The sequence below is a fragment of the Sturnira hondurensis genome, unplaced genomic scaffold, assembly GCF_014824575.4.
Source record: "Sturnira hondurensis isolate 20B ecotype Veracruz unplaced genomic scaffold, ASM1482457v3 Scaffold0004136, whole genome shotgun sequence".
Classification (NCBI taxonomy): domain Eukaryota; kingdom Metazoa; phylum Chordata; class Mammalia; order Chiroptera; family Phyllostomidae; genus Sturnira; species Sturnira hondurensis.
The window spans coordinates 47,979,139-48,201,975 of NW_028076767.1; the positions used below are offsets into that span (position 1 = coordinate 47,979,139).

Consider the following 222,837-nt stretch of genomic DNA (forward strand, 5'->3'; position numbering starts at 1 on the left):
CTTGATCACTAGTTGGGAAACTGTGGCAAATTTGAACTACTTTGTGCTGTACTTTATGGTTCTTTATAAATAGAGAAAGGAAATGATCACTGAAGTTGTAAGGACTCTGAATTCAGAGATCAAAGTGTAAGTATGTTGGTGGGGTCTTATAACATTAATATGTACAAGTTAATTTTCAATTACTCGTTTGTCTTTCTGAGTTCTTGTTTTTATCTCAGTATACACATAATTACTCTCCAAAATGTTTTATGTCTGAAAAACTTTAAAATCCTAAACATTAATTTTCACCATTGAAATTATTTATAAAAGATTGGCACAAAAGGTGTTTTTAGACACATTCATAAAAATCAAGTCATATCTACAAGGTCTGTCTAGAAAAGGCCCAACCATTGTTAATATAATGGGAACAGTTTGTGCACCACTAATATAATCTGGCAGCCTAGGAGAGTGGACTGGAACGCTCGTATGTGAACAGTGACGACTTCACTGTACTACTCAGTGGGGGTAGTAGGTAGGTACCCTTGAGTGAGCATGTGTACTGTGTGGCCATCACTTCAAAATGACTGAGCAAGTAGAGCAGTGAATCTGCATCAAATTTTGCATTCAGCTTGAACATTCCTCCTCGAAAACTATTTGTATGATTCAGAAGGCTGCAGCTATGGGCAACCATGACTGGCAGCTTCATCACAACAATGTGACTACTTATCATCACATCTCATGCAGTTTTTTGGCAAAACATCAAATCACCCAGATGACTCACATCCCCTACAGCCCAGATTTGGTGCTCTGTGCTTTCTGGCTTTTCCAAAAACTAAAATCACCTTTGAAAGGGAAGAGATTTCAGACTGTCAAGGCGATTCAGGAAAATATGTCCAGGCAGCTGATGGTGACTGGGAGGACTGTGTGAGGTCCCAAGGTGCCTACTTTGAAGGGGACTGAGGTGTCATTGTCCTATGTACAGTGTTTCTTGTGTTTTCTTTAATAAATTTGTATATATTTTATATTCAGATGGCTGGATACTTTCTGGACAGGCCTTGTATGCAGTTTGAGATTCTGAAATGTATTCCTTTTATATGAAGATTGTTTTCAATATACCTAAAAAGTCTTAAAAGATTCAATGAGAAACTATGTATACTGTTGACTTAAATGACAAACTTTGAATGTGTTGTATGACATTCAATGCCATTTAAATATTAGCAATTGTGTTTTACTATGAACGCATGATCTTGAGCCTTAACCATCATAATCTAACTATTTTTGCTCCTCAGAAATGTATTAACCTTACCAAGATGCCTTTGGGGGATGCTCTAAGCAACTGTAATTTCAGGGTTTTGTTTTTTCTCCTCCCATTCTTCATCGTGTATGCGATGGGGCCCAGGAGGAGTCGGTGTTAGCCTGGTGACGTAGTGACAGCTGGTGCTTTGTGTAAGCTTATCAGTTTTCTATTCCCTGGAAGTGCTTTCATGTGGAAACTGCTTCAGATATTCAAACTGAATCTTAACTTGCTTCTGTAAATTCTATAAAGACCACAAACTGATTTTAGTTTGAAAACTATGTCTTTTATTTGTAAACCATGTTTGCCACTAACCTACCAAAATTGTGTAAGGAATTATTTTTAACAAAGTGGTACAATATATTCTAATTTTTAAATACTATAGAGTATAATAAATACAACCTGTTAACCACATTAAGCTTTGTGTCTTTTCTTTGGTAAGTCAGATTGGCAACTTTCTACAATAAAAACTTTTTCAAAGTGACCCTTATATTAAAGCTTATTCATTCGGGCTTAAAATTCAAAACTGGGAAAATGTGTGCTTTCTTTGAATTCACTTAATTTTTTAAAATTAATGTTAGTGAACCTACCAGAGACCCCCTACACACTGACAAAATGTAAAAAGTATTCTTTTTATTGAAATCGTAATATGTCCAGGCAGCTGATGGCGACTGGGAGGATTGTGTGAGGTCCCAAGGTGCCTACTTTGAAGGGGACTGAGGTGTCATTGACCTATGTACAATGCTTAAAATATTTAAATATGTCATTGTCCTATGTACAATGCTTTCTAGATATGCTTCAAATATACTTAAAATATTTAAATATGTCATTGTCCTATGTACAATGCTTTCTAGATATACTTCAGTATTAATAATGTTTACTGGATATGTTTACTGCTAATGCAGATAATGCTGAAAATAAACTTGTTAGTATGCTACTATTTCTCTATCTGCTACTTTTAAAATTGTGTATGGTCTTCTAATAAATATAATGTACTTCAAATGGTTTTGAAGATACTGAAAATAGCTACCATGCATTGAGCAGACTGTTACGGCTCGCCTTGTGCTAAGTGTTCACTGGGCATGGGCTCGGCATTCACAACACTCATGAAGCAACAGTGAGTCTCATTTTAGAGATGAGAATGTATTAGGCTTAGAGGGGCTATAAGGGCTTTTAATTGGCAGAGAACTTGTAAATGGCAGCCACTACTCTAAACTAGGTCTGCTTTCAGAGACTTAGTATTTAACCACCCTGTGCAATAGCTGTCTAGTAATAAATGACCTGGATAGAGAGACAGAGGAAGCTTAAGATTAATAAAATTGCCATACAGAGATAAGGAGTATCTCTTTATTTCTGTATATCTCTATCCCTATCTCTATATCCCCTGTGTGGAGGAAATTTTAAAAGTAGATATAACCCCTGGGAAAAGGAAGGGCACAGAGGATATAACTACAGAAGTTTCATTCAAGATTTATTTAATACTATTTATAGATACTACAGGTAAACTCAGTCTGGATAGATATACATACATACATACATGTATGCATAGACAAAAATCTGAGAAAAGAACTACTGGGGGTGAGGGGATATAACTATCAGCTGATTGTAATGTATGGTAATTTTATTCCATTGATGCAAATTGTAGTATGTATACAGGTAAGAATGATGGGTTCTGATGGGAAGTTACAGATGAAGTTACTAATGCAGGCCTCTGAAGAACAAGAAAGATCTTATCAGCTAGAAAAGAAGGTAACTCTGTTCAACAGAGACACTTTTAAGAAGAGTGCATCACAGGGAGGAAACCTAGGGTCCCAGTTTATAGTTACTCAGGCTCGACAATAAGAGAGGAAACAAAGATGGGATAAACCTTCCACCGAAGAGACTGAATAGAAAATTAGAGCAGAATTACTCTGGGCACCATGAGTCCCCTCCCAGACATGCATTATTTTGCCGTTTGATTGTTGAACCCATGCCTCCCTAATTGTTCCTTTCTATAAATCCCAGGTCTGCACTTACAACTTTAGAGTCGATGAAGAGCTCCACAGTTAGAGATTTTTAGCTTTTTGTTAATTTAAAACTGTGAGAGTCATACATGAACTCATCTCCGCATCTGTGAGTGAACCTTTTATCTTCCTTGACTTCAAAGTAACACATTAGCTCAAAGGATTTTCTCGATTCCAGCTCAATTGTTGATCTATTTAATAATCCAGCTGGCCCAACATCCCTATTCCTGAATTCTAGTGTAGATCACATGAAGGTAACATCTTCAAATGGTCCATAAGTTCAGAGTCCCCATTCATGCACAATTTCATCACCATTCTTCCTTTCTTTTCTCCCTCCTGTATTTTCTTTCATAAAAATCTATTGATCAGCTCCTAGATACTAGTCAAAGTACTTTACAGATAAATAATGTTTTCCTTAGCCTTAAGAAGTATTAAGGTTCTACAGAGATAAACTAATAGGGGATCATACATGTATATATATGATCATAAATATATATATGATGTAAATATATATATATCATTATAGAAATTGGTTTGCATAATTAGAGAAGCTGAGATATGCTGCAATCTGGACAATCTGGAGAATGAGAAAAGCCAGTGGTGTAACTCATTCCAAATCCAAAACCCTGAGAACCAGGGGAACCAATGGTATAGCTCCCAGTCCCAGGCCAAAGGCTGATAAAGTGGGGAGGGTAGTGGTGTAAATCCAGAATCTGAATTTGAAGGCCCAAGAACCAGGAGCTCCAATGTCCAAGGACAAGAGAAGATGAATGTCCCAGCTGAAGAGAGAATTCATCCTTCCTCCACATTTTGGTTCTATTCAGGCCAGGTCCTCCATGCGTTAAATGATGCCGTCATGAAGTGTAGGAGTTTTTTTCTAAGTACTGCATAGCATTCCATTGTGTAAATGCACCACCGTTTACTGATGGGCACTTAGGCCGCTCCCAGCACTTGCCTATCACAAATAACACTGCTACGAACACTGGGGTGCACAGGTTCTTTTGAATTGATGCTTTAGAATTCTTTGGGCATAAACCCAGCTGTAGAATAACGGGAATCACTAGATCAAAAGGCAGTGACGCAACATGTTTTAATCAACATTTTATTGGTGTACTTAGACCATTTACATTTGAGGTAATTCTTATGTTAGCACTTAAGCTTGCCACTTACTGTTTGTTTTCTATTTGTTTCCTCTGGTCTCATTTTTCTGTTTCTGTTCTCTTGCCTCTCTACACAATATCTGAACACAACTTAGGATTTCATCATGACTTATTTATGTGTTTTTAAGTGTATCTCTGTGTATTTTTGGTAGTGATTGTTCTGAGCACTACTACAAACCGAACAGTGTGTGAATTATGCAGTCCACTCATTTCAACATTTTACCACCTTCAGTGAAGTGTGGAAGGCCCACTTTGGTCCAATTTTTCTCTCCATTTTTAAATAGCAATATCACAGGACTCAGATTGTCCTATAATTTCTGTTCCAATCATCAAATACGGTTTTAAAACTCATAAAGAAAGTTTTTTTATGCACCCATCTTTATGTTCTTTCCCTTATTCCTTCTTCCTTCCCAGTCTTCCATTATTCTTTCTTTTATCAGTTACTTTCTGTTGGGAAAATGTTTAGCCAATTTTTAAGAGATTTTATTTCTTTGTAATATTTTTATATTTATTACATGTTAAAATAATAACATTTTTGATATATTGGGTTAATTTTTAAAAACTATGTATGCCAGTAATATATTCTTTCAGTTCTTCCTCTGAGAATATTCTTTTTATTTCTCTTTTACTCCTAAAGGAGAAATTTACAGGATATAGAATTTGTGCTTGACAGTTTTTTTTTTCCTTTAGTACTTGAAAAATACTTGAAAAGTATTGTCCCCCTTCTTTCTGGTTTCCGTGACTTCAGGTAAGAAATCCATTGCCATCGGCATTGGAGTTCCATGTGAGTGACACTTTATCTCAAGACTTTTGGCTTTAGTTTTCACAGTGTTTAATTGTATCTTTGGCTGAATTTTTCTGTGTTTATTCTGTTTAACTTCAGTCAACTTCTTAGAACTGTAGGTGGGTATCTTACCAAATTTAGGACATTTTCAGCCAGTACTTTTTCAAACAACTTTCAACCCTCTCTTTTGTTCTTTCCTTCTGGGAGTTTAATGACAGAAATGATGACTCTTCTGTTGTTGTCTCACATGTCCCTGTTCATTTTTTTCAGTCTATTTTTTTCTCTCTCTATTGTTCAATTTGGGTGAATTTTATCGTTCTACAGTCAGGTTCACTGATATTCCACTCTGTCATCTCCACTTTACTAGTGAAGACACCTACAAAGATTTACTTCTATTATTGTATTTTTTTTTTGCATTTTATGACATGCTTTCATGTATTTTTTAAGTTATTTTATTGTGGTTCAAGTATCGTTGTCTGCATTTACTCCCCTCCCCCCCACTCCCCCTCCACCGCAGCCATCCCCACCCCTTGGTTTTGTCCATGCATTTTTTGTAGATGTTCCTGAAAACCCTTTCACCTCATTCTCCCTGTCAGATTGTTCTTAATTTCCATGTCTCTGGTTCTATTTTGCTTGCTTGTGTGTTTTGTTGATTAGGTTCCATTTAAAGGTGAGATCCTATGGTATTTGTCATTCACCACCTGCCTTATTTCACTTAGCATAATGCTCTCACTTCATAATTCTATGCTTTGTAATAAAATCTATTTGTTTACAACTTTCTTTGTTTTAAATTTGTTTCAAGAGAATTTGTAATTGATAATTGAAGCAGTGTTATAACGGATGCCTTAAAATACTTCTCAGACAATTCCAGCACCTGTTTTGCCATAGTATTAGTATCAACAGATTGTCTCTTCCCCTTCAAGGTGTGATTTTCTTAGTTCGCGATATGCTGGGTGATTTTTTTTCCTTCTGGAACTTTGTCTATTATGGTAGGAGACACTGGATCCTATTTAAATCATTCATTTTGGCGAGTAGTCCCACTATTTACGTTTAGCACACAGGTCTTGGTCAATTTTTGTGGTCCGTGGTTACTTCGGTAGGTTAATTTTCAGAGGCTTTGTGGTGTTATATTGGTTTGTCTGGTGTGATGTGACTTCCCTGTGATCCCTTCTGGTGTTGCTTGAGGGACTGGAAGAGATCCCACAGGCCAGGCAACAGGGTTTCCATAGGTGTGGGGGAAATCCCTCAACCCCTCTCCTAACCACTCATGAAGACGAACAGGTTCTCTGGACTGGGCTACTTGGATATATTCAGCTGTTCTTGTATCTCTGGACAGGGAAAGAGAGTCTCAGGAAAGTTTCTGGAACAGAGAGGGTATCTGGACCAGCCTACCTGCAGCTGGATCTCTCTTGCCAGTTCTACCCATTTGCTTCGCCAGAAAAGGGACATCCCAAACTGAGAAGATAAGGTGACTTCTTCCCCAGGCACTTTATTTTTGGTAGGGCTCTCAACAGTTCCTCCTTCTTGGTAATGCAGGCTTATGTAATTAATGTTCCCTAGGCACTTCATTTAGATTCAGAGGAAGAATGAGCCTACCTGGACTGACTTCTATTTCCAGATCAAATGTACTAGCCTACTGCTGTTGGGTCTTGGGATGCAAGATGCCCTTCACTGCCATTTGTCTGCAGTCGTGGGGTCTCAAACAAGCTTATCTTCTCAAGATCCTTTTTTGGTTATCTTTTGTGCCATGTCCAGTTCTGTTTAGCAGAAAAGAGCAAGGAAAACATATTTTATGACACATTGTCTAAACCAAAGTCTCATGATACACTTTTAAATGACTATTAAAATTGATAAAGAAAAAGTTTAATCAGACAATTACGTACATATAGTAGTATTAGTATAAATACTAAAATTATTAAACATACTATAACATTAGCACTAAATATTAAAAGTAGCATAAAATTGTAATGTCACTAATCAGGATGCTTAAAATCATCCTAATTAATAAAGCATCACCATTTAACACAAAGAATAAAAATAACAATAAAAAGAGCAATAGACCATCAAAGATTATAATCAATTTTTGCATAGATAAATGCTGATCTAGGGCACTAGTCTCAAGATGTGTTCCTCAGACTAGCAGTAAAGATGCCTGAGAACTTCTCAGATATGCTAATTCAGTGATTCCCACCCCAGAATCAGAAACTGTGGGGTGAGGCCCAGACACTTGCATTTTAAAAAGCACCCTAGAGTTGAAGAAACAATTATCTACATCTGCACTGCCAATATGGTTGCCACTAGCTACATGCACCTCATTAAATTTAATTAGCAAATAAAACTAAACATTCATTTTCTAAATCCCACTACCACATTCCAAGAACTCCGTTAATATCTGTCTAGAGACTACCATATTAGAGTGCAAACTTATTATATTTTATCATCTAGGAAAATTCTGTTAGCTAGCACTGATGTAGGAATAAATGGAATTTGTCAGAAGTCAATGTATTTATAACCATGAATTGTCAGCAGTACTAGACAGCTGCCAAACTCTGCCCCTGCCAAACCCCTCTCCGTTCTTCTCCTCACTCTGTGCTCCCGGAGGCTCGCTCACAAAGTTGCTTCAGTGCATTCCCTGGTCCTCTGACTTCTGGTTGGGTTTGGCCGTGAGAAGCACCAGAGTAAGTGCTTCCTCCCTCCCAGGTTAAGTTCCCACTCCTTACCTACCGGCTTAGTGTCTACTTTTTACCTATGGCTACAATGTGTGTAAAGGGCCCTTTCTTATAGCTATATCTGGTCTCTAGAAAACTGTGCTGATCACACACACATTCTCCCCACCTTTCAGGCCTAGAAACAGAATTTCTTGATTTCCTTAAACCTTGCCCATGTCTTTATTTTTTTTTGCCCATGTCTTTTCACAAGCATGTACTAAATTCTCCCCTTGTAGTGTGACCTAATTGTTCTACAATAAGACCTTGTCTGTGATCCATATACCAACTAAACTTTCAGCCTTTTATAGTTTTTCAAAATGAAAAAAAAAACCCTCAACGTCATCTCGTACAATAATTTTCCCTGAAGTAAGCTTAAATGCCATTTCTCTGTGTTAAAATCAAGAGGGAATATGAGAGGGGGAAGGAAGGGAGAAGGAAGAGGAGGGGAGAGGGAGAGAGATAAGCTGCGTAGTGCTGAGAACACGCTGGGCTGCTGGGACATTTGTATTTTGCAGACTGGGTTACCCGGCTGGAACCACAGCTGAACTGGTTGCTGGGAGACAGAATGTCTGTCTCTGAGGACACAGGAACTAAAAGAGAGAACTTGAATATTAAAAGGCCAAGAAAGAAAGTTTGGGGAGAAGTGACACATCCAGTGGGGTTTTATTAACTGAATGTTTCCCGTTGTTCTCACCCTCCACACACGGCACTGGCACGAAATACGCTCTTCTCTTTGTATCTAAAAAGAAGGGGGATTTTTTTCTGAAGAAGAAAAAAATCATCTTCCCCCTTTGCTTTTTCACGAAATTGTGTTAATATCTTGAAACTGATTTAAAACTTGTTAAGTTTTCAGAAGAATCTAGGATTTCAAAAACAAAATCCTTAGGCACTTGGAAGCTATTTCTCTTCTCTTCTTGACACAGAATATGCTTAAGTTTCAAAAAATGAAATCAATTCTCTACCTGATATTTGGAAACTAGGGGAGGTAGAGAGAAAAGATAAAATACATAAAATAAAATACAGGATGCAAAAATCTGAACTGATATTAAAATACTTAAAATATGCAAATTAGAATCTCGTTTTGTGTTAAAATTCTTATAGCATAAACTCTCCCATATATGCCAATAAGCTAGTCAATTCTGTTACCAAGTTACACACTAGGTACAAAAACAGTAAAATACAGACTTCCTGACCTCGAGCAATGATCATTTAGGTGGGGCAACAGATTACAAACAAAATAAGATAAAAAATAATTAAAGATAGTATATGCTACAACTCAAATTATTGGTGGAAGTAAATGTATTATCACTCTTAGTACAGCTGTCTCCAGGACTCCTGAACAACTGAATTGGAAGGAAACTACCACTGTGCCCACAGCCCAGTGCAGCGTGAAGCAGGAGTGCCTTTTTATTGATCGGGCCCACCAAGACAAGTGGTTCAGTCTGTGAAAGAGCTATCCTCGCTGAATAAGCATTCCCTTTTAATTGTTCTATCAATCATGTTTCATAGTCTAGTGAAGAAATGTATTTGTTCTTTCAAAGGAGTGAAAATTCTTTAGTTCCAGGCAAAGCCCTGACACACTTAGACCAAGCAGGTCTTTGTAATATAAGCTCCAGTTTGATTAAAGGAGATGTGTTGATTGAATTACATTTTTTACATCGCAAAAGTGACTAAGAATCATCTCTGGAATGTCTGCTTTTCTCCTAAGCCTGACATGAAATAATGGTTTTGTTCTCACAATTCTTTCTGCAGAAGAAACTACCGCCTCTTCCCAATGCACACAAAGATCCGACTGCAGTGCAACCCAAGTGGAACCCTGCCAGGTCTGCCGGGGACCTCTGCTGCTGCGGCATTTGATGCCCGTGACAAAGGTCTCATCAATAATGCAGCTCTAAACAGGTGGCCGTATGAAGATCTCTTCACTTCAACGCTATTCCCGAACACACTCTAAGGAAAGTTCATTGGATACCTTCATTACCCATTGATCTGTACAGGAAGAAAGTGTGATTAAGAGCTTTGTAGGGCATCGATCGCATGTGCATTAGCTTGCATTGGCCTGCATTATTTTCTACCCAAAACCCACACACAGTGCGGCAATAACCAGAATTGTGAGGCTTAACAGAAATATGAACTATTTTGAATCCACAAGTTTGAGAACCCAGAGCAATCCTTCCATGGCAGAGCGCGTAAGAACCAAAAGCAGCTTATCATGAGGCCGCCTGATAACTGGGTAAGTGGGTAAGGGCTTGTAGGGTGGCGTTGACTTCTGATGCACTGCCAATGGCACAGCTTGTTAGATACGAATCCACTGTAGTCTGTTTTCTTAACACCAGTGACAGGAACCGTCAGGAGGCTCCACGCACCTTCCTGGAACAGGCCTCATTAATCTCCAATGTGATCACAGTACCTTTTTATTATTTTAAAAAAATAGTAGGCACTTCCCCCATCCCCTAATCATGTACTATTTGGTAAAACTACAACGTAATAGCAGCCTTTGTTCACTCACCTCTACCAGCAAGAACTATCAACACAACTGGTTCAAGTGGATGGCAGTTGCAGGGTAGATGTCCCCCATGGCGAAGTCACATGCTACCGATATAAGCTTCCTGCCTGTTTTGCACACATTTTCCTTAACAAGATTGAAATGTGGTATACAATCTCAAATATACCACGGATTACTATTATTATCATCATTATTATTATTATAGTAAGCATTTATAGGCATTGGAAAGACAGCATTACAATAATTTCTGCATGTTTTATTTTGGGTTATAGTGTTTTACCTTAGTGGCTTAAATTAGGTTATCAATAAATTCTATATAATATTAACTGTCTTTAATTAGCTTTTCTCTCTCAGATTACAGTTATTTATTTAGATGCTCTGGAGAGTCTTTGTCGCTGATTGTCTGTAGAAAGCTTTATGTATATTATTATTCTCTTTGGTTATGTTCTCCATATCTAGGTTATTTCTGCTTGTCTTTGTTGGTTTAATGCATAAAAATGAAATATGCTAATGTGGAAGAGAAAAATAAAAGTATAAACTGTCGTTAGTGTGAGGTTCGATCATTGGGAAAAAGGAATTAATTTGAAGTTATTTAAAATTCTAAAATTAATTTTAAAATTCTGCTTTCATTTACAGAAAATTAACTGCAGTGGGAATTGCCATCTCATTGTAAAAAAAAACTAGAAAAGTTGACAAAAATGTACAATATAAAACACTTATTTTCAGACATTGGACAACAGACAATGCACAATTGTAATGCCTGTCAGAAGGGGTCCTGAAACAACTAAGTTCCAAAACCCCTGCCTTAATATTAAATGGATGCTCCAGACTCAACTTAAATACACTTTCATGCAAGCCTCAAAAAGACTAAGCTAATCTAAAAGTCACTTAAGTACTATGGCACAATGCATCACTCAATAAAGCAAAAATCACAATGTCTAGTATCCAATCAAAACTGCCAGACAAGGTAAGAAGTAGAAAATATGGCTCCTAAGCACAGGTAAAAAGAAACAGGTTCAGTTATTATATTAATTATGAAATAAGCAGACTACAATATTAAAATGGATATTCTAAACAGTGTAACTATAAGCAGGATATAAAAGAACACATGAGTTAATAACATGATTAAAATATTTTAAAAATCAAAATGGAAATCCCAATGATTAAAATAACATCATCTGAAATGAAAAACTGCATGGGTTTAACTGCAGTTTAGAAACTGGAGAAGAAGAGAGCTGTGAACTTGAAGGTATAGAAATAAAAACTATCTGAATTTAACACAGAGAAATAAAACTGGAAAAAAGCAAACAGGACCTTAATGGCCTATGGGCAAATATCTAGCAATCGTATACGTATATGTATATGTATATGTACGTGTATGTGTATGTGTATGTGTATGTGTATATGTGTATACATATATGTATACACATATACATATCTTTCCAAACTGAAAATAAAGAAATACTTTTTGAGGCAGACCAAAATGTAACAAATTTGTCACCAGTAGTCAACACTATATGAAAAGTAAAGAAAACTCTTCAGATGAAAAGGAAATGATATCAGATCAAAGTATGGATTTAAACAATGAAATTAAGAGCACTAGAAATTGTAAACATGTGAGTAAATATAAAAAAGACATTTTATCATTTTAATATGTTTTAAATTGACTGTATAGAGCAAGTATAATAACAATGTGTGTTGTTTATAATGTGTTTGCAATATATACATAAGAAAAATCCATACCATATGATCTCGCCTTTAACAGGAACCTAAACAACAAAACAAACAAACAAGCAAAATATAACCAAAGACACTGAAATAGAGAACAGGCTGGTGGTGACCAGAGGGGAGAGGGGAGGGAATTTCAGGGGAAAAGGGGGAAGAATTCACAGGAACAAGTATGAAAGACACATGGACAAAAACTAAGGGGGGGTGGAAATGGGAGGGAGGTGGGGAGGGCTGGGGGGGTGGGCTGTGAAGGGAGTAAAAGACAGAAAACTGTACTTGAACAATAATTATATTTAAAAAAAGAAAAATTTATAACAACATAGCACAAAGAACAAGACTGAGAAATTAAAAGTATGTTGAAATAAGTTTTATACAGTATATGGGAAGTGGTACAATATTATTTGAAGCCAGACCATGGTAAGGTAAAGAAGCATATTCTAAATTATAGAATAACCATTACGAATCTAAAACAAAGAGAAGGCTAATAAGCCAATAAAGGGGATAAGAGAATCTAAAAGAGTACTAAAATAATTTTCAAGAAGGAGAAAAACTCAAAAAGCAAAAACAAAAACCCAGGACAAAAAGAAAGCAAAAAGGAACATAGCAAGATTTGAATTAAACTATATAAATAATTGTGGAAAATGTAAATGGTTTAAATATTCCAAAAGACAAAAGTGTCAAATAGGACTAAGAAATATCCAACTCACTTTAAATCTGAGGTACAAATGCATTAAAGTACAAAGATGTGATAAAACACACCACACAAATACAAATGCAATAAAAGCTAGATCAGCTGTATTAAAATGAAAAAATAAGTATATTTACAAAAATGTTACCAGATATAAATTTGTATGTTTTCTAGCAATACCTGAGTTGAGTCATCAAAAAGAAATATCGACCCTAAATATGTATACATATAGTAGCAGAGATTTAAAGTACGTAAGGAGAACTAATGAAAATAAAAGGAAGAATAGGCAATCACAAGTACACTCTGAGATTCTAACACTCCTCTTTCAGTATTGACAGAACAAGTAGGGAGGTAATCAGAAATAAGGCAGGAAATGTAAACAACCAACTTGAATTTATCGACATTTTAGAACACTCTGCCAACAACAGTGAAATACAAATTCTTTTCAAACACAAATAAATTATCCACTGAGGCACAGTTAGCTGAGGCATAAAACATACCTCAACAAGTTTTAAAGGACTGAAATTAGGCAAATATATTCCCTGACCCCATCAAAAATTTTAACAATGTTTTTTGTCTGTGTTGGGATTTCAAGGTGGGGAAGCTGTGGTTGGGAATGTGAAAATACTGTTTTCACTCTGAAGTTGGTTCAGTCCACTGGTGCAAAACCCACAGATACAATAGGTCAAGTGTTTTTATTGAAAAAATATTCGAGTATGAGTGGACTTGGGCAGTTAAAGCCCGTGTTGTTCAGGGGTTAGATGTAATCTGTTATGTATTTAGCTCAACACATACACACACAAACACAAAAAAAACAGTAAAAACAAGCTTTTTATAAAAAGTAAAAAAAATCACAAAAATACATGTAAGAAAAAAACGTAACTTCATAAAATTTGTTCTTTAAAATACAGTTTTAAGACTGTATAAATAAAAAATAAACTAAATATGTATCCCTTAGAGGATATGCATGTAAGAAGAAACCATACAGTAAGACTAAAACTAGAGAAATAGAAACATAAATACTAATAAAAAGGAGGTTAAGCAATATTAATGTTAGAAAGTATTAAATGTATATTGGGTTGGCCAAAAAGTACGTTGAGATGTTTCCATAAAATAGAGACACATTTTTCAGTTTCACCAATAACATTATTGATTTGGATATTTTGAGTATGTCAGCTACCTCCCTCTATAGGCTTCTAGTGGGTAGAGGCCAGAGTTGCTGCTAAATATCTTCCAATGCATAAGATGGCCCCACAGCAAAAAATTGTTTGGCCAAAATGTCAGTAGTACCAAGAAACCTGGTAAACCACTTTTGATACATTCAGGAAGTCACAGCACCTTAACCATACACTGCACAGATCTTTATTTTTGCATTTTAGTTGTGCTTTTGCCTTTCTTGAAATAATAAAGCATAAAATGTTGAATATCATCTTCCATATTTAATATTAAAATGGCTGCACAATAATTCACCAATTTTGAAAAGCCTTTTTAAATACATGCTGATAGGACAGCTGCCATACTACAATCTAACAAAATTGTTCCAAATAACATTAAAGACAACTAAGCACTACTAGAGCCATTGTGTGTAAAAAGCTAAATACACTTTTTGGTTAACCCAATAATAAAATGCATTGATAGAGAAAAAGAGGGACACTATCAATTGATCAAAGGAAAAACATAAGCCCAATAAGGTTTATAAAAATAGATGGTGCAAAAAGCAACAGAATTATAATGCAAAAGTTATATGTTCATATAAAAATATTTATACTTCTAATAAAAACTTAGTAAGGATTTAGAAGACTTGAAGAACGCTCTTAATGAGCTTCATCTAACCTGCACACAAATAAATGATATACAATTTTTAAGAGAATATGAACATTTATAAAATTAAAATTTCTAATTTTAAAAATGAGAAAGAAGATTACGAAGAAATTTTCAAGAAATATTAAGTTGTTCTTTTAAAAAGTTATAAATAGATAAGTGTGCAGATGGAAAGAAAGCCTCCATATCAGAAGTATATAAAATTAATTCCAATTAATGTTCTTTTAATATTGTTGCAACTAGGAAAGCTAATCCTAAAATTTACATGGAAGAGAAATTGTGAAAGCATAGCAAAGACAATTATAAACAAACAAAAAGAATAAGACAATCACATTTCCAAACATAAAAAATCTGCAATAATTTTTTCCTCGCTTCCTTCCTCCTTCTCCTTCTACTTTCTTCCTTCAGCATTTTCTTCTTTCCTTTCCAGCTTCCCTCAAGTCCTCCCGCTCTCTCTGTTTCTTTCCCCCTCCCTCCCTCCTTTCTTTCCTTTTTACTTATTTATGTAACCTAATCCCATAGTGGAAAGAGTAACTTCAGCCAAGGTATTGGAAAACAATGTCCTGAGTAGTGACTTCTTACACACCCCCAATACCTTACGTTGTAATTTCAGGAATACTTTTTCTTCAGAAGTAGTCAATACTCTTTGGCTGAGCCACCAAATATATCCAAATGAAGGAGTGACTTTGATGTAGGGTTTTCAGAGAGCAAAATGGGCCCTACGTTGGACTCCAGTAGAATTAATTATTTAATAAAATAGTACCAATCAGGAGATTACCATAGATTAATAATTTATATATTTTCAATAAATTACAGGATAGCTCACTTTATTGCAGTGAATACTAGTCTTGTTCTTAATTCTGATTGTGGTTTTCCTTTATTCAGTCTATGGTATAAATAATGATATACTGGGGACAGCCAATTCTTGGGGGGTATATTTTATTAACCAAATTACCCACGCGCAATTTAAGAAAAATGTTCTAAATAAATCTACATCAAACACTTTAGTGGTTAAAGTAATGAAGCATTTGTAAAAGTCATTTTATGCATAATGCTATAAAGTCCACTCCTGCCCTAAGTGATAATGAATGCCAATAGCTAATAGTGGCTATCATTTAGTGAATGTTTAACATAAGCCAAATACTATACCAAGCATTTTATTTGTATTATCCCCTTACAAATAAATCCATAGGATGGGTATTATTATTATTATCACCACTTTACAAATGATTTTTAGGATAGCACATGAGAGAAGATTTCGGCCTACATGGTCACACTCTTATTACACTTTAGTATTTTTAAGTGAAAAGACGTGAAGTGCCTCTTTGTTTTCATAAATTATGAAAAATTTATATTTGTATATACTCATATATTTATTAGTACCTCATCTTGTTCTACAATGGCGTTAAGGCAACATTAAAAAAATATGTATGTGGTAGAATGTATTTATGGCACAAATTCTTAACTCTTTCCTGTATCTATACCCTTTGCTATGTGCTGAGACAGTTTACCTCTCTAAAAAGGAAGATAAATTCCTTTCTCCACCCTCAGATCCAAGGTTGGCCATGTGACTTGCCTTGGCCATTAGAATGGGACAAAAGGCTCTGCACACCAGTTCTGAGCCAAGGCTGAAAGAGATCGTGCGTGTCTCCGCTTCCTGTCTTGTGCCTGTAAACATGAGTACATGGCTAGGCTAGCCCACTGAGAGCAATGTGCCATCTATCCATTAGAACTAAGCTGTCCCAACTGCCCCAGGAGAGGCCAGTCTAAATTAGGCGCATCCAGCTAATAACCTGCAGGTGTATGAGTAAGCCCAGCCCAGCCCAGCAGAGTCACCTATCCAACACCCAATAAACTCCTGACTGCAGCAATAAATACCAAATGTTGGAGGCCAGTGATATGTTTGACTATGTCTTATGCATTATTATTATTATGACCATAAATAACTGACAGAATATATAGACCAGCTTTCATCGAGAAAGACTTTGAGTGCTCATTCCATTTCAGACGTGATTCTAGATCTTAGGGCTACAGTGATCATCGAAAGAGACAAGGTTCCTGCTCTTTACAGAGACCACATTCTACAGAGGGACCCAGAATGAAAAACCAAAAATGTGTTCACGATACTTCCTGTTAGTGAAAACTACATGAAGAAAATCAAGCTACAGAGTATAACAGAGACTGACTGGAAACACATGTGATACAGGAAGTGGGGGTCAGGGAAAAGAAACATTTTGGTGTGGTGTCACTTCTGAATTGCAAAGGTGATTTTTGGGCTGGGACTTAACAAACAACGAGTTAGCCATGCTAAGATCCGAAGGGAAATCATTCCAAGTAGAGGAAACAGCAGTTTTAAGATTCTAGGCTGGTGTTTTGGGTTGCATCGTGTCCCGAAAAAAGAAATGTTCAGATCCTAACCCCTAGTACCTGTGCATGTGAGCTTATTGAGAAATAGGGCCTTTGCAGATGCAATCAATTTGAGATGAGGACATAATGGATTAGGCTGAGCTAATCAGATGAAGTGCTCTTATAAGAAGAGGGCAATTTGGACACCACACAGGCACACCACGTGAGACAGAACACCACTCAAAAACAGAGACTAAGTGATGCATTTACAGGGCAAGGAATGGCAAGAAACATTGGCAGCCCACCAGAAGCCAAGAGGAAGCTCATGGAGCAAGTCAATTCTCCCTCAAGAGCCTCTAGAAAGAATCAATCCTGCCCAACACCGTGATTTCAGACTGCTGGCCTCCAGAGCTGTGAGAACATACATTTCTCTTGTTTTGAGGCAATCAGTTTGTGATCCACAGTCACAACATCCCTAGGGAAAGAATACAGCTAGAAACAATTTCAGTGGACTCTAAACCTGAAAGAAGACTCAGGAGCTTCAATGTAGTGAGTCAGGAGGAGAGGGTAGATAATGAATTAAAAGAGACGAGGGGCCCCATAATTGCCATTTACAGGTTGTGTTTACTGCGCTCTTTTATTTTTGGTTTCCATATTGGTACATGTTACTTGATGGAATATCCCACTAACATCAGACCAATATGCACTTATCTACTTCTGTTTATCCTTTATGATTTCATTCATTTCATAAATGAGCTTTTCTTTATCAGGCATCCATTAGCATTAAGGTGTAATAATAAATGAAGTATTATAGATCTACTCCTCTTTTCACAGAGCTTTGGTTTAGCTGGCAAGGCTAAAAAAATTAGCCAATTAATTATAATTGTGTCAAGTGTGATGAAAGTTCAAAGCATAAGGCAGGGAAAACCTGAACCCGCAGTAGGAGTTGAGAAATGGCTTCAGACTGAGAAATAATGGGAGAACAGAGTTAGCTAAACAGACAATGGGGATGGCCGTCCAATCAGAGAGAGCTGTATGGTCGAAGGCCCTTGAAATGAAGGAGTGTTTCGTGTTCCAACCACCTGAAAAAAACACCGTTTCTCTCTTTTCTCTCTCCAGATCTCCCTCCCTTCCTCTTTCCCTTCCTCCTTTTCTCCCCCTCCTTCGGTGGTAGATTTTTTTCCTACTCAAAAAAGATAGTATAGCATCATTTATTATTTGTGTTAAAAGTTATACATTTAAGGTAGGCCCCAGTGTCTTTATTTGTTAAAAAGGAGTGATAAACATGCTTACCTCATGGACTGAAATGATTTAATGTGACCATATGCCAGTGGCTGGCATGTCATGAACACACAAAAACCGTAGCTATCTAGTACTGTTTATTTATGGATTTGTCATTGAGCATTAACTATGTGTTTCATGGGCCAAGTCCCGTGTTAAGAATTTCACGTGCATATATGCTCTTGTGCAATCCTCAACAGACTCAGAAGGGCAGGTATTATTCCCAGATGAGAGAACTAGCTTCTAAAGTGCTTCAATAGCTCTGGCTGGTGTAGCTCAGTGGACTGAGCGTGGGCCTGCGAAACAAAGGATCACAGTTCAATTCCCAGCCTGGGTTGCAGGCCAGTTCCTGGCAGGGAACACACGAGAGGCAACCATACATTGATATTTCTCTCTCTCTCTCCTTCCCTTCCCCTCTTCTCTAAAGATAAATAAAATCCTTTAAAAAATAAAATAAAGTGCTTAAATAACTTTCTCATACTAACACAATTAATGAGATTCACCTGCCTTGGAAGCCTAGTTTTAAATACTACAGTCTGTTTCACCCTTTGATAAGATTTATTTCATCTTTTTTTTAAAATGGAAAGATGTTCTTTAATATTGACCCTAAGCATAGTTGTTCAGCTTTGTTTAAACATAGGGATTTTGAACTTAAATGTAAAAAAGAAAGAAGATAAGATTGCTTTTTTTTTACAGCTCACTACTAGTTATACCACAAAGTTAAAACACTAGAAAAGGGATAGAAAGCAAAGTGATTGATAAAAAAGAATGCTGAAAGAAATAATTGCATGAATCTATCAAACTAGAGTGACCACATTCTCAATTCCTGAGAAATACGAAGTTCCTGCCAATCCAGCTTGATGATACAGATGAGGTTTCAAGTACATATAACAAGGGAGACTTCCAAAGCCTATGGGGTAGATCATTAAAAGCTGCAATTAGTCGGGAGCCATCATTTCAGCCTTCTGCCGCCATCCTCTTCCTTCTCCAATTCCCATAAGGCTGATGTTTATAACATCCCTTAATGTGAGTTGATAGCCTAAGAGAACAGGAAAAGCAATTGTACCAACTGGATTTCAGTTTATATACTACACTGATGGTCTTGTTCAGATATATATTCCAGGGGGAGTGTCCATAAATCAGAAGTACATACGGATGGCTGAATATTCAGCTAACATCCCCCTTTTCACCAGAGCTACTAAAGCACAGCATGTAATTAATTCTCTAATCAATATAATGGAGCAAAGACGGTAATTTCAAATGGCGCTGGGACAACACCACTTGCAAAATGACATCCACATGCAAAAAAATAAATTAGTCTGGATATAGACCTTGCTCCCTCCACAAAAATTAACACAAAATGGATTACTCCCTAAATATAAAATGCAAAACAATAAGACTCCTAGAAGGTAACATCAGAGGAAACTTAGATGACCTTGGATATGATGATGATGTTTTAGATATAATACCAAAGACGCAATCCACGAAAGAAAGAACTGATCAGCGGACTTCATTAAAATTAAAAACTCTGCTCTGTGAAAGACAGTATCTAGATAATTAGAAGAAGAGCCACACGTGGGGAGGAAACATTTGCAAGAGGTATTTCTGATAAAGGGCTGCTATGCAAAATGTACAAAGAACTCTTAAAACTCAAAAATAAGAAAACAAAAATCCTATTAAAAATGATCCCCAAACCTTAATAGATATGTTAGATATAGAGAAGGAGATATACAGACAGCAAATAAGGACATGAAAAGATGCTTCACATCCTAGGTCATTAGGAAAATGCAAACTGAAACAATGCGATACCTCTACACACCTATGACAATTGCCAAGGTCTGGAACACTGACACCACCAAATGCTGGTGAGGATGTGGAACAACAGAAATTCTCATTCACTGCTGGTGGGAATGCTACCTGGTACAGCAATTACGAAGACAGTTTTGCCACTTCTTACAAAACTAAACATACTCTTAGCATAGGATCCAGCAACTGTACACTTCGGTATTTACCCAAAGAAGCTGAAAATTTATGTCCACGTGAAAACCTGAGCATAGATATTTATAGAAGCTTTATTCATAATTTCCAAAACTTGAAAGCAACTGAGATGTCCTTCAGTGAATGAATAGGTGAACAGATAAATAAAATGTCATATATCCAGACAATGGAATATTTTTCGGCACTAAACAAAATGAGCTATCAAGCCACTAAAAGATATGAATACACTTAAAGGCATATTACTAAGTGAAAGAAGCCAATCTGAGAAGGCTACATACCTTCTGCTTCCAACAATATGACATCTGGAAAAGGAATGTGACATCTGTGGAGACAATAAGAAGACTAATGGCTGCCAGGGGTGCAGAGGGAAAAGGAAGAGATGAAGAAACAGAGCACAGAAAATGTTTAGGACAGTGAAAAGTACTCTGTATGATATTATAGTGATGAATATGCGTTATTATACATTTATGAAAACCCATACAATGTATAACACCAAGAGTTAACTCTAGGGTAAACTATGGATTTTGGATGGTTATGATGTGTCAATGTAGGTTCATCCCCGAGTAAAAAAACACAAAGTGCCATCCCGGTGAGTGATGTTAATGATGGGAGCGGCTGCACATGTGTGGAGATAAGGGGGATATGACAAATCTCTGTACCTCCCATTCAATTTTGTTGTAGACCTAAAACTGCCCTAATTTTTTTTAATACGGTTTTGTTGTTGACTTTCTAAGACTTTTGACTTATTTTGAACAGCAGGTGGCAGTAGAGGTAGCATTTATCAAACTTGAATGAGGAAGAAGGAAACTGATTGTCCACTGCATGTATGCAAATTAATAGTATGTACAGAGTGTCCACCATCTGCACTGTGCTAGCATTTATACTGGGGTACCTCTGAAGGAAACAGTCCTAAACCGGTGAAGTAAAGAAAGCTTCACACGAGACTATACCTAATCATTTCATTTGATTTTTTTTCTCTTCCAAAAGTGGCCTTTGTAGAGAAAATACAAATGTAGGGTGCATACAAATAACAATTTCCAGGTAGAAAATATGTTTCAATGAAATAATATTCAATTTAGATTTTACTTAGAAAACTGCACATATTCACATAAAAGAAATCTAAAAGAGGAGACCCTAAAACTAATTTGCACACACCTTCCAATTTAAAAAGAGGAAAAGAATGCACAGGGATTAGGATATATGTCCACAGAAAGACCTGGCAGGTCAGGAAACAGCCTCTGTACTCTTTCCTCAATACTCCAATGAGATTGAACTTATCTGGCAAGCTTGATTTCAGTCAATAGGCTTATTCGTGAATAAATACATTATTGAGAGTTCTGTTTACTTTATGTTTATTGTTTTCTTCTACATTTACCAAATTTTATTTTCAATTAATAATAACAATGTAGCCTGGTAGTATTTTCTAAATACGTGTACTGTCTTTATTGGACATGGAATAGCCACTTCCCTCTGAAGGTACTTAATTACGCGCACAGGCTCCAGAGCCTGACTACTTAAAATATAGTGAGCTTGTAAGCTCTTTCATGTATTAGCTGTGTGGCCTTGGGAAGGCTGTTGAATCCTTCATATTTTAGTTTCTTTTACCTGCAAAAATGGGATGATAATATTACCTACCTGTAAGAGTTGTTGTACAGCTCTGGCTGGTGTAGCTCAGTGGATTGAGTGCGGGCCTGCAGACCACACGATCGTGGTTCGATTCCCAGTCAGGGCACATGCCTGGGTTGCAGGCCAGTTCTCAGCAGGGGACGAACCAAGAGGCAACCATACATTGATATTTCTCTCCTTCTCTCCTTCCCTTCCTCTCTGAAGATAAATAAATTTTTAAAAAATCTTTAAAAAAAAGAGTTGTTGTACAGGTTAAACAAGTTTAAAAAGTACATTTTTAGAATAATACTTAATATATATTAAAACTTTGACCAGTGTTATCACCCAGCCCAATATCCCATCACTATCCCAAGTGATATTTTCTGGGTGCTATTATATGACATTAACCATCAAAGGTGATTAACTTTGAATATTTTGGAATTTGCTAATCAAATCTGTATTAATCATATTAATGTTATAATTTTAGAGCCATTTTTAGTTGTCTTAATTGGCTAGAGTCTTTATGTTCTGATTTATCCTCTCAAGAAAAAATATAACATGGTTTTAAAACCCTGTGGGTTCTAATTATTGGGTCAAGGATTTTCCCCTGACAGAAGGGAGATCAGATGGCAGAGACCTGTGAAAGTAAGGCTTGCTTGAGCTCATTTTAGGTCTTCGTGACAATTTAGTTGGAGGCGCACTCAAAGGTGCGGAGAAAGTGGTATTGATCGCATCTAGTCAAAAAGGCCATTCCCTAGTACAGTTGACTCTTCTTATGTCTTCAACCAGTCAGGGAAGAGAAGGTGACTTGACCTTGTGAATCATCCCCAGGTGGCCAAGCTCACCCTTCAGTGGAGATCCTCAGAAACTGAAAGTTTTCTTTCTTCAGGAGCACATCTTACAAGTCAAGAATGTAAGGACGAAAAGCTCAAGGCAAACCTCAGAAGCTCAGTAAACAGCAAGGAAGGATAAATCCTGGCGTGTTTACCACTGATATCATGTCCACAATACAAGCAAACACACTGGTGCTGCAAATGCCCTTCATTCAGATTTACACTGCCAAAGGACCTGCCCCTCTTTAAGGCCAGGGCCCAGAAACCCACGTGGCCCCAAAGTAATCCTTTGACTTTTTCCCTTGGTGGAAATTTAATCTTTCTTTTTGAAAAAGATAATTCAGTGCTGGTTTCATTAATCTTCCTTGTAACAGACTGCTGTAGAAAACGCATATACACACGGATTTAAAAAGATTTCTAGCGGATCCCTGGTCTAAGAAAGCAGCCTCTCCCCCACGTCTCCCTCTCCATCCACAACAACCTCTAACTCTTCACTCCACCTTAAAAGAAAATGTGTTCTTTCTGCAACCCGATCGATTAAAAAAAGAAGAAAAGAAAAATTGTAACCTAGATCCGTCTTGGACGCCACCTCCCGTTCTCCATGGGCAAAGCCCCTGGAGAAGGAATTGAATCCCAGTTTCCAATCCTCCGAGCCCAGTGGCCAGAAGGCGTTGGTTGGGCCTTTGCCATTAGTCCCCACCTCCTCTGCCGGGAGTTCTCCTTCGGCTCTCCACCAAGCCACACTAAGTGACTTCTCAGAAATGCTAGCAGATTCTGCTGAGCAGCAAGGGAGGAAGGAGCAATGGGGCAGGGGTGAGGTAAGGGAAAGGCAGCAGTTACGGATGGATGCTAGGCACACATTCTCGGGAGCGCTTGCTCGCGTGCGCGCGCACACACACCCACCCACCCACCCACCCCATTAAGGTCTCTGTAAATGGGAGGTCGCAACCTCTCTTTCTTTTACTTGTCACACAGTGCGGATGCTGCAGCATCGCTACCACCACGCCCCAAGCTGGTCCCACCCCAGCACGGCCAGCACCAGTGGAAGGGAGGAGGGACAGTGGGTGGGGACAGGGCGGGTTTCGAGGAGTGGATGGAGAAGGAGCTGCGCCTGGCCCTCGGCGGGGCGGGGCTGCAGCGGGCCTGGGCGCGCCGGGAAGGAGGGGCGCAGTTTCTCTGCCAGCCCTCGCCCGCGCTCCCGCGGGTGTCCGGTGTCCAATTCTTCGGCGTGGCTGGCTGGGAACAGGCTAGCTTGGGTGCCAGAAGCTAGCGGTGGCGGGCATCTGCTGAGCAACAGGAGTCTAAAGAAAGGAAGCAGCAGCAGCAGAGAGAGCGAGGGGAAAAGGCCAGGAGTAAGGAAGGGTCCCCGAAGCCTGCGCCCTTCTATGGTGCACTGGGTGGGCATGACCGGCGGGCAAGGTTTCAAGTAAGTGCCTTTTCTCTTGCTCCTCACTAGTCCTCTCCTCAACCGCCACACCCACCTGTGTCCTTATTCGCATCTTTCGTCTTTGACCACCCCGGTGTTACACGACCGGACTGTTGAGAGGGGGGAAGCTGGGTGGGGTGGGGGCCAGAGGAGCTGGTGTGGCAACTGTTTCCTTAGCAGGGCCGGAGCAACTCACCTTGTGAGTTTGCTGCCAGGTTCTGAAAATGTGGAAAGGAAAAGGCAGCTGTACCTGATGATTTGCCGTCTGTGATCTGTGAATGCTAGCGGAGTTGTTGGGTTTAGTTTCAGTCCCAGGGACAGGTGGTATTTTTTTAGGGGCAATAACGTGTGTTTCCCATTGGCAAATGTGGGCGTGCAGAACCAGCAGCTGATTGTTACTACCTGTGGGGACAGCGAAGAAACGCCGCGCCGCTTCGGAGCACACGACCACAAACAGTTGACAAGACAGCTTCACCCCATTTCTCCACGCAGTTCGTTTTTCGGATTTAAGACTTTTGTAGTGAAATTCAGATAAGATTCGAATCATTTTAACTTTTGATCAACTTCCACTGAAACTGTCACTTACTTTTAGAAAAAAAATACTTCTCTTACTTGTATTAAAGACAGTTAAAAGATCAAGGCAAAGTTACTAAACCAGAAAATTTAATGCCAACTTCGAGATTATAGCAAAAACTTAATTCATTGTTTTAGTGAGGTTTCTTTTTATTGCAGTGAAGCATTCCCAGTAATATATATCTCCTTTGAAGGTAAGAGCAATTTTTATGTGAAAGAAGCTTAGGGGAGTTTCTAAAAAGCTCACTCCAATAAGATAAAGACCAAATCAACATGAGATTTTTAAAAGATGGATTTTCAGTTGCAGAATGTCAGTGTTGGGAAATTAAGTTCCTTTCAGAAACACAATATTCTTTCCTATTTCTCCTCCTTCCATGTGGGCAGGAGGGAGACATTTTTCTTTCCTCCTTTTGATATTTTAAAATATACTTTCACATTTTTTGCTTTAACATAAATAAAATTTATGAATACAAATATGCAAACCAAATCCAAGTATTAAGTAGCCCATTTTATTGAGGAATCTTCTAATTCTTTTTCCATTACTTTTAAAATTTTAAAGTAGAACTTACTTTGTTGGGATTTAAAAAATTATTGATTGTTTAAAAGCTAATCTAATTTGATCTCTATATGTAGAATTATCATGATTGTTAGAATGGTGCATGTTTATTCACAACAAAATACTAGACAAAGTGTGGCATTTAATATAATAGAGAATGTGCCCTCTCTATGGGCAACTGATAATAGCTTTGTTTAAGGTCATTTTTGTATTTTGTAAGGGTTCAAAATACCTGTCTGCTAGAGGTCCCCTTTTGGAAGCGAACCACTGTGCAGTCATGAGACACAGTGACATGTGTTTATAGAAGCTAGGTACCCAGTCACCATGATTTTTATGGTGCAGGGCAGGGCTCACTGGGTACCTGATGCTTCTACAGAAGAAAGATGAGTCAGATCTGGCACTCTGCCAAGAGCGTTTTGGTGCCTCCTTGAGTCTCCTAGGACCCAGAGAGAATCATGGGAGCCCTCCTGTGGTAGTGCTTGTGTTTTTGCTACCTGTGGATGAGATGAGTTTTGACAGCAAAGAAAAGGGAGCAATTCAGAGGGGGAATAAGAGGGGTCCTATTCACGTGTTTTAATATGATCACCCCACTTGCTCTGTGACAAGGACAAAAAATACAATCTTACATTTTGCATGAATCATGAAAACTAATATTTACCCATTATCTATTCCTATTAGGTGTATAGAAAAATGTGTGAAGTGCTGGGAGGATTTATATGGTATTTTTCTAACCTCATAAAGGAGCTTAATGTTTATTAATATAAATGGGTCATTCTAAATGTCCTAATAGCCATAACTTCCTAAAGCTCTGTTCTCAGATTCATTCCTACCCCCTCTTCTACCATTTGAATAAATGCCTCAACTATCCACCAAGTGTCAGTTGTTCTCCCTCATGGTGGCATTTCATCCCTAACCAGGCCACATTTAGATCTATCAGTCTTATTATTCAGATGCACTTCTCTTCAGTTATACTTCTCAGATATTTATCTCTTCCACCCTGTTATGTGTATGTGTAGTGTCACCAAAGTGGTTTAGGCCGTTATCAGAATTTACCTGGGTTCCAGCTACAGTCTTCATAGTTTGCTCTAATTCCATAGATTTTTTCTGCTGCAGGTAACTCTTCATAATAAGCAATGATGCCTCTTCTTAAAAACACTCATTGGCTCATGGCTGCCTAGAAAAATGTGAATAAATGCAGAAAAACTGAAACTGGTCAACAGCAAATTCTTCCTATTAACATACTCCCCACTCTCTGATCTGGCCCTTTTTCTACAACCTCATCTATATGCCCCAGCCACACCGGTCTTTTAGTACCTGGAACACACAGAGAGATTTCACTTCCTAAGGTGTTTTCAGATGCTGTTCACAGTGCCTGGGCTATTTCTTCCCCTCTGAATGGCGAGCTCCTTCGCAAACTTTGAACCTCAACTCAAAGGCCTCTGATCGTTCTTGATCACCTTGTCAAAAGTAGGTTGTCATCCCTTAGTCTCTATCTTGGTACCATATGTATTTCCTTCCTTTTGCTCATTGTATAACATACAGGTATTTTGTTGGGTTTGTATATTATATGCTCCATAGAACACATCTTTATTGCTGATTCAGCTTCCAGTACAGTGCCTGGCATGAAGTAGTGTGTGTGAGTGGGTGTTTCTAGATATTTATGTAAATTGTAAGTACAAAGATATGACTTATCACATCATGGAACACATCAATCCAGTAAACATATGCATTTTATGATTTTGTTTATTTTTTAAAATTTTTGGAGATGGGGGAAGGGACGGAGAGAGGGAGTAAAACATCAATGTGTGGTTGCCTCTTGTGCACTCCCTACTGGGGACCTGGCCAGCAACCCAGGCATGTGCCCTGACTGGGAATCAAACCAGTGACCCTTCCTTTTATAGGCTGTCACTCAATCTATTGAGTCACACCAGGCAGGGCTGATTTCTTTTTTTGTTGAACATCTGATATACTTACAACCTTGTACTATGATTTTGAAAACGTAAAATTAAAATATCCAGAGATGCATTCCAGTCTTTAAGCAGTTGTTTAGTAATAATATGTTCAAAGATAAGTAGGTTTTAATGCATCTTTAGGAAAGTGGTGACCACAACTGGATTAAAGTATATACTGGATTAAAATGTATTTCATAAAAAATTTGGAATACATAAGCCAATGTGACTTGAGTATGAGTGACTCCTAATATACAACAGTGACTGTATTAGGTTTAAATCTGTATCTTTTCCCAAGAATCTAGGGTCACTCAGTAATCACTAAATTTCAAATATTATTTTATAATAAATATGAGTACTTGAGCAGGCTCAGCTGATATAAATATGGTCAAGTCAGGTGAGGCCTTAGATCCACTGTTCACATGACCTAAGTTGATGTTCAGTCCAGGCTCAAAGGCCAAACTATCTCACAAACCCAAAGTGTCCACTAAGAAAGGCTCAGAGAGACACTGTGGGCTAATCCATGAAGATCCATCACTAATATTGGGGGCCAGAGCAGAGGCTTCAGAGTACATGCTGGTTAGTGATAGCATCTTATTCACACACATTCACACACACACTCACACAGAATGTGGCAATAAGTACCTCTGTCATTTTTTTTGAGACTATACTTAAAGATAGACCAAACAAGTTGTTTTGCTATTAACATTTGGATGAAGATTTAGCTTGCCAATAGGCGACCTGCATTGATTCAAGATATCATTTTTGTTTTGGGGTTTCTTTTTGTATGCATAAAGAACTTGCTAACTGTGTCTCTTTTGAAGGACTAAACTATTTTATGAATTGTCACCAGGGATTTTGTTACATTTGTTATTAGGGTGGCAGTCGTGGTTGTGGTAATGCCTTGGTGTGCATCTGGGTACTAACCGAAGATGGCCCTCTTTGTATGTGTCATAGAATAGCTAATTCGTTCTCATACACGGGTGATGCAGCGTCCTTTTTCAGATCTATATAAAGTCACATTACCACTTAAGATGGCAAGGTTATAATAAAGGATGTTCTAAAATTGTATAAAAATAATTCTCGTCAGAGGATTTAGGGGAGAGCATTCACAGAATGTGCATAGGCCTCTTTTGTGGAATATGAAGGAATAGGTCTGGTGTCTTGCCATCCTACGAAATGAAATTTCCTCATTAAAGATTCACCTTACTCCTTCTTCCCTGTATAGCTGGGTGGAAATGGCCTTGGACAACAGGGAAAGACTCAGCCCTTGGCAGCTAAAGGTAGAACAAAGTTTGGAGGAATGAAACTTGGGTGGTGAGGGAAAATGGCAGAATGTGATAAAGAAAAAAGGAGACCAGGGTGCCTTGAACAGTGTCTCTGAACAACCTGCCTCAGACAAATGTGAGGTGACATTACAGATAGAATTGAATTTGATGTCTTTTTACCTCACTGAGAAAAGAGTTCTCTTTCAAATAACTATTGCATTTTAAGTAAAAACATGCTGTTATTGCTCCTTTTATATGGGAAGTGGAATATTTTTGGATTTTTAAAGTGATATAACAGGGATCCAAATATGCCATATATTATTACTAAACTATACCATTACTTTAATTGTCATTTCAACACTGTACATTTTATTACTCCCTTTGGTTGTGTCAAGTACTTGAGAGACTGCTACCAGGGGTCATAAATTTCTTTCAAGTGTCTTCTTGGATTTTTTACCAAGCTTTCCGAATCACTTGTCAAAATAAGATGAAACTCTTAATTTCACCTATGATTGCTCACTTGGAAACTGAAAGGGAGTAAGGACATTTACTATGTCATTAACCTACCATCTTTGCCCTAAAATGAATGCTTATTTGTTTCCCTTTCTCCTTCCCTTCTACATTTCATCTTCTGAACAGTTGATAGATATGTCAATAACATGAATTTTGTCAAGTACTAGGTCAAACTATTCACATGAAAAATTGGAAAATTGAGCCTGTATGGAAGATTAATAAGATTAGATAGCTGAATTAAAATATAAGCACAAAGGCATTTCTGTAGAGATTTTTAGTGAAATTTTCTATGGGCTATATGCCAAAGTTGACTTCCTGTGTCTGATTGTTTAGAAAAAACAGGGATGATTTTACTAGATGTAGTGTCTTTCAAATATACTAGTTGCTCATAAACTGTGTGTCTTAGAATATAATGTAATCGTGATTATAAATAATGCTGCAATGGACATATGTTCATTTTGTTCTTTTGTATTAGTGTTTTGGGGTTCCTAAAGAACATATAAACATGTGTTCATAAGAACATATGAACACATATGCTTATTCATAAGAACATATGTGCTTATGTTCTTTTGAATTAGTGTTTTGGGGTTCCTTTGAATATATTCCCAGACACAGGATTGCTGGGTCAAAAGGCAGATCCATTTTTTTTGAGGTTTCTCTATACAGCTTTCCACAGTGGCTGCACCAGTCTGCATTCTCACCAACAGTGCAAAATGTTCCCCATTTCTGCACATTCTCCATTTGTTTGTTGATTTGATGACAGCCATTCTGTAAAGTGTGAGATGATATCTCATTGTAGTTTTAATTTGCATCTCTCTGATGATTAGTGATGTTAAGCATCTTTTCATATGTCTATTTGACATCTTTATGTACTCTTTGGAGAAGTGTCTCCCCAGGTCCTTTGCCCATTTTAAAATTGGCAAAGGGTTATTTGTTCGTGGTGGTGATGGTGGGTTTTTTTTTTGGTATTGAGTTTTATAAGTTCTTTATAAATTTTGGATATTAACCCCTTAGTAGATGTTTTGATGAATGTTTTTTCATTCTGTGGGTTGTTATTTTATTTGTTGATGTTTCCCTTTGCTGTGCAAAACTTTTTAGTTTGATGTAGTCCCATTTGTTTATTTTTTCTTTTGTTTCCCTTGCCCAGGGAGATATATCTGATAAAATATTGCTATGAGCTGTGTCTGAGATTTTGCTGCCTATGTTTCCTTCTAGGATTTTTATTATTTCAGATCTGACATTTAATTCTTTAGTCCATTTTTTAGTTTATTCTTGTGTGTAGTCTAAGAAGGTGGTCTAGTTTCACTTTTCTGCACATCTGTCCAATTTTCCCAACACTGTTCATTAAGCAAACTGTCTTTCGCCCATCATGTGTGCTTGCTTCCTGTGTCGACTATTAATTGACCATAAAGGTGTGAGCTTACTACTTTGTTCTGTTCTACTGATAGTTGTGTCTATTTTTATGCCAGTACCATGCTGTTTTGATTACTATAGCTTTGTTTACAATCAGCAAGATATGGAAGCAGCCCAAGTGTCCATCAGTAGATGAATAGTTAAAACAACCGTGGGACTTTTACACCATAGAATACTACTCAGACATAAAAAAGAAGAAAATTTTACGTTTTGCAACAGTATGGATCGAATTGGAGAACATACAAGTGAAATAAGCCAATCAGAGAAAGACAAATACCTTGTGATTTCACTCGTATGTGGAGTCTAATGAACAAACTCAACTAACAATCAAAATAGAGACAGACTCACAGACAGAGAGCAGCATGACAACTAATGGTGGGGTGGGGTAGGAGGTGGGGGGATTGAGCAAAAAGGCTCATGGACAACAGTGTAGTAGTGATTGTGGGGCTTGGGGTGTAAAGGGGGGACTACATGGTCATGGAAAGAATGCAATAAAAAAATAAAACAAAAACATATAATGTAATTGTTTAAAAATGTCATTTTAAAGGCCTATAATTTACAAATTTAAAAAAGAAGTATATGTACATATTTAAATCCACACAGAAAAGTTAAACAGGGAAATGAAAGAAATGTTCCTTGATGTGATACCCCTTATGTATTAATTTAAATTCAACAATGATTATTTTTTTAAGTCCAGTGGTGTAAAGATAATTTATTAACTGATCTACATTTTGAATTAGATAAACAAAATATTTTATTGGTAAATTATGCCTTCACTTTCTCTGGGTGATAATATAAAGTTAACATTCCATCTCAGTAAATATTATGCAACACTCTTTATAGATATCTTTTCATGGAATAAAATAACAAAGTTTAAGTGATGATTCTTCTCCCCTTAACATATATATTCTTCGTAGCCTGGATAAACCTGGCTCATGGTAGTTCAGGTAGGGCGAAAGGACGAGGGATCTCAGGGGTCAGCTGGTAACAAGGTTCTTACCGTCCCAGGAGATTATCCAACAGACTTTCACAGATGAATGTTTGTAGAATGGTTATGCAGAGAAGCTCTTGAAAATTATATTCTGTCCATACTGTACTTCAGAGTGTTTGTAAATATTTTTGTAAAGTATTAAAAGCACTGCGAAATAAATTTATATTCAGATTGTATAGTGGTCTTAGTCGAGTACTTTAACTTCTCAAATGTAACTTCATTGGAAATACATAGTGTCTATTTCTGAGGGTATCTGTACTAATTAAATTGAATATACATATACAGACTAAAAAAGCCATTTTAATGTCTCACATGATAAATGAGTTTTCAGTAATTGTAGGTGAACAATTGGTAACTCAGGTAAATACAAATGGTACAGCATTTAGACTTCATTGTTGTTACTTTTACTTTTCACCCCATTTCAATGAACACTAATAATGCAGTCTCCTTATTTTTAAAGACAGTTATACATCTCTGATATAGCACCATTTCATTTTGAACTTTTTATAACACTCTATTGCTAAAGCTGTCGGTTATAGGCTATTACAAATAGTTTATATGAAGTATCTAAAAATGGGAGAGGTGTTTAAAAATCAAGAATTTATCTATCCAAATATATTATTTTTACATTTTGAACCTGATCTATCAGAATTTTTATCAGTGGAGAACAGTGCAGTGGAGATGTCCTCCCAGTTGCTCAATCGGTGTGTCTTACAATTAGTATCTACTTTTATAGGAAATTTTTTAAAAGAACATATCACACAATTTTCCGGTTAGCATGAAATCCAGCTTACTGTAGTAATTCAGTCATCAAGAATATAATTCTGAATTTTTAAGTCAGCAAATAAGATGTCTGAGCTTGAGGGAAATATTTGCCAGTATGCCCATCCATTTGCTTTATTTCATTGGTAACGCATTTACAAAAATCAGAATTTATAAAGCAATAATCAAATGAAGGGTAATAATTAAATCATTTTTATTTGTTTTCTCTGTCAATCCACAATTCTTCCTCAGTTACAGACTACTCAACTATGTAGTGCAGGAGGTGGGCCAGGAAAATATCAGGAAGACAAAAAAATGACTATATAACAGGGCTGCTGCCATGGAGGAAAATATAGACAACACAGTTTACATCTTGTTAATATTATAGATAATAACATCTTGTTAATGTCACTGATAAATCATGAATTAAACAGCTTCAACTATGGTGGTATTATTTTCACCAAGCAATACATTAAGGATTGCAAATGCTTCTCTCTTTTTTTGGCAGTCTTTGGTTGTTTCTTTGTTTCTTTTTATTGTTGTTCATTTACAGTTGTCCCGCCCTTTTCCCCATTGCTCCCCCCTGCCCTGTCCCTGCTCACTCCCATGGTCAGTTCCTCACCATTGTCCTCAATTGTTTCTTTTAAATCTCACAACCACCCTTTGAAGTGAGAATATTAACACTCAGAAGTTACATTCCCACAGACTCATAGTGATTACTAGATCTGAGTAACATGCATTCTTTTTAAAGGAAAGAAAACCTTACTCCAACAACATCAATACTTGTACATATCCCACACAGATGTACCCAATGGTTATTTTTCCATGGATTCCACAAAAGCCTTTTACCCATAATGGAGCTGAAATAGTCTCCATTTGTAATCAAATATAGCAAACTATGTAGTTAAAATACAAGAACAAGAAAGAGAAAGATGAAAAGTTGTTTAAATATTCACCTTGAATATGTTCATGTCCTAGGAATTGAGTATAGAAAGTCTTAATTAGAAGAGTACAATATTCTTAGTACCACAGACTGATACACTCAAATATAACCTAAATCATCATCACAAAAAGTCTACTATTTATGTCAATTAAAGTATTTCTTTAATATCAATGATTCAAGGAATTTACTCAAGGGTTTTAAACAGTTTTGAAAGTTAATTTACATCATACTTACAATAATTTTCTAATACAAATGATTTTCTTGTAATATCTATTATATAAAATACATATTAAAAGACCATAAGAAATTGGAGCCCTAAGTTCTATGATATATCTCAGTATGTTCTAATGTTTATGGATTGACAGCTTGTCTACTAGACCAGTGATTTGCAGTCAGTCTGCTGTGACACACTGGTGTGCCACTAGAATTTTTAAAATGTGGGATACCTGACTATTGAGTCAAGGGCACTGCCCTCTTTCCCTTGGATTGTCAAATAAAAAAAATGACCACAGCCAACACAACAATAGCTGTCCAGTGGGAATGAATCAAAATTATACCTTTTTTGTCAGTTTGACAAAAAGTATATTTTCTGTTGTGCTGCAGAATTTTAGTAATTGTTTTATATGTGCCATGACACAAAAAAGGTTGAAAAATTGTTGTACTAGACTGCTAAGGTTTTAAGGGAAGAGGCCATAGCTCATTCACGTTGACATCCCTTCATGGTGTCTTGCATGCAGTATCTTCCATTCCATGGTATCTTGCATCATTCTTACTCCATTGCTGCTGAATAAAGGAATCAATCATTGCACAACTACATATGCTCAGCTTGTTAAACATAGTTCCTTTTCACTAAAACTTACTTTCTAAGAATGTAGGGGGGATAAATCAACAAAAAGTTAGTAATTAATGCTTCTCAAAACTAGCTTGCTTTCATTACTATGTCCTGATGAAACAGTCATGTATCATTTCTCACTCAGTAATGAACAGAACCCCTGCTTATTTTCTGCCACAGCTTGGGCTCATTAATTCTAGATAACATTTAGTCTTCTTTGCATAAAAGAGCCAAAATATTTTAGCATGTACTTGAGTTGAGCATTACAAAGGCTGAAGTCCAAGCCCTTTCCTGTGAGTTATCTGTTAGACTATTTGCAGAAGAGGTGGACTGCAGTCAAATAGTTAAAAAAACGTGAGAACTGAAAATTTCCAACTGATTTGTCTTGACTTGGTCATCAATCATTAAGCCCTAACTGGTTGGCTTCCAAAATGTGTAGGTCGAATATTGGAATCCCAGTGGTATCAATGCCATTGAGGTTTGCGGGAAGGAAGAACCTGGCAGAGATCCCAAGAGTAGTGGTAAAGGGATGCTGAGTTGCCCCAGGGCAGCTCCCAGCACTTTTAGCATCACTAATTCTCAGCATTCATATGTTTTATGAAATTTAACCATAATCCCTTCTTTCCTTCCCTCCTTCTTTATTCACTCCCTTCCTTCAGCAAATATTTATTGAGAAGCTACTCAGGCACTATTGTAGACACTGTAGGTACAGCAGGGAACAAAACCTAGAACTTTATGCAAGTTTGGGGAAAGATAATGAGTCAGTAAATAAATATTTACGACTATCTGTCCTTGTATTGTAACGTATGTTGGCCAGAAACATACAACAGGACTGGGAGAATTGAGGGAAAGAGGCATTATTTAATAAGAGTGGTTAATTTTTTTATTTTTTACCTTTTTAAATTTTTATTTTTATTAAACTTATTAGGGTGACATTGCTTAATAAAATCATGTAGGTTTTGTATGTACAATTCTACAATATGCCATCTGTATTTTGCACTGTGTTCATCACCCAAAGTTAACAGTCTTTTTGTCACCACACACAAAACCCCTTCTACCCTTCACTACCCTCCAACCCCCTTCCTTCTGGTGATCACCATACTGTTGTCAGTGTCTATGTGTTTTTGTTTGTTTGTTTGTCTTGTTTGTTCATGTACTGCTTTCAGTTTGGGAGGTTCCTCAAAAATTAAGAATAGAGTTACCTTATGACCCAGCAACACCTTTTCTGGGTGTCTGTGGTACCCCCCAAATTTGAAAACATTTATTTGCAAATATATATGCTCCCCTATGTTCATTTCAGCATTATTCATGGTGAACAAGACCTACAAATAACCAAAGTGGCCCTAGGTAGATGATTGAATAATGAAGATGTGGTGCACCTGTACAATGGAATACTACTGAGCCATAAGAAGAGATGAAATGCAGCCATTTGAGACAACAGGAATGGATCTTGAATATCACCAGAATATCATGCTCAGCACCAGAATATCATGCTCAGCAAAATAAGTCATACAGAAAGTCAAGAACCATATAATTTCACTCAAATATGGGATATAAAACTAAGAGCAACAAAGAAAGGCCTTTTAAGAGGTGATGTTTGAGCAGAGACCAGAAGGAGGTAAGAAGTGAGGGATTTTGCTATACAACAGAAACATCATTCCAGTCACCAAGAGCTTCAATTGCAGCAGGCCTGTGATGTATCTGATGTGTTTATGGAACAGCAAGGAAATCCATGTGGCTGAAATGCAGAGTGAGGTAGAAATTAATAAAAGATAAGTGTGCTTGGTTAATTTAGAAAAAATTGCTAAGTCTGCCTAGAGGTCTGTATGATGAGCCAATTCAGCAACGGCGGGCATGGACCAAACTGAAAGAGGATGAGGTGTGCTTTATTTTTTCACTGGATCCCATCCCCCTGGTTCTAATTCTTTTGGGTATATACCCATAATTAGAATTGCTTGATCATCTAATAATTCTATGTTTAACTTTTTTGAAGAACTGTTCTACCATTTTCTGTATCAGCTACACTTTTTGTATTCCCACCAGCAATGCACAAGGATTTCAGTTTCCGATACCCTCACTTACATTTTTTTTTCTTTTTTATGGTAGCCATCTGATTGGGAATGAAGTGTCATCTTGTTGTCATCTTGATGTACCTTTCCCCAATGATTAGAGAGATTGAATATATGTTCATGAGCTTATTGACCATTTATATATCTTCTTTGAAAAAATGTCTATTCCAGTCCTTTGTGCATTTTAATAGGTTTTTTGTTGTTGTTGTTCTTGAGTTGCAAGAGTCCTTTATATATTGTGGATATTAATCCTTTATCAGACATGATTTACAAATAGTTTGTAAGTTCTCTGAGTTGCCTTTTTATTTTCTAATAGCATCTTTTGATACATGGAAGTTTGTAACTTTGATAAAATACAATTTATCTATTTGCTCTTGCCTGTGCTTTGGAGCCATATCTAAGAACTCATTGTTAAATCCAAGGTCCTACATTTTTTCCCAATGTTTTCTTATTATAGTCTTATCTCTTAGGGTTTTTTTCTATTAATGTAGACATTACAGAGTCTAACAGTCTCCAACTTCCCCTCATGCATCACTCCCAGAGGTCTGGTTTTTAGCTCAAATGTATCTTACTCTGAGCATTTACCTTCCCCTTCAATAACCATATCTTATTTTTTTGTATGCTAGAATTAATATTCTTGAGTTGTTAGAAGAGTATATTAGAAACTTAAGGGGATGGATTCCTGACGTGGAAAGAATATTATATATTCATATTTTCCTAGTGTCTGATGGGGTTCATTCATCCTTTTGACCAATCTTGTTGTTAAAAATTTTTGTGTTTGGTCACACTCTCTATAGTGTAAGTCTTCTGATTCCTTGCTAACTAATTAATAGATTAAGAAACTCATTATATTCTGATACTAAGAATTAGATGATATGATTAATGTAGCGAGGATTCTACCTGCTACCAGAGTGATCAGCTCTGACTCTAACACAATGTTTTGCATGGCATGGGCACTAAATAATACTGTGGTGAGTGACCGAATGAGTGAATGAATGAAAAAGAAAGACTACCTTGTGTCATTACATGTTTAGCAAATCTGACTTCTACTGTTTAAATTTTTGATTTGTTTTAACAAAACAAGTTCAGAAATCTCCTTTCCCTTTAGTCAAAATTAGTGAAGGCACTAATGTTTCAATCAACTTTGTTAGAAGTGTTTTTAGAAGAATTTGCTACTGAGAACTGAAGTTTGGAGGTTAGAGATTGTATTACAAAGATTTCTTGGTCCATTGGACAGTCCTTGTGGAGGTGAAGTCCGTAGGCAGCACTTTTTCCCAGGGGTAGCTACCAGCAAATAAAAATGGTGACTGTTTATGAAAACTCTAGGTCTCTGAGTATGGTGTATATTGTCATGAAAATAAGGCATGAACATATTTTGCTTATAAATAGTTCAATGCATTAATTAAAACAATAGATGAAACAGTTAAAGCCTGTAAATAAAAGTTAAGCACCTTTGCCATTGAATTGTCGGGTATTCTTTTTGCTAAACACCCATCTAACCCCAGAATCCAAGTCTCCTGGTCAGACATAAACTGGAATATAAATTTGAAGAAGAATGGGAATTATTTTCTTCCCATTTACTTGTTACTCTGTGGCAACTGTCTAATCTGGACTTTTCTTCGTGATTCTAACCCTGTTTACATCTGAGATTCTGAAAATCTTGTCTCTGAATGGTAGAAAGTAAGAACTACTATCATTGTAATTCACCCATTTAAAAAATATCTGTACCCTTCATCTTCTGAATACCTTTTAAATGACGGCCTCCAAAAAGAATACATTTTAAACAGTATTAAATGGGTGTCATCTTAACACCAGACTAAGGCCAAGTCTATTAAATGCCTTGCCACAATTGTAGCTGGTTTGTCCACGTAAGAGTAGAGAAAGATGAAACACAGGAAATTTCTATTTATGAGCATGTTAGTTTGCAGAAGTCTTGTTTGCGAGTTTATATGCTTTATTCCATGGTCTTTAGCATCCTTAGATGAATTTCTACTAAATAAGCTGTTTCTTTATAATCATAAAACCAGGTACCTCCTTCCTCTGCCAATATACATTCTAAAAGAATGTCTAAACCAAAAACCTTTTAATAGGTGACAATTTTCTTGATAAAATCCACAAATATTTCTAAGAGTTCCTTGGTGTGCATGCCTCTCAATGCCCTTGTTGTGATAGTGAATGAGAGCACCTGAGTCTGTTGAACCTTTCTTGGCCTGTAGGAACGTTTCAGCAGAAGCCGTCACCAATGCTTGGTAAAATGCACCATGCATTTTACCTTCCTGAGCAGGTACCTTTCCTTCTCTTGCTTTGGAATTCAGTTCTGGAGCATCCATTATTAATGAAGAAACATCATCTGACCTGTGCTAGACTATTTTCCCTTAATGTTTTTTCTTTGTGTCTTTCTTGCTTTAGCTTAAGTTCAGCATTTTTAAGCTACTGTATAACCCTGCTCAGACCTAATCATTTCTACTGTCAGATGATTAATCTTTCATGCACTTGCCACATTCCTTTATACTTTAAAAAAAAATTTCTGCTTTGGTTTCCATAACATTCCAATTTCCTTGGTTATTAAACCTTTCAACACTGTCATTATGTTTGCATTTCATAAGCCTGATGGTCTTCATCTTCAACACCACTTAAAAACAATGAACACCTCATGTATGTAATGAGCCTTATGTTGACAGGGACCTTACAGGTGGCTGTGTGTTATGTATATTGCTATCTGTTGGTACAAAACAGTGGTCTTGGTTTTGCAATGATCATAACTTTGTTTTTAATCTTTAAAATACTCAGAATTGAAATCTCCTTCAGGAGAAATGGTACTGTATATGCATTATAAACATCTATCTATTATGAAGTAACCAAATGTAGTAAGTAGGCAAGGTCAATTTATAGGAAAGTTTATAAAAATCACTAATGATAATAGTTAGACTGTTTTTGCACTTAAAATATGTAAGGAAATGAAGTGAATGGTTAGAATGCACTGTGCACTTAAAGTGTACTAGAAAATGTACTTGACGATAAAAGTTCAGTGTCTCATGTTTCTCTTTAGAATGACTTTATAGGATAATCATTTGCAGCCCCGTCCTACGATGCAGAAATGAAACTTAAAAGAGATTAATTAATTTGCCCAAGAACACAAGCTAGTAAGCAGTAGAGATGGAATTTGAACCCGTCTCTGGAGCCACAAACCTAACAACTATGTTATGTTGTCTTCCTATTTTACTGCAGACCTATTTTATTTTATTTTTTTAAGATTTTATTTTTAGACAGAGGGGAAAGGAGGGAGAAAGGGAGGGAGAGAATCATCAAGGTGTGGTTGCCTGTTGCCCGGCCCCTACTGGGGACCTGGCCTGCAACCCAGGCATGTGGACTGACTGAGAATTGAACTGGTGACCTTTTGGTTCACAGGCCCGTGCTCAATCCATTGAGCCACACCAGCCAGGGCTACTGCAGACCTATTTTATAATGAAGCCATATGAAAATGAAATAAATATGTCACAAATATTCTCCATTTAAATTTTAATGAGGTTTTACTTTTTTATAGTGAAAACCAAAAGTATGGAGTAATTTTTATTTACTAATTTTTTTAACTTTTATTTTTATTTAATTCTTGTTCAAGTACAGTTTTCTGTCTTATATTCCTAGCCCTGCCCCCCAACAGTGCTCCTCACCTCCCTCCCATTTCCACCCCCCACCTTAGTTATTGTCCATGTGTCCTTTATACTTGTTCATGTCAGTCCTTCCCTTTTCCCCTATGATTCTCTCCCCTCTCCCCTCTGGACCCTGTCAGCCTGTTCCATATTTGAGTGTTATTGGTCATATTTTGCTTGTTTGTTTGTTTTGTTGTTTAGATTCCTGTTAACGGTGATATCATATGGTATTTGTCTCTCACCACCTGGCTTATTTCACTCAGCATAATGCTTTCCAGTTCCATCCATGATGTTGCAAAGGATAGGAGCTCCTTCTTCCTTTCTGCAACATAGAATTCCATTGTGTAAATGTACCATAGCTTTTTGATCCAGTCATTTACCGATGGGCATCTAGGTTGCTTGCAACTCTTGGCTATCACAAATTGTGCTGCTATGAACATCGGGGTGCATAGGTTCTTTGGGATTGGTGTTTCAGGGTTCTTAGGATATAATCCTAACAGTGGAATTGCTGGGTCAAAAGGCACGTTCATTTTTAGTTTTCTTAGAAAGTTCCATACTGTTTTCCATAGTGGTTGTACCAGTCTGCAATCCCACCAACAGTGAACTAGGGTCCCCTTTTCCCCACAACCTGTCTAGCACTTGTTGTTTGTTTCTTTGTTTATGATAGCCATTCTGACTGGTGTAAAGTGGTATCTCATTGTGGTTTTAATTTGCATGTCTCTGATAGCTAGCAATATCAATGAGGTTTTACTTTTAATTTCTAGCTCATAGTTTATCATTTAAAATTGCAATTGGTAAAAGTGCAGTAAATATTGGTAATATTTATGTAGCCTAGGCACTGTGGTAGGCACTTTACATACAGAAGCTGTTTTTATTTTACCCAATAATCTTGGAAAACAGATTCTTTATTTCATTTATGAAGAATTTGCATAATGCCACAGAGCTAGTTATGTGTTTTACTCAGGAATTGAAACTTAAGTGTGCCTGACACCAAAGCTATTACTTCCTTTCTTGTGAATGATGGTGATGTTTTTTGGAGGAAGTGGATATGTGCACAAAGAGTACAACACTCTGTAACACGGTTAGCATCTCTTTTGCAGCCATACTTTAGTAACTCTAGAGGGTATATTTTTTTTTTTTCTTTTTTTTTTATTAAAGATTTTATTTATTTATCTTTAGAGGGGAAGGAGAGAGGGAGAGAAACATCAATGTATGGTTGCCTTTTGTGCATCCCCTGCTGGTAGTTAGCCTGCAAGGAACCAGCCTGCAACCCAGGCATGTGCCCTGACTGGGAATCGAACCACGATTGTCTGGTTCGCAGGCCCGCGCTCAATCCACTGAGCTACACCAGCCAGGGCTTCTAGAGGGTATATTAAAGTCTGTAATGAGTCTGTGCTCTAAGGTAAGGGTTAATTCTGACAATAGAAGATTAATGTAAACTAAGAAATATTTTTCTTTTTTCTCTCATATATCATGTATACATAAGAATTCATGAATTTTTCTATTAAAATACTCAGATATGCCAACAATCATTGACCTTACTTTTCCCCAAAGTAATACACTTCTTGAGATTTTAAACTTTATTTTTTTTGTAAATTGGAGTTCTATAGTTTATAAATCCATGTATAAAGATATTTGTTTTTAAAGTGTAATATAGGTAATCATTGAGGGTGTTATGAAAGACTTAGACCACAATGTTTGATATTTTCTCATTAAATAATCCAGAAATAAATCACTAACTATTCATCTGCTATTGCAAATGTAAAGTTGTAAGATACAACCTTAGGATTTATTTTTTTGTGTGTACCAATTATTCAAACACCATAAAATGTTCTAAAACTCTTTGAGTGATTTTAGGATATAGAATCTTGAATTACTCTTTGGAGAAATTAGATTAGTGCTTATCACCAACCAAGTTATATATCTCTAAGAAATAATAATTATTTAAAGGGTGTATTAATACGATTAAGATGGTACTAAGTATAAAAAAATAAAAAGTTAATATTTCAACAATCAGGAAAGCACTTAATTAAACTAATTGATTACTTACTTATCGATATTATATTTAACTTATAGATGATACACTTAACATTGGAGTTCTGAAGTGGGTAACTAGCTCAGCCCATTTTTCTTTGTTTCTATGATCTAAATAAAAAGTATTAAGAAAAGGAGTCAGTTATTTTTAAGTTACAAATTTACTGCAATCCCAATGGAAATTAAAAAAGGATTTCCCCATTTAAAATTACATACCTGGGTTTAGTTAGCTAGGACAATATGCACAAGAAAAAGTAATATATGATAGGACTAACCCCATAAGATAATAAATCATTTTTAACTAGAGTATTTAAAATGATATGCTATTGGTACAATACATAGCATAGTGGAAGGGAATATAGTGTACCAGAAGTAGACATAAGAACACATGAGAATTATAAAGGTGGTATTTCAAATAGGTGGGAAGAAATACCAGTTAATAGATATCATTGGGACAAGTGCATAGTCATGTGGATAAAGACAAATTCAGATTGCTACCTCACAATCTAATCCAATAAACACTTCAGATTAATACATTTAAAACATAATATACAAACTGCAAATGAGAAGAACTGTTACTATAACAAATCACATAGAGGTTATCATATCTTAAAGTAGAAATTTTTGCTAAGGTGATATAAAACCATAGCCATTAGAGTAAAGATGGTAAATTCAAGTAATAAAAAAATGCTTTGAAGTGCAAAATTATCATAAAACCAAAGGAACAAAAACAGCAATGTGGTAAAAATATAGCTATCTCATGCCACAGAAAAGGACTAATGTCATTATTATATTAAAAGTTTCTATATTAATAAGAAAGACTTAAGCCTATTATAAAAATGAACAAAGATTTTTCACAAATGATTTCTAAGATTTGAAAATATAGTTAACCTCACCATAAGAGAAAATGAAAATGAAAAGCTATCATTTCCCTTTTCTCAAACTGGCAAAGCTGAAAAAAATTGTAAAACACTGTGTTGAAAAGATATATGCAAAAAATTTCTGACATGTTTGTGGGAGTGTGAATTGGCAGAAGCTCCACAAAAGGAAATTTGGCAATATTATTTTCTATTCAACATAGTATTAGAAGTCCTGGGCCCAGTGATCAGACAAGAAAAAGAAATAAAAGGCATCCAAACTAAAGAGAAGAGAGTAAATCTGTCATTCTTTGCACATAACATGAAGGTATGTATAGAAAACCCTATAGACTCCACCAAAAAACTTACTTTACCTAATAAGTAAAATCGGCAAAACTGTAGGATACAAAGTCAATATTCAGAAACTGGAGGCATTTTTGTACACCCACAATGCAGTATCAGAAACAAATCAGGAAAAATCCCATTTGCTATACCAACAAGTAAAATAAAGTACCTAGGAGTAAACCTAACAAAACAGGTAAAAGATCTATACTCTGAAAACTACACAACACTGAAGAAAGAAATTAAGGAAGAAACAAATAAATGGAAGGGTATATGTGTTCGTGAATTGGAAGAATTAACATCATCAAAAGGCCCGTTACCCAAAGCAATTTATAGATTCAATGCAATCCCTATTAAAACAATGATGGCATATTTCACAGATATATATGGAAATTTTATTGGAACCATAAATGACCTAAATTTATATGGAACCATAAATGACCTAAATAGCTGCAGCAATTTTGAGAAAGAAGAACAAAGTACGAGGGATCACAATACCCGATATCAAACTGTTATTGCAAGGCCACAGTAATCAAAACAGTCTGGTACTGGCATAAAAACAGACACACAGAACAATGGAACAGAAGAGAGAGCCCAGAAATAAACCCAAGTCTCTATGGCTAATTAATATTTAACAAAGGGGGCAGAAGCATAAAATATAGTGAAAATAGCCTCTTCAATAAATGGTGTTGGGAGATCTGGACAGCCACATGCGAAAAATAAAAAAATAAAACTCAACCACCAACTTACACCATACACAAAAATAAACTCAAGACGGGTAAAAGAGTTAAATATAAGTCATGATACCATTCAAGCCCTTCAGGAGAACATAGGCAGGAAAATCTTAGATATTCCATGCAGCAATATTTTCACTTATATGTCCCCTAGAACAAGGGGCATAAAGGAAAGAATAAACAAAGGGGGTACTTCATCAAATTCTAAAGCTTCTACATGGCTGAAGAAAACATCAGCTCCTTGGGTGGTATGGCTCAGTGGATTGAGCGCCCATCTGTGAACCAAAAAAGAAAACATCAGCAAAATGAAAAGGGAACCAACTGTATGAGAAAATACATTTGCCAATTTTTCCTTAGACAAGTAATTTATCTCCAAAATATATAAATAACTCCCATGACCACNCCTTTTGGTTCACAGGCCCGTGCTCAATCCATTGAGCCACACCAGCCAGGGATACTGCAGACCTATTTTATAATGAAGCCATATGAAAATGAAATAAATGTCACAAATATTATCCATTTAAATTTTAATGAGGTTTTACTTTTTTATAGTGAAAACCAAAAGTATTGAGTAATTTTTATTTATTTATTTACATATTTTTTAACTTTTATTTTTATTTAATTCTTGTTCAAGTACAGTTTTCTGTCTTATATCCCAGCCCTGTCCCCCCGCAGTGCTCCTCACCTCCCTCCCATTTCCGTACCCCCCACCTTAGTTATTGTCCATGTGTCCTTTATACTTGTTCATGTGAGTCCATCTCCTTTTCCCCTGTGATTCTCTCCCCTCTCTCCTCTGGACCCTGTCAGCCTGTTCCGTATTTGAGTGTCATTGGTCATATTTTGCTTGTTTGTTTGTTTTGTTGTTTAGATTCCTGTTAACGGTGATATCATATGGTATTTGTCTTTCACTGCCTGGCTTATTTTGCTCAGCATAATGCTCTCCAGTTCCATCCATGATGTTGCAAAGGGTAGGAGCTCCTTCTTCCTTTCTGCTGCATAGAATTCCATTGTGTAAATGTACCATAGCTTTTTGATCCAGTCATTTACCGATGGGCATGTAGGTTGCTTCCAACTCTTGGCTATTGTAAATTGTGCTGCTATGAACATTGGGGTGCATAGGTTCTTTTGGATTGGTGTTTCAGGGTTCTTAGGATATACTCCTAATAGTGGAATTGCTGGATCAAAAGGCACGTTCATTTTTAGTTTTCTTAGAAAGTTCCATAGTGTTTTCCATAGTGGTTGTATCAGTCCGCAATCCCACCAACAGTGAACTAGGGTCCCCTTTTCCCCACAACCTCTCCAGCACTTGTTGTTTGTTTCTTTGTTTATGATAGCCATTCTGACTGGTGTAAAGTGGTATCTCATTGTGGTTTTAATTTGAATGTCTCTGATAGCTAGCAATATTGATGAGGTTTTACTTTTAATCTCTAGCTCATAGTTTATCATTTAAAATTGCAATTGGTAAAAGTGCAATAAATATTGGTAATATTTATGTAGCCTAGGCACTGTGGTAGGCACTTTACATACAGAAGCTGTTTCTATTTTACCCAATAATCTTTGAAAACAGATCCTTTGTTTCATTTATGAAGAATTTGCATAATGCCACAGAGCTAGTTATGTGTTTTACTCAGAAATTCAAACTTAAGTGTGCCTGACACCAAAGCTATTACTTCCTTTCTTGTGAATGATGATGTTTTTTGGAGGAAGTGGATACGTGCACAAAGAGTACAACACTCTATAACACGGTTAGCATCTCTTTTGCAGCCATACTTTAGTAACTCTAGAGGTTATATTAAAGTCTGTGATGAGTCTGTGCTCTAAGGTAAGGGTTAATTCTGACAATAGAAGATTAATGTAAACTAAGAAATATTTTTCTTTTTTCTCTCATATATCATGTACACATAAGAATTCATGAATTTTTCTATTAAAATACTCAGATATGCCAACAATCATTGACCTTACTTTTCCCCAAAGTAATACATTTCTTGAGATTTTAAACTTTATTTTTTTTGTAAATTGGAGTTCTATAGTTTATAAATCCATGCATAAAGACACTTGTTTTTAAAGTGTAATATAGGTAATCATTGAGGGTGTTATGAAAGACTTAGACCACAATGTTTGATATTTTCTCATTAAATAATCCAGAAATGAATCACTAACTATTCATCTGCCACTGCAAATATAAAGTTATAAGATACAACCTTAGGATTTATTTTTTTGTGTACCAATTATTCAAACACCATAAAATGTTCTAAAACTCTGTGAGTGATTTTAGGATATAGAATCTTGAATTACTCTTTGGAGAAATTAGATTAGTGCTTATCACCAACCAAGTTATATATCTCTAAGAAATAATAATCATTTAAAGATGTATTAATATGATTAAGATGGTACTAAGTATAAAAAAATAAAAAGTTAGTATTTCAACAGTCAGGAAAGTACTTAATTAAAATAATTGATTACTTACTTATCGATATTATATTTAACTTATAGATGATACACTTAACATTGGAGTTCTGAAGTGGGTAACTAGCTCAGCCCATTTTTCTTTGTTCCTATGATCTAAAGAAAAAGTATTAAGAAAAGGAGTCAGTTCTTTTTAAGTTAAAAATTTACTGCAATCCCAATGGAAATTAAAAAAAGATTTTCCCCATTTAAAATTGCATACCTGGGTTTAGTTAGCTAGGACAATATGCACAAGAAAAAGTAATATATGATAGGACTAACCCCATAAGATAATAAATCATTTTTAACTAGAGTATTTAAAATGATATGCTATTGGTACAATACATAGCATAGTGGAAGGGAATATAGTGTCCAGAAGTAGACATAAGAACACATGAGAATTATAAAGGTGGTATTTCAAATAGGTGGGAAGAAATACCAGTTAATAGATATCATTGGGACAAGTGCATAGTCATGTGGATAAAGACAAATTCAGATTGCTACCTCACAATCTAATCCAATAAACACTTCAGATTAATACATTTAAAACATAATATACAAACTGCAAATGAGAAGAAATGTTACTATAACAAATTATATAGAGGTTATCATATCTTGAAGTAGAAATTTTTGCTAAGGTGATATAAAACCATAGCCATTAGAGTAAAGACGGTGAATTCAAGTAACAAAAAAATGCTTTGAAGTGCAAAATTATCATAAAACCAAAGGAACAAAAACAGCAATTTTGTAAAAATATAGCTATCTCATGCCACAGAAAAGGACTAATATCATTATTATATTAGAAGTTTCTATATTAATAAGAAAGACCTAAGCCTATTATAAAAATGAACAAAGGTTTTTCACAAATGATTTCTAAGATTTGAAAATATAGTTAACCTCACCATAAGAGAAAATGAAAATGAAAAGCTATCAATTCCCTTTTCTCAAACTGGCAAAGCTGAAAAAAATTGTAAAATACTGTGTTGAAAAGATATATGCAAAAAATTTCTGACATGTTTGTGGGAGTGTGAATTGATAGAACCTCCACAAAAGGAAATTTGGCAATATTATTTTCTACTCAACATAGTATTGGAGGTCCTGGGCACAGTGATCAGACAAGAAAAAGAAATTAAAGCCATCCAAACTAAAGAGAAGAAAGTAAATCTGTCATTCTTTGCACATGACATGAAGGTATGCATAGAAAACCCTATAGACTCCACCAAAAAACTTACTTTACCTAATAAGTAAAATTGGCAAAACTGTAGGATACAAAGTCAATATTCAGAAATTGAAGGCATTTTTGTACACCCACAATGCAATATCAGAAACAAATCAGGAAAAATCCCATTTGCTATGGCAACAAGTAAAATAAAGTACCTAGGAGTAAACCTAACAAAACAGGTAAAAGACCTATACTCAGAAAACTACACAACAGTGAAGAAAGAAATTAAGGAAGAAACAAATAAATGGAAGGGTATATGTGTTCATGGACTGAAAGAATTAACATCATCAAAAGGCCCATGTTACCCAAAGCAATTTATAGATTCAATGCAATCCCTATTAAAACAATGATGGCATATTTCACAGATATAGAAAAAACATTTCAACAATTTATATGGAACCATAAATGACCTAAATAGCTGCAGCAATTTTGAGAAAGAAGAACGGAGTAGGAGGGATCACAATACCTGATATCAAACTGTTATTGCAAGGCCACAGTAATCAAAACAGTCTGGTACTGGCATAAGAACAGACACACAGAACAATGGAACAGAAGAGAGAGCCCAGAAATAAACCCAAGTCTCTATGGTTAATTAATATTTAACAAAGGGGGCAGAAGCATAAAATATAGTGAAAATAACCTCTTTAATAAATGGTGTTGGGAGATCTGGACAGCCACATGCAAAAAATAAAAAATAAAACTCAACCACCAACTTACACCATACACAAAAATAAACTCAAGACAGGTAAAAGAGTTAAATATAAGTCATGATACCATTAAAGCCCTAGAGGAGAACATAGGCAGGAAAATCTTAGATATTCCATGCAGCAATATTTTCACTTATATGTCCCCTAGAACAAGGGGCATAAAGGAAAGAATAAACAAAGGGGGTACTTCATCAAATTCTAAAGCTTCTACATGGCTGAAGAAAACATCAGCTCCTTGGGTGGTATGGCTCAGTGGATTGAGCGCCCATCTGTGAACCAAAAAAGAAAACATCAGCAAAATGAAAAGGGAACCAACTGTATGAGAAAATACATTTGCCAATTTTTCCTTAGACAAGTAATTTATCTCCAAAATATATAAATTTCATGACCACACTCCAGGAAGACAAACAATCCAATTAAAAATGGGCAGAGGACCTACCTGATCAGACACTTCTCCAAGGAGGACATACAGAGGGCCCAGAGACATATGAAAGGATGCTCAGCATCACTAGCCATCAGAGAGATGCAACTAAAAACACAATGAGATACTACTGCACACAGGTCAGAATGGCCATCATAACCAAATCAACAAATAATAAGTGCTGGCAAGGTTGTGGAGAAAAAGGAACCCTAGTGCACTATTGGTGGGAATGCAGACTGGGGCAGCCACTGTGGAAAACAGTATGGAATTTCCTCAGAAAACTAAAAATAAAACTGTCTTTTGATCCGGCAATTCCATTGCTGGGATTATATCCTAAGAATCCTGAAACACCATTTCAAAAGAACCTATGCACCTCAATGTTCATAGCAGAGCAATTTACAGTAGCCAAGTGAGGTGTTGGAGGCAGGCTAAATGCCCATCAGTAAATGAGTGGATAAAAAAAACTGTGGTACATTTACACAATGGAATATCATGCAGCAGAAAGAAAGAAGGAGCTCCTACCCTTTGTGACAGTGTGAATGGAATTGGAGAACATTATGCTAAGTAAAATAAGGCAGGTGGTGAAAGACAAATACTATATGATCTCACTTATAAGTGGAACCTAATCAACAAAACAAACAAGCAAGCAAAATAGAACCACAGACACTGAAATAAAGAACAAACTGATAGTAACCAGAGAAAGGGGGGAGAGGAATAACAGGGGAAAGAAGGGGAGGATTGTCAAGGAACATGTATAAAGAACCCATACACAAAGCCAAAGGTGGGTAGAATAGAGGGTGGGAGATTGGCGTGGGTAGGGTGGGGGGAAGTGGTGGCAGAAAACTGGAGACAATTGTATTTGAATGACAATTTAAAAAATAAAATAAATCAAATTAAAAAATGCAGCCGCAATTATGACCCAGCAACTCCAGTCTCGGGCATTTCTCTCACATATATAATTTCATACTGTAAAGCTATGTATAGATAATCATTATATGTATAGATAAAGCTATGGAAGATAATTATTATATCTTTGAGAAACAGCTAAATGTTCTACAGTGGAAGAATGGCTAAATAATTTTGGTACATGTGTTCAATAGGAATTTATGAGGCTGTTGTAAAAAAAATGTCAATTCTGGACATACTCATGAGGAAATATTTCCAGGTTTATTTTTAAGTGACAAATGCAAAAATGTAAAGCAGTGTGTATATATGGTTTTATTCATGCAAAAAAATTAATAAGTTTGCATGCATTTATGAAAACATGTAGATGAGTACCCAGAGGATTGGTACCAGTAGTCACATCCAGGATAGGGATCCAAGTGGCTCAGAAACAAGGGAGAGAGGCAGAAATAATTTTCATTATACATACTTTTGAGTTTTGTGGCTATATTTATTCTTCAAAAATAAATATTAAAAATACCTCTTAGGAAAACAAAGAAACAAGAGTCATAAACATCCAGCTTTGGCCCTGTTATTTAACTTACAAGTGTCCTGTTCTTGGAATTGCTAACTTCTCGGAAGCTTAGATGATAATCAAGTAAAGGGTCCTCAAAATACGCCTGGAATTAATTGAATAATGAATGTGAAGGAATGATGAATAATGATGATATTAATAATGTGTATTAAACTATAGTATATTATTATTCATCTTATTGAGATTTAAAGAAATTGCATTATTCAAAATTTACAATGCAAAAAATGGCTGTACCGAAGATCCAAGGAGGTGCATGACCTAAATAAACACTGAGAAAATAGCAGAGGCAAAGTTTCATTTGGACCGTTCCATTTGAGGTAAAATGGGCATACTCTCTCAGCATCAGACAAGACTCCAGGAACTGTGCTGAATATCTCATTCCCAGGTCTGTGACTCTGAGAAATATATCTTGAAAATAAAAGTCTGCTCTTAAAGCAGGAAATATATATACATATATATACATGCACAAAATGTGGACATTTTAATTATAAAATAGCTGCCTAGTTCTCTTACACAGGAATTGTGTGTTTGTTTTTATTTTTAAAAACCAGGTTTACCAAAGATAAAAATGGGAAGATGGCAAACTGACAAGTAAATAAACACATGGAAACTTTTGTGAAAAGGGATCCATACCCATGAAGATATCACATGTGACTTAGTATAAAAAGACTCCTTATCAAAGAAGAAAATGATGAGTATCTGATTAGCAAAAGGCCCAAGAGAATAAACAGATTTATCAAATAAGAAACAGAAATGTTCCATGTATTGTACATTTTAAAGGAAACTTTCCCCATCAATTTGAGAGGCATTTTAAATCTAATTATAGTTCTTCTGGTATGAAAAATGCATGCTCGACATTGCTGGAGGGGTGACTAGTACAGCCTTTTTGGAAAGCGTTTTGGCTTTATGTATATTCATAGAAAGAAAAAGTAAATGGCTCAAGAGGTCAGTAATGTTCTCTGAATAGGTTAATTGTATTTTATGCTTTATGCTTTTCAACAGTTTCCAAATTTTCTACCAATGAAAATTTGCTGTACTTTCTGCAAAGGATTGTATCTTGGATTTAATGTTAATAAAATGTTTCCTCTGTAACTTGACCTTGTTATTTACCTACAAACTATTAAATAAACAGCATTGTTTAATGGCAAAAATTAATTTATGATTATTCCTATACCAGACAATACCAGACAGTATCTGTGCCTGTGTTTCCAAAACAATCATGAAATTTATCAACTTGTTAGATATCCAGACATTTAGTGATTTGTCCTTAATCAGATACATATTTCAAATGAAATATTTGTAGTTTTGGTGTGCATCAGTATTGGTGAAAATGGAAAAATACTCTTAAAAAGATTCTAAAAACTGTTTTCTGGTCATTAAAGTTAACCATATGGGCACCTGATCCCAAAGGAGTAGACACCCTAAATCCGTGTGATTTTTCTACCCAGCCCCCCAGCCTAATGACTTGGTTGGTCGTGTTGTAGTCACTGGTCCCTAGCAAAGATAGATGGGTCAGCGAGCGCCTTCTTCACTAACCTTGCCTCTCTGAAACCACGGAGTCAGGAAATGTGATCAGAGTGCTCAGCTGAACCCAGAGCAAGAGCGTTCCTAATGGGGAACTATTACTTAAGAACTCACATCCATTAGGTAAAGTGATTAAATATACATCAGTCCTTTGGCAAGGAAGCCAGGAAGATATCACAATAGAATATCATCATGCGACCAATGTCTCCTGCCTGAAAATGAAACATGTTTTTACCTTTGATGTGTATCATCTCTAAATTCCTCAGCTCGGTCACAGAAAGAAATTTCTTCATGATGAGATTTATGCAGTTCAGAGGAATTTTTTTCATGTGTGTGTATGCACTCTAAAGTAACTGTGTGGTTAATAAAACATAGTAAAGAAAAGATTTCTGGCTTGCTCACCTTCCCACATACATTTTTTGTTTTGTATTATTGTTCTTCGTGTTTTAGGCATTTTATACTGCAGGTTATTTGTTTTAACTTTTTCAATAGAAGCCTTTTTGTCTTCAAATTAGATTATTTTCACTTAGGTAAACATATCATAAATATCTAACTAGAAAAAAATATGTGTTCATGAAAGTTTCTTTTAGCTTTCCAAATAAGCTTTTTAAAATTAAAATGATGTTTAAAGAAAATCTAGTCATAAAGAAATGTCAACCAATAGCACTCACCCTGACTATAGTTCTAGAAACTTGTTTTCCACTGTTAACCAGCTTTGGTTAATAACATGCTGCCCATCATATGTTAATAGCTATGAGTAACCGTTCACTTTTTTCCAGGTTACCTTCAGTAAACAACTGCAAGATGACTGACCACGAATGTGTTTACAATCATGGAATCATAGATGGCTAAGTTGAAAGTCCTCTCAAAAATTATAGCCTACCTCCTTATTTTATAAACAAGTTTCTTAGAGCTCAATTCACTGTGTCCAGGGTAATGAGAAGCATAATTAAAGAAATGCTGTAAAGTAATTGTCATTTGAAACATTTCATTATCGAATTCCTAAGCTCACCTCTGTAACACTCTAATCCTACTCCCCAAATCAAAATTTATTTCCACGTGCTTAAATCTCTAAAAAACCCTCAGAGTCAGCAGAGATGAGGGGAGGGAGCTCTGTTTCTACTGGGTTTCCTGCCACTGAGGCACGTATAGAGATGCCTAGTTTCAGGATCCCAAGTGGGGCATGTTAAATAGAAAGAGAAGGTGGCATGGGCCCAGACAAGGATGAATAGGAAGTGCCTGGAGGGATTTTCACTTGCCTGTTTGATAATCTTGTGGTCATGTGCAATACTCATGTAACTTGTTAACTATACTGAGTCCCCAGTTAGTGGATGATTTGTGTCATTTCTAGCACTGGCTACTAATTAGTAGTTTCATTTAAGTGATCAGGGTAATACGAGAGTAGATGAAAAATTAGCCCTGGCTGGTGTGGCTCAGTGGATTTAGTGCCTGCCTGCAAACCAAAGGGTCACTGTCCGATTCCCAGTCAGGGCATGTGCCTGGTTTGTGGGCTGGGTCCCCAGTAGGGGGCATGGGAGAGGCAACCACACATTGATGTTTCTCTCCCTCTCATTCTCCCTCCCTTCCCCTCTCTCTAAAACTAAAATAAAATAAAATCTTTTTAAAAAGAGTAGATGAAAAATTAGATGTGAGTTTGCTGAACCTGAAGGACATATCTAGTCTGGAAAATAGTTGTTTTCCACAATTTTGCCTTTCCATTCTTAGTTTGTAGGAAACAGTCTATGTGATAATCAACAAACAAATTGCACGTGTGCAAAGGTGTGGTATATTAGTTAACTTTCAGTGGCTCACAACTTGGTTGTTGTGTGGCATGCTCTCTGAGAATCACAGGTTTTCAGCCTGGAAGTGGGCGGTGTCTCTCGCATGTGTTCTTCCTGAATATGCACCTCACTTGCATACCCAGCCATCTTGCTGTAGGAAGAAGGCTTAGTCCTTCTGGAATAAGCTCACGAGAAGTTGCCAATTCCATGTCGGTCCTTGGTTTATCTGAAATTCAGATTCATCTGGGTAACATGCACTTTATCTGGCAACCCTGTCCAATGATAGTCTCAAATAGTCTGCTCAAGACCCCCTCATATAAGCTCTAGATTGGAATGTACCAGCCCCTTTAAATTCTGGAGCATGGATTCCTAATGCATATAAAGGCTGGGGCTAGGGGTGGAGAGTCTGCCAGGCAATTCAGGTCCTTCAGACACTGATTCCGGGATTCCTTTCCAGCGTTCTCATTTATGGATTACTTTACATAAAGCCTAATGTGTTTATGGAATTTAGGGACAAGGATGGAATAGTGCTAACAAGTGCCACAGGTGTGTTTTGTGCATTAATTGGTTAATTATGAAACACTTAGTTGAGAAGCATTCTAAATAGCACAGAACCCTGGGCTTCTCACCTCAGCCGGGGGTCCACTTAAATAGCACTTTACTAAGCCTGGAAAAGCCAACAGTTTTTGCAGGAGGAACCTCACCCACCCACGAGGCATGCTGATCTCCCAGGGTGACTGCTTGCATGAAAAAACACCCCCTGGTGTCCAAGTCTTTCTAAGAGCAGTGATGCATGAACCTTCTGGATTTGGGGTGATGTTGTGAAATTATTTTAATCTGTATTCTTAGTTGACATGAATAAAATATTTTATGTTTTGATCCAGTTGTTAAGTAGAAATGAAAACAACAGAATACTCCAAAAATATAGGATCCCAGAGGAGAAGAAGGGGAGAAGGCAGTGGCTAGAGAGATGAAAAGAGAGAGTGCTGGGCCAGTGCCCAAAGGTTTTAAACTAACTTGTAAATCTAAGACTTCTTGTTCATGTTCTAAATACCATTCTTATTTTAGGTCACCATATTACATAAAAACATTTTAAAATGCAGATCAGGCAGGCATCAACAATAAGGTGGAAAAATGTGGGAGTCACATGGGTGGCTCAGTCTCAGTCACAATTCCTCATTTTATGTTTTATTTGAAATACAAAATATATGTAAACTATATATCTTCAAGCAAACTGAGTTCTGTTCAGTCTGAGGCTCAAATGATTTGCATGCTTGTTTCAAAACTACTGTGCAGATGTTTGTTTTTCTATATTTTTATTTCTTTCTGAATTTTTCCTTTTTCCTGGCTTTTAATTTTTCCTTTTTCCTGGCTTTTCTACCTACTATTAGATATCCTATTATATGCCCTTTTCAATGAGCTCCATTCCCACCTGAATCCACGCTCTAGAAAGAACAACGATAGGTTTTTCTGCACCTGCCTCATGTTTAGTAAGTTACCAGTTCATTTCCATGTCAAACAATAGCAGAGATCTCTGCAGTGCCTTAGGTCTCTAATGTGCCCGGGTTTTGTTGTCAAGGTAGCGGCTGAACTGCATCTTTCACAAACAGGTGATACGTTTTTTTCCAGCTTGGGCAGAGCACCTCCCATTTGTTAGAAGAAATGGCCCTAGAGGCTCATCTCTCTGTCCTCTATATGGCTCAAGCAGTGCATACTTTAACATCTTTAATATGGTTTGTGTTGTACAATATTGAATAGTTTTAAAATACTAAGAATTTTAGTAAATCCTCATTTTTTTTAGATAAATCAAAAGTGTTCAGCATTTCTGAGGCCAGACTAAAACAATCTATGAAAAATGCCAAGTCATGGTAGATTCATTGGGGAAAAGAAAAAGAAAAATGTTTATGGCAAGAAGTTCATGATCTTTGGTATTAGATTTTTAGAATTCAAGTTAGACTTAAATAATGAGAAGATTTTCTTAATGATTTGTTCCATTATTCTGTCCCTTGCCCAAGCCCATGGCATTTGAGAAAGTGACTAAGGCAGGAAAGAGGAGGCAAGTGTTAAGGCCTCGCTGACCCTTCCTTCCTTATTTGTTTACGAGGGGCGAGATGAGTCACCTCCCACAGCAGCACAGGGTAAGCAGGAGGCTCAGAGCAAGAGCCTGAGGAGACACTCCTTATCGATATTTCAGTACAGAATTCGCCTCCACCTTGGGGGTTTCCAGGCGGATGACAAAGCCTGCTCAGCCTATCCATCCCAGTAAGCAGACCCAATGGCTTGGAACTTCGTCATGCATTTATTCCACGGTGGCTGATTTAAGTACAGGTTACACCCGAGATTCAGGGAGGATGCTAGACTCAATTGCCTTTCAGTAATTATTTATAATGCCTAAGTCTTTTTTAAATAACAGGTTATAACTTCTACAATTAGAAAGATGTCCATTTGGGATGGGGATGAAAAGATACAGGCTAAATGCTGTTAGTTTTGTTTGTGGAGGAGATTATAGGAGGGGAACCCACAGCCAAGGCTAGCATCCTCATTCTTAATCGTGAAAATAGGGCTCTGGGAGCTCAGAAAGAAGAACGGCAAAAAATGTCTTCACTTTAAACAGGCAAAATACCTTTTTATATTCCTTTATCGATTTTAAACATTATTTCTTTATGTCTTCTTGTAACTTATGTCTTTATGTCAGTCAATAATCCCCTTTTCCCTATGTTCCCCCCACTGCTTTTTCAAGAGCCAGCTGACCTCTCCTGGTGAAAGTTTCAAAACAGACAACTGAGTTTAAACCCTGCCTCTGCCCCCTCCCTAGTAGGATCAAATGACACATGTAGGTCTCCATGAGTGGAAATAATAATAACACATTCTTAGTCTTGCTGAAAATTTTCATTTCTAACATAATACAGAGTGCTTTAATATAGCTGTTATATTAATGTGCATATATATATGCACATTATTCTTCTGTGGCACACCTGAACTCCACCTCCTCTCAGAAATTGTATTCCCTCCTGCTGGCCTTTACTGCTTTGTGAGAACTTCCTTATCACAAGCCAGTTTTCTAAGCTATGCACATCACAAGTCAGTACCAATTTTGCTGTAAAATATCCTAAAGACAGCCTGAGAATAGAGACTTGTGAGCAAACTTTGGATACTGGTAAATCGAGACAGGCATGATAAAGCAGGGATTTGCTAGCTATTCTTCCATACAGACGATAGCTGAAGTCTATTTAGGCCATTTGATGCACATTGTGCACGGCAGCCGTGATATTTAACTTCTGGGGTGATTGGGGTGTACTTGCAGTACAATCAGCTTGAATCTAATTTATCACTGTTACGAGGTCTGAACGCTGGTCAAAGCTCCCTGTCGGTGCCTTGAGAAAAAGATGCTTGCCAAGATAACAAAGGCCATGACTCAACTGCTTTCTGATTTGCACTCCTGCTTTACATCAGAGGCTGGGGATTTTATGTTTAGTGACTTTTCTCCTCTCACATATTTTGGATTCGCTCATCTGAAAGCACACCTGTGACATCAGTGGTGGAAATTTCCATCTTGGTTTGTTATGTGATTGTTCTTTTCTGTTTGCACAAAGGATTTAGGTGGTTTCCCATAAAACACACATGGAAGGCAGTGGAGGAAATAATCCAAGCACCAGGACATTTTCTTTTGTCTTTTACACAAGATCTAACACACCGAAGAATGGCTAGCATGACGATTGTTTATACAGTTCAAGTACGTCTTCTTACAATTCTCCTCTGGTTTCTTTTGATCAAGTCCAGTGCTCTCAAAAGATTGGACAGTTCTTATGACAAGTGGTTAGGAGGACCCCTTTCAAAGCCAATGTAAAAAATCGCAAATCCTTAGTGTGACCAGATGTTTTCTCACCAAAAGGTTTTACTTTGTGGTTTCTCATGTTTCCCATTTGTGTTAACTCCTAGGTGATGGTTAATGGTATCTTTTCAGCAGTGCAATGCTGTCAGATTCAAATGAAATAGTAATGGGGGAAAATGGGGATAACTGTAGTTGAATATGAATAAAAGGAAAATATTAGATACTAAAAGATTCATAAAATTAAAAATATATCCAAATAGGGTTTCAATAGTGATTTATTTATTATAAGTAATGTGATGTGGTTACTAATTTTTCAATTAACTAGTTGTGCTCATTTAGGCTGCTTGGCTGGAATATGACTCTACTGAAGCTAATGTACTGAATTGGATCCCTGTAGAAATACAGCACATTTCTCCATGCCAAAACATTTCACACAGTCCTGTCTGACCATAACTAGTTATCTCATACAAACATGGAATTGACTCTTAGCATTTTGAGATTGAATATTTATTTGTTTTTCAGTTCAGCACTTTATGTTATAAACTACTGGTATAAAGTAGATGGTTTTATATGCATTATCTATTGTAATGCAGAAAAATAACATAGTGAGGGTGTACACTTCTTAGATGAAGAAACCAAGACTTAAAGAAGCAAAGCACATTTGTCCATCACCAGCAGCCACAAGGTGATAGAGCTGGAATTCAGACTCAGCTTTGTCTGATTCTTAATACCTAATGTTGTGCTTTGTTCCTTCAAGCCAAAGGCTCCCTCTTGCTTTATTTTGGAAATGTATAGAATAATTCTTGAAAAAGAAAGGATTTTTTTCTTTCACAGAAAGGCATCTGCCATATATTTTGCATCATTTGGGAGCTTTTTCTATGAAACACACACATTTCCAGTATATAGAGTCTTCCAGAAGCTTGCAAGTTCCATAGGTAAAAACTTTGCTTCTGATTTTCTTTCAAAATAGAACATCCGTTACACTTCTAAATGAGTTACCCCAAATATGTAATTTTCTCTTGTAAAACTAGCAGAGGATATGACAGAATTTTTATATGCTGTCTTTTTCACCCCAAGAAAAATCAGTCTTATAGCTGTTTCATATGAATAAGACTTTTCTTCAATTGCACTAAATTATGCAGTTAATTTATAGCACCTAGGAAAATGTTATACACAAGATGTTACAATTAATTTGGTGTTAAAAGAAGGCTTATTTTAAAATCTGATGTACTCACTCTGCTAACAGTATTTTTACAATGTGAAGGAAGGACTGGATGGGGGCATGTTAGCCAGGGCTCTCCAGGGAAGGCTTGGGGCTGAGTGTGAGACAGGAGCTGAGCCTGTCGAAGAGGCTTCGAGTGACACGTAGATGCATCATCTGTGGTCTCCAAGTGGAATATGCACACCTAAGAAAGATGCTGGAAGTGTTTGTTTGGTTTTTTGTTAATGACTATATTTAATCTTCAAATTGTATACATTTGTATGCATAAAATGTTTGACAGTTGTACATGTATTTAAAATTTTAGCAATATTATAAATTCATGTAGTGGGACATGGTTGATTTTGTATTATTATAATTATANTCCAGGGAAGGCTTGGGGCTGAGTGTGAGACAGGAGCTGAGCCTGTCGAAGAGGCTTCGAGTGACACGTAGATGCATCATCTGTGGTCTCCAAGTGGAATATGCACACCTAAGAAAGATGCTGGAAGTGTTTGTTTGGTTTTTTGTTAATGACTATATTTAATCTTCAAATTATATACATTTGTATGCATAAAATGTTTAACAGTTGTACATGTAGATATTTAAAATTTTAGCAATATTATAAATTCATGTAGTGGGCCATGGTTGATTTTGTATTATTATAATTATAATTACAATAATAATTATTTTGCTAGTAAAAATGAGTCTGATATATATTCTTAATGATAAGGATTGGAAAAATCTTATAATTATTAACATCTCAAGGAAAAACATGAAAATTAACTGCAGAAATTGACAGTTGGCATGTCGTAGGGTTCATGATTCGCCTATGTATGGCATTGATTGAATTGATTGGTCCTACCACCAATTTAAATCATTTGTGTTTTCTACACAATCTTGAAATAACACAGTAATTCTAAGTTATTTGAAAGTAAATACCCTGTATTATTGGTACTATATATTCTATTCATAGGTGTTCATATAGTTTTACTTTTTTCTATTTGTAAGACATTATACTTTCCCAAATGTCAAGGACAGTGTAGAATCATCATGAAATGATTTTTGGAAAGCATACACAGTTATTATTCAATTAATTATTATTTTGATAGATATTTATGCCACACACACAAACATATAAGTCTGAGACATTTCCTATCTATTGACCACATTATTCTGCAAATATGCTTACAAGACAATATAAATGAAACCAGAATCTCCTAGTATTCTTAAAGTTAAGACCAATACTTACCGCATATTTCCTGAATGAAATGACAGTTAGTATTATTGATGATTATGACTTGGCTTCCTCGAAATATCAGCTGTTAGTAAAAAGCAATTAGGAATACAATAAAGAAATGAAGCAATAATCCGTCTTCCATTTCTCCTTTCCCCTGTCTTGTATCATAAGCAAAAGTAACCCAATAGGCACTAATTATAGAACGCTTTCAGATTTTGTAATTGGATCTTTCATTTTTCCCACAGCAACTGTAACTAGGAATTTACTCACAGATAAGCATCGTCTGTGCCCATGAATTCTTAGCCGTGTCTCTGTGTAAGGGTATTGAAACAGAGACCTGTGTTTGTGTTTAGGCATATTGGCTGAACTGGTGCCTCGTTTTTATTTAGAGCCAGTATCATAAAGTTTATTTCTTGATGTACAAATCTATATCAAGAAGATGGTAGTGGGAATACACAATACTATTTCTTGGTAAACGTTTGTACATCAACAAAAAAACTTTGTAATAGGGTTAGAGTACTGAGTCTAAAACATTAGAAATCTGACAAAATAAAGTAGAAAACCAAGAATCAGTAGTATTAATTGAAAGAGGGAGAGTAAAACTGAATGAGAAGTGGTAGAATTGATGTATAAACAATATTTGGTAAAAGTACACATGTGTGTTTCTTTTATATAACGTATATTAATGTTGAAATTATATAGCTCAGAAAAAACTCCATGTCAAATGTAGTCAACATAAATTATAAAATATTTTAAAGTACATTCTTTGCAGTCTCTTATTTGGAGACTTTGTTTTCAGGTTTCCCTTCTCTCTTTTCTTTTCTTTTTTTTTTCTCCCTTTTCTTCCTTTCCCTTCCTCTCCCCTCCCCTTCCCACCCCTCCCCTCCCCTCCCCTTCCCACCCCTCCCCTCCCCTCCCCTCCCCTCATAAGCAGTAATGCTATAGAATACATGTAAATCTAATCAGTTTCTCAACAGGCATCATCTCATGCCCTCTTTCCCAACACGTTAGCCAGGTGAGTCCTTACTAGTGAAATGAGATGTAAAGATCCTGGGGAAGTAAGAGAACAAGTCACTTCCTCCTCATGAAACAGTGGTAAAGCCAGCGTTAGGACCTATGCTTTTGTGACATCAGAGCTTGTGATTTTCCAAGTACAATGTGCTGCCACTGTAGACAGTAGACTGTAATTTTAAAGAGATATCATAAGAAATGTTATATCTACTTATATTCTGATTTAAGGTTCCCATTTACTTCACTTACCATTTTATTATGTAGAGGTTATTAAAATAAAAAATCTGATACATCTTAAGGTGATTTTAATACCAACATTAACTTTCCCCTTTGCAATGGTGAATTTGCAATCAATTAAATACTTACTGACCAGACACTTAGATGCAAGAGAATCAAATTTATTATTGTTAATGTGTTTCTTTTTCATTTAAATGTTATTTAGATATTTTTAATTTAAATATTAGACTTAATATCAAATATGGGGATAAAAAGTAATACATTTAAGAAGCTTCTCTACCACTTTTATAAATTTATTATGCTTAGGGGCAGGGAAGCCTATAAAAATACATGGACCTATTAATTTGTTCTACTTCAGCAAAATGCTAAGAAAATACATTTTCTTCCTTCCCAAAGCATTTCTTTAATTCCCTTCTTTTTAATTAACCTTATTTTGCATATTTATTCACATTTTATTATAATAAACCCTACAAATTTAGGAATTTCCAACTTTTATTGCTTTTATTAAAATATTATTACCTACTAAATGAGACTTTTCTGTGGCACATTAAATATGAGAAAGTTTCCAATTACTTGTTCATCCCTTTAAGGAAGTTAAGAGCAACCTGCCTGTCATTTTAAATTGGATTTTCAAAGAAGAGTGTGTCAGAGGCAGTGTAGCTTCTAGGTGTTACCGATGGGTAGGCTTTCTTCAATTAAGTTTCTGAGGATTGTTTTTATCTAATTACAAGGGCAGTTCAGCAGATAAACTACTCACTGATTGAATTTCTAAACTCAGGCCTGTTGAAAAAAGCCAAATGAGTCATCAGTTGAAAACTCCAGTCATTCTGATGCCAAGAATTTTTCGATAGGTACATCCTCTAAGCCATATACTTCCGTATTTTTGAATTTTTAAGAACACGGGCATCCCTCATCTAATGTTATTTTTTTCCGTAGTCCTGGCTCTACATACCTCTGTTGCCCTGAACAAAGTAACCTTCTAGGTAACGTTTCAGTTTCCTAGTTTGTGAATTGAAAGATCTGGCAATTCTCCTCTAAGCTCCAATTATTCTAGACAAAATTTCTGAATGGGATTGGTGAGTTGTAGGGTGTAGATTTCACACACTCACAAATGTAATGGGGCTAGACTGGAAGAACATCAGTGAGTATCATTTAGTAAGAATAAATAATGTTTGTGAAACTTTGTTTTAGATGTAAGTGAATGTGTATACTCACACTCCATGTAAAATGTAGTTTGCACTGTGGGTCATGGTCTAAAATTGTGAAAAGAACTACTCTAGACTCTTAGCCAGCTTTCTCACTGTATTTATAATGGTTGAAAGTTAAAATCTCAGTGAGTAATATTTGTTTCCAATACAGAATTGTAACTGTTACAGCCTTAAAAATTGCATGCCCCAAAATAATAAACCCCCAAATAAAGCCAACACAAATCAGGATAATATATGCCTGGAATACACATGACATAGGGTTTTTTATTATTTATTTTAAATTTCATCATGGAAAGGAGAAATGTGTTTATGGCCCTAAGTAATATGGTGTGTGCACTGCTAGGGTGAGGTGCATTTTAAGATATTTGCTGAATCCTAAAATTCAATCAATAAATTTTAATGTTAGCTTTGCTGCACCCTGTTCCTTTCAGAACAGTAAGTCTGATAACTGCATTCTGAGATTTGCATATTAAATCAAGATGGTTAATAATTGTTGAGCCTCAGTAGATAGATAGTAATTAATGTAGTCTTCTTAAATACTCATTTTTTTTTTATTTCTAGGCCAAAAAATAGATTTTCACACTGTTGGTCTTGGAAAATTTTAATAGGAAGAATTGTTTTAAAATAGCCATTTATATACAGACCACTTGGACCAAGGTCTACCATATTATGTGGTGTATCATGTGCACTTTTCTGCTCAAATATTTGAGGGAAAAATAAGGATGCACATTTTACATGGGTATAATAATCCTGTGTATAATGCACACAAAAATATGGACACACATTATACATGCAAAGTATGATAGATACACCATAACTGTTGGAGTCTTATTAAAATATTACCTCTGGCCCTGACCAGTGTGGCTCAGTTGGTTAGACATTGTCACACAAAGCAAAAGGTTGCAAATTCAATTCCTGGTCAAGGCACATGCCTGGGTTGTGAGTTTATTTGGTCCCAGTGGGGTTGTATGTGAGAGGCAACCCACTGATGTTTCTCTCACATCCATGTTTCTCTCCCTTTTCCCCCCTTCCTTCCCTTCTCTCTAAAAATAGATAAGTAAATAAAACCTTTAAAAAATATATTACCTCTGGATTCATGGGATTATCTTATAAGTAAAACTGATACTCTGCTGTACTTTGTTTTTTCTTTGGAAAAAATATTAATTATGATATTAATTGTTCAATTGTGGGGTTGTTTTTATATCCCTTTGCAAGTTACGAAGTCTTTACTTCATGAGGGAACCAACCAATGGTAAAATGTCAGATACTGAGTAAGACGATTTCTCACTCACCACTCTAAGAAGTGTGGAAAGGAAGGGTAGTTCACCTTCAGTTCCCACAGTAAGAGGTAGGTCTTGAGTTCCATCACCCCTGTTCAGAATGGGAAATCCTCATTCATTCCAAATAAACCATCTTGGGTGGTGGATAAACATAATCATTAATATATAAATTAATATACTATATTAATATAGAGATGTATGCAAATATACATATGCATATCTATTATTTGCTTTGGATTTAAAATATGACGTAAATAAGATTGGTAGTCATTTGCAATCAGATGTGGCCTGACTGAATAGTTAAAATGTATATATCTTACATACCTGAAGCAAAAGAAAGCATTTATAACTTTCAAAGAGTGTCATCTTACCTTTGAATTTAAGTGCCATCGAATGGCAATGGTTAGCCTCTCCCCACCGACTAATAGATAATTTGTGGTAATTTTCTAACTAGTGAAATTGTAATTCTGTAGTTCAGAGAATTCCTAAGTGGTTTGGACCCAACTACTCCTATTCTCCAATTTGTTAAGAAAACTATGAAGTAGTACAGGGTCTGGCGGAAGTAATGGCTGCCTGAGTGTGGTTGGTAAGGTAATAATATGGGTGTAATAATTTCGAGTTTTAACTTGAACATTTCACCTAAAATGTCATACAGTGTGCTTGAGCGTGATATTGTTATGTTACAGAATTACATGCTTATGATTTTGTAATAAAAGATTTTATAGTAAAAAGGGACATTATTTGTACCAGACCCTGTATCATGTGAAGAGAGGAGAAAAGGAGATAATATACTGCAAATAGTTTATAGCAGAAAGAAACAGTTAAAATTGAGGTCAGGTCATTTTGTCTTATTGATCCCAGATCTCACTTGACATCTGACACTAAATGGTTACTCATATTCCTTATTGGGGCTCCAAGAAAAGAAAAAAGAATTAAAAGAAGAAAAAATATTTGAGATAATCTCCTCAGTCATCAGTAACAAAAACACTACACACACTCACACACAACCCCCCCCAAATTAGTCATACTACAGGAATGACTAAATTCCTTCTGTTCCCTTTGTTTCAAAATTGTGGCCTTGTAAAGAGGGAATCAAAGAGGAGAAGGCAAAAATGGAGGAAAAGTATTAAGTATTAGGGAGTTCACTAATTAAATTTTGGAATTTCTAATGTTTGCGGTATTGGTTAAGTTTTCTTAAAATGGGCAATCAATTTCACTCCCAAGGTCACATGTATAAATAAGTACTTTTGCATTTAATTTGTAGTTGTATTTTGTATTTTTGTCTACTCTGCCACACAAATGTATAAGCTACAGGCCTGTAAAACCTGGATCTGCCTCTGGGTTGTGGGAGCTAGGAGGCAGCCAGGTGTTCCAACTAGGAGAGAAAATAGGTTAAATATCTGATAATGTACATTGAAGTACTATTCAGAAGTTAGAAATGTTCTTTAGATGTACTTATAGTGGCATGGATGAATCTAAGCAAAGAAAAAAGAAAAGGAAACAGAATAAAGAATATAATGCAATTTATGTAAACTAAAGCTATATACATGCAAGGCATTCAATGTTCAAAAAAAATATAATAACACAATGATGCACAGCAAATACATTTGGATGGTTGCCTAAGGGTGGGAACAGAAAGAAGGTGGAGTGGTCAGGAGTGGAATGTGGGGTTGATGAAGAAAAGAAAATTATAAAGAGAAGTTACATGGCCAATGACAACAATGGACCATGTCTCAAAGGTTTTAACTCTCCGAACCAGAAATTTTTAAAAAATCTACAAAATGTAGGAACTTTGGCTTATATTATCCACAATATAGCTAAATTATTATTCCATCTTACACACTTTGCACAAACTTTTAATTTAAAGTAGAATAGCCTGAGTTTAGATAAATCGAGAAACGAAATGGAAAGAGTTGATGAAGTCATACATGTCGAATTCTATGGAAGGACAAAGCCAATGACGAGTTTTCATTGTTTGGAAAAGCTGAGTGTCGTGGAGATGATGGGACCGGGGCAAAACCTAAAGAATGATGAAGACAGCTCCTGGGACATAGCAGGCACTTAATCAGCAATCCTATGAGGGAGAGGACTTTTTAGGGATGTGAGTCCTGGTAAAGAACAAGGAGCTTCTACTCGACTTCTCTGCCTGACCAAAACCTCGCTTCCTGAGTCCAGGTCAGGAGCCTTTCCCACGTGGTATGTTCTCATTGCTTTCGTATGACAGGTGAATTGCAAGTGTTTACTTGCCCATATTCCCCAATAGACTGTAGGTCCCATAGGGCAAGGACCAAGGCTGCCTAGTTTGTGCTTGTGTACCTGGTACCTGGCAATATGGCTAGCACTTAGTAGTCACTCTTAAAAAAGTGTGTGAAGAGTAAATAACATGGAGTAAACATATGAAAAGAATACAAGCATTGCATGATTTCATACATGTAATAATTGTTATTTGTATGAGCCATAGGGCAGTCATCTTAAATCAAGATTACTTCCATTTTGTCTTAGGAATTTGAACAATAAGGAATTGATAAGACTTAGATCTTGCTTTAGACTTCTGTAGCTTAACAGAGGAAAATTCCCAAAAGCATATTTTGTTAATTCTTACAGCAGATTATTATAATGGTGGTTAAAAAATAAGTTTTCATACAAATAATAATATTGCAAATAATTTAACTGATGACGGGTTATTTAAGATTTTTTCTCTAATTATATATAATGTATTATGGGGTCTTTCAATAAGTCTACTTTGTAAAATAATAATTTTTATACAACAGTATACTATAGCAGGGGTGTCCAACATTTTGGCATCTCTGGGTCACAGTGGAAAAAAGAGTTGTCTTGGGCCATGCACTAAATACACAAATACTAATTAAAACAAAAAAAATGTGTAATTTTTTAAAGTAAGTTTGTGGTTTTGTGTTGGTCCACATTCATAGCCTTCCTGGGCTGCAAATGGCCCTCAGCCACAGCTGGACACATCTGCAAGGGATTTCTTGGCCAGTGTTTTCTACACAACAGAGAAAAATTTCATCTACTTTTTAAAAAAACAGAATAATTATCTTAATAATAAAACTACTCAAATGTTTTAGACTGAAATAATTGGAAATCAAATATTTGCAAGGAAATATTTGGAAATCAAATAAGATGCAAGGAAATCTAATTTGTACATACTAGGATTGAGGGATTTAAGGAAAGATACAAATTGGAATTTATTCAGACATTTTATTCTACATTCTTAAAATCTGTTAAGACATGGTCATCATTGCTTTGTGTAGTTTTGTTCACTTTGCATAGCAGAGTCCCTTTCCCCTGATATGTACACGGGTACATGCCCGCTCTGATGTTCCTCAGTTCTTTCTGCATTTCTGTTTTTCTGCCCTTATATTTTTCCTTCTGCCTAAAAACTTCTTTTAATGTATATTTTGATATAGTGTCTGTCTTCTTCACCTTTTTTAACCATTCAAGAAATACAATACTCTGATAGAAAAATACATCCTAAACATACAGTCTAATTAATTCTTCAAAATTATACAAACTATGCAACCAGCACTGGAATAAAACCGCTGAACTCCCTCACTCCAGGAGGATATTTTTACTTCATATAATATTCTGGATTTTCAGGGAACAAAGACAAATCAAATAGCAGGTCGACTTGGTTTCAACATAATTACAGGCTAAGGGTACCCTGCTCTCTAGGATTCCATAATCGAATTCTAACAGTCAGTTGAGTGGAGCTATACATTTATGGACAGTAGTTTAAAGGTGACACATATATGTGTACCTAACCCAACAGGGAAGACTTCTTAGTACTGATGAGGCAGGAGGACCCACCTGGACTTATCAGGGCTCAGGGGCTGGGGAGAATTTTCTTGACTCAAACTAGCTTTCTAATAAAAGGGATGAGGTAAATCCACAAGGGAGGCAGGCAATTAACTTATAAATAATGTTTAACTGTTTACTTCTGATGCCATTTTAAGAAATGAGGTAAAGTTAAAAGCAAATTGAGGTGCTGTATTGAAAAAAAGAGGACTTATATAGATTTATAAAGGTTGTCTTAATTCAGCCTTCTTACTGCCTACTTAACTGTGAAGGTTTTGGTTAATTGTTAAGTTTCAGGTAACAAAACAAATAATATGGCCGTTACCTAAAGATGTAAATGTAATGGATTATAACCAGTGCTTTTGCTGAACTGGCAAAGGGGAAGATAGAGCATCAGAGGTAGAGCAATTGGCAGTTTGAAAATTTGTACCATCTTCAAAAATAATAAACTGATGATTCTCAGGAAGTGTCTGCCATAATTACAGCTAAAAATACATATTTTGTTTTGACCAGAATGAGACAGATTTCAAGACAACAAATTAAAAGAGTGGTCAGGGCATTTCAGAGACTGTTGCTTATTCAACACAATGTGAAGCAGTTTTTGGATAACTGACTTGGGGATCTCCAGTTATCTGAGGTCCAGGCTCTAAGATTCGCTGGGGTTCCATTTAAACAAGGTGCAGGATTTCCAAACAAAGCAAGAGCTTAAATTTTAAGAGGTTAAAGAGTTTCATTAAATCTTAAGAGTTTAAGATTATCCAGCTCATGATTTTTTTGGTACTGCTGTGCAGCCATAATATCTGTCTTCCAGAAAAGCACATGGTAACTGTGGCATATCTTGATAAAGAATAATGATCAAGCCCTGGCTGGTGTAGCTCAGTGGATTGAGCACGGGCCTGCGAACCACACAATCACAGTATCGATTCCCAGTCAGGGCACATGCCTGGGTTGCAGGCCAGTTCCCAGCAGGGGACTCATGAGAGGCAACCATACATTGATATTTCTCTCCTTCTCTCCTTCCTTTCCCCTCTAAAGATAAATAAATAAAATCTTTTTAAAAATTAAAAAAAAGAATAATGATCAAGACAACTAGTCAGTCTCTTATATTCTCACACAAAGGAAGGTATTGCAAGACAATGCCAGGATCTTAGATCCTATTTGGTAATTTCTCCTAGGACCTCTCAAAAGTCAGATGAGCATATTATCTAAACTTGCCCAAACAGTCCCAGTTTATGTCTGCCGTCTTAATGTCCAGTGCAATGAAATATTTATTAACAAAAATTCTTGGTTGTGACATAAATGCTGTGTTCATTTTGCCAAAGGGTGGAACCAAATTTGCAAGCATATTCCTTACAGTCAGAGTGGATCTGTCTTGCTTTCTTCCACTGATATTCTCAGGTGTTCAAATATCAGTAAAATGAAAAACGAATGGGAGTCTTCTTCATAACCATCCAGAGAGCAGATAAGACTGGACTCAAATCTGGCTTAATAATTATTTTCCCTATACTTGCCATATTCAGTCTTCCAGCAGCTTTCACTTTCTCATCTAAATAGTAGAGCTACTGGTTGATAAAGTACACTTGTCTCTGAATGTCTCAGCTTTACTGCCTTGCTGTTGACGTATAGGATTTATATGATCCTGATAGTGCTCTCGCTTACAGAGGCTCCATGTGGGATGGACTCCAATGCTTCCCTGATGCCAAGATGTAGAGCAGAGCTTCAAGATTTATGTAAAGGTTTTTGAGTTCTCATGGAAGAAAGTTTATACCATAACTTTTCATACTGGAACTAAACGTTGCCTCTCTCATCTTAACTGATGTCTTTCTTTCTTTCTTATCAGGGGGCTTTAGGTTTTATCAATAGAAAAATGGAGAAGGGGATGCCAGTGACCATAGGAGATTTTAAAATGCCATGGTGGCCAAAAAGGTCTTTTGGGTTTTAAGCAATGATTAAGCGTATCCCTGATGGCCAGAGTGGCCTTGTCCTGTTGGTATTATTGGATGTTCAGATGCCAGCAAAGTGAAAATTGCTGAGTCAAATAGTTTTCCTTCATCTCATTATTACTCCACAGTTCTTAGAGTGACACAGAAGCCAAGAGGGCTTTTCATATTGTAACAGCAACATTAAGACATATTTAATGAAGCCTTAATTTAACAACTTAAAAAATATCTAGTATGTTTAACACTACCAGGTGATTTAAATTATCTTTATTCAAAAATAAAACACAGCCAGAATGCCTTACAGATGTATTTTTTAGCTTATTTAATCATAATGACTCTCAAGTACAGGGTCCAACACAAATAATACCACCTTTTTAATTATAAAATCATGAGCATGCATTTCTGTAACATAACAATATCACACTCAAGCACACCATATGACATTTTGGGTGAAATGTTCAAACTGCTGTCCATTTTGTGCAAGACATTCATGTATCCTATCAACCACACTCAAGCAGGCATTACTTCTGTCAGACCCTATAGAATTAGGACTCAGACACTGTGACTCTAGTCTAGTTCCGTGTTTGTAAGTTGTGAGCTCATTCCTTACCCAAAAGGGCACATTTATAGAAAATTATCCTCCCAAATTAATGACTTAAAAATTTTGATCAGCATTTCTAATGTATCTCTTATTGAACAAACTGATGCTAACTTGTACTTTGTAAAATATTATTTTATATATTAATTATTCATTTGAATTAAAATTTCAGATTTGTAGGTCTACTGTCAGGTAGTTACATTATAGATGGTGGCAATGTATTTATTTGCTAAAGTCAAATTTACTAAGACATTGTTATTTGTTTATTATTGTTCAGTTACAATTGTCCATATATTCCCCCATTACTCTCCCCTGTCCAACCATCCCCACATCCCGCATTCAGTCCTCCTCCCAGCCCCTTTGTGTTTGTCCTTGGGTCCTCTATACATTTTCCTTAACAACACTTTGGTTTTTTCCCCCCATTATTCCCTTCCCCATTCCCCTCTGGTTACTGTCAGTTTGTTCTTTATTTCCATGTCTCTAGTTATATTTTGCTTGATTGTTTATCTTATTGTTTAGGTTCCACCTATAGGTGAGATCCTATGGTATTTGTCTTTCACTGCCTGGCTTATTTCACTTAGTGCAATGCTCTCTAGTTCCATCCATGTTGCCACAAAGGGTAGGAGTTCCTTCTTTCTTTCTGCTGCATAGTATTCCATTGTGTAAATGTACTACAGTTTTTTGACCCACTCATTTACTAATGGGCACTTAGGTTGCTTCCAACACTTGGCTATTGTAAATTGTGCTGCTCTGAACATTGGGATGCATAGGTTCTTTTGGACTGGTGTTTCAGGGTTCTTAGGGTATAATTGCAGCAATGGAGTTGCCAGGTCAAAAGGCAGTTCTATTTTTAGTTTTCTGAGGAAATTCCATACTGTTTTACAGTAGCTGCACCAGTCTCCATTCCCACCAACAGTGTACTAGGGTTCCTTTTCTCCACAACCTCATCAGCACTTTTGTTTGTTGATTTGTTTCTGATGGACCCTTCACATTCTGACTGATGTGAAGTGATATCTCATTGTGGTTTTAATCTGCATCTCTCTGAAGGCTAGTGATGCTGAGCATCTTTTCATATGTCTCTGTGCCCTCTGTATGTCCTCCATGGAGAAGTGTCTGTACAGGTCCTTTGCCCATTTTTTAATTGGATTGTTTGTCTTCCTGAAGTGGAGTTGCATGGGTTCTTTATATATTTTGGAGATCAAACCCTTGTCCAAGGCATTATTGGCAAATATATTTTTTCATATAGTTGGTTCCCTTGTCAGTTTGCTGATGTTTTCTTTAGCCATGTGGAAGCTTTTTAATTTGATGAAGTCCCATTTGTTTATTCTTTTGTTATGTTCCTTGTTCTAGGGGACATATAAGTGAAAATATTGCTGTATGGAATATCTGAGATTTTCCTGCCTATGTTCTCCTCTAGGACTTTTATGGTGTCACAACTTGTATTTAAGTCTTTTATCCATCTTGAGTTCATTTTTGTGTATGATGTAAGTTGGTGGTCAAGTTTCATTTATTTGCATGTGGGTGTCCAGATGTCCAAACACCATTTGTTGAAGAGGCTATTTTTACCCCATTTTATGCTCCTGCTCACTTTGTCAAACTCTTTTTATGAAGCCAGAATCACCCTAATTCTAAAACCAGATAAAGACACAACAAAGAAAGAAAACTACAGGTCAATATCACTAATGAACATAGACACTAAAATCCTCAATAAAGTATTGGCAAACTACATCCAGCAATGCATTAAAAAGATCATACACCATAATCAAGTTTGATTCACACCAAGGATGCAAGGATGATATAATATTTGTAAATCAATAAATGAATAGATCACATAAACAAAAGTGAAGACAAAAATCGCATGATCATATCAGTAGATGCAGAAGAAGCATTTGATAAAGTACAGCATCCATTTATGATAAAAACACTTGGCAAAGTGGGAGTAGAGGAAGCATACCTCAACATAATAAAGGCCATACATGAGAAACCTACAGCCAACACCATACTCAATGTGCAAAAACTAAAAACTTTCCCACTAACATCAGGAAAAAGACAAGGGTGTCTGATTTTACCACTTTTATTCAACATAGTATTGGAAATTCTAACCAAAGTGATCAGACAAGAGAAAGAAGTAAAAGGCATCCAAGTTGAAAGGAGGAAGTAAAACTGTCATTTTTTACAGATGACATTATGGTGTACATAGAAAACACTATAGACTCCACCAAAAAACTACTTTACCTAATTTGGCAAAACAATGGAATACAAAGTCCATATTCAGAAATTGAAGGCATTTTTATACACTAACAATGAAATATCAGAAACAGAAGTCAGGGGGAAAATTCCACTTGCTATAGCAACAAGAAAAATAATTTATTTTTAGGTTTACCTAGGAGTAAACCTAGGTACTTTATTTTGTAGAATGATGCTAACCAAGGAGGTTAAAGACCTGTACTCAGAAAACTACACAATACTGAAGAAAGAAATTAAGGAAGACATGAATAAATGGAAGCATATATCATGTTCATGGATTAGAAGAATTAACATCATCAAAATGTCCATACTACCCAAAGCAAGTTACAGATTCAATGCAATACCTATTAAAGTACCAATGGCATATTTCACAGACATAAAACAAATGCTTCAAAAATTGATATGGAACCATAAATGACCCAGAATAGCCACTGCAATTTTGAGAAAGAAGAGCAAAGTAGGAGGGGTCACAATACCTGATACCAAACTGCATTACAAGACCACTGTAATCAAAACAGCCTGGTACTGGCATAAAAAGAGACACATGGACCAGTGAAACAGAATAGAGAGCCCAGAAGCCAACCTAAGTCTCTATGGTCAATTATGACATTGTCAATTTTATGTAACATTGGTATAATTCTACATCTTTGATTCTTTTAAATAAACTTTTTATCTTAGAATAGTTTTAGATTTATGGAATAAATCTAAATTATACAGATGAGACAGGGAGTTCCCATGTACTCAGCACTTGGTTTCCATTTTGTTAACAATTTACATTAGTTGTACCAACATTTGCCACAATTAATGAAACTATACTGATACAATATGAGCTGCCTTTATTCAGATTTTCTTAGTTTTCCCCTACTGTCTTTTTTCTCTTCCTAGCTCCCGTCCAAATTACCGTATTACATTGTATCATTATGTCTCCTCAGGCAGCTCTAGGCTGTGGCAATTTCTCACAATTCTCTTATGTTTGAGGATGGTCACTATTTGAAGAGGTACTGATCTGGTATGTTGTAGAATGGTCCTGACTTAGGATTTTCTGATGTTTTTCTCTTGATTAGATCTAAGTTATGAATTTTGGGGAGGGTCTGTATATCCAAGTACTATTCTCATCATATCATATTGAGGGAATATATATTATCAACATGAGTTATCACTGTTGATGTTAGCTATAAATTATTTTTAATTTTTTTAAAAAAATGCTCATGTATGGATTCCATCGTGTCTTCAGAATGCTCTAAAAATGAATGGTACCCCAACCAAAATTTTACCTACGGAAAAATATCATTATCTGTTTGCAGAGAAGTGACAGTTTTCAAGAAAATCTTCATTTGCCAAATCTTCATTTGGTTTAATAAAACATTCTATTTCATTTTATTTTACATTTGTCCACTGTTTTAAGTAAGTTAGGTCTAACCTAATTTGATTCAGATTTTGGCGGAAATTCAAAATAGTTTACTGAACCAATTTTAATTTTATATAAATAGATTTTGTTAGTGATAGGTAACAGACTCAATGAGGAAATGTAAAATAGAGCTTGAGATTATTAGAGTTAGGAACATTAATTATTCTCCTGCGTCTTGAAATTATAAAATGTTATCTCTTAATCCTTTTAGTCATGATTAAAGAAACACAAAATTCAAATATTACTTTTTACAAAAAATGTTGAAAGTTGTCAAACAAAAACTTCCTGCTAAAGGAATTCAATGAAAAATATTTTTAAGAGAATAACTAATTTAATTCCACATTTTAAATGATAGATTTCACATGTAAGACAAAGTATGTTGATAATAATATTTAAAAAGCATAAATCATATTACAAAATTATATGGACATAATACACACATATCCTAGTTGAACCACAGTAGAGTTGACACTGACATTAATAAATTAATTTGGAGCTACAGTTTGGAGTTACAGCATCAGGCACTAGTTGTCTAAGTACCTTCTAATGGGAAATTAGAAGGTGGGCAAAATAATCATGAGAACACAGAATTACTTTTTGTGTGTGTGCAGTCTTGTGATCTCACAAAGAAGATGCTATCATAATAACTAATAAGTAGATATATAATAATGCATGTTTTCAAAATTGCAAATTAAAGGTAAAAAGAATAAATATTGATTTTATTAAATATATTAATATATAAATTTAACTGATTTTCAAATACATTTACTGAATGAAAAAGCATGATATTTTCCTTGTAAAAATTTGAAAAATAATTAAAATATTTAAAATTAATAAAAATAATCTATACTCCTAGATAGGGATGTTTCATTAAACATATTGTATATTTAATTTCAGACTTACTTTATATACATTTTAAAAATTAAGATGAATATACATATATGTTTGTGTGCATGTAAGATGTATTCCATTAATTATCTATTTAACTTCTTTTTAAAATTCATTAAGTAGTTTTTGAAAGCACTCTTTAAAGGTAGCTCAGTTGCTCAGTTTTTCATTATATATTCATTTTTAATGTAATGAAACCCTGACTATTGATTTTTGGATTGATTACAATTTTTCCATATTATAAAAACATTGCAATAAACATCTCATAAATATTTGAAGACATCTGATGTTTTTACTTTTGAATAAGTTCCTAGAAGGGAAGTTATTTGGCAATATAAATGAATCAACATATTTAAGGCTTTTGGTAGATATTGCAAAATTACACCCCCAAAGTTTATACAAGTTATTTATTCCCATCATCCAAACTAGAGCAATGATGATGGGATCCAATCAGGATCTCTTCAACTTACTTTTCCAAAGACCCTAATGTGAAGTAGGTGCGTAGGGTCTTCCTTCAGTTTAGCCTGATCAGGAAAATTATCGCTCGTGCAAGGGACCATTGACATCCATCACCACGTCCCGCACTGTCCGTCCCAACTTGAGTGATTCAGAAACTATATCGAGGTTTGCTTGAACAAGAAGTGAGGGGAAGAAAAGGAGGGGGAAAGAGAATAGCAAAATGGAAGAGTGGAACTGGTGTTTGGACATTTGAGTTCATGACATCTACTTATCTGAATCAAATAATTCTTGAAAGAAGTGACACCCTCCACTGGAATGTAGGATATGCAAAAATACCCATTCCTCCGCTATCTTTTCTCCAAGAGACTATGCGTGTGTACACTGAAAGTCTGTTGAAGCCAGGAACCTCTTTCCCTCAACTTGACTTTCAAAGTGTTGAGGAGATTTTTAAGGCCAAGAGGCAACTGCAATCACAGCCTTATTTCTTAGGTCGATGTAGTGCATTTTCTAAAAGGCTATCAACTTCTGGATTCAAGTCCCCTGGTTAGTAACCAAAGTTTTATAAGCTACAACAAGCTGAGCCTTGAAGTGCTACAATTAAACTTTAGCTTCTCCTGAACTAATATTATAATATTAGGGAAAAGCAATCCCATATTTATACTGAGCTTGTAGAGACTTAAGGTGGTTGGTGCTGAGTACATACCTGCTTTGTTTCCACTTTAATAAACACATTTCCTCTTCTCTGGGCATTTTCACAGATTTATGGTTCCATTTTTAACTTGTTTTTTATGTTTTATTGAGGTGCAGCTTCTATAACATAGAAATCACCCTTTAAAGTATACATTCATTGGTTTCTAGTATATTTACAGAGTTGTGCAACCACTACCACTATCTAATTTTAGAACATTTTTATCAGCCTCAAAAGAAAGCCCATTCCCTTTACCAATAACCTCACGATCATTAACAGTTACTACCCATCACCCTCACCACTCAACCTCTGGTAAATAATAATCTACTTTTTGTTTCTGAGGATATGCCTATTCAGACATTTCAAACAAATGGAATCATAGAGTATGTGGCCTTTTGGATCTGGTTTCTCTAGTTGGGTTTTCTGGGTTCATTTATGAAACCTGTATCCATACTTCCTTTCTTTTTATTGTTAAATAATATTTCATTGTGTGAATACACCACATTTTGTTTATTCATTTATCAGTTGATGGACATTTGGTTTGTTTCCACTCTTGGCTATTATGGATAATGCTTTTATGAACATTCAAGCACAAGATTTTGTGTTCTCTTGAGTACATACCTCGTAGTGAAATTGCTGAGTCACGATGCAATCTTTCTGCATCATTCTACCTATGCATGTACGCATGCAAATGTCCCTTGTATTTTTACTATGTTCTTTAAAATACCCTCTCAGCTTTAATTTCAATCAAAATATGTGGGTCTGTTTTTAATGTTGTTGAATATATAGAAATAATGGAGTAAATAATCTTAGTACAATTCTCTAAAACCCAGGACAAACCAGGAAAACAGAGTCAATTAATTATTGAAATTCTGTTCACAAGCAATTATATCAAGTGCAGGTGGCCAGCAGGTAGACTGAGTTGTTTTTCTCTGTTCATAATTATAAAAATCTGTAATTCTAAGTCTGTAGCTAGACATGTGTTGTTATTTCCAATATGCCATTGCATGGTATTCAACATATTCTCTCCCATGAAAGGTTGCTATATATCTAACTGCTTATAAGAAGCTTTTAGCTCCCCACCACTGGAGAGACTAAAAAAAGAACCCAGTAATTCATATCAGAAATGAGAAAACTTTGTACTTAACTTAGAGGATATGTTAAAAAGGTTGAAGTTATGTAGGCTAATTAATTCTACCTCCGTTTACTGTGGTGAAAGCAGGGTTGTCTTTGCTGTATGATTTGATGTAGTTGGTTAGCAGCCTTTTTTAGAATCTAAATTTCTTAAAGAAAGAAAAGACTGTGTTTTCTTTTTAGCCTCACAGTTATGTCTCACATGTTAACATGCCCACGTTAAGTATTTGATAATAACATTTAAAATGAAGATGGGTTAACATATTTAAAAAGAAATGTGATGGTGTATACCAGGGCAAAAGGCAAACTCAATTGTGTGATAAATGATAAAAAGAGCATTTTTTTTCAGAGAATCCAAGTAGGCTTTATACATTTTAAAGCACATCAGCGCATTACGAAATCATTACCTGTGTTGTTTTTAAACTGGTTCACCACACTTTAAAAAATACATAGATTTCTGATAAAGGGTTTATATTGATATACTGTGTCCAAATAATTAAAGGGAAAAATAATCTATTTTTTCCAAATATAAGTGAAATTTATTTTGTTTGACATGGGAACAGAGGAGACCTGGAAAAGAATAATTTATTTCTGCTTCTCAAAACTTTTAAAAATCTATATAACCCATGCTGTTGCTACCGTGTTTCACCTAATTTTTAGACTTAGCTTTGGAAAATAAAAGAGCAGACTATGGCTTCTCTTAATTTACCCCCCCTCTGTGTGGGATAATACCAATTAATGTACAATCTTTCAAGCTTTTCACAGTGGGTGGAACTGCTGGAAGTTATTGTGTCCCGATTCTCAAGCAATCTTAATGCAAAAAATCAAAAAAGAAAGAGAGGGAAAGAATTAATTTTTTTCTAATGCAGGAGTTATGAAGGTATCTCTACTCACTGAAATAATGAGTCTGTTATTTTTTACAAAACTTATTTTTATGTTCTTCCATTATTATTTGGAAAATTCCAAAATAATAATATATAGAAGCTTGAATTTTCTACTTTTATTTTTCCTTCCTGTAGTTTTTGTAATGTTTTGTCTTCATATATAGGTTGTTTAGGGAAATCGTGGCATGAATGCATATCATAGTGGTGTGTTTACTTTCTAAATTGAGTCACAAACATTTCCCAAATTTCTCTTCTTTGTGCTTTTCAAAACATTTTCCCAAATTAGTTTTAATTCAAGACAAATATATATTTTTGGTTTGTGAAGGAAAATGTATTTGTTATAAAAGATAAATGCATAAATAGAGTAAAATAATCTTCCATGACCCCATTTCACAGAAGTGAGTTTCCCCGTGGAAAAGCAGAGGGCGGGAGCATGTCAGCTGTGAGACCAAAGAGGATCAGATGGTCACAGAGGCCAGAGGAGAGCCTGGAGAATGGTGGTATCAGAAGCACTGCCATAAAGTCTTTTCAATGAGGAGAGTTGAGTGGAAATACACTAAAAGTGAATATAGGTGAAAAGTAAAGGAAGTTAAAAATTTTAAAGATGTATTTGTTTTACTTTAAAGGCAATGAAATGCTAAGTTCAAATTTTAAAATAAAGATGATTAGAAGGCCCATAAATGCTAACAATTCTGTGAACATTAGTTTTCGTAGTTAAAACCAAAAGGCTGTTTATTATTATTAATAATTATTATTATTATTTTAATGCACCATCCTTGATTGGCAGACCCTTAGGCTTTATTTCTTCATTTCCATGTAGGCCTCTTATGAAGGAGCTGAAGGAGAAATAAAACATACAGGATGAAAACATGGCAATGTTGCCTCCTCCAGGACCTCAGAGCTTTGTCTACTTCACAAAACAGTCTCTTGCTCTCATTGAACAACGTATTGAGGAAGGAAAAACAAAGGAACCCAAAGAAGAAAAGAAAGACGATGATGAAAATGGCCCAAAGCCAAGCAGTGACTTGGAAGCTGGCAAACAGCTGCCCTTCATCTACGGGGACATCCCCCCAGGCATGGTGTCGGAGCCCCTGGAGGACCTGGACCCCTACTACGCAGACAAAAAAGTGAGTTCACTGCGGCTGCAGAGCTGCGGTCTCTGCTTCTTTCTGTATAGAAGGTCATTTTAAACTGAAGTGGAATTTAGAGAAAAACTGCATCAGGACAAAAATACTCAAGGAAACATATGTAGGATATTCAGAATATGTACCTTTTCTCATTTTTCATAAAACTGGTTATATCTTACTATTTGATTTCCTTAACCTTTTACAAGTGTTCAGTATAATGTTCTGTGTTTTTGGATATGCCATAATGCACATCAGTAGGAACAAAATAATTGTCAATTGACAAGCAAGTCCTGGGGACTTGTCCGGAGTGCACTTCTATAATAATAGAAGGTGCCAGCTGACTCCATGGGAATACATAAGATTGCTCAACTAATAATGAAGTTTGGAGAGCTGCTTCATTTATGACGTTGGAGAGAGGGGAGTCTGAGCTGGTCAGAGAGGTAGCGCATAAATCAGAAAATCTCCATTTTTTAAAGGAGAATGAAAAAGAGTATCTCATAAAATTACCCAGGAAATTGAAGATGGAGAAAGGCTATTGGAATGAACAGAAAGGATGAGCTGGTAACTTTTTGCAAGCAGTTTGTGTTAGGTGATGGAAATCAAAGCAAGACAGTGGTGGATAGCAAATAAAAAGAGGAATTAGGTGGCAATACAGGAATGTTGAGAAATTTTCATCAAGAAAAATTCACGTGAGGTACCAAATCAATTGAAAACCTTTTATTCATAGAGTATAAAATAGCATGTTTGAAAAATAAAGAAAAACATTTCTCAGGGAGAAAAATACAGCAGGTTGGAATGAGGTAGCTAGTTGCTGATGTTATCAGACAAGGTACAAGCTACAGGCCAGATTGTAGTTGCATCAGAATAGTGGAGAGAAGCCTTATTGTCTGAGTGAGGCCTGAGTAGCAAAAGGATGATGGATTTAAGAGGCTGATATGTTAAAGTAAATGCAGGCACATCAGAGGAAATGCATGCTAAATGCTGTCAATATTTTTCCTATGACAGAAGTGGAAATTGCCCTTTGAGAGTCCGTGTTGAGAGTAGCAGAGTGAAGGTTTTGATTGCATTAAGGAAATGGGGAAAAGTTTGGAGCAAATGCAAAGAGCTTATTACGTTGAGAAAATGAGGAGGGGATCACAGTAATTTGTGGCAACAGTAGCAGACGCAACCAGGTTGAAGATGGCAAAGAGGAGCCAGCAGCGCTCTGCACAGTGCAGTGCCTGCAGACTGGTCTCGGAGAGGTCCAGAAAGGCACAGAGAAGTCCATTTAAAAACCATTGGGATTTTTTTTCTTTTCTTTTTTTAAAAGATTTTATTTATTTATCTTTAGAGAGGAAGGGAAGGAGAGAAGCAGAGAAATATCAATGTATGGTTGCCTCTCGTGAGTCCCCTGCTGGGAACTGGCCTGCCACCCAGGCAGGTACCCTGACTGGGAATCGATACTGTGATCGTGTGGTTCACAGGCCCGAGCTCAGTCCACTGAGCTACGCCAGCCAGGGCTAAAACCATTGAGATTTTTTTAAGAAATAAATAAAAAGGGATATTTCTTAATATGGTATCTAGTAAATAAAATGACATTTGGAATGTCTTGAGAAATATAAAATGTGATTAATTTTGAGGGTGCAAACGCATCTGTCTCAGTGGTAGTTGCTATGAAGCAAAACCTAGTGTAAATTGTACTTCACATCAAAAGCAGCATCTAAACAAGCTGACAGCACAGCAGTAGAAAGCAGAATACCTGTGAAGCCCTTGAAATACTGCACAGCGTTCTAATCACCCAGCCAGTATTCTGACATGGAAAGTAAGAATGCTAGTATATATTGAAGGTCTCTGCGTGTACTAGACATTTTAGACAAATTAGCACATGTATTTATCATGACCCATGGGGTAGGAACCAATACCCTACTTTTATATGAGGCGAAAGGCTTGGGGAAATGAAGTAGCTTGTAAAATATTACACACTAGTAAATTTTGCATTCAAATTTTTAAATTATTTTATTGTTGTTCAGTTACAGTTGTCTGCATTTACCCACCTCCCAATGTTTTTAATTCAAGTTGGTTTTACTACCTCCTGAGAAGTTCTATTTATTGTGTAACACTTCTTAGTTCAGTTTCAGCTGTATAACAACCACAATGCTAACAACTTTAAAAATGAATGAAATAATTAATGAGTAAATAATGTAGCATTCAAAATAAAAGTATTCATCTGACTTATTATTTCATTCTGAAAAAATTCCCGGCTTCCCATGGATACCTGTTGCATTTTCCCATTTCCAAAGCAAGCCTGGATATTGCTTAACCAGCTACCTTTTAAGGAGGAAAGAAATCTTTCTAGCATATAAACTATCACTAATATTAGCTTAAAGTGACTTGAAAGGTAAGGAGAAAATGACTGCATTTGAATGGAGGATAATAGACTTAGTAACTAAGAGTAATTTTAGCTATGTGATAAGCTAATTTGATAAAGAGTGTTTGGTAAGAGACTCCAACCCCTCACCTTGGCCCCAGCACCTTTCAAAATGTGTTATACCAACCACATCAAAAGCCTAACTCAATTCTTAATACTTGGGTAGAACCAGGCCAAACAAAATCATCTATTTTTGTGGTCCACTATTGTTAATATCTGAAAAAAAATATGCAAAGGAATAACTGAGTCCTTTTCTTTTAGTTTGGAGATTAAAAAAAGATTTCATTTATTTGTTTTTAGAGAGAGGAAGGCAAAGAGAAAGAGAGGGAGAGAAACATCAATCACACACAACGTGTGGAACCACATGTTGCCTCTTAAGTGCCCCAGCTGGGCACCTGGCCCGCAACCCAGGCATATGCCTTGACTGGGAATTGAACCAGTAATGCTTTGATTCACAGGCAGGCACTCAATTCACAGAGCCACCCCAGCCAGTGCTTAGTTTGGAGCTTTAAATGATCAATTTTTTGTCCCTTGTCCTAGCTCCTCAAACATTCTTGATAAAAGTAGTTTGAGTTCCACTTACAGCTTGAGGGTTGAATTCTCTACCTTGAAGAATCGATTCCTCAGTATTTTTCATTATTCAGACTAATTGGCAAAAACTTTACTTCTGCTACATTATAACCATTGTTTGGATTAAAAATCTTAACGATCCCTATTTTTTCTGGGTTCAGATTTTAATTTATATTTGAGTGTAACTATCAATGATTTGTTCAAACAAAGAACACTTAAACTAATGATAGAAGTTAGGGCTTCATTTTTATGTGGTGAATATATAAGTGCTTTTTTAATAGCGTTATGTGGTACCTTTATGATACATGAAAGTTTTTGTCTTTAAGAAAGAATAAATTACCAATCAGCCTCTACTGTGGGAATTAAGAAGACAGGTACATTGTCTTATTACCTTCATATCCTTGGTGCCTTTTATGTTGCTTATCATAGCAGCATCTGCTCCCACCATTTACTAAGAGTTTAAATGTACCAGAAACCTAAAAACTTCACAAACACTAAGTGCTAGCCCACAACCTGCTGAAGGGCAGCTGGGATGTTAAGAATCGTATCTGTCCAACTCTAACGCCATCATTCCTTAAGCATTCCAATTTTATGTTCAATAAATTCTTCAATAAACAAGCAGTTAAACAAGTTAAAAGAATTTACTCAGACTTTGACATCTCCTCATTGGCTAATAAAATTGTACAATTTTCTAAAATAACTCAAAATGATCTCTAAAATTTCATACGCATACCTCCTTTTCCTCCCTATAGTTAACTCCTGGGTGTGTGTAATAAACCCCAGACATTCCTAAAGAAGGTTTTAATGTAAGTAAAAATTGGATATTAAAATCTAAAAATTGACAAACTATTGTTTTAAATTTCAGGTATAAGGTGACTTTCTCTTGCCAAGGCTAGGTAGTGATGTTGTGATTTTCACATGAGCTCAGGTAACTGGTGGTTACTGATGTCTCCCCCACGATTCTGACAGACGTGCGACCCTGTTCCCGCCTCACTCTCATACTCCTCCACTTTTGTTTCTCTGTGTGATTCCTGTCACGGCTTGTCTTCCATTAGAATGACTGTGTTCTAGGAGGTCCCCTGACTGCACAGCTCCTGCCTCATTTATGTTTTAACTCTTGTTATCGCCTCTTATGCCATTGTCACTCACCTCACAATTGTAGAAAATTGTAGAGAATTCAATTGTGAGTGAATTTTTAACAAGCACAGTATCTGGAGATTTGAGAAAACAACAGTTTTACTCAATACTAGGTATTAATTTTAAAACTAATTTTCAATGTAAAAGTGAACTTTATGTTCTGTTTAGACATAAGTAATATAGTGAAAGGGACCAGGAATATCAAAGGGCATCTGAACAGGAAATCTCTTCTTTTGAACATATTCGTTTTCTTGAGAAGAATGCCACATGCAATTAAAAAGCAAGAGATTCAAACTTACATCCCTAATTTGGAAAAATGATGATCACTCATAAACTTACATAAAATTCAGATTAAACAACAACAATAAAAAGTCCAAGTTAGTGTGTTCTAGTTAGCACAAGTAATTTGCCTGCCGATGCAGGAAAGTGATCTTTGTGATTTTTCAACCTACAAACATTAGATTGCATTAACGGTTTGTTATCATTGCTGTTTACTTGTTTGGGTTTTAAATGTTTTAACTAAACACCATGTCACTCATTGTGTGATGGTTATGTAACATATGTTAAAACTGTTTGGTATAATTTGTATCATTTTATAAAATTACCATGGATAGTAGCAAGGAAGTCCTTTAATTTATGTCCTTTTATTTTAGCTTTTATTAGTATTACATCTAAAATAGGAAAATTGATCTGGATACTAGGATTCTCTCAACTCTAATATTCCTTAAATGTGTTAAAATATTTCTTGAAGGAATTTGTATTTTGGAGCAATGCTACTAACCATGACAATAGCCAACAAGTTTTATAAGTCTCGAGGTGTCAAAGAAAAGAAAAAAAGTCTTAAGGTGTTATGGTAAAAATTAGGGATACATAGTTTCTATTCGGTTTGCTTGCAATGAAGTGCAATAAAAGAAGAAAGTTATATTTTAAACTAATTCCATGGCCTCAAGTTGTTGTCACAAATGTGGGTATGGAAGGGATGTAAAAAAGAGAAGACACTCCATTTGGGAGCACTAAGCAACACATGCCCATAAATAGTTCACTTCCTGGTTTGCTGAGAAGTAGTGGACTCGGAGTTCATAGGCCAGCCTGACATCTATAGCTGCATCAGTGGTGTTGGGACCATATTGCTTGAGTCCGATGGCAGTGTTGCATGAATAGGACACTACCACAGGGAGAGGTCAACTGCTGAGATTAATGTGCTAGATTGAAAGTTTGGATTCTCAATTTCTTCCTGTCTTCTTTTTGATCCTGCAGACTTTCATAGTACTGAACAGAGGGAAAGCGATCTTCCGCTTCAATGCCACGCCTGCTTTGTACCTGCTCTCTCCTTTTAGTCCTCTGAGAAGAATATCTATTAAGATCTTAGTGCATTCATATCCTTTCAGAAATGCTTGGTTGCAAAGGTCCTTTACAATGGAGTGTTTGCTATTTTATTTAAAAATAGATTCTTAATCATTTCGCACCTGGAAAGACTGGTTTTAGAGTTTCATTTCAGTGGAACTTGGTGTAAGTCTCTGAGTAGATTGGGAGAATGGCAGTTTTAACGTTTTAGGATAAATTACTTTTACCGATTACTCCCATGTTCCAAAATATTAAAATTAAAGTGTATAAACTTATTTACAATTACGTATTCTCTAAGAAAAAAAGATTTCGACAGGTGTCATTATTAAATACTCAACGTTCCCACCATGGTCTTTCATCACATTCCTTGATTCTAAGCTACTTTATTCGGCATGCTTATCATGTGCACTATTCTGACGAACTGCATATTTATGACCTTGAGTAACCCTCCAGACTGGACCAAGAATGTAGAGTAAGTGGGCCTAAGCACATTTCAATATGGTCTTAGTATTATTATTTTTATCCTTTCCTTTTCCTACCAGAAAGTTATTCCATCTATAAAAATTGTGGCATTTATCTTCTTGTGTGATATAGTTGCTTTTTTTTCAATTATTATTTTTCCTCTACAGTATTAGCCCGTGAGCCATATAATAGAATAATTAGATAGAATGATTAGATAATATAGCATTTTCTAGAGGAATGAACTTATGAGACCCCCTGCCTATTGTTAGACATGTTACACATTTCTTATCCTTGGGTGTATTTCTGATAGGAGCAACACAGGAATTTTCTAGGCAGGTTTAAACCTATGTTCTTAGTAATTTTCCATACTTCTACTTTCTACAAGAGTTCTGATAAGGGCATTTGAAGGTTTCCTGGAAAGACCTTCACTGTTTTTTCTAACAGTTAGAGTGGGTCCACAAACCAATATCTATACTGCAAGCGATGACTTTCTTTGTTTGATCAGAAAGAAATTAAAATATAAAGATTATCACAGTGTTTTCTTTTCATATCTAACATCCCAGTGGATTCTTCTGTCTAGGTACACTTTTACTGGAATATACACTTTTGAATCACTTATAAAAATCCTTGCAAGAGGCTTCTGTGTAGGACAATTCACTTTCCTTCGTGACCCATGGAACTGGCTGGATTTTATTGTCATTGTTTTTGCGTAAGTACTACATTTGTTTTTTTTTTTAATGGCAAGCTCATGAAAATCACAGACAATTCAGTAAGAACAAAGTTTTGGGGTCTCATTTTTTCCGTGTATGATGGTTATGTTTAAAGCTGATCATCTGTTGGCAAATACTAAATATTTCAGAAAGTTGGGTTTTTTTACTCAAAAGTGTATTGACATCGTTAAGACGGGCCCTCTCCCCCCACATCCAGCACCCGGGTGGGCAGTCTGTGTGGTGCCAATCAGTTCTTTTTTCCAGTTCTTATTTAAAAACTAACAAAAGCTGTAGGAATCACAGAAAAAAATCAAGTCTTTAATTGTAATTATGGTACCCTTTTTATTAATTTATGCTATTCATTATTTATTAATTTAGTGCTAGCTAATAAGTAGACTAAAATAGAGGAATAAAAGGGCTCTCACTGCATACTAAACCTAACATTAATGCATTGTGTATGTGTTACACGTGAAATACATGGTTTACTTTCAAAGGAAAATATTACATTAACATAAAATTTCAATTTCCTCATTGCTACTCTCTTCCAAAATATATTTGTCAGAAATATTTGTTTTATTTTTTGAAATTTCAAACCTACTACCATGTTTTTGCTCTATCATTTTGAATTGTAAAACTAGTTCATGGTCATTGGAGGAACTTAGGCAATCCTGAGGGGTCTGTAGATTCCCAGCCTCCCGTCCTCTCACCGGGTCCCACCTCCTCGTCCATCAGGCTCCCTCCTTTCACAGCCACATAGGTCTGCAGTTGTTCCGACCACCGTTGGTGAGACAACATTGCGTCAGTCAGGGCTGCCTCTTCTCAAGGGAGCCCCTTTTTTATTGAAATAAAGTATACCGACCATACAGTTTACTCCTTAAAAGTATAAAATTCAGTGTTTTTTAGTATGTTCACAAAGTTGTAGAACCATCATCACTCCCTAATTCCAGAACATTTCATCCCCCCAACAAAGTGGTCTGTCTCTTCCATTCTCTCCTCCTCCTGTCTTCTGTAAACCACTCATCTAGGTTTGATCTCCATGGATTTATCTACTCTAAGCTTTCACATGAATGAAATCATAGTCATGTGGCCTTTTATTTCTGGCATCGTTCAATTAGCATACAGTTTTCAAGGCTTGCCTCTGATGTTGTATGATTATTAAATATCCATAGTACCATAATGTTGACATCTAATAATTGGAGCATTTAAATGTTTATTTAGGCATTTAAGTGTATGGAATTATTTTAATAATATATTGTATTTTGCTCACATCAGATGAGTCAAATAAAATCTAATTAAGTTAAACTAGTTATGACAGAAAAAGAAAAGGTTTGCAGAGCCCTGGCTGGTGTAGCTCAGTGGATTGAGCTCGGGCCTGTGAACCACGGGATTGTGGTTCGATTCCCAGTCAGGGCACATGCCTGGGTTGCAGGCCAGTTCCCAGCAGGGGACTCACTAGAGGCAACCGTACACTGATACTCTCTCCTTAAAAAAAAAAAAAAGGTTTTCAGAACTATACCTTTAAATAAGACATTCCAAATGTAGGAAATAACCTTGAGTAAAGGCACAGGTAAGTATCACAGACTCTACCTAAATTCTGAATAACTCTGATTTAATTCTACAGGTATTTAACAGAATTTGTAAACCTAGGCAATGTTTCAGCTCTTCGAACTTTCAGAGTGTTGAGAGCTTTGAAAACTATTTCTGTAATTCCAGGTAAGAAGTGATTGGTGTGAAGCACTAGGCCATTCGTAACTCCAACTACTTGGGAGTCGTTCTTTGTTTGTTTGTGTGTGTGTTGTCATTGTGTTTGTGTATAAACCCCCCATTGCAGATATGTGACAGAGTTTGTGGACCTGGGCAATGTCTCAGCGTTGAGAACATTCAGAGTTCTCCGAGCCCTGAAAACAATTTCAGTCATTCCAGGTGAGAGCAGGGTTAAACACTGGGGCTGACTTTGATCACGTGGAGGAAAGACAGACAATAAAACTTTCTCTTGTGCAAATTCAATGAAATCCAATTTCTTATGTTTTCCAGAATCCTTATTAAAAGTCAGCCTTTGAGTTTAATCAATTGCATGGGCCTTAGAGAACAAAGATGGCCTTTTGGCTCACATCTCAACTTGAAATTTTCCCTCCTGTCTAACAGTTCATTTTCCATTTGACTTATTCAGGAATGAAAATTTCAATTTGTTTCCATCATTTTCATAGAGTTAAGAAAAGAGAGAAAATATCAGCATGAAGGTATTGCATGACATATTTTTTATCTTTCTTCAACAAACCATTTCTTGACTGAAAATCTGTAAAGTGTCACTCTGTGTTGCAATTCATCCTCTTCTTTGTTTTAGTGTAGAGAGAAATGGTTTGTTTGGCAAGCATTTGCTGAATGGGCACTTTTGCAAATCACTTTTTACAAAGGAGTGTGGATATGATTTGGGCAGCTAAATTATTCACTTTGACAATTCGGTTATTCTTTGGAACTATTTTACAATTTTTAATCATTTGCAATACTATATAGAAACAAAATATATGTAAAGCAACAAATCCACCCTTTTGACTTAGTGGGCTTTTTTTAAATTAGGTTAAGGGCATAGATTTGACATAATGCATGCATTTCTAGGAAAGCTTGTGTTTGTGTTTGTTTTACATTCAGGTGTTCAGAGACTTTATTTCTTTATAAATATTTTTAATCCCTTGCATTCAGGCCTAAAGACCATCGTGGGGGCCCTGATCCAGTCTGTGAAGAAGCTCTCCGACGTCATGATCCTGACTGTGTTCTGTCTGAGCGTGTTTGCACTGATCGGACTGCAGCTGTTCATGGGCAACCTGAAGCACAAATGTCTGCGGACTTCACTTTTGAGTAATGAAACATTGAACATGTTGGATACCCTTGACAAAGACAACTATACAGGTACAACTATTCCTACAGTTAATAGGTTGAAGTAAGGCTAAAAGCACTTGTCTCCGTTAGTAATGAAATGTTGCTTTCATTTAAATTATTTTAAAATGATTTAAATATGTAGAAAGTGCTATAGTGGCAATTTTGATCATATTATATTTTTTATAAATCTCCCTGGTTCAGAGCTTTGTAGCAGTCCTGGTATTAGAAACATGAGATACTTTTGTAATCCCCAATTTCTGTAAGAAAAAAAAAAGAATAAATTTGCTCCAGAAAAATCAATTTAACTGTGAATTAATAATATTAATTATCACATTTCATCATAAGATGTATCATATATTTTGTGTATCATAGTTTTATTGTATAACTCATATGTATGTTTATCTTATAGTATAATTTATTATACAATAGTATAATTATATTTTACATGTATATTATACTTAACTATAATATAACATGATACACTTATATTAATCATAATATAATAGTAAAATTAATTTTTATCACATGTTAAAATGTCTGTCTTGGTAGTATTTCTAAAGAGTTGTATAAAGCAGAACATTTTACTCAGGTTTATCAGCACTATCCTTGTATAATAAGCAATGATAAGTTGTACAGTTCTTTCTCACGGCTCCCTCAATTTAGCCAGCGCATCACTTCAAAGCTTAATTTATCAGAATTAATTCTGTAGGTACCATGTGAGATGACTGTACACATAGTCTCAGAAGTCTGCATAATTTGCAAGTGTGTTTTAGAGTAGGAAATGGAAAGCGTGAACGGCATGTTTTCTAAACAATTACCCCCTAACGGTTTCTCTCACCCAAGCTGTTGATAAGTTTGAGTGAGAATGAGATCAAGCGAGATCCTGCTTTCTGTCTAACACTTGCAGTGTGTCCGTGTGACGTTGCCTACATGTACCCACAAACCTTAAGAGATAATTAGATCCAGCGTCGAGGTGTAAGTCAAGGAACCTTTCAAATGTACGTGCCTGCGACAGAAGGAGATCCACTCACTAGGGAAGATAAAAGCAAATAAAACTAGCTGATACATGTAAACACTGTAAATAAAGAAAAAAAAGCTAAAACAGCAAAACTGAAGGTTTTCAAGTAAAACATGTAATGTAAATATTTTACTACCAGCTTTTGATGAGGAATTTAGCATATTTTGCTTTATTTTTATCTTTTTTCTAGTTTCTGATTTTTTAAATATGATTTTAAATTTTACTTCCAATTTCCAAAAAATTTTATTCCTCAATTTATATGCCATAAAAATAATATATCTTATGGGTAGTTGTTGACATTTACATTCTCTTTTGTGAATCAATTTATAGCTTTTCCTTAAACTTAACTTTTTTTTTTTTACTAGGATCACTGCCAGTCCTTTTATCCTGATTCTTGGTTCTGTTACTGACTTTGAGATTTGAATGATTTTTTTAAGCTTCTGGAATGGTCTGAGCAATGTTTTGTTCAAAAAAAAATAGAAGAAGTCCTTGAATTTTGCAAATATATCTTCATATTCCCTTTACACATGAATGAGTGACAGCTTACCTAACAATGAAATTTTATTCCATATTCCTTTCCCTCAATCCCATACATTATTCTTGATTTTCTTCTGACATATAGCTTTAAAGAGGAGATGTTTGTGCCAGGTTTGACTTTGTTTCCTGTCTGGCTTTCGTGCTATAGAAACTCAGCCTTAGTGTTAGATTTGTTCAGGCGCCCCTCTGTCAGCATGGGCATACGAAGTGTTCCCCTTGAGCTGTGGTGATGGAAATGATAGCTTGAGCCTCTTTTCACAGAGTTTATATTCGAGTGGGAATGGCAGATTAAAAGTAGGGAACACACAAATAGACAAAAATTATTGCAAATTTTATAAATTCCATGCAAAGAAAATAAATCTAAGAGGCTGAGATACCAGTGAAATGGCAAAACTTCTCCGAGGAGGTGGTGTTTAGGAGGAAATCTAAGGTTTAACAAGAAGTATAGAATAGTGTACCCTTATGCTACATTACATTTATTTAATAGATTTATAGACAAATAATTCACATACCATAAAATACCCCCTTTTAAAGTGTACCCTTCAATATTTTTAGTGTATTCACAAAGTTGTACAACTACCATCACTATCTAATTTTAGAATATGTTTATCTTCCTCAAAAGATATTGACAAATCACTCCCTGTTCCCTCCTCCCCACCCTTTAACATTAATCTATTTTCTGTCTCTGTGGATTTACCTATTCTGAATATTTTGTGTAAATGAAATCATATAGTATGTGGCGTTTTGTGCCAGGCTTCTTTCACTTAGCATGTTTTCAAGTTTCATGCATGTACCATGTAGCATGTCACAATCATTCATTTCTTTTTATTGCAATAGTTTTACTGTAAACATATGTTTTCTTTTCTCTTTGCATTACATTTTCCACTTACATGTTAACTTAAATTCTCTTGAGGCTCTCTAGCCTCATCATTTAAGTGTAGTTATTTAGGAATTATTTAAAGTGTTCTGCAGGCCCGGAGTGAGCTAACCTCATTGCTCTACCTGCCATCACTCTTGTACTGATTCAGGTATATTAGCGCTGTATGTGTTAATACTAGCAGCTCTAGGCCCATTCTTATAAAGCGGCCCCTCCATGATTGGTCAATATGAACCAGTGTTACTTTAATGGATAGTTCTAAAGTAATCCTTTTGTAATAACAATATGGAGGTTTATGCATTAAAAAGGGCATCTTAACTTCCTCTATTCTTATTCTTATTCTGCCATGCCCACCCTCCCCAAGGCACACGGTTTGTTTGAAGTTGTTCATGGACATTCTCACCTAAATTTGTACCTCAAAGTAAGAGGCTTGATTGTTTTAGGTGTGTCTTCTAAGACTTGTATATTCTGTGCAAAACAAAGTGATGATGTGCAAGTCAGCCAGTCTCATCTGAAACTGTTTAATAAATTAATAAAACAGCTACTGCTCCTTGAGCAGCTGTATAGAATGTGTGGCTCACTGTGTAGAGTGCTTTACATGCAATATCTTATGTATACGATACCACAGCTCCCCCAAGTAGGTATTCCTATCCACACTCTACAGATACAGTAACTAAGTCTTCAAGTGGTAAGATAATTAACTTACAGAGGAAGGGGTAGAAACGACATTCAAATCCAAGTACATCTGACTTCAAAACCTTCCTCCCACTTTTCCTCTAAAAGCCTCCTAATAATTATATCTTTATTCCTTTGACTTGAACCAGATAGGAAGTTGGACCTTTATTTTTTAATGGATTTTTGAGTCCTTTTTATCTTTACTATGAACAGTTTGATAGCCTCCTGATGAGAGCATTCAGAAAACACATGTTGTTCATGTACACTGTTGCCTTGCTGACTCGACCGCTCCTGGAGTTTTCAGGGGTCAGTAGAGGACTCTTCCCGCCCCTCCCTCCTTCCTTAACCTTGCCTTCCATAGCTACACTTTCTCTCTGGGTTGACTCATCAGGTCCCATCGAGTCTACATACTTGAGAATGACTCTCATGGTTATATCTTCACACTTGATCTACTGACCTCAAGACTTTCATATCAATCCAATTGCCTACTTAACAAATGTACTTTAGTGCCTAATAATCATCTCAAACTGAGAACAGCTAAAACAGAGCTCCTGGCTTTTCTTTAGGCCATTGCTTATCTCAGGCTTCCTCATTTCAGTAACTGGCAATTTAAGTAGATACATCCTCTTCTGCGTGCCCTGCACACACTCCATCAGCAAACCCTGTCCACTCTATTTCCATCCCCTTCTCTTTGTCTCCACAGTTACTCTCTGAATTGTGGCCAAGATACCTCTTATTGCAGTCATTTACGTTACTGGTATTCCTGCTCCACACTTGCTGTCCTGTAGTCCATGGTGTACAAAGCATCCACAGTAAAAGTTTAAAATGCTAAATGTTGTCCCTGGCTAGGTAGCTCATTTGGTTAGAGTGTCATCCCGATACACCAAGGTTGCAGGTATGATCCCAGGTCAGGGCACATATAGGAACCAACCAATCTTATTTATGCATAAGAATGCATAAATATATAGAATAACAAATAGATATTTCTCTTTCTCCCTTCTCTTCTTCTCTCTCAAGTCAATAAACAAAAGCTAAGTATTATCTTATATCTCTACTTTTCACTTCTATTATTTCTAATCGTGTTTAAAATCCAATCTCCTTTCCATGATGTGCAAAGCTTTATATGATCTGGCTGCTGCCTACATCTGCTACCACGGTTCTCCCCACTCACTGCACTGCAGCTAGCCTCGTCCGCCATCTGCTGTCATAGAACAACAGCATTTTGGCCTTGGGGCCTTTACCCTCATTCTTTACCTTGCCAAGATTTTCTCTTTCCCAGGCCCTTTGGCTGGCATCTTTGTAGCATTAAGGCCCCTGTCCAAATGTCATTTCTTTAGAAAGGTCTTCCCTGACCACAGTTCATCTCATTGTTGTATTAATTTATTCTTTTTAGGACATTTATTACCATCTGAAAATAACGTGTATGTTCAGCTGTATACTTGTGTCTTTCTCTATCTAAACTTTACTCTTAGCATAAAGAAAGCTTTGTAAAACTAATGATCTTGTTATCATGTTTACTAATATATTTACTGCCTGGCCCATAGAGGTTATCACTAAATATTTGAGGGAGAATGTATGAGAATATAATAAATAAATAAATAAATAAACAAACAAACGAACAAATATTGCCTAAATGTGTGTGAATGTCTATATATATTAATTAATTTGCCTGCTGTATCACTCTTAAAGCTAACACTCCATACATAACTTTATATTGTTCAATTTCTTCCTATGCAGAGTATTTTTACTACTTGGAGGACGCAAAAGATGCTCTCTTGTGTGGTACAAGTTCAGACGCAGGGTACGTACTATTTGTTTTTAGTGTAAAGACTAAAGAAAGGGGGAAACATACTCCATTAGTTTGCTGATAAAAATCTTTGATTCTGTGTTATATATATACATGGCATTATTTGACCCCTTCAGTCCCACAGTAATTTCAGACTTTATAATATTCAGAGTTGCTATACACGATTAAAAGTAAGAGTTGGAGGTAGTGCTTAAATAAAAACAAGGTACGTGTTATATAACTCTTAAGACAGTAGAAAAAAATTACTTCCAGAAATCCCCACCAAAGTTTGGTTGCTTAGTTTCTAGCCTTTCTTCTTTCTAGAAAGAAGGGTGACAAAATAAAATTTTCTTTCCATCCTCAAATCCTACTTATTTTTTTGCCAACTATGACTCATAGGTGACTGAATGCAAAGACATTTTCACCACTCTAAAAAAATAAAAATAAAGATAAATGAGGATCCCATGAGCTTGGTTAAGATATTTTAAGAATTTCCTATTAATGCAAATATCCATCTTGCTGTTTCTCCTACACACCAAATTCATTTCTGCTGTGGAGTTTTGTCCTCCCCTCTTGCCTGATAGCTTTTTCACCAGGCTGTGTGTGCACTGGGAAGACAAAAGTACAGATAAGACTGCTGCTCCCTAAGACATCTCTGGACACTGTTTATTTGGCATCATAGACACCAATCCACCAATTTTAGGAAGAAAAATTTTTAAGGCTACAGATCTTACACAATTACTATGCTTTGATCATTCTTGATTCTAATTCATATCAAGAATAGTTTTGAGAGGGTAGGACACAGTTTTTTAGAGGTCTATATCAATCTTTATGGACCAAATCTGGTACATGTTTCCAAGTTTTGATGGTGATGATGATACTAATAGCAACTACTGTTAATTAAATACTTTCTATGTGCAGGACCTAGGCTAGGTAATTTGCATATATTATCTTCTTTAAACATAATCTCAACTTTCTGAGATAGGTGTTACTATCTTATTTTTACAGAAAGAGGACACTGGGCCTTGGAAAAATTTAATTGGACAAAGTTACCAACTAGTAAATAATTGGGGTGGGATTCAAACCCAGTTCTGCCTAACTCCAAATAATGTGGTCTTCTTTATTTATATTCAATATTGTCCCCCTGGAAAAGGAACCTTGAGTTTCTCACTTTTCTGTAGGGCTATTCAACTTGCATCCTGAAGACACTCTGACTTGTGTTATTCTTTTTCTTATGTAGTCAGTGTCCAGAAGGGTACACATGCCAGAAAGGAGGCAGAAACCCAGACTACGGCTACACGAGCTTTGACAATTTTGGCTGGGCCTTCTTAGCCTTGTTTAGACTAATGACCCAGGATTACTGGGAAAACCTTTATCAACAGGTGAGTGCCAAGAAAAATGAATGTTTTTATTTGTTGCATTCATTGCATAATCTGAAGTATGTTTCTTCCCTAAAATTGAATACTTTATTCAATTTAGAATGGAGAAAACTCTATTGTCTTATTACTAAAATTAGACATTGTTACTAAAATTAGACATTGTTTTTTACCTCCAGCACTATTAGAATGAATAGTTCCTTGAGTCATGAATTATTCTTTTAACTTTCCTGGACTCATTTGATCTCTAAATCTCTTCTCCCTTTTGTAGATGTAGCATCTCATAGTATCCTAAGTAAATAGCAAGGGATATGCTGCAATGTTCTCTCACCCCTTGCTTAAACAAACTTTCCTTTACACACACGCCTTTCAACTTGGAGTGCTCTAAAAATCAGGCTGTCCAATGCTCATCACACTTCATTTTTTGAATTTCCATGTACAATTGTAATGGGCTGCATTGTCTGTCCCCAAATTTATATGTTGAATTCCTAAATCCTAGTACCTTAGAATGATGATATTTGGACTTAGAGCCTTTAAAGAGGTAACTGTGTTAAAATTAGTCTGTTAGGGTAGATCCTAATCCAGTCTGACTAATGTTCTTATGAGAAAGAGAGATAAGGCCAAGAGCATGAGAGACACCAGAGAGACACACACAGAGAAAATGCCACATAAGGGCTCAGCAAGAAGGTGGCCATCTGCAAGTCACAGAGAGAAGCCTTAGGAGAAAGCATCCATGCCAACACTTCAATGTTGAACTGCCAGCCTTTAGACTGTGAGAAATACATTTCTGTTGTTTCAGCCAATCAGTCTGCAGCATTCTGTTACGGCAACCCTAGTAAATGAATGCAAGAATTAAGGACTCAGTTCACTTCTCTAAATTCTCCTTTTCCAATTCAATTGCTCCTTGTTTGAGACTTTCATGCCTTTTGAATATTCTTCAGTTTATAGCATCCATCTCTTAGGCCATAACTGATCATCCGCATAAGCAGCCCCTCTTACCATGATGTGCTCCTCTTGGATCCGTGGGCTCTATCTTTTCCCCCAAGACAAGGAGACCAAAAACGATTATTCAGTATGATAACAAATCGTTTTTCTCAACTTACCATAGATTCTTCTTTCTGCCTGTTTTTGTTTATTTAATTTCTGAAAATATGATAAATAAATATGTAAATGATATAAATATACAGAGAAAAAGAAATAGACATGACTTTTTAAGACACTCACTTTTTTGGCAAATTAAAATGACAGTGACATACAATTTTTTTTACCTGTCAGGATGACAAAGAAAAAGAATAGATCAAAAGAGAAATACTGTCTGTCTGAGATATATAGAGGAAGACATTCTCACACATTCGTGGGAAACAACAGAGAGGGTAAAATGGAAATTTCTATGGAAATTAAAATGACTACGCCTAGAGAGCTAAAAATTACACTATAAAGTAAGAATCTATCCCAGACAAGACATCAGTAACAACAGTAACTGACAGAAAAAGGGTTTGAGTAACTAGGCATCAGATAGAAGAGACTTATTTTTCATTTAATATCTTACCATTTGTATTATCTTTACTATTTATTTTATTTTTAAATTTTTAGTAAATATTGATTACAATAAGTGTAAAATGAATAAATAAACTCATATGATAGGGTTATCTATCTTGTGTGAACATAATTTTACATTCATACACTATATGTTCATCACTAATACTTCTTGTTAAAGATATTATAGAAATTTAATACTAAAAATGATTATAGACATTATTTGGTCCCATAATTTGAGAATAAGCAAAGCAGCTAGTTTTTGAATAATTTTTTAACTGGGGAAAAATTCGAGATTATTTTACTTAATAATAATCGAGAATTATATTTAATTTTAGTACAAGTTTAATAGATTGCTATATACTTTATACTGAAAAAGTATGCATTTTAATACTGTTTGCCATGATTATATAATTTTATCCTTTTATATTTTGATATCATCAGATTATGCAGAACTGCCCAATTTACCCCATTTAAATTGAAATAACTTACCAAAAAACCTTTCAGTTATTAAAATAATGATTTCCATTTTCCCCTAGACACTTCGTGCAGCTGGGAAAACCTACATGATCTTCTTTGTTGTGGTGATTTTCCTGGGCTCCTTTTATCTAATAAACTTGATCCTGGCTGTGGTGGCCATGGCCTATGAAGAACAGAACCAGGCCAACATCGAAGAAGCTAAGCAGAAAGAACTAGAATTTCAACAGATGTTAGACCGACTTAAAAAAGAACAAGAAGAAGCTGAGGTATTGTTATTTGGCTTAAAATTCTTCCTAGAAATACAAGTGCAAAGGGGAAGAGCGGAGGCCCTGTGGGCTATGCTCCGCCTTCCCCAGGATGATTGTCCTTGATGGATTCCTTTGCATAAACGACATCTTCATTCTGGTGTGGTTTGAAGGAAACAATTCTGGAATGTGCTACAAGTGACATCCAACCCAGTCTATTTTCCCCATAATCAGCTAACTCTGGCACAGAGAATATTCTAAGCTGTTCCTCTTACACCTGTTACCTATGATTCCTCAGTCCCCGTGGCTTTATGCAAACTCCTAAAACATGATGAATTTCCCCAGAACAACTGGGGAAAGATTTACACAAAGATTTAGGAGAAATATTTTAATGTTAAAGTTAACAGATATTTTATGGGGTAGAAAGCAAAATGTGCATTACTTTTTTGTCAGTGTTGTAAGGCTATTTAAGATAAAATGTGAGATGTTAAAAAATTATACTTTTGGTTTTAGCCACTTTAGGCTGTCATAAATTCTTGAGGATTTTCCCTCAATCCTTTTTCCAAAGGGGTACGTTCCAAAGTGGAAAGGTTTGAGAAGGTTTACACTAAAAGGACCAAAATTTCAAATATTCTGCATGAGTCTTCAAACTCATTTGATGGTTTGACCTAGTAAAATCTCTCCAAGGAATCTAACCTATTGGGGAGAGGGTGGTAACCTATAATGCAGGGAAATTTTGATGCAGAAAGATGTCCATTGCAGTATTTTAATAATATTAAACATCTAAAAGCATTTAAATTTTTTAAAATTAACAAATGGTTAAGTGGATTATGATACTTTTGTATCCTGGAGTATTTTTGGACAATAAAATTTTGTGTTTTAAGAATATTACCAAAGGAAAAGAGTGTTGAAATAGCAATGTGTTAAGTAGTAGCATATAAAACTGAATATGAGATAGAAACAATTTTAAAAATATGTACATAAGGACTGGGAGAAATAGTAAGACCAATTATTTTGGGGATGTAAGATTATGAATGATTTTTATTTTTTATTCAAAATATCTTGATTTTCTAAATTTTTACCAGGATTTTTTAAATAAAAAGATAGGCAGCGTAAGTTATCCCAGGAATTTTCTAGGGAACTCCTAGAAGTCTCTTACATTGCTTGGGAATATTATTTCATAGTAATTAATTTTAATTTTCAGACAACTTCTTCTTTCCTGAACTATAGAGGGCCTGATTATTTTGATAATATTAAGTTAATCATCTGGACAAGATATACAAATTATCTTATCACATCATTTATGCTTTATGTTTCAAAATTACCTGGTAAACTTTCACATATACTATTTAAAATTTCTTTACTATAAATATAGTAATACTATGTACTAGTTTCATTCCAAAGCACAATGGAGCTTTATTCCAAGAAATAAAGACATACTTTGTAACCCACCTGGTCGGAGTTTAAAGAAAAGGACGTTTCTTCCCGTACAAGGGACATGATTATATGCACGATATAATTAAATTCATGGTAGAGAGGTGCCGTGTCATCAGATTTTCCAGACTTCGGAAATGACTCACCGTATGTGTGACATCTGGATCCAACAGGCAATAGCGATGGCAGCAGCCGAATATACAAGTAACAGGAGAAGCCGGATTATGGGCCTCTCCGAGAGTTCTTCGGAAACATCTAAACTGAGTTCTAAAAGTGCTAAAGAAAGGAGAAACAGAAGAAAGAAAAAGAATCAAAAGAAGCTCTCCAGTGGGGAAGAAAAAGGAGACGATGAGAAATTGTCCAAATCGGAATCAGAGGAGAGTATCAGGAGAAAAAGTTTCCACCTTGGTGTTGAAGGTCACAGGCGAGCCCGAGAAAAGCGATTGTCTACCCCTAATCAGGTACCACTGACCCTACCAAATGCATGTCACCAGAGCTAGGGATATATAGCAGAATATTCCACTCTGAGGGAAGGGACACCAGGAGAGGAGAGTAGATGACCTCATTGGTATGTTTTTAGGTGAAGACCTATTGATTGCTAAGTGTTTACAGAAAGAATTTGGATGTACGTAGTTTTTCATTTTAGTTTGTAAGAAGCTTATAGTTTGGGAATTGTTATATCTTCCCCAATGAACACATTCTCAAAACAATATTCACAAGAACCAATGTAGAAATAAAAAATATTTGTGTTATAGATTAACTTCTACATTTGTATTTAGTCTGTGTTTTCTAATACCTATATTGGTTAAAAACTAACCTTAAACTAGTATTTTCTCTTTTCTTCACCACTATAGGATATAAATTGCCTGAATATTACTTACTTAACATCATGGCCCCCACAGTCAACTGCATCACATACTAACATCTAGTCCCATAGTCCATTGTTTCTGCTGTGTGGAATTCCTCTTTTCATTTTTTCCTTTTTTCTGCGGAAACCTCCATATTTTAGGTCTCTCTGCCTACACACCTCCATGATGAACCATGGCACGCGCATGCAAATAACTTTTCTAAATCAAAGCTGCCCCTCTGCTCAAATCAAGGAAAGAAAAAATGCTGTTGAAGGACTGCTCCCTAGAGAAAAAGACCCACATGTTATCCAAGCTCCACATGTGATTGTTATTCAGCCTCACTTCCTACCTTTCTGTGCCTTCAAGTGCACTCAGTCCACCGTGATTTTCCACGTTCATCCGCATGCCCTGAACTTTTGTGCCTTTGTTACTTAGCACACGTGGTTTTCTATAAATGGGAGGATTTTCCTTCTTGTGTTCCTTCCAGCACAGTACCTCCCATTCTTTACCCATCAGCTGAGGTGCCACCCACCCCCCAAAGTTTCCCTTGCCCTCTCTACTGCCCTCAGTCAGCTTTTCAGTGCCCCACTCACACTTACATTCTTCCCTCCCGTGTCTTCATTTGAATGTCCCAGCTTCTAAGACTTAAGTCTGCAGGAACCTGTCAGATATGCATAGAAATAAAAGATAGAGTCCCTGCCTTCAAAGACTTCGTAATTAAGCTGGGCAAACAGAACTCGAATGTATGCAATATCAATAAAAATATGACAAGAGCAGCCCAAGCTAGTTTCAAGGCAATGACGTTGTTATGCCATTTTTCATTACTCACTGTGCCTGCCGTTTTGTCCTTTACTCTATAGTAAGCATCAACTGTTTATTGAGTTAGGTACTCCCAAAGAATATGCATTAAGTTCGGTTTATAGACACCAAACTTTGGTTTATCCTAGACATGAGTTGTACAAATGTGACTTTTCCCCCTCTTTGTTCTAATATTCTGGGCAACTTCTTTTCCAAGTTCTGATATTTTATGACTTTGTAAACTAAGTAGTATTAAAAGGTCTTTCTTAAAACACCTTCACTGAGCTTTTAATATATGAAGTAGAGTTCTCAGCAGTGGAAGGCAAAGAAACATACAACATATAGATTAACCAAGTGTTTAATACTTATGAAACTTTAGGATTAATATATGAAAATCTAAATAATAGGTATTGATACCAAATTATTTTTTGAAGTGTTATGTCCTTTATAGCAAAATGAACGGCACAGAAAGAGTCGTGAGGCCAGAACTGTTTCCAGGCCAGAACAGCAAATAGCTGTTCAGGAGCAAATAATTAGCTGGCGTTGAAAGGATGGATTCTCTCAGCCTTTCCATCCTTGTTTGGAAGAATTTGTCTTCTTGCAAATTGCCTTGTTTTGAAATGTGTTTCTTTTAAACTAGTATAGGGCCACCTGCTCTCGGGTCGGTGATTTCCATGATACGTGAAATGCACTTCTGTTTTTAAGTGCTTCAGCAGACAGATGTCATCTTTTCTTTCACCCTGCAGTCACCACTCAGCATTCGTGGCTCCTTGTTTCCTCAAAGGCGCAGCAGCAGAACAAGCCTTTTCAGTTTCCTAGGTCGCGGAAAAGATATCGGATCTGAGACTGAATTTGCTGACGATGAGCACAGCATTTTCGGAGACAATGAGAGCAGAAGGGGCTCATTGTTCGTGCCCCACAGACCTCAGGAGCGCAGCAGCAGTTATATCAGCCCAGCCAGCAGGTCCCCCCCAGTGCTGCCGACGAACAGGAAGATGAACAGTGCCGTGGACTGCAATGGTGTGGTCTCCCTGGTTGATGGACCCTCAGCCCTCATGCTCCCCAATGGACAGCTTCTTCCAGAGGTGATAATAGATAAGGCAACTTCTGATGACAGTGTAAGGATGTTTTAAATAGCTCAGGCATGGCTCAACCCTTGTTCTTGCATCAGGCAATCTTTTTTGCTGGAGGGGCCTCCTCTGGTCCTGAGAATGGCTCTGCATTTTGCCCTACTTTTTCTGTAGAAACATACCTTTAACTCATTAACCTAATCTTTTTACTATGTTCTATATGCATATAATTCAAAGATTTTTAAAACTTCATTTTAAAAAATTGAGGTACCATTGATATTTAATATTAGTTTAAGTTATAAAGCATGACTCAATATAAAGCCCCATTTTTGAACAAGTTACTTATCTATCTGTATTATATTCAAAGATTATAAGCCATCCTTTATAGAACAATTTGTAAAAGATATGTATCAGCATAGAAAATGCAATAATTATACCGATGGTAGGAGTTGATATAAACCCCATTTTTGTAAGGAAATTTGGATTATTTGCACCTTCTGCTATGTTTTTCAAGTTACTACTTGAATATATCATACCTTGTTGCAGGGGATCTTATCTGAGTTAGTAATCATAGTAGGAACATTAGCAAACATGTACTTAGGATTCACAACAGTCCTGTGAGGGATACATCATTCTCCCTGTTCAAAGAAGGGGAAACTGAGGCACAGAGAAATGAGGCTGATACATCGCAGTCCTGAAGTTCGAACAGAGGCCCTGGGCATCGGAGCTTGCACTCCAAGCCACCCCACTTTGCTCTCAGTCCAATGTGTGGTCAGCTTCTTAATGTGGGAATAATTTAGAAGGGCTATGCTTTTTCCCCATACACAAATGAAATTTACTGTTTTCAACCTAAAAAATACTCAGCAGTCGGGAGTCTATGCATAAAAACAACATCAGAACACACATTAATATAAACATACCCACATAAAAAGAAAAACCAAAAAAACAATTTTAAGAGTTTAATTTCAACAATTTTAATCATTGAGTGGTTAAAGGTCCTGATTAGGTTTGAAAGTGAGATCTTTCTAGTTTTTAGAGCTTCCAGATTACCTCTGTAAGACACTATGGTCGCCCTGGCTGGTGTAGCTCAGCGGATTGAGGGTGGGCCTGCAAACCACACGATCGTGGTTCGGTTCCCAGTCAGGGCACATGCCCAGGTTGCAGGCCAGTTCTCAGCAGGGGACTCACAAGAGGCAACCATACATTGATATTTCTCTCCTTCCCTTCCCCTCTAAAGATAAATAAATAAAATCTTTTAAAAAAGACACTATGGTAGACTGCCTTCACTAGATAACAGCAAGGTCTTCATCTAGCCTAACAGGCTTTGAACTCATGCTACTTGTCCATATGTCCAAATTTGAAGATAACGTAGCATTTCAAGTGAGACTAAAGTTCCATCAAAGCCATGGCCACACGTTTCCATTTGAATGAATGCATGTGCTTTTCGGTAGCACCTGACCTCTTTCCTTGCATGATACAGCTTCTGCCCTCTGTCAAGGCCTTTTCTTTATCAAATGAGCACGTTCAATTTGTGGAATCGGATCTTTGCTGTTTTGCTTTTCAGTGTGTATTATCTGTAAAAAATTGTATCATTTATATCAAATTTGGAGATGATTTCATTTTTTTAGATGCAATGTTTTTACTTCATTTGAATTGTTGACTAAACAATTGGTATTATTCAATTGTTGATTAAATATAGTGTTGTCTTGAAGAAAGAGAAATCTCTGCTTCTGGAAAGTCAGAAAGTAGAGATTGTATCAGAGAAAATATGGTTATAGAGAAAACTCTAATAAAAGCCACCTGTAGATATGTATATGTCCGTCATCATGCACATGCTTATGTACAGGCATACACACATGGGCATATGTATGCCTGTGTGTCTCTGTTTTGATATACACACACACATATATATATATATATATATACATAAACAACTATATAAATTTACAATTCTAAAACTATACAATACAGTTGTAAATGGTGTATATGTAGGTATATATATACACCTATGTATTTAACACATACTAGCATATAGATTGATTGTGGCTAGAAGGATGATAAAGGTAAAGTTGTATAGTTGTTTGTATTTAAATATGTATTGTATGAGCATGTGTGTTTGTGTGTATATTGTTGACCTGCTCTGAATTGGCATAGTGTTTTAACTTTGAGTAAGTTGCCAAGGTTTAGAAACAAGGTATTTCACATAAAAGTGAATATACCTGCTAAAACTGAGCTCATATTCCTGCATGGCAGCCATCCTCTGAACTAAACAGTGGTCTCTTTTAGATGGAGCTCATGTTCTCTGCTTTGCTACAGCTCCTACCAGTCTTACTTTTCTTTTTCAAATTGAGTCATTTACTACGAGCTCTGCCTTGGCACTAAGAAACAATCATTAGAGTCGCCTCCATTAGTGCTGTTACCTCAACAAAGAACAATTAAAGAAATTCCTCTGAGGATTCTGAGATTCTCTCCCTTTACGCGCACACCCCAGAACACTTGTTTAGCTGTTTTCATGTGATCCTTACAGAGTAAAACTACCTGAATACATTGGAGACCCAGAAAGAGAGAGGATGGTAGTGATTATAACAATGAAAGCAGCTCAGTTAGTTTTTTATTTCCTACATATTAAATTGTTTTAGTCCTCATAGCAAGAATATAAGTCAAGTACTATGATTATTCTCATTTTACTAATAATGAAACTCAGACAGAGAAGGGTCAAGAAACTCTTGTACAATGTTGCCAGTAAGTAGCAGAACCATGATTTGAGCCCAGCAATTTCATCTGCACTTTTAATTACCTATTACAGGTATTTAAGCAAGATTTTATTTTATACCTATAATTTATTAGAAGTATTGTCTGACATTTTAACTGTATTTTTAGGGTACAACTAATCAAATACACAAAAAGCGACATTCCAGTTCTTATCTCTTTTCTGAAGATATGTTGAATGATCCCCAACTCAGACAAAGAGCAATGAGCAGAGCAAGCATACTGACAAACACTGTAGAAGGTATGTAGTGATATTCTCTTTAGTGCCATGGCTGGGTGGCTCAGTTGACTGGAGTATTTTCATGTGTACCAAAAGGTTGCAGGTTCGATTCCTAGACAGGGCACATACATAGGTTTTGATTCCTGGCTGAGACGCGTGTAGGAGGCAACCGATTGATGTTCTGCTCTCACAATGATGTTTCTCTCTTTTTCTTTCTCTCTCACTCTCCCTGAAATCAATAAAAATATTTTGGGGGAGGATTAAAAATAAATTATTAAAAATTCTCTTTGTAGATTTTAAAATAAAATCCAGATAAATTCTGATCAGTACATGAAGTTCTCAGGAAGAATTTGAAGAATTTTAAATGGTTATATGCAATGGTAAAGATAACCAATGGACACTCATGGAATCATCTTTATGTGCTTAAAATGGATAAAATTATTTGTGATTAAATGACGCGTGCACTAGCTTGCAGTGCCCGTGGCATCATGAATGAGACATGAGACAAATTCACGCAGACTACTGAGTCCTGTGGAGGAAAAAGGATGGCACGACTACTCCCTCAAGGGGGGAGTGCCTTGGAGCTGCCTGGCAATCCTCTCAAGTGGAGACTGCACTGACCCTTGCCTAGACAGGCTTTTATTGTTTTTTTTTGCACAGGAGTTCAGGTACAACTTATTAATCATTGTCAGGCAGTAAACAGTAGATAGTACACAAAGAACTATCGGGGTTTCTTCTAAGTCAGAATCTATTAGCTAAAAAGCTACAAGACTTTGGGAAAACAAACTCATTTTCTGCTCAGGCCTTTATCATTATCTAAAAGCATTCTTAGCAAAGTAGGCTTCACAGGATTGTTGGGAATTCTTTCTTATGCCAGATTACCCCGGATTCTGCTCTAGCTGGCAAGGGGCTGCACCGTCTCTCACATCATAGTTTTTAGGCTTAAGAGGATTAGAGCCAGAAAGCACTTCTCCCAGAGGACACAGGGACTGGGCTATGTCAGAATAGCTGGGACGGTGAGAGTCCATCACACCCTCTTTGTTGTATCTCCCCAAATCCTTCCACGATGGCCTCCCAAGTGATCGTGTCTGGCTTAGGTTGCCCCTCTGTCTGAGGAGTTGTACCCATCATCGACTAACCGACCATGCATTGGGGGTAAGGGAGGAAGCAGAGGCAGCGTTTGCTACAGAGACAAGCTTTGTCTCCTCGTGGCTCACATTCCAGAGGTTGCTCACTCAGCCTTAACCATGGGGGGCAGTTACAACTCCTGAAACCAGGCAGAGCAGTTCCCTACAATTAAAGATAAGCATGAGATGATGATATGACCTTTCAAAGGTAAATAGCTTAGTGGTAATAAATGAAGAGCCTAGGTTAACTGAGGGTTGTGTGTTTCTCCCACTTTTTAATCATAGAAACTTTACCTACTCTCTCTGAATTCATTATCTCTCTAATATATAAGAAATTAATGCACACTTCCAAATAAATTGCTGCATTGGAGTGCATTCTATAAAAGCATCAAATATTAACATGTGGCATGACATCTTTAAAATTATGATGAAAAGGCATTCAAGAAAGCATATTAGAGAATGCAATGCCAATAATAGTTGTTAGACCTTCAGATGCATTGAGAAAAGAGTCAAAGGTGACAACTTTTATACATGCTGGTCCCCATTCTCTCCCCACAAAATATGCTGATGTTCCTACCTTGTGCAAAGGCCACCAGCTCACCCAACAAAGTTCCCATCCACCTCCTAAATGTATGGTGAGAAGCAAATGGGCTAATGGTATGAAACATCAATTGTATGCATCACTCTATACATTATTTCTAGACTCCTTGTTCTGGGATTGTATTCACCTGTGAACTGGTGTGAGCTTTTTGGGATAGAGTAGAACTTTTTATTGTTGTTGTGGGATGAAGCATACATGGGGGAATATATATATTGGTGGAAAAGATACAGTTCTCCCTTAAAAAAACATAGGTTGCCTTGTTAACCATCACATATCAGACGCATTTTTCTGAGAGATGCCATATCTGCTTTCAGTCATTAATTTCACTGCTTTTCCCTCATTTTTGCTTGATCTAGCAAATGAACATGTGATAGAAGATGTTTATGTAATAATGCTATAATTTCATAGAAACAGTACAGTTAAATTTGCAGAGTCTAAACCAGAAGACTTGTTTCTGATTTGTAACTGGTCAGTAATAAAACACACAAATGATTGATGTCATGTTCTCTCTCTCTTTTCCTTTTTCTCTCAGAACTTGAAGAGTCCAGACAAAAATGTCCGCCTTGGTGGTACAGATTTGCACACACATTCCTGGAGTGGAATTGCTCTCCATTTTGGATAAAATTTAAAAATCTGATTAATTTAATTGTAATGGATCCTTTTGTAGATCTTGCTATAACCATTTGCATTGTCCTAAACACACTGTTTATGGCCATGGAGCATCACCCAATGACTGACGAATTCAAAAACGTGCTCACTGTGGGAAATCTGGTGAGTCCCTGCAACGCGTTCTGCCTTTAGTTGCCATAGTTGTCATTTTTCTTAAGTTAAAAGGGTATACAGCTAGGTAGTTATGCATGCCCAGAATTCACAATATGAATCACTGTACCAAGTCTAATATCTGCTGATAAATACCATTTTAAAATTATTTTGCAGTAGCATCAAGGTCTATATAACAATATTTTCACAAAGAGTCACCATTTTGGGAGTTGTCAAAGGGTTTGTTTCTGTCAGCATGTTGGGATTAATACTTTAATAATTTGATGCTTTCTTACCCATTTTATAACACTGCAGCCTCCTTGAAAGTACATACCCCACATATCTTCAGAAAAACTATGGATACTTTGCTTTGACCTAATAGGTAAAGTGTCTGAGCCTTTAGAATCCCCAAGTACTGGGTTCAATCCTGATGTCGCCTCTAACTTGTTATATGACCTTGGACAAAAATGCAAATCTCTGTAAGCTTTAACTTTCTCATTAATAGAATAATACTACCTCATTTATAAAATAATAATTATTTGTAATATAGTGATAATAATACTCCATTATCACATTGTTAGGATAAGATTAAACATTTTCTGCTTATTAGCCGGGCATACAGTAAGTGCTCAACAAATTAAGCCTGTTGTTACTATCATCACCATCGCGTTTTCAGTCAATCCACAGAAATGAACCTTAAGAACGAGAACACCGAGGATCCAGAATGTCTGAGCTGGACAGAGACAGCACAGGGGCAGGCGAGAGGGTGATCTGCAGGCTTCGGGGAAACACAGGGTCTGATTAGTAAAATGAAGCCAAAATGATCTTTTCAGTGTACAGTGTTGGTCATACTCTGGCTTAATTAATGCCTAATGGCGAACAAAAAAAAAATGCTAGTCTCTGATAAACTGAATGAGGCAGTTAAGGGTTCTGTTTCATAGCCGAAGGGTCCCAGTTTATCATTCTTCATAAATATGAATCACTCTGTATGCCTCTGTGAATATCTGTGTCAGATCATTTCATTTTTGCCTTGGTTCTAAACCAATTGATCTTTAAAGTCAAAGAGCATTTCTAAGTTGGTCTTCTCTCCCAATACAGCTTACAAATTTCCTCGTCAGAATGTTTGTATCACTTTTACTCTCTAAGTTATCATTCTTCTTTCTTTTATTCCTCTTTAGAATAACACAGGATTATCTAGTGTGAACTAGATTCAGTGTGAACACAGATTCACTCTGCACCTTATCTATTCCCACTGTCCCAAATTGGAGTGCCCCATAATGCTCTTCTCCATGCTGCATTACTTTAGGATGACTCACGTGGTTCCAGACCCGACCATTTCCCTTTGAAATTCCTTCAGTCAGTTTCTTTGGGTCAAATTATACCTGCCTTATGAATGATTCATAAACAAGTCTTTCACTATTGCTTTTTAAGTGAGCTCTTTGATTCTACAGTCATGAATTAATGATGTTTTGTGATGCACTTTTGTGTCAAAGCTTTGGAAGTCTTGCTTTAGCTGCCACTGTGTCAATTAAATAATTTTTCCTCTTCTATTGATAAATCTTTAAAGAGTCAGTCGATGTGTTTTTTATTACTCTGAGTAGTCAGACCAAGGAAAAAAAACTGGTTCAAAATCTCAGAATCCATGTTTACTTTTTATTTTCTTCCAGAATAACTTGTCGACCATATATATATACATATTTTTTGCAAATACTGCCTGTGTTATTTGTCAAATGTTTTATTTATCTGGAATTTTTATGTGCGCTTCTAAACTGCTGTCTCAGGATAATGAGAGCTGGCAGGAGAGTTAGAGCTTTTTAACTCTGCAATGCTTATGCTGCAGCTGTAAGAATAATGATACCTAGTGAATAGGATTAAACGAGATAATAACATACATTTGTAAAGTATATGGCACACTGTCTGAGGTACAGTAAAAGCTAAACAGTATTTATCATCATTATGTTGATTCTGTTACCTTCTAATAATACCAGAAAAAATTATATTTCTCACTTAGGTCTTTACTGGGATTTTTGCAGCTGAAATGGTTTTAAAACTAATTGCCATGGATCCATATAAGTATTTCCAAGTAGGATGGAATATTTTTGACAGCGTTATTGTGACTTTAAGTTTGGTGGAGCTTTTTCTATCAGAAGTGGATGGATTATCAGTTCTCCGATCATTCAGACTGGTAACTAGACAAACCTTACATTAGAGTCTATAGAAAAGCTGTTTCTTCACTTTTGGATTATTATTATTTAAACTTTCAGAGGTTTCAATCAAAAGAAAAGATTAGGTCCTGATATCTAATACAATAAAATTTGTTCAGTAATAAACATTCTTAAAAAGCTCAAAGCCACACGAGTTTACTTTTAGAATCTTGAAGACATATTCCATGCACATATTATGCATGTGTATACTGGCATAATAAAAAATATTTCTTTACTCAGTAGGAAAAGAATTTATTTCCTGGTAAGAAGCTATGGTTTACTGAATGTAAACCATTATAATATATTCATTTCTTTGGGAATCTGATAATTAAAGATTACATCATTGTTCCCTAAACAATTGTTGTCTAATAGAAAAAAAAACAAAAAAAAGTAAAGACCTTAGCTTTTTTCTCTAACATGTTGGGCTTTATGCCTATGTCTGTATTAAAAAGTTTATAAAAGCATCAGAAAATAGAATTAAGAGTAAATTATTAATTCTATGTGCAAAACCATGTTAAGGGGCTTCTATAGCAATCCTGAACTGAAATCACACACTTCCTTAAAAACATACATGGTGGTTACATTGTGGCAAGTGTAACAAAATAACAGAAATATTGTAAACAGATGAAAATGAAAGATACAAATAATCATTTTTGCTAGGTATTGACAGTATTTTATAACTTAAAATAAAACTAAAGGTTGAAAACATGACAATTTATCATAATAATTAATGTTATACTCTTTGTTTACTTTTAGCTCCGTGTTTTCAAATTGGCAAAATCTTGGCCAACACTGAACATGCTGATTAAGATTATCGGCAATTCCGTGGGGGCCCTGGGAAACCTCACCTTGGTGTTGGCCATCATCGTCTTCATTTTTGCCGTGGTCGGCATGCAGCTCTTTGGTAAAAGCTACAAAGAATGTGTCTGCAAGATTGACAGTGACTGTGAGCTCCCACGCTGGCACATGAATGACTTCTTCCACTCCTTCCTGATTGTGTTCCGCGTGCTGTGTGGAGAGTGGATAGAGACCATGTGGGACTGCATGGAGGTCGCTGGGCAACCCATGTGCCTTATTGTCTACATGATGGTCATGGTCATTGGAAACCTGGTGGTACGTAATCAGATGTTCACACATGTAAAATTAGCCATAGAAAATTGTCATGAGGATATGACCAGTTATTTTATAATTTAGGTTTAATTAGGCCTAAAACTATTAATTGTAATAGAACATTGATCATTTCAATAGAGGGAATAACAGAAGAGACAATGTAATATTGTCTTAATTTTCCTGCAAGATAACCTATAGTTATAGTTTGTACAAGATTTTGCCAATGAGAGACAACAGAAGTATAATTTACAAAGTTGATAACCAACTCTTGATTAAAGAATAACTAATGATATAGAATTGAATCCAAAAAGAAAGAAACAAACATTATGTTCCTGATATAGTCCTCTGTGCATTATAGCCACATGCTAAACAGACTTCTCATGGTTTTTTTTCCTTTTTTTCATGTATTCCTTAGGTCATTTTACTGCCAGTTAATTGAAATGATTTAAAAATCATAAGTTTTAGAAGGTAGTTCAGGAAAATAAGATTTTAGTAAGCTCAAGTTTGCATAAAGAAACTGGTAAAGAACATTAATCAGAATGGCACTCTGAGTAAAATATGTGTTTTATATTTGCCTGCCCAATATGAAAATGAATACATTAGGCAAAATGGACTTCATTTTCATTTGTGATATCCAGTAGACTAGAATAGAATATTAACATCTTATTATGATTTTTATGAAATTAAAATAATTGTTAGTATCCATTCTCAGTGAAGATGTCACACAATAGAAGCATATTATTGAAATGTATGCAATCTTAAAAAAGCCAAATAAAGAGAAACAGACACTGTTGTAATGATGGTTACCAAGGGTAGGTGGTAGAAATAGGAGATGTTGGTAAAAGAGTACAAAGGTCCAGGTATAAGATGAAAAAGTTCTGGGAATCTAATTTATAACATATGATTATAGTTAATAATACTGTATTATATACTTGAAAGTTGCTAAGGAAATAGAAGTTAAATGTTCTTACCAAATAAATAAATAAATAAATAGATAGATAAATAAATAATGGCATGATGGAGGTAGAGAGGTATTCCCTAATAATTTTGATTATATTAATATGAGGTGGTATATTAATTATATTAATATAATTCTGTTACCTTTCTGTTTTCTATATATGTTCAGCCCTCTGTGAGAATCCTTACATTTTATGGTACTGAGTTCACCTGAACCCTGCCTCAGGGAGGAACAACAGAAATTTTTTTGCACAGAGACAGGATTTTCTTCAAGGATATTGTCCCGATCTCTTTTAAATCTCTTCCAGGCCCAAAGTGATCGGCACTGAGGCCACCAAATCATAATGCCATTATCTCCTTTGAATTGAGTTCAATGGGCAGGCTCTTTTCTCTCCTTTAAAAGCCTCATTAAGTTGCAAGCCGACACAATTCTTGGACAGAATGTTTTATTACAGGAGGTCTGCAAGTATGACATGTTCCATGTGTTGCAACAAGTAACATTTGCCTTCTGGGAAAAGTGACTTGGCCTGAGTTTCTTCAGCACAGTAGACAGTAGTCGCAATGTTCTTGTTCTACTTGTTTCTCACTGGGAATGTATATTAGTTAAAGGTAAACCTTAGCAGGCCTGATTAGCTCCAGAAAAGGGGATTTGACCAAGGGCCTCCTGCTGCAGGAATGAATTTNTCTTGGACAGAATGTTTTATTACAGGAGGTCTGCAAGTATGACATGTTCCATGTGTTGCAACAAGTAACATTTGCCTTCTGGGAAAAGTGACTTGGCCTGAGTTTCTTCAGCACAGTAGACAGTAGTCGCAATGTTCTTGTTCTACTTGTTTCTCACTGGGAATGTATATTAGTTAAAGGTAAACCTTAGCAGGCCTGATGAGCTCCAGAAAAGGGGATTTGACCAAGGGCCTCCTGCTACAGGAATGAATTTCAGAGTGACTTAATGATGATGTTGAAGGAGCGTTCCCTGGGCTCCTCCTGCTGGTCCCTCATGGCTATGGCTGTCCTTCGGAGTGTGCAGGAGCTGGTGCAGGCGGTGACTGACTCGCCTCTCATCTACCCCATGTGCTCTCATCTATGTGTGGAGAAGTGTGGGGATCTTCATCGCTGGTCTGGGTTTTGACCTTTATTTCAGAAAAGGGTGCTTATCTTCTTTTTTTTATTTCCTATCTCCCTGTTTTCCCCACACCCATCCCCACCCTGCTGTAGGTCCTCAACCTATTCCTGGCTTTATTATTGAGCTCATTCAGTTCAGACAATCTTACAGCCAGTGAAGAAGAAACTGATACAAACAACCTCCAGATTGCAGTGACCAGAATAAAAAAGGGAATAAATTATGTGAAACAAACCTTACGTGAATTTATTCTAAAAACATTTTCCCAAAAGCCGAAGATTTCCAAAGAGATAAGACAAGCAGAAGATCTAAACAGTAAGAAGGACAACTATATCTCTAACCGCACGCTCGCTGAATTGAGCAAGGATCGCAATTTCCACAAGGAGAAAGACAGGCCTGGCAGTTTGGGAAGGAACCTGGACAAATACTTGATGGAAGAGAGCGATCATCAGTCATTTATTCATAATCCCAGCCTCACAGTGACTGTGCCAATTGCCACTGGGGAATCTGACCTGGAAATTATGAATGCTGAGGAACTTAGCAGTGACTCAGATAGTGACTACGGCAAGGCGGTAAGAATGCTTTATACACATTGCGTTTCACGTTATTGCTGGGTATGAAATGAATCGGACTTTCAGATTTGTGTTTTATAAGTTGTTACTCATATTGCATACAGATAGATAGTTTGTGTGTGTGTGAGAGTCCAAGGCAGCTTTCTGATGGTTCATCTGTTTTACTTAGTAGCTCTTAGTAATTGGTTTAATCTTGGTTACCTATATTTGAAAGCACCAGGTATCTTTAAGTCTCCCCTTCCTTCATTCCCAGCTTGTTATCAGTTAGTTACAAAGTCATGTAAGTTATCCACAGTGTCTGTTCAATCCACTGCTCTTCATCACCTTCACCTTTGAACTCACTACTTCTCGCCTAAACCATCCCAAGTAGAATCCCAGCTGGTGTCTCTGCCTCCATTTTCCATCTATTCTAATCTCCTTATTTGATTAATTTTACTCAGGTTCAATCCTAGTCATGTCACTCCTTTAAAAAGTGTCCTCAGTCCCCAGAGTCTCCTGAATTACAGACTGGATGAAGCCTTCACTTCATGGCCCCCACCAGCTCTCACCAACTGTGTCTCCCCATGTTTGCCATGAGCTCCTCCACCTGTACAAGCCAGGCTCCTTCTGAGCCACACACACACAGTACCTGAATGACTTTGCTTGGGATTTCCTTCTTCATTCCAAATGCTACACACATCTTTAAAGACATAGGTTCAGCCTTTTCATTTGTACACTTATTAGTCCTTGCATCATAGGGTCGGGTGAGGGTTAACTGAATTAACACCTGCTCACAGAGTGCCCAGAGTGCTCAAAGGTGGGACTGTCATATCCTTTCTGATTTCCCCCCACTCTCCTCACTCTGAACCCCATGCAGTATTATGCTTCTTCCTGGATGTGTTATTTAGTTTTATTTTATTTTTTTGAGAAATGATTGTATGCATCAAAGAGTACTATAAACTCATTGAGAACAGAAATTGTATTGTATCCTCCTTTCCCATACCTGGGAAAGGTTGCATATATTCAAAGTATTATTGACCTATGTTTTTTTAATAGGGAATATGATAATCATAAGCCATTTTTATGACAGAATTTAATGGGGTCTGTTTAACCTTTTAAGATATCTCTTTAATTTTTTTTCCTTTCTTGAGATCACTTTTGCAACTATTTGACAAGTATTTACCAACTGCCTTTATCTGTTTAACCCTATATTAAACCTGGACCCCGCTCATTTATAGTGGTCGTTGGAATAAAGGTACACAGCTGTGTGTGTGTGTACTGGCCTTATGACCAGTAGTAGGTACATAGGAATTGCTCAGTACTTATTGAGTGAATAGATGATTAGTAAATTGGAAAAATACATTTCTAAGTAGCCAAGTAAATTCTTTGCAAGGTGACAAAGGAATAAATATTTTATTTTTAAAACCTTACATGGAATAAGTAATATTGCCAAAATTCAAAAGTTGAGGTTACTATTATTATTATTATTTGGTCTTGAAGATAGAAAACCAGATTCTACATCTCTTTTTCAGGAGCAGTTACCTGGGTCTAGTCTCATGTGGAAAGGGAAAACTAGTCAGTAGTCTGTTTTTTTCTAATAGTGATTCTAGTTATAAAACCCCAATTATCTGACAGCCTTTCTGAAGGGCTGGGATTTGAGTGGATAAGGGACTTTGGTAGCTTGGCAGTTCACTGAACTTGCAGTTGTCTTGATATTTGGGAGGAATCATTTCCTACCTGGTCAGTTTTTCTTTGCTCAAAGCCCATGGGTAACCTTACATGAATCTCCTTAGTTGCTGGTAAAAGTCTTATTCTTAATATGCTAAATTATAACATTTTAAACAGAATCTTATGGATCTGACCATTTAGCACCTCATTTTCTAACTGAGAAAGCCAGCTCGGTGAGAGGAAATGAGTTTATGTACAGTTATAATGCTAGTTAAAGGCAGAGCCTGACAAAAGTCCCAATCTCGGGCTTCACAGATCCATCCTATTTCTCTCTCCCTCCTCCTGTCTTTGTGCATTTCAAGTATAAAACACGCATTCCTATTGGGGTTAATCCCCAGGTGGCCCCAGTCCATGCTTCTGAAGAGTTCGTATACTCTGTCCCATTCAGTGGAGGTTTGTTACATCATTTAGTATATAAATTATCAGTTACTGAACAAAAATGTTATTCTGCCACCTATCCCATAAACCCTTTCTAAAAAAGCATCAAATTTAGTGACCTTCACCTGTTATCTAAAAACCATTTGATGATAATATTCTAATATTCTTGATTATCACTTTATGACATAGCTATAGTGAGAAAAAGATATACTTTTTAATTTCATATCTATGGTTTACATGGTTATATACAGAAACTTTCAATAAAGAATACATAAACGAATCTCTTAAAGTTATTTAGCATAGTAGTTGAGTTGGTAAGGCCCCCCACATGTTAGGTGTTGTGTTTATTATTGAATTTATCATCATTACCATCTAAAAGAAGTTCAGATTTAAAATTGTTGGTGTGGATCAGTGGATTGAGTGCCAACCTGTGAACCAAAGGTTTGCTGGTTCAATTCCCAGTCAGGGATCAATTCCCAGCCTTGGTTGCCGGCCAAGTCCCCAGTAGAGGGTGCATGAGATTCAACCACGCATTGATATTTCTCTCCTTCTCTTTCTTCCTTCTCCTCTCTAAAAACAAATAAAATATTTTAAAAAAATAGAATAATGGATTTTGAGAGTATGCCCTTCTTTATGAGAAAATTTCCATGGCACTTCTCAAGGTGTGTCATCTTGAGTACATTCAAACATCCTACACAATATGCTGGACATGAGAAATCATAAAAGTTGAAGATTTATGGGAAATTTGTTAGGCTAGCTTAGAGATAGTATTAAGTGCCATCCACTATGAAAACCTGTGTCTAGAGTCTCTCTCCAGTTGCTTGAGATTTAAATGTCCCTAGTTACCACTTGGTTTTCAAATTGAACCACTTCAAATCAACAAAAATGCTGATTTTCTTTGTCCAAGGTGTTTCTATTAGCCTTCCTTGCTAACATCCCTGCTCTAATCCCAATTTTCAGCTCTCCCTTGAGTTCCCAGACTTTTTAAAAATTGCTTATTCCCTCCTTTGTGCCTTTCTTATTTTTTCATTCCTGAGATATCTTTGAATAGTGATGGTATATTCTTGATGAACCTTGGCCAACAGGCAAATCTTGATTACCCAATAGAAAGTAATGCCCGATTCAATACACTTAGGTTATTTGTATTAAGCACTGCCATAAGTTATGGTTAAGAATGTAGCTATTGGAGATGGAATATCTGCCCTAAATCCTAGCTCTGATATTAACTAATTTTATGATTTTGAGAAATTTAGAAAAATTTCTCCTTTTCCTAGTTTTTCTGTATGCAAATTAAAATTATAATGAAGATTCAAGAGTTTATGTGACTAATTAGACAAGTACCTTTTGGAGAGTAAGTGTCCAATTAACAATTTTTATGAGAATGGAACTGAATAGTCACATACACACTGAAAGTAGCTGCTTGCTACTGATTAAGAGGGACAGCATGACATAGATCAGTGGTTCACAACTTTAGTGTATAAAGACACACGGGGAGCCTCTTGTCACACATGGTAACCAAAAAAGAGGTTTGCAAAAAGCATTAATTTGAGCAAAAAGGATTGCAGTCTTGTAGGCACAGATTCAGGTAACAATCCATATCACGCTGTGAGGAGAACAAAGAAAGGCAGGGTTTATAAAGGGAAAAACCACAAATGCAGTTCCCATTTAGGTCCTCCATGCAAATGAATGATAACAAGGTAACTGGAATTGGTTAGTTCCAATAAGCAAACAGGGTTGGCAGAAACTACCAGGTAGCAGTTGCTATTCCAGGGTGTGTATGGAAGGAAGTAAAGTCAGGCAGCAAATGCTGTTCCAGGGTGTTTGTAGCTTGGCCTTGAATGGAGTTTAGAAAGAGCAACTTAATAGCAGTTCTGAGAATGAACACAAGAGGTATGCATAGGCCCAACTTCCTCAGTGGCCACCCAACTCTATTTAAGTGACTTTCTTAGCAATGCTTAATTCCATTTACTTTTCTCTCTTATCACCCACATCCTTCAACCTCCCCCCTGCCTAAATCAGTGTACAACCTCAGCATCCTTACCTGTAGTGTTCCCAGTGGCCACAGTAATGGATTGAGTTGCCATGGCAAATGAACATAAATTCACCCCAGCTTGTTTGATCCAGGTTCCTGGGATATCATTATCTTTATTCAGGGCCTGGTGGTACTTCCCCTCTTTCATGTTTAAGAATTTACATTTTGAACAAGAAAAAAAAATCTTTGACCTTTGACACCTCTGTCTTTTAAGTCCTAGTATCCTATTTTCCCATTATATTTTATGGAGACTTTTCCATCTTCTAGTATCAGCTCTCAGATAGGCAGGTTACCTTGTTCTGACAGACTGTTAAATATACTCTCCACAATGAAGTAAACATATTTAATAATAAAACACCTTACCAGGGAATGACCAAAGAGATGACTTCAAATAATGTATTGAGTAAAATATCTTAACCAGTTGTGAGGAAATTATTGGCAATAGAACTGATGTTCAAGTTTGTCTTAGAATTGAACCCAGGAAAACAAGATTCCCGTCACTGCATTTCTCAGAGTCAGCCTCCTCCTGAGGCCAAACATTAACAACACAATGCACATATTTTTACCATTAGCAGTGAAGCCTTTCATTATCTGGAGCCTTAAAGGAAGCATGAAATATTTATTAAGACCTACACTGCAGGCATTTGTGCTAACAGTGCTTAGGAAAAAATTCTTTCACCCAGCTGCAATCATTTAATGTGATTGGCATCTGGCTTAAATTCTTAAGAAGTGTTCTTTTTTTTCATTGTGCCAAGTCTCAGACTTAAAGCTCTAAGAAACTAAATTAACAATTTTTTAAATGGAGAGCTAGCTCATCCTTGAATGTTAAAGAGACATGCCCCTTGCTTTCAGCTATTACAGATTACTTCTCTGCTTTAAAAATGAAAAATATAGAGCCGTTTTACAAAATGAGAACATTGATTTTGGAAGTGTATGCAAATTGTAGAGAAAAACATTATATCCATCCAGCTTATTTCTCTAAGTATTTTAAAACATTAACAGCCTCTTATGATTTCAAAGATTATGAAGTACACAGTATAGACAGCTACAGCTTTCGGAGAAGCTCCTTTACTTGCTCTGAATCTTATACCCCTTATACGTCTTTACTGCTCTTTTGACAAATGTATCTGATACCAGAAAAGACAGTGCTGCCCGTCCCCTACCAGGCCCAATACACAGAGACAGGGACTGAATCTTTGTGGGCACTTTATTCAGATGGCAGCGATCTGAGAAGATGGTGGGTGTGTACTCCAACAGGCCATATTACATTTCCTTTCAAGCTGGCCTTTTTGTAAGGGGGGAAAAGTGTAGGTGAGGGATTTGAAATTCAGGAAAGTGGTTAACCAGATAAAAGCCGTAGTCTGGCAATTTTCCTAACAGTCTTTCATCTGCTGACTGGTCATTTTCTTTATCTGTGTCCTGTGCCCGGTATCCTGGGTGATTTTCTTTTATTTTTTCTAAATTTTTAAGATTTTATTTATTTATTTTTAGACAGAGAAAGGAAGGGAGGTAGAAAAAAAGGAGAGAGACATCAATGTGTGGTTGCCTCTCATGGCCCCCCCCACCAGGGACCTGGCTTGCAACCCAGTCACGTGCCCCGACTGGGAATCAAACCAGTGACCCTTTGGTTTGCAGGCCAGCACTCAATCTACTAAGCCACACCAGCCAGGTCCTGAGTGATTTTCTTCATCTGTGTCGTGGACAGCAAACTATTATTCCCTGGAACACAAGGGCTCACATAACACCTTGACAGCTTATAGTCTCTTCTGGAGCACAAAAGTCAATCGCTTGTTGTCTCCTGGAATCAGTGTGGGTCATATCTGCAGTTACTGAAACAATAGCTTTTTACATGCATTCACTACTAGGCTTACTATTATTTTAAACTAAAATTCCCCAACTCTTGAGTGCCCCATCACATCCACTTCTCACAGCTGAAGTGAATTTGTTCATCCTGTGCACTCAGCAGAGAGGAAAACACCCCGTGTAAAAATTTCCTCACAGAAAGATACCCATTCAGCCCTTCTCAAGACAAAGGCAGATACTTTACTTAATAGTTATTTAGTGTTTTGAAGTACTGTGTCAGAGAGAGTTGTGATGGAGCTAGCTGAGGTCCATGGAGAAAGGAGCTCAGAGAAAGCTTTAAATTTTATATAAGCAAACTTTCTATCTTCAAAAAGCATGACTCAAAAACACTGCAAAACTTCATTTTCCAAACAGAATCAAAGTCCGTATAAGTCCTTCATTCACTTGACCACTGGGAGAAAAATACTGAAAAGGAATACATCTGAGGACCTTTTCTATAAATTATCCCTAGTCATTTTTCTGCTCACATTTACTGAGCATCTGCTTACCCCGTGCCTGCTAGACACTCAAAAGACGCTGCATCAGAGGTGCTCATTTCTTCACTAAATGTAAAGATCTCCTTTGTCTCTGGTAGTGCCTTAACTGCCGTGGAGGAGAGCAAATTTATAATTAAAAACATAAAAAATAATCAAAACACTTGACAGAATATTGAGGCAGGATCTTAAAGGATGGGGTAACTACTCTTGAAAACAGACTGGAATACTTCACAGAGGAGATGGCACCTGCAGTTTGTTTCACAGTAAACCAAGAATTCAGCAGCACAAAGAAGAGAGAGAGAGAGAATGAGAACGGAAGAGAGAAAATGAGAAAAAGAGACAGAAACCTTTCCCGTGGAGGGAAAGGAGGGACCGGCAGTGGGGAAGCATCAGATGCAAAAAAGGCCCATTAAAGGGCAGGTGAGAATGGCCCAGTGGGAAGTAGGCTGGGCCAGACAGTGGATGGCTTGATGCACGTGACAGGAGATTGAAGTATGTCTATTTTTACTTAAGAGAAAGAGAAAGTTAAGGTCTTGTTTTGTTGCTGGTGAACTTGTAATTTTAAAGGAAATTGCACTGGGGGTGTAATGAAGCCCAGCAGGGGAGAAAGGTGGGAGGGGGGAGCTATTGCAGTTCTCCAAAGGACAGCTGGTGAGGCTTTAGCTAAGAAAGACAGCGGCAGTGGCAGGTGGGGATAAACCCTATGGCACATGCAAGTTCAAAAACGAGGGCTTACTTAAGGCCTGGAAATATGACTTGTGAGCTCTTTCAAAGGGTGTATTAGGTTCCTGTGGGTGCCATACAAAGTATCACAAACTTGGTGGCTTTATTCAACAGAAACTTACGCTCTGAGAGTTCTAGAGGCCAGAAGGCTGCAATGGAGGTCAGCAGGGCCAATGCTCTCTCTAAAGGCTCCAGGGAGAATCCTCCCTCGTTTTTTTTCTAGATGTTGGTGGTAGGCCTCACTCCTTGCAAGGCCTCACTCCTTGCAAGGCCTTGCATGTCTTACAGGTGTATCACTCTGATGTCTGCCTTTGTTGTAACAAGGCATTTTCCCCATGTGTCTGTGTCTTCTCTTCTTATGAAGACACTGATTATATCGGATTGGGACCACCCTAATGACCTCATCTTAACTTGACTACATCTGCAAAACCACTATTTCCAAATAAGGTCATACTCAAGGGTACCAAGGGTTAGGAATTCCACATATCTCTTGGGGTGATACACATTGACTTATAATATAAGGTTTTGGCTTAGAAAACTGGATAGCTATTGATGCTATTCAAAATATACAGGGGACGAACAATATTTAAAGGGTAGGGGAGAAACATTTTAACTTTGGGACATCTTAATTGTTAGCAACTTGCAATATAGCTAAGAGATCCTGAACAGTTAGGTATTTGGAAACAGGTCTTAAGAAAAGTCAGAGTTGTAGACAGTTTGGAATTTTGTATGCTACCTTATATTAACCATGGGATTATACAGGGAACTAGCCCGAGGTCAGGGTCCCTGTGAAACCAACTCGGTGTGAAATCTTTGTATCAGAGACTTTGCTGGGTACTGTTCTCAGGAACAACTCTTTACACCTGTGAGAAGTGAGGGAAACAAAAGGGGGAAGTTGAAAAACTCTGCAGTCACGGCAGAGGCCTCAGCTGATCCCAGCCTTTGTTCCCAGAAGCAGCTCGTTATTGCATACAGGCTATCCCTCCCCTCTTCTGGGGGAGGGAGTGTAAACTTGGATGGGGCAGCTCCTTTCTGCATCACCATTCCCAGAGAGGAACTCAGCTGTGAAGCTTCAGCTGCCAACACTCCGGGCAGCCAGAGCAATGAGCCGTGTGCTGGAAAGGAGGATCTGGAAGTAGACCACGGCATCTACTGTGCTACAGGGACCATAGAGAGTAAGAGACCCAGTGACCAACTCAACATTTGATAGGTAGGCACAATAGAACACACGTCCTTATATCAACCCTGGGAAGTGGATGTTGTTAATCTGTGCTTACAAATGGCTAACACGATAAAGGCTGGTAAGCTGCTGGTGTTTCTGAGGTCTTTCTAAATTCGAACATGAAGTTTTAACCATCATAGAAAGGCAAGAGAGTGAATGGAAATTTAGTTATTTTTAATATATCTCTGTCATGTTGCAATCCAGAGTCATATTTTCTGTTATAATGATATTATTGTGCATTTGCTGATTCACGTTCAGCTTCTAATTCTCCTTCATGTTGGTTTATTAGGTTATAGTCCTATCTTGATAACATAACATAGAGCAGAACAAGGCACATTCCGCTTCAGAATAATAAAGTTCATTGAGGATACTTGGAGTCAGGGATATGTCAGGCTGAAGGCCCGTGAAAGGAGGTGGCACTTAAGCCAGACTCGAAAGGATGGAGATGAACTCATTGGGTGAATATGGTACAGAAGGAAATCTCAGGTAGAGGTACATTCATATTGTTCACCTGATTCACTCACTCATTTATCCATCCACCCATTTATCTGTCTGTTCAGTACTCATTTTGAAAGACATCATCTTTGGACAAACTTAAATGTGCTTACTTATTGGCAAATGCATTTCTTTAGTTGATTTTATGAATATCTGTAGTCATCACAGTTATGGAAATATAATGTCCTTTTACTCTACAATGATTTTAATTGCATTGTTATCAGATTAATTTTCTTAGATTCTTTTACAAAGTTTTTTCCTTGGAGAAGCAGTAGAAGGCAGTTTAGATTTATTCTCATTATTGCATTTTAAAAAACAAAATAATGTTTTCAGAAATGGATCTGATTTAGTAAAATCTCGGGATCAGCTACAATTATACCTGTGGGGAAAGCTGACATTCAATCCTATCTTTTATGCATAGATTCTTACAGAAACAAAACCCTCCTGTGGAATTTTTACTTAGACAATTTCTTTTTTTGAAAATTGGTTCCAAACTATTTCTAAAATCTCTTCTCTTTATTGAATGCATTCATGTGTCTATAAACAATGAAATTTTGGTCTGACATATTTAAATTAATGTTTCTTATCTTTTGATTTTGATTAATTGTAAAACATCTTTCCTGTAATGCTGTTTGCAATATAAAAATTAAATAAGTATAACAATGAAAGGTAAATAAAATGCTACTTTTAGAATGTGCTTTTAAAAACTATGTACTCTTACTATCATCTCACCCCAATATTGACTCTCATTTTTCAGTGTTTTTATGAAGAACAAACAAAATATAAAAGATTATCTCAGCACATTACTGTATTCAAATTCTTCTTCTCAATGGCATAATTATATGACAGTTTGGTTTGTTTTTAAATCTATGTTGAAAGATATTTAACCTTATTACTGTGTTTCAAATATATTGCTTTGTCTTGAGCATATGGCATATACTGTGGAACGTAACTAATTTCTATTTACAGGTACGTGACCTTGTGCCCTTTAAATCCGTTGATTGAACTGTTCTATCATGCTGCATTTCTAAACCTCAGTACCCGACCTCCCTACTTCTCACAGGGGTGAAACCAAACTGGATTGATTAAGGATGCAGCTCTGTGCTTTTAACCAAGCAGAGGCATATGTGACCACTTTTATACAGGTTACCTAAAAAATCATACATACATGATATGTTTTCAGTGTCATGCATGCCCTTCAGCTACAAAACTGCTCTGCCTGGCCCATTGCAAGAAAGTAGAAGCATAGACGTACAGTTGCTCCATAGGTGAATTGACAGCACAGCATGTCACTGGGGCAATGCCATCTTCTGTTGTTATGCTCTTGATGACTTTCTTGATCTCTCTTTCATGTTCTTAGGTGATTTCCAATGCATGATCTGTAGATTTTCATTGGATGAATTATAAAAGTTGTAAAACATAGAGTGTAACAGAGGCCACTGAAACAACATTTAGTCTGAAAGCCTCATCAACTTCCCTGCTAACTTAAGCTACATGTGCATAGATATACATCACATGAAATTGTCACCTTATTGCTGTGAAAGTAAAGCTGTGATGTTCTCGCCAAAACAACAGCAGCAAAAAATGGTCATTATGTGAGGTGAAGGATGCGTTGATTAAACTTATTGTGGTAAACATTTCATAATATATGCATCAAATCATCACATTGTGCACCTTATATTTAGACAATGGTGTTATGTCAGTTACAGCTCTGTAAAACTAGAAAAAAATGTCACATTTAAATTCAGTCAATTAAAACTCTATGAAGAAACACTTTTTGTGGGATACATATTTTAGGCATAAACATAAAATCTCAAAACAGGAAAGGGCCATTCTAATGCTAGACTTGTATTTATAGATAATGAAAGGTCTCATCATACACATGAGATGCTTTCTAAGAACACATGTAGAAAGCTGGGGACAGAGCCAAAGTACCCAGCTTCCAGGCCAAACTTTGAGTACCTTTGGAATGATTTTAAGCATGGTGATAGAATTCTATCTCTTTAATTAGTACACTAATTAATAACATTTGGTTATTATTTGATCGTATATAAAATGCATCAATAATTTACCGATGCCTGCCTATGAACACAAAAATTGTAAATGCTTGAATAGCTTAACTTAGTTTCACAAGCAACACTACTACTCTTTGGTAAGAATAAGTTTCTGTTATGTATATATTTTATAAAGATATATGCGGAATAGGTTCAAGAAGATAAGAGGCTAAAATCTTATTATGAAGTGAACACTACTTCTGTCAATAAGATATAAAACACTTTTCCAAAAATTAGAAACAGATTCATATAAATTGCTTATCTAATATTTTAACAAATACAAAATAAAATACACCACTCATATATAATATTTTGTTTCAATTTTAGTATATATTGTTGGGTAACAAGACTTGAATAGTTCCCTGAGTGGAGGGGAATTTATGTTAATAAGAACCTTACCCCTTTTTTATAATCCAGTTTATATTTTGACTTTCTCTGTCATTGTTGGAATGTTTCTATTATTTATTTTCCATTGTATAATTATGAAAGCAAAACTTTTTCCTGAAATCGATACTCTCCAGGGATAATAATACTGACATAGATTACATAGATAATAATACTGACATAGTTCCTAATTTAAAAAAAACACATGTATTACAGTTCCAGTTTACTTTAGGTCATTTTAGAGCTTCTCCTATGTAAAATACATATTTTTCTATTTCAAATTGGTGGGATTTAGAGGCAATATTCTCTTAGAAAACAATTTTACTCCAGAATGTAGTTAATCTCCTCTCATAGAATCTAAATAAAGATGCATACATATACGATATTATCTATGTATAAGTAAAACACATTTTTTGAGAAAATTCTTTCTAGAAATACATGGGTATGTTTAATTCCTAAACTATTATTACTATTTTCTTTTTATCAAACTACTGTTAGAAAACATAAGGTATGTGTTAACAAGTGGTTGTTTTCTGGATACTTCAGTTGTGAAGAGTGACTTGAAATATATTACTTTTCTTTGGCAGAAGCTGCTGATGTAAATGTTAGGGATGATTTATTTTATCAGTGCCAATTTTCATCTTGTGTTGGATTTTCAATATTAGAAATTCATGTGTTTAAAAAAATTGGTAATTGTTCCATTCATTGGAATTGATTTTTCCTTGTCCTTCCTCATTTTGCGTAGTTTTAGAGGACAACATTAATCACTCAAATATATAGGGACTTTGTTTTTGCCTTCCTGTTTTGTTTTCAAATTATAAATAATATTTAATGAGCATGGGTCTTAGAGTTCACACTTTCCCCTCATATTTTGCTGCCACGTTTGTCTCAGATTGGATCTGGATTTACCCACCTGTTGCTCTTTTCTAGCAGGCCTCAGTAGGACTGTTTAAATGCTTGCTTATAAAGTTTTTAAGATGTTTTTTATTTGATCCACTGTATTCTAGCTACTTAAATATCTGTTCTCTGAAAATAGCAGTTCTGTGTTAGCGTGCAGGGTCATTGAATATCAATGTTAGTTGCTTTAAATTGCAAGACCTCGTTCACTGGGGGCTGCCTCTTTCCTGTCCTTTAGAAAGAAGTTCAAGATAATACTGTAGAATCTGAATGAGAGTCTGTAACCAGTTCAACTTTCTTATGTGAGCAAACTTTGCTGTGTGTTTGTTTCTTTGTTTTTATATTCAAGATCTCATCTTTTAGTCACCTAATTTTTCGTGTTATTGACCAGAAAGTGCCCTAGGTGTAAGCATCTGGGAAAACTGAAAACTCTTGGTGAAATCATTGTCTTTATCTTGAATTTCCCTGGTGGAGGCTGAGGTTTGACCTCATTACTTCTCCAACATCTAATACTATTTACCATGTGGACCTTGTGATAGAACTGTTAGCTTTTCTGCTGAATGAGCAGCCATTTCCAAAAAGCCTACACACTTTCTCTGGTAGTGAGAACACTTGGAAAGGAAAAACTCTAGATTGTTGCCCTGTATTTGAAAAAGTGCTAGAGTTATACTTGCCCATACATCTAACGAGAGCTGAGAGTTTATTGTAACTAGTCCACTTGGCAGGAAATCATTTGGCAGGAATGATTTCCTGCCACATTAAGTGGAAATAAAATGAAAATTTAGAGTAACAGAGAGGAAAGTACAATAGTATTGTATTTTCATTGCTGAAGGATATCTGGAGCACTATTTAACTTGGGACTTCTTTTTAAAATAATGTCATCTACTGGGGCAATCCTTTTTAAATTTTTAAAAGAAGCTTGGGAAATTTCAGAGAGACCAGAAAAGGAGTGGAGGAAAATCAAGGGGCTCAGAAGACCAAATCATGTATAGGAACAAAAAAGTTATGTTCAAGATGAAAAACACAAATGATAATATCATAGGTAATTGCCAATTTTTATTTATTTATTTTTATTTGTCAATTATAGCTGACATTCAATATTATTTTATATTTGTTTCAGGCTTACATCGTACAATTTATGAAGCAATCTCCCCATATGTTTGGCACCATATGTAGTTATTACAAATTATTGACTATATTCCCTACATTGTACTTTGGTAATCTTCAATTTTTAAGTTGGATAAAAAGAAAATAAGGAAGACTTTTTTAGGTCAGAATGTTTTTTATTTACAAATCCCAGAAGCTGGGGTTGGAGAGTGCAGTACGATGAGCTGGGGGAAGGGCAGTTCTCCTTGTCAGATGGAAGCAAACCTGGGATAGAGTAGCAAGCACCTTATTACTTAATAAGGTGGTTGGAGCAGAGATCACTAACTTTCTAGGGCCTGACTTTGCTGTTATTTTAAAAGGTACCCCTGGAAAGTCAGTAGAGGGACTTAGAAGGGGAATCCTAAACTCAGGTCTTTATCTAAATGTCCAGACTCTGCATGTGAGCAGGCTTGTCATGCTGTAAAATTCTTCAACAGCAACTCCAAATAGCCATTTGCTCATCCTAGCAGTTACACAGTCTTTCTCTTTCTAATCCACGGATGACAGGATCTATGCATTTCTGAAGAAGGCAAAAAAAAAAGAGAACATTTTGGTTTTAAATGAATATTTAAGATTTAGGTTATCCTATATTAGAATGGTAAAATCAGAAAACACTTGCCCTGGCTGATGTGGCTCAGTGGCTTGAGCGCCAGCCTGTGAACAAAAGAGTCACCAGTTTGGTTCCTAGTCAGGGTACGTGCCTGGATTGCGGGCCAGGTCCCCAGTTGGGGACACATGAAAGGCAACTACACACTGATATTTTCCTCCCTCTCTTCCTCCCTCCCTTCCCCTCTGTCTAAAAATAAATGAATGAAATATTTTAAAAAATAAAATGTTGGACTCTTACACAAAGCATAGTAGCTATCTCTGTGAAGTTCCTTCTAAAGGCCCTTTGATCCTTTATTCTGAACTTCACTGTTTCACTGTTCGTTCTTTAATGATTCAGAACCCTCAACACAGGTATCAATTGTAGAATTAGGCTATAAAATTAAAAGATGGGACCCTGGCCTGGTAACCCAGTTGATTAGAGTGTTGTCCCTATACGCCAAGGTTGCAGGTTCAATCCCTGGTCAGGGCACATACAAGAATCAACCACTAAGTGCATAAATAAGTGGAACAACAAATCAGTGCTTCTTTCTCTCTTTCCCTCCCTCTCTTTCTAAAATCAATAAAATAAAAATATTTTTAAAAAATTAAAAGATGGGCAATATTGATTTTAATAAAAATGTCTTTCTTGCTTATTATTGACATATGATTGAGCTTAGTAGCACCAATACCCCCCATAATTTTTTTCTCACCTATGTCCATCCCTTTCTTTGGATTTGCTCTCTCAGCCTTCTGGCTGGCCTTCTGGCTGGCCTTCTGTGGGCCTCGTTCGATGTGTAGGTGAAATGACTACTCTAGGCTCTCTCCTCAAAGAATATCTTTTGTTGTGTGAAGTAAACAGTCTTATAGGATGTACTTTAAATGTAATTTCTTTGGGATGCTTTCAATACCATTTCGTGCTGCTATGGTAAGCACTATCTCTATCGGCATAAAACGGGCTCCCAGTGGGATTGCCTATCTCAGGAAATGCGAATGATAAATTTCTAAGTGGCCAAGGCAGGGCAATTTCTCCTATGATGCCTGTATTTTATAGTCTCCTCACATCAGTATTGTAGAAAATAGACCTTAAAGGCAGGCAAATGGAGAATCATGAAAAATAATAAAGCTTTTAATTTTATCGTATTTTCGGTAATTAAAAGGGGCACTTAGATAGCTACTTAACTTGATGATGAAGACTAGGAACGTTTTCCAAACTACTTCTCTGTTTTGTGGATGCACACAGAAGAATATGAAAAGATGTGCCCCAGGGTGGGGCAAAAGTAGGTTTACAGTTGTTCATTGGAGAAAAATACAATAAGCAATAAATAATACAAGAACAAACTCTGTGTTTCACATACAACTGTAAACCTACAGTTACCCAGGTTCTGTGGGTGTGTATATATATAAATGTACATGTTTATACATACATATATATATATATGTATATATATATATATATAGTTTACAGTAGTTACTTCAAGGGAATAGAATAAGGTGGGGGCTGTATTTTTTACTGTATACTGTTGTACATTTAAAATTTTTCATTCAAGTATGATGTGGACACCGGCCTGCAGTGTCCCCGTGGTTATGGATGAAATGAGACATTCACATGGACTACTGAGTCCAGTGAAGGAAAAGGGACAGCATGGCTTTTTCTCTCAAGGGGAGCAAAAGCCAGAGCCCTTGCTGTGACCTGGCCTTTATTGGGTTTCTGGGGCACATTACACGATGGTCCTCATTTACTATGCACAGGTTGCTTTAGGGGGTCACCTTTTACAGAAAACAAAGGAGCAGATGCTGCTNGTTCATTGGAGAAAAATACAATAAGCAATAAATAATACAAGAACAAACTCTGTGTTTCACATACAACTGTAAACCTACAGTTACCCAGGTTCTGTGGGTGTGTATATATATAAATGTACATGTTTATACATACATATATATATATATGTATATATATATATATATAGTTTACAGTAGTTACTTCAAGGGAATAGAATAAGGTGGGGGCTGTATTTTTTACTGTATACTGTTGTACATTTAAAATTTTTCATTCAAGTATGATGTGGACACCGGCCTGCAGTGTCCCCGTGATTATGGATGAAATGAGACATTCACATGGACTACTGAGTCCAATGAAGGAAAAGGGACAGCATGGCTTTTTCTCTCAAGGGGAGCAAAAGCCAGAGCCCTTGCTGTGACCAGCCTTTATTGGGTTTCTGGGCACATTACATGATGGTCCTCATTTACTATGCACAGGTTGCTTTAGGGGTTACCTTTTACAGAGAACAAAGGAGCAGATGCTGCTAATCACATCACAGAAGAGGGATATTTGCAAATGAAAAGGGCAAAAGTGGTTGAACCGCTTACACTCGTCCTTGGAAGGTTTAGCATAGTTTTTAGGAAGCTACTTTACAGTAAGTGTTTGCCACTGGGGGCTGGGCCCATGCCATGCAGAATGGTCTCCCACGCAAGACGTTTAATGTAAAGAATGACAATATTTTAGGAAGTTCCTACAGTCATCATCTTATTCTTCAACAAAAAGGCAGAGTACTATAGCATTCTTCCTATTCTTTATGCTAATGAGTTTGTATCTATGGTCCCGTGTTTACACTTACTTTTGTTTATATGGAGACTGAGAAAGATAAAAACATTTTTTTGCTTACAAGCAAAGAGGTAATAGATGAAAAGAATATTTCACTTTTTATTAAAAATAATATCTACATGGCAATTTCAAAATGTTCTATTTATATTATCAAAGAGGAAAATTTTCATACTAAAGTATTTACTTCACTGCTTTCAATTTAGTATAATCATTCTTCCACTTCCAAAATTCTAAGAAAGCTAAATAACCAATGACTCAGTTTATGGAAATGAAAATAATCGTATAATTAATAATATAAAATAATACAAATTATTTACATAATCTCTGTGCACTAAACAAGAATAAAAGAATATTCAATAGTTAATCTAACAATGCCTGCTATGAGAATTAAGTGAATTTCCTTTCCAGAGAAAACTTTCATTGTAGGTGTTAGCCTTTCTATTTAAAGTCAACCTTTTTGGACCCTTTTGAAACTTATGCTTTAATAAGTATTAAATTTAAAAGCTGAATAATTAGAACTAAATTGTGTATGTTGCTAGGATATACATATAACTATATATATTTATATCTAAAATATTATATACATCTATATATCTATAGAGAGAAAATCAAAATAATGTGAATGTCTAGTCATTTTCAGAAAAACACTGAATTTCTAAAAATATTCTAAACTTAAATTTTCAAGGAGCCACAATAATTTTTCTTGTAATACAAATTATTATAGTGCATATTAAATATTTTGCTAATTTCTGTTCCAGTGAAGAATAACATTGACATAAAATCTGAACCACACTCTGAATTTAATTGAAAAAATTGCTATAAAAGCTATGGGGGAAAAGGGGCTCAATGACAAGATAAACCTCATAAAATCATCTTAACTCTTACTTGCTTATAAATTAACTTGGCATAAGCCTTCTTTATTAATGTTCTTTTAAACAGAGAAAAAAAATTGAAATTGAAGATGTTTTCATTGATTCAGGCTGTTGGAATTCTGCAAATTAGAAGCATTTTATTTAAAATATTGAACCAGGTGAGAAAATAAAACATTATAACTATTTCCTAGTTGTCAAAATTTTGGCTAATAGCAGGGAAGGGCTTTGTGTTCTTCCCATCGCAATTCCTCCCACAGCTTTGCCTCAAAATCCAAGCTAATAATTCTTTTTCAGAGGTGAAGGACTTTGTTACATCTCCATGGAATCAGTATTTTTTCTTTTGGTTCCCCGGTGATAATTCATTTGTATCTGAGAGGTCAAGACTAAGGACATCAAATAATTGTAGTGTTTAGGTATAGTTAATAAAAATGGTTTTTGTAGTAATTGGCATATGTGAAATATTAGTAATTGTAAGTTTTCCTTTTGTTTCCTGGAGTAATGTATATATTATAACCTTAAAGTCTTACAGAATATTCAGTCATAATTAATTTCTATTTCCTTTATTTTAAAGTAATTTTATATTAATTTAATCAGTTTAAATGACCTGCTTTTAAAGGAAATTTCATACTGATTCTCTTCATAACTGATATTATTATAACTCCTTGGCCTGGCAAAAATAATGCCTCTCTGACAACATAGATTAGAAGTATTAATTGAGTATTCACAATTCTTTACTGACATTATAAACAGAATTTTGCTTATGTCATTTGTTATTCACAATACTTTATCAATGCCTTTTTCACTGATGTTGAGTACTGTGCAGTATTAATAGCACTGAGAATTTAATGTGGTACCCATAAACAACAATTTTAGTTTCCAAGTCAATTTCTAAAAATTGATACTTTACATTGGGCCTGTGATATTAATGTAAATTAATAGATGGGAGGATTAATTTAACTGAAATGAGTAATTCCTCATTTTTAGCACCTTTCAGAATCTGTTTAACAATTCTGAACAAAAGTAAAGCCATAATCTTAATATGAGAAGTGTGTGTTGTAATAACTAGCAGTTTTCAATATTCACATGCTATTTAGCGAATGAGAATGAAAAATGAATTCTTCCATTGATTTGCTGCTCTGCCTCTCATAAAACATTAGGAAAAATTGACAGTTTTGCTACAATTGCTACAAATGTATTTTTTTCTACAAAGTTCTGTCTGTGTGTAAATATCATGTTTGATCTAAACATGCTGGGTGGGAAAAAGATTGCTTGTGTTATGATCAATTATATGATCATAATGACAATGAATTTCTTCCTCTCATGTGTCAGTCTGCCGTGTTAATTCCATTCAATCTTTGTCTCCGAGTTTGCATGTGGTGCTCACTTTAGTGCCCACTGTCTCTTGACATTATAAATAATACTTTACGATCTTTCCTACTGTATTATACTATAAAATTTCAGTACTGTACTCTGAAATTTTATACTAAAATGGGTGTTGTTGAATGAGATCATTACTATGGTCTTTAGTGTTTTAATTCCAATATAATATTTGACTTGTTTTGTCTCCATGAAAGACTTCTATCTATATCATCCTGATGCATATTCTGATGTGAGATATTAGAATAAATTTGTTTGGATTCATTTTGAGCTAATTTTTTTTTAATTTTAAGTATCAATGCATTTTTTTTCTGCCAACTGTAAGATCTGACCTTCCAATTATTATCAGGTATTGGCAATTTGGCACTTCCATGCTATTGCTGTGAGAATCTCGGTTGTCCTAAGTAATAATTATTGTTACACACAAATTTCCATTAAACAAAAAACATAATAAAAATTTGGCCAGCGCTTTGCACATGCTATAGTGTAACATCAAAATATTACCTTATTAGGTAATCTTGTCTAAATACTTGTTAGCATAAGAAAAATAATAACATTTATTTTTCCCAGGATGTGTAGATAGATCGGGCACAGATACATTGGGAGGTTGTTGACCTCTGTGTTTGTTTTTTATGGCCATCACACCGTTAATATTTTTTCATTACAGTTTGCATGACTCTGATTAATAAATATGGCTTACATGAGAGATTTGAATGAACTCTAAATGCACCACCTGGGGGGGTGGTGAATTTCTTTTTAGGGACTGAGCCCATCAAGTTCCTCTGAGTGCAGCACAGTTGATAACCCTCTGCCAGAAGAAGAAGTGGAGGCTGAAACTGTAAATGCAGATGAGCCAGAGGCCTGTTTTACAGATGGTAAGAAAAAAATCCACACCTTGGCTAGCATTCATTTATTAATGTTTTGGGTTTTATCTTACACCTAATATTTAGTGGGGGTTGTTTAGTAAAAAAGTCAGACTACTCCATTCCGTGCTGAGTCAGTCAGTCATGGCCCTGTGACCCAGGTCAAGTCGTTGGAGTGTTCTAAGCTTGCATTTGCATCCTTATGGTACTCTACTGACAATGATTTACTATAACAATGTGTTACACTGCAAAGCACTCTGCTTACTGTAGGATGCCGATGCTTTTCATTTTAGATCCTTAATCCGTGTTCCCATCTCCATGTAACCACTGGAATGCATTTGAATACAATTTAATGGGATAGGTGGTACTACTGTCCCTTTTACCAGAGCTCTGTGCGAACTCTCAGTTAACCATCTGATGCTGCTGGTCACAGTCTGTCTCAGCATTCTTCCTCCCCTTCCTTTCAGGGGCCACCTTGTACCTGCGATCTTTTACATCTGTGAGAGTATGGAGTTTCTCCGCTCATTTTTTCAGTGACTGGTTTTATGCACGTCCCTTCCATAATGATGTCCCACACATTCTGACGCTTCGTTATCTTCTTATTCTCTAGCCCTAAGTTTTCATCCATGGCTATAGCTTGAACAGCCATTTCCATATCATTATTTTTCCACCGGCCGTCCCTCTTGAGTTCTCATTTGCCTACAACTCCCATTACCTGCTGCCTTTAAACGTCTCAAATTTAAGAAATTTAAAACAAAGTTTAGTGGTTCTCCCTATATAATTACTGCATCCTTCTGTCTTCACCTCATTTAGCAACATCATGATCTATCATTCCTCTCAAGCTAAAGTCTTTGAGTTAGTCCTCATCTCTCTTTCAGCCACAAGTTGATCACAGAAACTGTAACTTGATCGAAAACTCTGAGGACAGTATGCAAGTCAGTCCTCCAGCATATTCTGATGTGCACTAAAATTTGAGAACCGTTGGTCTACAGGATAAAACCTGAAGTCTTTAACTTGGCATGCAAAGCCTTTTCCTTTGGCCTCCATCTATCCTTTTCTAAGGGTACTTCTTTTCATTTCTTTTCATTTTCTGCCTAACTGAATTTCTTACTACTCCTGGAATTTTTCAGGGACTTTATTCAAAGTAGTAAATTCAAACCTGACCTATAAAAGTATGCAGTATTTTCTAAGCAAGTACTGTGTCATCTAAGTAAAAACAGGAACTTAGAGTAGGGTTGCAGTACAATACAGTAATGAAGAGCACACCATTTGAAGCCTGATAAATGAGTTCTCATTGGCCTACTGCTAACTCCCTTTGAAAACTGGAGCCTATTTTAAAATCTTATCCCGCAGACACCTGAGGGGTATCTGTAAAGTGGTTAGAACGACCACATCCAAGTGTAGGGATGTGAAGAAGATTACATGAGATAACACATAAATTAATTAACACAACACCTGTCCTCCTTCTCTTTTCCTCTTTGTTTTTAAAGTATTTTGTTAATAATCCTATGTAGAAGCTATGATGGAATGAATACTAATGCCTCACTATCTATTCATGGGCTTACCTCAGCATCAGTAATTTTTATAGAAATTTTTGACTTGCTTTCATTCTCCAGGGCTTTTGCAAATAGTCTCCTTTTACACTCATGCAGTAAACAAAATGACTGCCCAATAGAGATATCTACAAACTACTATGAGTCCATGAGTTTTCTTTGAGTACAAGCCAGCCCATCTCATTTTGAGGGAGAAGAAAACTATAGCTCCCAACTGATAGAAATTTTGTGTTTTTGCTGTACCATGAGTAAAACACAAAGAGCTTTTTTTAGGAGTGTTCATGTTAAAGACTTTTAAGAATTGTATTATACATTGTCTGTCTCTTAATAAATAGAGTAGCACCATGTAAACTTAAGTTTGTACAGATGTTACTAAGAGTGTTTTTACCCATTTTATGAATGGCTCTGAATTAATATCCCATTCTAGGATAACTAGAAGGAAGTGGGCTTGTCAACCAAATTATGGCTTCAAATCAGAAAAAAAGTTTTAGAAAAACAAATCCTCTACAGTAAGTATTAATGCTGAGCTATTTCAGACTGCAGGTGCAGTCTTACTAAGATCACATTTTACAAAGGTTATTTGAATCTCACAAACCACTAGTGAGAATACTTATGTGATTATTTTCAGGGTATTCATAATTTCTAAGTCAAGTCTTATATATATATTTTTTATTTTCAGATTTTTTATGCATGTTCAAGTGAGCTCTGGAGTTGATCACTGAAAATTTAATGAGAGATGAAGTTATAGTTATACAGTGTGAATATATTCTAATGTACAGCAATGTGACTTTGTTCACAATATTGTGTTGTATACTTGAAACTTGATAAGAGGGTAGATCTTAAATTTTCTCACCGCAGAAAAAAGAAGAAATTGGTAACTATGTGAGGTGATGGGTATATTAATTAGCTTGATTGTGGCGATTACTTTACAATGTATAGTTGATTCATCAAGTGTATACTTTAAACATACACAACTTCTAATTGTCAATTACACTTCAATAAAGCTGAGGGAAAAAGAGAATAGGCAAAATCTACACAGGTAGAAGTGAGACTGCCAGTTACCCTTATGAAGTAAAAATTTGAAAAGGGCATGAGGGTGCTTTGAGGGTGCTGGAAATAGCACATTGTGACCTAGGGGGCTGTTACTTGAATATATCCATATGTATTTAAAATTTGTATACTGTACTGCAGTGGTCCCCAAACTTTTTGGCACCAGGGTCTGATTTCATGGAAGACAATTTTTCCATGGACCAGGGGCAGGGCAGGGATGGAAAGCCACTAGATAAAGCTTAATTGTCTCTTGCCATTCACTGATAGAGTTTTGATATGAGTCTGCAAGCAATTGATTTATTATGGTCTCAGTGCAGTCAGACCTCTCTGCCAATGATAATCTGTATTTGCAGCAGCTCCCCAGCACTAGCATCATGGCCTCAGCTCCACCTCAGATCATCAGGCATTAGATTCTCATAAGGAGCGCACAATCTTGATTCCTCCATGCACAGTTCACAGTAGTGTTCATGCTTCTATGAAAATCTAATGCCTCTACTGACCTGACAGGTGGAGCTCAAGCAATAATGGAAGCTTTGCTTGCTAGTCTGTCACTCACATCCTACTAGCTGCATGGTTCCTAACAGGCCATAGACCACTACCATGCCATGGCCTGATGTATATACACATAGCTATTTAAAGACAAGGAATTTACTGAGGGAGCCCACATCTCTCAGTCCCATCACTTGAGGCAGCTGTGCTCTCCTAGAGACTTTATACTCATTGGACTTTCTGGGCTTTGGAGAAGTAAAAAGAAAGTAGGAGGGGTAGAACCAACTATTGTGTAAATAGAATGGTCAGAGAAGGTCTTCCTAAAAAGGTACCATTTGATCAGAGACATGGAGAAAATTGAAGTGGGCCATGCAAATATATGAAGAAAGAGTATTTTAGGCAGAGTAATGAAGGTACGTTTTCTTGAGATGGGAATATGCACAACCTTGAGAAAAATCAAGGGGCTAGTATGAATAGAATAGATTGAGAGATGAGGAGAATGGAAAGTTTAAAGTCAGAGACATAGTAAAGGCCAGATCAAAAGAGCTGTGAAAGACATTAGAGGCATTTCATTTCCAAATCCCACAAAATGCCATCATATGAGTAAATGAATGGATAGCAAGGGCAGAAATTGGGCAACTTCTCCGATGTTCCTGCAGTAATCCAGGTGAAAGACGTTGGGAGTGTAGACCAGTGTGTTAGTATTGGTGATGATGAGAGTATGAGATTCTGAAAATATTTTAAAGTTGAAGCTGCAGGGATTTGCTGTTGAATGGAATGTAGGCTGTGAAAGAAAGAGAAGAGTCAAAAATGGCTCAAAGTTGGGGGCCTCAAAAACTGGAAATAAATAGTTTCTACATGAAGACTTCAATATGAGTGGCGGATACACCCAACTAGATTTTCCAACCTTGTCAGGATGGGAAATTAGGAATTCGTTCATTTACATTGGAAAGGACTCCTAACCAGTTCATGACTGGTTTACAGGAGCTGAGCTAGAACCAAGGCCCATTTAGAGCAGCATTCAGCCTCCTGAGATTTTTGTCATCTGAAAGGGAGCAGACAAATCAAAGAAAGTGTGAGTCTTAAATCAATGAAAATGAATGCTAACCTGATTTTGTCATCCATTATCTCATATCCATTGATCCTTTTTAACTTCATGGCTGTCCTGTATTATTTCACATTTTGTTCATCCTCTTCACCTTCCTTAGTTCTGTTCCATTATCTTGATAATTCAAGACTTCAGCCTCCTTCCTTAGACCTTGCACTGTTCCTCACTATCCATAATTCTACATGTCTTGGCAGCCTTTAATTAGGAACTTGACATGACTCTTTGATTCTGCTTGGTTTTCTATTATACTTGTATTAGATTATACAATTAGCAAATTATAAAATCAGGACCAAGGTGTAAGATGGATACCCTTTTGTCCTTAAAATAATGTATTTTCCATTAATCTGGTAAGAGAAACCAATTCAACTTTCCCCCAAAATGTTCCATGTTCATCAACTTCTTATAAAATAACTAATAACTACTTTAATAACACAATAAGTAACATCCTTGTGTCTTTTATTATAAAGAAAATGTGGACAAAACACTGGTTTTAGACGATTAAGACATTTTACAGAAATTTTTAAAAGGTGGTGAAAAAAGTGTTGATTTTTCTAATGAACATTTTACATTAATTACACTGATCATGCTACTATGTTTTTCTTAATGGGTAATCTGTCTTGGAAGAGGTCAATGGTTTCATTATTATTTGAGNAAGGTGTAAGATGGATACCCTTTTGTCCTTAAAATAATGTATTTTCCATTAATCTGGTAAGAGAAACCAATTCAACTTTCCCCCAAAATGTTCCATGTTCATCAACTTCTTATAAAATAACTAATAACTACTTTAATAACACAACAAGTAACATCCTTGTGTCTTTTATTATAAAGAAAATGTGGACGAAACACTGGTTTTAGACGATTAAGACATTTTACAGAAATTTTTAAAAGGTAGTGAAAAAAGTATTGATTTTTCTAATGAACATTTTACATTAATTACACTGATCATGCTACTATGTTTTTCTTAATGGGTAATCTGTCTTGGAAGAGGTCAATGGTTTCATTGTTATTTGAGGGCATTGGTCTAACATGATACAACCCAGTATAAACTTTGTATTATGGATCACGAGAGCAAATTAATGAAACCACTGAAAAGAAAGATTGTTTACCCTCAGGGATCTATTAAAATGTTTGAGAAGTTCTTTGTTATGTTTACATTTAATTAATAGTCCCTTTAAAAAAGAAGGTGTGGTAATGTTGCTGGGTTGGAAATGTCTTGGGATATACCTTTGCAGAAAAGTCAGACAAGCAGTTGAGCACTCCCACGTCAAAATGAGAGAAACACTCTGAGGTGTGATAAATCCTGAGGGCGATATTTATGAACCTTCATCCCAGATAAAAAGTTTACTTACTTTTTTAATTAGAATGCATAGTTCCTTTGTTAGTCTCAACCACGAAGGATATTTCTCTTCAACTTTAAAACAGGCAACAATAAATCCAGGTTAGTAAAATTTTCAAAACCAAAGGGGTAACTTTCTTTTCTGGTAGTTATACTTGAGGCAGATTGATTCTGTTCTGCATGAGATCTGTATTTTTAAGTTTAAGATAAATTCTAAAGTTTAAAACGTTAAATTAATATAAAAACACATTCTATCTTAAACTTTTTAGTCTTTCTGGTGTTTTCATTTGCCCTGAAAGAGACATCTGGGGGTCAATTTTGGGCCCTACCCTTTTACTCTTTTTCCACATCAATTTATAAAATATTTTCTTTACTAATATATCTGAGATATAAGATACTTATTTGAAATAGAATGAAGATAAATTCCTCCAGATCTGAGGTCATGTTAACTGTAATTAACATTGGCTAAGTGAAGTCAGATATATATTTCCCACTCACCCTGTTTTTTTTAATCCAATCTTTTTGTAAATTCCGGAATTCAGAGGTATCTGTCTGACCTTTCACATCATGACTCATTCTTAGATCATTTTCGAACTCTTTTCAAGGGGAGAGATTATGTCTTTTCAGTCAACTATATATAGCATATGAAGCTATGCATGTGAGTAGAAGAAAGTGCAAATCAGTTTACATTCCCAGTTTAGCCTTCTGGGCACTTAGAACCTTCCAGAGAAACAACAGGAACATATAAAATATACATGATAGCAAAAACAGCAGAATCTTAGGAAGAAAATATAGCTTGCTAAATTTCTATAAGGCTAGAAATTGCAGTGTGAGGATACGCCTGGGCCAACTAACTAGATGCACTGCAGAATTGTGAAAGAAGCCGTGATGAGACATTGTCGGGAGCACGTGGTTCATAGGAGAGGTCTGGTTTTGTTGTTTCAGCACAGACACTTCATGATTATGTGAAGTTATTCCTTGATAGGCTCAGTAATTCTATGAAATGTATTGTTTTATAGAAAAGAAAATTACTTTTTAAATTGCCTAGCTTATGAACTTCTGAAATCGGGGTCTAAAAAGTGTTCTCTCACCTCCTGCCTTCGTTCCAAATGAGATCTTTTTTTTACGTAAAAAATTTTAAGAGATGAATTCATTGTACTTCCTCTTTTTTAAATTCTTCCTTTTCTCCAAAGTTATTCCAGTTGTTTCTTTTTAATCAACTTTAATTAATTTAATTTAATTATTAAAATGTTCAATCTCTCTCTCCTGGACCTCTCTCGGTCATGGCGCAATTCAAGGGTCCTTCATGACATTTACTCTCTGAGTTCTTTTACTGCAGCCTCCGGCACAACCCTCCCACTCCCCCATCTCTGCCCCTTCTCCTTCAAGGTTTTCTTCTTTCCCACCTATCCCAGTGGTGTGCAAGTAAGTGTTTAGTCATCGGTTTTCCAAAAAAAAAGTATGTATAGGTACATAAGTTTATTATAAATTTTACTGATTTGAAGGCTATGTGTCACTCAATTTACAAATAATAATATAAACAGCATCCTTTATTATACATTCCATATAGCTCATTCTTACAAAATACTTTTGTTAAATTTTGCCAAATTCTGTATGTACTGAAACTCAGTGATTGTTCATAAATCTATGAACAAGCATAGATTTAAATGGACTGTTGGTTGGTATTTTCAATGATTTTAATCAGGGTGGTGAAAGTGAAACAAAGAAGCTATATGTGAGAATTTGGCTCGTTGGTCAATAATGGAGCAAATCTTTGCTAAATCAAATGATATAATTTGAATAATAAATGAGTGTATCATAAATTTTTCACACTATTCAGTGTAATGGTTACAAACATGACAGATTTTTACTGTTTTATCTGTTTTATTAACTTTTATTTCATCACTTTAAATCTTCTCCAGAAAATTAAGGAGCACAGATTTACAGCATTTGATGACTTTTGTAGTGTAAAGATTCCCCATGGATGATTTAAAACTACTGATACGATTTCACTAAATGTGGAGCTCGGATGAGATGCACAGCAATCCAAGAGTGTAACAAATTTCCACTGTTGAGATAAGACAAAAAATAGTCCCAAGAGCATTTTTTTACCTTTCTAAAGCAAGTTATAATTTTAAATTTATACAATTTAACTTTTGATAATAGCTGCATTTAATAATGGGCTAACGATTTAACAACATGTTATCAAGAGCTGGTATGAGCTGGCTCCCCTATTCTACCCAATTCTGCCCCTTAATAGTGCAGTTCCAGAATGTTTCAGACTGGACTCTTTTTCACCCTAAATAACATTTCTGTAAGAAACTGTCCTGATCTTAGATAACACAAATAGGCTAGTGATTCCTACATATACTTTTCTAGTTCAGATTTTTTCTCTGAGATTTAAATGCACACTTCTAAATATCTGCAGAATATCTGTATTTAGAGGTTTCACTGGCATCTCAGACTCATTACCGCCAAGTCAGCCTCTGCTCCTGTAGTCTTCCTGGCCTCCTCCTCCTCCTACTCATATCAGATCCACTCAGTCATCCAATATGGTTCTACCTGCCAAATATATATTAAATCTGTTATTATTATACTTGCTTTACCGAACTTAATTCAAAATGGTTTTCTGGCTCTGAGTCTTTCCTCACCTTCACCCTTCCTTTTTTTTCTTTCCTTTCCAGTTTACCCACCACACAATTGTTGCAGACATCCATTTAAATTGCAATTTGCCTTGTCATTCTCTGCTCACAAGCCTTTCCTGGCTCCTTAATGTTTTGTTTTGTTTAATTCTTATTCAAGTACAGTTTTCTGTCTTATATTCCCAGCCCTGCCCCCGCCCCAGTGCTCCCCATCCCTAATGTTTTAGGCTATAGACCCAACTCCTTGAGGTGGGGGAAATGCTTTCTGTGATCTGATCAATTACTCTAACCCCACGTCTGCTTCTTGTGTACACTTTGTATTCATCACAATTCTGAACTGCTTGTGACTTCTATGTGCAACACATTTTCTGCCTCTTGGCCTGGAATTCCGCACAACACTCGTTGGCCAGTACTTTGATTCCATCCAGGCTTCATCTCTTCTAGGAAGCCTCCTCTGACCTCTCCTTCTCAATAAGCCAGGGTAGGTAGACTTCTCCCATGCTACCAAAATAACCCCTGTCATCCTAGTTGTCTGTTAGGTGATAGCCATTTATTTCTTTATCTGTCTGCCTAACCAAAACCAAAAATAAATTCCCCAAAGGCAAGGAAACTATTATACAAAATTAAGTATATAAGTGATGCTTAATAAGTGCTTAATGGTGAAATAAATGAATAAACCTAAAATATTTTGAATAAAATATTTCTCCGTTTTGTCATAGCAGTGTATTTTACACATAGGATTTTAATGTCAGATTTGTTTTTAACTTAGGGTGCTTGAAACAGTTTCACCTTCATCTTCTGATCAAGATCTATTTTTTATCTTCATTTTAGGACCTTCTACTAATTTTCTTAATATTACTTCCAATGGTGTTTCTCAAAGGGTTTTTATGGACGAGTTGAAGCTGCACCCAACTGCTGACTAGATCTACATCAAAAAAACCTTACCTTTCAGCAAAGAGGATCCTGAAATGCATTCTTGTCCTCAGATTATGGTTCATTCATTTATTCATCAAATTTAGTGTTCATTGTGTATCAAGACTGTGTATCAGGATTGTAATAGGATTTCAAGAACAAAAAAGTGGTTTAAACACCATAGAAGAGATTGATGAGAAATCGAGGAAATACAGAACACAAGGACATTTCAAGTTAGAAATAGCTTACAAATATTAAGAAAACACCATGGAGAGTTAGGAGATGAGAGAAGGTGACACCCAATTTGAATCTATTTGAAGCTGCAAGTATAAGTGTTAGAAATTATTTGGTTGAGGGACATTATAGAGAAATCTTTACATTAAATAATGTATGAGGTCTGTCCAGAAAAAGTCCAGCCATTGTTAATATAATGAGACATTAATATAATGACAACACTTCGTGTGACATCAATGTAACCTGGCAGCCAAGGAGAGTATATTGGGTTGTAGATGTGTGAACAATGACAATTTCACTGTACTAGACAGTGGGGGCAGTAGATGCTGTTGAGTGAGCATGTGTACTGTGTGGCTGTCACATTCAAAACAGCTGAGCAAGTAGAGCAACAAATCTGCATCAGATTTTGTGTTAAGCTTCAACGTTTCTCTGAGGAATCTATTCCTATGATTCAGAAAGGCTGCAGCTATGGGCAACCAGTGATTGGCAGTTTCATCACAACAACACATCTGCTTATGCATCATATCTCGTTCAGAGTTTATTGGTGAAACATCAAGTGACCCAGATGACTCAGCCTCCTTACAGCCCAGATTTGGTGCCCTGGGCCATCTGGCTTTTCTCAGAACTAAAACCACCGTTGAAAGGGAAAAGATTTCAGACCATCAGTGAGATTCAGGAAAATAGAACAGGGCAGCTGATGGTGATTGGGAGAACTGTGGGAGGTCCCAGCATGCCTACTTTGAAGGGTACTGAGGCATCATTGTCCTATGTACAATGTTTCTTATATCTTGTATCTTTTTAAATATGCATGTCTATTTTTCATATTACATGGCTGGATACCTTCTGGACAGGCCTCATATTTTAAGTGTTTCACTAATTCTGAATATCAAAACTTTATATGTGTGTATTTATTGCCAGGTTGCGTACGGAGATTTCCTTGCTGCCAAGTTAACATAAACTCAGGGAAAGGAAAAATCTGGTGGAACATCAGGATAACATGCTACAGGATAGTTGAACACAGTTGGTTTGAGAGCTTTATTGTTCTCATGATCCTGCTCAGCAGTGGTGCTCTGGTAAGTGATCCAACACCTAAAACAATAAATTGATTGTCAGCGCTTGTAATACATGAGTTGGAAGATAAAAATTCCTTGGCCAGTTTTTTTTTTTTTACCTAACAATCCCTATGATTAGTAGCAAGGATAAAATTCTAGTTCTGCTAGGTAAATGTTTACTCAGCACTACTGCATGCCAGACACTATTCTTGCTGACCTGAATACAAAGATGGATAAGATCCAGGTAAGATAAGGAACTTAGCAATCAGGGAAGAGAGAGGCACAAGTGATTGTAGAACTTGGATGTGTCTGTAAGTTAAGAAAATACTTTAAAAACCTGTAGCAAGAACCATTGCCTGCTGGGATATCAGAAAAGCAGATGATGTTTTGCGGGAGCTGGAAAGATTAATAGCAATTTTCCAGTGAAGTAAGGGGCTCTGAGGGAAACATAGTACAATTAAAAGAAAGTGCAAAATCACATCACATATACAAGAAATTAAAAGTTACCAAAATGTAGGGCATATCATGGAAGGGAAAGTAAATGCAGAGTTGAAAGTGGTGGCCAGCGATACTGTGACAAAGTGTCAAAGATAGGCAAAGATGCTTTTATAAGGCATCTTGAATGTTACTAAAAGGGAAAATAAGTTGCAGTTCTGGGTGAGAATGGGACAAGTTTCTCATTCTTTTACGTTTATCAACCACCTTCTAAGAGTTTAAAGGAACCCGGGAGTTGCAAACTCCCTGAGCCTCTTCATAATTTGTTTTTCTTTCCCACTGACATTGAGAGTGATGAGCCACTAGAAGCCCAGTGACAGCTAGAGATGCTGCTGGAAATTCCGCTACATTAAAAACAGGATTTTCAAGGACTTTATAAATTGCCTCATAGATAGTCTTCATGGATCTGGGGTTTGATCTTACTCTCTTTACAGCAAGTTAACCTGTTACTGATTCATGGATGCTGGCAGAAGATAGATGACTTTCAAGTCAGAGGCAAAGGGCCTTATTACTAATGGCATGGAAAGCTGCATGAACTTCAACATGTTTATGTTGGTTTACCTTGTCTCCAAATCCCAAGGGACCATAGGATGGAGCTGAATGTACATTTAAAGAGTGGGTTAGCATCACAGCAGAGGAGCACTGAGCTTACTTACCCTGTTGTACCCTGAGTTTACCCTTGCTACCCTGTTGTAGCAAGCAATAAGGGACCTTGTTCTTTGTCCCCGAGGGTGACCCTATCTCATCTGTCAAGGTTGCCTGTTGCAAAAACAACCCCAAGAAATGGCCTGAATTAAGAGTAGTCAGGGCCTAGTGTTCTTGGCATACTCAAGAGCATTCAAGGATGCTCAGGACCCCCCATAGGTTGCCTCTCCTATCAATACTCTTTTCACGGAAACAGAAGACGAGTAAGAAAATGCTACTTCACTTATCTGATTCAATACAAGTAGGAAGCTTGACAGAATCTTGTCTACCTTATCTTTTATTCCTAATAACTAAGGAAGTTTATCTCATGCTGAGTCACATATATGACTCAGACTCAGAAAGAAAATTACAAAAAATCAAAGAAAAGCTTAGAGTAATGCCTAATTTGAAATGTCTAAAAATGAAAACAACATTTTTGGGGAAGGACATTCTCAAAGCTGAAATTAGAATGAGTCACATGAGGAAGAAAAGGGAAAGCTATTCTAAGAAGCTGGTGTTGGTACTCAGGGAAGGTGCCAATTGAGCTACATTTTAAACCCACCTATCTATTAAATAAATGAAAGGCGATAGCTGTAAATCAGTACATTTTTATTGTATATCAAGATTTTTATATAAGCATTCTCCTTTAATTTTCAAACAATCCTGGGAGATTATGGTATTTTGCTTATTTTACCAATGAGGAAGCTGGGTAGAATTTTAAAAATTACTTTATGTCTCAAAGCTAGTATATGACAGAGCCATAACTTAACTATGGTCTAAAGTCAAAGCCACTGTATCTTTTTACTATGTCGTGGCTCCTCAGAAAGGAGAGCACACACCAGATAGATGAATAAATGGCAACTGAAATGAGTAAGAGTATGCCTACACCTGAAATCAGCTATAGCTGACTAGAACTGGGCATTAAGCAGTAACCATAAACCAGAAGAAAGTCAGCTGGCCCATGAGAGTGTTATATTTCAGTGATTTTTTTCATAAAAATTTTATTTCCTATTTTTGTTATGAATCAGAAGCTTTCAGTTGTAAATGAAACAAAATTTGATTATTTCCACAGGCTTTTGAAGACATATATATTGAAAAGAAAAAGGTCATTAAAACTATTCTGGAGTATGCTGACAAGATATTCACCTATATCTTCATTCTGGAAATGCTTCTGAAATGGGTAGCTTATGGTTATAAAACGTATTTCACCAATGCCTGGTGTTGGCTGGACTTCTTAATTGTTGATGTAGGTACTTTGAAATTTAAAGGAGGATTTCTTCTCTTGATTAAAAGTTCTGCAAAGCCCTCACTAATTCTGTATATTATATTTTAATTTTGGTTAACTTTTGACTTTCAGGTTTTAGGTTTATGTTTTTTAGAAATATTAACATAGCCAGTAGAAATATATCTGTGAGAAATATTGAAAGAAACACTTCTCAACAAATATAAATTCTTTTCTGTACCATTATAAGGTACAATTTATTCTTGCCTGTGTTTTCTGCAATCAGAGAAGCTGTGATTTTTAAATATATATATATATACATACATATATATATATATGTGTGTGTGTGTGTGTGTACACACACACATGATTTGGATATCATTCCTTTTAGAAATATGAACAAAATGAAAAACTGGAAGGTGGGAGGTAGGAATGGAAAAGGGCAGGGACATAGATAAAAAAGATAAAATATTGATTTTTCTACCATATAAAATTAGAAAATAAAGTGATAGGTGTATCCACTTGCCTTATGTTTTAGCTGAAAGTTATGTAAAATGGTAGTACTCAAGTCTGCAACTCTGTTAGAGAGAAGAAAAGGCATAGAATTTCATAATATTTACCTCGGTCACAATGATGAGGAAAACCACAATTAGTCACAGCCCTTATCCATTCAAACCAATTTAGCAATAGCGGTGGAGCAGAGAAATTGGCATTAATAATTTCAAATAATAAACTCATAAAGCTGTCAGTTACTTGTATGATAGAGAATATATAGGAATGCTTCAGTTTAAGATCTATTTTTAACAAAGCAAAAATATTTTTTAGTCATCTTCTTGAAATAGTCAGGAAACAGATCCTAAAATAGCTTGTGAAATCAAGACATCTCAAATAAAAATTAATGGTACAACACCCATTATTGCAATTCATTCTTATTTAGTGTACTCTAATTTTGTCTTATATTCTAATCTTATATTTTAATAATATACAACAATGTATTTATATGTGATAGTTTGTATTATTTTTAAAAGGCTTTCTTAATTTATGACCTCAATCTCACAATATTATTTTTCTCAGAATAAATTATGTCCTCCTACCTTTTACTAATTCTCCTCGATTTTTCAAAATCTGACCTTTGTGATTAGAGAAGGAACGTCCTATAACTAGTAATAGTTTTTAGAGTTGTTTTTCCATCTGATATCTTGAGTTAGAGAGCAACATGTAAATTTTTGTAGTACTGACAAGTGCTCTAACATTTAACCAAGAGTTTGCATTATCAAACTTTTCAGAAAAGATAGTCCCTGGCTGGTGTAGTTCAGTGGATTGAGCACAGGCCTGCGAACCAGAGTATCACGGTTCAATTCCCAGTCAAGGCACATGCCTGGGTTGCAGGCCAGTTCCCAGTAGGGGACACACAAGAGGCAACCATACATTGATATTTCTCTCCCTCTCTCCTTCCCTTCCCCTCTAAAGGCTAAAAAAAAAAGACTTTTCAGAAAAGGTAAATCAATACAGCATTACTCATAGATACCAAAATCATAAGTAAGCATGGCCATAGACAGCAAAAATTACAAAATTTAGCCAAAATTAATCATATCTACTCAAAAGTTGAGTTTCTCAAATGTTATCTAAAGCTCCATAAACTCTTTCTTTTTTAACAGTTCAATTTATAAAATATAATTAGCAATAGCATTCTTTGTTTTCTGTATAGTTGATGTGCAGGAAAGAATTTTCCTAAGGTATACATTACACCTCATATGTTCTTGTGCGCTTTCTGTATGAAAACAATCTAATTTTTGATAACTTATATTAATGATTTTATATTGTTTTTAGACTCTCTCTCTCTATATATATATATATGTATATGTATATATATATATATATATAACCATATAGAAATAAATGGCAAGGTAGATGCTTCTTTAATATAATAGTTTTAAAGAAAGGCTAACCAAAATAAGAAATAATAGAAGGAATATAGGTTATTTCTCTTCTCTTAACCTATAAATATGTTGGGTCTTTAAAAGTTATTATAAAAGGCTTCCGGCCAAGATGGAGGCATGGGTGGAAGCACTGTGCCTCCTTGCACAACCAAAATTAAGGACAACAAAGATTTAGAAACAAAAACACAACGAGAACAGATAGAAAATTGAACTGTACAGAAGTCCGACAACCATCCAACCAGACCAGTAAGAGGGGTGGAGTCTGCAGCCGGCGGAGAGGGGTTGTGGAAGGGAAAGACAGTGGCTGCCAGACTTGGGGACACAGGTGGTGTGGGGCTGACTGTGGTCACACATTCACGAGTAGATAAACTAGGCAAAAATGGGCAGCAAGACAGACCGCACAACCCAGGGCTCCAGCGATGGGAAATAAAGCCTAAAAGCACCAATTGAAGAGGTGCCAGACACCCGGCCTCACAGGAGAGTTTGTTGGAGAGACCCACAGGATCCTAGAACATACACAAGCCCACTCACTGGGAAACCAGCACAAGAAGGGCCCAATTTGCTAGTGTGAAGCAGCAGAGGGGACTGAAATCCAACAAAGTGGAGCAAGCACCATTGTTCCCTCTCTGACCCCACCCCCACATACAGTGTCACAACCCAGTGACTGGGATGACCCACCCTGGTGAACGCCTAAGGCTCTGCCCCTCACACGTAACAGGCATGACCTGACCAAAAAATTATGGCTCAAACAGAAGAACAAATCAAAGCCCCAGAGCCAATACTTTTAAACAACCAAGAGATAGCCAACCTATCAGATGCACAGTTCAACACACTGGTGATCAGGATGCTCACAGAACTGGTTGATTTTGGTCTCAAATTAGATGAAAAAATGAAGGCTACACTAAGTGAAATGAAAGAAAATGCACAGGGAACCAATAGTGATGGAAAGGAAACTGGGACTCCAATCAATAGAGTGGACCAGAAGGAAGAAAGAAACAACCAAACAAAAAAATGAAGAAACAAGAATTCAAAAAAAAGTGAGGAGAGGCTTAGGAACCTCCAGGACATCTTTAAACATTCTAACATCCAAATTATAGGGATGCCAGAAGGGGAAGAGGAAGAACAACAAGTGGAAAACTCTTTGAACAAATAATAAAGGAGAACTTCCCCAATCTGGAAAAGGAAATACAGTTCCAGAAGTCCAGGAAGCTCAGAGTCCCAAAGAAGTTGGACCAAGGAAGAACACACCAAAGCACAACACACCAAAGCACACCATAATTACATTAGCCAAGATTAAAATGAAGGAGAGAATCCTAGAAGCAGCAAGAGATAAGGGGACAGTCACCTACAAAGGAGTTCCCATCAGACTGTCAGGTGATTTCTCAAAAGAGACCTTCCAGGCAAGAAGGGGCTGGAAAGAAGTATTCCAAGTCATGAAATGCAAAGACCTATATCCAAGATTGCTCTATCCAGCAAAGTGCTCTCAGATGAGGTCAAGTTCAAGGAGCTCATCATCACCAAGCCCTTACTATATTAAAGGGAAATGTTAAAGGGACTTATCTAAGAAAAAGGAGTTAAAAATATGAATAGTGAAAGGATAGAAAACTCACAGTTATTAACAACCACACCTAAAACAAAAGGAAACTAAGCAGACACCTAAAACAGGAGCAGAGCCACAGAAATGGAGATCACGTGGAAGTTTAGCATTGGGAGAGTGGGAGGAGGAGAAGGGGGGAGAAGGTACAGAGAATAAGTAGCATAGACGGTGGGGAGAAAATAGACAGGGGGAGGGCAAGAGTAGTGTGGGAAATGTAGAAGCTAAAGAACATGACACATGGACATGAACTAAAGTGGGGGAATGTGGGTGGGAGGGAGTGTGCAGGGTGGAGGGGAATGAATGAAGGGGGAGATAGGACAACTGTAATGGCATAATCAATAAAATATATTTTTTAAAAGTTATAAGAAATTTAAGATATTAAAAAACCCTAAAATATTATTATAAACATAATTATTTTCACCACTCAGGTTAGGAAATAAAAGTTTACAAGTAAAATTGAATTTATTTTAAATTAAGAAGGATTTATGGTATTTAATAACAAAGTATTTTGTTTTGTATTTGAAAATACAAAGTGGTAATTCTCAATATTTAGAGATATGTAACATGCAGAACTGAGCAAGGTACATAGCTTCCATTTGAAATATTATTTAATATTTTGAAAAATGGTTACCAAATATTTATATATGTAAATACATATTACATATTGTCCAGTGTAAAATGTTTTTATGTGTGACAAAGGCAAAATTGCACACAATATTCTTGCTGGTAGAGATGCAAATTTAGGGATGCAGATTTGCGGGAGGAGCTGAAACATTTTTCATTTATCAAAAATTGAGCAACATATCTAGTGTAGTTCTCAAAGTATGATCCTTGAACCAACATCACTGGCACACAGTAAGTGAGACCTTATTGTGGATGTAGTTCTCAGGACTCACCCAATATTTACTCATCAGAAACTCTGATGCTGAGACCCAGCAAACTCTTGTGTTGAGCCCTCCAGGTGATTCTGGTGCATATTGAAATTCCAGAACCACTGGTCTGATTGGATATTCAGAAGATAGAAAAGCATGATTTCTACAGGTTTTTTAATTATTTGAAATTTATTTGAGCATTACTTATTAATATACATACATATATACACAGATAGATAAAGAGATGTATATATGTATATATATTCTCAGTTACAGACTATACTGTAGTTTTTTCAAGAATTCACACCTGTTACATTCAGTATAGTACCCTATCATAAAATACCCTATTATAAAATTGATTTTGCAAATTGCTTTTGAATACAGTATATACTGAAGCTTAGATTTAGTTGAGTTAATTCTACATACTCTTGTGACTTAGCTTTAGAATCCCACCCTTTGTTTTGCCCTAGGTTTGATTTCAATAGAAATTTTGATAGTTGCTCGAACTAAATGTTCAGAATTAATATACAAGTATGTAACTATTGACTACCGAAGTATGAAAGGTACATGTGATTTTTATTCAGATATAAGAAGTAATGTGCTTCCCTTCTGTTACTTCATTTTATTTTGGTTGACCTTCCTTTAAACCCATGTTCTTACCAAAGCATCCATCTTACCCATTCTTTTAGGCAATGACTAGGTGACTTGATATATAAAATCATAGAGTTCTTGCTGAGTTGCTCTTAGTGATCTTTGAAACTGACTTTTCCTCTTTGTACTTTATTATGTCACTGAAATAATTAATGACAATTGTATTTTTTTTTCTATAGGTCTCTTTGGTTACTTTAGTTGCAAACCTTCTTCACTACTCAGAACTTAGTGCCATTAAGTCCCTTCGGACCCTCAGGGCTTTAAGACCTCTGAGAGCTTTATCTAGATTTGAAGGAATGAGGGTAAGGAAATACTAAACTTCCTAACATAATATGTTTATTTTAAAATGGAGTATGAGAGGAGAAAAAATGGAGATGTAGAAATATGGGCTGTTTCTATTTACACATGCATACATATAATGAACTGATTGTGTATATGTGTGGGTGCACGCACATCACACACAGTATTTCAGTGCATATTGTGTAACAGTGAGTCAAATATTGTAAGGCAAAGATCCAAATAAATAACTCTTCCCTTCTTAAATGAAAATCGTCTGAATGCCAGGAAATTCAAGGGAAGGGGACACTGTTACTTGTGCCAACACCTGTCATATACAAATCATCAAGGACTTGCCTGTGTCAGGTGCTCAAATAATATATAGGAACAACCCTGGGTATGGGGACACAAGAAAAATAAAAGAAGTTAAGTACTATCAGCCATTGCTTTTAATTTCATCCTTAAAACAAATGTTTCAATAAAAGTGGCATTATCAGCAAACTACACCTGAGAATACTAAAGCTCTGAGTGTTTACAAAATTTGCACTAGGCTGGGTAGTGCTGGAGAAGAGATTCATTTTGCAAAGACAAACAGGGTGAGGTACATGACTACCAGCATGTACCTCAGCGTTAAGGGCTGTGTTAAATCTGCAAGTCCTTCCCAGAACACATGAGGACAATGACCTTATTTTCTCTTCTTAGTCTATCTCCTTACCTGTTGCTGCTCTCCTCAAATTTCTTCTTTTCCAGATTTATCCCTGTTTCCTCATGTGTCTGTTCTCCAGGCCAGAATGCCTGTCCCTGCCCTGTGGCAGCCTTCATTCACCAACGTAGCAGATAAACACCTACCCATTCTTTTAAGCTTCAGTTAAAATTTGCCTTGTCTACCTCCAGGCATAATTAGGCATCCTTTCTCTATGTTCAGACACATATAATCCTTATTATATTGCATTTTACTTTTTTTCTCTGACTTTCTCCCTACCTATAGTCTCTGAACAATTTGGCACACAGATTAGCCTCTTACTGCTTTTCTAAGTGTGCCTACTGACCAGCTATCAGCACCTTCTGAGAACTGATTAAAAAATACAAATTCCCAGGCCCCACTCCAGCCCTACTGAATCATAAACTCTGGGACAGGGCTCAGAAATCTGAAGCCTCTGGTGAATATGAGAGATCTGTTCATCTAACAGATCTTCATATTCTTCCTGCTAACCTAATTATGACTGACACCTCTACTGCTTGAGGAAGTCAGTGTATGATGGATCCACATATATGAGAGGTCACGATTGTACAAAAAATTCATAAATAAAACTCCAGTACTCTGTATCATCTATGAACTGGAAAACTACATGTTCCATTTTATACAAAAAGATGGTATTGGAATTTGTGGACATTACCTTCGTTTTTTGAGCATTAGTAGAATGTTACAGTCTATCCAGAACTTAAGACTGATCCTTGAACTCAAGCAGACACTGTATGCCACGTTAGGAACAAATAATATACATTCCCCCTACAAAATTACTTCACTCAGTGATTGAGCCAGTCAGTTATTTTACCATTTGCTTTGTTCTTTGTCTATAATAGAGAATATTTTAATATAAATATATTTAGTAGTATGGCTTTCAAAAAATGACTATTTAGTTACATTTATTAACCAAGAAAAAAGGAGATGTTTCTTCACACTATGGGTTATTTTGAAAAATAAATTAAACAATGATTTGAAGCATTTTGTAGTTAGCTTCCCTTGAGTCAGGAGGCTCTTGACCTTACTGATTTTCACAAGACAATGGTTTCTTATCGGAACAATATGTACTTGTCTCCCTGCTCACGTTCTTTCAGCAAACATTTAAGCACCAAATATGTATCAACTGTCGTGCCAGAAAAGGTACCATGGTGAACAGAACTAAGTGCCCCAAGACTGAGTTAGGGACAATGGTCTTGGAGAGACAGACAGGGGACCAGTAGTTATTCTGTGACATCTGCTATAAAATGCTAAGCACAGAGTACCTCAGAAACATGGAGATGGGTGTTATTGCCTGAGGATGCCTGAGAAGGCTTTACAAGGAGGTGATCCCAGAGCCATGACAGAGAGTGAGCCCCAAAGCATAGGCCAGTTGGCATGCCGGGCAGAGATGCTACACGGTAGAGAAGCACAGAGGTGAGCATGTAAGGTGCACTTGAGCAATGTCTAGAAGGATCAGTGTGCCTAGCTGACAAGCATAGTAGGAATGTTAGCAAGAAATGAGATGAAAAAGTGGCTTGCCGAAAGGTGGCCACTTTGATCTTTACCCATTAATCCTGTTCTTCCTAACCTTTTATTGTCATGTGCACTGTAAGAATCTCATGAAAGTATGAATCATCTCTCCATAAAGAAAGCATACCCATAATATTTTAACAGAATGTCACGCCCTCACAGATGCTCTACGGGGCAATAACTACCATTCTGGACAAAGGGTCAACACACCAAAACCCATGGTTGTAAAGGAAGTTCTATTGGATTTCAGCCATGCCCATTTATGCATAGTCTTGTTCCAGTGGCATAAATGAACAGTTGCAGCTGAGATCCTATAACCTTCCAGGCCTAAAACTACTTGGGAAAATGTTTGCCAACCCCTGCTCTAGACAATCTTAAAGGCAATCAGAGTCCCTTAATGTTTCACCATTTGGAAATGTCTTAAGAGCTTGCTTAATATATTGCAAGAAATGTGGGAGCCCAATGCTTAACAAATTAGTTACTTAACAAATCGATCTTTTGCACATTTGCACTCACATTAGGACTAGAACTGAAGTGTCAGAAGACAGGTAGGTTTGAAGTATAGGGTAATTAAGAAAATCTAGAGAATGATGAATGCTACAGTAGTCACCGTGCAGGATTGTTGGGAGTAGCAAGAGGTGCTGGTGGTCATTAGCAATTGAAATGCTTAAAAGTAGAAATAAAGTATTAAAGATAAACCATACTTGGTTTTTGTTTTAACTGGGTCCAGCACTATCTCTATGTAGCCAAATACCTGAATAAACTATCTTTTTGGAGTTAGAATAATACATTTGAAAAGGTTGCTCTCATTTTGCAGATAAGGATACAGAGGTTCCAAGGTCTTAACTGAACTCACATATCACACAACTAGCAGAATCAGTTAAATCTAATGGGTCATATCACTAAATGATTCTTAATCTTAACCAGCTTATACTCACCAGTGTTTTCTCTCAATGGGAGAATGTTAGCACTGCTAATTCTGGGACTATGAACCTTTAAATTTACATTTTATTTGTTTTTTTTTATTATTTACATTGACAAATTTCTTTTTTTTTCCTAGAGTATGCAGATTTTACGACTTCACCTTACATATATCAGGTTTTGGTTTGTTATTTTTATATATCCTTTTCATTTATATAAGCTTTCATAGCATCTTTGTTATTTTGTTTTGTATTGTCATTCACAGTTTCACTGTGTGTTCACCATGTGTTTTTGTAAAAATGTTGATCACAGGGTCCCTGCCTCGTTTGTTTTTGCTCAGCATACTGCTGAGCATATAGTAGGTGTTCAATTAACATATGTTGTTTGCTTGACCTGATGTTTTAAACATTTAAAGGGGGCTTTTCTAACTTCTTTAATTCTGTCTTGTGTTTCACTAATGTTGCCCACTTAACATTTTTACAGATCCTAATTGTTCTTTTCTTTCTTTGAACACTAGGTAGTCGTGAACGCTCTCATAGGTGCAATTCCTTCCATCATGAATGTGCTACTTGTGTGCCTTATATTCTGGCTAATATTTAGCATCATGGGAGTGAATTTGTTTGCGGGCAAGTTCTATGAGTGTGTTAACATGACAAATGGGTTACGGTTTCCTACAAGTCAAGTTCAAAATTATTCCGAGTGTGTTGCACTGATGAATGATAGTAAAAATGTGCGATGGAAAAACCTGAAGGTGAACTTTGATAATGTTGGACTCGGTTACCTTTCCTTGCTTCAAGTTGTAAGTGACCCCTTTCATGAGTGCTTGATATTTTAGTGGACACTGACAGAAGTCATTATTTTAAGTAATCTATTAACTAGAAATTAAAGGTAAAGTACTTTGTGACTTTAAAAAGAAATTTGGTGTTGATTATGTTTGCTGATAAAAATGAGTAAGAAATCATAGGTGTTTTTGCATTCAAGAGTTATTAATTTATAATAAACTTGTTGGTATCATTTGACCCCTCACCATTGCACTGTCTGAATATTGCTCCAAACACGAATAGTCATTTTTCTGGGCTTCAAGTTTTACACCACACGGGAATGAGAGGGACTTCCCACTAGCACAGAGAATCCTTAAGAAATGGAGAGAAGTTGTTCCTTGCCTTTTTCATAAAATTCTCCTCTAGCTCTGGAAAAAATTAAAAGTTCATGTGCACCCTGCTTAGTGTGGCTCCATGGATTGAGTGCCGGCCTGCCAACCAAAGGGTCATGAGTTTGATTCCCAGTCAGGACACATGCCTGAGTTGTGGACCACGTCCCCAGTAGTGGGTGTGTGAGAGACAACCACATATTGATGTTTCTCCCCCTCTCTTTCTCCTTCCCCTCTCTAAAAATAAATAAATAAATAAAATCTTTTAAAAAAGTGCCCAAGCAAATTTTTCAGGCATTGTAATAACCTAGAAATAACTAACAAGTATTAAGATTTAGAATGTGACTAGAGAATGTTTCCTTTTTTTCTTTCGTTTGATATAGTGCCTTTATATTAAAGTGGTATTTTGAAATACAGGGAAACTTAGTGGTTTGATATTACTTAATAAATGTAACAGTAAATGGACTAAAGTATGGCTGCTTTAGAGTATGAGCTTCATATTCAGATTCTATAAATGTTATATTTACAGGCAACATTTAAGGGATGGATGGATATTATGTATGCAGCTGTTGATTCTGTTAATGTAAGTATTGGTCAACATAAAACTAAAATCCCCAATTTAAAAAGTTCCTTAGTTTAGTTTGGCCATTTTCAAACAGTAGCTCCAAGGTGTCCTTGGTACGTACACATACACTGAAAAACTTCCACCTAATACTAGGGTGATTAGATGTGCAGCATTCGGAGAAAGACCTTGACCTTGCTCTGCCATATCATACAAGGTGTGGAACTGCATTTAAGTGAATTACTTTGCCTTTCTGAACCTGTTTATTGACTGTATACAGAAAAATAATCCAATGCCCTTACTTCATGGGATTGTTCTGACGATCCCACAAGAAAATGCAAGTAGAGCACTTAGCCTGGAGATAATTAACTGTTCAGTAAATATTATTTACCTAAAATTAAAATGAAATAACATATTTTATTCATGGTTTTTATTCTTATATTTTAAAGTGCCATGGAAGTGTTTACATGAAATAAGTTCCTCACTAAGAAAGTTAAGTCCGGTGAAGACACTTCTGTAATCCAATTAAAAATATATATATAAATATGGTATCATCTCTTCTTCACTTTTTTCCTGAAAATAAAAACATATTTTAGGTCATTATGTTACTAAATTTTTCTACCAATGAATGACTTGCAAATTATGTTCATGTATATAGAAGGCATGTAATAAATATTTAATATTGAAAAATTTTTAAGATTGATTATGTTGAACTTGAATAACATTATGACTCCTACAAAGCCAAGTTCACCTAGAATAACACTGTTTGGATTACTTTGTGAAACTATGTGAGAAAGGAAATGATGAATGTTGCTATCAACATACTGCTAACTCTTGTTGGTTTTATAGGTAGACAAGCAACCCATATATGAATACAACCTCTACATGTATATTTATTTTGTCATTTTTATCATCTTTGGGTCCTTCTTCACTCTGAACTTGTTCATTGGTGTCATCATAGATAATTTCAACCAACAGAAAAAAAAGATAAGTGTTTTAAGTTTCTTCCATTGCACTGAAAATTAGGAACGATTACTTTCCCCCAAATATGTGAAATTTAATTTTATATCAGTTAGTGATTATTTTCATTAGAACTTCATTTATTTGTTTAAATAACTAGCCAACATACAGTTGCAGATACGTTTACCCTCATTTGTCTTTGCAGAGAAAATCATCTTCTAAGTCATAACTATTTTTAAGCAATATAACGACTAATCAGGTTTTTTCAATGTTTCTATAGAGGATTGAATAATTAAGAAAAATCGATGCACTGATTTTTTATCAAAACACATTTTACGAGCAGTTCTTTCATTCTGTGAAGAGCCCCTGGTCTGTGTGCTATGTCTTGGGTTGGTGCTTGAGGAAGTAGAACATAAACGTGGCTCCTGAGGTCAAGGAGTTTGTAGTAGAGCAGAAGAAACAATACATGCAATGGAAATTAAGATTTGTTGAGGATTGCTAGTGAGGCATGCCCTTGAGATTTCTATTTCAACTATTGCAACACTCTGTATTCTCCTCTTAGTTTTATCCCACCCTCCATTATGCTGACAGCCCAGGTAGGTATCATCAAGGGAAAGTAAACTCTGTACTTTGACTTTTACCTCTGATTCAGAATTCTCTCCCCAGTGTTTTCCTAGTTTTCCCTGGGAAGCGCTTGACTTGCTATGATACTGAGCCCCCATCAGTAAGCAATGAAAGATCTGGACTTCTCCTGACATTGATATGAAGGCTCTTTCTCATGCCTGTCAATAGATCAGATAAATACCAAAATTACATCAAGACCACATATCAAATAGAGGGAAGGTGAATTAAAACACTCTAAGACAAAGAGGAGTTTGGTTATTGTAGACATTTGACAATATACAGGCCTATGACAATTACAACACAGTAGGAAACTAAATATTACCTAATCCAGGAAAACTGAAGAGAGGTAATAATCTAATCATCTTGAACTCCAAGTAAGGAATTCAGAATGAAATTCCCCCAGATAAGTTCCTAATTGTATGGATTATACTAATTTATTCCATAGCTAAAAAGCTGATATCAAAGATCAATGTAGAACATGCATGTATCTATAAATATTACAAGTAATTCTAAGAAATTAGCAGACCCTAAAAAACAGGCAAAGCTTCTGGGCCCATGTTATGACATTTAGGCTTTTACAGTATGAAAAGTAGCAAAAACTTTATATAGCTGTTGGGGAGTTATTGTTTGTTCATTTGTTTGTTTTTTACCATTGAATCTTAAAGCTTATGTATTCAATTTGAAAGTCCCTTAGGTCAGGGACTCTGGACTAGTGGTAATTTCCTCAGTACATAGAATTCTATTATACATTATGTTGACACTCCCAAAATTATTTAATTTGAAATTCCTTTATGTGGAATTAAAGAGATAGCTAAAAAGTTTCTTGAAATATGCACACAGACATGTTATATATTTACTGTATATTTTTCTCTGCTAAAGGAATATGGCATTTTTAAATAAATATAAATAAATATAAATCTAGTACTATTTTTGCTACTCTTTTTGGCCCCTCCTCTTCATAAGAGTCCAAAATATTAGCCAAATCAATAAAAATATATATTCAATAATTTTATTTCTTAAACTCTTTCTAATATGTTCATTATTTAGCAGTAAAATACCTGGCAACACAAATAGCAGATGAAATAAGATACCAACACACATTTTAACATAACACAGGTTACTTCAGCAAAAGAAATTGAGCCAATAATTATTATATGTAAGGCATATACTTTATGTATACATCTTAAAGTCAGTATGGAGAGCCATGTGCCTACATATACGTAATCCTTTAAATGGGTTTTATGTATAGCTACATTGAACATAATAAAATGCATTTCATTTCTATATTAGTACATTATCAACCTATAGTACATTAATACTCTGAGGAGAGATCTGGACAATGATTCTGGTTTTAACTAGATTTCTTTTTTTTTTTTTACCTTGGAGGTCAAGACATCTTTATGACAGAAGAACAGAAGAAATATTATAATGCAATGAAAAAGCTGGGATCTAAGAAACCACAAAAACCAATACCTCGGCCAGGGGTAAAAAAATATATATACATATATAAATACATATATATAAATACAAGTATATACACGTATATAAGTATATATAAAACATATATAATATATATTCTAAGAAATTTAATATATATTTAATATATAATGTGATTTTTAAAAATTATTTTTAATTCACATTAATATATAACCATTTCTTAAACATGGATATTTTGAATTAATTTTTAAAAATTTTTGGAAAAAATGTCTAATATTTTGAACAAAAGCCCTTATAAAACCATATATATTTATTTTGAACACTGTATCATTTATTTTAAGATTTTATTTATTTTTAGAGATGGGGGAGAGGGGGAGAAAGATGGAGAGAAAAACATCAGTGTGTGATTGCCTCTCATGTGGCCCCCACTGGGGACCTAGCCAGCCACCCAGGTGTGTGCACTGACTGGGAATCGAACCAGCAACCCTTTGGTTCGCAGCCCACACTCAATCCACTGAGCTACACCAGCCAGGGCAATTCTTAACATATTTTCTTATTTTTATATTTTTCTATAAAAATAAGAAATAATTATATATGCTGTTGCTTTTAGCTACACAACGTACTGCTACAATAGCCTGTTGAATAACAAAATAATTGTACTTTTGATTAAATATACTATGGTGGACAAATTTAAAAGTCAATGTTGGTATACAAGTCTAACTGCATACTAGTCTGATAAGCTTAAAGGTAACAACAAAAGGTTTCATTTACTCTGACTTTGATATATAATTATATTTCTTGCAGAAAGCACAAACCAGGGATAATCTATGCAGGTTTTCAAGAGAGATACCATAAATTTTTTTTTACTAATATTAGTGGACATTACTTGCCAAGTTTACTCTACATTCCATGTTATTCTTGTTTATTTGCAGAACAAATTCCAAGGATGTATATTTGACCTAGTAACAAACCAAGCTTTTGATATCACCATTATGGTTCTTATCTGCCTCAACATGATAACCATGATGGTAGAACACGAGAATCAAAGTGAACACATGACTAATGTCTTATACTGGATAAATGTGGTTTTTATCATCCTTTTCACTGGAGAATGTGTGTTGAAACTCTTCTCCCTCAGACACTACTACTTCACCGTAGGATGGAACATTTTTGATTTTGTGATTGTGATTATCTCCATTGTCGGTAAGACCACTTATTAATCAGATTTTCATTTTAAATGAAACTAAACTCTACACATGCTCAGAGGAGTTTCCTCTTTCTTGAACATAAATTTACTTTTGAGTAAGTCAGTAAAATGAAAGAATGAAGGAAGGTTAAAAACAAAACTATACAAAAAATAAAACCCTTTGCGTCAGAATTCCTTGGTTCGCACCACAGGCCTCAGAGCCTCAAGTTTTCTATTTGTTGGAAGTACATAATACCACTTGATCCAGTATTTGATTTCCAAGATTACCCTTCACAGCTGTAGCAACTGCATCCGATACAGGTATGTCTTAGAAGCCCAACGCATAAAATCCAGTGTCAGCACGTATGAGCATTGCCCTTTGATTATAGGTAATATAGATAGCCAGAATGTCAGCAAGTCTTTTTGAAAATTCTTCCCGAATTCAAAGTAAAGTTAGGGTCTCAAGAAATGCCATCTTTATTTCTTGTGGCTTTTTACTTAGCAAGTCTATAAAATATAATCATTTCTCAACCAAACTCAGGTCTATGAATCACAGTACATAATTTTATACTTTGTTCCCTTTTCATTACCATAGCCATTTTTGTATTCATTTGCATTTTTTAAAAAATTATCTGTGCATTCCTTGCCCAGAATTTTAGGATTGCATTTATTTCATAATTATAAATTTTAGGAAAAGAGAAATTGTGGAGATTGCAAATTGGGATTAACATAAAATTCTTCACCCTGTGACTATTTTGATAGAGTACAGTGATAAGAAATTATTAGTTGTCATTTGTATGAAAATATTTTTATTACACAAAGCAACTAAAATAGATTACAAAAGTGCATATTTAACATGATTATATTCATGTATGCCTGTACATATGGGTGTGCTTACATAGAACTGTCTGGAGTATTACTCAACTAAATATTAACAATAGTATGGTTAGTGACACTTCAGAAGATTTATATTTCCTTTTTAGCATTTTACTGTATTGCTTGAATTTTCTACATGAGTTGGTATTATTCTTATAATTAAGAAAATTATTTTGGAGGGAGAAAATCAATGTCCAGAAACTTAGTGAAGGAGGGAAAATGTCACTTCAGTTGTTATGAAGTCTTTCAATAAAATGAAATCATAAGAGATAAGCTGGCAGATAAAACTATTTAGAATCAAGATTTTGTGTAGCATGGAAATTTAAATACCGCCTATTTATTCCTTCCTTCCTCACCAGGTATGTTTCTGACTGAGCTGATAGAAAAATATTTCGTGTCCCCTACCCTGTTCCGAGTGATCCGTCTTGCCAGGATTGGCCGAATCCTACGGCTGATCAAAGGGGCGAAGGGCATCCGCACGCTGCTCTTTGCTCTGATGATGTCCCTTCCTGCCTTGTTTAACATCGGCCTCCTGCTCTTCCTGGTCATGTTCATCTACGCCATCTTCGGAATGTCCAACTTTGCCTATGTTAAGAGGGAAGCTGGGATTGATGACATGTTCAACTTTGAAACCTTTGGCAACAGCATGATCTGCCTGTTCCAGATTACCACCTCTGCTGGCTGGGATGGATTGCTAGCGCCCATCCTTAATAGTGGACCTCCGGACTGTGACCCTGAAAAAGATCACCCTGGAAGCTCAGTTAAAGGAGACTGTGGGAACCCATCTGTTGGGATTTTCTATTTTGTCAGTTACATCATCATCTCATTTCTGGTCGTGGTGAACATGTACATCGCTGTCATCCTGGAGAACTTCGGTGTTGCTACTGAAGAAAGTACTGAACCTCTGAGTGAGGATGACTTTGAGATGTTCTACAAAGTTTGGGAAAAGTTTGATCCTGATGCCACCCAGTTTATAGAATATAGAAAACTCTCTGATTTTGCAGCCGCCCTGGATCCTCCCCTTCTCTTAGCCAAACCAAACAAGGTCCAGCTCATTGCCATGGATCTGCCCATGGTCAATGGCGACCGGATTCATTGTCTTGACATCTTATTTGCATTTACAAAACGTGTTTTGGGTGAAGGTGGAGAGATGGACTCTCTTCGTTCACAGATGGAAGAAAGGTTCATGTCAGCAAATCCTTCTAAAATGTCCTATGAACCCATCACAACTACCCTAAAACGAAAACAAGAGGATGTGTCTGCTACCATCATTCAGCGTGCTTACAGACGTCACCGCTTAAGGCAAAATGTCAAAAATATATCAAGTATATACATAAAAGATGGAGAGGGAGATGATGATTTTCCCCATAAAGAAGACATGGTTTTGGATAACGTAAATGAGAACTCAAGTCCAGAAAAAATAGATGCAAACTCATCTACCATCTCTCCACCTTCATACGATAGTGTAACAAAACCAGACAAAGAAAAACATGAAAAAGACAAAACAGAAAAGGAAGACAAAGGAAAGGATGGCAAGGACAGTGAAATGTAGAGCTTCATATTTACTACACTCTTTACTGACTGTGATGGTGATGTATTTGTGTTAATAAGACTCTTTTAAGACGGTCTATGCCAAAACTTTTAATCAAAATATTCTCCAGGTCAGTGCAGTCACTAGCTCTGATCCCCTAAAACAAGTGGGCAGTGGTAGCAGATGGCTATTTATGCACAGGGACATGATTCTGTAAGAACTGTAAGAGTAACTCTATAGGGATTAAGATTACAGAAAACAAAGGTAATTTAATTTTATTTGCTTTTAGGAAATTACAACACCATGTAGAAAATGTTCACATCTTCCTCGTCATCTTTTTACAGGATGGTGAACATTCATGTCTCCTATACAAATACAAAGACCCACACATGTGTCTGTCATTTGGATATCTACAAAAGTGTTTTGCCTTGGCCTTGCCATGAAATGCCCTGATAGAAGGAATGGACATTTGTAACGAGTGTTTAGTTAAAATATGTTGGTGTTAGTGAGCAAAACTGTTCTATCCATGTAGAGGGGTCATTCTATATTTTGAGGTGCTTAAATTTATTCTATATTGCATCAGAATTAATTTATATGTACCTATAAAATGCTATGGAATTTAAAACGTATGTAGGTTATTCATTGCAACAGATTTTTCATTTCTCTTGACTCATGTAACAAGTAAAATTAAGGTTTACCTTTAGAGTATTGTGCTTTATAGCCTGTCTTTTTCATATCTTTCTTAGTTCACACAACCACAGAACATGAAAAATTATTCTAAGTAGGCATGACATCCCTCAAAATAAAGAATGAAGGTAATTTTAAAAGAAACAACCGATGAGAGCTTTGTTTGCTATTATTTATATAACCTAACACTAGACTGTGTTGTGATGCCAAGTTTTAATCTCCTTTGTCACAGTTTTCTGCTTTCTCGTGCAGTATTGTTTAGTCATCCTTTAGCACTAAGCAAAGGGATAGTTCCCTTCAGTGAAGTGCTTTCTGATATGCAGGTGGATACTTAATACCAATGTGCCTGTCTGAAGAGACCTCGACCTGGGCACAGTATCTACTGCAACGCCCGTACAGCATCCTAAATGTGTATGGCTCGCGTTCAAGTCATCGTATATGACGGACTTTCAACTCAGACTTGCCTTTAGTATGAATGAAAAAGCCTTCAGCTGGGGTTCTTGCCAACTTGCTCTCTTGTCACTTAATTTACTTTCCTAATTTGTACAAGCAACCCTTTTAGACTGCTATTCTTTCATCTAAAAATGAGTATGTCACTTTCTACTTAAAATCTCATGAACATGAGACATATTATGCATCAATCAATAAATTATCCTGAACTTATAATTATGAAGCACATATTCATTTTGCTTTTGTTGATGTCCTCCTACCAAGGATTATAAATCTAGTTTTTAAGATATTCTTATTAATAGTAGCTTAAAAAGATTGGCCATGGTTCAGTTTTTTATCAGTTTTGTTTCAGGAATATGAGATTTTTCTTCTATCGAGCTATACATGTGCAGGCAAAAATTGAGTTACGTAAGGAAAAAAGTTTCATTTAGATATTTTGGAAGTTTTCAAAGCAAACATCTAGAAGATATGTCATTCATTTGCTTTTTTAAATTAAAAAACAACATGAATTGTATTTCTATAACAAATACTTGAACACATTTTTTGTTGTTTTAGCTAGTTAAAAATAATGGTGATTTAAACACACCTATAGAGATGAAGAGCTATGGGTAGAGAATGAGAGACAGAAAGTAGGAGAGACTAAGAAATATAGATATGAGGACACCACACAAAAACAAAGAGATATTTCCATAAAACTTCCTGTCTAGAAAAAGTTTAAACTGTGATGTATTTTACAGCATCAATGAATGAGATTATTGCTTGTAGACATTGTCCTAAAATACATATGGAATTAGAGCTAGGGCCACAGATTCTTTACACCTAGGTTTAATTATTCATCTTGGGTTATTGGAGTCACTTTTTAATTTAATATAAAAAGTGCCATGCAGTGTTTTCCTCAACTCTGTAAAACTCTGCATCAGATACTTGCTAAGCCTGTTGAAAATACATAATTTAATTAGGGAACCAGACAAATATATTGCATTTGTAAGATTTTTAATACATTAAATTAATAAATTAATATCACCTTTAATTCTAATTAAGTTTATCCTAATTGTTTTAAACATATATAAATATAACTGCATTTTACATATTTACAGACTATAATATGAAAAAATATATGGTGGGCAGGCTTATATGTGATTTACTACTAATGTTTATACATTTCCTAATTTCTAAGTAAAATAAAAATATTAGCAGCGGATTCCTCATCACATTTTCCTCTTAGCACTTGAAAAAATACAAAGTTGTTGTTTCTCCTGTTTCATGGTGAACTATAATTTTAAAATATATATAACATACTTCAGTTTTGTACATATACATGTTTTCCCAAAAATGTCTCCTTTTGACTTCTTAGGAATGTATTGACTCGATTAAGAGCAATATTTGGATCCAAGAGCTCATTTAATTCAGTGTAAGCTTGAAGAAAAGTTAGGCTTCTCTTTCCATGTAGGGTTCTGCTTTGTACTGATTATGAGCTACCACCCCTAGGAGGAACTGTCATACTAGCACCTAAATTACACAATCACTGAACTCATGTCACCTAATGATGGAGAATGGCATTTACACTGTAAGTTTTAGGTTAGAATAAAATGAAAGCAAACAGATTTGAACACGAATGTATCCATATGATTTGGATAAACACGGGAGAATTTCATTTTACCTTTTTGATTATTACATCATTTTCAAAAGATATAAGTGACTTGTGAGCCAATTCTAAAATGCTGATGGTCAAATCTCAGCTCAAAATTTTCAGCATGATTTTGTAGAACTTTGATAGCTTTATTTTAAAAAGTTAAGATAAAATGCATATGTAAATAAAGCAGTGCTCAATATACATTTTGGAGAAACGTTAATGAAAGTAATGAAATGAGGACCAGCTATGTTAATTAGAATGGCCAAGTAAGCAGCCTGGGTTTAGGACTTATGTATAGAGACCACAACATTTTTTAAATATTGGTAGTTTATTATGTTATGTTCTTAAAGAAAATGAGAATTGCTTCACAAAAATAAATGAATAGCCACAAATATAACAATACTATTTACATAGAACTCTCTACAAATTTTATACATCTATGGATGCTCGTATTTGAGATTGAGTTTGTCACCTATGATACTGCAATTATATTTGAGACTTACACACTGTAATAGAATCTATAAATAAAAGTCATCAGAAAAAATAAAATCACATTTGCATATATTTTCTGTTTCTGTGAGCATCTTTAAGGGGATAAATTCAGTTCATCCCTAAATAAGTTGCAGCTACTGATTGCCTTTTTTAAAAAAGTGAAAGATTAACAATTTCAAATGTCCTCCATAACAAGTCATGTGGGATAAGTAAGGTATGAATTAAAAATGTAGAATTCCAAAGCAATTCACTGAAATTCATGACAGAATTTGTGCCACAGGAAAAAAATTGAGGCAAAGTGAAAATATACCAACATTTAGCCACACAATGAGAGTACACAGTGTGTGTGTGTGTGTCTGGTGTGTGGTGATAGCACTGAGAGGTGATAGTGTGACACACATAATGGTGAAGGGCTTGGGTTCAAGAAGCAGAACTGTGTTAGGGTCCCAATTAAGCCCTGACTCCGAGTGTCCTGAATACATTGCTCACCCAAAACACATCTCAGCTTTCTCATTTACAAAGTGGGGGTAATAGTTCTATGTCATAATATGGTCCTAAGTATAGAATGAGAAAATTCATATGAAGCCATTAGAACAATATCTGACAACACAGAATTGGGAGTTTATATTAGCAATAGTACTTACTGTGGTCATCAATTTGCCCTTTAAAAACGTGGTTGCCCAGGCTACCTGTCACACAGGAGCACAATGCACTCTCCATCAGTGTTCAATATGTTCTCTCTCGCATATGGCTTTGTGTGAATATGGTACCCCACAGAGCCTCATACATCCTTTTCATATGTAATAAACATTTAGTGATGAGATATGTACAGCAAATTATTTCAAAAGGAGCTATTTTTGATGTTTCTGAACTCAACATACTAACATGGGGACACATACATATTTACAAAGGTTTAGGTTATTCTATGATAAAATTTTGAGGTTGTAATTCCCATATTTAGCTAAATGACAAATCCAAATCTCCTTTATTTGAGGAGGAGACAAAAGTGACGACATTAATGATTATCAATATCAGAAAGTAATATTATATTGGTGTTATACATTATGAATCACATATATGTTATATGCCTTGGGTTGTTTTATTAAAATGTATTCTGTTACCTATGTTATATATTGTTTTGTGAGAGGTGGAAAGAAAAGGTATCAGAATGCTCTGCTTTCAAAGGCTTCATCACATTTGGTCATAATTTAAGACTTTAGTTTGTGCACATTCTTTTACTATAAATTTGTATAATTCTAAACATACTCTAGCTATTCAACTTACTAATTTATTAGCTGTTTTGCCAAAGAAAAACTACCCAGGAGCTAATCTTTTGTTCCTATTAGTTTTTTTTTTTTTTACGTTTCACTCCTATAAATGAATATTTTTTTAAAAAGAATGATTCAGAATAGTTATTTCATTTTGGTAGTTCAAGCCAAAGATTCAAAGATAAAAGGTTAAAATTTGTAATTAAAATAAAAATGTGTGCTTCTGTTTGAGGCTAGGACATTATTATTATCCTTGATGCTCTCAGTATTGGAAATTAAGAACTAATTTTGTAATAAAAGTTTATGGATGAGAAATAGATACCAAAACTCTACAGAAAATATTTTTTCTTAAAAATGAAGCTCTTAAAGAAATAAAGCTCACAACTACAAAACTTCTAAATGCCAAAATTTAATTTGACTCCCTTTAAGAAACCAGTAAAGATACAATTCTCTTGTAATCTACCTAAACAGTGCAGCACACCTTGATGCATTGGTCCTAGTTGGTGCCCTCAAGAGAAGCAGCTCTGGTGAGAGAAGATTGGGAGGAAACATTTGGGAAAAGAATTCCTCCGTGTTTCATTTTCCTAATTTATGTCCCTTTATATACTTATCTTAGGCTAATCATTTCATTTTCACCCTAAATTCAGAACAAAGATTACTAACTAGAGTCACCTAATATTGCTCTGATTCTTGTGACAAAAACAAAAGATACATTTATCTCTAAAGAAATACACCTCATTCATTTATTTTAGAGACAAATGGGCCTGCCTTTGATACACCATAGCTGGAATACCACTTAGAGCAAGGTTATGGGCAGAAGGGGATCTGAGAGGGAGCCAAGGAGAACAAGCAACGTGTTCTGCTTCAGCTTTGTGACTCTGAGCACAGCCTATATCAGAAATCCAAAGAATGATGGCAGACAAGAAGCACGTGTTTGCAGGCAAGCATATTTTAATATTTTCCTTTGGAATCAAGTTTACCATTTGCTAATTCTCGTGCCTAGAGCTGGAAGGCGCATCTTAGCTTAGTCTAAGGAAGCCAGAGCTTGGATAGAAAAACGAAGCCCTTCGATCCACACAATGTCGAGGAATCATATGGCATCGTGAAATGGCAGCCTTTGGCATTTTCTCCATACTTGCATTTCTTCCTGTCCAGTTATTTCTTCCTAGAGGAAGAGAATTCTTTTTTTCTACCCCATTTCTGTCATCTGAGGAGATAAAACCTTCAAAACAAATCCCTTCCTCTTTATAAGATCAATAAAGCAAATTGGACATGACATTGAAAGCACTTAAAGAAATCTAAGTTCTGTTTTACAGTCTGCAATGCCATCTTGTGCCTTTAAGAATTGTCAATAAATGTAAGTATACACACATATACACAGTAGCATCACATTGTGTAACACGAGTTTCTATCTTTCTATCACTAACAATGTGACTGTGAACTTGAACAATGTATTGCATTTGTCGAGCCTCAGTTTCCCTATCAAGAGACTGGCACCCAATAGTTCCAAAGTACATAAGTCTAGAGTAGGAACTTTAAAGAGCAATAATTTATCACACATTTTCTGAAGTGCCTCTCAATCTAGGATACAAGCCACATTGTATGATTCAGGAGAAGTATGTATGATCATTAACCACCTCATAGAATTTACCTTTCCAGTACATGGTAGGTTAAATATTAAAAGAATGGAAATTAAAAAAGTCAAGTTGAATATCCTCTTGTGGGATATGTGTTTGTTTTTTCACCTATTTTTAAATTGGGATTTCAGGACATCAGTAGCAATGTCAGACTAAGAACATCTGAAAATCAACTTTTCAAAAAAAGAATAAGGATACTGGCAAAATTGTCAAAATCAATATTTTCAGAGCTCTGAAAATTAACAAAAGGAGAAGCTTTTTAAGAAAATCAATGGCTGGATCTCAGCAAGAACAGTAAGCTCCACAGTCACTTTGAAAGCCAGCAGTCCCATAATCACAGTGAAAACCTGCCTCCTAAAAGCCACTAGAAGGGACAGAATCGGTGTGCAGCTTCCCAAAGCCAGTTTCCAGAAAATGCTTTGTCAATTCCCTGGACAACACACTTGCAAAGCTGTCTTTATTTGGCCTGACCTGGAGCTCAGCCAGAACAAACAGCTTTTTCCCTGGGGTTGTTTGCAAGCATTTAACATTGCTGTTGCCTGAGACAAGGATGATAGTTGGAGTAAACAAGATTATCAAAATTGTAAAAAAAAAAAAAGCCAGGGACTGAACAGAGATGTCCCTACTTTGTAGGGATATAATATTTTCCTGGGAGTCTACAAACCACTTGCACCTAAAAGGCTGTGAGCATTCCAAGGCCATAAGCATTCCAGGGCCTTGAGCATCCCAGCCATGTGCACTTGTCCCAGGCTCTCACCTCTGGCTGACATTAAGGTTCTGCATAAGCAGGAAGTAACGCTGTCTGCCTGCATCTTAAAGGAATGTCCCAACAAAGGGACATGCAGAGGCCCTTGGTAAAAGCTGGGAGATTTAATGGTCTAAGCCTTGGACTCAAAGAAATTCTTGTCCAATAATGAACTGATCACTAACCTAATTGAGCAGACTTCAGTGTCCACAGATAACAAAGCACACAGACTTTACTGATTTAGTCTAGGAAAGTCACCAAACAAACAAGCAGCAGGAGCCACCACCACAATCAAAAGCAACAATGACAAACACGGGGCAGGAAGTAGAAAATGACCTTAAGGTGATTTCTTTTTTCTTTCTTTTTTTTTTTGGTTAAGAAAAAATTATACTTTATTCTTTTTTGAATTATTTTTAAAACTGTTACAGATTTATTATCATTTCCAAAGGTTGTCATTTTATAATAGTGAAGTTAAAGCAAACACATAAACTATATAATTCTTTTTTTAATTGTTGTTCAAGTACAGCTGTCTTCATTTTCCCCCACCACTCCCTCCACCCCACCTGCCCCCACCTCCCACCCTCCATCCTATCCCCTTTGGCTTTGTCCATGTGTCCTTCATACATGTCCTTGACCCTTTCCCCTTTCCCCTTCCCTTCCCCTTCCACTCCCCTCTGGTTACTGTCAGTTTGTTCTTTATTTCAATGTCTCTGGCTACCTAGGGATAAACCTTATCTAGGAGATAAAAGGCCTATACTCAGAAAACTACACAACACCGAAGAAAGAAATCAAGGAAGACACAGTAAGGCAATTTCTTATTAGAAACCATGGATGGAAGAGACAATGGGATAACATAGTCAAAGTATTATAAGAAAGACTTACCCAAGAATTCTGTATCTAGATAAACTCACCTTCAAAAATGAAGAAGTTAAGACCTTCTCATAAAAACAAAAGTAAAAGAGTTTGTTGTGAGCATACCTGCCCTCCAAGAATTACTAAAGGGAGCTCCTAGCCTGAAATGGGCACTAGACAGTCACTCAAACTCACATGAAGAAATAAAGGATACCAATAAATGTAACCAAATCAGTAAATGAAAAAAATATAAATGTACCGTTTTGTTTGTCTTTTTCTCCTGTATGTTTTAAAAGACAAATGCATAAAGCAATAATCCTGAGTCTGTGGTTGGTGGGCATATAATGTGTAAGGACATAAACTGTATGACAGAAGAGCACAAGGAATGGGAAGGGAAAGGAGATACGTAAGAGAAGGGTTTTGGATACTGTTTAAATTAAACTGGTAAAAACTCAGGCTAGATTGTTATCAGTTAAAATGTTGATGTGTTCACCAGAGCACCCAGGAAAAAATAACTAAAAGTATTATAAATAAAATAGCAAGGGAATCAAAATAGAACACTACAAAACATCTATTTTGACACAGAAGAAGGCAGCAAGGGAGGGATAGAGAAAAAACATAAGACATTTAGAAAATAATCAGAGAAATAACAATTAAAATAGCAATGAAATATCACTCCCTAGACCATCATCAGAAAGGCTACATTTAAGGGAGACTGACAATTACAATTGCTGTTAAAGATATGGAGCAAAAAAATGCCTCATACATTGTTAGTAAGAATATAAATTTGCATAATTACTTTGTGAATATGTTTTTTAGTATCTATTAATGCTGAATAAACATGCATATGTGCATATCTACCAATGTACACACATATAGATTCTATAACCAGAAATGCTATACTAGGCATATATCTACATAAATGAGAGACTATAACTATCAAAAGGCATGTGTATGAATATTCAGCAATGCTGTATTTATAATAGCCTCAAACAGGAAACAACACAAAAATCCATCAAAATTAGAAAGGACGAGGATTATGGTACAGGTATACAACAAAATACCGTGTGCAACAAGACAGACCAGCTTACTGATACATGCAACACCATGAAGAACCTCACCAAGACAATGATGAGCTGAAGAAGCTAGGTTTGGTTGGGCTTATTGACTTACAGGGCATAAAGGAGAACTTTAGGGTACCAGATATGTTTTATATCTTACTCTAGGCCATATTTATGTGAGAGTACAAATGTGCATATTCGAGCTGTGTAATTTTCTCACTGTACTGTACATTCATAATATCTCAGTAAACTAGGTTGTTATAAGTTGAAATGTTGATTGTAATCCCCAGGGCAACCACTAAGAAAATAACTCAAATAATAATAAGAGCAATGACAAGGGAATTAGAATAATAGAAAATATCTAATTTACACAAAAGAAGGCAATAAGGGAGGGGGCTAGGGGAAGAAAAAAGGTGTAAGACGTAGAAAATAAAAATATGGCAAACACAAATGCNTGTGCATATTCGAGCTGTGTAATTTTCTCACTGTACTGTACATTCATAATATCTCAGTAAACTAGGTTGTTATAAGTTGAAATGTTGATTGTAATCCCCAGGGCAACCACTAAGAAAATAACTCAAATAATAATAAGAGCAATGACAAGGGAATTAGAATAATAGAAAAAATCTAATTTACACAAAAGAAGGCAATAAGGGAGGGGGCTAGGGGAAGAAAAAAGATGTAAGACGTAGAAAATAAAAATATGGCAAACACAAATGCTAACTTATCAATGCATTGAAAGGTCAGTCTTTTATTTTGTTTGAGTTATTAATCAGAGAACTGGAAATGAAGACAGCAGTGAAGTATCGCCAGGCCACCATCAGAATGGCAACGGTTAAAGTCAAGGTGGCTCAGCCACAGTGTCATCTTACTGCTCTGTCCCATTGCTTCTCTGCTCTCAGGAATTTCTGTTGGCGTCCGCCAAGCTTTGCCTTAATTTCAGAAAGATACTTATTAAATTTTACCCAATAGACATGTTATATCAGGGTTGTTTTTCTAGACACCTGGTCATCTAATCACCAGGCATTAAATGGAAACAAAATGAGTTACTGTTTCGGAATCCCCTGCAATTTTGTCTGACAGTCATGAAAATTAAGGTTATTCTAATGAAACATGGGCTTCCAAAGTAATGTTTCTCTCCATTTCTAAAGCCTCCTAGAGCAAACATAGAAATAGCTAGAAAGGAGATGTAGAGAAATGAAAAAAAAACAATTTATTCAAGAAGACATTAAGCCTGAGACTTTAGTAAATTTAGACAGTGCTTTCATTCTTTTCTGCAAGAGTAATTATTTGATCTAATTGAAGCATCATTCCCCTACTGCATCATAATCGCATTTCACTTAACACACAGCTCTCTGAGAGTTTGGAGGTACTATAAACACATTAATCATTTATCTCTGGAGGAAGGGCTTAAAATAAAGGATGCAATATGAACAGCTCTCGTTTCTTCAACTTGTGGTAAGCCTACAGGTTTTTCTCTTCCTCATTATTTAGACAACTCATTCTCTCTATAACTTATCACAGACTAGAAATTAGCCTGATAAATATAGTATCTACCTTGTTCCTCTAATAAAAACAAAATCTCAGAGCATTCTTGTTCCCTTCTCTCACACAGACATCCAGGCCATCAGAGAGTACCCTTGCTTCCACCTGTAAAATCTACCCCCAATCTGCCCGTTTCTCTCCATCTCTGCCACCTTTATCCTAGTCCTAACCTTTATTATCTTTGCCTGGACTGTTGTAGCCACTAAACTGGTCTTTTAGCACCACTTTTGAGTCCCTAGAATCTGTTCTCCACCGAGTAAAGTGACCTTTGGAAACTCAAACTTAGATCAAGCCATTCTCTGCGTTGTCCCATTTCTTCTTAAGGTTCTTCAGAAGGTTCTTCTTACTGCACTTGGCATCAAAGGCAAACTTGTGAGCACTCCAGAGGGTCTCACATGATCTGTCCTCTGCTTCCCTCTACTACAACATGTTACAGCACCTTCTTCTACAACTCAGCACTTCGCCACCCCTGACTTCCCTTCTTCAGCCCAGGGAGTTCACTTTTGCCTCAGGGCTTTGCTCTGGCTCTTCTCCACCTGACTCAACACAGCTGCCTCCTGTTAAGTTCCAGCAGCGCAAATGTTTCCCCCAATCAGCCCACTGAAAGCAACCCCGCTGTCCCAGTCAGTCTCTATTACGTTAACCTTCTATTTTCATCTCACCATTTACTAGTATCTGATATTGGTATGATTACTCCTCTTTGCTTGCTTATCTTCTCTCAACTAATAAATGTAACCCCATGGGTACAACCTCATTTGTTTTACCCATTGCCATCCTTAAAAGGCGTGGCATCCAACAGATGCTCTATATTAATTAAATAGATCACTTTAGAGGTCTGAACTGTTTAGCTGGAAACTAAAAAGGAAAAGCTCTGATGGACAAACATCGTGAAAAGGTCAGTGTCTGCTAACAGTTTAGTGTTACCTTTTTCACGTGTTGCTATATTTAACAGAGAAATTGTGGGACTGTATCTTAGGAGAGAACAGCAGGGCAGGGAATCCTTCCATTCATATCACATCTATGAGCTCTGTTTGGTGACTGTTGTTTGCTTCATAAGACGAAAGCGAAGTACTTCCTAAATCAACCCACCGGGGTATAAATAATCACAAAGGAATGCCTGTCGGTGGTGAGCTGGTAAATGTTTAGTAACTGGCTCTTCTGTAGAAAAGTGCTATTACTTATATGTACCTTTTGTCAGTTTTTATGGTGTATATACCCCGCCCAGCTAGTTTCAAGCCAACAACCTAAAGTCACGGGAGGTTGCATAGACAGGAGACGGGCACCCGCAGCCCTCTCTGACGGCTGGCTTCAGCACACCCTGGTGTCTACCTCATGCCAAGAGCGGTGTGAGGCGTTCTCTATCCAGCCTCACCTGACTCAGAGCAGCCTGTAAAACTGACTTATTAGACACGTGTCAGAGGTTAGGAAACAATCTGCCCAAGCACACACATCATGAAAGGAGTGAGACTCAAGTTCACCTCCAAATCTCTCGGACTCCAGGGAACACATTTTTCCTGTATTTTAGGAAACAGTAGTTTAAAAAAAGGCCACACAAAAACTCTGAAACATACAGAAAAAAACAGACCTTGGCTGTTTTCTGACCACCCTGGACCTCTGACAGATGGTGTAAATTTTGTTACCGGCATCAATATATGTGCAGTATGTGATTAGATGGAGTGAGAATCCTAAAGGTAAAATACTAATCAGGCCACAATGTAGCAACAAATCTTGGAACCCCACTCTTGGGATCTTGGAATCTCTACTCCTCTTCCCTGTTTTCTTCTCTGACTTCGTTTGTATTCCCTTCTTCAACACATCAACACCTAAACACCAACAAGCACAAGTGTTGAAGAAAAAAGGGAGTCACTGTCAACCAGGATTTGTGTATTTGTTTTGCAATTATAGGGAAAAGCAAAAGATGGACCGGTTCCCAGGATAAAACTGTCCATAAGGTAATAAAGAAGTTTTATCTCTCTGGAAGATAAGGTCACCAGCTGGCAGGGATAAAAGGAGAAGGAGACTGGTCCCGACCCAGGCCTGTAATTCTTAGATATTAGCACACACCAAAATCACCACTGATTGCTGGGCTGCGTGTCCAGTTTCTGGTTTAGTAGATCTAGGGTAGGGCCCCAAGCATGCAGTTCTAGCAAGTCCCCAGGTGATGCTGGGGCTTTCCATTCAGGAGCCACAGTTGGAGTAGGACTTCCCCAGGTGCTGAGTAATTTGTGTATACAGTACATTACAGCTGGAAAGGCACTGGTCTCCAACTTGACTGCACATTGATTGGAGTCACCTGGGGACTTTAATATCACTGCCTGGATCTCACCCCAGAGAACCTGCTTTCATTGGCCTGGGGTACAGCCTGGATATTGGGGTTTTAGAAACTCCCCAGTTGATTTTAATACGCAGCGAAGTTTGAAAACCAATGGAAGTGGCTCTATATTTGAGTCTATAGGTTTTGTATCTTTCACACACAACTCTTGGTGACCCCTACCACAACTGGCACATCAAAAAAGCACTCCTTCCCTCAATTTCCTAGTTTGTTTCAAGTGGGTATTGAATGGTAGGAGTTGGAGTGCTGGCTGAGATCCCGCGCACTGGGCCTACCAGAGCTGGGAGTCAGGAAGTTCACCTGTGTGTCTCACTCAGTATCTGCTACTTACTGTGTGTATGGCCTCACTTAGTTGCACGTGACAATTAATGCCTCTGTCTCCTCTTCTGGGTAATTATAAGCAATAGTGAGCAGTATATAACAGAATGTGAACAATTCTTGGAAAAATTTAAAGAGATATAGAGAATAATTACAGTGGTGCTCATAGATGGTTTAAAAAATTAGTTTGGATCCTCATTTTAAAATATTCTCCCAGAATATCTGCTACATGAGAATCTCAAATAGGACTGTTAAAGAGTAGCAGACCAAATGCTCCCTGCTCATTGGAGTTTGCCTTGGTCCGAAGTAACCAATGGCTTATAATTCTACAGTATAAATATGTAACATGTTCTGCCTTACAGATGTGCTTCCTTATAGAATCCACACTGAGGACAGAAACTATGCATTTTCCATTTGCATGCTTATTTAAGTGCTAATTGCACTTACATCTATAACTGCAATTATCTATAAGACATCTTGTACTATATCTGCATACATGTGAAGTTAAAACACATTACCTTCTTTCTGTTGTTAAAAACAGAATGATACTCAGACTGCTCATTTCATACAATGTTTTAGAATGGTAACATAGTAGAGTGGTACCGTAGTTCCATTTTGGCCAGCAGGTTTTAATTCTTTATGTAATGGCTCCATCTTCTGGTCAGTGAAATAAAGAGTTTTCAAGGCTTCAAAATTCAGTCTTAACTCCTGCTTCACAAATAAATTTGTCTTAGTATCAGTAGGAAAAGAGTAAGATGAGTTTTCATTCAGAAAACGTTCACAAACTTGACTAACTTTTCTGTAAGAATTGTGCTTTGTTTATTGTTTAAATTGACTGCTATCTCCCTAATGCTGCCATGAAAAAGTGAACGTGTATTTGTCTTGTTCCCTCTAACGTCCTGTCAAGGCTCCCCATTCTTCCCTCTTGGTCGCTCCCCAGGCATGCAGGGTCCTGCTGCTACCCCCGAGACTTCGTGGAGGCTTAATGTGTCATCCTCTGTACCCAACTTTCACTCTGATGTATGAGAAGCTCTACGAAATGTATGCTATAATCAGAATGAGAAATCATGGATAGTCACACTGACCCACAAACATGTTCGGTTCCTAGAGATGGAACGTCTAGCAGAAACAAGGACTCAATAGCGGTCTGGATCCAATAAGCACATGAGATCTTTGTGATTTGTGGGTTTAGCTTGCTAGGAATGAAGACCTGTAGAAAAGCATTAGTTTTAAATGAATAGAAAAGGCATGTACTTAATGAAAAAAATGAATATAAATATACTTATTGTTTGAATGTAAATTTCATGGAAAAATTTTATTCTCCTGTTCCTAGTCTATTTGATGTGCCTCTGGCAAGCATAACACAATTTACCCATATTCTTTAGTTCATACTATACAGTGAATTAGTAGACCATTTTAAACTGTATTTCCAATGTCTATGGAGCCTTAGCAAATAATTTACTAGTACAATATAACTGAATATTCATACATACAGCTGGGTTAGTATTTTAGAAATCCATTTTCAGCTTTATTGTTGCTATAGCTGTTATTTAGCTTTTTATGAACAGGAAAACAAACTTTTCTTGAAATAGTGAGACAGTGGCATGCTTAAATAGAAATTACAGTCTTCCTCTTTATAGAAGTTGTGATTTATTTTTGTATGCATTCAAATGTTCCAGGCCACAATAAAGGATAGGATTCAAATCAAGACATACTGAGTCTAAGAGGATATTACTCATACCAAGGCATATTGAGTCTATCAATATGTCTCTTGAGATAAAGTATATACAAGCAGTTAGCTGAATAAAAAATTAGGAAGAAATATCATACTTACTTCTACCATCTTTACAAGGAGTATAAAACCTTTGTTTCTGTTTTATCCTGCCAATGTGAAGGTGAAACAACTTAGTCTTTTGTGATACTTAAATATGGAGATATTTTACATAGTTTATTAAGATGAAAGTACAAGAAAACTACCTCAAAAGTATGGTAAAAAATTTTAAAGGACTCACGGACATGGACAATAGTGTGGTGATTGCAGGGGGTGGGGAGTATAAGGGAACTAAATGGTAATTTAAAATACAATAAAATTATTAAATAAAAAAATCAAAAATATATAGAAATAGAATATTAAATGTGCCTAACATTAAAATAACCATTGAGCCTCTCTCAAACCTCCACTGCACACAATATTGTCACTAAGTCACACGTTCTCCGATATGAAATATGTGAGGAAGAGTAATGATAACCAATGATTTTTGTAGAATAATAAATTCCATTGATATTCAGTACATATTAATCAACTACTTCCTATCCTTGGTACTGTTTAGACCTTGGGGGTTGGGAGGTGGGGAAGCAGCAAACAAAACCAACACAAATGCTAGTCTTTAATAATAATGATAACAGTCATAGCTAACAGTAACTGGGAATAATTACACCAGATCCTAAGAGATCTGTGCATCTACTTTATTCCTCAGTTAATATTTATAATAATTTCTTCTGTATCTCTTTATTTTCTTCATTATCCTTTACGTTTAACAATAATCAAAGTTCATCCAAAGCAGTATGGCAGAAAGGAGGTGTTGGGGGGGGGGGGCAAGGTGCTGCTGATCACGCTGATGCTGGCACACTGCTGTTCTAAATTCCACGTGCCTGGGTCCTCTTCAGGCAGCCCAGAGCACTACTCATTCTGTGAGAATTTAGTTCAATCTTTTTTTTTAACTATCTCTGCTGATTGACAACATATCTATGAAAGATTACTGTCCGTCTTTTTTTTTTTAAATCAAGCTGTCTTTTTTTTTAAGATTTTTTATTTATTTATTTATTTATCTTTAGAGGGGAAGGAGAGAGGGAGAGAAACATCAATGTATGGTTGCTTTTTGTGTCTCCCCTGCTGGGAGTTGGCCTGCAGGGAACCGGCCTGCAACCCAGGCATGTGCCCTGACTGGGAATTGAACCGCGATCCTCTGGTTCGCAGGCCTGTGCTCAATCCACTGAGCTACACCAGCCAGGTGATGTCAGTCTTTTTTTTAAAATATTTTTAAAAGATTTTATTTATTTATCTTTAGAGAGGAAGGGTATGGTTGCTTCTTGTGAGTCCCCTGCTGGCAACTGGCCAGCAACCCAGGCATGTGCCCTGACTGGGAATCAAACCGCAATCGTGTGGTTTGCAGGCCCGGGCTCAATCCACTGAGCTACACCAGCCAGGGCTGAATGTAGTTCAATCTTTACACAAGATTTACTGACAGGAGGGTACAACCCACAGCCCGTGGGCCACATGTGGCCCAGGTTGGCTGTGAACGCGGCCCAACACAAAATCTTAAATTTACTTAAAAGCTTGTTGTTGTTCATCAGTTTTTATTAGTGTTTTTGTGTTTAATGTGTGGCCCAAGACAACTTTTCTTCTTCCAGTGTGGCCCAGAGATGCAAAAAGGTTGGACATCCCTGATACACAGTACTGAGATCTATATTTCAAAGAGGCCTTTTATCATGATTCAATTTAAACAGACCGAAGAGTCAAGAGAAGTAAGGAAGGAAAAGTAAGATATGGGACAAGCAAGCTAGAACACAAAGATGTCATATAGCCATTTGCTATAAAATGCCCCTGCAGGATCGGTGGTAAGAAATAGATCTAGAAAGTGTATTTGTGGACAGCAAAGATTGCCCTGTATGGTAGTAGATAAGTCTTAAATTACCTGAGATACCAAGGCACCCAGCCCACAGCTCTGGGTTCCTATGACTTTACAGGGTGCTCGCTCTGCACACATATAGCTCTCTGCAGTATTCCTCAGAAAGGATGGAGCGCTCTGAGGAGCTGCATCCACTCACTCTCTCGTTTTCCATCCTTGCACTGCTTGTTGCAGTTTCGGTATAAACTAAAGTGAAAGTGACCGTGAACCCAATCTCAGCGTACATTTGCTAGCTGTTGATCATAGACCAGGCCTCTGCAGACTGGACAGCTCGGGACGCAGCCTCCTTGTACACATTTCAGCCCTCTAGACAAATAACGCTGCTCATTTCAAAGGGTCTGCCTTGCCTGCTCTACTGGGGGAGCACCTTGTCCTATAGAGAGATACATTTATCATTTCCTTAAAAATCTAGTGTTAGATCCTCAGATTGCAAAAGTAAAGTGTGTTCTATATCATAGAATTTTTAAAACCCGAGGAACACAAAATGAAAAAAAATAAGTCATATTCTTAGAAATAAACAATTATTACATTTTGATGTATTTCTTCATAGTCATTTTTCCTCTGCAGGTAAAGTTGATTTTTGTGTGTTTGTGTGATCTGGATATCGTCACGATGCCATAGAGTAACCTATGAGCATTTGCTTTTTAGAACCGTTGGCTCTTAGATCAGGGATACCCAGGGTCCAGCAGAAGTGACGCTTGCTCGAGTGTGGTTGGGAGGGTCATACTATGGGTGTGATAACTTGACATTTTCATTTGAATATTCCACCTGAAACGTTACATGGTGTGCTTGAGTGTGATGGTGTGTTACAGAATTATATGCCTATGATTCTAAAATAAAAGATTTTGTAATATAAAAGAGGTGTTATTTCTGCCAAACTCTCTTTTTGGCACAAATACAGATCTTGTAGAGCTTTCTCCCATTTTCTCTATTTTGTCTCTGTCTTCGTCTGTTTCTATCTCTCTTTCTGTCTCTCTCTTTCAGCAGCGAAGACATTAATGCTGGTAACTGATGGTGGCAAAAAGGCCATTTGTGGAGGCTGCACTGTTTAACTTAATTTACTGGACTACAGTGGACAGGGGAACAAAGCTGCATTTTTGTGTGCTTCTTCCTAGCTGGAGTAAACACAAGACAACAGCCAGTCTTGCCTCCAAAAGTTAATCCCCCTAGGGGAGGCCCTCCTAAATAAAATGTGTGCAGAAACCCACAACTACAGACATTTACTAAGCTAGCTCTCTGGGTTTGGGGCATGCCCCCACGAGATTCGAAGTTGCTTCATGAGCAGCCCCACGTATCTGTTTGTGTGTTGTTCCTATAATCACAATTAGAACAGATAGGTGTATGGATATTTACAAGTATTTCTCAAAAAGGGGAAATGAGTTTGAAAATATTTCTATTTTAGCCATTTTTTCAACTCTTTAAAACTCCTAAAAGCCCATGTGTATATAAACTCATGGAGAAGCATATATGCCACACAGTAATGTCTCTAGGCAGTGGTATTTGAATGTTTTCTGAATTATTGATACTTCTATGAATTTCTGTGAAATGGTTTTTAAAATCTGAGTTGCTTCAGCAAAAATTTGTTCTTTATTATTTTTTAAAAAGTAAAACAAAAACTTTCAAATGAGGAAGTCCAGCAAAGCTCTTACCCTGGCCTATTTGTGCCTGTGACCCAGTGAGTGGGAGGTGGAGGCTGGAGACGCCGTTATGGGAAGGAGCAAGCACAGGCCTCCCCCACCTGCATGGCTTCTTGACCAAGCAGCGTCTGCTTGGGGACGATTGAAATGATGCACCGAGAATGACAGGACATCTGTCTTTCTGAATATCACAGCATCTTGAATCATCTTTTATTCCAAGTCTCACTTCAGAAACTTCCATGCTTTCCTTGCTTCAATCAATGGATCTTGAAAAGCTTTCATCAAAACTACAGAGTAACCAAGTAAATAGTATTCTACCTGATTTACATCAAATTTCAGATGATACTTGAAAACGATGTGTTCTCTATCCTTAAATACAGCAACAAACTGCCCTCTACGGAAGCCAAGGCTTACAATAAAATGTTTAAAACTATATTAAAATTGAAGAAGATGTTTCAGCCTGGAAGAAATATTTGGCTAACTTTGGAGTATGAGTTACCATAATATTACATTACTGAGCATTCTTTTTTTCCCAGCTAAATTAGGATAGAATTGACACATAACAACATGTAAGTTTAGGTGTAGAATATGATGACATGATACATGTATACATTGCAAAATCTTTACCATATAAGGTTAGTAAACACATCCTTCACCTCACATAGGTACTATTTTGTTGTTGTTATGGTGAGGACATCAAAGCTCTCATAGCAACTTTCAAGTACAGAATAGGGTACCACTAACTACAGTCGCCGTGGTACAGTTTAGATCCCCAGAACTTCTGACTCAAAGTTTGTACCCTTTTATCACTATCTCCTCACTTTCCTCTCCCTCAGCCCCTGGTAACCACTATTCTAATCTCTCTTTCTCTGAGTTTGATGTTTTCAGATTTCACAATAAATGAGATCGTGTAGTATTTATCTTTCTCAGTATGACCTTTTTCATTTAGCATAGTGCCCTCAAGATCTATCCATGTTGTCACAAATGGCAGATTTGGTTCATTTTTGTGGCTGAATAAGGTTCCACATTCATTCATTCATCAATGAGCACTTAAGTTGTTTTGATATCTTGGTTATTATTAATAGTGATATAATAAACACGGAAGTGTAGATGTCTATTTGAGATGGTGATTTCATTCCCTTTGGATAGACAACAGGTCTGCCCAGAAAGTATCCAGCCATGTAGTATGAAAAATAGAAGCATTTATTGAAGAAGATACAAGAAACATTGTACACAGGACAGTGATGCCTAAGTCCCCTTCACAGTAGGCACCTTGGGACCTCACACAGTTCTTCCAGTCCCCATGGGACCCCCTATTATTTTCCTGAATCTCATCAATGGTTTGAAATCTCTTCTCCTTCAAAAGGGATTTTAGTTTTCAGAAAAGCCAGAAGTCACAGGGAACCAAATTTGGACTGTAGGAGTCACCTGGGTGGTTTGATATTTTGTAAAACAACTCAGCACAAGATGTGATGAGTGACTGGGTGTATTGTTGTGATGAAGCTGCCAATCACCAGCTGCCCATAGCTGTGGCCATTTTCATCTTCTTATTGCCTCTCTCAACCAACCAAGAACATGGAGGTAGAACCCCTTATTAATTGTTTGGCCAGAAGGGGGCATGCTTGTGATGGACAACACCTTCCTAATCCAAAAACAGTTGATATGGTCTTGCTGCCGCTTTGCCTCGCCTTCTTTGGCTGCGGAGAACCGGGTGACTTCCATTGGGACGACTGGGCCTTCCTTTTTGGATCGTAGTTGTAGGCCCACAATTCACCTGCAGTTATGACTTTCTTGAGGAAATCTGGTTCATCGATAGCAGTTTGGATCAAGTCATTAGCAAGTGCAGCACCACGTTCCTTCTATTCTGGTAGCAGAAGCTGCAAAACAAATTTTTCCACGACACATTTCATGCCAAGATCCTGAGCGAAATTACTGGACACGGTAGTCTTTGGAATCCCCAGATCAGCCTCCAGTTCTTGCGCTGTCCGTTGTCGCTGATCTTTGTTGATTGCATCCCATACATGTGCAACATGCTCAGGGGTTCTGCTTGTGGCAGACCTTCCGCAACACGGATCACTTTCAACTCTTTCTCAACCCTCTTTGAAGCCTTTGGGCCACACTTATTTATTCTGCACTCATTGCATCATTCCCAAAAGCCTTCTGAGTCATCTGAATAGTTTCCATGGAGGCATGTTAAAGCTTTATGCAAAATTTGATGCAGATTTGTTGCTCTGCTCATTCAGTCATTTTGAATGCAATGGCCATGCAGAATATATACTCACCCAATGGTGTCTACAGCCCCCAGGGACGAGTACCATGAAGTCATCATTGTTCACATATGCACACTACAGAACACTTTCTTTGGCTGCCAGGTTACATTGATGTCATGCAAACCATTCTCATTATATTAACAATGGCTGGACTTTCTTCAGACAGATCTTATTTACCAAGAAACTGGATTTCTAGTTGGTAGTTCCCACTCTTCTTTCTTGTTTCTTGAATCTCTGTATGTGTCAGTTTTGCTGTTCTCCTCAGTGAAGCCAAAGCAGACCCTCCCTGTGGTGTCCCAAAAGGCCGGGAAAGCTGATAGCTCATCCCACTCTTCTTCCCTGAGGAGGGGAACTCTTCCTAGCTGGAGAGTTACCTCTGACACTGGCTGTAACAGCCTGGGGGTTGGGATGATGCAGACAAAATAAAGCTGTTCTACCTTTTCCTTTTGTTTTCTCAGTTTTCCCCCCATGGTGTTATTTCTTAAGTGAAATCAGACACTTTTCTACATCTGCTATGTTGCCTCACTTTATCATTCTGGATCTCTTTCCCTCAGTCTGCCCAAGTCCTCCCATTTTGTGAGTACAACCTTTGGGGACTGTAAAGGAGAGAAGCCTGGCATGGACCCAGGACTGCTGCTCAAAAGGGCAGTTTGCATCAGGAGAGGAGCCAACTGGAAGAAGGGCATTACCAAGAGGACACTTCAAAATCAATACTAGAGGAAGAAGGCAATTTTCAACCTGCAAGTAAAGTGGAAGAATCAAGAGCTCTGAGATTTGATCAACTGAGTTTCCAAGTCAGACGATCTGAGCAAACAGAAAGGCAGAACGCTAATGTGAGAGTTGAACTGGAAGATGTAAACGGAGGAGGTATAAATGTGCCAGGGGCCACATTGAAAATGTCCTTATTATGCATCCTCTACAGCTGACCTCTCCTGCGGTTTGGCATGCTTGCAGAGTTGGGGAATATCCTTAAATTTACTCGGCTCTGCTGCACACAACCTTCTTGGCCCAGGTCAGTCCAATCTACTCCTGGCTCCGTGAAACTTTTTGGATCACTTCAACATATAGGAACTTCTCCTTCCTCTGACATCGCAGCATTTGTTATCTCTGTCCCTCATTTGGCAATGACTCCTGTGACTGCCTTATGACACCTTTTCTATTGTGGTTTTATTTTTGCTTAAGACTTAGATTTGTTAGATTTTCTGAGGTTGTGCCCAATATAGCCTTATTAGACCAGGAAATTAAATCTTCCTTTAGTATGAAACTATGGAGCTTTTATTATTGTACATCCCCCTCTTAATTAAACATAGAAATACATTGTTTATAGACACTAAAATACATTCTTATTGCATGACCAAGAATATGATTTTAATTTAATCTTCTCTTTAACTAGGTCTAAAATAAAAGCTGGTATTACATCCCTCTCTGAAACCATTTATAAAACTGTCAAAATTTACTCAAAAGTACACACTAAGAAAAAAATATCTTGATTAAATCTCTAAGGAATAGAGATGCAATTCAGACTTACAGTCAAGAAAGCAACATATTTTGGATGAAATTCTTTGGTTACAAGTCACAAAATCAATTCTGACTATCAAGGAGAAAATAATGTATTATAAGGCTATTTTGTAGTTCAAAATTCATGGGGAAGCTAAAGAGGACTTCGAAAAAAAAAAGATTGAAGACTCTAAATGTCTAAAGCTGCAGACCCATCAGAGTGCAACTATTCAAATGAATAGGCTCCAACCCCTTTTTCTACCCTTGTGTTAATCCTCCACTAAAGGTTCTATGTAAGGAGAGAGAGAACCCAGTTAGCTCAACCTGTGCCATTTGTTCTTCCTCTTGACCAGCAGAGAGCAAGACACCGCAACTGCACCAAAATGAGGGCCCAGAGTAAATCCCAGCATTCATGCCTAAAAAAAGAATAATGTAGACTTCCAAATAAAGAACAACCAGAAGGACTGATGTACATCATAGTCCAATAAATATGAGCTTTCATAGATCAAAGTTCATTCTGATGAGTGAATTTTTTAATCAGTTTAGACACAGAGCAGGTTGAATGAGCCTAGGGCAAAAAGGTTATTTAAAATTGGAATACCACACTGAGGCTTGGTCCCAGAGTGTGAGTATGAACTTTGGGGCAGGAAGCTCAATCAGGTCAATTATAAATGCAGAGCATGGGCAGATTGCCAGGTGAAGATTCTTGCAGGATTCAGATCTCACTATCTACTTGGATACTCCTGAAGGTCATGTTGGAAAAGATTTAGATTGGTTCACGTTGAATTTAAGCTTTGCGTGTGAAAGTTACTTGTTTCACGGTAAAAGGGAAAAGGGACAAATTAATAAAATATAGCGATGCTGGACCTGACACGATTCCTAGTGCCGAAGTAGGTTGCATAGAATTGTATTCCAGAACACAGGCAGTGGGTGAGATAACCTGCCCACTTATCCATCAGACATCTCCAGATAAACACAGGGGTGTTAGAAATGTGTTTTTATTCATTTAGTATCTGGATACACTCATAAACCTACAGAACATTTATCAGCTAATTCTGCTTTGTAAAAAGAATAATACCTAAAGCCTCAGAATAATAAACTACAATTAACTGTACAAAGTTTTAAAAATAATAATTTGTCTAATTATCTCATAATGAGTATGTGTGTCTCATGTTTATGTTACTTTTAACTACTTCTATTATCTTAGAGAATACTGAGTACAAATCTCACTCTGTAAGAAGGTTCTAATTATTCTAGTCTTAGCAGTAGACCCCCAAGCTCTCACATCTTCCTTAAAACAGGAAAAGTTGTTGAGAAAATAATTTTCTTGTAGAGTGAAGAAGAAAGCTAATCTCAGTATGAACACATCTAAAGAATGATTCTGGTTGCACATGCTGTTCAGAACTGAACAAGATACAGTATTATACCAGTGAATATAATAAACCTAGACAGAAAAGGAGGATGACTGGAACGTAAAGAAGTAGAGACAGGAAAATCAAAATTTTATTTTCTTGGTATGTGGAACAAAGTCAAGAACCAGCGATAGTTGCTCAATTATTTTTGATTGACATGAGAACCAAGAAAGCAATAAATCAGTCCAAATTTCGTGGACAAACATAGTATTTCAGTTAGACAGCAGGCATCACAAAACTAATAAGAACTCTTTAATCTATGATTAAATATTTGGGGCTCAGTTTCTTAAAATTATATTTATACCTGTTTATATCTTATTGAGGAGTGTTTTAATATGTGTGTATTTAGTATACTTCTTGAATTAAAGGGACTACCAAAGAAAATAAGGAGATTTCCATTTTATGGCATTCTACAGATTAGGTAGGGAGATGGATTCATATCCGCCCTTTCCTGTTTACCAACTAGCCATGGGTAAAAGGAAATCTAAGAAATGCATTCTTCAAAGTGAAGCTTGTGTTTTAATCAAGTACAATTAAAAGAGAAATGAAAATACAGAGCAGACATCTGAATGTCATTCCTTCCCAACCACTACATTTAAATATTTCATCCAACACACATGGAAAATATCCAGTATGTTGTACTCGGTTCCTCTCTATAAAGACAGCATCGGAGATTTCAGACAAAAACACTGATGAACCATTAGACACACCCCACAATCGCTGTTGAAGGTGGATATTGCTACCAGCACATGTTGAAGCACCTAAACCCAATTTAAATATGGCTAAGAAGTATCAAAATTGCACTGAAGGGCACATGAGAGTGTTTTTAACTCTATCTACAGACACCAAACCAATGTGCAGGCTAGCAATTTTACTGACTAGAGAGCACGTTCTAACACATGAAGATAAAGGAAGCATGCTAAGGAAATAAAGAAGTTTGGTGGGGATGTCTTTTGTAAAATAAAGACCTTTCTTCTAAGAAAAATGTTCTTATGCCCCAGGGCAATCATCTAGGGTGAGTGTGTGTGCACATCTGTGCATGGTATTAATCTTACTACTTAATATTACTTTTGGGGGTGCATAAAATGCTTGTGTTAGAAGGTAAGCAAATAAGTGCAGAGGAAACAGAAATCTCAACGCAGTTTGCAAAGCTTGGGTAGGATTACTGACCTGGATTTTAACCCCCGGAAGGCTTTTCTCAAGGCATCAACTTCTCTGACCTGTCGGCTGGTAGTTGGAACCTGTTTCCTACAAAGGCACCGAGATTAGGCTGAGGCCCTCATTCTGGCCCAGGTGTCAGTCCCTTCTGATGTCTGTTTGATGATGTCTAGTTTCTGATAACATCAGTGGGGACAAAAGGTCTTTTAGGTCACAGTGCAGCAATTAACTAGATGAAATTGCTCTGGGGGAATCTTAGTCTTATATTTTGCAAAGAATTACCTGAAGAATTTGCCTCAAAAAAAAAAAAAGGAAAAGCTAAGATAATCTGAACTTGAAACCATACACTTCTATTAGACATAGAAAACATCAACCACAAAAATGTGGAAATGCTAATGTATTTTAAAATTCCAGAAAGATTATAATATGCTTTTTAAAAGGGATAATAAATGGTAATATGATAATATGCAATTTCCAAGGAGTGAATAGTTAGTTCTTCCTAAAGATCTTCTTACCCTTACCAATTAACCAATTTTTCTAATTTTTAATTTTTTTTAGTACCTTGATGGACTAGTCTGATCAAATAAGTAGTTTATAAGCTTGTTTTTCTTTCACTAACTTCAGGTTACGTCTGCCTGAGATTTCAGAATAACATTTCTAAAACGAAGAACTTTAAAAGCAACTTTCAGAATGCTAGTGCTAACCTACACGATGGAGATGAATGTTTATTCCACGTCCGGCCTGCACCAGGTGCTGAGCAAAATGCTAGCGGTCCCTGTTCACCTGAATGTACTAAATTTCAGTCTAGGTTGGGGGAGGGGGCGGATAGGAGGGCATCTGAAAAATTTTTTGAAAAGCTAAACAAATAAAAGAACAAGAAAATTTCCAGTAGTCAATTCTAGAATGAAGGGAAGTCAGTACGATATGAGAGGCAATGACTGTGGGGAAGGGGCAGGAGAGGGCTAAATCAGATCCATTCACTAGAGGAACACCTTGCTGAGGAGGTGAGTATAGTGTAAAGCTGGAATGAATGGAAAATAAGTCACTTAAAGATCCAGAGTCAGAGCATTGCAGACAAAAGAAACAGGAAGGACAAATCTGCTAAGGGGGAAATTGAGTGCAGGCTATTGAGGAAAGGAGGCTCGTGTAAGTGGCAGGAAATGGGTCCTGAAACAGACCAGGGCCAGGTCATGGAGGGCTTTGTGTAATTTGATACATGCTGTGGATTTTCTTTGGGATGCACTAAACAGTGGAATGACATATTTTGATTTACATTTTTAAAAATTTTATTGAATTTGTTGGGATGACATTGGTGAATATAACTATATAGGTTTCAAGTGTACGATTCTGTATCCCAAGTCAAGACTACTGGCACCATTTATTCCCCCATACCCTGTTTTACCTCTCCCAACCCCCTTTCCCTTTGGCGATCACCATACTGTTGTCTGTGTCTATCAGGTTGTTTTTGTTTGCTTGTTTGTTTGTTTTGCTTAATCCCTTCATCTTTTTCACCCAGCCCTCAGACTCCCACCCCTCTGACAACTGTCATTCTGTTCTTTGTATCTATGAGTCTATGTCTATTTTGCTTGTTAGTTTATTTTGTTCATTAGATTGCACATATAAGTGAGATCGTATGATATTTGTCTTTCTCTGACTGGCTTATTTCACTAAGCATAACACTCTCTACATCCATCCACATTGTCAAAAAAAGTAAGATTTCCTTCTTTTTTACTGCAGTGTGGCCAAGAGACATATGAAGAGATGCTCAGCATCAACAATCGGAGAAATGCAAGTTAAAACCACAATGAGATATCACCTCATACCTGTCAGACGGCTATCATCAATCAATTATTTACATCTTTAAAAAATGATTCTGGCTGCTTGCTGGAGTAGCAACAGGGCACGTATAGAGCAGGGATTATAATTAGGAAGGTTTGGGAGTAGAGTAGGCAAGAGATGTCGGGGACTTGGATTAGGGTGGTAAACATGAAGGAGGCATGTGCAATATTATACAACTGTAGAGAGACAAAGTTATCTTTTGGCAATGAATGAAATACCTGTTTCCTAAGCTTCCTTCAATATATGCTCATATGCATTCAAACATTGGTTGAGCACCTATAAATTCTGTTTTGGTACTTGAGATATAACAATAAAAAAACCCTGCAGGACAATACTTTAAAGTAGATTAGAAAAAACAGATAGTGGTTATAACACTTTAAAATTGAATGTAAATTATTTATATTTGCTTTAATGTCGTTTGTTAGGTACGTAAATACCTATGCTTTAGAAAAATTGAAGATGAGGCATGCTAAAAAGGAAAGAAAGTAGAAACTAGAAATCTCTAATAAACTTACCCGTGGAAGAAAACCACTGTTTTTACTTTTTGGTTAAGTCTTCCTTATATTTCTCTCGTATTTAGCTACAGTTTTCTTAATGACAATAAAAACCCGGAGAGAAATGTTAAGCTGCAGTTAGAAATGTTGGTATATTGTTGGAATTTACAGTGTCTCATATTTACTTCATTAAGCAGTAGTTAAAGGACTGTGCTCAAGGCTTAGCCAAGGTTGACTAGAAAACAGCCCGAGGCTATCACAAAGGATTACGTGGGAGGGAAATGGGACTGAGCTGGTGAAGGAAGAGTAAATCCAGGTGGTGCGTTGTGGAGCTGGACCACTTCACCAAGAGACTTCACTAAGAGACGACTTAGACTGTGGGATGTCTCTGGACAGATTATCTAATAACACCATGATTTGGAACTGTCCATGAGAAGAGGGAAAGGAGAGGAAATGTATCTGCTGACTCCTTCCTCTCTCCATCTACCTTGGATAAATGTAATACCCTGTCCATCCCTATAGCACAATGGTTCATATGACCAGATGTGAGATAGACTCCTTGCAGTGGCCTCTGTGTCCTCTGACCACCTGTGTCAGTTGCAGCTGCCATAGCTCAGACATGAGAGGTAGCCTGTACAAAGTAGGTATAAGTAACAGCTGTTCCATGGCATGTGTGGCCAAGAGAATAGGAGGTGAATGTAACAGTTGATTCTGCAAGATAACCCCGAAGCCAACTTACTTTTGGGTTCTTTTAAATTAAAAATCTAAAGATCTCTTATGCTCATTTTGAATCAACTTAGATATTTTATGTAAAAACTAAGAAGATTTTTAATCTCTAAGCATAAATTTGCGTTAAAATTTCAAATATGTACATATACACATACATATACTTATTCTTAAAAATCTGTTATCAGTCTAACTTTTTCCCCTAATAAGTGATTCTTAAAACAACTTCTTCTTCCTTCTAGAAACAAGGATAGGCTATGTTTTGGTAAGGGTTGGAGAAGTCCTTTGAGATAAACAGACTTGGTCGCATCATCTCTGTTCCCCAGATCCCATCTGCCAGAGCTACACCTGACCCGCCTGGTGAGATTTCAATAACAACATCGACATAGTTTTCCCCTTCTTTGAAGATTTGCCCTAGTCTAGCAGTCCTCCTCATATGGAAATGCAGAAGAAACTAACCATAGAAACTAACCATGTTAGTTCCACCCTATTTCCCAAGGGAGCATCTGATGCCTCAAAGTCTCATTGCTGTTGGGGACCACAGCCTGTTCTGCTTTGAGGGAACCCAACCTGTAGTGGTCATTGTGGAGAATGGTTGGCACTTGTATCAGATTTCCTCCTTCTTTTCCACTTTAGAGCATAAGGGTAGGGATTTGCTAATGTGAACATCTTTGCTGGGCCATTTCATTCCTTTGGTCACTTAACAAAACTGCCCTAACAAGATATTATTAATTTTGGTTCTTTATTTCTCAGAGAGCCCCCATTGCTGGAAATAGAAGAAAGAGAGCAGAGAGCAGGGAAGAGAAAGAGAGTACAACTATAAGTTCTGACAATTTTTCAAATCGGGTCTTGATGGAAAAGTTATACTTTAGAATACTGTTAATATAGTGAGACATAAATTCCTAGCAAAAGCAAATTGATATTTTTGAACAATTCCTATAGAGGGCTATGCATTATGGAATTTTTTAAATTTCTGCATTTGAATGATAAATGAGCTAATGACCATTTGTGTCTGAGGCAACATACATGAGTATATGAAGTGATTAACTAAAGTTTTCATCCAAAATATATATGATCATTCATAAAAAATGCAAGTAAATACCTCTTTCTTGAATGTCTTAAGTCAAACCACTGTGAATTTAGTCTTAAATAACAGTTCAGACACTCATTCTTTTAGTCATTCAGCAAATATACAGGGTCCAGCTGCAGTAACTCCTGCTTGAGTGTGGTTGGTAGGGTACGTGAAAGTTTTGCATGAGATGGACAGCAATTTGAACACGTCACCTAAAATGTCATATGATGTGCTTGAGTGTGATATTTTCATGTCACATGCTTAATAAAAGATTTTGCAGTAAGACGTTGGCATTTTTTGTACTGGACCCTGTATTTTCAGAGACTAGCATAAACCAAACATAGGAATGCACTAGGATATAATGGTGAATAATTCCTTGATTTACCTGTAGCCAGTCAGTGATATGAACTAGACATGGTCATGGGCCATAACAATTTGATGGGGAAGTGGGAAGTGCAATAACAGAAAAAGATACCAGGAAGACACAAAGGAAATGCACTCAACTAGAATCTAGATCAGAAAATCTTCTGGAAAGAAGTGACACTTAAGCAAAAGAATGAGGAGAAGGAGAGCTCAGAGGAAAGGACAAGTGCCAAGGTCAAAGGTACAGCACTATATGAGGTCTGTCCAAAAGGTATCCAGCCATGTAATATGAAAAATAGAGTCATTTATTGAAAAAGATAAAAGATACAAGAAACATTGTACATAGGACAATAATGCCTCAGTCCCCTTCAAAGTAGCCACATTGAGACCTCACACAGTTCTCCCAATCACCATCAGATGCTCCGTCATATTTTCCTGAATCCCATCAACAGCCTGATATCGCTTCCCTTTCAAAGGTGATTTTAGTTTGGGGAAAAGCTAGAAGTCACAGGGCACCAAATCTGGACTATAATGGGGCTGAGTCACTTGGGTGATATGATGTTTCACAAAAAAATTCTGCATTAGACATGATGTGTGAATGGGCACATTGTCATGATGAAGATGCCAATCACCAGTTGCCCATAGCTACAGCCTTCTGAATCATCTGAATAGTTACTACAGAGGAATGTTCAAGCTTAACTCAAAATTTTATGCACATTCATTGCTCTACTCTGCTCATTTTGAATGTGATGACCACATAGTACACATGCTCCCTCAATAGGCATCTACTGCCCCCACTGACTAGTTCAGTGAAGTCATCATTATTCACACATGTGCATTCCAGTGGACTCTCCTTGGTTGCCAGGTTACATCGATGTTGCACAAACCATTCTCATTAAATTAACCATGGTTTCACTTTTTTCATACAGACCTTGTATATTTGAAAAACTGAAATTAGGTCAGACTAGATAAAGGATAGCATACAAAGGGAAGAAGTCATTCAGTATGAGGCTGAAATGCTAAGCTGTTCATGAAAGAGTCTTTATTCAAAGTGGGATTCTCTGGGAAACAGACTTGGGTTGAGGTTTTCATGCAGGGAGTTTACTGGGGAGAGCTTTCCATATCAACTCTTGTGCGGCAGTGAATGCAGTTTACTGCCCAACTTCTGTCTCTGGCTGTAGGGAAGAAATTGTGCTATAATGTGGTCCCAACAAAGTCGTCAGCCAATCCCAGCTTTGAAATTGGGATGGACCTTCAGAGTTGTCTCTGACTGCAGTAAGGAGGCTGGAATTTTATATCTCTGAGCGGAATTGGCCTTGGATGCAGACCGCTCTGGGAAGGGTGTGGCTTTGTACAATGGGTTCTCCTCAGCTGAGAGAATGTCCCAGAATGGGGCATCATTGAGAGCTGTTGACTGCAACACTACAGCAAAACGCTTGAGACCTCGTGAGGCCCAGGAGGCGCACCCATTGTAAATAAAGTATAATAAGGATATATCATGTAAACCATGTTAGAACAACAGCAGTCATAGGTTTTAAGCTTAGGATACATACAAATTGATATAGATTTAGAAAGGTCTTTCTGGCTGCAATATGAGCAAGATTGAAGAGCAAGAAAACTAGAAGCAGGGAGACCAGTTGAAAGCTGGTGGCAACAGAGGATGCAACAGAGGATGGTGGCCTGAAGTAGGGTCGTCACTGTAATAGGGGAGGGCTATAGGTGGATATAGAAGATACTTAGGAAGTAGAAAAGGCAGGACTTGGTGTTTGAGTTTGAAAAAGTTAGAGAAGAGTCTAAGTTGTAATCCGAATTTCTAGGTTGTGCATTCATGATAGGAAACAAAGCATGATAAACCAATTATCTGGTTGTTATTGTATTTTTTAGTGGTAGGAGGGGGATGCTACATTCAGATTTGGAAATGTAAAGTTAAGGCGAGTTTAACAGTGGCATGTGTGGAGACTATTAAAAACTTCTAAGGGTTTGGATTACAGGAAAGTGATTTGGAGCAGAAATACAAGTATGGAAGCCATCAGTATGAAGGTGGTAACTGTGGCCAACAGAGATCAAGGTTACTTAGGGAAGTGTAGAAAGTGAGGAAAGCAGAAGGTCTCGGATAAAAATCAAGAGGTCTTGATTTTTCTTTCTCAGCGAAGCATTCCTTCTATTCCTGCCCTGTATTTTCAACTGGGTTAAGGAGAGAGAAGAAGAGTAGTATTTTGAAAAATAACTTCGATGTGCCAAACACAGTATCTCATTTTCCTAGAATTTCAGATTATCATCTGCACTTAACAGACAAGAATAAAGGCTCAGAAAGTTTAAGCAAGTTCCCCAACTCACAATGCTATGAACTAATAGAGCTGGAATCTCAGTTCAGCTCTGCCCTGTTTCACGGTAATGTTTATACTGTCATAGCTCAGTTCAAATGATCATGTGACACGGGCTTATTGTTATAGTTTTTAAAGCATAGTCTTATTTTGGTTTATATCATGGACTAACCTTAAGAATTTTTTTAAATATTAAAAGGGAAACTAGAGTGTTCAAATCCACTTTGAGGAATAAAACCAGGGTCTCTTATGTTTTCAGACCTTAAAGAAGATGTATAAATCTGTTTTTATCAAAGAGAAAAACAGAAGAAAAGGGCTTCATCTTTCAGTAACCACTTTGCAAAGAAAAGCTTCTGTTTATTCTGAAGAGAATTAAAAATGTATAGCAATAGGCATTTGGGACAAAATTACCTCACAACAAAAAGTGTATGTACTATTAGCACTGATGTTATTTATTTATGTGTAGCTAGAATTACATGCCCATATAACCCCAGGCTTAGGAAGATGCCTGGTAGGGTTTCTCAGGGCTGGGAGAAAGTGTGACTAGGCGGAAGCCTATTATGGGCTTTCTTGCAGAGGTTCTTAGACACCCACCTGCCCATGGCTTCTGCTGATAGAGATGCAGCAGTGGTCCGTGCTGCTAGATATCTGCAAATGTTCTGTCTAACACACATGGGCTCTGAGAGGGGAAGCTGAGTCTTCCTGCTGGCGAATTGGGAGAGATAGTAAAGTTACCAAAGGGACGTTTTGGCTAGATGATGAGTGGGGTAACCATTCATTAGCTGTTGGCCTCCTGTGGGTATATCCTCAACACTGAAGATAGCACACATTCTTCCTAAGGGCCACACCCCCATCTCCAGTTCCAGTGGTGGGGCCTGACTATATCATCATCTGTCGTTAAAGGGTGGTTAGGGCAAATGTGATGGTATGGGTGGATATACTTCAGAACTGCAAAGCCCCATGATGCCATGTAATGAATGTTATATTACACACCTTTCAGGATTCCTTGTAAGCCCTAACCAGAAGCAGAAAGAAGACCTCCTTTTAAAATCACCCTTTATCTCAATAAGATTCTTTAGTTTGTTAATAGTTGCTGTTGTTTTTTAAGATTTTATTTATAGAGAGAGGGTTAGGGAGGGAGAAAGAGAGAGAGAGAAACATTGATGTGCAAGAAAAATATCAGTTGGTTGTCTCTCTCATACCCTCAACTGGGGACCTGGCCTGCAACTCAGGCATGGGCCCCGACTAGGAATTGAACAGGGGAACCTTTTAGTTCACAGGTCAGTACTCAGTTCAATGAGCCACAGCAGTCAGGGCAGGATGTTGGTTTTGACATTAAGATTTAACTGGGCCATAAGCTGCTATGTAGCCCTTAGAAAATTATCTTGCTACCTAAGGAAAAAAAAAACAGTACACTGTGCAGATTCCATCCACCATGAATACAGTGTTTTAAAGGTATAAAAATAATAGAGGATTTGGGGCTATTTTGAAAATATGTTACACAATTTTAAAACTTGAAGGAATTAAATGCATTTCAGTGAAGTCTCACTTACCTTGTATCTGCTTACACATGCTTACAGATGGGTAATCTATTCAAGGTTGTACAGGAAAAGAGTATTTAATGGTACAAGTAGGACTGTAAACCAAGTAATTTTTTTTTATTCCAAATCCAAGCATGTACCACAGGTCTACATTGCCTCGTTTCATAATTACTTGGTAAGTAATATATATAGGGTGATGAAACACTATCAATTGATAAGTACTGAGTAAAAATGTGAAGTCGTATATTTGGAAATTTCAAGGACACTGCAAACATTACTAAAACTAAAGACTCGTGATTAGCTTGGGCCAGTGACACTGCTTCATTTCAAATACCACTCACAGATCCCTCCTCTACTGAGCTTTGCCTTACTGCCTTCACTTCTTTCAAAAAGCAAGCATCTTCTGTCATTGAAAATACTACTTGAAAGGCATCGATAGAAATTAATAGGCAATGGAACTTGATGAATTCTCCCGGAGAATGTTTTATGATGACAGCTTGGCAAGTGTTCTCATGATTAAGCATGATAATGCACAAGCCCTCCGTTTCAAATAAACTGTCCTATTCCTTCTTTCTGGAATTTTCCTCTCCTTCCCTTTTTCCCCCAAGGAGGATTAACCACTTAACTCTCTTTATATTCCTCCCTGTGACAGCCCCACCTCCATTTCTCTATACAAATCCCTCTTTCCCCAAGAAGATAGCTCAGACCACCAAAGGAAGAAGCGATCTTGTTCTATTTTGCATTCCGATGCACTTTATATTGTCAGCACTTAACACTGATCTGATCACACAGTGCAATATTATCAAATATCCCCCAGACCTTAAACATTACAAAAGGACCAAATCCTTGTTAATAGCTAGAGTGAATACACAATAATAGCTAAGTTGATCAGAAGTAAGAATACTGTAAAAATTCAATCAATCAGTGGTCCATTGGTTAGCACACATGCTGAAAGTGAGCTTTCTCTATGAAGATAGACTTGTTACAGAGAATTAAGAATAAAAAGAAATTTTTTAAAAGACACTCAGTCCTGGCCAATGTGGCTCATTTGGTGTGAGTGGAGTCCAATAGCAGAGAAGTTCATTTCCTGGTCAGGGGGCAAATGATCCCCAACCCAGATGCAGAGGGGAGGCAACCTATCAATGTTTCTCTCTCACATCAATTTATCTTTCTCTTTCCCTTCCTCTCTCTCTAAAATCAATGATAAAATATTCTGGGTGAGAATTTTTTAAAAAATAGTCTCCCTCTTGCTGACCAGGGATCAAAATTCCCATCTCTATGTGAAGGAAACAAGAAATACAGAATGAATATGATTGACCACCCATCACATGCCCAGTGACTACCATATATTTTCCCACTAAGTTTATGACAGCCTATGGCGGAGGCATTATTATTACCACTTTCCCTCTCCCAAAGTTTTCCTGATTACAGAGAGAATATGGTCAAGATGTGGTATAGGCAATTTCTTACAGGCAATATTTACTCAACTCTAATTTTTAAAAAAAATTTTTAAAGTTGTAATTTATTTACTTTTAGAGGGAGGGGAAGGGAGAGAGAAAGAGACAGAGAGAAACATTAATCAGTTGCCTCTAGCACACCCCTGACTAAGGACCTGGCCACAACCCAGGCATGTGCCCTGACTAGGAATCCAACTGGCAACCTTTTGGTTCGCAGGCCAGCACTCAATTCACTGAGCCACACAAGCCAGGGCTATTCTGCTCTGTTTTATAAAGTAAATCTATTTTAAAATGAAATAGTTTGTGTTTTTAACACTCAATATATATCAAGTGTTATTATTTATTAGACTAAAATTTATTAGGGTTCAAAATTTAAATATTGAACTATTAATATATAGTATTTTAAAACTGCCTTATATTAGTAAAGAAAATTGTGGATTAGCATGTGTTCTAGAAATACTTTCTCTTAAAAAAAAACCCTAATCAAAGTCAAATTTTATCTGCTTCTGTATTTGTCAAGGTAGCCATGTGGGGCAATAGGAGAATTGGCACGCTGGCCGGAGGGGCTTAGTGGACTGGGCACTAGTCTGCGAAGCAAAGGGTCACCAGTTCGATGCCAGTCAGGGTACATGCCAGGGTTGCGTGTCACTTCCACAGTAGGGGGGCACTTAAAGTGCAACCACGCATGGATGTTTCTCTCCTTTTCTTAAATACATAAAATCTTTTTTAAAAATAAGAAAACTGACATTCCTCCAGCTACCAAATCCTGTGATTTGTTCATTTATAATGTGCCTCAATACTCAGAGGCAAACTTCCACCTAATGAAGCTTGCTGACAGAGTAATTCCTTGCATATGCGAAATGCGATTGCCTGTGGAGCCCTACTGTCTGTCCTCTGTGAAGAGGGCAGTGTTTTCAAATCAGAAGACATTTGCAGCTGTTCAGCTAGTTGACTAATCACTTCTGAGATTTTCTTCCCCAAAATAAAAATCATCTGGGAACTAATTGTTAGTCAGAATAGTAACAGCGCTTGGCATTTCTGAAGATCTGTCCATCACTGTATTTCACAAATCTGGCCCATCTCTGAGACTCTGGGCCTCTCTGCCAGAGGTCCAAGGGGAGGCCTGAGTGGTGACAGAGACTCTCTGTGGCAGGTTTGGGGTCAGCACTGGACACTTCTCACTCCCGTTTTCCATTGCACATCCACGTGGCCCTGCACTTGATGAGGAGAATCCTACAGTGTGATGTGCTGCAGCAAACAGCACTGCATAGAGAATGCCATGGCCTGGGGTGTATCTTAGCTCCCTCTTGATAGAGGCGTGGCATTAAGTAAGCAATGGCTTATAGACCTTGTGCACATCTGGTAAGGACACAGGCCTCCAGGGCAGGGACTTCCAAACGGTGTGCTGCAGCACACGGGTGTGCCACAAGAATTTTTAAAACATGCAATACCTGACCTTTTTAGTCAGGGGCACTGACCTCTTTACCCTTAGACTGTCAATTTTTAAAAATGACAACAGCCAACACAATAGCCACCCAGTGTGAGTGAATTAAAATTATGCCTATTATTTTTGTCAGATAGGCAAAAAATATGATGTGTTTTTTTTTTGGTGGACCACCAAATTTTGTAATTTGTTTTTGTGTGCCACGAGATAAAAAGGTTGAAAAGTGATGCTCCAGGTGCAGGGGTGTCCAATCCATGGCCCGAGGACACATGCGGCCCAGGGTGGCTGTGAATTGGCCCAACACAAAATTGTAAATTTACTGAAAACTTTTTTTTACTCATCAGTTTTCGTTAGTGTTTGTGTGTTTAATGTGTGGCCCAAGACAACTTTTCTTCTTCCAGTGTGGCCCAGAGATGCCAAAAGTTTGTGCACCCCCGCTAGGGGATCAAATATATGAACGTGTTTTTGAAGGATTAAACACTTTCACACAAATATAAACTATGTTGAACATTCATCTGCCATTAGCCCAAGGTTCTCACTGGTTTGTTCGTGTATAAAGAGGTTAAAAAGAGGATTACTCAGCATTTATAATGTCAGTATGAAGAACATGTTTGGAAATTTTACTAACTGGAATACATTCTAAAGTTTTCATACCCCAGCTATAGCTACAAAAATATCTGGGTTGTTTATTGCCTATTATAATAATTGATTTTTCATTGGGTTGACCCCAGCCAAAAAACCCCAGTAGGTAGGTCAAACCACAGGGACAACTAGCCACGTGGCCTCAGGCAAGTTATCTAATTTTCCCAAGTCTTTCTTCAACTGAAATGTCAGGGTTTAGGGAGGGGAGTGGGGGAGATAAGACAGAGGGGAGGCAAAAGGAGCAAACAGATGGGTCTGGGTTACCTACTTCAGCATAGTCTGAATTCTCTACCTCCAGCAGGACTCTGGCCTTAAGCAAAGAGAACTCTGCTGGCTCAGGGCTCTACTTACCGATTTCTCACGTTGGAAATGTCTGAGGGACTCAAGGCTTGCTATTTGAAGAGAGCATTTCTAAAGCTAGGTTCTAAGTACAACAGCTTAATTTGCTATTCTGACTACAAATGCCCAAGGACTTTGCAGAAACCATAAACTGTGGCAAGCAGGACACGTGTTGACTGCTTGGTTTGCTGACAGGCAGAGATAGCTTGGGGACTGCAACAATTTAGGATCCCCTTTGAGAAGTAACTGCTTGGCTAGGGACAACATTCCACAATATTCCATGGCACCTAAGTGGAGCTGTGTGACTCTTTCTCCCTATTGAAATAAAAGCCAGTTTATGGGTGTCACTTTGGGGCCGAGAAGTAGGTATAATTCTTTATGATCCCTGCTTTGGTCTGTTGGCTGCCTCTGAGTACCTAAAGGCAAAAGAAGCCATGAGACAGAAAGATCCAGGATTCATGAATGATCACATGGAATGCTGCTTGCCAGCCAGGAACAACCAGATAGAAGTTTGCATGAACAAGAAATAAATTCCATTGTGCTAAGCCACCAAGCCTTTTGGGTGTACGGGTTGAGTCACTCTGGTTAATATAAAAGGCAAAAATCAAAATCTCATATTTTACAGAGCTAAGCCTAGGATAAGGAAAAAAATAGTAAAGAGACTGAGCTGGCCTAGAAATAATGAAATTTTCTACCATTAGGCAAAAATAGGACATTAAAATAGAAATTAATTTATAGGAAAATGAAGAAAGTTACAGTTGTGTTCTCCCTTGAGTTTACGACGTGTGAAACTCATACGTGTCAGCTACTATTTTAATTTTGCTGTCTCCCGTTCAGCTGGTTAGTGTTTACTTTTCTACAAATAGTTTTCCCTATTGTTCCCATAAGTGAGTGTACTGTATACCATACTTTACTTGGTTTAGTGCAATAGAAACTGGTACAATATTCATGTTTTTTTAGTAAATTACGTCAAGGTGATTGTGAGTTGGGTTCACGAGCCAACTATCCTCCACATAAAAGCTGAGTTTAATAGAAACTAAGAATGCCTGTTGTGTCCCCTCTACAGTCAGAGAGTTTCTATTGCAGTTTGCCCCTGACCTCTCTACAAGTTTAAAGTAAAAGTTTGGTTTGAAGGACCATCTTGTTTTAAGTTTTTTATTAAATATCAGTATTATTCCTTCCCCCCCCCCCAAAAAAAAAGCAGCTCTAGAAAGGCAAACTTGGAAACTAATTGTGCATCTTATCAAACCCTCCCTGGCCCAGCAGGAGCCACATTCCGTTTCAGTCTAGCTGATTCCAGCAAGGTAACAGGCAGAACTGCTGGGAAAGTAGGAATCTCTTTTCGAAATTAGTGAGACACCATTTTCTTAGTAATTGCAGAAATTTTAAGGATTAGAGCTTTAATTCAGTGTTCATTTATTCTTTCAATCAAAATCAGAATCTTTTCAGAAAAAACTACTTTAGACGACTTTAGTTTGGGGGTAAATACAGGGAGAGATGGCACATGGGATTATTTCCCCTTTTTTTCTGAAAGTTTATCTATAGTTTTCTCCTTGCATCCATTGGGCCACAGTGTGGGTAGAAACCCACTGTTAACCAAGTAACATTCTATTGCAAAAGTAGGATAATTTTTTGCAGAGAAGATCCAGATATAAAGTGAGAAGCCTTTTCCTTCTTTTGGAAGATAAACCAGTGTAGACTAAATAATCTCTTTGAATGCTTTATGATTGTACCAGAACTACCAAAACTGTATGCTAAGGGAGAATGGATATCAGGGGAGCAAAACACTTAGCAAAAAAAGAAAAGAAAAGAAACCCCCCCAAACCCTCTTTATTGGGGATGACAATAGGCTCAACTAAAAATACAATTATTCCAGACTCTCCTGCAGAAGTGATGGCATCTTATAGTTAACCCATAAGACATAAGTCCAAGTTTGTAGGCCATCTGAGAAAGCTCTTGGAGAGAAAGCTGACTCAGCTGGTACTTGACTTCTGCCTTTTGTACTTCCTGTTCCCCTCTCTGGAATGCAGTCAGGATGCTAAAGATAAGGCAGCCATTTTGAGACCACAAGGCAGCAAATTAGAAGATAACAGCCACAAGCTTAGGATGTCAAAGTGGAATAAAAAAAAAAAAAAGAGCCGAGGTCCCTGGGGACTGTGGGTTTGCCAGGACTGTGAAGTCCTACCTTAATGTTACTTGACCTTAATGTCAATTGACCTGACTTAAGGTCATTTGAGAAAAACAAAACCTCTATTTAATTAGCCTAGTGAAAGTTGGATTACTCATGACTTGTCAGACCTATACCAAGCTGACCCAATTAGATTATAAGGAGAATGCTATTTTTTTTTTAATGAGAACAATTTCCTAACAAGTATTTCAGAAGCATTCATTTATTTTGGCAATTAAACTGACATACTTATGAATTACTATTTTTTATTTTTCTTAAAATGACTCCTCCAAGGAACACTACTAGGCAGTAATATATGCAGCTCCCATAAAGGGATTATTATGAATGCATTTCACCCCTCTATTTATTCATTCAGCAAACATTTGTTGGGGAGACAGTGAGCACTGTGCTGGGGGCACGGATGCAAGGACAGAAACAAATGCTTGACTACAAGAGGCTCAGTTTACTTAAAAGTAATAAGAGAAAAATCTTTTTAAAAGCATTCTATTTTCCAGTACCTTGCTTCCTATGGGCTGTTTATTTCATGCCCATCAGTTCTATGAGAGACAGAAAAACCTAGCTCCTCAATCAACATGAACAAAATAAAAGCATCTTAGCCACCAAAGTTCTTTCCATCGCTGAATATTCAGAACACCTTTATGACTTGAACATTTAATTCACTGTTGCACCAGTATGTTCGTTAGTCATGAGAAATAATTCAATAAAATTTCTCATTCTATTTACTACAGAACTTGTTTTCCCCAAATCAGGCTAACTGCTAAAAAGACTAGTACTGCTCCACCTTGTTTCCTGCCATTTCTATTATTTTTAAAAAATTATACCTTTACACCAATATCCAAGGACAATTATCCACTAGAGGCCCACAGACCAAATACTATGTGAGTATCAGGAAAAGCATTGTACACTCACCTCTTCCTCTGTGCCCCTTAGGCACACTATTTAACGTCTTTTATACCTCAGTTTCCTTAGAAGTTAAATGATGGGGTGAAATTACATCACTGTGTTCTTTTATGGACTTAAAATTCTCTTATTCCCCAGCTCTAGTCTGTGTGATGCATTAGTAGACAAGTTTCCCAGCGAAGAGCAGCACATTAAGATTATTTTTAAATGATGCATGGCTTCCTCTCTATTTCTATTGTCTTAGGAATTGTATCTTAGCCCACATCCCCATAGCAAACCACAATTTTATATATAATTAATTAATATAATACATCTTATATTAATAATACCATAACACTGTACCCAGGATAAGAATACAAGACTGGTTTTAATATTTCTAGCTTTCAAGGACATGTATTGGCACATTTGAGATAGATTGTCTCACTGAATAGAAATTAGATGAAGACAGTATATTGTTTTTAATTTGCTATTTCTAAATATCCCCCCCAAATATAGAAGTGAATCTAACAAAGCTTATTTCAAAAGCGTAGTAATGCTCTTGCTCCATTTTGAGATAGTGTTTTCACATTCTAACAAAAGATTTATCATATGACAAATCTGAATGCTGAAATTCAGATCTTCCTTTTTGGTATTGACAATGGGAATTTAATTAATTAGCACATCTGACAGTTGTCTGCAAACCAGCACAGAGAGGGACCTGTTTTTCTTATTACTTTCATGAAAATATCTCAAACTGAAACACATTAGCACAACCTGTTTAACCCACCCCATTCTGAATTTGACATACAAGATTAAAAAATGCTCTCCTTTTGCTTGCAGCGAGGTGTTTAAGGAACATGACCACTCTTTACAATCCTTCCATTATCATCCTGCAAACCCACTCACACCTCCAACTATTACTTTCATTACACATACAAATACTCCCCTTACTCACCACAAGGAGTTAAAGGCAGACAACAGCTCTCGGTGGCAGCCTTTGAGTCATTACTTTGCATTGCATTCCCTTCACTTTAGGTGTCATGGCACAGTATTTTACAGACAGCAATTCATTCTGCTCAGTTTACTGCAAACACTGAAAGCAGGGTCTTGCACTTGCTGGAAGATTTAGGTTTTATGCTTCTGGTCATTCTTCCCACAAAAAGAATGAGACCAGTTTCTGAACTATTCTTAACTCTCCTTCCAAAACATTTCAGAAGAGAAACACAAGAAAGCCTTCATGATTTTCATGTAAACTCCCAGCCTGCCTGCCTGCCTGCTGCTGCCAATACTTCTTACTCTTGCTGGTGATGACATTCAGCGAGCTCCCCAGTCCCGATGCTTCTTATGTAAGGCTGTCTAGGTCAAGTGTAGGAGACACACTGCTGGCCTGGGAAAACTCATGGAACTGTTACCTTCAGATTAACACTTCAGGGACCATGGAAGCTGGAGGAAGCTGAGCTTGTGCTACATCTTTTGGGGGTAAATATGTTTGCATGATTCAGTGGTTTATGCGCTGTAGTCTTGGCAGATGCCTGTCAGCCATGCCGAGAGGTGCAGGGAGCAATTACTAAGAGATTCCAGTTCTGTCAGCATGCTTGAGTAAACACAGTAAATGTTCTAGCAATCTTAGCTTTAAAGCATGTAAGGGGTAAATGAATCATAAATTAGGGTCTGCTTATCAAGCATCATCTCTAACCATCAAGGAACGAAGTTGATTTGACTGTTTAAACTCTGAATGCAATCCATTTGCTCAGAGGTGTTGCAGGAAAGATGATTAGATGTGTCTATTAGTTTGAAGAGATTTACTGCAGTTCTTGGCTATTATGTTGCTCTTGTCTTATCGCCAATTTGCCTCCCTTGTAAATGAGCTAGCTCTTTTCCTGTATGTAACTTCTGCCATGATTGGGATACTTGGAGAATGGAGCCTGCGTGCCCCAGCAGTGAGGTGACTTCAGCAAATCATAAATCCTGCCTACTTAGTAACAAGGTGAATGCTGCAGTAGGAGCGCCATTCGATCCTAGCACTGGATGACACTGGGTTAACTGCATGGATTCAAACTGTGCTGCCTTGGGGGGACTTGGAGGCTTAATCCCAGTTTTGACATGAAGAGTTATTCACTCTCCTAGTAAATGCAGGAACCGTAGAGAGCTGAATCTGTTATAGACTCTCACACCGCGTCCTGGTATGGGAATTAGTGAAAAGAGCAGGCTGTCACTGAATGCTGCAGAAAAGCCTGGAGAGGTAGTCGGGTGGGTGAGATTGCAGCAGCAGGGTGGTGTGGGCAAGGAGTTTTAATAAGATTTAGCCAGAGATGATGGTATAGCAGATGGCACCAAATTTAGGAGATAGGTGGATAAGTAAAAAAAACTGAGGACAAATGCAGTACATTTGAGAGGGTTTGGCTTCCTGTGTGCCCTTGGCAAGTGAAGTTCAACACCTTGGACAGGATGTCATGAGTTAGTAAAATGAAGGCCGTTTAAACTGTCTTCGTGATGTAAGGAGCTAAATGGGCAGTTGAACATTCAGTCATCGGGTGTCTCTCAGCGCGGGGACTGTCACAAGGCAGGTTAATTAGAGCACCTTCACTGGGTGAACAGGTAGTTTTAAGTATCTGGAATTTCTTGCATTCAATTTATTAAATTAAAGGAAGAAAAACAATGTTGTGAAAATAAGTTTCTTTTGGGGTACTTTTCATTCTATTAATCATGAGTAACAGCAGCAGTTGGTTATTTGTGGTGGGAATACACTGCTTATCGTTTTATGCTATATTCAATTGATTAAACGTGTCCGTGTTTCCCCAAATGATCCGAAGAGACAGTTATGGCCCCTCAGGACCTGATTCCATATTATTGATGTCAATAGGCATTTTCCCCACAGACTCAGCTTGGCACAAGAGCCCCATCAGACTGGGTTTTACTCCCTTTGGCATTTAGAGCATTTCTCATAAATGTATTATTTACATGATATATGCATATGTGATTGTATTCACAATCTTTGAATTTATCTATCTTCAAGATAAGACTGTCAGTACTCAGACTGTCTATAAACGATTTTCAATCGATACTTTTTAATTGGCTATTGTTGAAAGGGATTCTTCTCTTGACAGTGAAGCTTTAAAAGTTATACTCATTTCTTTATTTTTAAAGTAATGTATTTAAGTTAAATGAGGTATAAACTTAGTTTTGGTTCTGCCATCTAAGTGTGATTAGCTTTATTGATTAGTTTTTTCCAAGGTGATATTACATTGTAAAGTGAGATTGTATTTTTAAAACCTATAATACTAGGACTAACATTCATGGAGTACCTCTTCTAGGCCAGTGGTTCTCAAGGTGTCACCAGCTCACCCCGCCCCCCCCGAAAAAAAGTGTGACTTCCCAACCAGCAGCAGTAGCAGCGGCATCTCAGAAGTGGCTAAGAATGCAGACTCTCATTCTTACTGAGTCAGAACCTCTGGGGTTGGTGCGGAGTTATTTGTTTTTGAACAACCATCTTCCCAGTTATTGTGAAGAATGCTAAACTGAACACCACTAGCTGGGCAGCACTTCGGTTCAATAGCATAAAAATAGATTTTACTATATCCAATCCAATATACATTATACAGACAAACGAGCAAAATATAACCAGAGGTGTTGAAATAACAAACAAACCGACAGTAACCAGAGGGGAGGGGGAACAAAGAGGGAAAGAAAGAAAAGGGTCATCAAGGAGCTTTGACACATGGACAAAGCCAAAGGGGAGTAGGATTGAGGGTGGGAGGTAGGAGTAGGTGGTAAAATGGTAGGGAGAAATGGAGATGCGTGTACTTGAACAACAATAAAAAAATAATAAAAACACAAAATACAAAAAAAAGAAAACCAGAATTCCCTACTTTCCTGGTTGCCCAGATTTCCTGATGTAAGCAGTACTGTGTTTTAAAGATCTATGCAATTGTGTGTGGTACATCTTAAGCCTAAATTTGTCCATGAGAAGCTTTTTATTTTCCAACAGTTCCATTTTTAGCTTTTAGAAGTTACGTAGTGTATTGGAGAAAACTCCAAGGAGCGACCTCCTCTCGTTGCTCCCTGTGGGACTTGGCATGCGTCACTGACCCTCTTTGATCTTCAGTCTCTCATTTGTTCCACGAAAGGTTGACCAACGTTGGGGTTTCACAACTCAGGCACCACGGATATTTGGGGTCAGATATTCCTTCCTGTGCAGTCTGTCCTGCCCATCATGTAATGCGGAGCATGCCTGGCCTCTGCACACAACGTGATAATAGCAACCCCTGTTTGTGACCATCAGAAATATTTGCAGCCAGTAACGCATGTCCCCTGAGGTCAAAGCTGCTCTCCCCAGCACATCCTTCCCACCCCTCCTCCCATTAGAGAAGCACTAGCCTGGATTAACTCCACTATGGAAAGATCTACTATGCTAAATAATACAACAAAAGCATTATTTCTTCTTTTGGAAGCAGTCAAGTTAAAAATTACAAATACCTAAATATATGTCTTACTAGTTCGACACAGGTATAAGTTGGAGCTTCTTTGCCCCCTTGATGGTCTAGGTATAATTGGCTCAAAGACCTGCCAATTTCAGAGTCTGGAAGTCCAAAACCCTCCTGCAACTTCTCAGGGGCTGAAACCCTTATATTATCCTCTGGGTTCTGGAAAGCTGGTTCCATGTACACTCCCTCAACACTCTAAAAAAAGTGACCCAGGTTCCAATGGTCACTGGTTTCCCCCAGAGATTTATCTGTACCAGTCCCTGCCTGGGTTTAGTAGAATTCACTAAGGATTCGGGCTCTTCCCTGCCATCCTGTGCCCTCCATCTCTCATCTCCTTATACTCCCCCTGCAAGATAGCTGAGAGTTACAAATTCTTCTTCTTCTACAAGGCAGACTAATCCAGCTTTTCATACCTGTTACCTCTAGATCTAAATTCCCAAATCAATCAAAGATCAGAAGATCAAGGGCCTTGTATTCAGGGTCCTTCCTTCCCAGAATGCAGTTGAGATTGTAATATCATCATAAAGTCATAGGGCTGAGACCACAGAGTTTAAGTTCAATTTCATGTATTTAGAAGTCATACTGAATGATAGTTCCTGGACTTTAAATTACATATGTTGCTTGTAATCATAGAATTGGAAATTATATCTTCCCATGAATTGTTACTTCAAACAGGTCAACAATTAGGTTCCTGTCATTTTCTGAAGTTGAGATGCATAGCATAAATATATAAATCCACAGGCACACACATACACATACTTCTAAAGGCTTAGAAGTTCTTTTTGTACATTGTACTACAAATTCAAATTGTGTTGTTCCAAGATATCTCTGAATTAGGGACTTAATCTAAAAAGTATGTATGAAAATTTACCAGATAGATATACAAGATCTGTCCAGAAAAGTAGAGCCATTGTTAATATACCTAGAACAGCATCAATGTAACCTGGCAGTTAAGGAGAGTAGAGTGGAATGTACACGTGTGAACAGTGATGACTTCACTGTACCAGTCACTGGGGGCAATAGATGCCACTGAGTGAGCATGTGTACCGTATGGCCATTGCATTCACAATGACTGAAAGAATAGAGTGATGAACCTACATTAAATTTTGTGTTAAGCTTGAACTTTCACTGGGGAAGCTATTGAGATGATTCAGAAGGCCACAGTTATGGGCAGCTGGTGATTGGCAGCTTCACCATCACAACATGCCTGCTCACGCATCATGTCTCGAGCAGTTTTTTGGTGAAACATCAAATCACCCGGGTGACTCAGCCACCTTACAGCCCAGATTTGGCACCCTGTAACTTCTGGCTTTTCCCTAAACTAAAATCACCTTTGAAAGGGAAGAGATTTCAGACCATCAGTGAGATTCGGGATAATATGATGGAGCAGCTGATGGCAATTGGGAGACCTGTGTGAGGTACTGAGGTAACAAGGTGCCTACTTTCAAGGGGCCTGAGGCATCACTGTCTTATGTACAATGTTTCTTGTATCTTGTATCAAAAATAAATGTCTCTATTTTTCAGATTACATGGCTAAATACTTTCTGGACAAACATCCAATTTCAATTAATCAAAAATAATAATAGCTTATATGTGAATGATTTTACCTGTGTTTCCAGGTAACTTTATACACATAATTTGTTCTGAGACCCACAACAACCCTGTGTGATGGTCCCATTACTGTTATCATTTTACAGATATGAAAATATAAGATTGGGATATCCAGATGCTAAATCTACTTCTTTCTTCATTATTCTACAAGGCAAGACTCAATAGTGTATGTAGTTTGAACACTCCTGTGAGTATACTTCCAAGTGTTTTTTTTTTTGATGAAGACCTATTTCAAGAATTTTCCAAGTCCTGGCTGGTTTAGCTCAGGGGATTGAGTGGTGGCCTGCAGACCAAGGGGTCATTGGTTCAATTCCCAGTCACAGCACATGCCTGGGTTGTGGGCCAGCTCCCCAGTGGGGGCCACGTGAGAGGCAGCTGCACATTAATGTTTCTTTCCCTCTTTTTCTCCCTCCCTTAGCCTCTCTCTAAAAATAAATAAACAAAATCTTTAAGAAAAAAATGATCTTCCTGCTCCAAAACCATTCAGATAACACAAGGGCAAATATGTGTTAGAATTTCTTTGCTTTAGTTGCTAAGTTTAATACATTTCTCTTGACTTGACTTAACATATCCATATAATATGCTTAATTAATTGTTCTTTATATATGTTACTAAAGTACTCATGAAATTATTTCAACATATCACTGGTTATTTCTAATAATCATATAAGTTGGATCACTTAAGGCTCTCAAAATCTCCATGAGGATGCTATAATTCCCTGTCCTAAAGGATGACATTAAATTTAATTTAACCTAAACTGAGCTTTTTACTGCACTGACTCAGCCATCTGCTCAGTCTTCGTGAGACAATGCAGAGCCATAGCAACAAGCCCTCTCTTTTCGCTGCTACGCCCTGTGCACAGTGCAGTGTTGTGCATATACTGTCTCAGTAAATGTTTATCGGATGGATATTGAATAATTGTCATTGTTACCTAGTGTCCTTATATTTTGGACTTTACATAACATTTTTTGCCCAGGTCAATTAAATAGCAACTTACAAATCAAATTCCAAAAGAAAGAAATGGATTCAATATATTTGGAACTCCCTGTTGGACTCTCATTCATGCTATTTTCTTTATTTAACGTGGGAAAAAAATCTTTTGGGTTTGCTATAGAGACTTTCTCAGACTTACAATCTCAAAAATTACTTTCCACATCAAGAATAAATTCTTCCTTTCAAGCGGTAGTTTCCCAACACCAGATCACAGTCACTTGCAATTTTATTTGATCTTAAAGCAAATACCTTGAAATTGAAAAATCTTTTTTCCATTTTAGAATATTAATTCAGAAAAAATATTAATAATAGAAGCTAACTCAAGCACATATTCAATAGAGTGGAATCCAAATGAAGTGGCAGTATATGTGAATTCCATTTTTCTAAGATTGTCACTCAGTACTAGAGTCCTTTGTTTAGAATGGAAGTTAACCTCCATCATATCCCCTCAGAGTCAGGGGTGCTTATTGTCAACTCCCTTCCTTACCCCTGGTTATTTCGGAGACCACAATTTATTTAACCTCTCAGAAAATCTCAGTTACTTCAGCTGCCAAATGAGAACCATACTACCTCCATATCAGATAATGTATGTCGAGTGATTTATTGCAGTCTATCACAACATTAAAAGTGTTAGGAAAACGATAGTTTATATTTGGCATCACATACTCCCAATATATCAGGTTGTCATAAGGAGTCCTTCTAGTATTTTCTGAGCAACTAGAATATTGATATCACAGCCTGAATTTGGAACTCAAAAGATACTAGATTCAAGGATTGAGGTTCAAAGAACTGGGTCAAGATGGGATGATTAGGTAGGGCCTGGCTAACCAATGACAGATGAACACCTGGATTCTCTCACCCTGTCACAAAAGATACTTTTCAAAATCCAATATCCTAAGATAACTTGTCAGCCAGATGTCCAGTTTTTTTCTAAAATGCCAGCTCCTGTTCTTAAGAAATTATATTATCAAGATAAATGATCCTTTCAGAAATTTGAAAAGCATAGGAACTGTAAAAACTTTTCTCACAGTACAAGAAACAATTATTGGAAAGAAAAGTATTACTGAGAAAGAAATTTAAAATTACACTGATTTCATTTATTTGGGGGGAAAAAATTGGACCTAAAGATAAAACCAAACAAATTTCTACTGAGCTAATGTGAATTCTTTGACAATAGAGCCTAAATTAAAGAATTCCTCAGATTGTTTTCTAATTCTAATATTATGTTTCAATAAATTTAACTCTGGAACATGATCATCCAAATAACAACCAAATCCAAGATGATCAGATTTAATTTCATATATCCACTGATAATTAAAGATAAATTACTTTTAATATTGACATTATATCATTGTCCTAAAATGAATCATTAATTATGTATGTTTCATGATCTAGACTTCTTTGATAAATATGCTTGTTTGTGAAAAATTGTTGCTTCTTTTTTAACTAAAATATAGTTCTCCAATAAAGCAACATTGTACTTATTTTTATGTCCAAAAAAAGATGAAGCAGTGGAATAGAAAATCTGAAAGAATTGTTAATGTTTTGTTAGGATTGTCTCATTTGAGGATACAAGGAAAACAGAACAGATATCAATCATTATATGAAATTTCCTAAAAAATGTTGTGACAACCTATTAGTATTGGGAGAGGGGAAAGTGTCAATAATAGTAAGATAAATTTGGCTTTAATTGTACAGTTTCTAGTAAAAAGCATTATAGGAAATTGTGTATTAGCACAATCAAGACATCAGAAAGAAAAGAAATGTTTTGGTTTCCAGATTCACTAAACATTGTCACCCCGACAGTTAGCCAACACTTTCACATGCACATCCACCTTGTTTCAGGAACAAATAAGCCCATTAGAAGGACAATGCTAGCAGTAGTCAGTGCCCTGACAAGACTAGATGGCTCCCTCAAACCAGTGGAAAGAAAAACCAAATATTTGGTTTTACCTTCTCCACACTATTTTTTCCTGGTGTCCTTGTGAATATAGTCCCATCTTTTCTTCTGTAGCTGGTGTGGAAGGCCCTGTGTGATCTGCCCAACTGTCTACATATCCAAACTCTAGCCACTTCCATGAACCCAACCTCACATTTCTCTGGAAACAGTACTCCTCTCCTTAGAATGCACTTTGTCTTTCTTCTCCGCATATCTTTGTATTTCTCCTAGTAAGCTCCTCTGGGAAGCTTCTAGGTAAAGTCAAAAGTTAGCCTCAAGCTAGCCCCAGCCAGGTGGTTCAGCTGGTTGGAGTATCCTCCAATAACAAGAAGGTTGTGGGTTTGATTCCAGGTTAGGGTGCATAAGAAAGGCAACCCATAGATATTTCTCTCTCACATCAATGTTTCTCTTCTTCCTCCTTCTCTAAAATCAATACAAATATCCTCTGGTGAGGATTAAAAAAAAAAAACTTGGCCTAGATTTCACTTCCCAGGGAACAAAGAAAAAAAAAAAGCTTGATAATTCCTACTGATAGAGCTGTCATTGATGGATGGTCATTGGCACTAATTCATCACTAACATGTATCCCCAGTTTGTTGTGCAGTGAAGAAAGAAACTTCATGCAGTGCAAAGAAGTTCAACTGTGCTATAGCATGGCCGTGAAAACAATGTGGTTGTGAGGTAGTCCTGGGGCCAGGCCCCTCTCTGGCCAGGCAACTCTGCTCTGCATCTCAGTGGCCTGCTTTGCCCTAGGCTGGTTTGTTCTGATCTGTACCAGTCTGCTCTGGCCTGCACTGGTCTGCTCCACTTTGCTCTGCTCCAGGAAGACAGCTTCAGCATCTCAGCTTAGCAAGGGAAATACACTCTTCAATCTTTGGTGGAAAGCAAGTGTTTCCTCTCAGCCAGGGGGGGAGCTGGCTTATACAGACAGAAGCCCCGACTCTTGGTCCCTGACTACTTCATCCTCATGTAAATGAAGACTCCAAATTTTTTCAGTTTGAATGGTCCAAAAGAAACTGTCCCGATTGGTCAAAATGGAGTCACTCTGATTGTTCTGTGATGATGATGGGGATATATCTACTCATCTCCAATTGGATGGGGTAAGAAGCCTCAGTCCTATTGGTTGTACTAGGATTCCAGGGACCCCTTTATGAAGGCTGGCTCAGATGGCAGAAACTCAATGCAGGCAGGCAGTTCAGCACAGAGACAGGTGGTACAGGCCTTCTCCGTGAAGTACAGTTTGCACAAGAGGCCCCTGTGTAGAATTGGATGCTAGACTCTGCTTTTTTGTTGTTAGTTTGTCTGTTTTATTTTCATTTGAACCCAGTTAGCCACCAGGAGCTCCTCTTAGCAGGTATCTTCTTTCTCAGGGTGCACATGGGAAAGGTGTGGGAAACAGCTATCTTAACACTGTTGCTGGGGTGCATAATGGTGCCAGAACTCAGAGGGCAGCCTAGCATGTCCACCAAAGTTAAAGGGCACATACCCTGCCACTCAGTAGAGCCATTTTCTGAGAGCGGAGTCTGCAGAGAAACTTGTATAAGTGGGAAAAGAGTTTGTAAAGTGATCTTTTATACCAGCACTGTTTGAAATAGCAAATAGAAAAAAGCAAAGACAAACAAATGAAAAACCCTGGGTTTATCATTTGAGGACTAATTAAATAAATGTTATATATATATACATATGCATTGAATTATATGTACTGAAATACTCTAATAACAATCTAAGAACTGTAAGATGAATTGTGTGAATTAAACAAGGGGTACATCAATATATATAGTACTTTGTCAATTCTGAAAAGAAAAGATATAAAACATATATATCAGATGATTGGATTGACACAAGAAATTTCAGAAAAGTTTCAAAAATATGTGTAAACAGTGTCTGCCTTTGCAGAATGGGGCTGGGGGAAGACAGACTAGAAAGTTCAAGTCCACAAAGGACGATTAACATTCGAATGTCACTTAAAGCACAGGCTAGGAGTTTTCTGGGTGGGAGAAGGGGAGTACCTGACTCAGTCGTACAAGCATACTTTCCAAAGGCGGGTGGAGTGTTAGGGAATGGTGAGAAGGACAGTGGCTGATTGACACATTATGGGCCCAGAGGGAGGGAAGTAATCATAGGGATCTAAGGCAGGCTGTGAAGGTCATTGCCAAAAGTACGCCTTTTTAGTTTTTAATGTGCATAGGTACCACTATGATCTTGTGAAGATGAAAATACTGCTGTAACAGGGAGGAGTGGAGCCCAAGATTCTGCGTTTGCACAAGCTCCCAAGACATGGCCATACTGAGAGTCCACTGCCATACCCTGAGAAGCAAGGCTTTAAAACCTAGAAAGTATGATGTTTTGTATGTTTTTTTTGTCTTGATAAATATCAAGCAGTGCCAGAAAGCACTTTGCTTTTTGTTTGTAGAAAATGAGCTGAGAAAAAACCAGCCACTGAGTATGATCTTTACAGCAGGAAGCTTTGCCAAAGCCACCTCATTGCCAAATGTTCATGATCAGCAGTACCGCTTTTAGAGACTCTCCATTTGTAACGAATGTAGGCTTCTGGAACCTAAAGCATTGTGGGGCTGGGGCAAGTTGCTCTCCTCCACTCCTCATGCGTTTAGTTTATTTGTTCACTTGCTGAGTGTATTTCCAACATAGTTACGTTCTATCACACCCCGTGGAAGATCGAAGAATCCAAAGGAAGTGTAAAGAAGTGAAAAGTGAATTTGCGGCCTGCCGTCTGCCCCACTCCCACCCTGCCACAGACTGCGCCCCCAACGCGTGTGCCAGAAACCAGGCTGTAAGTCTGCTGTGCCCTGAACACTGTCTTGGGTGGGCCACAGGTAGAACTGTCTTTCCTCCACCGAATCCTGTGTGAGTTAATCCAGCACGATGAGGGCCTCTCTGTCACCCCCGACTTCTTTGTCTTTAAACTCGGATCTCAGAGACTTACCACAATGATTATAATAAGGTGACCCTGCAGAGATTTATATCAAACAAGACAGGATGAAGCTGGGGTATGATTTGGTACTCTGGAGGCAGATTTTTCATTTCAAAACTGCCCTTTATCATCTCTATAATGTGTGACCCTGGCCAGGTTTGTGAAATCATTCCAAGTCTGTTTCCTTATCTGTGAAATTGTGATAGATATCAGAGTCTATTTCATGAAATTGCTGTGGAGTTTCAACATATATCAATTATTATTTCTCTTAAATCATTATTAGAAATGATTTGAAAATAGTGATCTTGGACTACCAATATATTTATTTCTGAGTACCTACTATACACTAGGCACTGTGCTAAGCATTAAGGTATTGGAGAGAATCACAGATCGTAAAGATGTTATCTCTGTAAAATACTTTAAATCCACATGTTCGTTTCTTAAATCAAAAAGAAAGGAGTGTTATTAGAGATAAGACAGGGTAAGTTTCCCCCCCCCCACTTCCACCAGCCCTTCCCTTTTGGGGTAACTTTGCAAGCAATCCTCCCTGTGCTTGCAAAGGAATAGAAGGTTTAATAAGGACAATGTGAATGAAGGGGCCATACACACTAGATCTAAGGGAGCCAAAACATGGTGATGAGGTACCAAAATATACGCAAAGCTCGGGAGGACTAAACAGGTGCGTGAGGGGAACCGCATTCCAGGGCCCAGCAATAGCTGTGGCCACAGGAGAGGGGCCACCCCAGTGCCAGCTGCAGAGTGCACAGCCAGGGAAGAGAGTGGAGGGAGCGAAACGTCAGGGAGAACTGGGGCCAGGAGCTGGGACGACTCTTCTCCCCCAAGGGCCACTTCCCAGGGTTAGGCGTAATCTGGGAGCCCCTTTTCTTCTTGCTTTGGAGTTTTGCCCAAGGCAGGCATTAGTGGAAAAGTGGATGATCTCTCCCACCACCCCCCACCTTCTGGCCTGAGGAAGTGGCTACATTCTTCCGTGGGTGACTTCCTGCTGGCTCTTCCAAGGCTCCAGTGCTCACTGGGATCTGGTGCCTGTATTCCCCGCTCTTGTCTGTTTAGACCTAAGAAGGGTGGCATTGGTTCTTTTCATCACTGAATCCTGAGTGTTCCATCACCCATCTTAACCTACTTTAAGTTTCTCTATTATTTTCATTGAACCTGTTTGACTGTAGCATCTGTTTCCTGCCAGGACCCTGAATGAGTCAGAAGTGCAATTTAAAAGCACTTGATGTTTCATGGATGGGTACCTCCTCGGCCTTACCGAGGAGACTGGGCAGGTGAAAACTAGATTGAAGTTCCTGCTGTCTTGGAGAGCAGAGGGAAGAGGAACAGAAAAGGGGAGTTAGAACATGAACAAACAGCTGAAATTACATATAAAATCTTAGAAGCACCTACCATCTGAAGAAGGACAAATAATTTCTCCATTGTATTCTTGCCAAAGTCGTGGAAAGATCTCCATTCTGTGTTTGCTTAGTTGCAGAAAGAGAAAGGGGGGGAAACTTAAATGGTCATGTGGCAGATGTGTTAATTAAAGATGCAGAAAGATACCTCTCCTGCTATCTAGCCTGCTCCTCCCCACAGCAAGCAGGAATGTAATATAATGTAATGATAACAACCAGAATGTAAAGACTTTCATAGGCACTGCATCAAGCAAGGAAATAAGTATATTGGTCTCTGAGCTTCTTTATGTATCAAGTACCATGGAAAATGTTAAGACGCAGTGGCTTTGTCATGTCAGCATCTCCTAATGAGTAGAGAAATCTGTCTGTGTTTCACCCAACTACAGAAGACCAGCTATAGGGGACTGCCTATAGGCATGAAAGTATGGCTCCCCAGCACCTCTCTCCTACCCCCAAGCCTCAAGTGATCCCCGCTGTGGGTAAGACATTCTGGTGCTCTGCTGCTGTCCAATGTGAATAGAGACAATCCCAGAAGCAGCAACTCAGTTCATGAGCCACAAAATTCCCAAGGCATTCTTGGAAGTGCTAGGCTAATCATCCTTCAACTCTCCTTGAGGTCCTCCCACTTATTCGCTAATCTGTTCTCAAAAATTTGAAGCCCTAAAGCAAACCCTGAATGACCTCCTCCGTTATTTAGCCCAAAGTGAAAAACTTGCTTTTCCCAAGGGGGGAGAGAAGAAGACATGTAATCATATGTGATCATATGTGATCTATGTAAATTTTTGAATAGATCTCTGAAGATTGAAACTGGGTAAGGATGTGTGGAAGGTGTTACTCTCCTAGAGAAACATGACAGCACCTGATTCTAATGGCCTATGCATGCATCGTGGATAGCTCTGCTATCTCTTGGTAAACTCAATGGCTTCTGCCTTTGAATGTGAAAGAAAAAAGATGATGGTAAGATTCCTCTAAGGGAACAGGAATCACATGTTTGCTTGGGCTAAGTTATAGCAAAGTTTACTTTCACTCTGTAAAGAGTTGTCTTCATAAGTATCAGCTATTTACTTTAGTGTAAGACAGTCCTCTTCATTAAAAAATCTAAGTGAACTTCTATATGTTGACAAGTGATGTAGATGATTTAAAGCTGGATTTAAAAAGCAGACTGGCATTTGGGTACCAATAAGTAATCAACCATACTTTTCCTAACACCAGCTTTAACTGACTCTTCTTTGCAAATGAGGGTTGGGGGGGGGTTGCTACATGAAATAGATTATGCAAAAACCCAAGCATAGTATTTAATTGACTTAAGAGGGTGGGAAAGAGCACAGGTAGGCACAGAACAGAACCCAGCACAGTAACTTAGTTTTTTTATGATTGTTCATGTGTATTTAACAATGTATACTTATTATTCTTTTCTCTCTTCATCCTTCTGTGGCAGTAGCTCTGGACATTATACTTTAACTAATGTGATGTATTTGATCTTGTGTCAAGAGTCTAAGCTTTATGGAACCTTTATATATTTAAAGAAAGGCATAAAACTCAAGCATGTGAAACATTAAATTTTGATTTCCATATATAAAAAATAACTGGCATATAAATATAGTTTATGATTCTAAAGAAACAAAGTATGTTTGCAGATTATATTTTAGCTTTTCAAAGAAACTCTAGAGCTTCATGACTTTTGCTTTCTGGACATTTCCTGGTGCCCTCTTTGGGCCAGCATTCCTGAAATCTGTCATTGTCACACTCTGAGTAGCTGGTACTCATGCCCTTGAGCTTGAACCCTTTGTGGCTAATTAATATTTAAGATCAGTACTTGGAGCTAGACTGAAGGACGGCCACTTTCTTTAACCTTTGCTAAAACCAATGTTGGTTAGTCCATCACCTTTTTAAACAGTAACTGTCATCATTCACTCCATCACATCCCTCCCTCTGTCAAAACATGAGTGAAAATCAATTGTGGCATTTCTAGAAATATTCCACTCACTTCCATCTTGCTTCTTGTGTGCTGATGTACCTACTCAATATTAATTTCCATCACGTGGAAACATTTTGAATGGACTTTTGTGGTATATAACTGGCTAGGTGACCTTGGGCAAGTCACATGGCTTCTCATGACATCATTCCTCATATCCAAATCCAGAATCCTTGTCCAGATGAGCTCTGAGAACTTTTGGGCTCCACAACTCCTCCATGAATATCCTCTCTCTAAAGCAGTGATAAACATTCGTGTCTGTTGGCATTGTGTTTTATAAGGTTTAAAAAGTTAATTTGTCCTACATATACATTTTTGTGGAATTTTATTCTGGGATTATTGATTCAGTGGTAGTCAGCAGATGTCATTAATTCAACCAGAGACACTGGCATATGTGTGGGAAATAAATAAGACATCGTTCTTGCTCTCAAAGAGATTGGGGTTCGGAACGAGTGGTAGGGAGGTAATCATATAAAGGGTAGAGGGGAAGTGGCCAGGAAAGAGAAGGTCTCTAAGCAGAGGAAATGAAGGCAGCGAGCTGTTAAAGGTTGCTTATTTCAGGAAGGGCAGAGAGTTAGTTGTTAGGAAAAATGACATTGATGTCACCCTTAGTAAATATTGATAGTGTACTCTTACACTTTAGCTGATAAAAAAGTAAGTAAATAAACCAGGCTTCCAAATAAGAAAGGATTTAGAAATAAAAATTCATACAGAACACTACAGTGATTTTTTTAAGTTGAGATATAATTGAGATAACATTAAGTAAGTTTTAGGTATATAAATAATGACTTGATGCATGTATATACCAAGAAATGATAAAGTAATTTCTTCAAATGTTGCTTGGATGGTTGTATACTAGAAAAAGAATAATATTTATAAAGTGATAAAAAGTAGTTTTGGAATTGAATACCCATTTTCAGCCAATATTGCAATGCTGACCTCATTGGATGTTTTACCTTCATATATTCAATTCCCCTTTGAGAAATCAGGTTTGTGTATCACTGCGTCTTGTCCATAAAACTGAAGTACTCGGATTAGGAATACCATCATTTCCTTCTCCGACACATTGGCCGCCCATGTAATTGAAAGGAAATGGCAGTGAAACTTTCAATAAGCAGGAACTGCATCCCTGGAAATGACCGCCTGTGGACTTGTCGTCCGGTTCTGGCGCTCAGTGCTAAGGGTGCGATGGTGGGGAAGGCACGGGGAGGCTGTGGACCCGCTCCTTGTCACAGTCCCACAGCCTCCCTCCCTCTCTCTCACTTTACAGTACACATTGTAGGGTGGTGAGAAACCCTTTACTCTTCTTCTCTACTACTAGAGAGAGAATGTTAATGACATCTTAGAAACCCTTTTGTTAATCCTTAAATATTTCTTTCTGTGCCCACAAACCTACTGATCCTGCAGACATAAGAAACATTTTAAAATAAAATCAGTAAGAAAAACAATTCCAATTAGTTACGCTCAATACATTGTAGGTGATTTTAAACATGGAAACCTACGAGTGAAAAAAATCACAACCCTATAATGGATTTGATTCAGTAAATTCAAGTGGGAGGAGGCCTGAAAACTGTGATAGCATGTGTGGCAAAATAGCTGATTGTGTGTGTGTGTGTGGGGAGGGGATACATGGCCATTACCACAGTTTCAGATCTCCACTTTCTAACACCTACAAGATGGTCTGTAAGTATTGGGACAGTTTTGTGCTATTAAGAAATTGTAACTTGAAACTTGCTAGAAAACTAGTTGGCTCTAGCCCTAAAAGAGGGCTCTCAATTGTACTTTCTTCATTTATTTATCTAATAACAGGTAAATTTCACTTTCACTTCTGGCTCATTTTCAAAATAACAAATTAACCTGGAAAGTAAACATAAGATTTCACTATTTTCTTCTAGGCAATATTTTATTTTTTAATTTCTAATATAGTGGCTGCTGTAGGCCCTGTGTTAGTAAATGCTTGGGGGAGAGTGAGGCATTGGCATTGTCTTTGCAGAACGCTGTGCAGGGAGATTCGCATCTGCAAAAGCACTGTCCTGAAGTGGTAAATTGTGTTTGCTGTGGGATCATATCAGTACTGTGTGGTAGCTGAGCTCCATCTTCTGATCCCAAAAGGCAAAGCCAGGGTTTGAGGTGAGGTAATGGTACAGTGGTCCTATGGATTTAGAATCATAAAGCCTGGGCTCAATTCTGGCATCTGCTGTCCACGCTGGAATCACTCAGCACTCTAACAGAAGACCCGCCACCCCCGACAGCCTGGGTGGCATGCCCATTCTATCCTCCGGCACACCATCCCAAGGTCAGACCACTGCCCAGGTTCAACTCTGGACCCCAACATCCCTACCCTTTTCCCACAGGGAGGACCCAGCTCCATGTCCCTCGGTGAGCCAAATTTCCAAACAAATTACTGATAAATGTATAAACATTTTCTGCCTTTACACTCAAATATAACTTATAATTCTGAGCAAAGGCATCAAAAATTCCAAACACAATGATTTGACCATTACTTTGGGGGATTTTTGGCCAAAGGTTAAATATGACCCCCTCCGCCAGCCAGGCCCCACATTAATTGAGTTAACTTTTTTTATAAGGCAGCTAGGTAAAAGATTTAGAACTCCAAGATATGGAAATCAGGCATAATGTTTTGACAAGTTTTCTTTATTTTCAGTGCAATAAAATATTCAATAATATTCTACTAGTCACACAGATTCTTCAGCCTTCTGATATTGAGCTCTCTTTTCAAATTTTGAATCACAATAGAGGATTCTCCTGTCTCAGAACTGACGGACTAAGAGACCTGGTGCAGCTTTTTTCATCTGAGCTACCTCTCTTCCTTTTTAATACCCCAATTTACAGCAGTGATGATGTCCCATTGCCATGATCCCTTACTCTTTTGCACACTGCATGGTGCACTGCTGCCGCTGGTCTCCAACAGAGCTGCACCAAAGTAAAGATCCAGTTCTCATGCTGGAGAGAGCTATGCAAAGACCAGAGGACTCCTTACGCTTTCAGCCTCTTTGCCTTGTTAGACTTTGTCACAGGAAAGGCACAGCCAGTGCCTCTTAGCCTCTTAGCCAGTTTAGCAACCCCAAGCAGTCACAGGCTGAAGAAGTGTTGTCACATCCATGTGTATATTCTTTCCACCTTCTGAGTCAGGATTACAGAGAATCTTCTGCAATGGCTAACATTAAGAGTGAGCAGGGAGCCCTGGCTGGCATAGCTCAGTGGATTGAGCACGGGCCTGCGAACCAGACAATCGCGGTTTGATTCCCAGTCAGGGCACATGCCTGGGTTGCAGGCCAGCTCCCGGCAGGGGGCACACCAGAGGCAACCATACATTGATATTTCTCTCCCTCTTTCCTTCCCTTCATCTCTAAAGATAAATAAAATCTTTAAAAAAAAAGAGTGGACGGAAAGGGGAAAGTTACATTTTCATTCTTTGGAACCTGAAAAATAACAGTGAGAAAGAAAAGATTGTATCTTGATAAATTAGTGATACACAAAGATAAATAAAACGAAGAGCTTGTTCCACAGAGTTTATAATTGGGGAGGCAAATACACACACAAAACTCTCAGCACAAGTACAGAAGAGACAAGTGCAACAGTATGACAAAGGAGCACATAATAAAGTTTTGTGTAAATTTATCTTTTGCCAACTTTTATGAAAAAGCGATTTGAAGTGTACACTACACCAATTTTGTAAAACTCTCACATCTTGCTTTTATGCCAGGCCTTATGTGAGTACAATTTAAAGTTAGAAGTGTTGCCAAACTGCTTCAGTGTGACGAATGACATGTCAGTGTGGCGAGCTATCCAGTTAGTAAACATTCTGTGTGCAGTGGGTGGGATATTGGCCTTTTTTTGTTCCGAGTCTGTATCAGAACAGCCATTTATTCTCTTATGCCTAATGCTTTCAACTTAACAAATAACCATATTTCACAAAATAAAATGGATTCCACCTACAGAGAAAACAAAGGCATTAGAGAAAAAGAATACTCGACCTAAAGCATTGTAGAATCTTCTATGTACAGATGGGGGGGGCGTCTGTCAAGAGAAGTGAATATTGTGAACAAAGACACAGGGGTGGAAGGGGGTGGGGCATTGATAGCAGCGCACCTTTCCATTGGTCTGAAGTGTCAGAGTAAACTCTGCAGTTGAGGGATGTCGATCTGGATTCTTCACTGGGGCACCCTCAGTATCTGGAAAGGTGGCTGACGTACAGCAGGAACTTGAGGAAGTAAAGAATTGGGTGCCAGGTGCCCCCCAAATGAGAGGCATTTGGTAGTTTTCAAGGGGGAGGGCTTTTGGATTTCTGCTGCAAATGAGATGGTTAGGACTCTACTGGGTAACAGACACCAAATTCAATGAAGCAAAAATGGGGTTTATTTTTGACTACCATGGCACCCCAAATCAGATAAGCATCTGGATCTTGGGAAGGGCAGGAGCCAGAAATAGGAAGTCATTGAGAGTTTCCTGGCTCTTTTTGTCACTACTTCTTCCATACCTGCAAGATTCCTTTCTCTCAGTGCCCTTGCCCACCTGGTCCTGAGTCTGCATTGAGAAGGAAAGCTGGACCCTCTGGCTGCTAGAATCACACGTAGCAGTCCTCTTTGATTAGGTCAGGTGGTCAGACACCGCCCCTGCTCTGGTCCTCCCTAACCTGGAGCATAGGTTCATCTCTGGGGATCAGAGATGGAGAGCTGTAGAGAAGACCATTAATGAGCAAATGCTCAAAAAACTGAGGCCTGTAATAAGCAATTGGAAGGCATTAAAGCTTGTGGTGAGGGGTGTTCTTACTTTTTATCTCACATGTCTAAGCCAGGAGTACAATTTCCATGGAATGTGTTAGTCTAAAATTTTTAGAAAATGCATTTTCACATATTTCCCATTTCTTCATCTCTACTTCCCGATAATAATTTACCAAATATTGGTCACCTGTCTCTCTAGTTCCTTTCAACACTGCTCTGACTGCACCAGAGACCAAACGACACCACTTCCCAGACACTGAATAACTTTAATTACTGTGTTCATGCTACCTTAATTGGCCTTTGTGAAAGTGTAGAATTTTTAAATCTGGAACAGAAAATGATTGCTTAATTTATTTCTTTTATGTATAAGAAGTTGGGCCATGAGTAATTATAAACAAGGGTTAGTAAATGTTTTACAAATATAGAAATAAAAATTATATTCTTGCGATTCTCGAACAAAAAAAAGAAACGTAGACTTCTGAACATGTTGCAAAGAACTATTGATTTGGGGACCAAGAACTATAGTTTTACTGCTTTGCAAACTCTGTATGTTGCCTTGAGTCTTATTGATAAGGCTGAAAAAAACCTAAGAATTCTCAGTTTTACAATGGAAATAACTATAATAATATTAATAGTGATTATCATACAATCCTGTAGTTAAAAAAGAAGAAAAAGAAAATATTGAAAATGATATCATTCAATAAGTGCTAAACTGGCAGTAACCAAAGGGGAGGGGGGAGGGATAATAGGGGGTAATAGAGGCAGGGCCACCAAGGAACATGTGTAAAGGACACAAGGACAAAGCCAAAGTGGGTAGGTTTGAGGGTGGGAGGTGGAGATGGGTGGGGAAGGGTGTGTGGTGGGGTGAAAATGGAGACAGCCATTCTTGAACAACAATTTAAAAAAATCAATAAACAGGCCTGGCTGATGTGGCTCAGTGGATTGAGCACCGGCCTGTGAAACAATGAGTGGCCAGTTCAATTCCCAGTCAGGGTATATGCCTGGATTGAGAGGAAAAAAGGTAAAATACATGCAACAATGGTTAACAATAAGTATGTTAGGTAGAAAACAACCAGGATAAAATATTTACTACAGATTATTGCAAATGACTATGCACCTATGTTTAATGGTGCATTTATGCATGACCAAATGTTAAAAACTCTTTCTGCTTTAAAGTAGAGCATATAAAGTTATATAACATAGAAAATGACTTTCAGTTTCTGGAATTATATATAGTTTCACATGAATTCTCCATCATCTTAGGAAAATATGATATATATCACTTCCATAATTCTATCAAGAGTTAATACCTAATTGCATTCAAAATTTGCTTACTAAAACATGTTATTGTAATTAAGCTTTAGGTCATGTCCACAAGATAGGGAAACATATTTTGGGAAAAAGTAATAAAACCATAGACAT

General features: G+C 36.9%; 1 protein-coding gene across 1 annotated transcript; it reads left to right on the forward strand.

The window, feature by feature from the left end:
• The first annotated feature begins 23,932 nt into the window (after positions 1-23,932).
• Positions 23,933-161,815, forward strand: SCN9A (sodium voltage-gated channel alpha subunit 9). Its single transcript, XM_037044562.1, has 27 exons — positions 23,933-24,157; positions 78,109-78,415; positions 83,787-83,905; positions 84,256-84,345; positions 84,916-85,044; positions 86,667-86,758; positions 87,746-87,952; positions 92,767-92,830; positions 94,056-94,197; positions 96,267-96,473; positions 98,060-98,347; positions 100,279-100,617; positions 103,483-103,612; positions 105,852-106,090; positions 108,090-108,263; positions 109,039-109,395; positions 111,565-112,041; positions 131,618-131,732; positions 141,963-142,117; positions 144,348-144,521; positions 149,737-149,859; positions 153,526-153,807; positions 154,688-154,741; positions 155,570-155,707; positions 157,684-157,788; positions 158,674-158,944; positions 160,163-161,815. Exons 2-27 carry the CDS (start codon positions 78,158-78,160, stop codon positions 161,353-161,355), a joined length of 5,922 nt encoding a protein of 1,973 aa, XP_036900457.1. The 5' UTR covers positions 23,933-24,157; positions 78,109-78,157; the 3' UTR covers positions 161,356-161,815.
• Positions 161,816-222,837: the final 61,022 nt, after the last annotated feature.

What these genes read in the sequence shown, in the direction of transcription:
- SCN9A (XM_037044562.1), top strand. Translation starts at nt 78,158, where the DNA reads ATGGCAATGTTGCCTCCTCCAGGACCTCAGAGCTTTGTCTACTTCACA. An exon ending in GGGAAAACCTTTATCAACAG is followed by an intron (nt 94,198 to 96,266) that starts GTGAGTGCCAAG and finishes ATTTTCCCCTAG; the next exon opens with ACACTTCGTGCAGCTGGGAA. An exon ending in AAGAACAAGAAGAAGCTGAG is followed by an intron (nt 96,474 to 98,059) that starts GTATTGTTATTT and finishes TGGATCCAACAG; the next exon opens with GCAATAGCGATGGCAGCAGC.